Source organism: Musa acuminata, chromosome BXJ1-11 (genome assembly GCF_036884655.1).
Source record: "Musa acuminata AAA Group cultivar baxijiao chromosome BXJ1-11, Cavendish_Baxijiao_AAA, whole genome shotgun sequence".
Classification (NCBI taxonomy): domain Eukaryota; kingdom Viridiplantae; phylum Streptophyta; class Magnoliopsida; order Zingiberales; family Musaceae; genus Musa; species Musa acuminata.
Window position 1 is genome coordinate 24,890,402 of NC_088337.1, and position 283,521 is coordinate 25,173,922.

The following is a 283,521-nucleotide window of genomic DNA, read 5'->3' on the forward strand; positions in this document are numbered from 1 at the left end:
TGTCCCGCCGGGCGGCCGCCCCTGTGGGGGGGGGGGGGGGGGGGGGGGGGGGTTTCGCCAGCGGGAGCAGCGGCGGCAGGCGCCGCTGCCCTGCGGCGGCAGGCGCCGCTGCCCTGCGGCGCCTCTGCCCGTGGGCTGCCAGCCCCGCCGGCAGTAAGCCTGCTGCAAGCAGGCCGCCGACCGGCTGCTGCAGACGCAGCCCCTGTGCTGCCTTCGGCTGCGCTTCACGCAGGCAGATCGAGGGCAGCAACTGTTGCTGCCCTTTCTCGCTTTTGCGTCAACGATTTTGACGTCAAAATTCTAACACAACACACGCAGTTCAAAACCAATCATTAGCACGAACAACCTGGCTCTGATACCACTATTGGGAAATCTTGGGGGCGACATCACATGCGCAGCGGAAGAACAAGAAAACAAAATCTCCGATTCCCAAAAAGACGTTCGTCGTCGTGCGAAGATTGGTACGCAAAAATCCGCGAAACATGAAACTGCGTATAAAGTAGATTGTGTTACCTAGGGAGATCGTATATCCCTGTTTCCTTGCAGATCCTTAGGAGAGGGTAAAGGAGGTCAAACGTCCTCCTCTCTAGCGGTGATTCACACAGCAGGGTTGCGACGACGCTCCTCAAAACTCCAGGCACACAGCAGGGTTGCGACGACGCTCCTCAAAACTCCAGGCACACAGTAGGGTTGCGACGACGCTCCTCAAAACTCCATGCCTGATCTGAGGTGGAGAGGAAGAGGAGAATAAGAAAGGCAAGCAAAGACTCTAGCCTATGAGGCTCTGAATCCCTCCTATTTATAGAGGTCCCCTATCAAACCCTAATGGGTCCTCCCCTAGTGGGTATTGGATCTGTATCCAATAAGACAAGGGCTCCGTCGGATATCTCATATCTGAACCTCTACTCATCGCAATGCCTACCATATGTGTGTGACCCTCTAGGCCCAATATCGAGCTGGCCGTGAGTCATACCTGTCAGAACTCCTTCTAACTCAGTGAATTATTATCTCTGTAATAATTCACTCGACTCATCGACTACGGACGTACTAGGCCACTACGCCGTAGTCCCCAGACGATACAGGGGAATCCAATCCATTGGACCTGTCTGTCCTCAGTTACCGTGTACCTATAATCCCTCATCCATCTAATATCCCAGAGACCGTATATCGAGCATGGTGTTGTCAGACCTATACGGTTTCTACTCGAGTCTCGCTCTAATCGGATTCTCCCGGAGAACTCTTTCTCTCTCAACCCGAATGACCCTGGCCAGGGATTTGTCTGAGCAAGAACACATGGGATATTCCTCTCATGACGCTGAGAGTGGATGATCCTCTATCGACACTCAATAGCCCTCGTAAGGTCGACTACCACTCCCAATGACCAGCTGTACTAGATCTGGGACAGTCAAACCTATAAGTCTGGTATCAAAGAGTGGAGCACTCATATAGGACATCCTTGGTGTCTCAAGTCTAAGGACCAGATACACCACTAGGACTACGGAATCGCTATCTGACAATAAGGCATCATCAACCATCCAACATTCCGTAAGCGGATCAATCAGTGAACTCATTCTCCAATGAGCACCTGTACTGTATCCCTAGTGTCCCTACACGAGCAGCTATGAGACCAGCTGCATCCATCATATGGACGGGTATACAGCACACCAGTCTATCCGGTTATCACGATGTCCCTCTCGAGTAACCTATGACCGGGATTATTTAGGATATGTGTTTAAAGGTGAATCGATCTCATTATCGTGATCTCATCACGATCCGATTCCCATTGCACAAATCCAAGGACATCACAATATATGTATGCATTTATGCAATAGTTATAAAGTGATATACGCCAAAATATAATAAGCAAAAAGATTCTGTATCAAGTCACACGTGCCATCACTCACGTGATTGGCTTGCTGGGCACCTATGACTAGCATAAGCTAGATAGACCATTTTGGCTGCCACCTCCTATACTCCTCTCTCCCTCTCCTTCTCAACTATCAACTCTAGTTTGGGGCATGTGGACAGCAAGAAGGGTCGGCCCCATCTTGATCGCGTGGTGTTCGTGGAAAGGAGGATTGTGTAGTGATTTGAGGAGTGTCTTCGCAGCGCCTACCATGTGGATTACCGCTAGAGGGGACGATACTTGACCTTTTTCATCCTCTTCCACATATTTACAGTTTTCAGGGATATATGATCTCTCTAGGTAACATATTTTTCACTTATGCATAGTTTTCAATTTTGCTAGTTTTTGCACATTAATCTTCGCACGATGACGATAAACTATTTTTTTGAGAAATTTTGAGATTTTATTTTTTTGTTCTCTTGCTACATATGTGATGCTACCCTAGATTTCCTAACATAGGGGCCACGGGTGGTGTTATGGATGAGAAGAGCGACAACGAGAGGTGAGGGCCACTTTACATTTGTGTTGACACCAGCATAATTATCGAATGATGAAATAGTCACGACATCTGTATCGATAGCCCTTTCATCACTCTACAACTATGTTGGCGTCAATGCAAATGGTGGTGTCCACTGTGATGTCTATTGCAAAGATGGTGGTCGCCTCACCGTTGACCTATTGGGCAGATCACTCGATCTGATGTTAGGGTCACCGGAGCTCTTGACGCTCTCTTGCTACCTTGTCAGTTCCGACATGGGCATGAAGAAGGGGAGAATCAAACAAGTTTTATTCGCTGCGGTTGTCAATGATTAGGAAGGCTAGGAGGCAAGTGATTATCAAGCTCCCGACGAATGTATACGATGATGATAGAAAAATGTGGGTCTCAGAATTTGATGCTTAGTACATCATCGTACCCATCGTTGACACAGTTGCTGAGTGACCCTTTCGTCGCTCTGCATTTGCATTGGCACAGATGCCGTTGTCGAGTGCTAAAAGGATTGTTGATGTAGATGTCAAGCGACCCTTCATCACTTGGCAACTACACCGACGTTGACGTAGATGAAGACTCTTACTTCTCGTTGTCGCTTTCTTCATCCATAATAGCAACTCATTTTATACATTTTTATCCGTCACCACCAACTAAAATATTAAAATTATATTTTTACCCTTTATTTTCATATTTTCGTTGATAAAATGAACGATATTAGAGTAAATAGACCTAAATATTTTACTTTCATATGTGGTGGTTATAGAAAAATGTGAGTCTCGGAATTTAATGCTGAGTATGTTATCATACCCGCTGTCGACATAGATGAAGAGTAACCCTCACCTCTCGTCGTCACTCTTCTTATCCATAACAGTTATTCGTTTTACGTATTATCGTCCACCACCATCAATTAAAATATTAAAATTATTTTTTTATCCTTTATATTCATATTTTCGTTGGTAATAATATTATGTTAGTGTAAATAAACTTAAATATTTCACTTTTGTAATTATAGAGATGCCAATATAATATTTTTAAATTATAAGGATGGAGATACTAAAGATAGTTAACTACAAGGGATAATTTATAATTAATCCTAAAAATAAATTAATCCTAAAAAATTCATAAGTAAGATTTATTTTTTTTTAAAAGTGCACGTATATACATATATAAAATATAAAATATGATTTTAATCATTATCCAATATAAATCTAACGTTAACGTATATATTCTTATAAAATAAAAAATATATTTGTGTACCGTATGCGAACTACTATTTCGTTCCACAACAAACAAGTGCTTTGGACTTGGATTGCTCGTAATCGCTCAGTTATTGGATTTCGGGTCGTTCGGACCCGACCCGAATCGGACCCGTTATTTCCAGTCGCCAGACGCTTGCGACGGAGTTCGATCGACCTCCCACCACAAGCTCTCCCGATCTCCAAGAGCCGGGAAACCCTAGCAATGGCGATCGCCGCCCTGCGTCGGATCCCTGTCCACCTCGCTCGATCCGATCCCTTCATCTATCTCCGGCCCCTTGCGCGCCCCTGCTCCTCTTCATCTTCCGCTGCCATCGCTCCCTCCTCCTCCGGTTCCAAGAAGGTCGCCGACCGGATCGTCAAACTGCACGCCGTCGATCCCGAAGGAAGCAAGCGTGAAGTGGTCGGACTCTCCGGTCAGACGCTTCTCCGCGCTCTGATCAACGCCGGCCTCATCGACCCCGCGTCCCACCGCTTGGAGGAGATCGACGCCTGCTCCGCGGAGTGCGAGGTCCACATCGCGCAGCAGTGGCTCGACAAGCTTCCGTCGGCGTCCTACGACGAGCGTTACGTTCTCACCAGGGCCTCCAGGGACCGCATCCTCAACAAGCACGCCAGGCTCGGGTGCCAGGTCGTTCTCCAGCCCGAGCTGCAAGGTATGGTTGTTGCCGTCCCGGAGCCCAAGCCTTGGGACACCCCCTAGGTTGACAAGGCTCGTCTCTGTCGTCCCTTTCTCCACAAGGTTCGCTTGTGGTAGGAAAGCTTGGATTTTTATTGTTTTAATTCGAAAATAATGGTGATGACACTTGTTTTCCTATCATTTCAATGATCCTGTTATTCGATGAATGACTTCCTTTGTTGAAATTAGAATTCTACTTGTTCGCTTATATTTATTTGTGGTGAATAATTTTGATTGTAATGACCTAGGCGAATAATGCAAAATGTTTGATGAATTCCTCTCATTTGCTTATTTATAAAAATGTCTGATGAATCGATTGAAAAACTTTAAAATTGCTTCAATTTTAGAAGGATTATGATAATGGGCTATGTCATGATATTTTAAGGAAGAGTGATAGAAGGAAGTATAGAATGTGAGGAGAATGTTTTCTATAATTAGTTTGAATGTATACCTAAAAGTTCAACAATATAAACTATTTTATTTGTTGTGACTTTTAATGAAAAAAGATAAAGAGAAGAAACAAGATGTTTCATATTTATTTTAGCATGGAAAAAACCTATGATAGAGTTCCAATAAATTGATTATAGAGACTTCAGAAATGAAAGGGGTATCCAAATGATTATACCGATGCAATAAAGATAATGTGTGATAGAATTATAGTTACTACTGTTGGGAAAACAACATATGATAAGAGTTTCCATAAATTGATTGTACAAACTTAAGAAATGAAAGGGTATCCTAATGATTGTATTGATGCAATAAAGATAATGTGTGATAGAATAGTCACTACTGTTGTGATTATGGGAAGTGTGTAGCAAGTTTTTTTACAATCACAGGTTTGCACTACTGATCACAATCGATCTTTTCATATTAGTAAAGATCTTACCAATCATATTGTTAGACATCCATTGTGTACTAGTGTAGGCCTCCATTTTGTATTCTTTTGATGTTGTCGTTTTGCTTGATGAGGCATGGATTTAAATTTGACATATATAGAGAGGGCATTAGAGTCTACTATAGGTTTAAAACTAATTAAAACTAAGACACAATATATGAAATGTTGTAATACTAAGAGAAGAATTGAAATTGATGGATAAAAATTTTTGTTGATAAAACTTTTAGGTGTCTTGAGTTCCCTCTTGAATGTATTATTCAATATGCAGAAGAGACTGATGAAGACAATGTTCTAAAAATATAAATGGTATCAAGGATCACCGTTTCGAGTAAGGGATCTGTTTTAGTGATTTGATCGGATTGGTATACTAGTTAATACCAGTGTTCCATGTGTTGATACACCGGTAAGTATCAACGTTTCAAAGAGGAAGAAAAAGGAGAAGAGGAAGCATGGGTGGAGGAAGAGGAGGAAGAAGAGAAAGCGGTGGAGAAGAAGAAGAAGCGGCAGAGAAGAGATGGGAGTCTACCTTGGAAGAAGGAATGCAGCAACAACGGCGTTGGCAATGGCATCATGAACCAGCAACGACGACAACGGCGGTGGTAGCAATGTTGGATGAGACACGAGGGCTCGCAAATACTTTCTATTTTAGTTTTTTCCTTTTTTTAATGCTGAGTTGGATTGGCTCCACTGCTATTTTAAGGTTTATTTTTATTTTTTTTTTTTTTTGAGTTGGACCAGGCTACCCGAAACAGGGGTGGTCCATGTCCGGACCAGTATATATTGTCTGTTTTGTACTGTTTCAGGTGGTATGACAATCCTTGAATGGGATGTTTAAAAAGTAAAAGGGAGTGAAGAGTTTTGTGTGATCATACTGTGCCCCTTATATGTATAAGATAATTGTAAAGCCAGTTGTGCTTTATGGATTGAAATGTTGAAGCCTGAGAAACAACTCATACAGAGTTGGGTAACCAAAAATGATGATGTTAGGTGGATGTGCAGAGCTACTAGAGTAGATAAAATAAGAAATATTTAATAGTTAGATGATATAAAATGAGGAACAAGATCAAAAGAGACCTGCGAATCTATGATTAAATAAGGTTGTGCTGGAAGAGAGAGGAAAAACTACTCCAACTTTACCTGAAACTGTACTAGAAACAATATAAAGAGGTATGAGCACACTTGACTTCACTAGGTATACCACTATACACAGCTCAGTGGCCCTAAAGGATTTGTGCAGCCTACCCCAAATAGTTTAGATTATATTGCGTTGCATGATTGTCTAGTAGATTCTTGATTTTTGCTTCACGTGGCAACTAGGTTGAGAGATTTCTTTTTCCTCCTGACCATGTCTCAGTAACAAAAAAAAAATTGCACAGAAGACTACCTCTAATTTCTTTTGCATTCTTTTAATAGTTGTTACATGTTCGAGATTTTACATCCGTTCTCAGGAAATCTTATCTACTTAAACATGCTTCATTCAGAGTCATAAATCTTCGACATTGTTTACCTGACAGGTTTGTGGAGTCCCCAGCTACTACATTAAATGGTTCTTCTGCATCAACTTTGTATTCTCGATCAAACGTTGTTTACTCTGCCAATTATTTTTCATTCCGATTTGGCTCTATGGTTGGCATATTTTTCTCTTAGTCCTTGGATTAAGCCTTTCAATTTTGGACTTTGCAGCGGCAGTAGGTAGTTCTATTTTTATCAGTGAATATATGTAGATTTGTGTTTTCCTGCTGACTTACTCTAGGCTTCAGAACAGCATTTGAAGGTACCTTGGAGGATGCTGTAGTTCTTTAGCTCATAGGTGTTTGGTGGCATGAAAAATGATTTCTTGATCTCTGTTCCTGAAGTTTCTTTCCATATATGTGTTTTCTCTCTCTTTTTTCTTTAGCTTTTTTTGTTAATAACTGTCAGATATTTTCAGTAAATCTATTTTAATCTTGAAATCCGTGATTTTAGCTTTGTTAACTTTAGTTAGTCATGTTACAATAGATGCTTCAAGAAAAAAGAGTAATCTTTCTGTCTTCTGATATAAATTATCATTGGATGTAAGAGTCTGTAAGGTTGTTAAATTAGATGCCAATAGTTATTACCGTCAGAAAGCCCAAGCCCAAGATATGTTTTTGATCGCGGCTTTGAGACGGTAGACCTGTGGTTGAACTATATCAATCTCTATTGACTTTAATGTTTGTTACTTACGTTATTAGGTGAAGGTAGACCTGTGGTTGAACTATATCAATCTCTATTGACTTTAATGTTTGTTACTTACCTTAGGTGAAGAGTTAAAATCCTCGTGATAATTCTACATCAACAAGCGCCTTTGCTTTTTCGGTATACTAATATCAAGGTAATTATAATTTTGTCACATTTTATGTTTCGTGAGGTGTATCTAATTATTAGTTGGCCCGTCGGTAATGACGGAATCAGTTTGCTTTTACCGTTTTATTGAATGCTAAACTGTTCATGATTAATTCAATATTTCCTGTTGTCGTCTATGCTCGAAAGACTTTTTTTTGGCATCGTCAGTTCTCACGTTATTACATGCCATGCTACGCCTTATGATGACTAAGCTGTATGTGGACTTTTTGTAACTCGTACATAACAAGGGAGATCGATCTATGGTTTGTACCTTTGTACTTAACACGAACATAACATTTCTAACATCTTACAATTCACATAAAAAACAAAACCACATTTGAAGTATAAAGGAGGCGTGAGAGATAATAACACAACTCTTTATAGGTAGGCAAACCTTCAACTAGTTGACCAAATTAATGCAAGCTTGAAAAGAAGTTGAAAGAGCATAAATTGTAATCAATTCTTGCTCAGGTTAACAAACTGGAATGACATCATCGTAACAAAGTATTCCACTAAACCTTGTCTTGTACCTGACCAAAGTCTCACAAATGTGGGTGCAAAGCTGATTACCATGATCCCTCAGCTCCCTTGCTTGGGTTTTGGAAGGCAGAGAAACCCCAATAGGTCTTCAGGGCATATGGCTGAGAGATGGTCACCCCTTCATCGGTTATCTTCGCAATCTGCAATCACAGTTAAGATATGAACAAAGATGCTACATAAGACATGTAAAGTATATCCGATGCTGGAAATTGTCAAAATTATTGGTGAGGATTAATGAACAAATCATATATGCCACATAGCACAGACATGTAAAGTAAAATTTCAGACTTGTAAGATTTATATGCAACTAGTCCTTTTAACAAACTGTTTGAAGTTATATTAGAGTTAAAAAACAATAAGACATGCTCGATGCTAACGGAAACACCAAACAGACAGGTCATCCTTATAAAGTAGGCACTCAATTGCAGCAAATGTGAATTTCCAATATTGAAAAATAAAAAATAATAGGAGAGCATTAGGATATAGAAAAAACATGCAGTGTTAACTGGAGTTGCATCAACCTCCATCAGTCATCTCGGACGGTGTAAGACACCTTGACACTCTTTTCAGCTCAAATATCATCCAAGATGGTATGAGTGCAATCTTTGTATCTATAGGACTCATAAATATCTATAAAATTATCTTCTAAAGTTTCACAATTTTAAATATGGCAATTTAGTTTTCTCCTACGTGTCCCGTTCTCTATTTTGTCATCATGAGAAATCAAAGTATTAGTTATGCATCTGAATCCAATTCATATCTTCTTATCCATTAAACGCAGGCTACAATAAGAAACACAATCTATTACATTCTATTAAAGCATGTTTTCCACAGTCAACCAACGTCAGATAATAACTGATATGCATGCATATGGGATCATGCAACATGCACTGAAAGCCATGGTAGATTGTGACCGACCATTTGAATAAGGATTGTGGCACTTATATGTGAAATTATCAATTTCAACTGGAACTGCATTGCATCAAATATGAATCTTTGGTTCCGTGCACACAGGATATGTGTTAACAAGGAAAGTATTTTGTTGCACATAAGGACATCAAATAGGACTTGCAAATAGTAACTAGGGCAAGGCTTGATGCTGCATGAACCAAGGTCTAACTGCACAAAGGCTGGACCGACAAAAGTAAGTGACAATGATGTCTAAGCAAGCATCATGAGATAATTCTGGAAGGTCACTACCACTATTTACTTAGATGAAAAGATCTAGTTGAATCGAACCCTAATCCATTCATGTTTGCTCTCCCCCTCTCTTTGGAAAATGTCTCTTTCTAAATGAATGTGTTCATCTCGATTCATTCCCTACTGTCACTTAGACACACTGGATCAAGTTCATCGGATCTACAACGTATCTCTATCTACACCATTTAACACCCTCTAATCATACTTCCATTTGTCAGTTTCAGTCTCCACCACCACAACTATCTTTCTCTAGTCTTCCTCTTCCCATACTCTACCGTGTGAGCTTAATGAAACCTGTTTGTTCTCTCTCTCTCACACACACACACACACACACAAGCATACAATTAATATAATGAAGTTCCAACTGAAATACTAATGACAACAGACAAAATCATGGGCAGGGGAAAATCATACCTGAAACTTATTAATTGCTGATCTATCACGATATAAGAGCACAAGCAAGCACTTCTCCAGCAACTTAACAGCCTCTTCAAAGCTCAAATCCTCACGCCATTCAGCACGAAGTATTGGCCTTGCAAGATGATTTCCAAATCCAGTAGCAACATGATTGTCCTCAAAATGTGTGCCAATCATGCCAACCTAAATTTTATCAAGCATTTCACACTTAAGATAAGAGTCAGGACTAAAGACATTCACTATAGAAACAGGGACATACCATGCCAAGATACTTCTGGCCATTCTTCACTCCACCAAGAACAAGTGAATTCCAAAGAGGATTGAACTTATTACGCCTGTTATACATCACCCGAGTGAGGTAGTTGTGAACCTCCTTTGGACCAAGCGAATTCCCATCATCCCACATGTTATCATACAGGCTGAAGAAAAATAACATATGCCACTTAATTCAACGAAAATATCAATAGAAACAAGCATTTGATGTTAGTTTAACATAAAGATCAATAATACATTTTCAGAAACTTCTTGACCAATAAAAAATAGAAGATGGATGACTATTCTACACTTATGGCATGTCTTTTTCAGTTTGAGATCAAGTTCTTACATGAGCTCATCAAGATAACGCAAAATCTCCTGGAAATCACTGATTTCTCCACTTGCTCCAAGAAGAGAATGTTTACCAATGTGTTTTATACGCTCTACACTCTTGTATCGTAAAGTGGATCCATAGGAACCTGCAGGACATAAACAGTCATAAGCTTATGAATGCAAGTAGTTCAAACTTCAGAGCAAATATAAAAGCAGTGAAAATTGATGGTATTATCTACAACATCACATCATATTCTGTTTCTTTTTTTGTAAGGGGTAAATGGTGCTCTAAACTAAGAGTGTTTCAATTCTTCTAACAAAAGGAAGCCAAAACTTGTTTTTTTCTTTTTAACATATGCTATTATTGCATTTATTCCCAAATATCTATTATTTGTATTTGATGATGAAAATTTTTGAGTGCTGCCTCAACAGATTATCTATAAGTTGATTTTCCCAAGAGGTTCAATATTTGAGCAGCTTTTGCAATTTTCCACAGTTTTTGATAGCTTATTGTTTACTTTTTGGACAAACAAATTTTCTCCTCTCGCCCACAGTGCATCAAATGTTGCATGAGATTGGCCCATTTGAAGTTGCCATCATATGACCTATTTATATTAGCAACACAGTGAACTTGTCAACAAATACGATATTACCACATCCAGCATGATAATTGTTTGGTTTCATTATGTGCTCCTTACCACTTTCTCTATTTAATTTGGCCTAGCCTATTTCAAAAGATCTACTTGCTTTCTTAATGTCAATATTAGTAGTACCAGAGCAATTCATATCCAATTGGCATTAGATAAGGTCATTTCTTGCATGACCCTTGATTAGTTAATAATTAAACTAGAAGACATCAATAACAAACTAGATTCCAAGGTTCTTAATTCTGGGCATACCACCAGGTACAGTCCGATGTTCGTGGGTCCAACATGGGACTGTCATATGGACCGGGCGATATCATGCAGTTCATTAAGGGTTGGGTGCATACAACCTTGAAGCTATTGCTATCAATCACATACTCCTTAGCTTCATCCTTCTCCTTCTACTCCTCCTCCCTTCTTCTTTCCTTCTTTCTCTCTGGTCAAGTAAGTATCAACCTGCACATAGTGTTGATACTTCAAATGCATAACAATACTATCCTGGTCTAGCCATTGATCATGGACCAAAATTTTGAACCTTGTTTGATCCAATGTGTATTTATTTCTTTTTGCATTCTGTTTGTTCTTCTCACTGTTATCTAGCCATTGTGTGGATGTCTCCTTTTCATATGAGATTAACTGTGGTTGTTATTGGTAGTCTAAACCAAGGATTTTAATTTCGAATGATACTGCCCATACCAGGCATACGTACCAATCCGCCAGGAGACCGCTACGCGGACCACTCGCTACCGAGTGGTATCAACCTGGCTACAGCGAGGGAAGAAGAAGCATTGAGGGAGAAGAGGGAGAAGACGTTCAAAGAATCGGGAGAAGATCGATGCTTCTCGATCAAGCGTCGCCCTCCCTCGACGATCCCGATTCAAGAGGTAACGGAGAGGCAACGGCTCAACTTCTTCTTCGCCGCGTTCTTCGTCGAAGGCCGAAGATGCCTATGACCTTCGTCGTGTTCTTCGCCAAGGGCCAGAGACATCTGCGACCTTCGATGTCTTCGCCGAACTGTCACGAACGGTCGTCGCGCACCCGCAACAACTCCGTTCAACGAACCGTTCGTCGCTCACACCCGCATGTACAGCTGCTTGACAGCATGTTTTCTTATGGTTTTGGGTCATTTTGCTTGTAAATATGTAAGTTCGAACAAGCTGCAGCGTTGCAAAGCGACCGTTCACCGAACCGAGCAAAACAGCCCCAAAACAGCCCAAAACGGCTCCGTTTTCGCGTGCCGCGGGAGGTGAGCGGAGTGCTGCCTCCGCTCACCAAAATGTCAGCCAGCTCAGACCCCAGGAACCCCCCGGGTGGCACATGGCTGGATGGGGCTTCGGTTATATACCGGGCGTAGACACTCTTTCGCAAGTTCGCACGTGACCTTTACGGGAACTTGGTGTTGCGTCCGGGACCAGGTGAGCGGCTGTTTGTGGGCTTGCAGCTGTTCGTTCATCCTTGAAAGCCTTGTTTTTCCCCCTCTCCCTCTTTTCTCTTGTGCACACAAGGTGTTCGACGAATTGCTTGTAAAGCTTTCCTTTTCGCGAGACTTCGGGACTTGTCCGTTGCTCGTTCTTTCGATCTAACTCTCTTTCTCTTTTACAGGTCCTTCGGGACCTGCGAGAGGTTACAAAGTGGGCTGATCCTTGCGGAGCAAGATCGCAAGGGCGAAGCGCGACTTAGGCAACGCAAGCTAAGTTCGCGTCTTTGCCGCAAGAGTGACTCGCGACTTAGGCAACGCAAGCTAAGTTCGCGTCTTTGGCCGCAAGGGTGCCGCACGCCTTAGGCAATTCCAGCTAAGGTCGTGACAGAACGCCGCAAATGAGGAGAAGACCGCATCTTCTAATATAACGCAACGAGGACAATAAAAAGGAGGCAACATACGCCTCCTTTTCTATTTTTTATAATTTTCATATTTTTATACGTTGATTTTTTTTATTTTTATATACCGAACGATACACCCTAGCGCACTGCTCGATACACACGTACCATACCATATCGAGCAAAGCTCAAAACTCCGATACGGTATGAAATTACGAACCTTGGTTTAAACAACAATAATATCAGGCTTTCAACATACTCAGCTAAGATATTGATATAACTAAAGCTTCAACTTCACCAGGACATGTCCAACAAACTAGAAAGACTAAATTTCAAACATTACATTTGTGGTATTCGTGTTTTACAATTTTGACCCTTGTATTATAAAACTTTTCACCACATCCTAATAGTTTGCACTGTTTAGCATAGAGAAATCACTGTTAGCTCTTCTACAGTTTTTCTTGTTATTCCCATTGCCATCTTAAATTCTCAACCTGGTCCTGTAAGCTTGGTCCAAGGAGGAAGTGTTAAAAAATAGACTTAGTCATCAAATCCTAGCCTAGAATTTTTAAACAAGGTTGACCACAGAGGAAATAAACTGGGGAAGGGAAGGAGAGGAGGGAGGGGTCTGGGAGGAATGTCATGAAAAGATAATCCAAACAGTGATAAGAATAGAGGGAAAACTAGGCATTACCTCCCATGTCAGCAGCCAAAATAACACCATCTTTATATTTCATGCCTATCACTGATGTACCAGTCACATACGGATACCTGTCAAAAGGTTTCACATGTTCAAGATTGTATCATAACATGGTTGCATCGAGTAAAGAAGATTATATGAAACAAGTAAAAAAATTGGCAGAAATGATCACAAAATATTAGGTCAAACATGAATCTAAAATGCATATTGCGCAAGTGCATAGCATATCAAAACAGAAATGCATGTAGTGACATAAATTGAGCAGCATTTCATGCTAAGAATTTCCAACTCATACAAGCATCTGCTATAGGAGCGGATGTCTCAGCATAAAATACTGCATGTTTAGGTTACCTAGTTTTGCTGGCTGAATTTGCAATATAATACATCCAATAAAAAGAGAAATAATTATGATAAAAGTTTCGAGTTCATCATATCTAACTCATCTATGAAGCATGGCTCAGATGCAGATCTAACTATCACACTTAGTAAAGGAGCAAAAAGGATGCGTTGTTAAGTGCCATAAGAATCTGAAATCTAGAAGATAATTTCAATAATAATCTGTGTCAATATACCGAAAACTAATTAGAAACAATTATGAAAGGGTTTAATGAGTGTCAGACTCAGATACATATCCAACAAGTGGTCACAATTCACTTGAGAGTGCAGAGAAATTTGTTGATTGATGTGTTCAAGGCTTCAACCTACAAATCCTTCTTATACTAGATGACATAGCCATTTAAAATGCAGCAAAAATTTTCCGAAAAAAATTACTCGACCCGAGTTATGTGGCAAGGTGTTAACAAATCCTAAGATGATAGAAGCAAACGCATCACGCTCGTTCCAAAGAAAATGACCGCATCAATCAATCCTGCTTCTTACGATATATCCACTAACTATTTTAACACGCCTAAAAGCCATCTTCTTCAGCTCGATAGCCACCACTAGTCACAGATGGGGGTGGGCGCGGCGCGGGATCGATCCACTGATAGAACATGGAAAGGAAAAGGCAGAGCAAGGACCACACGAGATGGGTAGACATAAATTTTTGTCAGCCGATCAGCTCCCACTGGGAACAACACCAACAGTACAAGATCTACCCTAAACACCACCACGCAGCAGCGTAAACTCATTCAAATCATTCGCCCAAAGAACTCAATCATGCGTATCCCACAAAAGAAAAAATAAAAAAAGGGAGCGATTGCAAGATCCATACAAGGTCCTTTCAGTTCCATTTTCCGAGATCGCCGAGTCCTTCACGGCCACCACCTGCAATCAAGAAACCAACTCGAATTCAACGAACTCGAAGAACCGAAGGGAATAAGGAAAACAAGCTGACCTCCATGCCGTTCGCGCGATGGATTGCAAGTCGTTCCAAAGGAAGGGGAGCAGAACAAGGTCGGTGTTTAGGGTTCGCCGATGCGGGCTGGCCAAGGGGGAACGGCGTAGTAATTAAAGGGAAGCAGCATCGGCTTGGAGATCAAGAAAGGTTGGTTGGGCCGGTTCTGGGCCGGGCCTAACTAGATTATATCGAATCTATTGGGCTCATCTTGGACTTGAGCCTACGTTCTCTAAATTATATTTATTCTATTTTATTATATTATAAAAATTAATGTATATATATATATATATATATATATATATATATATATTCAACTTTTGACCCATTGAGTCAAACGGATTGACCTCCGATCCTATTCCAAATAATTTTAAGCCAAATTATTTCATGATTTTAAGCTATGATTGGAATCAGAGTTACGATCTAAATGATCTGCATGTAGAGACTTGGTTATTTAGAGTAGTATTTTAAGCTTTGTACTGAGACTTCTCTCCGTGGTAAAGAAAGAAACCAAAGCTAATGTTATATTACATTTTGTAGAGTAGCATTGACGTGTGAAGATGTCGACTGCTCTCCATCCTTCGTCAGTGCTTGGAGGTGCAGCTGCTGGCCAACAGCACCCCGGCGGGCGGCGCACCCACGACGATGTTGCAGTGGCGCCGCGTCCGGAACGTGTAGTGCAACCAGCCGCCAATATCGGACCGCGTCCGGAACGAGGCCACCACCTTCATTGCATGCCTGTTCCCGATCTCCCCCGCACGCCAGGCCTCCGCCGCGTCGGCCGGCAGCGCCACACTGCTCGACACCATGCGCACGTAGCGCAGCACCGCCTCCCTCCTCCGCTCGCGGAACGGCCCCAGGCCCTGCGTCGCGATCAGGACGCTGCGGAAGTACAGGTCCAGCTGCACCTGGCCGAATCTCAAGTCCACCTTCTGGTTGGGGTTGGAGAAGTTGGCGAGGACGGAGAGGTCGGCGTTGAGGAGGCCGCCGCCGTCGAGGATGGCGCCGTTGAGGTTGGCGCTGGAGATCTCGAGTTGGGGGCCCTTGGGCCTGACGACGAGGTACACGATGAGGATGGCGAGGCCGGCGAGGATGATAGCGACCCACAGCAGCGTGCAGCATGCGCCTACGAGCCAAAAGGCTGGGTGCGTCGGTTGCGGCCGGGTGAGGAACTCGGAAGGCCGATGAACCCGAGGCACCCGCCGTTCCTGTTGGTGATGCGAGTGGTTTGCTTGGTTTCCGCCATGCATGGTGGGGGGGGGGGGTGGGTGAAGACTGAGCAGTAGTCGAGGAGGGAGGAAGGAGAAGAAGATTGCTGGTTTCATATAGGAGGTGGAAAGGGAAAGCAATTATGGTGGGGGGGAAGGAGGCAAGGAATCCAAATGGTGCACAAGCAATGCAATGCTGAATCATGCAAGTAATGAATACCATTCTGCTACCAAGAACTCTACTCGGTGGAGATGCCTAATCTATGGATATTGACGGAGGGCGCATCAGATACAGTTCGTCCATCCTGGAACCGATGCAGTTCTTAGCACCCATCGAGTTCACTTCAGTGCTCTGCATTTTCGTTTCGTTAATCTACACAGAACGATGAGATGAATGAGGAGGAGGAGTGCTGACCGTCGATGGATAATCATCGGTTCAAATTGGGAATCGAACCGATCTAATCAAAATCAAAACTGAAATTGACTAATGGTTCTACTATAATCGAACCGAGACTCTCCACCCCTCGAATTAGAATCGAAACTCATGGTTCCAATTCGGATCGAACGAAATAGTCACGTGATCGATTAGTGGTATGTTATTATGGAAAAATAATAATAATAATAATAAAATATATAAAGACACATTTTCATTTTTATTATTCTGTCACCAAATGAATCTGTCTACTGCTCACTAATTGCAACTAATAATCTCTCTGGTGTTTTCCGATTGTAATATGGCAAGCGCAAGTTCAGTGCCTCCGAGTTCAATAAAGAAGAATTTAGATTGTTCCACTATTTGTGCCAACCCAATAATATCAACATTTCAACATAGAGAAAGAAGAAGATATGGTAACAAAAACAATCGAGTATCCACTTCAATAATATAAGAAATTCTGATGGTCTATTTTAGGTCATTTACAACTATTGCTCTTAAAATTTTTAAATTTAAAGAAGAAGGACACTGAGAAAAAAGAAAAAAAAATTCCTACTCAAGAAGGTCTTGACAAAATATTTTATTTTGGGTAAATTTACAACTATTGCTCTTAAAATTAACAAAATACAGCTCACCATTCTTAAATGTTTTATTTTTCTATCGAAAAAGGAATTAGCAATATTTGTTTCCACTGGATAATTTTTTTTTTATTTTGCTGAAAAATTAAGTTATGTTAATTATTCTCAAAATGTTTTAAATCATGTTATAAAACATGTTCATAAGACCACTCTCACATGCACTACTGACAAATTTATTTTATTTCTATTTATAGTGATATTTAGAGTAATCATCTACATCACAATTATATATCATTGGGTTGACAAGGATTAGACTACTTAAGAAAGAGTAATTATCTTTAGAGTTTTTGATGAAAGACATACTATCGATAATATTTTTAAAATAATAAAAAAGCTAGTTTGAAGAAATATAGTATGATTTTTAATTTTTTTAATAAAACATATTAAAATACTACATATATTCTTGAGTTAGGAACAAGTTTATATTAGGATCATGTCAGCACTAAGAGAGGAGATGAATTCATGCTTTCGTAAAAACGATGGTTTGAAAATTTTCGTTCGATGAAAAATTGATATTGAAAAAGAGTTTAACTTGAAAGCGTATTCATGAGCATAGTAAGAGTAGTAAATCAGTTTGCAATATATGAATAAAAAGTAAAACAAAAATGTAAACTAAGTTTTATAGTGGTTCGGTCATCGTGATCTACGTCCACTCTCAATTCCTCCTCTGTTGAGGCCACCGACATCTACTAACGATATTCTTTTAACGGACGAAGATCAACTACTCTTTTACACCATTTTTCTCCTTTTCACAGGTTTAGGAGAGAATCTTTACAACCACTCACCGCTCTCTTAAACTTCACTTAACATAGAGTTAAAGAGGAGTTCTCACAATGTTACAATAGCATTTTCTTTCTTTTTTACTCTCTGTTCTTGTATTAACCAAGTAGGGATAGTGAGGTTTTTATAGGCCCTAAATGGATTCAAATTTCTAGCTAAAAATTTAAATCTCTAGGATTTCAAGATACTAGCGGTACCACCACTAGTACTGGGCAGTACCACCACCTATCAGTTCTGACATTAGGCAGTACCACCGCCCAATCTAGCGATACTACCGCATAACACACTAACACTGTGCGGTACCACCGCCTGACACAGTCTAGGAGACTGTGTTTGGATGGTACTATCACTTAGTATGGACAGTACTACCGCTAGACCCTACTACAAGACACTGAATGAGCCAAACAATAAGCCCAATTCAGCCCTGATTCAGGCTCAATTGACCTCTAATTGAGTTCGCATTATTTCATCCCAATATCAACTCAATTAGACCTAAACAAACTCTATCTAGACAAATTATTACAAAGCATGAATCATATGTTGTTCGGCATGTCATTGGTTCTTTCGACGCTTCTTCGATCCTTCAGTGCATTGTCTTATTCGACGTATTACCCAATCGACATGTTGACTCCCGCAACTTTCGATCTCCTTGGTATAATATCCGATCATTCGGCCCGATGCCTGAACTCATGGCACGAAGTCCTTCTACCGGTATGTCGATTGATCCTCTGGCCCAACATCCAATCTCTTGACATGTTCAACTCCGGCTTAACGTCCGATTCCTCCTACTTCAATCAATTTGCATCTCTTTGATCAAAGCTAATCTTGTGTCACTCAAAACGTAGAGTAGATCATAAACTTATTAATTGATTTTATCATCAAAATCCGAGATTCAACAATCTCCCCTTTTTTGATAATAATAATAACGAAGTTTAAACTAAACTTCACCTATCAATATGACATAATTTCAATCATAAATTATATATAATAGATCATATTATTACTTACGTCATAAGTTCAAGTATTGCATCCAAACCATCATACATAATAAACTTTTAATTTATCATGCATGATCATCATCATACTTTCTCCCCTTTTGTCATCAACAAAAATAAAAAGTGAAACTACCAATTTTTGAAACATATAAGTTCTGCTTCAATATAGAACATGCAAGCTTAGCAAGTTTTAGAGATATGTTAGATTTACTTCTCTTTTTAGATGTGTAAGATAGTAATTTTTGCCTCTCGTTGAAGTGTGCAAGCTAGCAATTCTTGCTTTCTTTTGTAATATGCAAGTTTGCAAGTTTTGCTTCTTGAGATGGGCAAGATAATACTTTTGCTTAAGATTGTAAGATAGCAATTTTTTTCCTTTTGTAATGTATAAGTTTGCAAGTTTTGCATCTTGAGCTAGCAATTCTTTTTACTATTGTCAAAAAGAGGAATATAATAGTATATTTTTTTTTTAATTTTTTAATCATAACAAATATTAATAATAACGATAAGTTTATATAAATATTTCAATCATAAAAAATGAAAGATCAAGTCATGAATACTAAAAGATCATGATTCATTTTTGACAAATCTCCTCTTTAGTAAATAACAAAAAGAAATATTAAAAGATTAAATAGTCAATGATTTTCAAAAGCAATCTTATGCTATAAATTTTGAGAAATCAAGAGAAAATTTCAAATAAACATTCTCTTTACTAAAATGAAGGAATCATAGTGAACGATATTAATTTATTTAAAAATCTTAAGTTATAGTTATCACGATTATGGTTTGTTTGCATAATTCTCCTCTTTAGTAAAAGAAGGAATCATAAATTCTCCGAGAAGAAATCAAAAGAGAATTTATGATTCATTGGATAATTCTCCTCTTTAGTAAATGTCAAAAAGAAATATAGAAAAACAAAAAAGAGATCTTGATTCATATAAGATATCTCAAGTTAAGAAAACAAGAGAAATCAAAAGAGAAACCATAATTCATTTAGATAATTCTCCTCTTTAGTAAATAATAAAAAGAAATATAGAAAAATAAAAAAAGAGATCTTGATTCACATAAGATATCTCAAGTTAAGAAATCAAGAGAAGGTTCATGATTCGATTGAAAAAATTTTATTTATATTCAAATCATCAAATCATCAAAATTATTTTCATAGTCCAAGAGATTCATAAAATAATATAAATTGATTCATCAATCTCTTTTCGAAAACTTAATAAGATAGGGATTGAGAAATTTTTAAGAAAAATATATTCATTTTTTTATTTTAATTTCAGCGATTGATTTCATACAAGCATATCCTTGTTTTCTATGCCAAATCAATGCATCATTGATTAAAACAGAAAATCATAAAAAAAATCATCAAGATCAATAAACCATAAATTATAAAAATCATCATGATCAAAAGTATAACACATAATTTCAAAACATAAGATTTCAAATCATCATTACTTTAAATCCTTGTGCATATTATAAAATCATTAGATACCAAACCTTTTACCATTTTCATTACATCATTACATCATTAAAACATCAAGCATAATTTCATTGAACATAAAAAATCATTAATTAAAATCATTTTGCTACTAATAGTTCTAATTATAATGATCTTTCTTTTATTGTTTTGGCTAACGAGTTTTGTGAAGTGTTTTGGATCTCCGGTCATAAGCCTTGGGCATCCATTATCAAAATTTTATTTTTACTCCTAGCTTTCGATTGTAGAGATGTCTACAAGAAATGTAGGTTTCCTTTAGGTACCCATTTGAATTTGGGTCTCTCATGGTTAAATCTATCTATCTTGATTTTTGGCATATGGTCATTTATGGAATCCATACTAATTTATGCAAGTCATACTTCCTGAATAGATATTTATATGCAAAGTGTCCACACCGAAAACATAAATTACATTTGTTTTCAAGGGAAACATATAATGTGGGTCTTTTAACAAATAAAGTCGGTTTTTATTGAGTATTGTTACTTACAAAATTGATTCCTATTTTTCTATGTACTTGATCCTTATCGGTAAGAATCATTTTTAATTATTTGCTACCAATTTTAATTTTTTCTAACATTTGTTTTAGTAATACATTTTCATTCTTAACTAAGTCTAACTCTTCACATTTAGTGCAAGGAGCTAACATACTATCATCATGCTCATTTCTTAATTTATCAAATTCACTAACAAGAGAAGCATGCTTCTTTTTTAACAACTTATATTTTTTACCAATTAGCTTATATTCATCAAATAAATCATGAAAAACATTTAGTATCTCATCGTAAGGTAAAGACACTTCAGTTGAGTTGTTTACCTCATGTTTGTAATTTGTATGACATAGATAAGCCACGAGTCAGCTAAAAGAACTTCACTGGCCATTCAATTTATTGGTATCTTCTGATATGTAGATGGTATAGGCTTCTTAATATTCTTGCTTGAATCTGGAAAGCTACATACCATATTCTTTTTATTCTGCTATAATTTTTTCTATCAGACATTGACCTATAATTTAGAATTAGTCTTTTTCATTAACTTTTTAAATTTATTTGTCAAAAGTTCTATGTCATCATCACTTGAGCTTTCGCTCGAGTGGTCTTCTATTATTCGAAGTATCAAATCCTTCCTGTTCTTTAGAAGGTTGTTCTCATGTATATGTCTTACAAGTCATTTCATAGGTCATCAAAGACCCGATAAGTTCTTCGAGCAAAAAATTATTTAGGTCCTTTGCCTCTTATATTGTAATTACTTTAAAATCTTAATTTTTAGAAAGATATCGTAAAACATTATTAACAAGTTCAAGATTCGAAAAATATTTATCAAGAGCTTTTAAACTATTAACAACATTCGTAAAACAAGTGTATATGTTAACAATAGTTTCGCTTGGCTTCATTCGAAACACCTCAAAATCATGCATCAAAAGATTTATTTTAGAATCTTTTACACTATTCGTGCCTTCATGAGTTACTTCTAGTGTGTGCCAAATCTTATGTGTAGTTTTACATAAAGAAATACTATTAAACTTATTTTTATTCAAAGAACAAAATAAAGTGTTCATAGCTCTGGCATTCAAAGAAAAAATTTTCTTCTTTAAACATTCCGTTCGTTCATTGGATTATAAGAATTTTAAAAATTAATTTCAATAATATTCCATAAATGAAAATATAAAGAAAGTAAGAAATCTCTTATTCGAGTTTTTCAATACGTGTAGTTCGTCCCATTAAACATAGAAGGATGAACGATAGAGTGACCCTCTTGAAAGCCAAGAAAAGCCATCTCTCTTGAGTGTTAAACCAAATAGAGAAAAATATGGCTCTGATACCAACTGTTAGGATCATGTCGGCACTAAGAGAGGAGGGGGGGGGGGGGGGGGGGGGGGGGGGGGGGATCGGGGGGCGTAAATTAATGCTTTCGTGAAAACAACGGTTTAAAAATTTTCATTCAATGAAAATCAATATTGAAAAAGAGTTTAACTTGAAAGTATATTCATAAGCATAGTGAGAGTCGTAAGTAAGTAAATCAATTTACAATATGAGAATAAAAAACATAACAGAAATGTAAACCGAGTTTTATAGTGGTTCGGTCGTCGTGACCTGCATCCACTCCCGATTCCTCCTTTGTTAAAGCCACCAGTATCCACTAACGTTCTTCTTACAATAGTGTTTTCTTTCCTTTTTGCTCTCAGTTCTTATATTAATTAAGTAGGGATGAGTGGGGTTTTTATAGGTCCTAAATAGATTCAAAATTGGAGCCAAAAATTTGAATCCTCGGGATTTTGGGGTATTAGCCGTACCACCGCCAGTATTGGTGGTACCACATCCTACTAGTTCTGACACTGGGCGGTACCACCGTCCAGTTTGCAGTACTACCGCCTAACACACTGACACTAGGCAATACCACTGCCTAGTCTGAGCAGTACCACCGCTAGACCCTACTACAGGACACTGAATGGACCGAACAATAGCCTAATTTAGGCTCGATTTAGACATTGTTTCACCCCAATACTGACTCAATTAGACCTAAATTAACTTAATCTAGACAAATTATTACAAAGCACGAATCATATGTTGTCCAACATGTCATTGGTTCTTCGGCGCTTTGTCCGATCCTTCGGTGCATCGTCCGTCCTCTTTGGCGCATTGCCCAATCGACATGTTGACTCCCGCAACTTTCAATCTCCTTGGCGTAATATCCGATCCTGCAACTCGATGACCGAACTCATGACACGAAGTCCATCTGCCGGTATGACGACCGATCCTCCGGCCCGATGTCCAAACTCTTGATATGTTCAACTCCGACCCATCATCTAATTCCTCCTGTTTTAATCAATTTGTCTCTCCTTGATCGAAGTTAGTCTTGTGTCACTCAAAACGTAGATTAGATCACAAACTCATCAATTGATTTCATCATCAAAATTCAAAATTTAATAATCTCTACTTTTTTTTATGATAACAATCAATTGATCATGGAGTTTAAACTAAAATCCTCCTATCAATATGACATAATTTCAATTATGAATTATATGCAATACATCATATTATTACTTACATTATAAGTTCAAATATTGCAACCAAACCATCATACATAATAAAATTTTATTTTACCCTACATGATTATTATCATACCTTCTCCCCCTTTATCATCAACAAAAAGGAGAAGTGCAACCAGCAATTTTTGAAACATTCAGGTTCTACTTCATTATAGAATATGCAAGCTTAGTAAGTTTTAGAGATATGCTAGCTTTGCTTCTCTTTTGATATGTGCAAGATAGTAATTTTTGAATCTTGCTGAAGTGTACAAGCTAGCAATTCTTTCTCCCCCTTTGTTATTGTAAAAATAGGAATACAATGATACAATTTTTTTCTTTTTACATCAATTTTCTAATCATAATAAATATTAATAACAATAATAAATTTGCATCAATATTTCAATCCTCAAAAATGAAAAATCAAATCATGAATACTAAAAGATGATGAGTCATTTTTGACAAATCTCCTCTTTAGTAAATAACAAAAAGAAATCTTAGGAGATTAAATAGTCAATGATCTTCAAAAGTAATCTTATGTTATAAATTTCAAAAAATCAAAAGAAAATTTTGAATAAACATTTTCTTTAATAAAACAAAGGAATCATAATGAATGATATTGATTTATATAAAAAATCAAGTTATAGTTATCAAGATCATGATTTGTTTGCATAATTCTTCTCTTCAGTAAAAGAAAGAATCTAAAAATATCTTGATTCATAAAAAAAATTCAAGTTATGATTCCAAGAAATCAAAAGAGAAACCATGATTCATTTGGATAATTCTTCTCTTTAGTAAATGACAAAAAGAAATATAGGAGAACAAAGAAGAGATCTTAATTCACATAAGATATCTCAAGTTAAGAAATCAAGAGAATGTTCATGATTCATTAGAAAAATCTCATTTAGATTTAAATCATTAAATCATCAAAATTATTTTCGTAGTCGAAGAGATTACAAATAGATTCATCAAGAAAAATGCATTCCATATTTTTATTTTTATTTTAGCGATTGATTTCATACAAGCATATCTTTGTTTTCTATGCCAAATCAATACATCATTGATTAAAACAAAAAATCATAAAAAAAATCATCAACATAAATAAACCATAAATCACAAAAATCATCATGATCAAAAGTGTAACACATAATTTCAAAACATAAGATTTCAAATTATCATTACTTCAAATCCTCATGCATATTATAAATCTTTAATTAAAATCATTTTGTTACTAATAGTTCTAATTATAATAATCTTTCATTTATTGTTTTGGCTAGTGAGCTTTGTGAAGTATTTTAGATCTCCGGTTATAAGTTTTGAGCATTCACTATCAAAATTTTATTTTTGCTTCTAGCTTTCGATTGTAGGGATGTCTACAAGAAATGTGAGCTTCTTTTAAGTACTCATTTGACTTTGGGTCCCTCATAGTTAGATTTATCTATCTTGATTTTTGGCATAGGGTCATTTATGGTTCTTTTATGAATCCATACTAATTTATGTAAGCCATACTTCTTGAATGAACATTTATATGCAAAGTGTCTACACTTATCACACAAATTACATTTGTTTTCAAGGGAAACATATAATGCGGGTCCTTTAACAAATAAAGTCAGTTTTTATTGAGTGTTGCTACTCACAAAATTGATTCCTACTTTTCTATATATATGACCCTTATTGGCAAGAATCATGTTTAATGATTCACTACTAATTTTAAATTTTTTTAACATTTTTTTTAGTAATATATTTTCATTCTTAACTAAGTTAACTCTTTACATTTAGTACAAGGAGCTAACTCTTTACATTTAATGATTCATCATGCTAATTTCTTAATTTATCAAATTCACTAATAAGAGAAACATGCTCCTTTTTTAGCAACTTATATTTTTTACCAACTAGCTTACATTCATCAAATAAATCATGGAAAGCATTTAGTAACTCATCGTAAGGTAAAGGCATTTTAGTTGATTACCTTAATGTCGAGCGTCGTTAAGGCGTAGTTTGCCACCTCACCTTTGTTGGTTTGCTCATCATCTTTGGATGTACTCGATTCGTTGTATGTCGGCTTAAATGCTTTCGTTTTCTTTAGCAGCTTCTTTAATTTATATCAAGTTGTTGTGTCATTTTTAAGTTCATTTTTAGAATTAGCCTTTTTCATGAATTTTTTAAGTTTATTTATCAAAAGTTCTATGTCATCGTCACTTGAGCTTTCGCTTGAGTGGTTTTCTATTGTTCGAAGTGTCACATCCTTCCTATTCTTTGGAAGATTATGCTAATGTTCATCAAGTTCATTATGTGTCTTGCACGTTATTTCATAGATCATCAAAGACCCAATAAGTTCTTCAAGCGGAAAGTTATTTAGGTTACTTGCCTCTTGTATTACAATTACATTCGAATCTGAATTTTTAGAAAAACGATTGTAAAACTTTATTAACAAGTTTAAGATTCAAAAAATATTTGTCAAGAGCTTTTAAATTATTGACGACATCCATAAAATGGGTGTATATGTCAATAATAGTTTCACTTGACTTCATTCAAAATACCTCAAAATCATGCATCAAAAGATTTATTTTAGACTTTTTTACTCTATTCGTGCTTTTATGAGTTACTTTTAGTGTATATCAAATCTCATATGTAGTTTCGTAAAAAGAAATACTATTAAACTTATTTTTATTCAAAGAACAAAAGAGAGCATTCATAGCTCTAACATTCAAAGAAAAATTTTCTTCTCCAAATCATTTCATTCATTTATTGGATTATAAGTCTTTTGAAAATCATTTTCGATGATATTCCATAAATTGAAATCTAAAAAAAGCAAGAAAACTCTCATTCAAGTTGTCTAATACGTGTAATCCGTCTCATTAAACATAGGAGGATGAATGATAGAGTAACCCTTTTAAAAGCTGGGAAAAGCCATCTCTCTTGGGTATTAAACCAAATTGAGAAAAACATGGCTCTGATACTAACTATTACCACTGAAAGGGGGAGTGAATTAGTGCTTTCGTGAAAACGACGGTTTGAAAATTTTTATTCGATGAAAAATGATATTGGAAAAGAGCTTAACTCGAAAGTGCATTCGTTAACGAAGTGAGAGTAGTAAGCAAGTAAATCAGTTTGTAATATGAGAATAAAAAGTAGAATAGAAATGTAAACCGAGTTTTATAGTGGTTCGGTCGTCATGACCTACATCCACTCTCGATTCCTCCTTGAAGCCACCAACATCTATTAATGATCTTCTTTCAACAAGTGAAGATCAACTACCATTTTACACCCATTTTTCTCTTTTTCACAGGTTTAGGAGATAACCTTTACAATCACTCATCTCTTTCTTAAACTTCACCCAACACTTTGAGCTTGAGATGAGTTCTCATAATATTACAATAGCGTTTTCTTTCTTTTTTGCTCTCATTTCTTGTATTAACCGAGTAGGGATGAGTGAGGTTTTTATAGGCCCCAAATAGATTCAAATTTGGAGCCAAAGATTTGAATCATCGGAATTTCAGGGTACTAGCGGTACCACCGCTAGTACCGGGCAATACCACCACCTATCAGTTCTGACACTGGGTGGTACCACCACCTGACACAGTCTTGAAGATTGTGTCTAGGTGATACCACCACCAGACCGACATTGAATGGGCCAAACAATATACCCAATTCAGCCCTAATTAAAGCTCAATTGGCCCCTAATTGAGATGTCATTATTTTACCCCAATACCGACTTAATTAGACCTAAACTAACTCGATCTAGACAAATTATTAGAAAGCATGAATCATATGTTATTCGACATGTCATTGGTTCTTCCGGCGCTTCGTCCGATCCTTTGGTATATTACTCAATCGGCATGTTAACTCTCGCAACTTTCAATCTCTTTGGTGCAATGTTCGATCATTCGACCTGATGCCTAAACTTATGGCACGAAGTCCTTCTACTGGTATGTTGATCGATCTTCCAACTCGATGTCCAATATCATGATATGTTCAACTCCGGCCCTATATTTAATTCCTCCTACTTCAATCAATTTGTCTCTCCTTGATCGCAGCTAGTCCTGCATCACTCATTAGATCATAAACTCATCAATTGATTTCATTATTAAAATCCAAGATTCAACCGTTTACCAACCAATTTTTTATGGTATATTTTTACATACTATATGTACATGCAATGTTTTAATCAATCAATTTCAATTTTGTGGATTAATCGAAAAGTAATGAGTTGATAAGATTTATATATTAAATGGTAGAATACCTAAAAGATTTGTAATGGATATTCCAACTTTATATAATTTAACATATGAATTTCTTCCAAATTATTATGTACTTTTGTTGTAAATAAAGTAAGGCAAGTCAATTTAGATTCTTATCATTAGAATATTTGTTAAAAATTATGTGTTTTAAAAGTTTTAACGATGCTACTTGTGTTTATTATCCTGCACCTCATTTATTTTTAATTAAATGTATTAATGCTATTGATCATTAGAAAAAATTGAAAATGCTAATAAGTTGAAGTCATTAGGGCAATGAAAATTGATTTAATTATTTTAATAATATTTCATCTATTTGTCTTATTGCTTTTGTTTTCAATGCTCGTCGTCCATTAGATGATTTGTATGATTATTTGGGTACTTATTATGATGTCTACATTTAGATACTGATATTAGTGAGAAAAATAAGAAAAATTAAAAAAAAGGGTCATTGAATTATATGACTATTATAATACCATTTATAATAAGCAAATTACCCCAACATAACTAGAGGAAAGAAATGTAGGAGATCATCATGCTCCAACTTCAAGTTTGATACTTATTTATCAGTTCTTTTCATTTTGGTAATAATATTACCGTTTTATATTTTTCAAATCTTCAATGTGGGCGTGTCATTCAATTACCTTTTTTTTTTATTTTATCAATCATTGTAAACTAAATTTTAGTAATTATAATGCCAATAGTTGCTATGAAGCAAATTTGGTACTAAGGGATGTATCTTGGATTAGACGAGTATAACTTTAGAGTCAATGAAGGTCCAAATATATATTAATAATTTGACTAATAGCGAGAAGGTCTTGAAGATTTATTTGATACATAAATCAAAAAAACAATCAAGAGATTAACGATTATTGAAGTGAAGAATTATTTAATTTATGTCATTATGAGTATATAAATATGTAACATTTGATGAAAATTTTAAAATTAAAATTAAATATTAATAACAATAAATTAATTAAATTAGATTTTAAAAAATAATTTAATTCAAATCGAAATCACATGGAATCGCCTTAATTTCTGATAGGGAACATGTTGGTGACCAATCACCATCCGACATTTATTGCCATGGGGAGACTGGTGTAAAAAGAAAAGGTTACAATCACCTTTCATCTATCTACCCCGTGGACAACAATCCAATGGAGGCCATTTGAGCATGTCTTTCCCTTGTCACATGCATAAACAAAATGTTAAAGTGGGACATTGGGACAATTGTAGGTTGTTCCCTTCATAGACCAAGTATAAAGACTAATTGTAGGTTGTTCCCTTCATTCACCAAGTATAAAGACTAATCCAAGGGAGGCCATACCGAGGCACTCTCTTTTCAAGAAAAAAACTCATACCTTAGAAAAGATATCGAACTAACTTGATTGATGGAGGGATCGAGTACGGAAACTTCTCTCAACATCGTCTTAGTGCAGGTGATGCCTCGGAAACTCAGCCCCCTACCTTGGACCATCCTCAATGCCACTCTAGTACCACTTTGGAGCCACTTAACACTCCTATGCATTCAGGTTTGACCCAAGTTAAATTAACTCATATGTCGACGATAATTTCATCTAATATTTTGGTGATAGAAAAAGGGCTTGAAGTCACAGGAACGTCCACCTGTTAATCCTCTCAATAAAAGCTTCAATGAGGAGGCTCTATCTCCAACCTGCAACACTTTTACTTGGGGGAACCATCCTTTTACCCACATGTGGATGTGTCCACTTCGACATAGACGCCAATAAGGTACTGGCATATGTTTAACGACCTAAGTCTCTCACCTTGGGGATGAATTTGAGTCATCTGCTCATCACCGTTGAGGTGTTTCTAAACCTCACCCATCATGTGTAGATACTCAGGGAGGATGCAAGCTATCACCTCACTCTTGCCTCAACTAGCCAAACAAACGACGTCACCATCTCAACCATGATCAACCCTTCAATCGCCACCTCACCCATCATGTGTAGATACTCAGGGAGGATGCAAGCTATCACCTCACTCTTGCCTCAACTAGCCAAACAAACGACATCACCATCTCAACCATGATCAACACTTCAATCGCCACAAGCATTGGCACTTGTCAGAATACCCTCAACCAATGTGATGCCAACATCTTAAGATTGTCCAAGGCTCATGGAACAATCGAAGGAGCGCCCCGCTCCTCAACCGTGGAGTTCAACGCATCACCACACTATAGCTCGACTTCGCTCGATTCCAAGACCCAATCGATGGATTTGATGGATAAATCCCTGAAGATCCAACTGCGATAAACAGATTAATGCTTAGATGATATGCGATAGAAATTTCAACAATCCAAAGGAAAAAATCCAATCAAATCCCACATCAGATCTATTCAAATGGCCCCAAGAACACATAATTATGCATCTAAATCAACCTGAGTGAACCTCCAATTGAATTTGCATTTTTTATATCTAAAACAATATTTTTGGAATTCAGGTAGGACAATAACTCTTAACTCATCATACAATCATCGGTAAAGAAGAAGAGCTTCCCTCATGTCACTCGTGAGGTTGAAAGCTGAAACCCAATATAGTGGAACTGTTCCTCGACATCATCACTAATATGCATAAATGATACTTGGGGAATATGGCAAAAGTATTTTTCCCAGCACTTTGAGGAACTCACAGCATTCACCTCTGTGTTTCACAACCAATAAAACTTACAAAGACTAAATGCAAACACACCTTTACCATTAGAAGTCCTAAGCAAAAAACAGAAGAAAAAACAGGAAGAGGAGGTACCTCAGCACAAGCTATAAAAGCAAACAAAAAATGTTTTGTGACAGTAATTTGTTCCAGTCAACAACATCTTTAAGATAAAGAAATTCTTGGCTTTTCCACATCAAAAGGCAGCACGCCGTGGCCTCTCCTCAGCAACATTAACTCTTAGTGCCCGACCATCGAAACTCTATGAATAATAACAAAGCAGTAGTTACTGGATGAAAAAATTGATCAAGAAAGCAAGAATGACAAAATCAAAGGAATGGAGTTCATAGCTGGTTTTTTAAAATTATTTCCTACCATAACATGAGTTATACACTAATCATAATCGATTGGGATAAGTGAGAAGGTGTTGGATAGCAAAAAAATATTTGATTAATCAAACTCATGATCAATTTTATTTAATGCAATCGCATACAGGAACGCTTCCAATAATGGACCTTATTAAATTGTGCCATACAACTTTTGTCGGGTAAAGCAGGTTCCTTCATCATTAACATTGAATCAACTAGTTTAGGCACAAAGTCTCAATTTTGGACCAAGAATTATGCTTTGCATACTTGGCATCTACTTGGGAAGATATTAACATCAGTATACACAATTGGCCAAATTAAGTGGACTCACCTGTCCATCAAGAGCAGCAATTGCATCATCCATTTCAGACTGTGCTGCCATTTTAACAAAGCCAAAACCACGTGACCGTCCAGTCTCTCTATCATACACCACCCTTGCTTCCAGCACTTTACCATGTTCACTAAAAATTTGCCCTAGGCGGCCATCATCCACTTGCCAAGGCAAATTGCCAACATAGATCCTTAAAGATGGTTGAAATTGTCGAGGTGTTCTTTCCACACGTCTCCCTCTGGGAGCTGATTTGTTTACAGTCAAAAGCCTGCCACTAATTTCCTGTTTCCAGAGCAGAAAATGTGTTAAGAGTCAAAAGCTTAACCATAACGAGAAATTGAATTTTGCTGCTTTCACAAAAACAAGAACCACTTCATGCCAGTCAAAGTTTGCAAACAATTAGGAATATAGTGTATCAGTCGAGATCAAAACAACATATAGAGCAAAGAAGGCAGGCAGAAACTTTTAGTTCATAATATACAAATATACATGTATATATGCATATGCATATACATACACAAAGAAAATAGTTACAACGCAAATTGTATGTCAAGAAACTAGCCCATGGTAAAACATCAAAAAGAACAGGAGCAGCAATAAGAAAAAAATTCATAAAGCAAATCATATGTTTAGAGATTACACCATGCCAGACATCGAACAAGAAAACGCATGACCAACAGTAGTAGAATGAAGCCACATTGATTTTAACAAAACATCCAGAAGCATATTACAAGTTGAATGCAAAAATATGAACAGATATCTGATAAAAGAGTTTGATCATCAAAGAATCATCCACCCGGCACCTAAGATTTAGGTCTAATATAACAATCAGGAAAGCTGGAAAACATCAGAGATTAAGTAGATATTGATAATCTAATTAAAGTCACCAAAAAGAGTTTTAAACGAGTACTTCTTTTTCCTAAGCTGGCTACACTGTTAAGCTAGAGCAAGTATTCTCAAACCGAACATAGTCATACTCTCTAACCAAATATACTTAGTCTATTCTGAATGCTAGTTGTATGAACAATAAAGAGAACACTGAAAGAAGACTTGTAGTTAACAAAGTTAAGATCAAATAGTTATCAAAACTGTTTACTAGGTAAATTTCATGACTCTTGTTAGCTATTTTATGTCTTAAGTCGTACAAGAATTAAGAATCGGAAGAAGTTAATAAGTTAAAATAACTATAAAGAAAATCCATGGCAAGGCTGCCAGAGTACGATGGGTCTTAAGGCATAGACGACATGCTGTATCGTAGAACTCGTATAGACTGTTTAGGCTCCATGACAGACACCACAGCGACTACAATTGTATGGAAAGTGCCAAAGCTCACTTTGTCGCAGTCACAGTACATCATACAGTAGACATAGTAGCCCTATTTTTTAGTAAAATCCAATTTTTCTACCTACTCTATGGGTTTATGTTATTTAGGTCAGATTTAACTATCTTCGTCAGCTCATGATTTTTTATAGGGTCTATTTCTCATTCTATTGGATTCACCTCCATAAGTAAATAAAGAGAAAAAAAGAATCAGCAATGCAGTGCTTCTCATCTTCAGGTGTTTAATGATTTGACCTTATTGCTAATCAAAAGATTCTAGGCGCCATCTAGTGTTAGTTTTATTGATAGTATTTTGGATTCTGAAAATAGCATCTTGCAATTTGGTGTTATTGTTATATCACACTTTGTATATCTATTATCACAGTTTTAAGTAATCTACTATTCTTTTTTTAATTTGAAGAAAAAACTACCCTTCTTTAAATGCCCAATTGAGGGCTAGTAATTTGGTTCAGATACAAGAACCTTCTGAAATCTGCTCTACGGTTGTGAGCAGATGCATTCAGGGTACAAAGTTTTGCTACAGCATGCACCAATATGTTTACATTTCTATGAATATGACTAGAAGTGACACTATAACTTCTCTACCAATGTTCAAAGTGTCAGCTGTTAGAGATCTTAATATGACACTTGTCTGATATGTAAGTTGTACTTGGTTTCTCTGAAGAATATGTTTTCTGAGTGCTTGTACTACAAAGAACACTCGCATGCCCTATTAAGGCTCCCTCCTAAAATAAAAAATTTTGTTTGGTGAGCCATTTATAATGGACCGCGTAGTCACAAAAAGGACTAGCAAACAGAGTTCTATCAGATAAAAGTTCTTATAGATTTGGTTCTCAATCAGACGGTCAACCTCATGTCTTCTTCCAATGTTGCAGAGTTCAGTGTCCTTGGTTTCTATGTCCACTAACGTTAAGATCTGATGCTCTGCAGGCTCATACGTTAACAAAAGGGCAGAAAACTTCTCACGCACTCAAATGCAGATCAACAAGAGATCTTATTCACCATAGTGCGGAGCATTATAATTTAGGAATCAGGTCTATTTCCAGAACAGCAAGCAGTAACCAGAGAAGTGTGTAAAGATAAAATGTAATATTTACATTACTACCAGCCTTAAACCTAAACAAATCACTAATTCTCCAAAAGGCGTCACACAATGCTATATTGCAACCTCTCACTAATTTTTTCAATGTCAATTTTGACACAGCAAATGATGTCACTGGAGGACTGCAATGGCTCTGTAATTCAGGATGGTCATTATGCAGTTTCCCAATTTACAGATGCAATTTATTAGGCAGACAAAGCAGAAGTAATTGCTGCAAGAGAATCTCTGAAAATGGCCATGAGAATGGAGATCCCAAGCATTATCTTTTGAAGAGATTGGTTGTGCTTAGTTCATCATTTACTGCAGGACAGCACTATGGATCAATCATCAACAAGCCTCATAAGTCAATGTTCATGATCAAGTGGATGCAGTCAAGATAAAGAAAGACCTAATTAGCGTCAGAGCAACCATAACACATATTTTCATTTTTTTTCTCAACAGTTCTAAGGGGAAGCATTTTGAGCGTGTATATGGAGAAATTATTGGATCCAGGAAGAAAAGCTCAGACTCGAAGAAGACTTACAGAACGATGAAACATCTCCACAGCTTTGTCTGCTTCTTCAATCGTGCTCATGGACACAAATCCAAATCCACGACTCTGATCAGTCCCCCGATTGTATATCACCTGCATATCCACAACCATGACCCAAGAATCGCACAGATCTCAACGCCATTATCATATCCCAACAACAACACAAGAATAGAAGAATCGGAATCCTCCAATTTCTATTTCAATTGCAAGACCCCATCGAATCTACGTTACCTCGGCGACCTCGACGACTCCAGCCTTATCGAAGAGCTGAGCCAGCTTCTCGCTGTCCATATCGTAGGGGAGGTTCCCGACGAAGAGCTTCGCCTCCTCGGCCGGCTCGCCATAAGGCTCCACCCCGTCCTCCGTTTCCCCCTCGAGCCCTTCCAAGCCAAAACCTCCATCTTCGAGCTCATTCTCCTCCACTTCCTCCTCCTCCTCCGCCTGGAGGGTCCAGCCGGAGGTCTGTGCCACGAAGGGTGGCAAAGGAAGGATCTTTCTAAAGGGCAGCAACGAAGAGGAGAGAGAGAGGCGGGGAAAGCGGAGCGGCCTGGAGGAGCGGGGAAACGGGAGGAGAGAGGGAGGGGGAACAGAAGAGAAGAGAGCGGCTGTCAGAGACAGGGGAAGGCCTTCCGCCATGGGCATGGGGTTGACGGCCGTGCCTGCCGCCATGGATTGGAGACAGAGAAGAGATAAGGGGGAACCGGGGGGTGAGGGGCGTCGCCGGTTTTATATACGATAGTACTTTTGCAAATACGCCCTCTATAATCATGCTATTACGAATAACCTCCTTAAAAGTGTCAAATTATCTCAATATTTTCATATTTAGTTTCCTTCCAAAAAAGAACATATTATGCCTTAAATAAAAATAAACATATATCCCTCTAATATGTATGATTTTGATATTTATCCTCTAAATTTTAAGCTTAGCTTATATTATAGTGAAACCTAAAAACTTGCATAGGTGAGTAATCTCTCATATGTTAAAAACTATTATTTGGTTATTAATTGAAACACTAAATGATGTTAATGTTATGATAATAAAAATCTCGAAGGAACTGTAATTAAAATGAATATTTTTTGGAGTATAATTATGGAAAGAGTCTTAATATTGGAGGGATGTACGTGCTACATGTATTTTTTTTATTGACATGCATACAGAGTACCGGAGATAATTGTGTACAGAGCTTAAGCATTTCCTCCATGACTTCTTTCTTCAGATGAAATGTAGAAGATAGAGGTCGCCATATCACATAATTCACCTACATAAAGATGATTTCTAGATAGAGCAAATGATTCATCCCCCTGGATTTGGTATAAATTTGACTTGGGAGAACAAAGTCAACCGAAGGATTGATCACTCAGTCAATGAGCTTCTGCTTCAGCCAAGCTTCCTGGTTTTGTATCCCTTCTTGCCTTTTCCTCTTGGCCAAGTGGGACATGACTCTTGCAGAGGCCACCTTCTTCACCAGTAGTTTCCACTTCTCGTCCTTCTCCTCCTCTGCTTTCCTTTTGGTTTGCTCCATCTTCTGCTTGAATTGGCTGCAGAGCAATAGAGGAACAAGGACAAGTTGGTCAGTGACCAGGAGGAAGTAGCAGGTGGCGAAGGCTGTAGGATGCTTACGAGCAGAGGGGGACTTTGCAGGGGTCGGGGTGGACGCAGATGGCGGAGTGGAGACGGAGGAGCTGCCACAGACGCTTGCAGCGAGGGCAGCCGTGCTGCTGCTGCTGCTGCTGTTGCGGCGGCTTCTTCTTGCGGTCGCAGGCGGCGAGGTGGTGGATGAGCTGCTGGAGGCCACGGCAGGTGGCGGGGTTCGGGCAATGGGTGGGGTCACGCGGCGGCGGTCCGCGGCCGGATGGCCCGACCTCGGTGCAGCCCTCCGCGCAGATGTGCTGCAAGCACTCCATGGCCTCGCTCAGCTCCGTATATACTTTCTCCTCCTCCCTCTTCCGCCGCCGCCGCTTCTGCCTCTGAGATCATTCGTATAGTACGCGCCGTCAATATCAACTAATGCCGGAAGGATAAAGATCGGAGTGGTGCGATGTCGGTACCAGATGGGCGTCTTGGAGGGATTGGAGGATGTCGAGCTCGAGCCAGGGGTCGTTCTCCTGGAGGAAGCGCCACGCCTCGGTGCTCTCCACGGCGGCGTAGTCCCTGGCGATGAGCCTCAGGCAGCGGAGGTGCAGCCAGGGCGCGTCGCACCGCCGTGCCAGCACCAGCACGTCCACCACCCCCTCCGCCGTCAGCCGCGATGCCAGCGCCCGCTCGCACGCCCGCTTCAGCCACCCCACCTGGTACACATGCGACAGGACCAGCAAGTGCACCCCGTGCTCGCCCACCTCCGGCGCCTCCTCCCCCTCCACCGCAGGCGTCACACAACTCCTGTAGTGATGAATCTTATCATGAGAAATCCAACACCGACAGAGATTGAACTGTGGAGTCCTAATGCAGCGTTGGAGAGGCAGGTTTCAGATCTTGGCGGTTAGCTCTCATGGTGTGGACCTACATGGCAGAGGTGGGATGGTCCATTGTCCTTGCAATGGGGTTCTCGAGAAAATAACAGGTGAACAGGCATGATGATGATGATTCAAAGTGGAGGTTGAAATCTGTGGAGCACGAGAATTGCGTGGTTTGGATCAATAACAGGACTAACATCGCAATCAAAACAGAGCTCTTTTTCTACCCTCTCTTTGAACTCTCTCCTGTGGTGGTGGTCGTGGTGGTGCCAACCCTGTCCCATCTACATCATCACACGGAGACCTTTAGCACCACCGCCGCCGCACTAGAAACCAAGGTTGTATTGGTTGGTGGAGGCTTTTCCGATTTGAATCGTACAGACTTGCTTCGGAGTTAAGGAATCAAGGAGATGACCGACGAACCTGGCGGAGTAGAGCAGGCGAACGAAGGCACACACTGCGTCGTGAGGAACTCCAAGTATCGGAATCACTCTTCCTTCTCCCCCACGTTTCTGCGGCCGATCCAACATGCTCTCTAACACCGGCGACGCTGCCGCCTTCACACAAGAAACACAACCAATCATACACACCCCGTTCTTACGAGCGCAGAGAGAAGAAAAGAAGATGCAGCTCACCAGAACTTTGGAATGAACAGGAATTCTCCTCTTCCCGGCGGTCAAGATCTGGACATCTGCGTCATCTCCCCCGCTGGGATCCGTCCTCGAATTGCCCATCTCTCTCTCTCTCTCTCTCTCTCTCTGAGACAGAGCACGGGACTAAGTAGATAACTGGAAAGAGAAGCAGCCTAATCAAATCGAACGGGTCAGGTTTATATAGGCGAAGGGAGGACGGAGGAGGAGGTAGTGATGGACGCTTGGAGGGATACGAGGATGATTTCATCCATGACGTAGAACACCAAGAGAGCCACAAAATGGGACTCGTGACGGAGGTGAGGACGACACGGCTCCCACTGGGCTTCTGCTCGAGGAAGGCATTATTCAATGGGTGCGACTGCTACATGGACGGCTGCGAGGTGGAATCCTCCACCGCTAATGCAGGAAATCAACGGCCGACCAAACACCTGACTCGCATCGAGAGTCGCGCAACCACTTGATAGACCCATGGCTCCCATCCCATCCGATGGCGTGATCTAACTCCTTCATCGTGCTTCCAGATGCACGACGAGATCGGCACATTTACGATCGCTATTAGACGACGAAGTGGTGGACCCACTGCTTCCCATCCATCATCTCGAAGATATTTAAAATGGTGTGGAAGATCCGATCTACCATTAGCTTTTTACCACGTACGCAATTGAACAGCGGCATGGCGGGTCCCATGGTGTGGAACCGAAACGCTACCGGCCGTTGGATCCCATCAGATCTGTAAGAGCGTCCATCAAGTGGGAGATATTTACGATGATCATGTGGCTGTGGCTTGCGATTGGGACTTCACTTCAGCTTAAGCATCCAAATGTGTGGCCAAAACATACTAATGTGGCTCCACAAGATTGATTGAATGAACATAAGTCAAGCAAGTTGCGATATTGGGATCTTCTCCTGCCTCATGATCGCAATCCATGCATGATATGACATACGCATACGTATCTCGTTAACATCCATCAAAAAAATATCGTGTGGATTATGACTGTCTGTAAGTAACATTAACTACATCAAATTAGAAAGATATCAATAATTAAAATACATCTAACATAATTATAATAAAAGAAGTGGTCATTAATTGATAGAGATTAATTATTTATATGCTAAATCAATAAATATGAAAACAACTTGTTTTGGATAGAAATTATGTGTGTGACGGTGCCTTTTGTTTGGAATTTATGTATAATCATTTTGATCATTATTGGAGTATCACCGATTATTAAACAAAAAGCTCAATGCATGATAAGTAGGAATTAGAAAACGAATAATTCGTAGAATAATCTACAATAGTGCAATTATTGCTGTGCAATTTTTGTTCATATATCCAATCATTTAATTAATATATGAGAAGACGATGATATTGCCTAACAGTTGGCAAACATACAATCAATTTAATGCCCGTTAATGTCACGATGAAGTGGACATTTTTGCATGGCTCACACTAGAGTAAACCTCATATCGATGTGCTCGATGTGGATGAGAGAGCGAGAGAGAGAGAGAGAGAGAGAGAGAGAAAGAGGAATACACCGAACACTAAAAAACACAGTTGGGATCAATCAACCGTGGGTGAGGTGACAAGTTGCAATGTTCATTTGTGCTTCCCATGAAGGAGATAAGAAGTTCTTCTGCATGATTGTTGTTAGGAGAAGATATCTTTTGAGATGCCACGTTTTGATTGAACCATAAATTTGTCTATATTAATAATAATAGTATCACTATTATTATTATTATATATGTTCCACCCTCACATTATCCCCTAAAAAGATAGCTTGATTAGCTTGACATGTAAATCTGAACTCAAATGTATGATACAAGTCTAAGCTGGGAATGAATATGGTATAAATATTAACTAAATATTAAAAAGGATAAGATGACGAATCCAAAATCTAACATATTATATGACCAAAGACCACGATAAAATTTGAATTATGTGTCCATTATTGCTAAAAGGTTAAGTCATCCCATGATCCAATCTAACATTATTGTTTGGTTCGTCTACATTAATTGGTTTGCGTCCTTTCGAGGTGACCATTGAAGTGTACAGAGTCGTATCTTATGTTTTATATATATATATATATATATATTACTTTTGATCCAAATTAATCAATATTTATCAAATGATTAATTTATATATTTAGATTGATATTAATGACAATAACATTAGGGATATATATATATATATATATATAATATTAAAATATACTATTTTCAAAATTTGGAAGGATATATATAAAGCTTTTTTACCCAACTACAAGACATTATAACAGATCATAACCGGACGTATCATTGTACTTACTATTATGTGTATTTTTCTGATCCTATGCTTATTAATCCCAGTAATTAGACTACTCAAAACATTGTCGTTGATGTAATAATGGTTTCTGTAATAATGGTGTCATTCCTACTTTAAGATTTGCATAGACAGGATACACTTTCACCTATTTATACTTAAAAAATTTATATTAAAATCTATATAATTAAGAATTAAAATATTTAACCTTATTTACATTGACACATTCAATTTACCAACTGATGCGTTAGTCGATCTTACTAATATCGATTCAAACATTGACGATGAGGAGGAAGATGAGGCATAGCAATGAGGCCTCTACATTGATATTGTACTACTCTACCTCTTCTTCCACCTTCAACGTCACTCTACATCTACGATAATGTCGGAGGAAGAAGAGGAGGCAGGTAAGACATCTACGTCACTGAGGAAGAGGAGATAAGTGAGATAAAGTAGTGTGATGTCGAAGGAGGACAATGAAAGTGAGGCATCTGCATCGGCATCACACCGCGCTGCCTCCTCTTTGTTCTCATCGATCGTCGCATTATCAGAAGAGAAAGAGGAGGCAAAGCGATGCGACACCAACGTAAATGTCTCACTTCTCTCCTCTTTCTCTTCCGACGTCAATGCAAATGTTGTTGAATCTCGGATTTTGATAACGAAATCAATTGATGAGTTTGTGATTTAATCTATGTTTTGAGTGACATAGGACTAGCTTCGATCAAGGAGAGGCAAATTGATCAAAGAAGGAAAAATCATATTGGGTCAGGGTAAACATATCAAAAGATTGGACATCGGGCCAGAGGATTGGTCGACGTGTCGGTAGAAGGCTCATGCCGTGAATTCGGGCATCGGACTGAAGGATCGGACATTGCGCTAAGGAGATCGGAAGTTGCGGGAGTCAACATGCTGATTGGGCAATACACTGAAGGAGAGGACGATACTCCAAAGGATCGAACGAGCGCCGGATGAACCAATGATATACCGGATAAAGGATTCATCCTTTATAATCATTTATCTAAGATTAAAGTAGTTTATGGGGCTAATTGAGTTAGTTTTTGATATAATCATGTTAACTCAATTAGGGGCTAATTAGGTCTTAATAAACACTAATTTGGGCTCATTATGAGGCCTATTTAGTGACCTAAAAGTTGGGTCAAGCGGTGGAACCGCTTGTGAGTTGAAAAACTCAAAAAACCCAATCTCCGAGGCTATCAGGCAATGGTACCACCTAGTGACAGTGTGTCAAGCGATGGTACCGCCAAACTGGGCAGTGCTACCACCCAGTGTCAGGCTGTGGGCAGTGGTACCACCCAGTGCAAGCGGTGGTACCGCCCGTACCTCGAAATCTCGGGGATTTGAATTTTGGCTCTAAGTTTTGAAGCCATTTGGGGTATATAAATACCCTAGCTATTCCTGCATGGAGTAGTAAGAAAGATTAAGCAAAACTCTGTTATAAACTCTATTAGAAAGTTGAGTTCCCTCCTCCTAAAGCTTATAGAGAGTTCTAAGGAAGCTTTGTGAGGGATACCTTGTAAAAGAGGGTTGCAAAAGGTTATCTCCTAAACTTGTAAAAAGGAGAAGAGGGGTGTAAAAGGGTAGTTGGTTTTTGCCCGTTGAAGAAAGACCGTTAGTGGATGCCGGTGGCCTCCATGGAAGAGGAATCGGGAGTGGATGTAGGTCACAACGATCGAACCACTATAAAATTTGGTTTGCATTTCTTTTTAGCAATTCATTTTAACTACAAATTGCCTTCTTATTGCTTTCACCATGCTCCCTTACGCTTCTAAGTTAATATCTTTCCGACCAGTTTTCAATGTATGAAATATTTTCAAATCGATGTTTTTTACTGCTACATTAATTCACCCCCCCTCTTAGTGCCGACTCATTCCTAATAGTTAGTATCAGAGCCTCGTTATTTCTCATTTGGTTTAACACCCAAGAGAAATAGCTCTTTTTCGATTTTAAGAGGGTTTTTCTATCGTTCATCCTCCTATGTTCAATGGAACAGACTATACTTATTAGAAAACTCGAGAGTTTTCTTGCTTTCTATGGATTTAAACTTATGGAATATCATTGAAAATAGATTTCAAAAGTTTTCTATTCTAATAAGCGAATGTAATGATTTGGACAAGAAAACTTTTTCTTTAAATGTTAGAACTATGAATGCTCTATTTTGTGTTTTGAGCAAAAAATGAGTTTAATCGTGTTTCTATTTGTGAAACAGCTTTCAATATTTGACATACACTTGAAATCACACACGAGGGCACTAGTAGAGTAAAGGATTCTAAGATAAATATTTTGATGCATAATTTTGAACTATTTCGAATGAAGCCGTGCGAAACCATTATTGACATGTACACCCATTTTACGGATATCATCAATGACTTAAAAGCTCTTGGCAAATGTTTTTCAAATCTTAAACTTGTTAATAAAGTTTTATGATTTCTTTCTAAAACTTGGGATCATAAAGTAACAGTCATTCAAGAGGTCAAAGATTTAAATACTTTCCCCCTCGAAGAATTTATCGGGTCTTTAATGACCTATGAAATTAGTTGTATGACACAAAACAAATATGAGAACAACTTTCTAAAGAACAAGAAGGATTTGACACTTCGAATACATGAAGACCACTCGAGCGAAAGCTCAAGTAATGATGAAATTGAACTTCTCACTATAAAACTTAAAAAGTTCATTAAACAAGAATTAAAAAATAAAAATAAACTTAAAAAAAGTTTCCAAAAAAGAAGAGAGCACTCAAAGTGACTTGGGATGAAACGAGTTCATCCGAAGATTAAGAACAAACCAACAAAAGCGAGGTGGCAAACTATGCCTTAACGACTTTTGACGAGGTAACTAAAACCCCTTTAATTTATTTTGAAATTACATGATACTTTTCATGAGTTATATTTTTAGTTTAAAAAATTATATATAATTTTTTCTTAAAAATTATATGTTTAATGATGTAATGAAAATGTTAAAAAATTGGGATCATGCTAGTAATTTTAAAAATTATAATGACAATTGCATGTTTTATGAAAATATATCAAATTACTAGATATAAATCTAATGCTTGTACATCTAATAGATTAATCTTATGTATGTTTTTAAAAAATAATAATGTGCAATCATGTTGATTTCCATATTGCTTTTCGATTTTGATTGAAGATGTCTTATGTTCAATGATACCATGCTTGATGATTTTATACTATAAATGAGATTTTGAAGTTATACATGATGATTTTTATGATTTATGACTTATTGATCTTTGTCGCAATGAAAGTTGCTTTTTCGGTTTTAAATAAGATGAATGATTTTCATATGAAAAACTTGAGCATATTTATATGAAATCAATTACATAAAATAAAACACGTAAAAAGGGAATACATTTTTCATCTCTATCTTATTGATTTTTTCGATAAAAGATTAATGAATCCATGAATATTATGCTTTTGTGAATCTCGTAGACTATGAAAATGAATTTGAATGAGTTTTATCCAAATCATAATTTCTCAAGATTTATAACATGAAATCTTTTATGAATCAAGATCTCTTATGTTTCTCTTTGCCATTTACTAAAGAGAAAAACAATCCAATTCATGATCTTGATTTCTTGATATTTGATACTTTAAATCTTTCTATGAATTAAGATCATTTTCTCCTTGTTTCTTTTTACTATTCACCAAAAAAGGAGACTTATCCTAACAAACCATGATATGCTACTTGATATCTTGAAAATTTATAACTTAGTTTTGTTATGCATTTCTTTCCTTCTTCATTCTTGTTTACGATGACAAAAGGGAGAAAGAAAATCGATAGCATATCAAAAGATTGATTTATCAATTAATGTCATTTTGAATCTCTTATGACTTTGATAATTTGAATCTAAATGAGAATTTTCCAATCGAATCATGAACCTTCTCTTGATTTCTTAACTTGAGACTTTCTTTTATGAATCAAGATTTCTTACTCTTTATTTTTCATATAATTCTTGCATTTTGAGAAAATTTTGTATATGAATCATGTCTTTTGGTATTCACATAATCTTATCTTTCATGATATGATTTTTATAATTTCTTATATTCATGAAGTATATCTCATCACCAAAATTCTCTTGATATTCTTCATGTGATGATATTAAATTATACATGAAATACTCATAAATTTATGTTTATACATACAAATGAGAAGTCATGATCATGCATGGTAGGATTGAATGTAATTTGACATTTTGATACCATTATAATTTGCATTATTTATGATTTAGAATGATGCATGCAATACTATAATTTGTTGCTAAAATGATGTATCATAAATATTTGAGTATCATATATGATATGCCCATAGTGATGATTTATTTTTGATATCATGCATTAAGTAATGATGAAATGTAAGGTTTTGAAATTGTACATGTTTTAATTTGAAACTATAATGATGCATAAATATGTTGAAATAATATTGATACTTTACTTTTATCATGATTTAAAAATTATTATAAAGGAAAAAAAATTATAAAATTATTATTTTTTCTTCTTTTTGATAATGACAAAGGGGGAGAAAGAACTAGCTTGTATGTTCTTAAATAATATAAAATTTGCTAACTTGCATGGTATAAAATTGGTTAACTTACTTGATGTAAAACTTGCTATCTTACTAGCTTGCGTATCTAAAACTTGCTAGCTTGCCCAACTCAAAAGAGAGCAAAAATTACTAACTTGCACATCCCAAGTAGAAGTAAAATTGTTAGCTTTTCACATCGCAAAGAAAAGTAAACTTGTTAACTTGCATATCTTAAAAATTGCTAGTTTGCATGATGTAAAACTAGCTAAAATCGCTAACTTGTAATATAAAGAGAAGCAAAAAGTTGCTATCTCAATAAAAGTAAACATGCTAAACTTACATATCTCTAAAAATTGCAAACAAGCTTGCATGTTATAAAACTTACATATATAAAACACTTCTCCTTTTTGTTGATGACAAAGGGGGAGAAGTCATAATGACAATCATGCATGAGATGATATACTTGGATATGATTATGCATGAGTTTATGTTGCATGCAATGATATGATAAATTAGTTATGTCAATATTCATGATGCATGCAATATTGAAGTACTTATATGTTTTAAAACATTATATGATTTTCTGAATTTAAATGTTCTATCAATATGGCATATTGATAGGGGGAGTTAAGGTTAACTCTGTCATCAATTGGTTATCATCATTAAAAAGAGAGAGATTATTGAATCTCAAATTTTGATGATGAAATCAATTGATTAGTTTATGATTTAATCTGTATTTTGAGTGACGTACGACTAGTTTCGATCAAGGAGATGCAAATTGATTAAAGCGGGAAGAATAATATTGGGTAGGAGTGAACATGTTAGAAGATTGGACGTTGGGCCAAAGGATCGGTTGACGTGTCGATAAAAGGCTCGTGCCGTGAATTCAAGCATCGGGCCAAAGGATTGGACATTACGCCAAGGAAATTAAAAGTTGTAGGAGTCAACATGCCGATTGAACAATATGCCGAAGGAGAGGATGATGCTCCAAAGGATCGGAGGAGCGTCGGATAAACTAATGACATGCCGGATAAAGGATTCATCCTTTATAATCATTTGTCTAAGATCAAAGTAGTTTAGGGGGCTAATTGAGTTAGCTTTTTATGTAATCATGCTAACTCAATTAGGGGCTAATTGGGCTTTAATTGGGACTGATTTGGGCTCATTGAGAGGCTCATTCAGTGACCTAAAAGTTTGGTCAAGCAGTAGCACCGCTAGAACAGGCGATGGAACCACTTGCGAGTTGAAAAACTCGAAAAATCCGATCTCCGAGACTGTCAGGAGGTGGTACTGCCAGACTGAGCGGTGGTACCACCCAGTGATAGTGTGTTGGGAAATGGTACCGTCAGATTGGGCGGTGGTACTGCCTAGTGTCAGGCTACAAGCGATGATACCACCCGTACCCCGAAATCTCAAGGATTTAAATTTTGGCTCCAAATTTTGAAGTCATTTGAGGTCTATAAATACCCCAGCTATTTCTGCATGGAGTAGTAAGAAAGATTGAGCAAAACTCTATTGTAAACCTTAGAAAGTTGAGTTCTTTCCTCCTAAAGCTTAGAGAGAGTTCTAAGGAAGGTGTGTGAGGGATATCTTATAAAAGAGGGTTATAAAATGTTATCTCCTAAACTTGTAAAAAGGAGAAGAGGGTTGTAAAAGGGTAGTTGGTCTTCGCTCATCGAAGGAAGATCGTTAGTGGATTCTGGTGGCCTCGACGGAAGAGGAATCGGGAGTGGATGTAGGTCACGACGATCGAACCACTATAAAATCTAGTTTGTATTTTTTTTAAGCAATTTACTTTAACTACAAACTACCTTTTTATTGCTTTCACTACGCTCTCTTACACTTCCACTTCCATGTTAATATCTTTCGGATCAGTTTTCGACTTACGAAATATTTTCAAACTAATATTTTTTAATCGATATCGATAAGGCTAACCACAACATCATTCTCATTGACCACCACTATAACAGCTACCCATGACTCTATTATTTATCATCATCATTTAAATTATTTTTTTATTTATCATTTTTTTGTCATTCATACATATGTTATGATGTGCTTATCTTCCACCCATAAAGTCGATAACGATAGGATAAATAAACTTAAATATTATGTTTTTATAATTATAAAAATTTTACTATAAATTTTTTTAATTTAAAAAATCGAGTTAGCTAAAAAAGTTTAACTTGTAATATGTAATTAGCCCCTTCTCTTTCTTTCTTTCGGTGCAAGACTCGATCGACTTCTCACGCTCGGCGGCAGCAACATGATGAGACCTCGAACCTCCTCCTGCACCAAGTTTTGGAGGGCGACGACGAAGACGACACCACCAACAGCAAGAAGCATGTCCAGCTCCGGCAGCGGCGAGCAACAGCGGCTCCTCGTGGGCGTGGACCCCTGCAATAAGCTCTGCAAGATCATGTTGTCCTGTCCCAATGCCGGGCTGGAGCAGGCCCTTGACGCGAGCGGCGTGCGCGCCTTCCCCGACGTGGCCGAGCAGGTCCTCCTCCGCTTCGAGAACGCCGGCATGCTCGCCTACCGCTTCTTCGACTGGGCCCGCCGGCAGCAGCGCGGCTATGCCCACACCGTCCGCGCCTACCACGCCATGATCGCCGCACTCGCCAAGATCCGCCAGTACAAGCTCATGTGGGACCTCGTTGCCGCCATGCGCACCCAGGGCGCCCTCAACGTCGAGACCTTCTGCGTCATCATGCGCAAGTACGCCCGCGCCCACAAGGTGGAGGAGACCCTGTACACCTTCGACGTCATGGATAAGTACGGTGTAGCGCCCAACCTGGCGGCGTTCGGCGGCCTGCTCGGTGCGCTCTGCAAGTCGAAGAACGTCAGGAAGGCCCAGGAGGTGTTCGACAAAATGCGCAACCGGTTCGAGCCCGACGCGAAGACCTACAGTATCCTGCTCGAAGGGTGGGGAAGGGCGCCCAATCTGCCCAAGATGCGGGAAGTCTACCAAGAAATGCTGGACAGGGGTTGCGAACCAGATATAGTCACCTATGGAATTATAGTCGATGCACTGTGTAAGGCAGGACGGATGGAGGAAGCTGTCGATGTAGTTAGGGACATGAGCCACAGGGTTTGCCCGCCGACACCCTTCATCTATAGTGTGTTGGTGCACACGTATGGGGTCGAGAAGAGGATAGAGGATGCCGTAGATACATTCTTGGAGATGGAGAGAAATGGAGTTAAGCCCGATGTCGTCGTGTACAATGCACTGGTTGGTGCATTTTGTAAGGCAAACAAGTTTGAAAATGCATTTAGTGTGGTGGGAGATATGGAGGATAAAGGCATCACCCCGGTCGCAAGGACTTTTAATATCATATTGAACAGCTTGATAACTGCTCAGAGATACGAGGAGGCATATAGGGTTTTTCGCCGCATGATAAAATGCTGTGAACCTGACTCAGATACCTACACCATGATGATAAAGATGTTCTGTGAAACCGACAAGTTGGAGATGGCTTTGAAGGTATGGAAGTACATGGGCAAGAAGCAATTCCTCCCAAGCATGCACACTTTTTCTGTCCTAATCAATGGGCTCTGCGAGAAGGGCGAACTGAACCGGGCTTGTGTAATGTTAGAAGATATGATTGAAAAGGGTATCAGACCACCAGGTACAACATTTGGAAAATTGAGACAGTTGTTGCTGAAAGAGAGGAGGGAAGATGTGCTTAAATTTCTTGTGGACAAGATGAATGTTCTGATTCAAGAACCTTTATGTGATTGAGAGCACATGGTGTTGGATCATATAACCCAATCGTGTGAATTCTTGTCTAGCAGAAAAATATCAAGGCAACCAGCTACCTGACAAAGAAGTGAATATTGAGTTATTTAGCTTCATGATGGTAACATGAGGTTGGAGCTACATGTATGATTTGCTCAAGACCCTAACAAATCACTAAATTTTCAGGTCAGTGTTTCATGAGGTTGGGCTCTGCGAGAAGGGTGAACTGAACCGGGCTTGTGTCATGTTAGAAGATATGATTGAAAAGGGTATCAGACCACCAGGTACAACATTTGGAAAATTGAGACAGTTGTTGCGGAAAGAGGGGAGGGAAGATGTGCTTGAATTTCTTGTGGACAAGATGAATGTTCTGATTCAAGAACCTTTATGTGATTGAGAGCACATGGCGTTGATCATATAACCCATTCATGTGAATTCTTGTCTAGCAGAAAAATATCAAGGCAACCGGCTACCCGACAAAGAAGTGAATATTAAGTTATTTAGCTTCATGATGGTGACATGAGGTTGGAGCTACATGTATGATTTGCTCAAGACCCTAACAAATCACTAAATTTTCAGGTCAGTGTTTCATGTTACTCAGTTTTCTGTGCTTGTTACCAACATTTAGGTACGGAAGACTAAGTCCATAGGCTGGTAAATTCATCTAGACCTTGTTCTGGAATCTATTGATTATGTTAAATATATATAGTTAATTTCTAATCTTAATAACTAGTGCAACTTCTTTTTGGCTATAGATAGCTTTAAGGCTTACATCATGTGATTTTGTTGGGCCTACACACATATTTGATGCTTGATTTAGCACATTTATGTATGCTATCATGTCCACCGGTTAACAAATATGCATTTGTAATAATTACACATCACAAAATGTTGAAATTGATTGTGTCATCCCATGGTTAACAAGTAGGCCAGGGGATCATAGCCGAGGCAATAAACCAGTCACTGAAGTGGTAGCATAAATAATAAAATTTTAATAAGGTTGCTTCTCCCTTTTTCGGATTAGTTCATAAAGATGTAACAGTTTCATACTTTTATTAGAGAATCAACATTTCAATATACCTTTGACTCAAATAATAGTGACAGTAAATATTTGACAATGATTCAATAGTACCTAAAATACAATACATATTGCCAAAGCTATTCAATTCAAAAGGCTAAGAAGGTACAAGTATATACATATGAGATTTATTATATACATATGAGATTTATCTCAAACCACCAAGAGGATATGTTGTTGTATAAATATTTTTTATTTTGTGAAGTATTTTGTTTTCCTTTTCTCCAATCAAAACAAGTTTGCTATTATGGAAAAGAATTCTCAGTGGAAAAATTCTTTTTCATCTGTTTTCTTTGCAACCAAATGGGCCTTAAGAAAATGAAAAACTTCCTTCTTTACATCTTGGAGGATGTTGCTTTTAGGAGATGGATTCCATCTAGATGATAAGGGCTATGGCCTTTCTTAAGGCTTGTGGAAGCCTACTAAGAAGAATACTTGGAACTTATGAACTATGATGGACTCTATAATTTTGCTGCATATTATCGATCATCCAGAAATCGCTCCAAAGCTCAAGTCCATTGTATGAACTTTTTTGTTGCTAGAGAATTGATTTATACTAAGGTTGGAGTCTCACCAGATTCAATTATGTTTTTTTGTCAGTGAGCTAATTTTTGAACTGATTCTCCAATTGATCCTACTGATGTTATATATCTGAGAAGCCCATGTTTGCAGATCCCCAAAGAGATGATAGCTGTGGAGACAGTCAAATATATATAACTTCTGTTCATGTCAACATATTTAGATTGCTTGTATGGAACTTGCAAAAATCAAGAACCACTCCATCTTTTGCAGCTGTTGTTACAACCTTGTGAGTTTAATACAGTGGCAAAAATATGGCTATTTTGTCTTCAAACAATAAGCTTTTGTCTCATCCATTTGATTCAGATATAAAAGAAAAAAAAAAACTCAATGCACAATATTTCCATCAATATACACAAGATAAAGAGGTTGTGCTCGAAGCCTAATTGAGATATTTTATGTGTATGTGTGTGTCTATATATATATATATATATATATATATATATATATATATATATATATATATATATAGTCTTGTATTCAGGAAATATTCTGGCTTGGGAAAAGGTTTTATTAGCAAATGCTTTCCATGTCCTAATGCAAAAGAAAACAAACATCCAATCCTTGGTTACATTTTAACTCCCACATCTTTTTCTTGCAATTATTAAAAATAGTAAATTTATTAATGATCTTAATGCCAATTTAACCCAACTTTAGCTCTCACAATTCATGGCACGATTTTTGAGCTCCTTCAAAAAAATAATAATAACCAAAAATTAATTTTAAAAAAAAAAGTGAGCTTCTATACCAATCAATCCCCAAAAAACCAAAAAAAAAAAAGAATAGTCAACCCGTGGGACCCGCTCCCCCCTCTCCTCTCTGAGTAGAAGTCAAACCACTTTTAACGGAACTAACTGCCGAAGCCTCTCTTTCTCCATTCTTCCCTTCCTTATATATATTTCTCTTCTGCTTTCTTTCCCTTCATCCTCCATCGATTCCATCTTCATCGATCTCATCCTTCCCAATCGCTTCATGGCACGGCAACAGCTCCTCCTCATCGCCATTCTCACTCTCCTGGCTGTCACAGTCTTCGTCGGTGCCGATGACTCAACACCCTCTGCCTCATCGCCATCCGTAGGTGTCGACTCCGTACCAAGCGTCTTGACCCCGATTGCCACATCGCCGCTCCCGGACAGTGCCGAGGCTCCTTCTGGGGACCATGGCATCGAGGATAGCGATGCTGGCGGCGTCGGAGCTCCTCTCGGCACCCACCCCACCGAGCCAGAGAGTGAGTCCACCGCCAAGAGTGACGCCTCCCTCATCGGTGTAACCTCCAAGGCAACCCTCATGATCATTTCTGTTGCTGGCTACTTTGTGTTCTAAGTGGCTTATGCCATGATGTCATCTCATTTTGTTTAAGATAAAGGAGGATTATTGAGAGAATTGCATTATGTCTCTAATGGTCTTTAAGAAAAGACCATTCATCCTTGTCAAGTTTAATTCTGTCATGGTTCCAACTAATATATCTTAGAACATACGCACAAGTTAGCATAAATTAAATATATCTAATCAAAATATCAAAAAGAATTTAAATGAAAAAGGATGCAGAAGTAATTATTGTCATAAGGATGGGTCCCACTCCAAAATAGGACTAAAATCAATCATAGAGAAGAAAAAAACAATTAAAATGATCATATAATTATTAAATAAAAGAAACGATTAAAACGACTAATTAATAGCTACGATAATTTAATCGAGTCAAAACAAATTCCAATTCCAATTCCAGCCGAACACTAACCCCAATCTAATCCGATTCGAAAACTAATCCACCCGTCAGATGAATCGTTCCGATTCCCGAACTCGGCCCGGCAAGTATCCGAATCGTTCCCGAGAGGAATCTATAAATTAGTCACGAGATTCTCTGTGATTAGGGTTTAAGGAAACAGCTTCAAGTCGAGGACGCAAAACATAGCCCGATCGAGCGAGCATCGATCGCCATGCTTGCTTCCCTCGGCAGCTTCCTCTCTTCCCTGCCCTTCCTCGTCCCCCCCACGGAGAAGCCCCCGCCTCCTCCCCCCGTCCCTTTCCCGAAGCCTAAAACCGATGGGTTCCCTCCCGCCTCCATCCGCAGCTCGGCCCCTGTTCGGCCCCCCTCGGAGGTGACAATGCCGGCGGAGAAGGAAGGGCTCGTCTGCAGCTGCTATCCATCCTTGGCATTGGCTAACCTGTTCTACGCCCGGGGAGGGTATTACAACGCGCAGGTGGTGGTCGGGGAGGACGAGCCGGAGGAGGTGCTGCTGCGGAGGTTCAAGAGGGAGGTCATGAAGGCCGGGGTCATCCAGGAGTGCAAGAGGAGACGTTGGTTCGAGAACGAGCAGGAGAAGAAGAAGCGCAAGGCCCGTGATGCGGCCCGGAGGAATCGGAAGAGGTCTGCTCTTGGTTCATCTCATCTTCTTGTTTTTCCCAAAACCCTGATTTTTATGATTTGTAAAGCTCTTTTATTTAATCTCCATATCTCTTCTTATAATGGAAAGACAGTGATTAATGTTTGATCTCATCTTGGTTACTCGTGCTTTTAGAGATTTAGGTTGTTGAATACTTACGATTGAATTATACTCTGTGCAAATAGATATGCCAACATGACTATATTTCTCAGCATAAACAATTAGAGAGAGATTCCTTTTAGCATCCACAATTTAGTAGGTGTTGATCTACTTTCATTACTTGGGCATCGATTCCATGGTCAGGTTTGGTTGTAGGTTTCGGTAATAAGCGGAAGCAATGGGGTTTGAAATGGATATCATCAGTTTGTGGACACAATGGTCGTGTTAAATAGCATGTATTGGTTGTTGCCTGAAGTCTGAACAATCACGTATTATCCGCTTGCCTTTGGACAGCTAATCCATTGAATCGATTCATACTTCTGCCTGTCTATTAGCCTTGACCTACACCTAGCTTAGATCATAATGCTGGGCAGCTAATCAAGTGTGTTTGTTTTCTCTTCTTGTTCCTCCTAAAATCCTTTGCATGTGAGTTTGTTGGTGTTACAGAATCCACCTTCAAGAAGCAAGTTAATCATCAGATGTTTTAGTCACGTTAAAATGCAATGACAGGGATTTAAAAAGTAGTGCTTTCTTGCTAACTCATACTTTTAGAGGTTTAGGTTACTCAATCCTTTTTGGCTTGATAGTTAGTCTCATTACTTTGACATAATTGTGAAGCTATAACGTATCATCAGCTTGATATCGCTCAAGATGAAAATGGAAAGGTGGTTCATTATTCTGCTATTGTTTCTGGGGTTACGACTTATATTTTAGCTGAAAACAAATATTTTCAATGAAGGTACTTGGTTTTGTTTTGGACGTCACAATTTGTAGAAAATGGTTTTGGAAATTAGTCTATTATATTCTTGTTTTCAGTGAACACTCTGTTTAGACAAGTCATGATTGACACCATGGCTGTTAGCTCTTGGTGAGCCTTGACTTGTGCTTTGCTTACAACCTTAGTTCATAAAACTGCTACTTGGTTGCTTCTGAATGATAAATATTCAATAGCAGTGTGCAACTTATTTTGCTTTGGAAATTCTTCTAAAATATTTCAACTTTGTTTGTCTCCAGACATTAACTACTTGCTCCTATTCTTTTCCTCCACTAATTTCAGGCGTTATCAACCAAAAGTCCGTAAGCAAGATAACCAGGAAGAACCAAAGGCAAAGATACAGGAGGAGGAGGAGGAGAAAGACAATTGGGAAATTCCTGAAGGAGAACTTCCTTATTGCACCTAGGATGCCTTAGTGGAAGAACCTGCAGTATTTTCATGGTTTTGTTTTTGAAAGCCATTTAAGTTAGAGTTAGCTATTACTAACTGATGCCGATGTGTTTTGTCCTTTCTTTCTCCTTTCTGTTGGTTTTTTTCTTCTCTTTTCGAATAAAGCAATGGTATGAAAATGACAAAGGTCTTGAACATTTGGTGCCTGTATATTATGATACAATATCTATTGATGGTGCCTCCTTCAAGTTAACTTTCCAGGTTAACAATGTGATGTCCACTTGGTTGCCTATTCTTTATGATTTTACTTTTATCAGATAAGGGAAGTTGTATTATTTCTTGGGGGCACTCACAGAAATTTTGTCTGCATCCTCTGGTCCTAACAATTGGTTAGGACATGTTATAACTCTGCTGCATTGTCTGTTAGCTTCAAATTATGAAAGAATTGTGACAATATTTTTAATTCATTATAAAATCAAAAATTCATTACTATCATTTTAGACAAAATATTTTGATAGAATTGTGAAAGTTTGAAATTGTATTGTCCAAGTTGACCGAGTGTTACGAAAGTTTAAAATAGTTTAGTTGAAGTTGATATTGTTACACTAAAAAATAAAAATGAATCGAATTATGCTCATTCATGTATATTCAAAAAAACACATCAAATTTGATAATTAATTATCTTGAGTCATCAAAAAATAAAATCTACTAAAATCCTCGATAGAATCATGTTCTAAATAGAATTACAAAAATTATGAAAGCTTGATATCGTTTGATGGAATTTAACATGTTACACTAAAAAATGAATTAGAATGCACTCGTATCACATAATCTTTTTTTTAAAATACATCAAATTTAATAATTAATTATCTTAAACTCATCATAAGACGTAAAAACTGATATCGTCCTCATTAAATATTCTAGTAGAATCATAAAATTTTATGATAATTTGGTCAAAGTGGACCCTATAATATTTGTTAATGAATCAAATTACACATAACATACATAAAAATGTGTCAAATTTGATAATTAATTATCTTTAACTCGTCAAAAAAATTTCACTCGAGTGCAAATATTAATTATTTTTATACAAAATCTATCAAAAAAATACTAAATTAATTGTTTATTTATTATAAATTTATCAGAAAATAAAAATTAGTAAAATCCTTGTTAGAATCATGTTGTAGTAAAATTGTAAAAGTTTGAGATCGAATCGGTCGAATTTGACCTATTACACTTGAAAATGAACTAACTTACCCATTCATATAATTTACCCAAAAATATATCAATTTTATTTAATCATCCTAAATTCACAGTAAAATTTTAAAAAATAGTACATCCTTATTAGAATTATTTTATAATAAAATTATAAGAGTTTGAGATAGTTTGATGGAAGCTGACTCCTTTACACTTCAAAATAAATTAAATTATACTCATCCATAAAATTTATCCAAAAACATGTCAACTTTGATAATTAATTATCCTAAAATCATAAAAAATTACTTAAATCATTATTAGAACTATGTTCTGAAAGAATTTTAAAAGTTTGAGGTCATTTGCTTAAAGTTGATTTGCTACAGTTGAAAATGAGCTCAAATACAATCATTCATAGCACTTATCCAATTGAGGATTTTCCAATCAAGTATTTATCAGGTTAAAATTAAGTGTACTTACGTTGGACTTTTATCTAAAATACTTTAAGCTGGTATCTCCACACCCACATATGATTGTAGTACTCATTCATGATTTTTTTTTTTGAAGTATTTAAAAAATATTATTTATTAAAACTTAAAATATATTGGAGGAGAAGATGGAAACAAATAGTAGAAGGATGGAGAGAGAAAGGAAAAGAGTAGAAAGCAAAGATGGATAGGTAGGACAAGGTAAACGAGGAGAGGAGAAACGAAAGGAAAGTGAATCGAGGAGGTTGAATAATTTGAAATGATAACGTTATTTGAATTGAATAATTTGAATTAGTGCTTTCGGAATAAAATTATAATTTAAAATTTTTTGATTGAAAAATATATATTAGAAATGCACTTAAGAATATGAGTAACAGTAGTGAGTAACTAAATCAATTAATAAAAGAAAAAGTATAAAGAGAAATATAAATTAGATTTATAGTGGTTCGATCGTCCCAACCTATATCCACTCTCGATTTCTCTTTCCTCGAAACCATCAACTTTCACTACTAATCTTCCTTTTAATGGACAAAGATAAACTCTCATTATTATGATTCTTTCTCCTTTTGACAGGTTTAGGAGATAACCTTCATATATCTCTTTTACAAGAAAACATCATATCTCCCTTAAAATGACCTTTAAACTTAAGGGAAGAGACTCAACACTTTTTAAAAGGGTTTACACACTTCAAATTATAAATTTTTCATGCTTTTACCAAGCAAACATGAGTGTGATATTTATAGACCCTAAATGATTTTAAAAATAAAATAAAAATTTTAAATCCTTGGGTTTTCGGGATAATGGCGGTACTATCGCTTGCGTCGAGTAGAACTACCGCCATACAGAGCCTGGGAACTTAGGCTCTAGCAACACCACCGCTTACTTGGGTAGTACTACAATGTGGTAGAGCTTGGGAACCTAGGCTCTAGTGGTACCACCGCTTGTTTGAGCGATGTTATCGCTTGACAGAGCTTGGGAATCTTGACTTTAGTGATACCCCAGCTTGCTTGGATGGTACTATCGTCGGGATTTTTGAAAAAGTACAATTCATGTTTTTCAACTCACAAGCGATACCACCACTTGGGCCTGACGGTACCACCGCTAAACCCAACCCAACCCCAGGTCATTAAATTAGCTTTCCAATAGGCCCAATTCGATCCTAGTTTAAGCCCAATAGATTCTTAATCAAGTTGGTATTGTTATGCCCCAAAATCAATTTAATTAGACTATAAACGATATCAATTAAGACTTAACAATTCTAATTACAATCATGAAGCCTTCATTGTTTGACATATTATATGTTCATCCGACACTTCGTTCGAACCTCCGGTATATCATCCTTTCCTTCAACGTATTGCCCGATTTATCGGCATGTTGACCTCCCACAACATCCGATCTTCTTAGCGCAATACCCGATCTTTCTGGCACGATGCTCGAACTTATGGCACAAAGTCCATCATCCGATATATCTACCAATCCTCTAGCTTGACGTCCAATCTCTAACATGAAGCTCTCCGGCCAATGTTTGGTTCTCCTATTTTAACGATTTGTTTTTCAATAGTTAAAGTCCATGATCGAAGTTTCTCCTACGTTACTTATCTCAAATACTTATTAGTGTATAAACTCATCAATCGATTTCGTTATCAAAATTCAGGATTTAACAATTATGATGATGAGTTAGATAAGAGGTAATTCAATATACCCATGATCAATATATTATATTATATTGAATTAGATTAAGGGTTGATCTAGATCAAACCAATTCAATAGAAAAGAATGTGACTATAAATTGTCTTGATGTTGTTTAACATTGTTAAAAGAATGATAATTCATCCAAATAAAATAAATAAAAAATCTAAATAAAACTAATTATGAGGATATAAAAAAATAGTGGAGATTTTTTTGGCAAAATTCCTTGAGTTTAAACAAAGTAATATTTTTAATTAAAATAAAATATATTTATATCTTTACTAATTGATATAAAATTGCTTGATAAGTCACTTACCAACCTGAGAAAAATGCCAGCCAAATATGTGTTCTTGTAACCTAAATATAATTTACACCCTGTCAAGAAACGCGTCGAACCATACGCGCCTCAAGCCAAGTGGGCTCCGCAGCTAGCCAACCACTTCTCCAGTACGGTACGGTACGGGTACGTTAATAGATCATATACAATCGAACCATTGCGGTCCAAAGATAGCTTAAGTCGGCGTGTTCACGTCGCTCCCGTAGTCGTATCCAGAAAGGAAACCCTTCTCGCTTTTTCCTCTCTCTCGGTCGAAACCTCGAGTCCTCCTCTCCATCGGCGACTCGCGGAATCCTTCAGCAGGTCGGTGTCTCCGCGTCTCTCTCTCTCTCTCTCTCCCTCCCTTCTCCTCGATTCCATCTCAATCGGGCTTTTCTCCGTGCCTTTTACCCTTCAGATTTCTTGATTCGTGGTGGAGTTCGCTTTGTGCCCATCGATTGGGCGCTAATTTTGTGAGATTTGTAAGTGGTTCCACATCTCTTCATCGCTTGGTGAATTCTAGGGTTTCGTCGCTCCTGGGTTTGTTTCTTGCTTTCGCCCCCTTTTCGATTTCTAGGGTTTCTTTTGGTCAGTAGTCGGATTTTTTTGGGGTTTCCTCACGTTATGGCTGCTGGTCGACATGGTGGGTACCGGGATCATGAGTTCAGGGACCGGGAAGCAGATGTAGAGGTCTCCAGGAGGAAGAATTATTATCGGGATCGGCTCCGTGATGGGGCTCGCGATAGGGACCGTGATCACGGTGGCCGGGATATGCGTGATAGGGCTAGTACCTGGCAAAGAGGCATCCGGAAGATGGAAGCGGTGAATGGCTCCTGTCGCTCCCCCTTGTCGAGCAATTCCAGTGGCGGAAGCGGGAAAAGTCAGAAAAGGATTCGCTTATCTGCGAGAGATGTCGAACGTGAAGCTGGGGAGTTGTCTAGTGGGAGTGGATCGGATGATGCTGAAGCACCTCTTTCAGAGGTCAGGGAGAATGGGACTCAGAATTATGAGACTGGTGATCCTTCCATGTCTACTGGGAAACGGAAATTTTCTCCGATTGTTTGGGATAAGGATGAAAATAAACAATCCACGGTTGTAATGTCCAGAGTTAAGAGCAGCAATCTCGAAAACGTTACCTTGCCTCCACCGCCTCCATTGCCTCCAAATTTCATACCACCACGGTCTATTACCATTGTTCAACCGTCTGTTGGGGATACACTGCCTTTAGATGTAGATGTCCATGTAGAGTCAGCTCGGGAACATCTGCTGAATAATAGTCAGGAGACCACGTTGCTAGATGACTATGAAAAGGAACTTTCACCTGCTCGGAGTATTTCTATTTCCAGATGGGCAGACGGAAACTATACATTCCACGATGCTGAAGATGAATATTTTGAGGATGCTGTGCCCAAAAGAAGAAAGACTGTCTTATCTGATTCTGAAGGCCAAAAATCGCAGGAGACACCTACTCCTGAGCTAGGTGAGATTATCATGAGAGAAGATTCTGTAGTGGCTTTGTCTAAGTTGTCTGATTCAGAAGGAGAGGATGGAGATGATGACCAGGGGTTTGAGGTAGATAGGAATGATTATATGGTGGCCAATGGCAATGAGTCTAATGCAGACACAAATGATCAATTGTCTGAAACCGACTCTGAATCTGAGGACATTAGGGCCAAGATGTCAGAGCCCAGACAGCCACCCCAAAGATGTATAAACATGCTCCAAGGTTGTAGAAGCGTTGATGAGTTTGAGAGGCTGAACAAAATAAATGAAGGCACGTATGGTGTTGTGTACAGAGCAAAGGATAAAAAGACTGGGGAGATAGTGGCACTGAAAAAAGTGAAAATGGAGAAGGAGAGGGAGGGATTTCCACTGACCTCACTTAGGGAGATAAATATTTTGCTTTCTTTTCATCATCCTTCGATTGTGGATGTTAAGGAAGTTGTAGTTGGTAGCAGTCTTGATAGTATTTTTATGGTTATGGAATACATGGAACATGATTTAAAGGGGCTGATGGAGACCATGAAGCAGCCATTTAATCAGAGTGAGGTAAAATGCTTAATGTTGCAGCTGTTTTCAGGTGTCAAGTACCTTCATGACAACTGGGTACTCCATAGGTACTCTCAGATTCCAGTTTTAGCATTTATTGCCGTGCTTTTGCCTCTATTTTTGTTTGTTAAATGACTTCTCCTTCATCTAGGGATTTGAAGACATCAAATATTCTGTTAAATAATCGTGGAGAGTTGAAGATATGTGATTTTGGTTTGTCTCGCCAATATGGCAGCCCATTGAAGCCATACACTCACTTAGTGGTGACATTATGGTACAGGTATGTGACACTTTAATCTGTGTTCTTACTTCTTAAGGTTGTTTTTACTCATCTGTTTCTTGTTTTATGGGGATGGTGGTGAGTGATTTTGTAATATCTGTTATTATCTTAGTTGTTAGAGCAATCAACTGCAATTGCTTCCAAGTTGCATCGGTCTTCATCTTAGCTCTCATACTCCACTTTCTTTTTTATGATAGGTCACCTGAACTTCTATTAGGAGCTAAGGAGTATTCAACTGCTATTGACATGTGGTCCTTAGGGTGCATAATGGCCGAACTTCTAGCAAAGGAACCCTTATTCAGTGGAAAAACCGAGTTTGATCAACTTGACAAGGTTTTCCTTCACCTCCTAAAACAGCTATTTCTCATTTGTGCAAACTTTGAATATGTAGTTGTTTATCTACTCTAATGTAAAATGTTTTCTTGCAGATATTCAGGATGCTTGGTACACCCAGCGAAAATATTTGGCCTGGATTTTCTAAATTACCTGGTGCTAAAGTTAATTTTGTCAAGCAACCGTAAGTCTTAAGTCCTGCATTTCCTTGTTTGGTTATTGCATATATCATTAATTTCTAGTCTCGTTATTCACCTTCATTCTCATCATTAACACCATGCTTTTCCAGGCCTCGAGCTATGGATGATCATGCCTAAGCTTTATGGCTTGCTTTGGTGGCACTAGCACTTAGGTGAAGTGTCTTTGATAATTTTAATTCATTTAGCAAATTGTTTCTCCATCTTGCAGGTATAATAAACTACGAGAAAAGTTTCCTCCCATTTCTTTTTCTGGACATCCAACCCTGTCTGAAGCTGGAATTGACTTGTTAAACAAACTTCTGACATATGACCCAGAGAAGGTAAATATTAAGATCTTGAATCAGGTTTCTTGCTGAAGAAAGATCTCATCTTGCTAATTTTTCAGCTGACAAATGTTTGGTGGCTTATTTTTGGATGCAGCGAATAACAGCGGAGGCTGCTCTTAATCATCAGTGGTTCTATGAGGTTCCTTTGCCAAAGTCAAAGGATTTTATGCCTACTTTTCCAGCTCAACATGCTCAAGACAGGTGTCCAAAGCTGCTCAATAAACAAATTTTAGGGCTTCCTTGTATCCAGTCATCTGTGACTCATTTGGATCTTTGTTTCATTTGATATCAGGCGTCTGCGAAGAATAATGAAGAGCCCTGATCCACTTTCAGAACAACGGAAGAAGGAATTGCAACAGGCTGAACTAGGTGTTTCTAGTCTCTTTGGTTAGAGGATAAGTACAAGACATTTCTGGTGGTCTTTGCTGTGAGTACCGAGTAACCCCTGCATATTTAGTCAAGGATCCTTGTTCAAGAATTACTTAGGTGACATTGTGCAGCTTTGTTAGCGTCAGGCAGTGGTTGACAATGTTTAGCAGGCATCACTTTGGTGTGGATGGTGATAAAGGATACTATTTTCCTTTTTCCATCAAAACAATACCTATATCAAGGAAATTTTCACTTAAGCAGCAGTAACGATAAAGCTCACCCTTTAAGTTGTGGATATTTTATCTCGGTATGACTAGTTCCATAGGAGATTTGTACATGTAACAAATTTGTTATTGGCACATTGTAAATGTTGCTTATGATGACTGGATTAATACCAATTATTAATTGAATGTTGACTATGCTTTCGTGAAACTATTTTTGATCGGTCGTGCTGTGTTTGCAAGAGTTAGCTGGTTGATGCGGTTGGAGATTGTTGCTTTTAGTAACCAAGGAAAAGGTCAAAACTTCGTACTCAAAAGGTAATCCTCTGCCTGATGTTTTAAGATAGGAGAAGAATGGGTTTTCCATCTTTATTGGTATAGTTTTGACTCATGATTGTAAGCAAGATAATCCTTTTGTATGCATATGCTTATGATCTGATACTTGAAGGCTTGTTCAGCTTTATGATTGTAAAATTTTTTTGTCCAATCCTGCTGCTTTCCAATCAATAATGACCTATATCAGTTGAAAATTTTTATTGTAACTACTAAACCAAACCTGTAAATTATTCGTCAGAAGGAACATGCATGCTTTCTCAGAGCTGATATGATCTTTTATGGGTTGACATTGTCAACACTAAAACAGAGAAATATAACATGTAAGTTTTACATGAGGACTTGTATTTCTGTGGAGCTTATGGTTCATAATTGAGTACATAGTTGGTAATTTATGAATTTGACTAATTGCATATGATGTGGTGTATGAGAAACCAACATGGTTTGGTTACCAAACAGAATATGAGGAATGTGTTTCCACTTTAGTGGTTGAAATTAATGAAGTTGCAATAGAGGATTCAACAAGTTAAAAGTTGGAAAGTGGTAAAAAAAAAAAAATTGGGGCATTTTTAAAAGCAATGACTTCGTGAAACATGACAGCTAGAGTACCGGACCCTGTTAAGAACAATGCTCTGTGCAAATATTGTTATTGTTATGGATGTTATATTCATGTGAATATATCTGCCATAGTTTTAAAATGCTAGTTTAGTCAATAGACTGCACCGTATATACCATACCCGGTGGCAGCATGCTGCTATTCGCATGTTGTGGCATTTGCAGCTGCATAAGTGAGTCTCTTCACACATACGATGGAATATAGATCTGTTGTATAATATCATATATTATATTATGTGCCTTCAGCTCTGCTCAGGTGCTAACATATATTGTAGAGGTTTCAACTATCCGCCTGTTACTCTGGTAAACATATTTCACATATGGCCTTTATGGTCTTTATTTGAATTCTGCCAGAAATTCAGCTACTTTTTGGATAACATTGGTTTACACAAATTCGTTACAGATTACTTCAATCTCGGTATGTTCATTACACACATATATATGAATGTGTCTGTGTGTATATGTGGTCGATTTAGTTGTTATATTACTTGGCAATTGACATGATTATTTTGGTTACTGACTCCACTCAAATGAAGCGGTGCTTTCTTGCAGATATAAGCTAATATTCTGTATGATTTGATTTGATTTGTCAGGTGTGGTGGTGTTGTGATGACTCTTTTGAGTGTGGGGATCGAGAGTGGTGGGCTTTGTTATAGTGGGTATTCCTATTAAAGCATAACTCATCGTCCTGGGCACGATTTTATATTTGGCTTTCCCCTGGTATAACTTTATTTTCTTTGAAAACTTTTTTTTTTTTTCGTTGGCAATCTGATTGTTTGTTGAAATATCATCATTCTTGTATTTGATTTATTTCCATTTTTTCGGGTGGTTCCCAGTCAATTTAATTTCCAATCAATTTCTTGATGCACTTACACAACAAGATAAGATAGGCAATGACCAAAGAGTCGTAGTTGTGAAGGATTAAGGATATGATGCATACAGGCGAGACATTGAGTGCCGTATGCTTTATGGGGGATTGTGTGCTTGGCATGTGGTAAAAACCCTTCTGGATGCAAATCATTTAGCTACTTGGATGGTGGTCGCATTTAATTCTTTTTCTTACTGCTTTGTGCCCCTTAGATTATGCGCCTATGACATCTATGCGAAACATGTTAGAGAGGGGAGGGGGAGATGTGGTACCGACTGTGTTCTTTTACGAGTTGTTTGTTGTCGAGGACGTTTTAAAGTGGTCTCCGTAATATGCTGTTTAATTTCTTCGAATGGTCCAACGACAAATTAAATGCCAAAGTGCTTTGGTCTAGAATGCTATTGTGGAAGTCTGAGGTCTATGGTTATTTGATAGTGGTCTTGTAGCTTGTCGAAAAGCTGATAGGTTATATAGGGTTGCTCGGTTGGTCGTATGGTCCTTTATTCTTGTAAAGAATAAAAGGGAAAAATAGTTTTATGATGATTGTTTGTTTATATTCTTTATATTCTTGTAGTGAACTATCTCTTATGCAAGGAAGTGCGGTGCAACGATACACTGTTCGGTAAAGCTGGTAATCTGAAATATAAAAGTGCAAGACGTCTGCGCATCTTAAAGGTGAAGCTGATCATTTTTTTTTAATTATCACGGCCAGTAGCAACAGTTTTGAATTCAGTTTATTATATTTTGTTTTGGCAACGTTGCTGGAGAACTTCGACAACGTATTTTGCTGGAGAAAAGTGACTTCACGGATCAGAAAGGCAATTTATCTCGATAGGGGCATACATTTGTTTTAGGTATGTAGCGTTATCCAACTTCACAATACTTTCTCTCTCTTATGTCGCTTGAATTATTACCTTATGCGGCTACATGCCTTTTTCTATTCTTAAGCTCTTTTGTTCTTCCCCCTTTTCCCTTCCCTTCCCTTCCCTTTAGAAGGCGCTTAAGAAAAAGGATCAAAAATTAATGGAAAGGCAAATGAACCTATAGGTTTCCTTTTCTACAGTCTGCCCATAGAAGATATAGATTCGAGAGTTTCTGTCTGATTTCTCTGCCCATCGGCAACAACAGAAAGGAGATGATCGCTTGGCAAAAAGGAGAGAGAGAGAGAGAGAGAGATTCTTGTTCAACGAAGGAGACGTGTCAGTGTGAGCAGGAGCATTGGTCGGTGGCAGACGCAGCCTTGTAGCTACGTTCCCATTGGTCCGTCGGCGGGGCCTCAGCATGCGGAGCGTGGCGAGGGTGCTTCTCTCTCTTGTCCCCCTTGATCTGCTTCAGGCCATGTTTCAGCGCCGGCACCAACGCCTCCATGCACTCGGCAACAGCGTTTGGGTTCCCGGGCATGTTGATGATCTAAAGATGCCAACAGAATCTCATCAATATAAGTCAAATCAAAAAATTGGTTTCTGCTTGCTGACGCATGGAGAACATGTGAAAGGGAATTTAGAAACAATGGTTCCTAAATATATTAACTACTATTAGTAGAGTAAGATTAGGAGGAGCATTACTAATGTTGATCCTCTGATCCCAGCTGCAGCCCGTGAAAGCATCGCGAATGGTGTCACCTGTTTGCCCCAGCCCAGTGAAGAACACCATAGTTAGACAGACGACTTCAGGACAATATCCAAAATAAATCAAGTGTAAGAGATCTGAACTGTATCAGACTTTCTGTATGAAAAAAATAGTTAGATCTGAACACTGATGAAAAAAAAGATCCCTGATAGCATCGGATACCTTACCTTGAGACTCTCTTGAAGCATCACGAATGAAAGACCAGGTGTTTCTTTCTGGATCACCGCCTTTGTAGCCTCAGGTGTCACATCCCTTGGAGTACAGCCAGTGCCACCTATCACAGAACAAAATAAAGATGACGAGAAATGATGCATGAACATGAAGGCTTCTTGACGCTCGAAAAAAAGATTGTCACCTAAAGTAAGAATGAGGTCAACTTTATCGATATCACTCCATTTAAGTAGGGTGTTCTTGATTTTGTCAACTTCATCAGGAACCACAGCTGTTGCTACCACATGGGCTCCTCCCAGCTTTTCGGATAAAGAGTTCACCACGGAAACTGCCCTTGGACCACTGCAGCCATTGAAGTTAACGGATTGTCATCACTGCCGTACAAAGTAAGAGTCTAACACTAAGTCCTCTCGATTGGAGATATGGTGGTCAACATTATCGCTCAAGGAGTAATCTAGGGTATTATATTAAACATGAGACTCTCTCTCTTTCCTAATAGGAAACTCTTATTTCATAACGATTCATAATAGCCTCATAACTAATAAAGCATGGGATTTAAAAGAACTAACTTGCACAACAATACACACAACACACAACTGAATATATGGAGCATTCACATTTGCTCAGTTGGCTTCTCTTGCAAAGAGCAATGGTGATTTCTCCATATTTCATTTAGCATCAAATTTGTGACCACATTGAGCAACTGATTCAATGAGGTGTATCAAGATGCATGTTCTGCAAATGGAACATTTAAAGCAGCTAAAGCCAATGTTTAAAAAGGTTCTTGGAAGACTTATACAGAAGCTTTAACAACCGTAAATATGTGAACAAAACCAACTAAACAAACAAACACTAACTAACAAAAAAAAAAAAAATCCTATTTAGCAAATCAATATTTTTGGCCATTTTTGTGCAGCATGGAAAAAAAACAACCACAAAACATGCTCAGCATGAATCCAAACAAAACACTTGTGTCATCAGTGTGTCGAGAACTCTAATTTCACAACCCAAACTAGATTCTGTAGAGGCCTCTACAAAATTTTTCCTCATAAAAGCCTCATCATAAAGTTACTTGGTATATTTTTAATTTTGGCAATCATCCAGACTTAGAAATGGTCAGTCACATATTATAAAGTCTATGGAATGCTGACTCGATTTCAAGACCACATTAGAGACTGCACGGGTAAACCCTCAAATATATGTTAAGGAGCACAAATGTAGCTATAAACTTCATGGAGAGAGATATATGTGAGAATTTGGCATTCTTTGTATCAGAATGCCTTGTGTGCCACAAGTATATCTACCTTTTTTGGATGGTTAATTGATCCCAGTTTGACCTTCGCTTCCAGGTTTCCATGTTTTAGCTGATTATATTTAAGAATGAATAGGTAGGTTATCTTCATATCATATATGAAGTAGAAAGTATGGTTTTAATTCTTCAGAAGAATCAATTATCTGACCTCTGCTTCACTGTTGTTGTATGCAGAAAAGAAACCAAGATGAGTTGGCACAAGATGACCATCTATTGAACTAAATTTAGCAAATAAGTGTTTCAACTCTCATGAAACATCATCTAACAATTCAACTAACCAAAATATCTCTATGTTTTCATTATACCATCAATGAACCGTTCCATCAGTTTCTTAACCAAAATATTCATTGAATGACGTTGTCCATTGCTTATAACTGAATTCATAAATTAGTATTTCACACAACCTGTTCATCCAAGAGAAGAAATTCCAGTAAAACGATAGCCAGTGTATTAGACAGTAAAAGTACAGAAGGAATTCTACTGGTCTGCAAACAAGCATATATATAAACCAACAAAACAAAAATTGATGAACTATATTTGTCACATTATACACTGGTGACAGAATGAACAACCCTGTGGTCTTTTTTCAACAGTCCTGATAATCCAAACATTTCCTTTTAATAATGAACACAAATAAAACCATTCCGCAATTTCATTATTGTTTAAATAGATAAAAAAAATCAAACCAAATATTAACCAACATTTCCTTATATGTAATTAGAGCTTTTTGCCTTATATGTAATTAGAACCTATCCACAATGTATTAGGCTACACAATTATGAAGACAACCAAGAATGCAGTAACAATGATTTATATATCACCATGAGAGTAAAATATAGCCTTTAGTTCAACAAAGGCGACAGCGTACCTCCTATCAGGGCCACTGCCAGATGAAACAGTGTCACTCACAGTAAGAATGGCTACTTTGACCATTGATTCTTGAGATGCAGCTGTGGGTTGTCTGGCAGAGCATTGCGTAGCAGGTCCATGCTGCACTGACAAGGAAGCCATACTATCAGTCAGCTTACTCATCAACAAGCTGCTAATGTCAGAGATTAGTATGGCTTGAACAGAATTTCCATCTTCAAATATCTGGCCTGTTGCTGGCAACTCTAATAATGCATTTGCAGACTTCAAACTTAAAAGGCGGCTACTCATTTGTTTTCCAGTGCTTTCAGCAATGAACCTATATGGGAGAAAATATCATCTTGATCTCCGAGGGCAATCTGAATTTGCTTTTGTACTTGCAATAACATAAACCATTATCAGTTCTTACCCAGGCCTGCCAGATCCATCATCAAGCTCCCATCTTATTATTGCACAATGATACTCTGGGCGATGGGCGTCTGATCTTATAGGCTGTGCAATCCGGGTGTGCACTCTGCATATTTCAGCTTATATATCAGTTGCTGGGAGAAGAGGCATCTGAAACAATGAACAAGAATCATCTCGAATTTCACTTGTTGAATGGAAATTTTTCTATTCTTATATCTCATGTACCTCTAGTATGAATCCCACACATCCTTTGTGGTCCAAACACAAACCTTAAAGTTTTAAGGGTCTGATCAGGATTACTTCTGTACAATAATTCTAGAATATTATAACCCATGAACAATACAAAAAAAAAAAATCCAAACACTAAGCAAAATAAAAAAGCCAAACATAACAAGAATCTCATCATAATATTTCTTTTCCATTATTTTCTTTAAGAACTCAAACAAAGACTAAAAAACAAAATGATAATGAGTAATAATTCAAAAAAGAAATTAGAAGAAACTGCCAAATAGGACTTTGTGTAAAGAAGCTTCCTTGCAAGATCAAGCTGAAGTATGAATTCTTTTTTACTCATGCTAGTGATAGAATGATTTTAACCCTAACAAACCAACAAAAGAAAAGGATGATCTAAATCAAGGTTTAGGTGCTGCACCCACCACTTACCCTCTGCACAAGGTTCTAGGTGCTGCTAACTCACCTGCTTTAGTTATCTGAGTCTCTAATATGCCTCTAGTGTGACCACTACATCCATTTCTACAGACACCACTGCTATTGCCATCATTGGCTGCAACCATTGTCATCATATTCACCATTCCTACCATCACTGCTATCACCACCTTCTCTATTGCCAAAACCAACCCCACCACTTCCACAGCTATCAACATCACTACGACCATCGCCCCAACCAAACCATCATAATTATTGCCAAAGCTACTGTCATTACCACCATTGCTCCACTACTTTAACCACCAGCACTTTTGTCGCTGCAACCATCAACATTATTGACACCACACACCATTGTTGTATCCATTATTATTACCATCATCAGCAAGGGGGAAAGGTGTGGATTTCTTCCAATGTTTAGTTGGAGGTGAGGATGGGGATGAGGAAGAGGAAGAGGAAGAAATATATGCTCTATAAACAGCAACTGAACAGCATGATGAAAATATATGTTCTATAAACAAAGGTATCACCAACTTATCATATGACAAAGTACAAATACCTCAAGTAGTATATTTCGCTGTTCAATTCCATTTAAATGATCAATAGACTAAATGAAGCTAAAAATCTCCAGACACCCTGTTGACAGGGACTATTAGCATAATGACACCATGAAGAAAACACCTTACTTTACAAGTTTAGTGAACATAAAGCACATGGCCTACATGAAGACTATAATCTAAGATTCTGAAATAGACAGGAGTTAACAGTAATTTTGATGTGGCATGCACGTGCTTGGCTAAACATGTAGGAGCTATTTCTATTGAGACATCAGAAACATCCAATAATTAATGCATTTTTGACAAGTGATAAGTCTCCTATACACGTAACGAAAATTTCTTCCTAATTTTTTTAAAAAGCATGTAGTAGCTCAAGACCTAAGTGGCTTTTAGACAATAAAAGCATTTTTAACATGTACAGCACATGCTGGCTTATATACAAATAGCTTCATGATGAGAATCAAACAAATCTCAGAGAATCTTTAGTTTCATTGTGAAGAAAGTTTCACACACCATGAGATTAAATTATATTGCAAAGAATGGATGAATAATGACCTCTGAAGCTGAGGATTTGCCCAACCAGAAAGATGTCGTACTGCTGGCACCGCAAAAAGATTGAAGCAAACAAGACAACTCACAGGGTTTCCAGGAAAACCAAAAGCAAGGACAGGTTTTGACAGTTTAATATTTTTTGAATTAGTAGTGATCTGAGCAAATGTTAACGGCTTCCCAGGCTTCATGAAAACCTGCATGAGTACACATATAAATCGAATAGTGAAACACAGACAAGGACTATATGACAACAAGCTTTTTGAAAATGCCTGATGAAGAGGTCCTAAATTCATATAATACAAGGACATGAAAAATGAGTAACTCACGATGATAGGAGGATCCACCAGAATAGGTGAAATAACAAGTTTGCATGCAAAGTAGTTGGTATGAGAGCAGAACCTTCTAGAAATTGGTGTATCAAAAAGTTGTGTAAAATGGTTGTCGCTTGCAACAGAGTTAGATGGTCTACATTGATGTAATCACCAAAGACTATATCAGGTTTTTGGATTAATGTACCTAAGGCTCTTGATGCTAATACTCTCACTGATTATTTTCTTAGTTCCTGTACTACATTCAAGAGAAAATGTGGGAATCATATACTAGGTTATACTATACCAAATATTATAAAGCAAGCACCTCTGTAGATTCATTCTCGTGTTTTGGCATTACACAAAAAAATGTAATATAACTTAACCACGGTTCTGTCTTAAGCCTAAACAGTTGACACCTAAAACATATAACCAAAACACGAAAAGGGACTTAAATATCAAGGACTAAGTCAGCAGGTGGAAAAAAAAATCATAAACAAGTCACAGCCTACCTTTTCAAAGTGAATGTTCCCTATTCTTGCTAAGCAGGGTTTGACAAAATCTCTATCTCCCATAGAAACACCACCAGAAGTAAAAAGCATATCAATGTCAGAAGCAATAGCTGCATCAAAAATCTCGGTAAGACTGTCTTCCTTGTCACTAGCAATCCCAAGATCAACAGCTTTACAATGCTGCTGAGTAGCAGCTGCCATTAGCATTGCACGGTTAGAATCTCGTATCTGCAAAATGGAACAGACAATCATAAAAACTGTGTAGGCCCAGTATCATGGTAAAACTAGTCATTATCAACCAATGGAGCCTATGATTGAAAAGAATGTTACATTGAAAGGCATGTTATAACTAAAATGATACCTGACCACGACTTAGATATTTAGTTTCTGGTTCTACTAGCTCATCTCCAGTAGAAAGCACTCCTACAGTTGGTCTAGGGTACACCTGCAGTCAGATGACAAGCCCAGGCTAAGGCTCTTTTAGTTCATTGTATATAGTCAAAACTTTACAGCACTAGCTACCTTCACAATTGCGACTCCTACAGTGGCAAGCAGACCAATCTCTGGACTGCCCAATTGTTCACCTGCCTTCAATACCATGATATCTTTCTCAATGTCGCAACCCTGTCAAGTTCAGTAAAAGAACAGATTACGGACAGATGTTTGGCTCAAATAGTCTGACAAGATATATCATGCCTTTTAGCCCTGGATATAAAAAATAAACTAAAATTACACAAACATAATTATGTTGTTCTCTACATAATCCTATCCTATGTACTAAGAAAATTTGCAACACATCTTCCAAATGAATGGAAACACACTTATTCATCTAAATAGCCATAGTTTTACACTAGAAGAGTAGGCTTACTGCATGCTTCTAGTTTTACAAGTATGGGCAATGATTTCAATCATTTCAACATAAGAAATAATAATAATATATTAATCAAAGCATATCACATAAGAAAAATTATTCCTTTTCACAATTTCCATAAAGAAAGAATTGGCATATAACCAGTGGGCGCCAAGATCCAAAAACGCCCGAGGCGCTAGGCGCTCGCTCGAGAAAAGCGATGTGCTAAAATATAAAAATATATAATATAATTAATAAATATGATTATTTAAATAAAAAAATATGTTATTAAATTAAGAAAATCAGGTACAAAATCATAATGTCATATTAATAAAAAGTCTTAAAAATCAAAACAATAAAATTTTACATCAAATCTATTGAGTTGCTCTGTACACTTGTCATTTATTCTGAAACCTAATAATAATTTTAAATAAATATAAATTAATAGTATTAAAATCAAAATAATATGTTATTAATCTAATAAATAAAAATACTATTATTAGTATACAGTTAGCAGTATACTGTTAATATACCGTTAACAGTATAGTGAGAAGAGTGTGAAAAGACCGAGGCTGCTGAGGCAACGACAACGGTAGCAGGCGACAGCCGTAGCTGGAGTGGGAGCGGCGAGCGACAGCGGGAGTGGGAGTGGGAGTGGGAGCGGGAGTTGCGAGCGACGACGAGAACGACGAGCGACAACGGGAGCGGTGACAGCAGCAGCGAGCAGTCGGCGAGTAGCGATTGTGGCAGCGGCGAGTAGCGATAGTAACAGTGAGCAACGACAGTGGCAGCGACAGCAGAGAGCAACGACAGCGGAGAAGAAATCTCGGCGACAAAATCGCGAGTGTTAGGGTTGGGGAAGTCAGGGAAATCGCAAGAGGGAGCCTGATATCGGTGATTTAATTGGTTCGATTGAACCAACTAAAGCACCGGAGACCAACCAGACCTAAAAATCTAGTTCGGTCACCTGGTTTAACCCAGGCGCTCCCGAAGCGCCCGATGCTAATATTACATGAATTATGTTTATATTACATGAATCAATAGCCTACAACTAAATAAATTTAGAAAATCCAATATATAATAATATACTGAACATCACTACATCAGACTATTGTCAGTCTAATCAGTTCAACACAGACATACTTTTCAATGGCTTCACATTTCTTTTGATTTAAAATAACAACAATTCAGCCTTTTGTAATAGTTATTTCCCTAGCTAAAATTTAGGTCACCACACACTGGGATATCTCTTAAATCTAACTGTCTATCATGAAATAGCACTAAATCAACAGTAAGTCAATAACCAACCAGAAAGTATTCTTTTTAAACTGTTCAATAAAGAATTCTGATTCTCACCTTGATATAAGCAATTTGCTCTAAATTTTACTTGAAGTATAGGACACTATATAACACTAAATGTCTCCATGTAAATGTACCTATTACTTGAATATCCAAAAACAGTTTCATGATATTTGATCAAATACTTGTCCTGTATTTCATAATCTACGTAAATACATCTATGTTGTATTTTAATTAGTACATGTGAAGTTTTTGGTATCAACATAGAAGATTAAGTCTAGAGATCCATGCTTGATTTTTTTCAAGATCCAAGGACCATATATTGTAAAAGAAAGAACTTAATAAGAAAGTGGAAGAACAGGAACTAAAAGCTCCAATATAAATGTGATGTTGGTTTACAAAGTTCAACCACTACAGGACTATTTTACAGATTTTATAGGGGAATGTTCACTGTTCCACTGGAAAATAATAATAAAACCGAAGGAAGAAATTAAACAATAACCGGAAAGGAAGAAAAGATGACCAAAGAAAAAACTCTTATCAGTTAATTTATTATCAAATCATGCATTATCTCCACCTTTAAATAAAGTTATTGGGCCTCAACTAAAGACATTTAAAAATCTAATTCTGAAATCTTCCTAATAACTTTGTTGAACATTGATCCTCAGCGTCTTGTCACGGACAAAATTGTAAACAGAGTGTTTCATGTAATGCTCATGTATGTCCGTGTCTTTTGGTTTGTTCATGCTTTACACAGCATGTAGAGAGACGGTCAAAGGCTTAACAGTCCCAAGTTAGTTGAGTTTGGTGGCCATTTTAGGCTTGTAAATAAAGGTTGTGTCATGTGGACACTTGTGTGAGATATCGATTTGTAGTGGACCATTTTAGACCCTTTGTTGTGCAACCGTACAGAGCTTGTGAAGTCTGTTTGTAATTTGCATTGGTTATGAAGTATTTCCTGAAATGATTGCTTGTGGATCCCGAGTGAGGTGCTTTCTCTAACTCGTTTTCTCTTTTGTAGGTCCTAAGGGACCATAGGAGGTTTCGAGGATGCTGACCTTTGCGGACGGACACGCAAGGTGCCGCACTGTCACGGACAAACTTCTAAACAGGATGTTTGATGTAATACTTATGTATGTCCGTGTCTTTTGGTATGTTCATGCTTTGTACAGCATGTAGAGGGACGGCCGAAGGCTTAATAGTCCCATTTTAGTTAGGTTGGTGATCGTTTTAGGCTTGTAAATAAAGGTTGTGTCATGTGGACACGTGTGAGAGATTTTCGGTCTGTAATGGACCATTTTACCCTTTGTTGTGTAACTGTTCAGAGCTTGTAAAAATCTGTTTGTAATTTGCATTGTCTATAAAGTGTTTTTCAGAAATGTTTGCTGGTGGATCCCGAATAAGGCGTTTTCTCTAACTCGTTCTCTCTTTTGTGGGTCCTAAGGAACATGAGAGGCTTCGGGGAGGCTGACCATTGCGGACGGACACGCAAGGGTACCGCACGACTTAGGCAAAACCAGCTAAGTCCGTGACAGCACGACTTAGGCAAAACCAGCTAAATCTGTGACATATTGTCACGGACAAACTTCGAAACAGGGTGTTTGATGTAATGCTTATGTATGTCCGTGTCGTTCGGCATGTTCTTGCATTGTACAGAATGTAGAGGGGCGGCCGAAGGCTTAATAGTCCCATTTTAGTTGGGTTGGTGGCCTCTTTAGGCTTGTAAATAAAGGTTGTGTCATGTGGACACGTGCTAGAGCTTTTCGGTCTGTAATGGACGATTTTACCCTTTGTTGTGCCACTGTTCAGAGCTTGTAAAGTCTGTTTGTATTTTGCATTGTCTATAAAGTGTTTTTCGGACATGTCTGCTTGTGGATCCCGATTGAGGCGTTCTTTTTAACCCGTTCTCTCTTTGGTTGGTCCTAAGGGACAATGGGAGGCTTCGGGGAGGCTGACCTTTGCGGACGAAAGGGGCGAGGGTGTCGCACGACTTAGGCAAATCCAGCTAAGTCCGTGTCATATGGTATCAGAGCGGGACAAGCACTCATAGAAACACTTGACATGCAAACGTGGGGGACCTAGCGGGGCTGCGTTGAGGACAGTCAGCAACGCGCGACCGTTTGAGGGAAAACGGGCATGGAGATGTAGGGAAAAGAGTCGCTCAGAGGAGCGGGCATCTAACATTGGCATTCAGAGGAATGGCCAACCCTTCGCGCAAGAGGCACCACGAGAACAGGCAAGCTTTGAAGAATGTGGAGCGCACAAAGGTTGGGATGGCTGAGTTTGAGCTTCGGCTCAACGTTGACAACTTTACTTGATGGTGCTCAAGGCAAGCGAGGCGCTTGGCAAAAGGACGAGACCATGCAAAGTGGAATGAGTTGCTCAGCGACCGAAAGAGTTGTGCAAAGCTCACAGAGGTGAGGGGAATTGCTAACTCGAAGAATTCGGTACTCATGCATGGGCTTGTATGCCGACGATGGATTGTTCGTGGCCATCCCAAGGCGGTCGAGACTCGGCGTCATGGAGCATTGAAACTTTCTCTTCGGCATGCGAAGGATACGTCCGAAGGAGGCTGAAGTGTGCAACGAGTTCAGCATGTTGCTAAGCCTTGAGGGGTGCAGCGGTGGCTGTATTGACGTGAAGGCGCAGTCTAGCAAGTGCGTTTGCAAGAGGCAGAACAATGCACAGTTTGTTCAGCAGATCGGAGTAGTCCAAGGGGATGGTGGTCTCCGAAACGAAGAGAGATATTGCTCCAACGGGACAGTTATCCAGGAGGGATAAGTCTCGGCTCTCCAGAGGGAGAATCATGTGAGACGGACTTCACATGTTGAGGAGGAGTACCTCACAAACAACAACTCCACGAAGCTCAATGGACCGAGCAAGCAGCGAGGAGTTGTCACATGATCTCGCTCGAGAGAATGCATGGGTGGATGCATTGCGAGATCAAGTGGGGGAGCGACCTGAAGCAACTTAAATGAAGGCACACTTAGAGTCGATATGGAGATCGGACTCAAGGGAGGGCTGACCCGTGGAATGGTGGGCGCGAGGGCCACCATCGACTCAATGCAAAAACGAGGAGCGGAGCAACTTGGGTGTAACTTGGCGAAGTACCCAAGCCGCATGAAGGGAGCCAGCAGAGAAGTTGGAACATAGAGCAGAGGCACAGTGCTTTCCTTAGACAGAGGTAAAGGACATGAACTCTTGTAGAGGCAAGAGCAGGATCATGTTGTTCCATGGGTCCTCCATTCTGACGGAGTGGACTCATCTTGCATGGTGCCAAAGACGAAGGGAGCTTTTGGGCACATGCACCTTATCTCGGAGGAGCATTTGATGGAGGAACTAAGGCGACTCAATTTGCGGAGGCGAAGTTGGGTTCAGAAGGCCTTAGCACGGGGCAAGAGGACGCAGAGGCGGGTACTCTTGAAGAATATGCCACAGTGTTGCCATTCAAGTTGCCATGAAGGAAGCAGTGCGCAACGGAGATTGTGCTGGTAGGGGCAGAGGCCCAGGATCCAGGCAATGGTGCACAAATTACAGCGAAGTCGGTGGACTTCGGGAGCTACTAGGCGACGGACTGTCCTAGAGCGGTGCTTCATCTAGGTGTGACCCAAGAGTGGGTGGATGAAGGTCGATTGCCAAAGGAGCGAACAAAATCGAAGGTGGAGGAGACCCTGCGATGTATTGGCAGAGGCCACACATGGAGGGTTCACAATTCGAGTTTATTCCACAAGGATCAGAATGCAATGGAGATGTCACCAGGAGGCGACATGGTGCAGCGGATCGTGGTGGAACAGTTCGTGGCAATGCGACACACACGACATAGTCCCGTGAGGGATGAGATCATATGGAGGTATGATCGGGAGCTACTGGGAGCTCCACTTCGGTGAACAACACGACGGCAAGAAAGGCTATGGATTCAAGGAGTGAAGGCCATGGTACCGCAGAGGCGGGTCTTCCGTGCGTGCATCGAATTTTGCATCGGACGAAAACCTTGGTCGTCAGCATATGGGGGCTGTGTTCCACTAAGGGAAAAGTTCGAATGCAAGTACCAGTGAGTTCCATGGGAGGGACATGATCATGCAGAGGTATGATCGAAGCAGCTGGAGAGTTGGACTGCTCCAGAGCTCATATTCGCTTAAGGGAGCCCGACAAGTCAGAGGACAAGGTCGAGTAAGCGAACGTTGCTACCAAGGAAGCTAAGGAGAACAGAATCGGTGCAAACTCTACAACGTGATGGCAGAGGCCATGCATGGGAGTTGCAGTCTGTCTTTCCATCGACAAAACGGACTGCTTGGAAAACACAAAGGTGTCGAAGCAGGGGGTCGAAAGGGGCGAGGAAGCGACGACGAGTCCAGAGGGACTTAGCTACCCAAAGATTAAGCATCAGTTAGAATGGAGGTGGCCTCAGAGGAGTGCCACGGAGACATATCTACTGATTGTGAAGAAAAGGGATTCAGAGGCGAGGCGACGGATAGTAGCGCCATGGGCATGGCAGCGCCATGGTACCGCAGAGGCGGGACTTCCGTGAAAGTCATTGATCCCTTGCTCTCACGGAGGGAGAGCGCTTGGTCGTGAAAGGGGCTGAGGAGGTGGAGCATGCAGAGGCAATCTCCAAGTACCGAGACAAGGCTGAAGGGCAGAGGCCAAGAAACTTCGTAAGACCGGTGTCAACAAGTTTCTCATCAAGATAGCCGTAAGTGAAAGACTTCGGGTCATGCAAGAGTGCACAACCAAGGAACGAAGCAAGCAGTACGCGGTGCTGTACCTTTGCTACTCAGTGGAGTAGGCGGCAGGGTTGATGGAGAAGACGGTACAATCCCAGAGGCGACCTCATCTATCAGAGAATTACTCCAAGTTGGGGTGAAAACTTCCTGCATTCCAGAAGTTCAATGGCATTGAGAAGGTGAATCACAGTAGCTAACTCAACGCAAGGAGTGCAAACACTTCAAGTGCTTCAGAAGTGTGAGCAAAGAGCAGGCGAAGGCCAGTAACCAGCTCGATGCGTGAAGTACAACCTCGAGGAGGCGGGCGAAGTCAAGTAACCTTTGCCTTCTCAATCCTTAAGAGAATGGGCGAAACCGAGTACCCCAATTCTCTTATCTATCCAGCAGAGGAGCTATGCACAAGTTCAAAGACCCTTCGAAGAGAATGGAAGACAACAGTCGTCAAATCCTCACCAATGGTGATCAGTGCTACTGAGAGTAGATTGTCCGCTTCATTTCCCAACGAAATGCTAATCGAAAGCGGAAGTGATGCGAACCTACTTGGATGTGACAACTAACTGAAAGAAGAGTCAATGAGCAGATGTTGTGGAGGAAGGACCCAAAACTTCAGAAGTTTGCGAGACGATGCTCGTTAAAGCTCCAACAAGCATCCACCCAGTTCGAGCAACATGTGGAATTAATGAGAGACTGGCGCAGTAAGGATGGTCTTTTCCTTCATCTGGGAGATCCGCAGGAATCAATGAGGATCAACACAACTCAGCCAACCCCACACCAGAGTCAGAGTCATTGGCGAGTTGAAGCAGCATGGCGGATCAAAGGTTCGACTACTCAGAAACAGCAGCGGAGAGCAGCTGGGAGCCAGGAGGCGCATTGCAACTGGAGCAGAAGATTGAAGACTCAGCAAAGGCGAAGAGTTGCAGTGTTCACAAAGGCTTCGACGAGGACGTCGAAGGGATAAGTGGGGGAGAATGTCACGGACAAACTTCGAAACAGGGTGTTTGATGTAATGCTTATGTATGTCCGTGTCGTTCGGCATGTTCTTGCATTGTACAGAATGTAGAGGGGCGGCCGAAGGCTTAATAGTCCCATTTTAGTTGGGTTGGTGGCCTCTTTAGGCTTGTAAATAAAGGTTGTGTCATGTGGACACGTGCGAGAGCTTTTCGGTCTGTAATGGACGATTTTACCCTTTGTTGTGCCACTGTTCAGAGCTTGTAAAGTCTGTTTGTATTTTGCATTGTCTATAAAGTATTTTTCGGACATGTCTGCTTGTGGATCCCGATTGAGGCGTTCTTTTTAACCCGTTCTCTCTTTGGTTGGTCCTAAGGGACAATGGGAGGCTTCGGGGAGGCTGACCTTTGCGGACGAAAGGGGCGAGGGTGCCGCACGACTTAGGCAAATCCAGCTAAGTCCGTGTCAATATGGTATCAAAGCGGGACAAGCACTCATAGAAACACTTGGCATGCAAACGTGGGGGACCTAGCGGGGCTGCGTTGAGGGCAACCAGCACGCGCTACCGTTTGGGGGAAAGCAAGCATGGAGATATAGAAAAAAAGAGTCGCTTAGAGGAGCAGGCATCTAAGATTGACATTCAGATGAATGATCAACTCTTAGCGCAAGAGGCACCACGAGGACAAACAAGCTAGGAAGAATGCGTAGCGCACAAAGGTTGGGATGGCTGAATTTGAGCTACAGCTCAACGTTGGCAGCCATACTTGATGGTGCTCAAGGCAAGCGAGGCGCTTGGTAAAGGATGAGACCATGTAAGGTGCAATGGGTTGTTCAGCGACTGAAAGAGTTGTGCAAAGCTCACAGAGGTGAGGGGAATTGCTAACTCGAAGAATTTAATACTCATGCAGAGGATTGTATGCGAACGATAGAGTGTTCGTGGCCATCCCAAGGTGACCGAAACTCGAAGTCATGGAGCATTGAAACTTTCTCTTCAGCATGAGAAGGATATGTCCGTAGGAGGCTGAAGTGTGCAGTGAGTTAAGCATGTTGCTAGGCCTTGATGGGTGCAGCGGGGGCTGTATTGACGCGGAGTCACAATCTAGCAAATGTGTTTGCAGGAGCCAGAACAATGCACAGTTTATTCAGCAATGCAGAGTAGTTCAAGGGGATAGTGGTCTCCGAAACTTTCAGAGTGAAGGAAGTAAAGAGAGAAGTTGCTCCAACGGAACAGATATCCAGGAGGGATAAGTCCTGACTCTCCAAAGGGAGAACCATGTGCAACGAACCGCACATGTTGAGGAGTACCTCAAAACAACTTCATAAAGCTCAACGGACCGAGCGAGCGATGTGTTGTCGCATGATCTCGCTTGAGATAATACATTGGGGGAATGCATTGCGAAATCTTGTAGGGAAGCGACCTAAGGCAACATAAGATGAAGGTACACATAGAGTCGATATGGAGATCGGACTCAACGAAGGGCTGACCCGTGGAATGGTGGGTCGGGGGCCACCATCAACTCAATGCAAAACAAGGAGCGGAGCAACTTGGCGAAGTACCTAAGCCGAATGAAGGGAGCCATCATAGAAGATGGAACATGGAGCGGAGGCACAGAGCTTTCCTTGGACAGAGGTAAAGGACATGAACTCTTATAGAAGCAAGAGCGGGATCATGTCGTTCCATAGGTCCTTCATTCTAATGGAGCGGACTCATCTTGCATAATGCCAAAGACGAAGGGAGCTTCTGGGCACATGCACCTTATCTCGGAGAAGCATTTGATGGAGGAACTAAGACGACTCAACTTGCGAAAGCAAAGTTGGGTTCAGAAGGCCTTGGCACGAGGCAAGAAGACGCGGAGGCGAGTACTCTTGAAGAATAAGCCACAGTGCTGCCATTCATGTTATTATAAAGAATGCGGTGCGCGGCGAAGATTGTGCTGGTAGGGGCAGAGGCCCAAGATCCAGACAATGGTGCACAAATTTCAGCGAAGTCGGTGAACTCCGAGAGCTACTAGGCGACGAACTGTCCTAGACCAGTGCTTCGTCTAGGTGTGACCCAAGAGCGGGTGGACGAAGGTCGATTTCCAAAAGAGCGAACACAATCAAAGGTGGAAGAGGCCCTGCAATGTGTTAGCAGAGGCCACACATGGAAAGATCACAATCAGAGTTCATCCCACAAGGATCAGAATGCAATGGAGATATCACCAGGAGGCGACATGGTGCAACGAATCATGGTGGAACAGTTCGTGCCAATGTGATACACACGAATCTTGTCCCGTGAGGGACTATATCATACAGAGGTATGATTGGGAGCTACTGGGAGCTCCACTTCGGTGAACAACACGACAACAAGAAGGGCTATGGATTCAAGGAGTGAAAGTCATGATACCGCAGAGGCGGGTCTTCCGTGCGTGCATCGAATTTTACATCGGATGAAAGACTTGGTCATCAGCATATGGGGGTTGTGTACCACCGAGGGAAAAGTTCGAATGCAAGTACAGGTGAGTCCCATGGGAGGGACTTGATCATGCGAAGGTATGATCAAAGCGATTGGAGAGTTGGATTGCTCCAGAGCTCATATTCGTTTAAGGGAGCCCGATAAGTTAGAGGACAAGGCCGAGTAAGCGAGCGTTGCTACCAAGAAAGCTAAGGAGAACAGAGTCGATGCGAACCCTGCAACATGATGGCAGAGGTCATACATGGGAGTTGCAGTCTGTCTTTCCATCGACTAAGGATAACTGCTTGGAGAACACAGAGATGTTGAAGCAGGGGGTCGAAAGGGGCGAGGAAGTAACGACGAGTCCAGAGGGACTTAGCTACCCAAAACAAAGCATCAGTTAGAATAGAGGTGGACTCGGAGGAGTGCCACAGAGACATATCTATCGATCGTGAAGAAAGGGAAGCAGATGTGAGGCGACGGATAGTAGGGTCATGGGTATGATAGCGCCATGGTACCACAGAAGCGAGACTTCTGTGAAGTTATCGATCCCTTGCTCTCATGGAGTGAGAGCGCTTGGTCGTGAAAGGGGCCAAGAAGGTGAAGCATGCGGAGGCAAACTCCAAGTACCAAGACAAGGCTGAAGAGCAGAGGCCAGGGAACTTCGTAAGACTGGTGTCGACGAGCTTCTCATCAAGATAGCCGAAAGTGAAGGACTTCGGGTCATGCAAGAGTACACGACCAAGGAACGAAGTAGGCAGTATGCGGTGCTGTACCTTTGCTACTCAGTGGAGTAGATGGCAGGGTTGATGGAGAAGACGGTACAATCCCAGAGGCGGCTAAAACTATTAGAGACTTACTCCAAGTTGGGGTGAATACTTCTTGCATTCCAGAAGTTCGATGGCATTGAGAAGGTGAATCACAGTAGCTAACTCAACGCACGGAGTGCAAACACTTCAAGTGCTTCAGAAGTGTGAGCAAAGAGCAAGCGAAGGCCAATAACCAACTCGATGCATGGAGTACAACCCTCGAGGAGGCAAGAGAAGTCAAGTAACCTTTGCCTTCTCAACTCTTAAGAGAATGGGCGAAACCGAGTACCCCAATCCTCTTATTTATCCAGCAAAGGATCTCTACTCTTAAGATAATGAAAGATAATAGTTGTCAAATCATCACCAATGGTAATCAGTACTACTGAGAGTAGATTATCCGCTTCATTTTTCAACAGAATATCAATAGAAAGCGGAAGTGATGCGAACTTACTTGGAAGTGACAACTAAGTGAAAGAAGAGTCGATTGACAAATTTTGTGGAGGGAGGACCCAAAAAAACTTCAAAAAGTTTGCGAGGCGATGCTCATTAAAGCTCCAACATGCATCCACCCAGTTCAAGCGACATGAGGCATTTGAGAGACTGGTGCATACTAAGGATGGTCTTTTCCTTCATCTGAAGGATTCGTCGGAACCAACAAGGATCAACACAACTCAACCAACCTCACACTAGAGTCATAGTCATTGGCGAGTTGAAGCTGTCTGGCGGATCAAAAGTTCAACTACTCAACAACAATGACGGAGAGCAGTTGGGAGCCAAGATTGAAGACTCAACAAAGGCGAGGAGTTGTAGTGTCGGCAGAGGCTTCGACGAGGACGTCGAAGGAATAAGTGGGGGACAATGTCATGGACAAAATTGTAAACAAGGTGTTTAATGTAATGCTCATGTATGTCCGTGTCTTTTGGTTTGTTCATGCTTTACACAGCATATAGAGGAACGATCGAAGGCTTAGCAGCCCCAAGTTAGTTGGGTTTGGTGGTCATTTTAGGCTTGTAAATAACGGTTGTGTGATGTGGACACTTGTGGGAGATATCGATCTGTAGTGGACCATTTTGGACCCTTTGTTGTGCAACCGTTCAGAGCTTGTAAAGTTTGTTTATAATTTGCATTGGTTATGAAGTGTTTCTTGAAATGATTGCTTATGGATCCCGAGTGAGGTGCTTTCTCTAACTCGTTTTCTCTTTTGTAGGTCCTAAGGGACCATAAGAGGTTTCAGGGAGGCTGACCTTTGCGGATGAACACGCAAGGGTGTCACACGACTTAAGCAAAACCAACTAAGTCCGTGATAGTCTGTCGTAATTATATCAATGGTGGCTTTTTTTCTTTCATATGGTGTTATAGTAGCTGACGGTGCTGACTTATTGAGTTTTTAGGTTACCTTCCCTCTGAATATTATTTAGAGAGCTTGTTTTTGTGATTTGAACCCAATATGGTTTGGTACTTCTCCCTTTCCAGTTAAACTTACAGATTTGTAGGACAAAAGGATGTGAATTAGAAAATGAAGTGGATGGCCTAAAGCAAGGGCATAGAGAAACACAAAAAATGTAGTAATTCGAATGGCATTGAAAAGAGAAACAACAATGTCATTACACGAAAGCTGACAAATTGATGGTGTTCAAAGTCGGATGCACAGAGTATCTTTGGTACTTGAATCCAATGTAAGTGTCACCAAGCTGTTAAGGGAAAATTTAGGCAAACTGAACTAATCGATATTTCAGACCTTCTGTTTCACTTGTCTATAAAGTAATAATATTAAAACAAAACTGAATGACTCCAATTAATGTACCACATTACGAATGTCATTTCCAAGTGGTACTCCCACCAATATTCTGACCCTCTTTAACCCATCCACATTGTCTGTCACTTCTTCAGTATCCTCAACTTGCACAACTGAGTCAGCACCATCAGGTATTGGTCCTGAAGTAAACAAAATTAAGACATGTAATAAAAATTTAGTATCATGCAGTTGCAGTAAATTGGTTAAGGATGAAAGTTAGAAGAATAACTACTACAGTATTCACATTGCCCCTCATGCTACCTAGATAAGTTTCTTACAAACATAAAATTAAAAATCTGGTTGAGGATTTCCATAAGCAAATTGTTTTGTGAGGTTTCAAAACATGAGACAGAGTAGATAATTGAAATAATTGCAAATAGTTCCAGATACTCTTAGTTTTGGTCATTCCGTGCAAAAATTCCAGAAAAAAGGTTTCCACTTGGAAAGACACATTCATTTCGTTTTTTTTTTCACTACACAACCACTTTCCATATTTTGGGTTGGTAAATTGGGTAAAAACTTCTTTTCATAATTTAAGGAAAATTAGTTTTATATTTATTAAATAATTGCTCTACAAATGAAATGGGAAATATATGAAATTTAGATCATTCTGACCACTTCTGGCACAACAGAATTTTTTGTCATTCTTCTTGTTTGTATCACTACACCTTCAACCATAGATGTCCCTCCTGCCAACATCTCATCACACTCAAATCTTGGTAGGCTACATACACTTGTCAATCTCACAACTCTAAAGATCTCAAAAGTTGGTAAATCTTCCTCTCCATCAGGAAATTCCTTTTTTTAATTTTTTAGTCATTTTGATAAATAAGTCTGAGGTTTTATATCAGACCCATTAATCCATGAACGTTATGTATTTCCCTTGAACAAGTCAAAGGTAGTTCTTATTTGAAGATTGTGTCTTGGATCCAACATCTCATCCAACAACTGTGCACTCTAACATTGATAGTTATGTATACCTCTGTCAATTTCACAACTCTAAAAAACTCAAACCTGGTACATCTCTCTTCCATCTGGATTTTCTTCTCTTTTATTAATTAGTGTGAGGTTTTATATCAGATTGAAATAAACCGCGAAAATAATGCTTGTTCCTTAAACGAGTCATATGTAGTTCTTATTTGAAGATTGCATCTTCTGGAGTATTCTGTTTAACCTACAGCTAATTTTAGAAATATATGAACTTTAAATATATCATGCAAATGCAATCGTTGCTTTATCATCCTTAGAATTTATCAGTTCCATATTCTTGGAATTTAGTCATACTTAAGCATACTTTATAAACCTATGACAATGATGTAACAGTAGGGATTTACATAGCAGATATCAGCATTTTAATGTTTTATCAATTAAGAAGATGAAAATTTCAGCAAGAAAACTAACTAAAAAATAGAAGGTCAACTTCTACTTGAAACTTTTTAGCACCAACCACAGCGACACCTAATAGAAACAGTTACCAACATCTAATAGACTTTACGTTGGGCCAGTGGGATGCTGAACACTTGATACTTATGATGGTAAATCCAGGAATAGAAAACATTGTTGACTATTACCACATCCATTTAGACACCTAATTTTCCGGAAATCAAAATTGACACAAATTTTGGCACATGGAAATCAGAAATAGAAAAAAATAGAAGGGAAAAGAATCAAAAGAAGAGAATCACCTCCGGTCGTCACATAAGCGACAGTTCCAGGAGTAACGACCACGCCCACACCATCATCGCCGGCTCTGGACTCCGTGATCACTGGATACACTCCAGGCCCGTCCGAAGCGACCACCGCATATCCATCCTGCAGCGCGAGCGAGCCAGTCTCAGATGAAGCACATGAAACTAAAGACTTGCAAAGGAACAACAACCGCAAAAAAGAAAGAGAGGAGAGACTGTTAAGCAGAGGCCTTGATGGAGGCGCGATAGGGAGGGAGAGGGTCGGCGGCGCGGACGTCCTCGGCGAGGATGAGCCCGAGGGCCTCGTGGAGCGGCACGGCCACCGGCGGCAGGCGCTCCGCCACGCTGAGGACGATGCGGAGGGCTTCGTCGACGGGTATCATCGGGGCGGGGCGGGGCGGCGACGGCGTGGGGGAGTTGGGAGTATCTCCGCACCTTCGCTTCTTGTAGGCCTCGCCTCAAATCGATTGGGACCGTCCCCTTTTGATGTCACTGCGTGGAGATCTTCCCTTTTGTTTACTATTATTATTATTATTAGTAGTGATAGTAGTAGTAGTTGGGTAATATAATATACATATTATATATATATATATATCGAAATTAATGATTTCGGTATTTATCTCTCTAAATGCAAGTATATCCCTACAATACTCAAGAATGTACGGATACAACATTGGAAATAATTTCCTTTACTTTGATCTTAACATAGTGTGATGTTGAAACTCAATTTGATATCAATAAAAGCATCCAAAAATTATAAAGAGTGTTTTAGGTATTTAATAATTATTTTTTAAGTTTAATAGGAATCATGATGTTTAGTACTTTCTGTAATTTTATTGAGCCAAGATTGAGGAGGATGGCATATATGAATTATTTAAATATTTAGAGGAATATGTATGTAAATTTTAAACACTAAGATTTGGAAGGACAAATATATTATCTCAGAGGTAAAAGAATAAATTTATAAAACTAGTTAATTAGTGGTAGTATTAGTATTAGGATAAGTTTTCATAAATAACACTCGGTATATATTTCTATTACAAATGTTTATTCATAAAATAATTACTACTTGATCGGAGGTAAGAGAGTACGATACATACATAATTTGACGCATGATCGATATAATTTTATTAACCATAAGGCTTTGACGATTCATAAAATAAGTAACTCCTCGATGATCAATAATCTTGTGAAAATCACTCTCATGAATCTAACTCCATTGTCAAAATTATCAAAGTATATTTAGTTTTTTAAACTATTTGAATCCTCTATCACATAAGCATGTGAAATTTGTTTGTTAAGAATCCTTTGTTAACCTTTTTTTTTTTTTTTTTTTTGACATTCATAACAAACTCAAAGCCCTTTCTCTCATTCAAAATAAAAATAAATAGGTAAAAAAACATTTAAAAGTCAGAGGAGTTAAAAGATAGCAATAGACAAAATGCACTTAGTATAAATAAAATTCATTTCCTTTTCTTTTTTTATTTCGTATTTTTTTGACACTTATTTCATTTCTTCACGTTAAGTTGGTAGTGTAGAACTCTTTTGATTCATCCCATTGTTTCTGCTCATACCAAATGAATATGATCTATTTCAAATTTTGGAATATAAATAAAATTTGAATTAAAGTCCGATTACTTTCGTTCATCCTAAAAATATTCCTTCACTTATGCTAATATCATGTCAAAGCCGAACAAAGGTTGACTCCAAATATGAAACATTTGGAACATCCACCTTATGCTTTAATACTACTATCATGATTATTAGTAGATATTTTTAAATTAAATATATAATATAAAATACATAAAAACATTTTAGTATTTTGAACATCATAGAACTCGAAGAAAAGGTCGTAAGGATATAAACATAAATTAGAATTTTCAACTAATGATGTTCGTTGAATTCAAAATATTAATATTTTAAATAACTAAAAAACTCTTTATTATTGTTTACTAGTTATTTCGCTCGTATTATGTCAATTATATGTATACGTTGATTTTCTTGTTTGTTGTTTTTGGAGAGGATATATTTTTCATTCTTGATTATTATGACACAAGGAAAAGAGCTTTCCGTAGTTATCTCATAAAAAAAATTTCTATAATATCATTAAAAAAATAATCTAACTAGTAATGAAGAGAAAAATCTTTCTTTGAGTGAAACATGAAAGTAGGAGGATGAAAAGATAAGTAATGAGGAAAATGAATTAAAGTGGGAGAAATAAATGAGAGGGCTGCACATAAAAAGAAAAAGAATGTCACAGTGCATGTAATTTTCTTTGAGTAAGAAGAGAGTGTTCATGATGACAAAAAAAGGGGGGTGGGGGGGGTTATCTCTCTATCCATTGAAAATTTTGGAAGTAGAATATTTGCCCCTACAATTTTTTAGATAAACATATATACTTTTGAATATTTAAATCCTTCATACATGTCACTCCATCCATTAAACTTCAATGTATATGTATAATATTTTTTATAAGGGTGTCAATTGAAATTGATCAAAATAAATCATAATAGAATAATAGAACACCCGTAGGTTCTGAAGTTTATATATGAAAATTACTAATTAATGATGATAATAATGTATGTATGATTTTGCAATAAAAAATTAATAATGACGGAAGACAAAATTTGATTATATTAAAAAATAATATTTAAATATGATTAATATTAAGTGAGTATCTAAATCATAACATCATAAAAGTTTGGACTAATTATAGATTTTGTTTCTATAGTTAAATCTTTTTAGCATTTCGGTATCTAGACTTAAAATATTTATATTGGAATCTCTATAGTTATGAAAGTGAAACATCTAACTTCATTTATTCTAACATCATTGATTTTACCGATAGAAGCACGAAAACGATGAGCAAAAAAGAAATTCAACAACCTAGTTACGTTTTTTATGGTTGAGAATGACAATATCGTTGAGAGTTACGAGTGACTGCTGTGGATGATAAGAGAGAGCGACGACAAGAGATGAGGCAAGGAGAGAAGAAGAAGATAAGGCAAGGAAAGAGGAAGAAGATGATGATGTAGATGCTAACGCTCTATATCTGCGTTGGTATCTACGTCGATATCTGTGTTGTTCTATTCCTCCTCTCCCTTACTTCACCTCTTGTCGCTGTTCTTCCTCTACAGTTACCCATGGCCTCTAGTAGCGTCGTTATTTATCGTCATAAAAAATGTAACTGAAACGTTAAAATTATCCTTTTTTTCCCATTATTTTTATGTTTCTGTCGGTAATATCAACAGCATCAGGATAAATTGACCTAGATGTTTCATTTTCATAACTATAAAGATTTCAATATAAATTTTTCAAATCTAGAGATCGAAATATTAAAGAGATCTAACTACAGAAAATAATATGTAATTAGCCCTAAAACTCTTATAGGTATTATTTGTAATTTGTATTGAGAATGAGACCATGAATACCCATGTAAAAGTGCACATTAAGAAACACAATCCTTATTACAATTAGTTGAACAGACCAAACTTAATGAAGGCTATTCAGAAATCAATAACTAGTTCATCTTAATTAAAAGACATTAAATTTCATTATATCCTTACAATGTTTTTACAGCCAATGAAGCACCCCAGATAGTCAAATTCAACATATATAATTTAACTTTTTCATCTGTAGAATCATAGACATAGTATTTGATAAACTGGAGGTGTTTGTTCAAGTAGAAGAATGTCAACTTGATTTCACTGTCTCGATGGCCAGTACTAAATCATCAAACTTGGCCCCTCTTACTTCCTTTACCACCTTCCCATCCTTGAGAATCTTAAAGGTTGGCACAACTTTTATTCCCAACTCCTTGGCTAGGTGCTGCAAGGAAATTTGCAAAGATCAGAGCAAGGATCAAGGTAGAAGTTGAGAATCCTCATAAGAAAAGCATCAACATGCCTTGTTTTCTTGATTGCAGTTAAGCTTCATAAATGTAACATCAAGGTATTCCTCGGACAATCTGAGAAATTTGGGGGCCATCACCTTGCAAGGGCCACACCTGCATTGCAAAGATTTGCAACAGTGAACATTTGGTGGTTCTGCCTGTTTTACGTATTTAAATAAGAGTGAAAAACAGGAATCCATTCTTGACGGAGAATAGTTCATAGAATTAAAAGGCAAACTAATCTATGTTTTGAGAAAGAGAAAAAAGGAGTTCTAGCTAGATAGTTACATCATCAGATATATATCGATCTAGAATTAAACAGTTATGAATGGCCAGAATTGCTTGTGCAGCTAAGTACATTTTGTTAGATGTGCAGCCACGTGGTAGACAATTAATACTGATCACAAAGAGATTGAGAAAAGCATGCTGAAGATGAGGAGGATAACCTATGAGCAGAGAAAAAAAAAAGGTTATGGTACAATGATTGGAACAAAAGGAAAATATAGTGGATGTATGAAAGGACATGAATAAAGGCCAAGATGAATTTGGAAAATTCTATGTTCTCATGAATAATGGCCATGAGGGGAAGAAGGGAAGAGATTGAGAAAATTGGCCATGCTTTCATAAAATTCTTATCATTCTAAGTGTATCGTTCAACAGTTTTTCTTTTTTTTCTTTCAGCTATTCAACATTCTCAATCAGATAACTTACTATAAATTTGAACAAAATATAAAGTAGAAGAATCTAAAGATCACAAGAATGTGATTCAATTGAGAAAATTATTAGAACTCGGTAAAGTCAAGTATTTGCCAACATTTTTTTTTATCATTCTAAGTGTATCTTTCAACAGTTTTTTTTTTTTTTCCAGCTATTCAACATTTTCAATCAGATAACTTATTATAAATTTGAACAAAGTATAAAGTAGAAGCATCGAAAGATCACAAGAGTGTGATTCAATTGAGAAAATTATTAAAACTCGGTAATTATTTGCCAACAGTTTTTTTTTTATCATTCTAAGTGTATCTTTCAACAATTCTTTTTTTCAGCTATTCAACATTCTCGATAAGATGACTTACTATAAATTTGAACAAAGTATAAAGTAGAAGCATCTAAAGATCACAAGATGTGATTCAATTGAGAAAACTATTAAAACTCGGTAAAGTCAAGTATTTGCCAACAGTTTTTTTTTTTTTTATCATTCTAAGTGTATCTTTCAACAGTTTTTTTTCTTTCAGCCATTCAACATTCTCGATCAGATAACTTACTATAAATTTGAACAAAGTATAAAGTAGAAGCATCTCAAGATCACAAGAAATTGAGAAAATTATTAAAATTCGGTAAAGTCAAGTATTTTCCAACAGTTTTTTTTTTATCATTCTAAGTGTATCTTTCAACAGTTTTTTTTTTTCCAGCTATTCAACATTCTCAATCCGATAACTTACTATAAATTTGAACAAAGTATAAAGTAGAAGCATCGAAAGATCACAAGAGTGTGATTCAATTGATTTTAAAAATTATTAAAACTCAGTAAAGTCAAGTATTTGCCAACAGTTTTTTTTGTTATCATTCTAAGTGTATCTTTCAACAATTTTTTTTTTTCAGCTATTCAACATTCTCGATCAGATAACTTACTATAAATTTGAACAAAGTGTAAAGTAGAAGCATCTAAAGATCACAAGAGTGTGATTCAATTGAGAAAATTATTAAAGCTCGGTAAAGTCAAGTATCTGCCAACAGTTTTTTTTTTTTATCATTCTAAGTGTATCTTTCAACAGTTTTTTTTTTCCAGCTATTCAACATTCTCGATCAGATAGCTTACTATAAATTTGAACAAAGTATAAAGTAGAAGCATCTAAAGATCACAAGAATGTGATTCAATCGAGAAATTATTAAAACTTGGTAGAGTCAAGTATTTGCCACTATAAATCAGTTGGGCAACCTAACAGATTCAGAAGCTCCCACACACAAGTTTCTACGTGACACCGGCCACAAGACAATGCAATGATCCAATCTTGAACCTTTTATCGCGCGACTGTCCCGGGTGAAAAAAGTGTGTCCATTTCAGTTGTCTAATGAAATCCCAAGTTATTCAGTTATTCTTGTGTAATCCCAAGTTATGTTTTGGCAGTTTACTCGTACCTTTGCTTGTCAATAATCTGTCTTCTCCCTGTCAATATTGTTAAGGTACTACACAAGGTTATGAGGAGGCTGACTCTTTGAAAGCCGCTCGATGCCACACGACTTAAAGCAAAACTAGCTATCAACACTAGGTTTTCTGAGTCGGGACACATCTATTCTCTTAGGTTGAGTGACAAAAGGCACCTCAATTTACATACCGATCCAATTACAAATCCTACTTGATACCATACCAGAATCTTGAATCTGAGCAACCCAATAGATCAAATCGGTCAGTTCAGGTTGACGAAACGACTTCAACTGGTAATCAGCATCAAACAATGTGCTTTAGAGCAATACAAATCCAAAATGACTCAATCTTATAATAGAAATTAGGAACGCAGGGGAGGATGGATCGTGGCTTACCATTGGGTGTACATGTCGAGGACGACAACCCTATCTCCGGCGGCCTTGACGAGGGGCCAGAAGGTATCCCTGTCGACTTCCGTCACCTGCCCGACGGCCGTCTCCAAGCTGGACCTCGCCGCCACGGCCCGCCCGCCGGCGCCGGAGGCCCCGAGGGACCCGCCCGAAGACCGACGCTGGGGTCGACAGCCCAAGGATCGGTTCAGCGAGGAGGCCGACGGCGTGCAAGATGAAGACGACGACGGCGATCGAATCGAAGGAGCCGAGAAGGCGATCCGAAGCGCCATTTCGAGCTGGAAGTGCCGATGACTCCGAAACGAAACCGTGCAGAACGCGGATTAAAAAGATCGACTTCGTCCTTGAAATGATATCATCATCCCGTAAGGAATGCGTTGGAAGGGCTATTGTTCTCAAATTTAAGGGGTATTATGGTAATGTCACATGTCCGCCCCACTCGAACCACATGTAGCTCGGACGATCCGAGCAAATTGGCGAGCAGCTTCCTTGTGTGATGCTTCATACACACAACACCTAAAAGACCAGCCACAAAAGGCCAGATGGCTAGATTCGACGTTTCGTCTTGGCTGTATTACACTGTGGCTGTAGATCATTGGTGGATACATCATTCGTGTGCAGTACGCTATAAACTCGATATCGCCCGGCTTTGTCCTGTTCGAGCCGGATATGAGGCTGAGGAAAATATCCGAGTCACATCAATCGACCGCACGAATTTAGCGTGATTTCTAATGTTTGGTTGGGGGATCTCAATTTTCTTCTGACAATATGGATTTTTGTAATTTAAATTAGTATATTTATTTTGGGGTGTACATTGGAAATATATTTCAATTTCTTTTATAATTATTTTAATATTTTTTTTGGGTTGCTTTGATTCGATTTTTATTGGACCAAAAATAGTTTTCAGAATCATCCTATCAAATCTAATTATTATTCCATCACAAAAAAATATTTATTCGTAGCTTCCATACAAATGTCTCTTAATATTAATCACCAATATGTGAGTAAGCTTTGACCATAATTTACTTTTTAATATATGATTAATTATATATTATTCTTATAATTAACTCTCTTTAGTATTTCGATCTTTCTTTATATTTGAGATCCCGAAAGTGAAACATTTAAACTTATTTATTTTAATATTTTTTTTAATTTTTAATCTTATGAAATTATATTTTTAACTGGATATTATACTCTTAATAAGTATATAAATCATAATATAATTTTTAAAAATGTATAACCCGAGATGTTAAAGGTAATCTGTAATTAATCATTTGCATTAGGACACCTAAAACTTCTTTCTATTACCTATCACCAGATTCAAAGATAAATATTCTAACAAAACATTTTGGGGACTATACTTAATATTTTTCTTTTTACAAAAAAATTCAAAAGGAAAATTATTCCTAATAACCATGGCAAGATGAACAAATTTTTTGAAACTCATGTTTATGCATGTAATTCTCTTACTAACTAATATTATTTCTTTCTAATAAATGTTCAGGAATAAAATATATATAATGATTTTTTTTATATTGATGCTTGTATGCATAAGTAACTATAAACTTCAATGACAATTACTTAATTCAAAATATCATTGTCGATTAAAAGGGCAATTGTGTGTAGGCCTTAGTATATTGGCTGCAATACTCGTATATTCTTTTAAAAAAATAATATATTTCATCATATATATAATTATATTTTACGAGTGATTATTTTCGTGACTCATGAACATCAATATCAGAAAAGAGGATTGACACTGTGATTCACGAGTGTAATATCTTTCATCTCATCCACGGGATTCAATATATCAAAAATAATTTATTTGTGTATTAATACTTATTAGATAGGTGAGAATGGATAGAATTTAAATGACATCAAGAAGACATGAACACCACCACCACTAAAACAAACCCATAGTCATTCAAGATCAAGAATCATATTACATATTACATGACTAAAACCCATGACATCTCTCTCTCTCTCTCTCTCTCTTGTGTCACATGCCTGACCTCTTCAATCCAACCCCACAATAGCTTGTCTGATTCCAAGACTCCATTCAATTCAACCCATCCACCACAGACGCATTCTCTCTATCTCCCCAGCTCAGCATATCAATGGGAAAAGAACAGAAGAGAGAAGGTTATACTGTCACAGTTCAACTCACTCATCAATCCCCACCCTTCTCTATCTGTAGATCTCTCAACGCTCATCATATTCAAGGGACAAAGAAGAGACAAGATTGTTGTGCAGTCGTCAGTCTCTTCCATTCCATTCAACTCAACCGCAACTCCTCTCTCTCTCTCTCTATATGTCTCTCCTGCTCATCAAATTTATGGGAGAAATAAAAGAGAAGGTTGTGCAGTCACAGTATTATTCCATTATTCTCTCTCTCTCTCTCTATATATATATATATATATATATATATATCTGTCCCAGCTCATCAAAGACAAGGGAGAAAGAGGAGAGTAGGTTGTGCAGTCACAGATTTACATTCATCTCTCTCTCTCTAAGGCTCACGTAGCTCTTCATATACAATGGAGAAAGAAGAGCGAAGGTTGAGCGGTCACAGGCTTCCATTGCAGTCTCTCTCTCTCGACAGAAATAAAGTAAGAACGAATGAAAAGGACGTGCAGTCACGTCCACTAATTCGGTGTCGTCAACTATGTAACGTGCCATGCATTAACCACACCTTTTACTCTCTTTCTACTGCTTTCCTCCCTCCCACCAATTTATCCTTCCTTGGCTGCCTGCCACCCTCCCACCTCTTATTAGACAAAAAGGAGACAACATCGACCTCCATCATCTTTCTTTCTTTGTCCCATTCACGCATTCGTTGGTGGTATAGGAAAGAAGAGTGTGAGCCACAGCCAAGGGAGGAGAGATGGAGGAGGAGGAGTACTTGTTCAAGGTGGTGATCATAGGGGACTCGGCGGTGGGGAAGTCGAACCTGCTGTCGAGGTACGCGCGGAACGAGTTCAACCTGCACTCCAAGGCCACCATCGGGGTGGAGTTCCAGACGCAGAGCGTGGACGTGGACGGCAAGGAGGTGAAGGCCCAGATCTGGGACACCGCCGGCCAGGAGCGCTTCCGCGCCGTCACCTCCGCCTACTACCGCGGCGCCCTCGGCGCCCTCCTCGTCTACGATATCTCCCGCTGCTCCACCTTCGACAGCATCGCCCGCTGGCTCGACGAGCTCAACAGTACGATGCTCTCCAATGCTTGCTTGTCTACAAGAAAGTCATTAGCTTTCGCCTAAAGAAAACTAAATATGACAATAAAGTGGTTTTTTAGATCTCTAATTTATACAGCAAAATCACAGTTGAAAGAGGAAGAACTCTTTGAATGGCTGATGAGTATGTTGGATCCCACCCTGAACGTGTTTGAATTATTTCCTCTGAGACCAGTTGTAGGTCTGATGGTAATCAGAGCAATGACAAAGTCAGATGCAAAGAATTTACAGTAAGATTGGTGGTTTGCTTGCTGATATATGGCTCTGAATATTCTTGGGATTGTCCAATTATGAAACAGATGATTAACAAAACAAAATGTGATGAAGAGGTGTTATATCTCTAATAGTACATTTATCCTTCACATACCTGCCTCCCCATTTTTCCTTTAGTCAGCTTCACTTTCTTTGATATTGTCTTTAGATTGACCAACATCTTCCACTCTTAAAGCTCCTCTGTTAGACAAAAAACCTTCCTATTTAGCTGAAGCGATTATAAAACCATAACTTTTCCTTTTAATTGCTCATCAAAATGTAACCATGATTATTGGCTTGATGAATGAAGTAGATATGACATACGTTCACCAAGTTTCTTTGGAGTGGCGCATGAGTCACTCCTTCCAGCCCACATTTGTACATTGATCTTTTATGCATAGGACAACTGTGATACTTGTCTTTTATGGACCCTTCACTTTCCCTTTCATTGGTAGAGAGTAAATCTGCAAAGATATTTTCCCTTGTTACACCACTGTAGCAACCAAGCAATAAATAGCTTAATTTCATATATTGCTAGGATTCTTTTAACTAATACGTAGACTAGTTGTCAGAGAAAGGAAAAAGGATTAACTGATTTTCCAAATCTAAGTTTTTTTTTCTTTTACTTTTCCTTTTGAAGCATCATATACAGTATAATACAAGCAAAGATAAATGTATTGGCAGTTGTAAGCCTAGTTGTTATTGTCAGTGAACATGATAAATGTATTGGTAGACATGGTTTGAGGTGACAAATCTAATGAAAACCTTAATGATTCATGATGCTACCTGAGATTTCAGTCTGAGTTGTAAATCTAAGTATCTATGATCTTTGTGACTAATCATCATCTCCATGCCCTTTTCAATCTCCTCAATCATGTTTAGGTATATGTATAGCTAAACTTTCTCAGAGCATGTATTTATTTGCTTAGTGCTAAGCATCTAGTTGTAATTCTTGGGGCTATATGTGCAGCACACTCGGATACAACTGTTGCAAGGATGCTGGTCGGCAACAAATGTGATTTGGAGACTCTGAGGGAGGTCTCTGTCGAGGAGGGTAAAGCGCTCGCCGAAGCAGAAGGGCTTTTCTTTATCGAAACCTCAGCACTGGATTCGACAAACGTAAAGACAGCCTTTGAGATTGTTATTAAAGAGATATACAATAATATCAGCAGGAAGATCCTCAATTCTGATTCATATAAAGCAGAATTGTCGGTGAACAGGGTTAGTCTTTCAAGCAATGGAAACGATGAACAGAAGCAAGGAGTAAGCAAGTTCTCTTGCTGTTAGTCTCATTTTGTATATCAATATGATTGCTCATTGTTCAGGACTTCCTCATGGTTGTTAAAAGAGATTGCAGAATCCAAATTGGTGTTCCCCTTCCCCAAAACAGTACTTCTTGTTCTTCTTATCAAATTGCATCTTGTGATATCCAGAAAGAAGCAAGACGACAACTCAACTTTCGACTGGTATTTTATTTCAAATGGAATCAGAATCTATTCAGTAGTTCTGGAGTTTGTTTAAGAGAGTTCTCCACTCCACTGCCTGAAGAGTTTTGTTTCTTGTGCCGGAATATAAGAATCTCAACATGATCAGTTCAGGGGCCTAAAGATTACCATCAAAACACTTGCACATTTCCATTTTCTTTCTTCGGTTCATTTTGCTTTTAGTTTCCCATTTCATTTCCACCTGCACAAATGGTGATATCTCAGAGTAATAATTCTCAGTTGATCCATCTGCATTTGTGCATGGCTTATATGGTAGTTTTGCATTTGCATATGCTTGCAAGTAGAATCTAGTATGTTCATGAAGTTGATAGCAATGCATTCGGTTGTAGCATCCTGAGTTAGTCTGAAATCAAAAGTCAGCAAACATTTGGATTGACTTATAATGTTAATATGACTTAGGTATTGACATGTTAGTTATTTCATCCTATCTGAATGTAACAAATGATATCATATTAGATATAGTGAGAGGATCGAAAAAGATAAAAAAATTATTTGTGAATGAGATTAGAGGATGGATGAGTCACAATTAGGATAAACCTCACATGCATATCATTACTAAGGTTTGATCTCGAACTATATTGGACCTTAGTAAGGATGTCTTACTTTAAGTAACATTATAACCTTATAATTTTCTTTCATATCAGAAGTGGATAAATTAACTTATAATATACTTTTCAATATAATTCATACTCAACAAAATTAATGGGTCAATCATTAAGAAATTTATGCCCTCTAACTTGCAAAAAAAAAAAAAAAAAAACGAACATTAAGTAAATTTGGATGAAAAATATCAAAAAAGAAATATAAATTTTTACAACCAATCTTAAGATTGCACCACAACAAATGGCCCTCAACTATTGCAAAATTGCAAACTTCTTCTTGCCAGCATCTTCCAATTTTGATTCCAATGATCAGATCAACCCAGCCTAATCCACCTATGTCTGAGAAAAATCATGAGTTTGAATATAAGATATTCTGCTTTTATACAATCTTAAATTTTCGATTAATATCATCAGATATGAACTATATTTTCATATTCATAATGTTAGGTTGATCACCATCCCATCATCAGCAATAAAGGATTAAGCTGCGCTCCTTTGTTAATAGTCAAACATGAGAGTTGACACATATTAATATCCAAATTAACTGTAACATAATCAAAATATTTATCATGATATCAGAGCTAATTTTTCTTTTATTCAAATTAGTTTGATATTTTTAAATAATTGGACCAACATATGAGATTGGACACTAAATCAATACTTTTACAAATTAATGATAATATAGCAAGAATACTATCATGAAATCAGATTATGCCATGAGATAGAATCCGTGTGCAATCCATTTTAATTTATTTGAGTTGCATCAAACGCTTGATTTTAATCTTGGATTCTCTCGAATATTTTTTTTATTATTTTAAGTAAAAAAATTGAACTCAGAGGAAAGTAAAATACATTTTAATATTTCAAGTTAGAGATGGATATGCACGAGACGGGCTCGTAGAAAGTGCTTATAGGGGTATTCATGAAAAATGTAACTTTAGAGGGACGTATTTACCATTTCGTGAATTTACACGGATTTTTGGAATGATGAATTTGCACGAATATTGACGCGAAACTCAGTGATGCTGTGTACCGAAGATCGATCATCGACCGTCCATTTATAATCGATCTTCGATGGGCTGGCCGTTTGGGCTCTATAAATACTCGCTTCCGAACGCTTGCCCCTCCTCCTCTTCCTACTCGTCCTCTAGGGTTTACGCCGCCGCGCGTTTGCTTGCCTCCCTCTCAACTTCGAGCTCGGGTTCCGGGCGATACAGATCTAATGGCGATCCAGCAGGATGTTAAGCTCTTCAACCGGTGGTCCTTCGATGATGTCGAGGTTAGCTGTCTTCCTTCCCAGCGTTATCACCTTTGGTGCTCGTAATATCTGTTTGCTTTTGCGGAATCTGGTGCTTTTCCTATCCTTCTACATGTGGTCGGTGTGATTGGAGTATTTTGTTGGATGTGATATGTAAGATCTAATAGGATGAATTGTAGTTTGATGAAGTAGACTTTGTAGCATCTGCATCCCGTTTGAAGTATTTGCGGCAAGGAAAGGGTGTTTGTCAACGTTATGTTTTTTGCATCAGAGCCGCATTTTCTTTTCGTTTTGTTAAAGGCTGCATCTCGGTGCTCCCCACAGGAGTTTCATCTCTCTCTGAGATGTCTCTCAGTTATAGGATTTTGACGAAAGTCTTCCTCAAGAGGCTATCCTATTTCTCTCATAATAGTACATACTTGGATAAGTAGGTTTAACCATACAAACATATCAAGTATCAGCATTGGTATGCACGAGGAAGTTTTATGAGTTTAGAGAAAAGGAAGCTGTCCTAATAGTTTGTGAATGGTTCACTAAGTGGAAAGGTTAGCAAAATTACATTTGGATGTATGATAAAATGGATGGAAGATAAGGTTTGCTGGTACTTAAGATGAAAGCTTTGATAGAAGCAGCTGTGTGTACAGGAGTTACATCTTTCTGGAATAGTTCTTTGTCTTTGGATTTTTATTATCTTGTTTATGGATAGTCAATCTTGTTGTTCTGGGTTGTTCATGTTATTACAGGTATGGAAGGATAAGCTTGTCTGGACAATTATTTGCATGCATCAGTTGCATGTTACCGGAAAGATCAGTAGAAATAGCATTTGTATTCTTGATGAATATTTTAAGAATTTAGAAAAAAAGAAGAAATTAGCTATCTGAGAAGTTTGTCAACAATAGACGAAAGCCCAAGACGTCCTGAATGGTGATGTTCAAAGGTCTGTCAAAAATTGAATAATCTGGCATTTAACACCAGATAAGCCCATACTTGTGTCATTGTTGTGCCGGATTTTTTTCTAATGTTTTTGAGGCTTTGGTGGAAATTCTACTGGTAAATTGCTGTGCTATGATTTGCCATTTTATGTAGATAATGTTCTTGAAGCTACAAGTGTTGCATGTTTGTTAATGATCATTGTGCAAAAAACCAGGATCTTTTAGAAAGTTAATTGCAGTTGTTACTAATAAATAGCCAAGTTTTTTAATTAATATTAATGAATCAGTAGTAGCATGGAGTTGGTCTTCACATTTATGTGTATGTATCTACATACATAAATCAATATAGGATGAAATGGTTTGAGTGTTGAAGGTTTTTTTTGCACGTGCAAGTTGAAAACAAGGTCTCAGATTTTGTTTTTTCTTCTCAGTTAATGGGTTACCACAGAACATGTTGATTAATTTGTATGAGTTTTGTAAGCCATGGATTAGAAACAACTTACAACATGCTATTCATTGCCTATCAAGAAAAATAGGCAGTCCCTATAAGCAGAGTGGAGGAAAATGATTTAAGTTCATGCCCTTTGGGGGACATATATATTATGATAGTAGTTGCTTTGTGAGCTTGGTGGAATATTTAATGGATTGCAGTACTATTCACTGAAATATGGCTTCCAAGGGTCCATAAAACAGGTCTATTCCATGACAAATTATCAAAATTTTACTAGAAAGATTCAGTTGGTAATAAACATTAAAATTTTGATGATCTTTATTAAAAAAAATTATGCATGAAAGGCTTGTCTTCTTTTCTTTGTATTAGCTTGAAAGAGTCATATGTGGACCTTAATGTGTAGAGCTTCTGTCATCTGCTTATATAATGAGGATAACATGCCTAATGTGGTATTGCTTCTTGAGAGCATGGTAATGTTGGATAAACTACATATTGCAACAGCCTCATATGGAATAGATGCAGGCCATTTATGATCATAAGGATTTTGTTTTTATCCTAGTGTTATGCATTCAGGGGTGATTTGCTTTAGGGTGTTAATTAGATTGCAATAAGATGATCAAGTTTAAACTTGTTAGTTTTGGCATAAAAAATTTCAGTTTTTATTCCCAAGATTTTTTTATCTAAACTTTGTTTAGTGGATTTATGTTAGTTCCTAGTTACTTCCTATGGTATTGAAATCTACTTGCCTCTTATCATGCAATTCATATTGGATCTTCCTTGATACTATTATGCATTCAGGATTGTGTTAAAACTTCCAAAGCATTCATATTAAATTTTACTTGATACTGTCATGCAATTCATATAGGATATTTTTTGATACTATTATGCAATTCACATCGTGTCAAAACTTCCAAAGCATTCACTATTGTCTGCTTTAAATTGATACTATTCTGGATGTTTTTCTCCTAGTACTTATGCTGTGGGTACTCAGACTTAGTCCTATTTGTCAAAAACTGCAGGTCAGCGACATCTCCCTTGCAGATTACATTGCCGTCACGCCACCAAAGCATGCGACATATCTTCCACATACGGCAGGAAGATACTCTGCCAAGAGGTTCCGTAAGGCTCAGTGTCCAATTATTGAAAGGTTGACCAATTCCTTGATGATGCATGGTCGTAACAATGGAAAGAAGCTTATGGCTGTTCGTATTATTAAACATACCATGGAGATAATTCATCTGCTAACCGATGCAAACCCAATCCAAGTTATTGTGGATGCTATCATTAATAGGTAATTGGCCTCTGAGCTATAGTTTTTATCCAAATAAATGAACAACTGTCAACGGTGGAGCAAGTTCCATTATTCATACAAGCTATATGTGGTGGTTTCTTAATTCTGCATAGAATCGGAAGGATTCACACAGTTTGCAACCAACAGAAGGCATCAAACGGAAGAAAAAATAAAAACAAAAGCAGATGTTGGCACCATAGGAAGTCTTCATGCTTGGTTTTCAGAAATTGGTTATGCAGTGTTCTTTTGTTTTTATTGCCACACTGTTAATTATAGCATCCTAGAGGTTGAAATTTCTCTGTTTATGAGTGCCACAACCATGTTTTTTTAATTGTTGCATTCACATTACAAATAATTTTGGCATTTTAAAGCCCATACTCTTCTAGACTTCTGCTCCTATGCATCAGTTTTTGAAGATGAATGTGGTCTTATGCTGTTATTTTCACATCAGTGGTCCAAGAGAAGATGCAACTCGAATTGGTTCTGCTGGTGTTGTTCGACGTCAGGCAGTTGATATCTCACCATTGAGGCGGGTGAACCAGGCAATTTACCTTCTCACAACTGGTGCTCGTGAAAGCGCTTTCAGGAATATTAAGACCATTGCTGAGTGCCTTGCTGATGAATTAATTAATGCAGCTAAGGGTTCTTCCAACAGGTAGACCATCCAGAACCTTATATTTCTTTTCTCTGTTTCCTAGTTTTCTTTTGCTAACAGTTCCATCTCATTGCTGTTCCATGGGTACTTGCTTTTGACAGCTATGCTATCAAGAAGAAGGATGAGATCGAACGTGTTGCCAAGGCAAACCGCTGAGCATTATGGTCTTTTTGTCGTGCTCGCTGTAGGCTTTATATTGTTATCAAAGTCAGCCTGAAGATGATGCCCTTTGAGAATTGTTATTCATGTCTAAATGAGTATTCCTTAGAGACACTTATGCTAAACAAAAGAGAGGTCCAGTTTGCTGGATTCAGTAACAATTTCAGTTTACTGTGTGGAGCTAAAGCATTTCTTTGCTGCTGACGAGCTTTGAAGTGATGGAACCCATTTATCTTGTCACGTCTTAATGGTACTCTCGTGATGGTTTGATTCACTAGTTTTTAAGTTTTTGTGGTTTGATTCTCCAGTTGGTTTGTATATGCTTGAATGGTTTTTCATGTAGCTAGTTTCTTATATTTGGAAATATTGTTCGAGTTTGTGACATCCGGTATTCTTAACAAGTGTCTAGTTATTCTCATAATGTGTTTAAAGATCAACGGAACAAAATGGTTTTTTTATTACTGTGCATTTGTGAGTCTGATCAAAATAAACCTAAGATAAATTACAAGGGAAAAGATTCGAAACAAAGGCCAATCTTATTGTTAGCATAATCTCCATCATCAAGCTGGTAGTGTCTTTCAAATAAATATTGTTAGCATTCTGAATAAATCATCATCTACAACTAAAGGTTAATTTTTTTCTTTCTGTTTTTTTTTTATTATTATTTGTGTGTTAAAGTGGTGTATCTAATTGTAGCATCCACTCCCTAAAAACTGATGAAGATAAAGGCAGGACGAAGTCATATGTTTTCTGCTTATACACAAGGCCTGGGTACTATTGTATGCGGTGGCCACCTGTTTGCGGACGTTCCGCATACACCCCAAGACGTGTGTTATCTATAATGATATAAATATGTTGGCACGGCTAATTTAGGATCGCCGAAGAAGGCGATTTCTGTTATTTTGGGCTTCGTTTCTCTCTTGAGGAGGAGAGGAAAGAGGGGACTACGGAAGAAAGAGACAAAGCAAGGAAAGAATCCTCGGCCATGGCGATCCCAAGAGCGTCCTCTTCTCCGCTCCTCCATGTCGTCCTCATCTTGTTGTCCTTACTCTGCTTCGCCTCGTCCTATTGCGGGGTTTTGGCCGCCGGTGATGCGTCCCAGGGTGCGGAATCCGCCTCCGCATCCCCCAGCTGCAACCTGACGTCACAAGATGTAAATCCTCGTTCCCATTAGCTTCTTGACGGTTCATTTCTCTTGTTCCTTGTAATTTGGTGATGTAGATTGGTAATATCGAAGAATTATTTTAATCGAGCGCCACGTTGACGAGTCTTGGTGTAAGTATGCGCTTGTCTTGCTCATCGTACGATCGTCTCGCTAAGTAATGCATGTTGAATAATCCTTTGTTGTTGCTGGGGAATGTTCATTTTAGATAGTTAAGGACTGCAGTCGTTACAACTTCAATCTTCTTACTAAGAGGAGAATCATCGCATCCTTATGCATAACAATTATGGCGCTTTGGTATCTTGTATTAGAGCTCAGCTCATGGTCATGTCAAGAGCTTTACAAAAGTTGGAGGTGGCGAGAACAAATATGAAATGCAAAGAGCATTACTTAGTGTTTGTAATGCTGCTTAAAGTAGGTTAGTAGACATACTTGCTACTCCATGACTGATTGGACATTTGTTTCTTTTTTTATTCTTATTTTTCTTTTTCTTGAGAAGAATTAATTGGCAACTTAGATATCAGGTTCGAGCAATTCCTTGAAAACTGGTACTTTAACAACTTTAACACTTTATATATCTTCCTTGAAAACTGGTACTTTAGATATCTTTCTGATGGTTTCCCTTGAGATGGTGTGGTAGAAGCTGCTTCATGTCCTTGAACAAGTTTAACACTTTATCCTTTATGGATCAACAAGCAAAGATATTTTTGGTCCACAGTCATTTTATCTCCTATTTTGACATGCAACGGTTACTTAATCAGGAATTTGTTGCATGTTTGACATAATTTTTTCTGTCATTGGCTAATGATGTGCTTGTACTTATCTTCTTCCAACTTGAATTTCTTATAAGTTGCCTGTACAATGTTTCATTAATTGAACAATCCTGACATGTTTGGTTGCTACGCAGCCTAGAACTAGCCATCTTCATGCTCCAATATACAGGTGAAATTTTACCATATGGGTCCCTCGTGTCCTTTCTTTGTGTATAAATACTGAGTTGTACTTCACCAGTGACTTGCATCGGTAGGCATTGGAGATAGTCCACTTTCATGCAGAATCTGCTCTAATGGCCCCAATAACTTACTGAACAGAATGAGGTGATAAACTCTTGATTGCCATGAAAAATTGACCTATTTTTGTGATGGAAACTTGATGTAATGAGAAAGGGAAAAAGGGGGAAAACAAGAAAGCAAAAATGAGAAGGGAAGCTTGCTGTAAACAACTTGTAACCTATATTCTATTTGAAGTTATCTTGTATGACATAATAAAAAAACTTTATTCTATCTGAAGTTATCTTGTATGACATACATTTTGGGTTTTATGAAAGAGCATCATAGTCCAAAACATTTGCTTCTCTTACCATTTGAATTCCAAATATATTTGATTTAGTTCATATGATCTGGAAGATTTTGCTGCTTGCTTCATCTCATGCGTCAAGATACTTTACCATAGTAATGAAAGCTTGTCACTGAATCTTAGATGCTCTTTTAAGTTTTAGCGGCTGAATGCCGTTGTTCCTACCAGATGAAATTTATATATGGAAACATGTCACTTGATCTGTATATATGAGAATTTTCAAGCATGTTGTTTAGTGGTTATTCTCTGCAACAAAATATAAATTATGGTCTAGCAGAGCTAACTAGGTTTCATTTACTTTTGCAGGTTAAAGTAAATAATTGGTTGAATGGTGATGAAAGACCAAGCTTAGATGGATTAAGTGCCAGATTTGGTGCCTTATTGCCGACCAGTGTCTCAAAAGCATTAAAACTCCCTGCTGTTCTTGCAAATCCATTTAACTCCTGCAACAATTTATCTTTAAAGGTCAATATCCAATTTTATCCACTGAACTAATGATATGTGCTATGGATGCTCGACAGATCCTTTTCTCATTCAAAGCTGTTTTTGTTTGATGATTAAATAGGCAATTGATGTCATTTAGAGTAGCAATTAGTTTTTTCTCTGTTAAATGCATTTCAGAAAAAGGCCTGTCTGTCTCTATTGGTGCTTAACTGGTTAAAAGATTGTGTTTTTTCCCCTCAGTAGCTTGCTATAGATTTTCTTTGCTGAATTGTGAACTCTGGTATGATGATTAATGATCATTGTAATTCTTAAGAAGTTTCTAGTCAAATGTTGACGTGAGCAGTTACAAATTCTTCATTGCTTCTCTATTGGAATCTAGATCATTTTTCTAAATTGTTTACCTGATTTCTTGTTGTCTTCTTTGATTCTTCAAGAACATCAGTACAGGCCTTATAGATCATTCCATGTCTTATGATGATCTGATCATCAAGATCACTCAGTAAAGAAACGAGACAAACATAATTGTAGATTATATTGAACAAAGGTCACCAACAAAGTATAAAGTAAGAGTGTTGAGGTAAATGATAACACTAGAGAAATTTTATGGGATCAAAAAGTTTTAAGTATTGTACATATTAAAAATAGGTAAATAAATAGGTGTTGTATTTGGAAGAAATTGATGCTAATACCAAGTTTTAAAATTTTGATCTGGTATGATTGCATTACCTTGTTGTTCTGGTATGGTATTAGTATACACAGCTCTTTTAGACCTGTACCACTTGATATCACTGAAAAATAATAAGAAAATGAATGCTTATCATCAAACAGTAGTGAACCTTGGTTAGACTTGTAAATGCTAATTGGTACAAACTGGTCTGACCAGTATTTGAAAATTTGACTCTGCAAATTATGTGCCAATGAAAAATCATATTAAAAGACTAGAAAAAGAAAATTTTGAAGTGTTTAAAGTTAATAGCCAATAAAAAAGTAAATTGATAATGGTGCAATGAAGTTCAGAAAAAATAGTTGTTTAAAGGACATATTAGAAATCATTACTTGAAGTGCAAGAGTTATTTGGTGTAAGTTATATAGAGAATAGGTTAGAAAACTATTATTGAGGATTATGAAGCATATGGTAGGTTTTATAGTAATGAAATAAAGGTGAAGACAATAACATGTATAGGCTTTCTAAGGCTAGAGAAATGTAAAAATGGAGGACGTTGAAATAAAGGATAGCACAAATTTTATAAATGAAGAATGTACAATATCATTGTTTTGGAATTAAAAAATAATGATATGCTTGTACATCAAGGATTATATTATCATTGTTATTGTGATAAATTTATAGATTCCTTCTCATCCTTGAAGATTGTTCAAAATTAAGAGCCTAAGTTCGACCAACACACCGGTGGACCTAGAAGTGAGTCCTAGCATCCGATCAACACCTATGGATGACATGGAGGCCTTCGTCATGATGTTGTACAACTAAATTCTAGATTTGATTGCCATAAAACCCCACATGATAACCAGATATATATTTAGTTGTAGCCAAGTATTGCCTTTTTGGATAATTTGTCGGACTAGTACATATCGATTTGTACCAGTGTACTAACACACGGTATGCTGGTGTGTATTAGTGTTTCGATGAGGAAGAAAAAGAGGGTGAAGAGGAAAGGGCGATAGAGGAATAGAGGAGGAAGGAGGACGAAGGAAGGAAGAAGAAAAAGTACAGAGACAATGTACTTGGGAAGTAGCAGTAGTGATGAAGTAAAAGCGGAAGCGTCACAGTAGGGAAGAGGCAACATTGCAGCGACGAAGCGACGAGGGTAGCAACATCATACACAAGAATAGGGCTTGCATTCACAAGCCCTAATTTGCCCCCTTTTTTTTTTCTATTTTAACATTGAGTTGGACAAGGGCCCACCACTTTTTATTTTTTTATTATTTTAATCGGACCACCTGAAACGGGGGTGGTCCACATATCGCTGCATGCTCGGACCAGTACATACCGTCCATACCATGCCATTTCATGTGCTACAACAATCCGTGGTTGTAGCCATGATATGAAACCTAGATATTGAACCTGAATCGATCCTTTGGTGGACTGAAAAGTTCAGTACACATCGATGTACCAACATATGGTATGTAGACATACCAGTTGGTGGAGACTAAAGAGTAGGAGGGAAGGAGAGGAGGAGATGAGGATAAGGAGAAGAAGAGAAAAAGAAGGGAAGAGAGCATGGAATACAAATTCAGGTCCATGGCCGGACTAGTATATGTCTTGTACATGCCTGGGTATCAATGACATGCACCACAATCTCATTCTGATAGGAGAGAGAGGATAGAAGAGAGGGGGAAGAAAGAATAATATGGAAGCATAAGAGGAAGAAAAGAGAAGAAAGAAGGAGAATGGGGAGGAGGTAAAGGAAGAGGAGGTGGTGGAGGAAGCGGAAGCTAAAAAGAGGAGAAGATATACTAGAGATGAGGCAGGCAACATGTAGCAACAATTAAGTGATAGAGAGTAGAGATGGAGATGCTTGTGAGAGTCCTAAAGGTGCATAGTGGCTTTCAAAAGAGAACAAAATGCTATCACTTGAATAAAAAAACAGATTGGATTGCCTGAAATGTGACAACCTATGTCCTGGTTCATGGATGAACCGGTAAATGCTGGTCAGTACAAAATTGAATTCCATAGAAGAGAGTGATTAGGGACAATCTCAATAGTCCTCAACCGAATCGGCCAAGCTGTATTGATGGGACTCTTGAAGCCTCAAGGCCCTATTTAGCCAAGCAAAGCCCATATCACAGTAGCCCACTGGCCTCAATCCCAATTCCAGTTGGACTAGAATTAGGGCAGTTCTAACCCAAATAGGGGCAGCCACGAGAAGAGGGTGGCACCAACTCCTAATAGGAGTAGAACTTCCATGTGCCAACCCTAAACAAGTGTCAACAATATTAGGACTTTCTAAGTCTTAAATACATTAGGATTCTTGTCCTAAAGGCATTAGGACTCTCCAAGTCCTAAAGATATTACTGTATTAGGACTCTCCAAGTCCTAACCTGTTAGGACTCTACCCCTTCCACAACAATAAAAGGAGGAGAGCAGCCCCATCCAAAGTATCACCAAAGCAACCAAGAAGCCAGCGGCAAAGAGCCTATCCAGCCCTAGTTTTTCCAGTCATAGAGCAGCGAAGAACAGTGAGAAGAGAAGGGAAGAAATCTGCACAGTGCAGCCAATTCCTCCCAGCTGCAACCTTCTTTTGCAAGTTCCAGCAGCTTAAAGCTCTACCCCAAAGCTTCATCTAGTTACTGTGAGCAGTCTTCAATGCCTACTGCTTGCTATCCAAACCACAAGAGGAGGTTCCAACAACGAAGAGAGGAGACCGGAAACCGGTAGCGACCGCAACCTATTGAGAGCACCGATGTGCTGTCTAAAGACAACCTGCGTTCTCATGCACCCATAAGCTTTCTATCACGTTTTTTATTCCATTGTTTCAAGTCTCGTGGTTAGTACTTTGACTTTACAAACAATAGGGGTTATTTTCTTTCAGTTTTTTGCTGTTTTTTTGTGATAATTCTCTCCACCAAAACTTTCAGATGAATGGTGGTATCAAGTCGACGAATTGTCGACCCCTAACCCCATACAGATCAAGTGGTATCGGAGCAACGTTCTTGTGGATGATGACCATGAGATATGAATACGAAGAGTCGGGCGAAGAACTATAGGAGTTGGAGTTCACACCACGATCATTTGATGGAAGAAACACCAATGGGATGGCAATCAATAATCCAACAACGTTGGCTGACCTTACTGCACAGATGACAGTTTTAGCCCAATAGATGGAGATCGTCATGGGCTGAATGCAAGCCCAAAACAATCCTACAGCGAAGGATGACTGAGTAAAGAGTGTCGCAGCAAAGGAGAGAGAGTTGTTTCCGTCCGAGATGTGCAGTTGTGAAGAAGACGCTGCTAAACAAAACATCAGCAAGGACTCAACCCTTTCGCGTCGAGGCTCGCATCGACATATCCTCCTACAACGGCTTGATCAATGCTGAGGTATTAGACTCGTGGATATATTAACGTGATACTTATTTTGATCTATATGACTATAGCAACGAGGATAGGGTAATGCTTGCGTGACTCAAGTTGACTAGACACGTGCTTGCATGGTGGAAAGCCAATCTTTGAACCAACAACGATGAAGACATATTATGGACATGATTCAAAAGGCTTATATGAGAGAAATTCTATCCTATATAAGGCATATCAAAGAAAGATAAAGGAAGTGGCATTTCCTACGCCAAGGGACCAATTCGTGCAAGAATACACCATCGAGTTTCGACAAGCGGTGGTACTTAGAATTTCTTTCTACAACCACTCGACGATGATGAAATACACCACTGGCCTCCATGAATAGATTCATATAGAACTGATCCTCTTTAGAGTATATCATATTTCGACTTCTAGTAATATAGTGATGGCAATATAGAGAAAGAATCACACTCACAGCATGAAGCCCGCGGAGAAGGCCAAAGGGAGCCACTGGCCTAAGAGAATTTCGAGGATGGTAAAGACTTCTTCCTTAAAATGAAGTGATTTCTTCTGCGATCATTGTAAAATTATAGGTCACTCTAGGGAAAAGTGTTGGAAGATTTCACCCATAACTTTTCCCAAAGAAGTGGTTGAAGAACGATCAAAGTCGATAAATCACGGCCACAAGCAATGACATCAAACTTTCTCCAATTTCATACCTGGATCTAAGTCTATCGCTAATGGCTAGATCGAAGGTTATAGACTCGAATCCAACTTCCGATCTAAAGGTTTGAGAAGAGCTCTTTACCATAAAGATCCAAGTGAAGCAAAAAGTTATTGGCGTGATCTTCGGCATCGGGTGCCAAAAGAACCTCATCTCAGCGAGCTTGGTCAAGAGGCTCAACCTAGAGATGACATTGTATCTGTGCCCATATCATCTTGGATGGCTTCATGATGATGTGAAGACGAAGATCGACCAGTAATGCAAGATATATTTTGCCATCACTAAGAAATTCTTCGACGAGGTGACGTGTGAGATGGTTCCACTTGATATATGTCGAATCATCCTTGAGAGTCCCTATTTATGGGATCGAGATGTTGTTTCCTTTCGTCGACCCTAGAAGTATCAACTCCAGAAGGGTAGAAGGAAGTTCCTCACCACCCGAGATCAAATTGGTTCAACGAAAGACTTGACAGATGCCAGCCAAGCAAAGAGGATAGTGAATATTTATCAAAAGCTCGTGGCTCTTACTTTGATATGCAAAGAACCAAAGTCTTCCTCCAGCATAATGAAAGAGGAGGAGAACCCAAAAGGGGCAATAGCAAGTTTGAAGTCCAGAGAAGTCCAACAAAGGTCATGAGTCGATGATGATTGGCAACAAGGATAACCCTATCAAAATGGTGCATGTAGATGACATGGTTGAGCGCAGCGATACTGACCATGTCAACGGACCAAAGTAAAACCTCCAACCTCAGATGGAGAGATATTGCCCCTTCTTAGTACTATAGCCTCCCTGATCATCCATACTAGCAAGGGAGGGGTTGGTCAAAAGAAAACTAAGGTGTATCAGTCCCACATTGCTTAGAGGAAGTATTAGCTAGGTGTGTTAGCGAAAATGATATATTATAATATTATTAGGAACCAAGATTAATCTGATGCCATTTATTAGGAACCAAGGTGTGTCAGGGAATGCAACAAAAGTTAAGATTTTGCATGGACACGTTTATCAGGAACCAAGATTAATCTCGGAGCCCATGACATCTTCCTATTTTATAATGACATCTGAATTCTTTTAAAAGGTAAGAACTAATCTCTATTTCTCTTTCCTCTTCCTCTGCCAAGTTTTTCATTGTTTACTGCAACATTGGTTGATGAACATCTCAAAACAAATGCAAAGGCTATGGTGAATGGCAAATGCACCCTTTCATCTCTTTCTTCTGTTACAGTTGACAAATTGTCTAGAATAGGAAAAAATCACCTGATTCCAGTCAAATTTATTTAACTTTAGCTGATTCTCGTTTATTTCTAGCAATAAGGCCTAAATATTGGCCAAACAGGATTGACCTTAGCTGATGCCAGTATGGATCACAAGTATTATGTTGGAATTGGTTCTATGACAAAGTATGGTGCATTGCTAAGGTACATCGGCATCAATACACAAAGATAAAAAGTTGTAGAAAAGGGAAAAGGAAGGGGAAAACAGAAAAAAACTCAACTCTTATTTGCATGGAGCCCTTACCAATCCTTGAAATTCAGAGGGAAATTTGTTGATAATGGAGAGTGGTGAAATAGAAAAATACTAGTTCCAGATCAGGCAGTTGATGTGCAATAGGAGCAAGTAGACATGGATAACAAGGCATGGCATAATTAATGCTGCAGTACATGTCTTGGTCCTTGTAACATGATGGTTTTATAACATGTGGAACATCTCCTTGGTTAGAGGCCTAAAGCATCTGAAACCCCCTCGTTGACATTTTAGTTGGAGATGCATTTGTTTTTCAATATGCATGTGTACAACTATATTTTGTGAGTGTGTTTGTTTGTTCAACTGCTGTATCAGTATAACAGGGGCGAATCACCCTTGCAATCTTTAATGTGGGCGAACCGCATGGCATGGTGGAAGACGGATTTTAAATCAAGTTTGTTTTTGCCATACTTTTCTCCCTTTATCTGTGTTGCCATGCAGACACAGATGTTTGTTATGTCCTTGCTTTCTATATATTCCTTCTCTTTCTTGTACATCAATTTTGTTGAGGAAATTTTGGTTTTTTTGTTGCAGTTGTCAGATTCCATTGTTGTTGTCAAGCGTGGGGATTGTACCTATGCCACCAAGGCAAGAATTGCAGAGTCTAGTGGTGCTGCAGGTTTGTTAGTGATAAATGATGATGAAGGTAAATTTGATTGCTTTGTTTTCCCCATTTTCAAGTACATGTATGATAAGAAATTATTATAGAAACTATCCATTTTTTGTGTTTGCTAACATTTTATCTGCTATAACTCAGATCTTACTGAAATGGTGTGCAGCAAAAATGAAACTCTACTAAATATTACTATTCCTGTTGTTATGATACCAAAGTCAGCAGGGGAAAATATTACGGCATCCTTGTCTAGTGGAGGCAAGGGTGAGTTTCCAATGTATATAGGCTTTTAGTCTCATTAATATTTTTCCTTAGTGTTCCAGTTTTATAGTTTAAATTTTAATTTTTTTTCCTCGAATAGAGATTCTCATCTGCACTATCTGGATAAGGCCCTAATATGAATATGGATTCATATTGAACTAAAAACAAATCTGGATTTTTATAACTGAAAATTGTAAAAAAGAACATGTTGCATTAATTGCTAACTCATAACTTTTCCTCAGTGTCTGAGATTGACTGTTCTATTTATCTCTACGAGTTTACCACCAACCAAATTAAAGAATCATCAATCCATATATACAGTAACTAAAACTACTTATTAGGTCATCTTAATAACATAATTTGTGCTTTTCTTGCCCATGTAAATAATTTATATTTATTGCCTTTAATATAAGAACATGCCTTATGTTTTTTAAGTGCCTTCTCTTCATATACTTATATTGTAATATTGTATCGATACTTCTTTAGTATTTTATTTGAGATTCTCTTATTAAAGGCAATTTTTAACATTACAGTGGATGTCCTACTATATGCACCTACTCGGCCCATTATAGACATCTCAGTGGTCTTTTTGGCATTAATGTCTGTTGGATCCATTATCAGTGCCTCGCTTTGGGATGACTTCAGTGCACATGATCAGGTTGATGAGCACTATAATCAATTGAGACGGAAGGTTTTTAGTTGCAACCTTTAAATTTTAACTAATGCCATGTTACTTTTAGTTTCCTTATTAAAGCAAACAATTTTGTCTAAAAGGACTATCACCAGTGCTTTCTTAGTAATTTTATGCTTTTGAAAGGACATAAGTTGTGACCATTTGTATATTATAAACAAGTTTTTTTATGAACCAAAAGTTTTTGGCTAGATTTGTCAAATCAGGAGTGTGAAGTTACAAGGTGCAAATGCATTGATGACTGTTGTTCACTAATCTGTTTGTACTTGATATTATTATCTTTGATGATCTATTTATTATAGCTTGGCTTGGAATTACCTAGTTTAGTTTACTACCCTACCATTCATGGTTTCTGGTCAGACATAATAACTTGCAAGAAATTTACTCAACATATTTTTGTTCTCATTGTCATTTATCTAATGACTTGAGGTTATATATACCCTATCATTGTCATTTATCATATGTTTCATGTACATATGTGTCTATAACTGTGTGCAAGTTTGCATATGCATAACTGCACTAACAACTGTTTGAGCTTTACACTAGTCATTTGAGGTGCACCCATGAAATGCCTTATATAATGCTGGATGTATAACATGAAAGGATTCTTAAATTGCATGAAAAAAATCTGGGAATCTGGCCTACATTCATGATATATGTTATTAACATAATCAATACATGGAAACTAAAGAAATATATGAATTATGCACAAGGATTACTTGCTTCCCCAAGATCTATAAGCAAAATATAGAAGTCCATTTCACTTAGTTGTGCACATGTATGGAACACATTACAAGGACCTGCTTTCTGTTGTTCATAGTTGTCCATATGTATGAAACACATCATAAGGACTGGTCTACAATTTGTTTAGTCTCACAACATGATGTGCACAATAGTACTTATATTGCACCATGCACATGTATGGTGCTACAAGGAGCTAGATTGGCATGTGATTTACTTCTGGATATGCATGAGGAGGCAATTATTAGGTTAGATGAGGCTAATTACGATGCTATCATTATGATTTGACTCTACAAGCCTGATAAGATTGTAAGGTTTTCTTTTTCTTTTTTTTTTTTTGGTTAGGGTCTTTTGGTGGGTTGAGGAGGAAGTGTTGACTGAATGTAGTTTGAAGTGATTTTAGAGTGGATTTGGCTAATTTTCATGTTTGACTGGTGGATATTGTTGCTCAGATGTGTGGTTGTGACTCATGATGACCATAAATTGGTCATGGGATGTCTTTGGGGCAGCCAAGGCCAGTCATGGAGATTTTCTCAAAGATTTTTCTAAGGGCGGCATGCCTTGTGCTAGCTGGTGGATGAAACAGATGTGCCAGAAAGACAATAAAAAAGAAGTAAAAAAAAAGATAGTGAAAAGGAAGAAGAATAAGGGAATTAAATGTTCTACATACCTAGGTGGCTACTGATGGAGAAGTTGATGGATGCTCCTTTGACATCTTGTTGAGGTACCTGCAGGGAGGATGAGAAGAGAGGAGGGAAGTGTAGGATAGGTATGAGGTAGAGACTGGATGAGAAACAAGAAACCCTATAGGTGAACCTGAGTCCCATAATAGTTATGATCATTTTTCAGATTTAAATTGATGAACTTGATTATGCTTATGCCCCTCGGACTGGAATAGATGCTCAAAGCCTCAAACCAAACTGGAATTTTGGGAACGTTAGATAAAATTATTCAATAAATATATTCAATTGAAAATATTATAATTGGAGGGTATAGAACGGTCATATGGGAAGAGATCAAGAGAACATGTTGAATTTGAAAGAAGGCATGAGGATTTTGGATAAGGTGAGAGGAAGGAAGAGGATGGTATGATTTTAGATTTTACTGGTATATATGATTTTATTTTTAATACTCACCTTAAGAAAAGAAACAAACATTTAGTTACTTGTAAGAATGAAATAATTATAATCAAATTGATTTTTTTCCTCATTGGAAAGGTAGATATGGTTATACCTATCAAAGATTGATAGATTAACATAGATTGATGGCGGTAGATATATGTTTTAGAAAATGAAATAGAAAAAGAATGGTAAAATTTTCATTAGAAGTAGATGGTAAAATTTCAAAGATAACAATGTAAGTCAGGGTTCTCAATTTTGATGTGTACTGCCCGGTACGAGGGGTACGTGCCGGTCTGAGAGGATATCGGTACGCGGACCGCCCTCTACTAGTTGGTACTAGTTTTTTGACCCCGTATCGGGCGATACAAGGTTTGTATTGCATGGTAACAATCGAAATCCGATCGTTATTGAGGCGTATCGATCGGTATGTTTGAATTTCAATCGTTACCGAGGTGTACCAATTGGTACACCCCGGATTTCGACCGTTACTGAGGTGTACCTATCGATTCGCCTCGGTATTTTTGGATAGTTACCTCCAGACATTTTTGGAGGTTTTTCAGCACTTCTTGGGCATACCGCTAGTACGCCTAGGCATACTATTGGTATGCCTTGATATGTACTGTACCGACCCCTACTGTACCAAGCAGGGCTCGATACAATGGTACAGATCAAAATTGAGAACCTTGATTTAAGTTTCTTAAAAAATAGAATAATAAAAAGAGGAGGTTTGAAAATTGGATGAGAATAATATATTTGCTGCACAAACTTTTTATGGCCACTAACATGATAGAGGAGATTCATGATGAATCTAATAATATTGGTGTAACTTTAAGAGAGAGTGGTTGGAGGTGCGAGGAATTCTTGAATGCAAAATTAAAAGATTATGTTATAAATATTGGAAAATTTGTAAAAACGAGGAGAATTTTAAAAAATATAAAGCAACAAAAAAGAGGTAAAAATTATAAATATAACAAAGATATAATGCTTCTGATAATTTTTATAATAAGCTATACACTAAGGATGAGAAAGGATATTTTTTGGATTACTAAAGCTAGAGAAAGATATAACAAAAATTTGAAGACCCTTTTGATTTAACCATGGATATTATTTTATATAAAACTCAATGGTGGGACCCAAAATAGCTAGGACATTATGGCTATATTGTTGCTGTATGTAATGGAAATATGTTAAATCCAAATTACATATAATTTTATCTCTTTCTTTTGTCAATATATAGTCCTCGTAAAAGCAGAGTAGAGTTAATATATTGCTCTACTCTAATGCACAGGATCAACCTAGTGCCGAGATGAATGAAGAAGATTCTGAGAAGGAAACCGTTGAAATCAAAGCAGTGGGAGCTATATCTTTTGTTATAGTAGCATCAGCCTTCCTGGTGCTGCTCTTCTTCTTTATGTCTTATTCGTTTGTCTTGCTGCTGATCGTGTTATTCTGCATCGCTGGTTCACAGGTATAGGATATGCCAGAACCTTGTTCCTGTAAGAATTATTTTGTCAATAGCAGTTAGGTTACTTGGATTTTATTAGCTGTTTCACGTTTTTCTGATGTATCTTTCAAAGTTTCTGTATATCAGGGATTGCATGCCTGTCTGTTATCAATTATTCTAAGGTATGTTTGAATGAACTTGAGTTATAGTTTGTTGCACACAATTTTTTAATGTACTTGCTGTAGTGGTAAATTTTTCTTTACTTTTTTGTTAATTTCCTATTCAACTCTATTATCCAGAGTTTTCAAAGGCTGTAGGCAGATGAGGATAAACATTCCCATTTTTGGGGAGGTTACAATTCTTTCTATCGTCCTTCTACCATTTTGCTTTGCTTTTGCCATTTCATGGGCTATAAATCGACATTCACCACACTCGTGGATTGGCCAAGATATTCTTGTAAGATATTTCTGACAGATATATTTCTTGTGTCTTTTACTATACTAAACTTGTCATCATTTTGAACTTCACATTTGATTCAGAATTATTGTTATTCATGTACATGAATTTAGAAACCTTCTTGCAGTTTCATTATTTAATTTTAGTATCTAACACCACACACTTGCAGTTATAGTTGAGAGTAAACATTTGTTTGGACACTTAAAGCTATGTTTCAGCACTTCACAAATTAACATGTCTATTCTTTTACTGGTTGACATTTTTACAAACATAGAATGATGAGATACCATTCAATATGTCATGCTTAGATATAAATCCTTAACTAAAACACTTGTGTCTAGCTGGCTGAAATATTAAAAGCGCTATGCAATATGTACTTGGGTGAAAATCAGGTGCTCACTGGGGACATGTACTGGGTGAAAATCAAGTGTTATGATAAAAGTGTGTTTGAAAAGTTACTTAGCTTCTGATAGTACCAGATTGTCTAAGGATACAAGATCACTATCACAATGGAGATGGTGATAGTTCTAAAAAAGTTTATGATCTTGTATTGATTATACAGTGCAGGCTGCTATACCATAATGCCAGATCAATTATTGATATTTTCTTTCCTTGTTTGTCATTTTCACAGTGACAGTGAGAATACCAGCACCCACTTTAATGACAAACCAAGCTTCACTCAAAAATTAAAGGATTGTGGTTTTGATATGTTACATTCTGTATCATGCCAAACTTTTTGAGTTGACAAGGTACTGATAACCAAAATTTGGGCTAACAAAACTGAAATAAAAAAAAAGTTTATTTTAATACCTTAGAAATTGACCATCTGGTTTATTTTTTCAATCAGTCAGTCTGTTTTTTCCTCAGCTTCCTCATCAGATCTCCTTTTCAATCATCATTGTGTTGTACTTCTTACCTTACTTCCGCTTTATGCCAATGCTTCGCATTGCCAATGAGGAGGCTGGAGGTAGGAGAGACATTGGGAACAACTATATTCCAATTTTGATGTACATTTTTCATTTTATGCTGCATAGATCTTCACTTGCTTTTTCTTTCTTTGTCTTTTTTCATAGCTGGCAACATTATAATGCTATGCTGGCAGCACAAAACCAAAGCCAGTGTGAGCTGAAACATCTAGTTTTAGCAAAATTTTGAAGTTTTGAGTTTGGGTTAAGCCAGGTCCACTAGGAGCCTGGTACTTGGTATTTTATCATTTTATGTATAGTATTTATTGTAGAGACTGAACAACATCTACTTTAATAGCTTACCAAGGCTCAGTTATCTATTAAGAGAGGTCCACTTGGAACCTATTTGCCTAAGATTTTATGCAAAATGGATTGTAGATATTCTCGATCATTGTATGCTATACTTTTTGTACAATGGTTTCAGATAAGAACTGAGAGTATTCATTATCACCTAAATGGATCACTTCTTGGAAAGGAGTAAATAAGGATTCTGATTTTAAATAAAATGAAAATTTCAAAAAAATTAAAATGGAAAAAATGTATCTAAAACTGTTTTTTAATTGAAAAGAACATAAATAAAATTTTTGATTATTTAGGAATATATATGCTACTTGAAAATAATGGTTCTTACATGTAAAAGATTTTATAGGGTGCTATCACGTCATCATTTTCTTTCACTGTTCCAAATTAGCACTCAACTATGTGCACTATGTTTCAATCAGCTGGTACATCTATCATCTCTTCTCCATCAGTTAAATATGCTTTGAATGCATCTACATTAGCCATAGAATCTCTGTGGCTCCCAACAGCTCTTTTTGAGGTCACATGTGAATCTCCAGGCATGCATGAGGTCATGGCCTTAATGAATGAAGATCCCATCCTTTATAATATGAAATGATCTGGCACCTCCAATCTAATTTTTGTTGGTACATCTTTCTCACTTGTTTGCATTTTTTTTGCTCTCTTTCCCTTTTTGAATTGCAAGCAATATGTGTAGCTGACAAGCAGGGAGCCATGGTTCAAAATATCAACCATAGCAGTCAGTATGGACCAGTATATACTAGTTTGATGCTTGACTGATATACGGACTTGATAATTTGTCTACTTCTATTCAATATAAGGTGTATCCGGTACACATACCATGTCAGGCAGTCTGGTCAAAATTTGTCCAGTATATACGGATGTATTAGGCACTAAATTTATCATTCAATTTCCTTACTGATCCAGCCATTTGATCCCTCTCCCATCTGAACTAGCACCATTTCCTCTCTTTCACTTAATAATCTTAATTGCCTCCAAATTCATTTCTATAACTCCCAATCTTTATTAAATCTTAGCAAATCATGGATCAAACTCGAGAAAGGAGGATCATTTTTCGAAAAGTCAAGATAATTATGAAACCAAAGTTAAACTTTTTTCTGTTATTTTCATTAATTGAACCTTTTTTGAGATATTTTAATCTTAACTTTATGGTTACATGCTTAAGAATGTAAAAGGCTTCTAGATCTATGCATTTCCACTATTTTAATTTCTTTTGTAGATCTACTTCATTCCACAATGGATTTATGCAAATTTTGTATAGAATTAAAAACTACCTCATTCCAAGCTGGAGAAGTCGGCTAGAACTGCACGGTAACGATCTAGATTCGCATGGATTTGGACTAGATTCTCATGTTTGATAGCTGGTCCAACCCTACTAGGATGAGTATCAATAAATTTCCAGGTGTGTTGACAAAGTCTTCCACAAGTCAGTTGATGAATCAAATCAGATTCACGATCTGTGTTACATTCGTGGTCTGATGGATCCACAATACGTTCATGGTCTGATGGAGACTATGGTAAATGAGATTAGACATAAGTTCGTTGTACAAGTGTCACCTATAATGATGTTAACTCCAAGAAAAATAATGAACATTTGATGGACAACAAAGACATCTTTTAAAATCCATTATTATGATGGATGTTAGTGATAAGCCAAAGTAGAAGATAAAAGTGGCAAAGACAGAGAGCATTGCCCATTTTATTTACAGTTATCGTTTGGTGAACACGGTGATACAGAGATCATATCATTAGGTGAACTTGTATCACTCTTATTATTGTCCACTTCATCTCTTTGAAGCCCATCCAATAAAGAAAGGTTGGACTCAAGGTGATGTTCACTTTAGTGATTGGGTTAGCTCCTGTTATTCTCGTTGGATGGGAAAATTATTGAGAAGTACATTTAATCATCTGAATGCAGTAGATAAAATTGTTATTGGTGTGTAGCCACATGTAGTTAAGCACCAGGATTATATAGAAAAGAGTTTAAACATGGACCATATATATCACTTAATACACATTGCCAAATAGGAGATTAAGAATGTACTCCCTGGTGCAGAGAGTTGTGAAGTTGAGTGGTGGTTATAATTTAGAGGATTCATATCACGCTCAAATAAAGTGCATTGAGGGTCATATTAGAGACCACTTCGTTTAGTAACTACAAACATAATTGATCCACATTTGTGTTGTTACATACCAAAAGGTAACAATCAACTTTCATACAGATGCTTGAAGAAGATGATGTATATTCATTATAACATGTGACTAAGGCTATGCTGCCATGAGCTAGACAAAGAAACAGAGGAACTAGTGTCAGAACCCATTTGGTTTGGACTATGAAGTTCTATCACAATAACTTGGATCTGATGATAGATCAATTATGCATAACAATAGAGAGGCAGGGTGATCCTTTTCTGGATGAGGTTGGGGATCTATCCCATCTATCTCCTTGCGACTTGGAGGAAGGGAGAGGACCAATAGGATTCATAAGCCAAGGCTCCTCAATATGAGGAGCAGGACCTAATGTAACGATGTGCTTGTGTTATAGGCAACCAATCGCACATGGGCCATGGTTCAGCACATTAGAGTCGATTATTCTGTTATCACAGCAAGGAAAAGGTCATTTATTATCGTCTGTTGATTTATTGGGCATAAATGATGAAGAACAGGTAGAATTGGATGATTAGACTTCTCCCTCAAATTTTGTATTTTGTAAAATCTTTGATGACATTGAGATAGATAGTAGTGTGTCCACTGATGATGGTGGCTAGGACCAGGGTTTTTACCTTCCCACTTTGCAGACAAAGGAAACTGGAGCATCAGTTGAGGAACAATATTTCACCTATGCCACCCAGAGATGATAACAGTGCACATTGATCCACCCAACAGAGATTATATAATATTAAGTTAGATACGAGTTCTTCGTATTCAGTCTTTTTATCAGTATTGTTCTCGTGACCAACAGTTTCATGGCGATAGGTGGTCGTTCTTCTAGTAATTTGACACATTATATGACTGACAATGATAGTTATATTGCCCCATAGCTAAGGCAACCTTGATCTAACCACAAGATGATATATAACTATGGCTGCATAGCTAATGCACATGGATCTAATCATAGGTCAAGGTTTTAAAATCATGATCCTATAATGGTTTCAAATCTTTTGATATTCTACCATAATGTTATGATACTGGTGTATCAGACGATATACTGACCTATAGTAGCAACTGAGAGATTAAAAAATAATAATAATACTGACCGATAGTATGCTAGACCATATGGTCCTTCCTTAGATCAGTAAATACCAGTCATTATGCCCTGTACCAACCAATATTTGACACTTTGGCTTAGATGATCTCCCAAACTTTTGCACTTGAGCTTACTACATTTAACTGTTCATATGCTATTATTTAATCTGCAGTTAATTACAGAAAGGAATCTCAGTCTCCTGTCATTCTCTGAGTAAATGTATAATAAATGTGCAATTAAGTGTAGGAAGGACATTCATTCTTGTGCATTTGATGAATATGCAAAATTTTCCTACCATCTGCTTCAAGATGGGGCGCACACATTTTTCAGAATAATCTTTCTTTGATTAAAAACTTTCTCTATAATTAATTCAGGGTATATCTTTAATGATAACAGTGTTGCGAGTGCTCCAATTACCAAATATAAAGGTAATATGAAGGCAAAATTTTATTGTGCTGAGCTAACAAAATTTCTGCATCTGATATTTGCACTTATTTTCAGGTGGCTTCACTTCTTCTTTGCTGTGCATTTTTCTATGACATATTCTGGGTTTTCATCTCACCCCTCATATTTCATGAAAGCGTAATGATTGCAGTAAGTTCCTATCTTGTTTTCTTGATCTTCATTTTGTCAACACCTTTTTTTATATGTGAAACAGTGAAAGTACTTTTATTTGTGTGTTGCCATAAAGAGGGTACCAAGCCAAGTACTTCTAAATGCACTTGAATACAAGCTATGGAGTTGCTTTATCTTGTAACCATCTTTGGAAAACACTCTCTCCAAACTCTCAAGCTGTGTTATTAGTTTTCTTGCATAATGGCTATTTTAAGTAACCCAAGGATGTCTTGCGGCCAAAAGGTGTGGATAGATGTATCTCACTTAGAATGAACCTAGGACCAAGGTTCTGTAAACCGATTGCCTCAGTCAAAACAGTCCAACTTTTACGTGTCTGACAACTGACCACTACACGAACCAGATAATTTTGTCTGATTTGATCCTAAATTAAGCTTAATTCCCAGTAAGTTCAACACAGGACTTACCAAATGGTAAGGTGACAGATACCAGCTGTAACTTACTGCCTGGGAGTATGTCTTGGCTGTTGTAGCATCTCCTGCTTGCCGCAGCACCACGTTCCTGCCTCCTCCTTGCCACTATTGTTGCTCCTTCACCTCCTTACTGGTTTGTCTCTGCATTGTGGCCTCCCCTCTGCCTCATGGTATTCCTCCTCTGTATCTCTCTCTTTCTCTTTCTGCTTGTAGTGGTCTGATTACTATTGACTAGTAGCAAACTGTACCAACACTCAATACACTGTATGGTACTAGTACCACACAGATCTGGCCATTGACATGTATCTGTAATAGACTGAGATTTAATCCTTGCTTGAAAAGCCAAAGTTGTGTCACGAATGAGTAATATATATCAGCAAAGGCAGTAAATGGTTAGAAGACAAGGAAATATGAAGAGGTCAGAGACAGGAAAGAACTGAAGAGGCAGGAGCGGGATTAGACAAGGTTTCTTACTTTCAGATTGGCTTCAAAATTTATTATTCTTCTTCTGTTGGGGATGGTAGCTGCCTGTTTTCAGAAATTGGCCAGGGAACAAATACCAATTAAATCCAATCAATTGGCAAACCAATTATCATGGTTCGCCTTACTGGTCTATACCGGTGTTTTAACTAGTTATCGGTACAGTACACACCGAACTATACTGAACAATACCGAGCATACTAACATATGGTACATGGGGGTGTACCGATGTACCACCCATACCAGTCTCCTATCCAACCAGTACATACAGCCCGTACCGAGCGGTACGCCATGGTACGGTGAACCTTACCGATAATAATTAAATCCTTTCAAAAGACAAGGCAAATAATGATTAAATCAATCAATTAGGACACATAATAACAATCATTCTAGTCCAGTTAGAAACAAAGAACAATAACAGTTGGAAATAAAAGTTAGTCCAAAAAGATATGTGTAAGCAATATGGAAATTGACCCACAAAGGAAGCAGTGACCACCAAAATAAAACCCCAGAATCAAGAATCATCAATTGAATGCCTCAAAAAAGACTATTATATGCATCCAAATTTTATCAACTTTTAATCAGTATGAATGAATTTAGTTGTAGACATCAAATGGATACTAATTTTTTTAAACATGTATGTTTAAATCAATTTTTTGTACCAACTAGATACATGACTGATCCAAATTTTGGTTGAGATAGGTCGATATTGGATGTGACTATTATATGCATCCAGGGTCATATGAGACAAATAATTAATAAACTAATTTAAATCTATGTTTACTATATAGAAAAGATTTAAAGCAAATGTGTAAAACAAAAACCTAAGAGTACACATTAATTAATCAAATAAAGGCTTTCTAGTTTCAATATAGCTAAATTTAACACCTTAAATATAGCTCAATATTCAGATATCAGTAGAACCAAGTCTGTATTTACTTTTGGAGGATTCTGGATTAGCTGGAATCGTATGCAAATCTGAGTTATATGATGGATACACATATGTAATTGCATCTTGCTCAACATAATATATAGACGAATTCAGACAAAGCTAACCCATTTTCTCCCTAATACTTGATTCTTTCACTATGAAGTTTCTCAACTTAGGAAAAAATGTTGTTGAAAGATTGCCCTTTGTTTGTGATCCATGATCCATGATTCTTGTGTGTAACTAATACCCTAGTAAAGAAAAGATGTATCTAGTGCACGAGGCTTCCATCAATAAGGAGTCTGGGGTCAATGTACTCAACCTTACCTTGAAATATGAAGAGATTGTTCCTGTGATTCAAACCCTGCCATGATAATTTTTCCATAAGTAGTTTGTTACCATGTGCTGTTAAGATCCTGCTGTGATGATGATGACCAATTGATGGTTGATTGCAGATGCAAGTCCTTGTTTGCTAAAGAGAGTCTGCATTAGGTTATAGCTCAGGTTAAAGAGAGACGATGATCAATGAAGTCAAAAATATTTTTGTCCATTATAGCTCAGGTCAATTGAACTTGTAGTTATGTAAGTCTATTATGCACATTAATGACAAGCACACAACATAATTAACAGAAATCAAAAGGCACAGGAGCTTTATTAATAATCAAGTTTCTAATTCTTAATTTCGAGAAAAATATGGTGTAAAATGAAATTTCTTAAAAAATATTGTATTTATTCATGTGTATACTTTATCCTGTGTATTACCTTCCGTCTTCCTCTAGTTTCATGGAATGTCTCATCTTTCTTCTTGCAAATTGCCTTTGTCGTTTAGCTTGATGAGGAAGCCCAAAATTTGGTCTGGTCCAACATTATTTTCCTACCCTTTACTTTGGTCATATGGAAGTACCATGCCTTTCCTCCTTGTATCACATTTGGTGACTGAGCAACCCTAGCCCAGTGATTGGGAGACCAAAGAGCTGATTCTTTCTAATGGACTGATAATTGGTCCAGTCATAATCAAAAGTTCAATATGGGGTGGCAGCCACATTTTTGTTGCAAAAATCCCCGTAGCAAATGAGTTAAAACTGATTTGTAGGTAAAACACTGATAAAATTAACATGATGCTACTGATCATATTAACATTTTATCACATGTGAAAAAGGCTCTCTTTCCTATGTAATCTGTATTGCCACAAATGGTGTCTTTTCTGCTATGATTAAACTAAATAACTAATATCTATAGGCTCTAGAGATTCAACTTTTTGTAAGTGTCCAATGCAATATATGTAACACTAGCCAAACATAATAAAGACATCTTTATTTACAGGTTGCTACTGGCAACAAGGCAGGTGGAGAGTCCATTCCTATGCTTCTGAGAATGCCTAGATTTTTTGATCCTTGGGGAGGCTATCAAATGATTGGTTTTGGAGACATTATTTTGCCTGGCTTGCTTATTGCTTTCAGTCACAGGTACCAAATTAGTTGTTGCACTGCATGATTTTAGTGTTATAGTTAGTAGTTATATGGTGCATATTGTTAGTATCAAAATGCATAATTAGGCACAGATGTCAAAGTGATAGAAATCATCATGGTCTACTTTCCTGCTAGGAAATGATTGAATATCAAGTTCAGCAGTTTAAATAACTGCAGCTAGAGATAATTCTCCATAATATCCTATGTGATCTGCTTTGCTGTTCTCTGACAACAAACCAATTCGTTCTTCTACTTTGAGATTTACAATGAGGACCATTTTCTATATATTTGGCATGTGTTCCTCTCAAGAGAAGCAAAATAGAACAATAAAAGGTTTCTTTGTAAAATCTGTTTTGTTAAATCAAATTTACTTCTGGTTTGGTGTAAACATTCTCCCCTACATTGTCAAGAGAGGAACTTTGGATTTTGGAATTCTTAGGATTTGTGAAATCAATACCATGAGAGATGGAGTGATGTTTTTCCATAAACATTCTCTAATTTGAACTGAAATGACATGTACAGAAGCTAGAAAGTGAAGGGCAATCGGTATTGCAGTCTGGGCAATTCATCCATTCCAGTATGAAACAGAGCTATTGCTCAATAAGCTCACTGTAACAGGGTTACGAGTGGCAAGTTGACTGGTACTAAGTTGTAACAGGTAGCATCTCTACTACTTAGTATATCAGCATCGGGATTTTCTCTATTTTATATGTGTTTATATATATATACATATATATATATATACATATATATATATATACATATACATATATATATATACATATACATATATATATATACATATACATATATATATATACATATACATATATATATATACATATACATATATATATATACATATATATATATATATATATATATATATATATTTTTTTTTTGACAGCTACTGGCAACTTTTTCTTTATTTTCTTCTCTCTCCTCTGTTTCTTCTGTTGCCTTGTCTTCTCCTCATTTTCCTCTTTTTCTCCACCCCCACCTCCTCTCATATATTCTCTCTCCATCTTTAATTTTCTCCACTGCTGATCAGATATGTGTTCATCAGCACAGTGGCATGCAAGCACACGGTATGTCCAACCCTAAGATGCACCCAAGGATTGGTATTGTACCAGACCAAGATATGAAACCTTGTCATTGTGACACTATAAATGAAGGGCATTGAATTGAGTTGAGAAAGGATGTGCATGTAATTATATAATTTTTACATGTATCAGTGTTAACTGAAACTTAATCTGTACCAGACCAAGATAGCTTCCATCAATAGATTGAAACTAGTAGTTTTGTCCTATGGAAACTCTAGCTTCCATCTTTTTATCAGAAGTATGGAAAGTTGTCAGTCCCCATCTAAGGCTCACCAGTGCTTGAGAACTAGTATAAGAGGAAGAAATAATCCAAATATAAAAAAGGTAACAATGATTCAATTTATCCTGTTTTATCTTATTTATAATCGAACCACAGAGAGATAGCATAATGAATGTATCAATAAACATAAAAGATAAACAAACCATAAGATATTGTGCCTTATAAATTTTTATTCCCCAGTACTGTCAGCAGTGATTAAAATCAATGACTGTTGTACCGACCGAAACGACATGAAACGGGTGGTCCAAACGTGGACCGTACGCAGATCACCCTCGTTTCCGGTGGTCTGATCCAACCGAGAGGAAAAAACGAAAAGAACCTAAAATGGGCCTGATCCAACTTAGTATTTATAGAAAAACCTAAAATGAAAAATCTCTTCTTGCGATACTGCTGCCGTCACCACTGCTGTTCGATGCTGCCGCTGCTGTCGTTCACCACAATGTATCTTCTCGGTACACTCCCACGTCTTCTTCTTCTTCGCCTCTTCTTCCTTCTTCCTTCTTTTTTTCTTTTTCTTCCATTACTTCCTCTTCTTTCTTCTTCCTTCTTCCTCCACCTCCACTGCTTCCTCTTCTTCATTCTTCTTCCTCCTCTCACTCCACCACCTGCCTTCTTCCTTCTCCTCTTCCTCCACCTTGCCTTCCTCTTCTCCTTCTTTTTCTTCCTCTCTAAAACATCAGTTTGTATCTGTGTACCAACACATGTACACCGGTATTGATTGGTATATACCTGTCCGAACATATCACTGAAATGGGTCCAGTACCCGAAACGGCAATCCTTGATGAAAATGTTACATGCAATTTGATAACAAGGCACAAATCTGTACTTACTCGTTTTGCTTAAGAACCCTTAGATCTATATGCACCCATAATCCAAAGTATGTTTTGCATTCTTCTTTATTAAAATTATAGTGGATAAATGCAAATTTTGCTTTGATTCAATAGGTAAACAATGGTTAGTTGTTTAAGATGATAGGTATTACATATTATTTTGTTTAATACAGTAATTATTCAATTTAAGAGTAAGCCTTGGCACCACAGTAAGATTGCTCTTTTCCTACCTGGGTGGCTAGGTTTATGTCATGAAGACATGAACACAATATCTCTACTTGAAGGGGTAAGTGATATGAACCCGAATGCAACTAGCGTGAATTCATCTTGAGTGGATATAGTATTCCTACATTGATCCTCTCCAAATCCATGTTAATAAGAACCTCATGCATTGGGCCATCTTTTTTATTACTGTATAAAGTAGGCACAAGTTTTCGAGGCATTTTCCCTGTCAATTGTTTCAATGACTTGATGAACACTACTTGGTTTGCTCCATCTTAATTGTTTACGATGAATAATTTTCATTTTCTTTCAGTTAATTACACAAAAAGCAAATGATTTATTTGATGATGGAAATTGAACCAGAATATGACTGCCATAGTCAGACATCAATATTCTTATATATGTAATGTAGATTAAAAGTGAGTGATTGTTTCATATTTTTTGTATTTAGCTTGAATTAAGGGTCATATTGTCATTGACCTTTTCTTTTATTGTGTAGGTTTGATAAATCAACTAAAAAAGGAATCTTAAATGGCTATTTTGTTTGGCTAATAATTGGCTATGCTTTTGGTAGGTCCATGTTCCTCAAATCTAGTCTTTTTTCTGTTATTTGTTTATGTCAATGTTGATTGTATAGGAAAAAATATTTTTGCTATTAAATGATTAGTATTGTTCTATGTTTCAAATTATAATAAAGAATTTACTAGGGTAATGGATGTTCTTTTAATGAGTTGGGTTATCAGCCAGGTTCTCATATGTTGAATTGCCTAATATTCCATAGTCTCTATATCTGTGAAAGAAGATATAGATTATAGGGGCTTACAAAATATAATATTTTTTTATTTTGCTAACAAAACAAAGATGTACCATGTGTGATGTGCCTTTGGATTACCTAATATTGAAGAAGAATCTGGTCAGATATTTGATTTCAATATTCTCCTTGAGAAATTGGGCCTCTCCTTCAATATTTTTGCTTCAATTTGGAAGAATTTGACTGAGAGTTGGGTGAGGGGAAGGAATGAGGGTGAGAGGGAGAAATGAATTGGGAAAGAGGGCTGAACAGGGCTTTCCAGCCCCTATATATACTTAAAAAAGATCAGTCTCTTTTTGTCAACTCACTAGTAACTGCAATTTACAGGGCTTACTGGGTGGTTAGTCCTGTTTCACAAGTAGACCTCCTGAGAGAGGGCAGTTTGGGTCCTAGTTCTCTAGCAGACTAGTATATATCGAGTGATACATTCACCGGTCCAGCTGGTTTGTCAAACCTTGTATAAAACTTGCAATTAAATTTTAATGATAACACTAGAGTAGTTACTAGTTATAAGTTAAATGGATCTTGGTTACTTCTAGAAATTAGTATGCCTCTTTGAAGGTAAATCTTGTTTGGGATTTCCAGGTGTCAAGTTCTGTTTCACAAGTGGACTTCCCACTAGAGGGCTGTCCGGGATCTGACCATCGGGAAGACTTTTTTTGTCAATGTATATTTTGTCAATTCCTTTGTGAAACTTAAATTATTATTGATGTTTTTTTCTTTCTTTATTTGCTGTTTGCAGACTGAATTTTCCTTAGATTCATGACTTGTTTACTGTTCTTACTACATGTCTTAGCTTGTGTACCTTAAAGTAATACAAACCTACAGAACTCTAAATGCACTTAGGTAAGCTGATTTGGCAGCAGCAGAGTCATGAGGTTATCAACTGATTTTCTAGTATGAAGATATGTTTCATAAATTTAAATTGTTTGGTTTTGTTCAAATTGCAGTCACAGTTGTAGATCCACGTAACTTATTGTTCACAATATCAATGCTTCTTTATTGCTTGCATTTAATTACCTTGTTGGTATGCCATTGTGGTGTTCCACGTGTGATGGCATTATGCCATTTAACATAGATCAACATATGCCTCTACTTCCAGGAATGTCAACCAGCATGATACATGCTGGCATTGAAAGCTATGGTTCATGCATTCCCCAGTTGTTGATAGTAATCCAAGCAGAAAAATGAAGACAATGTGTGAGGATGAAGGAAAAAAGAAGAGCAGAGAGAGAGAATAAGATATGGATGTTGCTTTAACTAAGGCAATTTGCATCTTTTCTCATGATATGATGGTCAAAGAAAGAAGAGCTTCTGATATATTCTTTAATAGCTCTGTTTTTAAGGGAAAACATAGAATGAGACTGTTTTTCATTTGGAAAAGACATCATGAAAATGAATGTAGCTTTTGTTAGGATGGTGACAATCCTCAGATGTATAACTACTAATTGTCAGGTTGGAGCTTGCATCAATGGGGATAAGAATAATAGTTTAGGTGATTTTGACTTTTCAAAGGAATTCTATATGATGGTAGTGGGGTATTCAAGGTACTCCAATGTTAAAAATGAAAGAGACCAACAGAAGTAGCAGCTTATGTCGGGACCTTCAAAATCAATAGAGGACAAGGTTCTGGAGAAAAGTTAGATGGGTTTCAAAGGTTGTCTGTTTTAAGATCCTCCGGTGAAGCCTGTGCACAGTCTTGTTTGTCTTAAGCCTGTTTTCGGAAAGAAAAAGCATTTAGCTATCAGATGAAATCTATCCACTAGTGGAACAGTCCACTTTTTTCCACTTGTATGAGGTCTGTTACTGGATATATAAGTATTCCATTTTCCGTGGTGCTGCATAGAAGTGTAATAGAGAGGAATGTGCAAGCTTGACAGTTGGCATTTTGAAAATTTTTTTTTCGTATTGTTTAGATCTCTTTCTTGGCAAAAGAAACAATCAATTATTCATTAATCTTGCACATTACATCAAATGATGTTGAGATCACTATAATCCAGTAGCATAGGATCTCCCCAAAAGCTGTTAATGCCTGGCACTCTAGCAGAATTAGCGAATCTGTGATCGATCAGATTTACTTCTCTAGGGATTTAACTCCAATTGAGAACATTAACAGTTTGAGCAAGAAAGTGTTGATCACCCAGAATCTGTGAGTAGTGAGTCAGTCCTGATCCAAAATGTTCCTGTACCTCAGCAAACTGTGCATCCAGCAGCTATCAAAACCTCTTCCTGATTCCTGAAAACAAAACCAGTGCCTGCAAACTGGCCAGTAGTATTAAAAGATCCATCACAGTCCATAAATGAATATTGTAAAGGTAAATGAGTTTTCCGTGTCACAGCAATATCCACACTTGGCTCACGAGAAATGTGATTGATTGTACCACACAGTTAAGATAAAGGTAGCCCCTTCCTATCAAGATCTTTTTACATCTAGCTTTTTTGATAAACTGAATGGTCAGTACTGATTCCTTTCTTCTAGTCTGAATCATCTTTATCCTAATATGAACCTAAGGCCTGGCTGGTATGTGGTGTAGAAATCCTAGGATTTCTGTGTAAATTTTGAGAAGGGATTCAATTTCTGACAGAAATCCCACTCTTATTTTTAGCTTCAAAATCCCAACTTCAGTTTTCCAAATTCGAAATTTGTGCTTGGCTTGGGAATTTCATGCATGTTTTGTGTTTATCCTGGGATTTCCAAGGAACTAATTTGAGGGTGTTTGGATGAAACCTTGAGGTTTAAAGGGAAAACCCCCATACTGATACTAGGGCCTTGGTCCTTTTTCTCTTATTGTTTATTTTCAAGGGTTGAGTTTATGCACAATGCTGATCTTTGATATTCTTGTCAGCGCTAAGAGAATGACTCTTTAACAGGTTTGTCTCTCACATATCTTGTCTTTTTCCTGATGAATGGACATGGACAACCTGCTCTGCTCTACTTGGTTCCATGTACCTTAGGTGATTAACTGGATCTCTTAGCATTTTAACAAAGCCATTGGTTATTTATCATTTTTGCTAATGTATAGAAATTATGTTGGTCAAAATTGCTGACCTTCTGTGAGGTTGAGTTTCCAGGTCTTACTGTTGTATTGGGTGGAATTAGAGGAGAACTTAGCAACCTGTGGAATTTCGGAGAAAAACAATCCGAAGTTAGTCCTGCTGGACAAGTTTAACAATTGTTTAAATGAACTCTCATTCAAGATGATGATAAAGCTTTGGCAAACTTGCATCATATTCTCATGGAAAATCATAGGCACGGCACTGCCTGATTTAACCTGTCAGGTGCGGTTTGAGATGAGAACCACCAACAGCTACTCTACTTGCCAGGAATATGTAGCACCGATATGGAATATGAGGTAACAATGTCGACAAGCTCGTCTATTCTTGATATTTACTCTAATGAAATATAACATGTTTTGCTCCTGAGAAGTAATGTAATCCCCCCACATTCTCTTTTGACATCTTCTGTATTCTACAACATCATCTCTACTTTTTCTTTAGTGTAATGTTGTAAAGTTAATTCATCAATATTTTGCCGTAAAATCTGTCATTTTGTTCTGCCGCTTCCATGAGCACTGATAATTGCATTCTGTATTTTCTCGCTGATCTGCGTGAACTTTTTACCTATATTTGGCTCAAGGATAGTTCTGTCTTCTTTTTGAAAAGTTTTGAACATAGGTTAGGGATTGAACTCTTTTAGAACTCTTTCACGAGTTTTTCTATCGCAAGATAAAACAAGACACCAACCATCATGAACTGCTGCTATATGTCAGCCTTGATGATTAAGGGTCTAGAGTTTGACATGCGATACCACTTTATTTTGTGTTGGAAATAAATGGGATATTGCAAGAGAATTCTATTTTGTTCTTTATGTTCTTGCAAAATTATGTTTTACTGCCTCCTCCATTGATCATATATCACTTTTTCTAAACAATTACATTTCATTCTATGTTTCCTTTTGACCGTTTTGTTAGAGAGATATCGTGATGTTTTTTCATAATATCAGAAATGTATCCTCTCCTTTACACAGAGATTTATGTTTTATAGTCCCCTCATCTTTCCCCTTGTTTTCAACATCTTATTTCTTAATTTTTCTCCTTCCTCACTTATAATCATAAGGTGAGATGGATGCCTTTTTATTTTTCATTAAATAATAATAATAATAATGACATGTGCATTTCACATTTTGTGCTTCCTTTTGATTGTTTGAATATGTTTATTTATTAGAGGTGTTATGATGAAAAATATCATTATTTTTTTATAATATCAAAAAGTATCCTCTTCTTTTTTCTTTTTCTTTTCCTTCTTCTTCAAAGAGATGTTTTTCATTCTCCTCATTTTCCCCTTCTTATAACATTCACACATCTCCTTCCTCACTTGAAATCATTGGAGGAATAGATTTTAGCTCAAAATGTCCACTGTCATGCATAGCAATGACAAGGGATGAAATATAATGCGTATAACAAAAATTATGTCGAGACGTCAAATGTAATTAATTATATCAGGGGGTTCAAATGAATATTAGGATAAAGTTGGAGCGTGTCAAAACTGGACCGGAAAGATGAGACCAAGACGAGCGTATGGAGATGTCAAGACTTTTGGAGGCTCACCGATTAAGCTTATAAGCATCAGGAGAACAAACAAACAAACAAAGAGCATTGACATTTTTATTGATATGGAACTGATACCTAATAATGGATCTGACTTACGGACTTCTTTTACCCCGACCTTACTCAGGAGAATAACAAGGAGCATTGACATTGTTCTCGATACACCTATAAATGGATTGACATATCTATGCCGACATACACACCGTTCAGAATGGCAAAAAAGAAGAGAATAAGAGGAAGAGGAAACCAGGAAAAGAAAGAACGGCAGCAGGCGGCAGCGATAAGAAACAGGTGGTGTTGCGATAAAGGCGGCTTCGGGCATGGGTGCAAGACAGCAGACGCAAATTACTTCGGGGCTTTGGAAACCATATGATAGAAATAACAAGGAATGAAAGGATTTGAAGTGTACCTCAAAACGGCTACCCGAAGAACAAATAGGAAGACGGATAATGCCTTTGGCCCTCGGTCCCACAGCTGAGCAACGGTTTCAACATTTGGCCAAGAAAACAGATCACAGATTCCATCCCCACTTTCTGAGTGCATGAGCACAAAGCTCAGGAGATAATAACGAAAATAAAAAAAAAAATTAAAAAAGCCAAAAAAAAAAATATTGACAGACAAAAGATAAAAGACTTCCTCAGAGGAAACCGTGCTTGATCCTCGAGTTCATGACAAGTATAAAGATTCAGCGATGCGATGAGATCATGCCTTGGCTGCAGCCCCTAAAAGGGGAAACTGGGTAGGATCCTCAAAATGGAGTGCGGTGGCAGCATCATGGCCTCCCCGCCCTGAATACCCACCTCTATATCCACCACGATCTCCACGACCACGACCTCTCCCACCAGAACCACGTCCACGACCAGATGATGGCCCAATGTACCTCTCTCCCTCCGCAGGTTTTAGAAATTCGTTTATGCTCACCGACTGCAACAAAGAGAAAATTCATCACAACCACCAAACTTTAAGTATGGGTAAGAATGATTCAGACATGATCATTGTCATTTCTAATTAGATGCAAATAAGGTAATATTAATAATATGCAGGTACACAGTACTAAAAACAAGTCTGCTAAAAACATATACTAATACTATTGGAGGAGATGGATATAAACCAATAGATATTAGCACACAGATAAGTCTATAAAATCGATCGCAGATAACCTAATTGGATTTATACATTGTAGAACAGTTTCTTTGCTGTGACCTAGAACATTTAAGAAAAAGTAAAAAAAGAGTTTTTAAACAAAGGAGAAATTACCAGTACACCCGATGAGTTATCAGTGATTACTTAGGTCAGTTCCCCTATATAACATCATCTTTTATTGGATGTCTAAGATGGACATCAGATAAAAGAGTGTCCATGCAAAAAGAAAAACAAGTAATAGCATGCAGCAACTTTGGATGAAGAAACCAGAAGATCAATTTGAAAAGATCGAAATAATCAAAACCAGCCAGAGTAAGAAGTTGCATAACATTATATAGAAAGATCAAACAGCATTTATGGTATCATTTATAGGCTAAACACAATCAAAATGCAAATGCTTAAAAGTATTAAAAGTAAACTCATATTCCTAATTGGAGATGCACACAAACTCAGTTATATATTGTTACATCTCCAATGTGGGACACTTGGTTTTTGTTACTTTTTTATTTGATTATAATATAGTCGTGTATATTTAAATACACCTTTAATCTTGTTCAGTAATTTTATATAACCATAATAAACAGTAAGTAATTGCATAAGAAATCTTCAAACAAAAAAAAAACAAAAAAAATCTATACAGCTAAAAAATCACCTGATTGTACTATGATATCCAAAACTGTGAAGATTCAAAGAAGGAAAACTACAGATTGAATAAAAAAACAAAAAAGGGGAAAAAAGAAGAAACTAAGGCTATAACCAGGTCTAGTTATACCTTACGAACTTTTTCTTCTTTTTCAGTATTATCCTTCTTCTTCAGCTTTTCCTTCTCAATTTTCTGCCACCCAGCAGAGTATGTGCTTTTTAAGTTAACTAGAATCACTAGACGTCAATGAACTGCTATCGCAACGAGTTTAATAGAATCATGATATATATGAGCTAACCAGTTTAATAAAATCATCTTCTTTCTTTCTCTCAACGAGCTGCATACTCTCAAAATCCTTGTCAACGACCACCTTTCTCTCTTCAATTTTCAGAGAAACTAAAGCCTTTCTTTTCTCTTGAAGAACCTTTGCATATTCATGGAGGGTCATTTCCTGGAAATAAAGAAAGCAGCCTTTAGAAATATAGTAATTATTCTCCCAAACCGTGACAAAACTCAACTTAGATCCTACAACTGCAACAACATGGTAACCATGTTATTAGACATAATGAGCTTAGAATAAGAGAAAATAAACAGATGGCGTAGAGCACAAGGCCCCTGCCAGTTAGATATTCACAGCCTCACCCCTAACCGCAACAAGACTTATTCCATTAATCAACCCTTGCACCTAAAACGCAACATTACATCCTTATCATTTTGACAGAAATATCTTCTACTTAATTTTAAAGTGCAACTAAAACTCAGTTTTGTTATGAATAATCACTATACATTATCCTCTTCCTTGGTATTAGTCTCCACAAGAGCCTCTTGAGCAACCAATTGCTTCTGATCTGCATTGTCTGCCTCTGCCCCCTTCGGGATATTGGTAGTTGCAGGCAGGTTCCTGATCCAGAATTTAGTCAATGTATTTGAATATGAATATAACACTGAGAGTTAAGAGAAAAACACAAGTAGCCATTTTGTTGTTATCTAAGATCAACAGAAAACAAAAGACAGTAATGGCACCAAAAGAACCTTTGATGTGATATTCTGCCATGCTGTAATATAGTAATCATTAATATCACAATAGAAGAGGTAATACAAACAAGTATACAGAATAAAAAAAAAATTGCTTGAAAAATATTATCTTCAAGCAAGAGCTAAATGCATCCATGCTTCTTTTCAGCCCTTTTGCAGTGATAAAACCACCATTGCTAAAAGCTCAATCAACAACAAATCAGCATATAGTGATAGAAAGATAACACACAAGGAATCTATCACCCAAAAGTGCAAAAAACAATAATGCACGAGCAAGTGGATCTATAGATCGTTTCCTCATGTTGCTTTACTACATCTATTTAAGCATAAACACTTACATGCCTAAAAATGAAAGCATCTACAACAAATAAGTAAAAAAAAACAAACAAATCTTAAAGTAACCAATAACACACAAATAATCAATCACCTGAAAGTGCAAAAATCAGTAATGACAAGTGGATCTATAGAACATTTCCTCATGGTGCTTTACTAAATCTATTTGAGCAAAAGGACTAATATGCCTAAAAATAAAAAATACTTTCGAAAAAATAAATCTTAAAATATCCAATAAGGAAATTAATATTTTAACATAAGCAAACAGTCCAGGTGAAGAAAAAGTGACAATTGTGTTGATCACTCAGGATGTTCCAGCTCATGTTAGCTTGTGTTTCATAAAAAATTCCTGCATACTTGAACCTCTTGATTAAGATTATTCTAACCTAAGATTATTATGCAAATTATTTGCCTCCAGGATGATATTAACAAAAAAAATTAATCATTCTGGTAATTAGCAGACAGTGTTTCGTCATTTTAGCGCTAGAAAATCCTTTGAGAAGGTAAAATAATTCTTTGCTAAGAAGAAAGGATGTCTTCCACTTGCAATGATATAGCAGTTAAATACAACAAGCACAAGCATACCATCCAGATGCATCATCACCAGTGAGCGCATTATTCTCAGTTTGATCCTTCCCCTTGGGAGCATCCTCTTTAATTTGAGACTCATTCCATCCATCACTTTTCCCATCCAGGACAGGCTCCCTCTCCACATACCTCTGGCTAACACCACCTCTGTAACCATGTTTGCCTCCACCAAACCCCCTCCTTTCACGGCCCTCAGCACCTCTGAAGCGACGGTTGTCACTGTCAAAATTCTTTTCCTCCCATCCTGAACTCTTCTGCTCGTCGCCAAACTTCCTACTCTCATATCTGGGCTCACGGTTCTCCACAAGTTCGTATCTGCTGAGGGCGTCGGCCCTCTCATCCAGCCCATCTCCGCCCTTGCCCTGGATCTCCATGTCAGCATTATCAAATCCCTGGCCCTCATGGAAGCCCCTTCCCCTTCCACGCCCCCTTCCACCTCTGCCACCAGCATATCCCCGGCCACGCCCACCAGAATCACTTCCGAAACCCCTCAAGTACTCACTCACAAACTTTACGGCGGCATCATCATCAGCACCACCGGTGCTACCAGATCGAAATCCAGTTCTCCCAAGTCCACGGCCACGACCGCCTCTCCCCCTACCCCTCTCCATCCGCTCTGGAATAAAAAGAATGAGGGATTCGGGAAAAAAAGGAATTAACAACCTAAAAAGAAACAATGATTTTGCAGCAAAGTCGAAGATTTGAACGAAGAGAAAGATAAGTGGAGAATGAATTCACCAGGGGGAAGAGGTTTAGAAAGGAACCCATCGGTGCCGGTCCTGCTCTTCGGTTTCTCTTCCACCACTACACCCGCCGCCGCCGCCGCCGCCGCCGCAGAGATCTTGGCCTCGACTTTCAGAAGGAGGGCTGCGACATCGCCGCCATCGTCGTCGTCACCCAGGAGGGAGAACGGATTGTCCTGTCGAGCCATGATAACCTCGAAGTTTCCCCCTCCTATTCCTTTCAAACCCTAACGGTAGCCATAAGAGGAAGCTCCACGGGCGCCACCGCCGGAATCCTCTCTTTCTCTCCCTTTCTCCCTCCTTTCAGAACGTAACCCTAGCCCCAAGTTCAACCTCCATGGTCGTCGCCGAATGATCTCTCTCTCTCTCTCTCTCTCGGAGCCAAAGCACCGAACAGCCTCGCTCGTGTGAACTTTGTAGGACTTGAACACGAGCGACGCACGGACACATACGTACCTCGATGTTTAGGCTCGTAGCGCGTAGACTATCGTGGGGCTAATTACGTATTATTTCAATACTTAGACATCTTAAAATTTCGATTCTTAAAATTAAAATTTTATATTAAAATTTTTATACTTAAAAAAAAATAAAATATCTAACTTCAATTATCCTAATATCATATATTTTATCAACGAAAGTATAAAAATAATAATCTTAATATTTTAATTACATTATTTTATGATGATAAATTACGACGGGTCAAGAGTGATTGTTGTGGATGAGAAAGAAAAAACGATAATGAGATATGAGATGATAACACATATGTTGATGCTCTTCATCTAGATCGGTGTTGTGGATGAGAAAGAAAAAACGATAATGAGATATGAGATGTTGATGCTCTTCATCTAGATCGGTGCCACTCAACAACTACATCGATGCTGACATAAATGCATAGCGATGTCGCTCTTTCTCATATCATTGTCATTATTGATGTCGATGCCGAGCGACTCTTTCGTCGCTTTGTATCTATGTCGACGTTGATGCAGTCACCAAGGATAATTATTGTAAAATTGTAAGCAACTATCTAGGATTTTCATATTTACATCTTTGAATCTAAGTTTTATTTATACATTATTGTAAAATTTTGCCCAATGATACAAATATCCTCTGATGATTATTCTGATAGCAAAATTAATAATAAATAAATCCTGGATAGTTATAATAATGATGTTAAGGAGACATTATGGGGTTTTAGCACAATCCATATACTATCTAGACATTAAGTTTACTTTAGCCATTTAAATTTACACGTATATTTAAATTTAACTTTTAGTATCTTAATGTCAATGTGGGACTTGCAGGAAATGGCAGTTAGCTTGACAGTTAAAAGATTTTAGTATCACTTACTGGTTGTAAAATATATATATATATATATATATATCGAGCTAAAAAATAGATATATATTAAAATTTGCATTTAACACTATATCCCTACTAAATTAAAAACATTTATAATATATATGCCAAATATTTAGTTAAAAAGCAAGATTTTTGGTATCAAATTCATTCTTCTTTTGTTTTCTATACCGACCATTAGCATGCATTTTAAAGAGAAAAAAACAAAAATTGTATACGTACCCATCTTGATCCGGTCAGATGCTAACATGTATTATTCTTCACCTTGATTTCCTTACAGCTAAGGACAGACAGTTCACGCCTCACCCGAGATGTGTTCACCTCGACGAGGGAAGAACGTGCAGCACCGATCAGATCCCGACATGCGTTCACCTGGGTTTCCTTCAAGCGAACAGTTGGTGCCTGAGCCTCTGCCGTGAGCATTTCATCGAACAGCAGAGTGACCCATACAAGGAGGAAGAAGGTCTTGCGAAAAATTCAATCTTCCCTCGTAAATTGGTCGGTGGCCTATTCTTGATGACAAACCGAGCATTTCATCGAACAGCAGACTGGATCATATTACAAGGAAGAAATCTTTCTTTCGATCTTCCCCCGTAAAATCGGTCGGTGGCCCTATGCATAATAACACACAAGACTGGAGCATATGCATGATGACAGGCTGAGCATTTCATCGAACGCTCTGTCTCCATGTGTTCCCTCCTATAATTGGTTGATCAGTAGCCCCTGATCGAGACCTCCAACTGCTCCAGCCTCTTTGCAAGCTCGTGCTTCCCACAATGCTTCAGTCCATCCACCACCGAGTCGAAGCTCTGTGGCATCGGCACCAACCCCATCTCCGTCATCTCCACCAAATAGTTTGCTGCCTCCACGAACCTCCCACCTCGAACACACATTTTCACAAGCATCGTGTATACAGGCCGGTTAGGCGGGTGCCCCTTCACCTTCATATCTTTGAAGAGACCGAACGCATCACTGAATCTCCCTGCTCGGCACAATGCCTTGATGATTGCCGCGTACAAGCTCGGAAACGGCTTGTTTCCGTCATCCACGGCGCAGTAGAACAACCTAAAGGCCTCCTCGATCTTCCCCACCTTCGACACTGCCGGGATCAAGATCTTGTAGGTCGAGATATCCGGGCAGAGCCCCAACTCGCTCGCGTCCTGGAGCAATCCCACGCAGAAATCGATCTCGCCGGATTTGCAGACCGCCTCCAGAAGCGAATTGAAGGTGGTGACGTCCGGCAAGACGCCTTCTTTGGTCATCCGCCGCACCATCTCCTTGGCTGCCTCGAGGTACCCTGCGTTGACAAGGCCGTCGATGAGCAGGTCGCGGCCGCGGACGGGGGGCTTGAAGCCGCGGCGGTTCATCTCCTCGAGGAAGTCCTGGGCTTCTCGGAGCTTACCGGCGGCACACCAGGCATCGACGAGGGTAGAGAAGGTCTGACGGTCGGGGGGGACCTGCTTGCGGGCCATGCGGCGAATGAGGGCGTACGCGCCGTGGAAGTTGCCGACGCGGCAGAGGGCGGAAAGGAGGGCATTGTAGATGGCGGTGGTCTGGGGACAGTCGAACTTGGGGAGGCGATTGAAGACGTCGACGGCGAGATCGGGGAGAGCGGCTTCGCCGTAGGCGTCGATGACGGAGGCGAAGGTGGAGGGCAGGAGAGGGAGGGACAGGGAGCGCATGTCGGCGGCGACGGACCACATCTGGGACCAGTGGCGGTGGCGGGCGAGGGGGAGGATGAGGGCATCGAACTCGGCGGCGGAGGGGCGGTAGGAGGGGGAGGTGCTGCGGGCCCAGGCGAAGAAGCGGAGGGCGGGGAGGGGGGCGGAGGGAGCGGCCGCGCGGAGGACGCGGAGGACGAGGTCCGGGGTGGGAGGGGGGAGGCGGAGGCGGCCGAGAGTGCGCTCGAGGTAGAAGTCGCGGCGGACGATGCCAGCGATGTGGTGGACTACAGCGAAGTAAGCGTCTTTCGCCGAGGGATAGCGGGGCAGAGGCAACGCCGGAGGAGCGAGGGTGTCGAGGTGGCGGAGAGGGGACAGAAGGAGAGGAAGATGATGGCGAATAAAAGGCGGCGGCGAGGATCGGCGGCATATAAGCGGGACGGGGACGAACCGGAGCATCGGGTGGGGGCGTGAGGAGGCAGAAGCGGAGAGCGCGGCCAAAGGTCGACCAATATAACTCGGTCCGACATCAAACTCGGACGCAAATCGCGTTCTTGTACTCGAGCCGTGACTCGGTCCATGGCTTCTGAAAGCCGATCCATATGTTGACATGTTGATTCGAAGAAATATGTCTAAAATCTAAGAAGGTAAGAGAATAAATAAATAAATAAATAAATAAATATATATATATAAAGACTTTACAGCAATGGCTCAATGAAATGAATAGTAACCGAGGACGAAGAGAATATAAGGAAGAAAATGATGAAGAAAACTACTAGAGAGAGATTAAGAAGGCCCCCTTGAAATAAATCAAAAAGAGGTAAATTACATTCAAGATTATTATAATTAAATAAAATAAAAAAATGATCCCCATTCCTAATTTTCTGATGGAACATGCAATAACTTGGTCATCCATAAACAAAATGGTGATTCCAGAACGTGTTTTTTAACAGAGTGATCTTGTCCAAGATGTGAATGATGACTTTAAATTTCCTGCTAAATAGGAACAGATCTTGAATCTTGTTTCTGTCCAAGACAAAAAGAAAAAGACAATGTACAACATATCATTTGGAATGCCTGTACATAACAAGGGAGATTGTCCCATACACAGCTCATTGGAAGTCGAGACAGCACAATATGATCACCAGATGCAAACAGGCACAATTGCAGAAGCAGTTAGGAAATGAATGATTTAGGATTGATTTTGACTAGGGTTGAACCAAGAGGTGCAAAGGGGAAGAACAAAAGAAGAAAAAAAAAAAGCTCAACTGTCAAATAAACCCAAAACCAAACGTTACATCCATGTTTGGGACACTTTTCATGTGCATTTAAGTTTCGGCTCTACACCAGGAAGGTGCATCAAGCATACATGCTTCCACTTAGGCCAAACCATTGGGAGGGAGCAGATCCGATGAATTGCGCTCCCGCATATATGTGATTGAAAGAATCCACCAAACTCCTTAATGCCGATCATCAAGATCCATGCAATGTGTACCACAAAGCAAGAATAGTATCTTTTCAGCCCAGCAAGTCCTTGAACAGGTTAGGGTTATTTCCTGTTGGAGTCACACCCAACTGCCTTGCTCTTGCATCCTTTCCAAGGGAATCTTGTGGAAATGGGCCCTTCTTAATTGATGGCACACTTGTTGCTGTATTTGAGGTTTTATCAACCGAATACATGTCTGTAGTAGTGGAACTTAGGGAACCACTGCTTGATCCACTCGGAAGTAGGTCTGTGTACGCTGCCGCCATCAGATCAGGCGTTTCGAAACCACTAGTTTTGACAGAATTATCAAGCGGTGATGGCATGGGTGCTGGCCCTACAAGCCCTTCCAACTGCTTAAAGGGATCGACAATCGTGGTGCTGGTAGGGTTTGGTTCACCCAGATCAAGTAGATCAGGGACAGAAGGGGCAGCCTTTTCCTTGGATGTTTCAGGACTACGGGATCTAGCTGCACCTGGTCTCTCAGCATTCCGTGTGTTTCCCTTAGGTGCCCTTTGGGTCGATGTTGCTTTCTTCTCAGTTTTACCAGCTGAACCACCAAAGAGTGAAGCTGCTAACTTTTGCTTTTCAGCTGAAACTTCCGGCTGTTGTCTCCTTGACTCATTCAACTTATCACGTGATTGCGAGCCAACCCCATCAATATGAGTGACCCCATTTGTTGTCTTCTCTGTCGAGGTTGTACTAGATGGTCCAGAAGAAGATGAATACGTAGGCCTACCCCACCTCCTCTGAACACCATCAAGGTGAAGCTTAATTCCATGAGCTGCAGAAGATGCACCAGCCACTGATGGTAGCTTAGAAGCCTGGCTTGTTTCGCTATTGCAGGTGGTCTCAGGCACTGGAAAAAGATCGGCAATTGGTGTTGGAACTGAGACGTGAGGGATCACATGTGCAGGTGAGGGCCTTGGAAGCTCATATGCCTCAAACCTAAGCATATGGCTAGAAGCTTCATGCTGGTACTGGCTCTTGAAATTGCTAACATTAGACATGCCTGACCGTTCACTCTCTGGAATGTAAGGCGTCGCACCATTTTCAATGGATTGTTGAACAAAATCTTTCAAGAAAGTGAGATTCTTGTCAATCTGCAATAACCACATTTTTATCAGCATATTGGAATGGCCTGAGAAACAATGAGACACAATGATATGGAAGTCCTAAGAATACACAAATACTATGTATCTGATGATTAATAAATATAACAAAAAGCTAGAATTAATTATGTCAACATTTGTGGTCCAATGGCAGACAGCAGTTTGCTAAAAGTTAGAGGGCCATATAACTTTCAGGGCAACTTAAGCTTTTTGCAAAAAGATTTGACAGGACATGTAAAAAATAGCCAAATATGTCTAAGCATTCAGCATATTTTAGCCAATGGCCGTAGGTGGAAGTAACACACTAGCAAGTGGGGGCAACAAGAATGCAATTCTTTCAGCAAACCGTACATATATCCTCTACATCCTATTGTTAGGCATCTTAAAGAATTGCATGCAAGATATTGAAAACATGAACAGCACATGATCACTAGTAACCAAAAAATATAAGACAAATTCTTTACAATGGTATTACCCATACTGTCATGCCCGCTAACAAAATATGGCTGGCAATGTGGAAACTGCTATAAAATTACCTCAATATCCTCACAACTAGCATCAAGTGGCATGACACTTTCAACAGCTTGACTCTCTAAGCATAGCAATGCTTGTAGCTCATATGCACGTTGCTGTAAGTCTGTCGAATGTGATGTGGATAGTTCATCAATTAGGGATTGACACTGCAAAGGCCATGAGTAGTTAAAACAAGCTAGAAAAAAAAGATATGTGAAATAGAAATCCATGTAGAATTTAATCAAATAACAACATTTTCATATATCAGATAATATCAAAACAGATCATTTATATTCTGCTATCTTATTTCTTGAGTTCCTTAAAGCAAAGCCGAGCTATATTTAAAATCTTATGAAGTACGAAAAAAATGGTCGCATCTAAGTTTGAGGAACTAATTTAGTACGCATTCAAAAGCCTCTCTGAGACAACCCAGCTGATGAGGAACTTTACACGCTTTATAGTGGAACCTTTGCAAGTTTTCAAGTTTTCCAGTGTAAATATGCAAATATTTAGGTGTAAAATAAAAAGTTGTTCTTCCATCGGCAATAATTTGCAAATCTAGAGGTGCACAAAAAAACATGAATAACTGTCCAAAAAATAAAGCTTGTGGTGCACAAGAATTTTACTATAAAATAATAAATATCCTATCATTATCTTAGCAAGATTTCAATATAGTAACTTTAACATCCCTGTCCAAGGTAGGCTTTTGATGTGCATCCATAATACCTAAATCACATATAGATCACAGCAAAAAAAAAAGCATGTGGTCATTAGAATCCATAGAAAAAGTTATCTTGGATACTTGAAACTATAGATATATACGTATTCGAGAACATGCATGCATTCTAGAAAATATTCATTCTCCAATATTAAGAGAAAATTTAATGATCTAAGTAGGAAATAAGCCCACAGTCTGACGAAACAATGAACAACCAAATTCAGCTTCAATGACTAGACATAGAACAAGGTCATAAAGACCGATAAAAAATGAGTGATACAAGATCAGTTACCTCAGGCAACATTTCAACTTTCCTTCCTTCAGCAATTTCAAATGCGCAAATTTTCAGGATGGCTGATATTGCATAAGCCTATCAAACAGTTGAAAAAAGCATCACAAAATTGCAAATCCAGGCACTTCAATCAACTAAGCATATTCTTAAGTAATAAATTAATGAAAGTGGGGACGAGAAGATAAATGAATAAGGTCATAATATTAATAAGACACTATGTTGCACAAACTATAATGCCCTATGAGCATAATGGAGCAAGTTTATTGACTTTCCTTCCTGCTGCAACTTCAATGCACAAAATTTTACAATAGCTGATATTGCACAAGCCTACCTAACTGTTGGAAATAGATATCGACAAAATGCAAATGAACACACTTCAAGCAACTAGCACATTCATAAGCAACAAAAAATATAAAAAGAAAGGTCATAATATTAACAAGACAATATGTTGCACAAACAACAATGTATTATGAGCATAATGGAGCTGTTTACATGGCACTATTTTTCTTTTCCAGATGATAAAATGTTGATAAAAAAACAAAAGGCAATAGGACATAAGCCTTCATCAAGCTTTGGTATCACACAAATATAACACGCCAATTGTCACTGATGCCACATCAATCTCTCCAACGCAGGAATTTGTCAAATATGTAAATAGAGGATCAGATAATTAGCAATAGGTCTAAAATCAGTAAGCAGGTAGACACGCCTCTAACGCCAAACAAAGTAACAACACTAGGCACTCCCTGTGGGAGCTTAAAAATGTTTTCCTTTAAACAAGGTTCATTACAACTTTTGCTATATATATGCTGCATATTTCTCTAAAAAAATTTGTGCATTTCTTTTCTTTTTCATATCATGGTAAAATCTGCAAGTCACTCCATCTAATTTATTCTATCACCAGAACATACACATTTTGAAACCCAAAGCTCTACTACAGAATTACGCTGTTATATGTGCACCATGATCGGAATGGATCAATTATTAAACCAGACCCTAGCAATTGCAACGTCTAACAAAATTTCTGCATCCCATCCATAACTGAAAGTGAAACCAAGCAAAAGATGTATGGAAAATGCTGCCTTTGCACTCTTCATGACCAAGGATCAAGGTTTGTTGCACTCTGTGTGTGTACGTGTCTCTACACTGCTTCCATTTTCTTCAGTCCTCTTCCCTTTCTCCTCCTATTTTCCTCTTTCTCCCTCTAAGAATTCTTACTATTTTTCCTTTGACAAACTACATAGTGGCAAACCAAACTGGCTTAAGATGGTTGCACCAGCTGAACTCTGGCAGGTTTTCAATGTTTTTTATCCAAAAAAACTGACAAGGAGATGGTTGTCTATGTCCAATCATAAATTAAACTTGCCAATCTGGCAAATGCTGATTCAAACAAGCTGATCCAGAAATTAACTTCAAGCTTCAAAGTTCATGATTGATATAAAGCAAATGACTGTTTGACTCCTTATTTTGATGACCATTCTCAAGTCTAATCCCAAGGCTTGAGATGAGAAATTTTCAAGCAGCTTGATTTTATTTAACAAATTTCGACAATGGGGCAAAAGAGCTTAAACCAGGACGAAAGGAAAGGAGAAAGAAGTGATGCTCAAGAGATAAGATCCTGTACTTGATTTCTTAACATATACAAGTTTCCAGTGAGGAACCGGGAAATGAACATCATAGGAAAAGATACTTTGAGGCTTTGAGCCTTTTTTTTTCTACAGGTAATCCAGCCCAATGAAATTTTGGTTGGAAATGACTCTTAATGATAAAACAAATTTTCTTAGAAAAAAACCTAATGAATATGATATTATCTATGGTTTTGTCAGGATGACTGCAGAAACTGTAAGTAAATTTATTCCTTAATTTCTTCTTGACTATAGCCAGAACAAATTCATTTGTTTAAGGTAAGCCACATGAAGAGTTCAGCTATGTTTCACAAGGTACATTTAGTTATTGACTTGCATATTTTAGTTAATTATTTCACAAAGTCCATTGCATTATCATCACATTCCCTACTACGGAATGAGTGTACATAATAGAGTTATCTTGTGTATTTTTAGGTCATCGTTTCACAAATTTCATTGAATTGTCATCACACCCCTACTTTTAAACTGCCTAAGTCATATAATAGGACTCTAGGCATAAAGACTCCTAGGATCATGACCTTGCTAGTACACAGTACAAGTCTGTCAAATATTCAAACATCAGACATTCAAAATAAGCAAAATATTTACAATAAAATGCTAAGGTCAACATTTAACCAGCTATCAGATGATTGTTCATTGATATCACCTTCATCTTCTCAAGTATGAAGGATGTGCAGTTGAATTATGGATTTGTCTTTCACAATTGAGATAAAGGACCTGTTTCTTAACTATGACAACAGGAAGTCGTAATTTGCTAATTATATGGGTTAGCTACCTAGATTTTCATTCCACCATTTAACTTTATGTACCATAATATCCCTAATTAGGTCAAGAGCATTCAAATCTCTTTTTGTTGTTTCTACTACAGTGTGCCTTTCACTGGACCATTAATCCTAATCAACTTACCTTCTCTAATCATAGCATTTATAGATCTCCTTTTACAATGTTCATATTGTTTTAAATGTTTATCCATTGTTTTATCCTCTATTGGGACCACTTAATAATTCAGGACGAAAATATTCCTTGTTCTATCTTTCCTAGTAATCCCACTCTTATAAATGCACCTCAACACTCTCATCTCAACTACACTAATTTTTCATAGAAGAATTTGCTTCCATTTAGTCTCAAGTTCAAAACTTCCCATTTAATAGGTGATCTAGCTTAATTGTTTAAATAATCATCACGAATCAAGTGTTTCCTATTTCTATTAGATAATGCTGAACAAACCCTTGTCTGTCCATCACGAAAATCTAATGTGAGCATAATCATTGGACTGTTATAACGAAATCTTTGAGCATGAAAACTTAATCCATGTGGACCTCAAAACAAGATATAATCAGGAGTCAATCCTGTAGATTAGTTATTCTCAGTTTCTTCTTTATATCTAATATGTTCCAGAACAGTAGAAGAGAACAAACCAGCTAGAATATTGTAATGACACAAGCAAAATGTTCAACTTAAGCAACAACATAATAAAAAGTTATACCTTGACAGTATCATCACATAGAAGGGCCTCTGTCACATCACATAACTTTCCAATTATATAAGCAGCAGGATATTTCCCATCTGCAGTCCCATATTCCCCCAGAACCCAGCATATGACCTATAGTTAAGCACAATATGAGTACATTTATAAGAAAGAGAATTTCCTGAGCTAAAACAAATAATAAAAAATAAAATTAATAGAAACAGATTAATACTTGTAAAAACAGAGATGGAAGCTTCGGTTCCCCAAGAATACGCAAGTATGAGTCCACCTGCATAGAAAGAAGTTAGGACCAAAGTTTGATAGTTGGGCCCCCAATGGTTGTGGTGAAACCTAGTCAGACTAGTAACTAATTCCCAGGCATTGTTGACCCAAACTGACCTGAACAGCATGTGAAACTGGTAATCTGAATTCAATTGAAGAACTTATGGTGAAAAGGGAAATCATAATTTTTAAAAAGCCAGCATAGTGATAAAATTAGAGAAAGTTATATCATATGTTGAATCCCATTCATTCATCACAAATTATTGCCATAGACTAGACTATTATGAATATATACCCAAAGCATGATGTTGAATTTTCAAAGATAAACTTTAAAAGGTTCAAAATGGATACAATATCCTTTAGTAATAATTTAAACCAACTAGGTGATGCGTGATAGAAATGGGAAGACGGAGACAAAATGAAAAATATGAAGAGAAAAATTGTGAAAGAAGAAAAAACAGAGTAGAATTGCAAATTGGGCAAAAAAAAAAAAGAAGGCGAATTGGAATGCCAAGTATCTTTTCCAAGTTATCTGACTATAACATAGCTTGCTAATGAATCAACATGCTACTAGCGATTGGAGGGTTGCCTAACAGCTATTGGAAGCTTGGAACACCAATCAAGAGAACTTCATAACCAAACTACCACGACTTGGCCTGATGGAATAACTGAAACACTGACCCAAGATGCTTAGGCTCCAGTAAATAGTCCATTTTCAATGTGGAACTAAATCAAAGTATTACAATTTCCCTCATATAAGGATTTGACATCCTCGTTAAGTACCAATATAGACTAAATCGAACCCTAGTATGCAGCATGTGAGGTCTAGCTCAATGATGACTCCCTGTTGTGATGTGCCCTCTAGCGTTGTCCACGAGTAACCATATTCTACTCAAGCCCTCACTAAATGAATCCTAGGTTGACTCCGATACCATTTGTCATGATGCAACCTAATAGAATAACTGACTTGTTAACTTATTGATCCAAAACTGCTGGTCCAAATTGCTTGAAAAAAAGTTAACAATCTTGTACCATCAAGCCTTTATAAGCCAAGCTCATTTCTGATATGGGACTAAACCATGATATCACACGACACCACATATCAAATATGGAAGGGAAAGGTCAAGATAACAACAGGGAATTGAGTTGTGTGACTTCTGCTACTCTCATCCAATGTCGGTTTAATAGGTTCAGCATTATTGCATCTAATTACTCGCAATTCATTAAGACCTTCAAAACCTTGTGAGAACTTTTTCCAACATCAAGTACCCTGCTTGCGATCAATGAAAATACTCTCCATTCCTGAAGCTTGAATTGTTGGACTTCACCGAAATCAACGTATAAGCAGTCTACAACACAGTTACTAGGTAAACACATCACACTCTAGAAAAGTTTGTTGAACATATTCTTCCAGAGCCTATCAAATAGTGAAGCAAACACTGACACGATATCAGAGGTAGTATATTTCATCATTGACAAAGAGATAATGACAATACGAAAATACTTACTGCTGAAGACCTCAGCTTACTTTCAGCACCTTCATCATCCTCTCCAAATCCTTCAGCAATTAATCGCATTAAATTATGTGCCACTCTAACATTTACAAGATCACCTGCATGCTCAAAGACCTTATTCATGGTCTGGGAAATAAATAAACTTGTCAGAGGTAATATTTGGAGAGCTACAGAAATATGAGACAATATATGTAAATCAGTAAGAGTTAAACAATATGGGTTTAGAAGTAGTTACCTGAATAAACCATTCATTGGTTGGTGCGAATTGTTCAGCAAGCTCAACACAACGTGAGGCAATCTCTGTTTTGTAGTGATTATCACTGATGTTTATCATGTATTCAATCATACGGCCAACTATTACTTCAACATTAGTAGACTTCGTCATTTTATACAGTAATTCAAAGGTCTTGCGCTTTAGGGTATCATCAGGATCCTGTAGGAATGAATTTAAAACCAAATTGGTCCAATCATTTCTTAAATATGTGACAAAGTCATGTGCACAAGCACATACTAGCAAACCTAGAACATCAATAGGCATGCTCAAAGCAAAATACTATAGATCTACAACAAAGAAAGCTTGATCATGAGTAAATAACTATACTGGATAACAATTAACTACAAAGACGACTTGTTTAGTCATCTGATTGCTCTAGAAATTCACCTATTATTCCATTTTGACTGTTGTTACACCCAAGGTTTGAAATATCGTGTCGTACCGACATTTCGACATTCGTTCGGTACAGTACGATACTGTATACCGAGCGGTATATCGTTCGGTATTTTATATATATACTGTCTGGTAACGGGCGATCTGTGTACCGGTCAACTGACGGACCGATACGTACCGCCCGATACGAGCGGTATTATTCGAAACTGTATACCTTGGTTACACCTTTTGCAAAGCAAATCACTGTTATATACTATGCAATTTCTGTACACAATAGTTTTAAAAGACAATCTTGTAATAAATTAATCAATTATACAAATATACACCTTATATCTTGTTTCGATATTGTTGCTGTTGTAGCAAACAGATACTTGTTTTTATCTCTTTCCACTGCATGAAAAAACTGACTAGTTATCCCCACGAAACAGATAGTAAGACTGTCACTATTTAGTTCCATGTCTCACACTTTTCTTGTATCCTTGATTTTCTTTTCTGTTCCACAAATCTTAATTTAAATGTTTTATTTTGTAATGCTCTGATATAAAATTGTGAACTTCTATATTATATGTCAAATATTTTTCAAGTAAAATGTTTTCCTAAGTAGGTTATATTGGAAACATAAAATATTGGCAAATTACCAGATGATTTTGTTAAATAGCATATAGGATTTGGCATGTGTTTATAAAATCATACAAAAAACGAAACATAATCATGTAAAGTTAAATTGTAAGAACATATATTTTTATACACATCTAGATATAATAGAAATAATCAAAGCATTTATTTCATTTATTGTGTATCAAGAAAACATAAAATAATCTCTGTTTTGTGAAGTAGTTATTAAATGTGCAATTGATTGATGCAGCAAAAGATACTTCCAATCCAAGGCTAGCATGTGCATGAAATGCAGCATCAGAATCCTTGCCTTTGGGAAATGAAGAATGCTTGATCACATGTAGAACTATGGATTTCTGGCCCATAACAAAGTAAAGCAAATGGGCCCTTTCTTTCTGGTCCATATTACTGAACTGAGAACTTAGGACAAAGGATTACATGTGGGTTTAGCGCTTAGGTAGACAAACAACGTTGATTAGCAAGATCAATGAATTTTTAATTTAAATAAAAGTAACATACGTTTTTCTTCCCAAATTTAATGTTTAGGGTTTAAATTCTTCATGGGGATTGAGCATACAATGAGTTCTATCAAACTTATGATTAGTGACCATAGGTTGTAGTGTAACTCCAAAAAGCATGTTTCTTTTGAGAAGTATTACCTCTAAGCAATCAATGACAGCCAGTTGGTGTTCTTCGGCAATATCTGGATTTATTCTGATCAGTCTGCCAAGAGCATCGACACCCATGTATTTGAGGTTATGACTATCACTCTGCCCACGAAAATGACAGAAATAAGAAACTCAAAGCATGTCATTATCAACCAAAAACAAAAAGGTAGACATGCCTTCAAAAACTTTGAAGTAGCTTCTGCTGCAGCCTCCAGTAACTTAGCATTTGGATGGATCGATGAAACACAACATATGCTTTCATATAGCACAGCATTACCAATGTTGCTTGATTGTTCACACTTCCTAAAAATGTCACCAAGGACATTATACATGTGTCCACTTGCTTGCTTATCACCACTCCCGAGCAGTGCAAGAATCTTTAGTAGTTTTATCTGTAAAGAAAAATAGCAAGCTAACAATGTAGAACTGTGACGAGTACTGAGATTCAAGTATCATAGCTGCCATAATACCTGAATAAATGGAGCAGCCATTTGATGATAGTCGTAAGTCTTTGGAAGCCTTCTTTCGGCTACTTGCTTAAGAATGCCAACAAAACTGATAACCAAATCCTTGTATGAGTTTACATCTGCACAAATGAGATCAAACAGAGGACAAAGTGTTGCACCCATAACTCCAGGATCATTATCACATAGCCTCTGCAACATAATCAATCAATAAATAAAAATATTAGCTCACAGAAAGCCATGCCAGACATGAGTAGAAGAAATAATCAACAAAGTTTACAAAAAAAAAATTTGTAAGAAGATTGATATAGTATGTAAAGTAGCTTGTCAAGGAAAAGCCTGGTATTATAAAATCTAATGATCAGAGAAATGTTACAGTCAGATAGATAATCGAAACCCTTTCATACGTGATGATCTAAGAAAACAAGCTAAGCTTAATTTACCAGGTTCTGAAATTCACTTGATTTAGCAAGATATAATCATCAGGTTGTAACATGCCTAGATTAACCCCTGGAGTCTGGCCCAATTCATTCCCTCTTCACTTCCATTCTACTCTGACTGATATTCAATTATTTCCCTTTACAATCGAGCTATACTATCAAGGCAAACAAATAATTTTCTGTCTTTTGTGCCTGGTGCAGAATGCTTGGGCTAGTATGTAAGGTCAATATCAAATTAAGAAGCTCTGGGTAAGTTTCCGCAAAACCAAGCACAGAGAAATTCCTGCATACATGTTAGTGCTGTTTACATCAACTCTACCCCTTTTTCATATAATGGTGGTCTGTCTCATTCAATCTGTTTAATTGCTTCTCAAATCTAAAGGGAAGGTTCCTTTTCTAAAAATTGAATCCACTTCAGTTGGTTTGTCATCTAAATTCTAATTTCAAGAGTCACTTGTTCAGGTATTTTTCAAGTGCTAATAAACAATTCGAGGCCAGAAATGTTACAGCCGTTTAGTATTTTTATTGGCTCAAACAAGACAATTTTCCTGAAACAAAGCAGGCTGGTTGGAGGGATAAGATCCTGGGGAACAAAAAAGAAATAACAACCAGAAATCACCAACAAGCCGAAGGAAGCACCTTTTTAGCGACCAGAAATCCTTCTAAGTGCAGAAAATTGAATGTCAAGAACTTTGGAAAAAAATTGCAATCGAATACAACAAATGCAAGGGCGTAAAAAAGAAAACATACCTTTCTGAAATTGGAGACAAGGTGGGACACTGAGGCCGGGGATCGCTGGTAGAATCGGTGGAGCGCCATGACGGCCTTCTTGCGGACGGCCTCCTTGGGGTGCGCGAGGAGGTCGACGACCTGGGGGAGGACGGCCGGGATGGTCTCCTCGTTGATGAGCTTGCAGACGGCAGCGAGGGCCGCGCAGACGACGAGGTAGTTGTCAGAACGGAGGTCCTTCTGGATAGTGTTAACGATGAGGATGATGAGGTCGTGGTCCTCGCTGAGGAAGAGGGTGACGGCGAGGTAGCCGGTGCGCTTGAGGGGGAGCGCGTCATCGTGGGTCATCTTGACGGCGTGGATGTAGCCGAAGGAAGCGTCATGGCCGAGCATCTCGGCGTAGACGAGGCGAATGATGTACTCCTTCATCTTGCGGCGGGGGACGTCGGGCTCGGCGATGCGGCGGCGGAGCGACTCCACCTCCCGGAGGATGATGCGGTCCTCCTCCGCCTTGGAGCGCGCCTCCCCGATAGACTTCACCAGGTCCAGGAACTCCTTGGACTGGCCCCATCCGCCATGGGACCCAATCGCCAACTCCCGTCCGATCGTCTTCAACTGCTCCATGGTCGCTTTGCGTTGCTACGAGGGGGAGGATTCCCCCCGATCCCAATCCGGAACCACCGCGAATCCGAAACCCTATGGTCTTCTCCGCCCAAGATCCAGAGCAAATAAATCCCACCCACGAACTGCGATCGGTCTTCTTGGCGCAGCACTATTCAGATCGAGATCGAGATCTAAAACCAGAGAGAGAGAAAGAGAGATGGGGGAAGAAGAAAACGAATGATTTTTATTCGATTTTGTTAATAAAAAGCATCGAATTATTTCGGTTTAATTTGGTGGGTGGACTTCGCTCGAAGCGGAAGGTAAGATCTGCGGGCGAAGGCGCATCGCCAGTCACGTGCTTCGTGGGTCGATACGAACACGATGGATGTCTCCGATCGCCTCCGTCTCTTGCTCGATCCTCCCGAATCCGCTGGGAGATCCCTGGACAAGTCCTCCTCTCATCCCCTCGACCGAGACGATGGATCGTCCTTTCCCGTCGACGTCGAGTGGTTCGTCTCCTTCGTCGAATCAGGCTTCTTCCACACCCGTCGTGATGCCTTCCGTTGGGACTCGCCCGACTTCCAAGCCAAGTGTTTTCGGAAACTTCGAGAGGGATGGAAAGGAGGATTAATTATATTATATTAGGATACAGCATTAGGGTTCCTTCAATGATCATCGTGGAGGAGGAGGACCCAATGTGGCGTGGGGACTATAGGTTCAGGTTCGAGAACAAGTAAGGACCGAGCTCGATGTAGCTCAACGAACCCATGTTTGGGTCATTAACACACCACTCTCCAACCCATCGGAAGAACCCAAAACGCTACACCTAATAAATAGTTACCAATTTCCCTTATTTTTCCAAGGAAGAAAAAAAGCCTCTACGAAATCCCAAAAAGATCTTCATTAAATGCTCGCTCTTTCTCAATAGTCTTTCTTCAACGTCTCTACTACTGCTAATGGTAGTAATTTGTGTCACCTTGCAAGCAACGAAATAAAGTAATCTAAGATACTTACATGGAATGAAGAACTATATGCTCATTTATTAGAGATCATTGAATACTCAGATTCCAATTTTATTAGATGTGTTGATAAAAAAAAAAATCAACATTCAATAATTTATTAAGTTAGAGGAGCAATTTTGTTGAGGACTGCAAAAAGAATTTGTCACTGTTATATTCATTTTAAAAGTTGAGTTTGTAGTTCGTTTTGAATTATGATTGTAAAATTTTATTTCGAGACTTCGGATCATCGATAATATTATTAAAATGCTTAAATTTTATAACAGTATTTTTATCTAAAAATGATAATCCATCACAACTCTAATACCAAATATGTCAAAAACTCAACACACATTCCTAAAGAATAGAATTTTGGCTAAAACTAATCTTTTCTTTCTCACTCCAACCTTCCTTGTGGCATTGTCTAGACTCACTTTGCTACCAAAACAACAAAGTTTTTCTATTAGAAATCACATTCCCAGATAAATACTACCATGTTTACCACATCGATCATTTGATATCAACACACTACATGAAGTGCAATAATGGATAAAAATGCCAAAAAAAGGGAGTTTAAAAGAGATACATGTAGAGAATATATGGACGGCGAAGTGAAACATCATCGAATTTATGTAGATATATCCATCCTCAAAACTGAGACACCACTGCAAACTAATCTCACTCACAGAGTCTTGAATATGGTGTCCTCAATACATTTTAGTATCTGCTTAGTTTGCCAAACTTCGGTATTTGCACGATCCATAACCTGCAGAAATCATCAGGTCAATCTAACCGTCCAATGTCGATCAAGACAGCAAATACAGCAATAAATCATACAAGCATCAGTTTACGATTTCACCACATGATTGTAAAACCATAGTGTGATGGTATATAACATTTGTCCATCCATGAAAATAATATCTACAATTTCGTAAACTGTTATACTAATGAAGCAATATGAATGGTATCAGTGATAAGACAGTATCGCAGAAAGCATAGAGTGAATTAGTTTCCTCGAAAATATCATGACCACAATATTTATCATGAAGAAAACCAGCTTTTGCAAAGCCCTTAATAACTTTTAGCAATTCTAAACCTCAAAGCATTAGATACTAAGACATGAAATTGTTTCTTAGCATCAAGTTGAATGGCAACATCATGTTTAAGTTGAATGCTTGTGCATCTAATCTTCCAAATCATTTTGTGAAGATAGAATATTACTTTGTTCTTGTCTAACCTGTCAAATAAATACTACTCATTGAAAAGTAGAATAATGTTACTTTCTTCAATATTCTTCTGTACACATTAGGCTCCAATATGCTATTCAGTATCAACTATTAGAGATTCATAATAAAGTCGATCATATCATAAAATAGCAAGTGTAACTACCATCAGTATTTAAGGTCATCTCTATGATCTGTTTGTTATAATACTTTAGACAAAGAACTCCATGAAAACAAAGACTTACACCAATCATATGGATGTAGATATACCAAAATTTTACTACAAGAATACCAGAAAGATAGATAGATTGCACTCTCAGTAGCTGCCAAACTCAGGCAAGTAATTGTCGAGAACAGATGATATATATATAACAACAAAAACATAATCTTAAGCCGTTAAATTTTTTAAAACCGAAGCTAGGTGTTTGTTGTTTTATCACAATTCAATCGAAACCATTTACACCCTTCTTAATTAAATTCCAATCTGTTGCCATTAATTATAATAAGGTGCATGTCACATTATCTTTACTAATCTAGAAAGTTGCTCTCGACGTAATTGCTTTGTTAGCCGTAAAAGTTGCTGTCATCTAATCCTAGCTCATTCATTCAAACCTGCATTAGTTGCATCAGTGTGACCTTTCAGCGAACAGGTTATGGACAATAATGCTGACATAAAATTCTACAGGAAGAAGGATGTGGCGTTTACTTGGATCTGTTTTGGTCTGCAAGGCGAGCCCGTCAAAGAAGCACGTCGCACCGGCCCGCCGAAACAGCTGCCAGTACGAATTGAAGGCGTAAGAGGCGTGCGACACGATCGTGTTGGGCTTGTGGCAAGGCCCGCCGGGCCGGATCTCGTCGCATGTGCCGTTCCCCTGCCCGCAAGCATACGCCAGCGCCGCCCCCACTGCCGTCGCGTTCGACGCCGCCCTCCGACCACCGCCGAACACGCACCATATCCGCCCCTTGTACGGCTCGTTGTTCTCCGGGGGCGGCAGCGACGGGTATGACGCCAACGGCCGCCGCCCGCTCAGGTCCACATCGTAGGCCATCTTCCCGTGGGGGTAGAGCAAGCCCCAGTGGCGCTCCGTCCCCGGCCCCGGCTTCTGGTTCTCGTTGTAAAGCGAGAAGATGAACACCGGCATCAGCGCCCCTGGTCTGGCCGGCGTCCCCGCCGCAGGCCGCGCCGCCATCCGCTGCACGAGGTTCCGGTTGTAAGTGGCCGCGTTGTGGACATTCGCTCCAATCTGGTCCAGGTCACCGGCGTTCGGCCAACCAGTCTCGGCCACGGCCATCCGGACGTCGCCGAACCCTAGACGGCCCATCGCGGCCGCCACCGCATCGAGCATCTGGTCCAACAGGTTGGTGTAGGTCAGCTTGCTTCCGGGGTCGAAGTAGTTGAAGCTCGAATTGGCGGTGAAGAGGGCGTAGTCGAGGCGGATGGAGGAGGGATTCGAGGCCCAGGCAAGGTAAGGGTAGGCGTCGACGAAGTAGTAGGAGCGGGTCTTGTGAAGGAACCGGAGGAGAGGTCGGATCACCGGTTCGGCAATGTCCGAGCGGAAGGCGCCGGCGGAGGGCGGAAAGGAGATCCCGAGGGCGTCCATGGCGAAGGTCGTGCTGACCTTGACATCGCGGATGGAGCGGGCGATGAGAGAGCGGTGGATGTTGACCATGGCAGGGACGAGAAAAGGCCAGGTGGAGCTAGCGAGGGAGGTGTAGGAAAGGATCTCGTTGCCGACGAGGAGGTAGCGGACACGGACGGCGGGGTAGAAGGGGGTGAGGTAGGCGGCGACCCAGGCGTCTGCGAGGGAGGCGTTGGTGCCCAGGGAGGGGATTATCTCGTTGGGCACCATAATGGAGACGCGGAGGCGGGTTCCGGCGAGGGCGCGGAGGATGGCCGGGTTGGCGTCGTAGATCTTCACGGCGCCGGCGCCGAGGGACCGGAGGAGGGCCACGGAGCGGGCGGCGGAGGGGAGGTCGTCTCCGAGGGTGCCATAGTTGATGCCCAGCCTCGCAAATCTCCCACCTTTCGCTGCTACAGACGAGAACAGAGCGTCACAAAGCACTACAAGCAGATAAAAACCAGACCTTTGGACCTAAAAAGGGCCAAAAATATCCAAATTTGCGCAGCCAAAGACGAAGCACATATGACGAAGAACATCGAGCGAAGAAAACAAAAGCAGAGAAACAAACGAGCGATTGCTTTACCCAGCGAAGAGAAGAAGCAGAGCAGGATGAGAAGAGGGAGGAGGGCCATTTCTCTGTGCCGCAGCATGGTCAGGCGCGAAGAAAGCTGCTTCTCTTCTCTGGATTCCTCGGCTCTTCCGTTTCTCGAGCTTCCAACACGGGAAATTAGCAGCGCTGCAACTCACAATAAACTCGGGGAGTCAGGAAAGTTGCGACCTTTATAGGAAATTCCAAGGGGTAAATGAAAAAGGCATTCATGGCGAGTTGAACCACTTCAGCTACCGGAAGTAAGACGACAAGGGTTAAACAGTACCAATCAATGGAGAGAGAGAGCGAGGGTGAGATTGTCGTGGTGGTGTTTTCAAGTCTGTTCTTGGTAGCAGAGCGAAAGAACTGCGCTTTGTTTCGCCCTGGCTTCGGCTTCCTTTGGATGCGTGCGCTCTGCCGCTTTTACTTCTTAGTTTTGGAGAAAGAAAGCGCCGGGAATAAAGAAAACAGAGGAAAGAGCCGTTCGAACGTTGACGATGATGGGGACCCGTTTGCCATGCCGGAGGAGACAGCGCGGGGACATAGCCTCTCCCATGGACAACTCTGGCCAGTGAGAGTGTGCGCCGCGAGACAGGGTTCAGGTTTCTACCGTTGCACTGGCCCCCATCCCGTAGCCGTCTATCGCTGATGATGCTGGGGACCTTCAGATGCTGTTTTCTGGTTCGGATGAGTCACACCCGCAGCCCAGTGGTCCGCGAGCGGATGGCACGTACTCGGATATTGTCGAGTGAGTACGCGCCGTAAGACAGGGTTCAGGCTCCTCCTTTGGCCCTGGGCCGGTCCCTCTGCGGTCGACCGTTGACGGTGATGGGGACAACCGGCCTCTGTTTGCTGTGCAGGAGGAGAAAGCGAGGGGACCGAGCCTTCTCCCACGAGGTGCGCATGCGGAGGCCACGTACTCCAGTGAGTACCCGCCACAAACCAGGGTCCAGGCTCCTGCCTCCTCGCCGGCGCCTATCCCACCGGGGCAGAACGTTGACTGTGACGGGATCTGCAGCCGCTGTTTGACGTGCGGCAAGAGACAGCGAGGGAACGGCGCTTCTCCTAGGCGCTACCCAGCAGTGCGCGGGTGGAAGCCACGTACTCGGATCTTGTCCAGTGAATGCCTGCCTCGAGACAGGGTTGAGGCTCCTATTTGTACAGTCATTTCACTTCTTCTGTGAGGGAAAAGTCACAAGTGTTAAACAGGAAAAAGAACAACGTTAGAGTAGCAACACTTTGATGCTCGGAAAAAAGATGCAAGATTAATCACAAGAAACAATTGCATTACTTGAATATGCCCAATGAAATCATCAACTCAGTACCTTGTCCAGAAGTATGCCATCGCTGCATTTTCATTATTGTGGCTTCAAGAAGTCATTTGAGCATCCACGATGTGAGATATATTTAGGATGCCAAGTGACTGACATCTACATTTCAGCTTCTGCAACCAAATAAATACATGCATCAGCTACCAAAATATATTGCACAACAAGAACTCAAAGAATGAATCCTCTACCAAAGCAAAACAAAATATCCTTTCCCCATGTCAAAACAAAGTAGGCCTATATGTAAGTCAGATATCAATGAATGACAAATGCCTCTTTAAGTTGGTTCTCTTTCCCTTCTATTGTACATTTCCTCTTCTGAAAAAGATTTACATAAACCGAAATTGTGTATCAGTGTAGCAGGAACACCCCATCCATCATAAGAATAGTCATTATGAGTCGATTTATGCAGTTTCTCCTCCCCAGTAATCCACCTATGCACTTAAAAACAGTGCAGTCTACAAGTTCATTTCCACCTGATACATTTCATATCCTCCAACTTACACAAGTTAATGTACCCAGGTCTTGCAAGATCAGATACATCTCACCACTAGCGTTATATGAGTCAGCAAAGATCTTGCTTAAAATGGTCCTGTGTGCCACTGGTAACATGTAATACTGTTGCAGCAAATCAGAACTCATACCTGAAGGGATGAAAGGCAGCAAGAATAAATAGGTTGTGTATCTCGGTCCTGCTACCATATCTTCAATATGAATCAGGTATAAAGGAAGTTTGATATAAAAATGGAACGGCATAGGGCAAAGCGAGAACACTCTCGGACCCAATTCTTATTGCCTCAGCCCACACTTGAGGTGTCTCATTAGCCTCAAGCTCTGTCTTTGGTTTTGATTGAAGTCGAAAGCTGCAGTATAGCCATTCCTGGTCATCATACTCTGGCAAATCATCCATTTTGCACATGGAGTATATTTCACTGAGATACTTGAAATCACAGTGAGGCTTCAAAGAAACTCACCCTTTTGAATTGTCTATAACAGCTGGATACCTCGATTCATCTGAGGATGGTGGAGGCATTTCTACACCATTTAGAATGTGTTCCTCATTACTTACAGAAAGTTTTTCTGCCTTAATGTTATTTATGGCCTCAGGCTTCATGGAAGAACAAGAAACATGGGACGAGTCCACTAGCATCCCATTTTCTGTGTGGGTAGTTGTCCTTTGGAATTTATCAGGCAGCATATCATTCTCTGTAATGACAAAGCACACAAGGTGAAACATAATTATAACCAAAGGCAATGACATCTACAATACCATAAAACTAAATGATGCCTGCAGAATCAAAGGAAAGCAGCTAAATAGAGCAGCCAAAAAGAATTACGCACCATGCAGAAGGCCATTCATCTCAAGTTCCTTTCTCTTCTTATTTTCATCAGTATTGCTACTCCTTTTCTTGTCTCTCTGAGAAGCTAGCAGTTCTAGATTTGAAATACCTATCCAATCCTTTTTTTCCTGCATCCCTTATCTCATCATATTCTTTATTTTATTGCTCATATTCATGTCTCGATTTTGTCTTCTCTTTTCCTTTCTCCTTGAGTTTGTCCTTGTCCTTGTTCTTCTTATCCTGACCACTGCTCATGCATCTTGGGTCATTTCTACCACAAGCGTCCCCTACCATTTTATTCTCTTTCCCCTCAATACTTTTGCTTCAACCTTCTCAATTGGTTGGCCAATTCCCCCTGTTCTCTCTGCTCTATAAAGATGTTTGGAACCAGTTTCTTGATTTCTCTGCTGTCCTCTGTTTTCTTTGCAAGGCCAATGGCATCAACTTTTCTATGAGCCAGAATCGTAGAGCTTTCTGCTGATTGGCACAAACCATTAGAAGATCTTTGTACCATGCTAATAGGAACAACAATTTTGTTTCATTTGCAGTTCTCCTTTTCCACTGCAGTTGTGATGTATGGACCATCAGATCTTTGTTGAAGAGAAACCCTTGAGTCCACTTCCTCTTTGTTCATTACCACCATTTCCTCTTTGCCCCAGATAAATGAAGTCTGGAACCAAATTAGCTGTATTTCATTCTTTTTTAACAGCATTTGCAGATCCAGAAGCCTCGGTATGACTTTGAATCAAACTAGGCAATTTATCTGCTGTCCATCCCATTGTTTCTCCAAGGCAAAGAATACATAGAAGCAGAAATGACAATAATACTTGCAACTCTTTCCATAAGCTTTGCAGCTTTAGCACCGGATCCATCAAAGCTTCTTTGGATGAAACTAGTGGAGTTACCGACCATTCCATTTGCTTCAACCTTCTCTTCAAGTTTGATCTGATAGTACAACTCAGTTAATTTGTAATGCTTAATATCTTCAGTTTTCCAGCTGCCCTCCAGCCTGTCTTTATGGTGACATTGAATCGGTTTCTCGATCCTATCATTATATGTCCCACGTCCACCCTTGTGCCTTTCTCTTCGATTTTTCTGTTCTTTGTGTTTGTCTTTTCTTTGGTCTTTGTCCCTTCCTTTTTTACCTTCCCTTTTTTCTGTATCCCTGTTCTCCTTTTTATGCTTTTTCTCATTGTGCTTCGCCTGAAAACAATAGTCCAATTCTTGGTTACAATAAAGTTGTCAGAATAAGTAAATCACACTTCTAAGTTATTGCACTAACTATTAATGAAGGATGAAAAACTGCCAACATGATTAATTGAAAACTGAAAACAGCACTACAAAAACAAAGGTCACATAAAAATTACAGTCAACATGTGCCTTTGCAAATTCTGAGAGACAAACATCTAATAGTTTATTTACTGCAGGAGTTACAGTCAGTAACTTGATATTCTCATGGACAACTTTCAATTGTTGCACGCATGGTTAACAAAACATTTAGAAAGCAAGGCAGCAAAGATCAAAACAATCTTTACCTACAGCAAAGATCAAAGCATGAAAAGAACATGTAACATAGACCATTTACCTACAGAACTAAATAACAAGCTAGAAATCTCTCTTGTCCTCTTCCTGAATGAGAAATCACAATACCACCTAGAAGAGTATGGAAGCTAACAAATATCCATAAAGTACAACAGAAGAACATTTCAAATATCAAGTTATGTCTCATCACAATAAAGAACATTTCAGATGCCACACATTGTTTGTAACCAGTGAGTTTCATATAGGACAGATTTTACTTTACTCAGATAAAACCAATCACCATGATAAAATAACATTAAGAAATAGTCTACAGCAAGGTTCGCAATATCGTACCGTACCGGTGTTTCGATCTGGGCTCGGTACCGGTACGGTACGGTATACCGCTCGGTACACCTGGGTGTACCGAGCGGTATACTCAGGTGTGCCGAGTACTGTAGCTCTGCTACAGTGATACAGTGCACTCGGACCGGTAACAAGCAGTCCGCATACCGGCAACCTATCGGACCGGTACATACCGCCCGTACCAGGCGGTACAGTTCGGTACTGCAGACCATGACTCTACAGTATGTTCTTCTAATATTCTCCATCAATACAGGATGCCTTCTTATATCTAATATACTCAGCAGCTCCCCATTGATACTCAACACAAATATATTGGAACATATACAGAAAAAGTTTTTTTTTTAATTTTAGAAATGAAATTCAGTTTATCTTCCATTGAAATCCTTGCAAATATCCCTCGAATATATCTGAAATGACGAGTCTCACATAGAAAAATCATACTTATTTCATCTAGACAACTGAATAATGAAATTATCATAAAGAGAACTTCCAGAAGTAATCCACAATATGCTTCCCCATTATGAGAATAGAACACTCGAGAGTGTGGTTAGACACAAAAGAAAGTCAATCACATGTTAATATCAATTAAATGTATAATGGATTCTGATTAAGCTGATAAATGCATCGAGCAGACTGAAAATGAAAGAAAAAAGGATACCAAACTAAACTAGTCACCTCATAGTTTTCTTCAACTAATCTACTGTTTTAATAAACCTTTTTTAACTAGGCATTTTACTCATGAAAACTATTTTCAGGAATTATAAATGTCATCTAAAATTTATATCAAAGCAATGGGATTCAGAATGGTGGGAAAAAATGATGACTAAGATGAATGCCTTTGATGCCCATTCATAACAACAATAGTTTCAGATTGACTAAGAAGAAAGAAATGATGGAAGAAAAGGTATTCTATGAAAGAAACCTTCATCAAGAGAAGAGATGTTAGCACTAACCCTTAAACAGGAAGAATTAAATTTTAGAACATTTTACATTTTACGCATTTATTGTCTTTGATGATCTAGTTGGCAAACTTTCACCCAATTATAAAGAAAATCAAACAATGATATCCAAGAGCCCATGTGAAATGACTAATCAAATGTACGAGTTGACAAAATTAATCACAAACCATTTTGCAGATAGCTGTTTCTCCAGAAAAAGCACACTGCCTAGGTTATTGATAAAAAATCAGACTTTTCCAAGACTAGTAAAAATTTCCCCCTTATTTCATTCCACAGTATAAGAAATTTCAGTCCATAATGCCACCGGCATTTTCAATAGTCAATTATCAAGGGAAATAAATTATTAAGCAACAGATGAAATATTGCTAATGTTGTATATCCACAAGAACTTCACAGCCAAAATTGCAAGAACACATGCAGCTGTGAGAACCATAAACCAAAGAGTCCTTAATGCAATATGCAGTTGCTGCCCATGCATGCTATTGCACAGGCCTGGCAGTATTCAGCAAAACTCTCTCCCTTCCAGGTGAGTGCTCAATCTCTCTGTGCCAAAGTTGAAGCCTTATCAGTTGAAACAATCAGTTGTTTCTTAACTTGAAGCCTCTAAAGTTGACCGAATAGAGGCAATTGAACAAGAATGGCAAGTTGAAAAACATACAAATATCAAAATGGCATGATGGGAACCGAAATATGAACACGTATATAAGAATGCTCATTTAATTTAACCAACTTTAAATTGAAGCAACATTTTCTGTTTAGCTCCCTTGGGAAAGGAATCTATACAACTATCTGGTGAGCGAAAGCTACTCAAACAATTTATTAACAAACTCTGTTTCCACCTAAAACATCGGCTATGATTTTATTTTGGATAATTTAAATGTTAGATACATTGTATGATGAAATTTAACCAAAGTTGCTCATCCTACCGTAGGGCCCACAATGCAGTTGACATGTTATCTACTTCCAAAAAATGCTATGATCAGTTGATACAAAAATAACATTCTCAAAGCAATTCATCAATTGCCTGACTTACACTATCAAATGCCAAGGCAAAGCTCTATGTGCTTGGCAAAACAACTAAATAAAGCCATTCAAAGCTAATAAAAGCAAGCATGCTTCCATAAGCTTATGGAATAACCTTTGCCAGTAAGTATACGTAGTCACTCCTTGCAACATTCTTCGCCTTCTTTTCGTATCCTGGTCCTGGTGGTGGATACGGGAAGCAGCGTGACATTACTGCACACTTGCCAATTGCTGACCAAAAAGTCCCAATATCCAGTTCAGTAGTTCCGGTTAGGGAATGAACCACCGCCGGTGCTCCTGCTCATAAGCCTTGTCCACACGCTAATTTCAAGCTCCAGAATGACTATATTTACACTTTTTGGTGCATCATAATGAAATCCCAGGAAAATAAACTTCCAATAGAACAAAAATGTAACCCAAGGTACCCAAATTCAACTTGTCAGATAAATCTTGTTCCCCTTTTTCCTTTGTATAAACTCACATTTCTATGGCACCTCAAGAACGCAAACAGGCCAGTGATCAGCGGAAAGAACCAAGATCCATTAGGGTTGCACATCTGAAGCGACTACACGTGACTAAAAGCAAGTTCCAGAAGGGTTTCCAAGTGCAGCCCTCTTCCATTTTCTAAACCATGATCAATCTCGGGCCTCCAAAACCACAATCGGGGATGAACAAGCCGCCTCCTTTCCTCAACAACGGAGGAAACCCCCGCAAGAAAATCCAGTAGCCGGAACCAGCCCGAGAAGCAGGCGCCATCATCCAGTCTCCCGATCACTCCCAGAACCCTCAACAGACCATTATCCCGACCCCAGCGCCGAAACCCTCCGCCGTCTCGATACAAAAACCAGAGCCATGAGGCGGCTGGCGCGAGCAAAAGCGGGAGAAGGGTTACCTCTCTAGATATTCGAGATAATTCTCAGCTCTCAGGGGACCCTTTTTAGATGCTCGAGGGAAGGGAATCATAGAAGAAGAAAAGACTGGAGCTTTGTTCGATCGCTGTAATCTTTGCTCCTTGTTTGATGTTGTTGGCGGTTCTGTTCCAATCTGCCTTCCCTTGCAGTTCCCCTCTACATAACCACCATGGGAAAACAAAGATGGCTGTCAAATGGCTATGGAACGTATGTATATAATATACATACATATATGTATGTATATATATATATATATATATATATATATATATATATATATATATATATATATATATATATATATATATGTATATATATACACATATACATATATATATATATACATACATACATATATATATATATATATGTATGTATGTACATACATACATATATATATATATATATAAGTATGTATGTATATATATATATATTCTTTAATTTTGATAATTTTGTATCGAGCACCCGAGAAATTTTGGCTCATAGTCATGTGAAAAATCGTTTTACCCATGCTTGTCAAACTCATCGTCATCTCATCCTCCCTATATTATCATCTTGCATTACTTTTATCATTGTCTTTAAGTCCTCGTCTATTTTGTAGGGTCCTTCGTCTACAATCCTTATACGAGAGAAGAAAAGGTATCAGAGTAATTATCACATTCTTCCTCGTATGAGAGTTGTGAGTGACAAATCTTATGAAGTAGTGAGAATGGACGATAACTATTAAGGTTTGATAAGGGTGAGACCTTTGTTGCTAGTCACTTTCATACATAGTTATGCCAGTGCCATAGTGACAAGAGGTTATTTAGGGAGAAGCAAAGGGAGGCAACCATCGGGATCGAGGGGTGACTAGGGGCTAGACAGAGTATGATGGTCGATAAGGGTAAAATAGTCATTTTAAAAAGATGCTATGTAAGAATTTCTTAAGGTTGGAGGGTTATCTGAAAAAAATTTAAAATTATATATTTTTTTCATAAATTTATAATAATTATTATTTACAAGTGGAATTACTCTTGTGGTGTTCTTTTGATTATTAAATTAGATTTTTTGTTGCCCAAGTAATATATGTACGCGACATGTGGTGTTACTGTTGTGACAAATTTTCTTTATCTAAATAGAAAATGCATTTAATATTATCCATGTTCGTAGTTATGATTTGTTTTTATGGTATTTATTAGAGAGACTTGGGATCACAAAAATAAATAAATAAATTTATCACAACTTATGTTTATAAAAATAATTTTTTATTATATTCTACAAGTGGTGTTACTTTTGTAATGATTTTTTATTTAATTAAAAATTATATATATTTTTAAGGATAAATGATGATAATGTAATTTGATTTCGGAATTTGATCTTGGAGCCTTGACATGACCCATGAAAGTTTTACCTAGAACTTTCTAGAAATCATATTTATTATTGCCTAAGATGATACATATTTGATACTCATTGCCTAAGATGATACTTATTATTGACTAAGATAATAATTATTATTACTTTTGGCTCTCAAAGCTTTCGTTTATCATTAGTGCAATTCAATTTTTCCTCTTTCTTCTTTTGCATTTGTGTAGAAGGGCATGAAAACCCTTTTTTTGGCAAGAGTTAAAGCAAGGCAGGTGAAACAAAACATTTCAGCTTAGCAGAACAGAGCACCAAATTTTAGCAAGCAGCTAAACAAGCTGAGGTTAACATAAAGAAGTCAAGTTTATAGCTGAAAGTTCATCTTTAAAAATAACCAAAGCAGAAAAACACAAAAGTCTATCCAAAAAGATAGAAGAAAATGAAAAGAATGACCACCAATTGCAGTAAAATGTAGATCAAACAAATTGTATAGCATGTTTTAACCCTAAAGTATTAAACCACATTTATCAAAATAAGAGTATAATATATATTGATGAACCCCACGCCTTGCGTAAATATTACCATCTGCAAACACTGAATGAGTGTATATGCAAGATTAATAAATGGATAAAGAACAATTTCTATAAGATTATTCTTCATCAGTAGGCAGACCGCATTTGATAATGTAAATACAAGTCATTTCTCCAATTTGATGCTGTATTATTCCTACAACCACATGATTGATGTATTTTCTGGAAACTGAACAGAAAATCATGGAAGTGATAAAACTATAGGATTTCTTGGCAACTAAATACTACCTCCTGTCATGTAAAATCTCAGCATTAACAGGAAAAAATGTAGAATCAGATATAATCGGATCAAATCTTTCAGATATTATCAGACAAGTCACCACTAAGAAGTGCTATTGGCAATTGTCTGCAAGAACAAATGCTTGACTATTGGATCAGTAGAAAATTGACCCAATACAGCAATTGTCGCTGTGTTGCTTCCTACTTTCTCAATCCCTCTTGATATCATGCAGATATGGCGAGCTTCCACGACAACCATTACTCCACTGTTGAAAATAGAATAAACTGCTTCAGCTATAGTCCTAGTTAATCTCTCTTGAACTTGGAGCTTGCAAGCAAAGGAATGGACCATTGATCGCAAAATGGATCCCTCAATACATTTACCTTCTTGTTTATCTAAGTACCCTATGTGCACAACACCATGGAATGGCAGGAGATGGTGCTCGCACTGCGAGCAAAAGGGAATGTTCAACACAGACAGAATCTCATTCAACCGAGTAACATTTTCATCTGTCACACTAGAGGAGCTCACTTCCCTATGAATCATGCCATTTAACCTTAGGTCCAAGTTAGAACTCTTAAAATTCATTAGCCACTGCACATAACGGTATGGGGTGCCGACAAGTTCTTTCCGCAATGGATCTTCACCAAGGGAGTGGAGAATTGAAGCTACTGCAGCCACCATTGCAGCATGTGTCTTGGAAGAATTCTTACCAACTTTAGAGCTCTTTGTGCAATGGCCATTGTACAAAGGTGTCTCCAGAGACTGTACTGGACACCAAGATGGAACATGAGAACGATTCATATCTCCTGCTTCGATGTCTACACCTCTTAGCTTCAGAAGTGCCAAGAAGTCATCCCACACAGAGCCTTCTTCTTCTGTAAAATCTCCAGAAGTTGAAGAAGCTGAAACTTTTACCCACCCTTGCCTATCCAATTTGGATAGGTGCCGCGGATTGGAAGTACACTTGAGGGCTTCGGGAAATTGTATGTGCGAACATTGAAGAGCAACAGCCACTCCAGCAGGTTTGATGCTACTCTGTAGTGCTGAACAAATTTCATTTGCCAGTCTTTGTGGGTCTTGAAGCCTCCTTGCGAATACATCTGCAACTCGGGATAGTTTGCTTAGACCCACAACTCGTCCTCCTAACGGCACATAACCAACATGGTACTGGATACTGAACGGAAGCAAACAAGATTCACAGTATGAAAATAAATTGATGTCACGAACAACCACCAGCCCACCGGCTCCTCCTGCATGACCAATACCAGGGTCCAAACCAGCTTCGGGAAACAAGGCACCTTGAACAATGTCCTTTACTTTCTGTTTGTAACCTAAGACAGAAAACAACAGATTGAATCAAGAGTTGAAATGATTTAAAATTTCTACCAATTAAAGTGAATTATTTTTAAATCTTTACTTGCTAGAGTTGTAAGGAAATAAAAGTATCCAAAAATGGTGATAATGAGAGGATAAATTTGATTTGAACACAAACTCATTTAGAATCCTCTTTGAGCCTTGACATGTTAGAGTCGTGGGGAAAAATTATCTAAACATGGTGCGACTGAGAGGTGAACATTGATAGGAACACACTCATTCGTATAAAAATTCCCTTTTCTGGGTAAAATTTGCTTTAAAAACTAAAACTCATTCTCACAATCCCCTGTTTGAGTACCTAGAATGTGATAACTCGTGAACAGCTACTATCTATGAATTACAGAAGGTTGATACTCGTTGAGAATTTACTGGCAGAACAAGTTTAAAGAAAACAATACTTTTATATCTTGAGACATTCAAATAGAAAAGAAACTTTGACTAGCCAAATGTAAGATCAACAGCAAGTACCATCATCTGAATCAAAGAAATTTATTAGGAATATAAGGACTAACAACACCAGCTCAAAGATCTATTTCGCAGATATGTAGCAAAGAAACTAACAAGCAGTAACTGACATGGAAAAACATTAATAAGAATAATTATAAAATAAGTAAACAAAAAATATATAATATTTAGAAAACAGAAGCATATCGTCATCGAACAATAAGCATGTTTAGTATTGCAAAGATAGCATTAACTGATTTATAGAAAGACCAAATCATTATTAACAAACCACATCACTCGGATTAGCAAACAGGTGAGGATTGCTGACAATAATAACTCGGAGGCCTACAATGAGCAAAGATAGAGGCAAACCCAAGATCAAGATTCAACATAGCTAAAGTTCAACTGCTGCTGTAAAAGGATCGAATCTATGGCTAAAAAAAGGAAGCAACAACAGTGAAATATATTCTTCCTACGGATGAAAGAAACTCTTGCAAACCCCTTCCTTTTTGCGGAAACAGGCACCGAGACTGTCGAACAATGAACGATTATAGTTCAACCTACAAGGAAAGTTTTAGCAGTGACGCAATCGCCAGGTGAAAGAGACTAAGTTTAACATAAAAATGCCGGCTTATCGACATCGATTTAAAGCTAAAAGTTCCGTTTTATCAACCAAAGGAAAGAAGCAAAAGGTCTCCCTTTTCGACACCAAGAAAATACAAACAGAGCGCGATGACAAAGGAAAGGAAAGGCGTGGTCAAGAGCCATGAAACCACGAGGATCTGCCAAAAAAACTCCATCTTCAAGCAACGATCGAAGCAAAGATCACGTTTGGATCCCAAGGGACCGAGCACCTAGGGCCAACCGGCAAATCTAAGAAAACGATCTACGGAAGTAAGCACCCACCTCTGGTTCCTTCCCGGAACGCCTTGGCGACGCGATGGGGCGTCCTGCGGAGCCCCTCCCGCTCGTGGTCCTCCCCGAGGCCTTGCAGCAACACTCGCACGGCGTCCTCGATCGCCCGGGCGGAGTCGGACCCGGAGCCCACCCCAGATTCGCACCCGATCTCTTCCGCTGCCACCTCCAAGTACCCGTCATCGAGCTCGTCCTCGAAGCAGCAGCCAGCGTCGAGCGCCCCCATCCCGCTCGCCGGTGGCCGAGCGAGAAAGGGTAGCGCGAAGGAGACAGATCACAAGGAAACAAATGCCCCAACGATGGAAGTTCCTCCTCGGGATGTGTGCATAGAATCCGCCAATCCTTTCTTAATATCCGCTCTTCCCTCTTTCAATAAATATATAAAGTGGACTGGAACCCACTTGTTGGCTCCAATTGGAATGGGGGTGGCCGTCCGAGTAAGCCGAATAATCCTATTGAATTTTTCATATATACGGCCGTGAGCTAGCGTTCCCAAGGTCAATCTGCACGGATCGTAAAGCGCATTTGTACTGATCTCGAGAAGCAAGAACGGTGATCCGACGAGATCATACGAGGGAGAAGGTGATGCGGAGTAGGATTCCCGGTGGGCCCCGTAAAGAGTGCCAGCGACGGTCGCCTACCCGTCTGAGGAACGAGGGATGGGGGGCAAGAGGGGTGGGGCCCGCTAAGGATCGGTCATCAATGCGATGGGTGTCAAACTGAAGTGACGGTTGGTGGGTACATGAACGACGAGGGCCCCTGCACCAAAACTGTTCAGGGCACGTGAGAGAGCACGTGTCTGCACATGGACTAAGAACTCGAACTCAAATCCAATCCAACTTCTATTTGGATTGCATCCTTTCCTATTATATTTATGCTTAAACTCTGCTTTAAGTGGGGTTGAATTGACACGGATTCCTACGATAATTAGATTCCTACTGTAAACTAGAAAATATTCAATTGGAATACCTATGTTTATCGAAATTAAAGAACATCCAAAGTCCAAATTCAATTTGAAAGATAAAATTAAATAATAATAATAATAATAATAATAATTTGATCATCTACCGTAAGCAGACGACATCTCCCTACAAACATCCTTCTCTGCACGACTTGAGGAAAGATTAGATGACGGACATGACGAGAGTTACATCATTACTTAAGTCGTCAAATGAAATAAGATTGACTGTCTGTTAATATTCATTTAAAAAATGCTGAAAACATAAGGGTTCAGTTAAATATGAAAAAGTAGTAAAAGAAATTTAAAGTAATATATTAAAAAATTTCAATAATATAAATGAGTAATAAGAGTTATGGATGCCAATTGAAATGGCACATTTGGGCATTTCAAATATTTGAAGGGATATATGTACAAAATTATATATGTGCAATAATGAAACTTAGTGGAGAGAAAATGCTATTTCCATCATTTGCAAGAATATATATGCAAAAATTCCTTCTTTTATATCATCGCTGTCGTACCGTTGTTGAGTCCCTTTTGACCGTACAAAGCCCGTCGATCCTAAATCCAAGGGTTAGAGTTTGAGCATCACAAGGGGCGTTCCGATGTAGGGAGACGCAGACGCACAACTCGAACGAGCCTTAGCGCGGGAGTCGGAGAGGCGAGCGCTTAAATGACGGGGACGAACCCTGTTTTGGCTTGGGGACCCCAAGAGAGCCATCGGCAGAATTGCCCCGTTGCGCTCTGTTGCGCCTCCCCCCACCCCACCTCCTCCCCTTCCATCCCCATGAGCTCCCCCCAGTTCTCCATTACCTTCGGATCGCTCGCCCCGTTCCGATCGTTTTGGTGGGTGCCGATCGCGGTTTTGGTTGGAAAAACCGGAGTTTCTTGGATTCATAGAGAAAGATGCCTCTTTTTGGTTCATTTTGTTATTTTTTATGTTGAAATTTACATGAGGATTGGTTTTGATGGATTTATAGATTTTGATTCGAAGATCTGAGGGTTCGGGGATGGGGGTGTCGGTGGATAACATTCGGGGGCTCGTGTTGGCCATGTCGTCCAGTATTTTCATCGGATCGAGCTTCATCGTGAAGAAGAAGGGGCTGAAAAGAGCAGGAGCTTATGGAGTCAGTGCAGGTCTTGCCTTTCTTCATAGAGAATTATTAGTCTTTGTTTCTGTTTTATTGCTGTTGATTTGATCACGAAAGCTTTTCAGAATTTACCCTAAATATGCCGTTTTTGGTAAACCGGGAATGGTACCCTGTGTCTTACAGAATCAAACTTCATTGTCAAGACATTGTCTCTTAGTTTGCATACGAGTTGTAATATTTTCCATAGCTTGTAATTGCTTTTTATGTTTTCCTTTCAACATTTCAGGATCGGGAGGTTTCTCATACTTGTATGAGCCTCTATGGTGGGCTGGAATGCTGACCAGTGAGTACCATGTTCAATTTTCCCATTTGTTATCTGAAGGAGTATCCGAGTGTTCCTAGACCTGACCGATCGTAATATATGACAGCATTGTAACAATTGTTAAACTTTCACTTGATCTTGCATGCACAACAGTTGCAAAGAATTTCTCTGCCATCAAATTTCCTGCTTTAATTGTGGATAAACAAGGATTCACTTCTATAAATTCCATAATCCACACTTGAATAAATGAACAATTTGTTAATGGTGTTGGTATGTAGAATCAGACAATTCCTAATTGGCTAGAAACAAACTGATTATGTCTAAGATATATTTGGTTCTTAATTTAGGCCAGAATTCAAATATTTTTTGTGAGGATCACTTGTTCCGTAATCTATTATCATCTTCAGTCTCAACCAAGATAAGTGTTAATGAAGGGTATGTTTTCACAATACTGGAAAATGAGAAGTTAACCCCATCAAGAAATTTCTAGGTACCATACTTGAGTGCTTATCATTGAATAGTTTGCTTAATCAACTTTGACAATTTGGAATTTTTGGCACCAAGTAGCTTTGTCTATCTGTGGTTGTATCTGGCTATGTTTTGCATTTACAATTGTGGCAAACTAGTTATGGAAAAGAGACAATAAGAGTGTTTGAAGTCAACTTATAGAAATGTTTTTATTGCATGTGGAGATTCAACCTCAAGCTTAACTTTGAGAATAACGGTCTTTCACAAGGACAAGAAAAAGAACATATTTCAAGAAAATTCAAATTCAAATCATAGTGTCACCTGCATATTGAACACAATTGATAATTTTGGTTGATTATTTGCTTCATGAGGAATGCTACACCTGTTGAACCTAAGAAGGAACATACTAGTCATTTTGGGTGGCCTAACATTAAGTCTCCTACCAATGAGTTTGGGGAGACTAATTTATGCAGCCTAACCTTGCAAGCAAAGAGGCTGTCTGATGACTTGAATTATTATCACTCACATAATAAGTAACCTAACCATGGCACCAAAGCTCACCCTCACCATTTATCATTTAAAAATATATGCTAACCCTTTGAACCTAAAACAGATAATTTGATGGGCATAATTATATGAATTTTTTCCTTCATATAATAACTCTTTTATATTCTTCACTTAGCAGACTTGATAATTTGCAACTAAATGGGTTTATATTGGTTAGAAACAGGACTTAACAGCATGTAATTACTATTTTGCTTAGATCAATTCTATTTATGCTTGAATTTTGTGTGAGTAGTTCTCTTTGATTTGATCACATAAGAGCACTTATAACTTAGAAAAGAGGGAAAGTTTTGTTTATCTCTTTTCACTTGAAACCACAGATGCAAATATGTTTGTATTTTGTCTTCTAATCCACCACACAACTGTAATTTTACACTGTTGCCCAGCATACTGTATTGGTCAATGATGCACTTTACATTGTATCAACTTTTACTTGTACTCTGACAATTTTGGTGATTCATTTCTGGAAACAATTTATTGCCTCCTGCATTCTGACAACTCTGGTGATTTATTGCTGTTAACAATTACTGCCTCCAGTGATACTTGGTGAGGCAGCTAACTTTGCTGCCTATGCATTTGCTCCCGCAATTCTTGTGACTCCTCTTGGAGCACTTAGTATAATTGTCAGGTATGGTGAAAACTGTGTCAGTCCTGAAATTAACTTTTATAAGCCAATCTAAAGTATTTCTAACCAAAGCTATCCTTTACAGTGCAGTGCTCGCTCATTTCATGTTGAATGAGAAACTGCACATATTTGGTGTCCTTGGATGCGTTCTTTGTGTTGTGGGTTCTACCAGTATTGTTTTGCATGCTCCAATAGAAAAAGACATTGAGTCAGTTAAGGAAGTGTGGTACCTTGCCACTGAACCAGGTAAGGCCGATCCAGATGCTTTTTGTCATGGTGGTTTTCTTAATGTTTTCATGTTCATCCAGATTTGCTCATATGGTACATGCATTTTATGAATTTTCAACATGAAGCTTGGTATACTTCTTCTGATTAAAAAACGTCTGCACTTTGCAAATCTTGGGACATTCTGATTTCAGCAAACTAATAAAGTAATTTCTTACCTTCAGGCTTTATTTCTTATGCTTGTGTGGTCCTGTTCTTGGTCATTTTCTTCATTGTCCAGCTAGTTCCTCGTTATGGTCAAACACATATGGTGATATATGTTGGAATTTGCTCACTCATGGGTTCCTTGACGGTACTTTGGCACACCACAAAATGTACAAGTTCTTTTTTTTTTTGCTTCCATTAGTGTTATCTCTTCTTTTTTCTGTCTGTGCAGGTTATGAGTGTAAAAGCAGTGGGCATTGCTTTAAAGCTAACTTTTTCGGGGATGAATCAATTTGTCTATGTCCAGACTTGGATTTTCATACTTGTCGTAGTAATGTGTTGCCTCATGCAGATGAATTATCTGAACAAGGTAACCCAGTTTTGCAGCTTGCATATGTTAATCTAGAAACTTCTTCAATAATAACATTTTCTTAATTAAAAGGTAAATAGTAGTTAACATGCATGGTAATTTTAGGTAAATATAATAGATGGAGGAGGAGGGGAGGGAGAGATATCGAGAGAGAAAGGGGGAGACAGAGAGATCTGTTTAGACATTCTAGTGGTTAGTGCATAAAGATGTCTCAACAGATCTCTTATGGTCCAGAAAAGTATCAAAGTTGGTATATATTTTGAAACCTTGATAACCTAGTTGTGAAGTTTGCACTTATGCTAGCTTTTTAATTTCAGTTGATTAGTTTGCTCATAATAAATTATTTGCACTAGAAGTAGCAATAGTAAGCCCAAAAGATAGCTGATGATAAGTTACTGAAAACCTATTTCTTCTTCATACTGTATGTTTTAATTTTAAACTATGTTTAGGTGGACTAGTTATAGGAATATTGTTTGCTAGTGATATTTCATAATCCCATCAAATGTATATAGGTGTGACACTAAGCTAGTTACATATTACTCCTTAGTTAGCTACTTTTAGCATCCTGATCTCTACACTTTAAAAAGTTATATTGGCATCCCTATAATTATGAAAGTGAAATATCTAGGTTCATTTATCCTAACAATGTTAGTTTTACTAATAGAAACATGAAACCAAAAGATAAAATAGTAATTTTAACACTAGTTAGTGGTAGCGAACGATATTAGTGGTGGCGGACGATGATGTCGCTGAGGGTCGCGGATGGTTGTTTTGGATGAGGAGAGCGACGGTGAGAGGTAAGAGCTGCTTTGCATCTACATCGACACTGACGCAGAGCGACCCTTACCTTTTCGTTCTTCTCATCCACAACAGCCACCCGTGACCCCTAGTGGCGTCGCCATCTGCCACCATTGACGTTGTTCATCACCACCAATTAAAATATTAAAATTATCTTCTTATCCTTTTATTCATGTTTTTGTTGGTAAAATCATCGACATTATGATAAATAGACCTAGATGTTTTACTTTTGTAACTATAGGGATGCTGATGTAACTTTTTAAAGTATAGGGATCGAGATGCTAAAGGTAGCTAGTATAGAGGGTAATATATAATTAGCCCTATAATACCCTTCCTATTTTCGTCTGTATCCTATATGCATGATTGGAATAGGATGCTACCTTTCTATTTACTTATGCTGTTAACAATTACATAATGAAAAAGTGGGCAACTTTAAAATATGCTAAACAAAATGACAAGGTTTTTCCGGTATTGGTCGTGTTTGACACCTGTACATATGTGATAAACACTTAACTAAAAAAAAAAAGCAAATACATATCATGTCTAGAATTTATATATATATAAAATGCTTATTAGTCATCGTCTATATCTTCTTATAGTCATTTTGACAATATATCATCCCGTAACTTGATGGATGCATAATGCGATAAAACTCTTATTCAAAGTATGCAAGAGAAAATCATACATGAACTCCAGCATCACATAACATAAAATATTCATGCACTCTCACACCGTACATCGTATATACAAATATATAAAACTTTTCATAATAGATGCTTCATAACATAATAAATGCATAATAAGGAGATAAAATTTTAATTTTAAGTAAAACATAACATGTCCATGCGAGTATAATTCGTAGTGCATGCTATTAGAAATCATAATACATTTATGAACTTTAATATCACATTTCATAACATATATGAGCACTCTCACACCACACGTCATAACATATGCACTTCCACGTTATATATTGTACCATGTACATACACTCCCACATCGCATGTAAATATGTTCGTGCACTCCCACATCGCACGTAATAGCATGCATGTACACTTCCACATCGTATGTAATAACATGCACGTGCACTCTCACATTACATGTCATAATATATATATGCACTCCCATATCGCACATCTTGATAAATACGTGCACTTTCACACCGCATTGTTATGGACTTAGCTAGAATTGCTTAAGTCGTGAGGTATCCTTACGGTAATTGTCACGGACTTAGTTAGAATTGCCTAAGTCGTGAAGCACCTTTGTGCCAACTTCTCAGACTTAGTTGAGATTGCCTAAGCCATGAGACGCCCTTGCAATATATGCGTCCGCAAAGTGTCAGCCTAGTTATAACCTCATGCAGGTCCTGAAGGACTTGTAAAATAGCAAGTTGATTAGTTTGAAAACAAGTAGCGGACAATTCCTGACGTCTCGTGAAGAGGGAAGCTTTACAAGCAATTCAGTGAGCATCTTAAATGCAAGAGAGAGAAGAAAGGAAGGAGAAAATAAGGACTTTAGAAGGTTGAACGAACAGTTGCAAGTCCGCAAACAACTGCTCATCGGGTTGTCACGGACTTAACTGGAATTGCTTAAGTCGTGAGGCACCCTTGCGGCAAAGTCACGAACTTAGCAGAAGTTGCCTAAGTTGTGAAGCACCCTTACGCTAACACCTCGGACTTAGCTGAGATTGCCTAAATCATGAGGCGCCCTTGCGAAATATACGTCCACAAAGGTTCAGCCTAGTTGCAAACTCGTACAGGTCCCGAAGGACCTATAAAACAGAAAGTTGATTAGACTAAAAAAGAGCGACGAATAATTCCCGACGCCTCGCGGAGAAGGAAGTTTTATAAGCAATTTAGCAAGCACCTTGAGTGCAAGAGAGAAAAGAGAGAAAGGAGAGAACAAGGACTTTAGAAGGTAGAACGAATAGTTGCAAGTCCACAAACAATTGCTCATCGGGTGCCGGGTGCGAAGGCAAGTTCCCATCAAGTTAACGTATGAACTTGTAAAGATTTTTCAACACCCGATAATATACCGAAGCCTCATCCATCCCAGTGCCACTCGGGGGGTTCCAGGGTGCTGAGATGGCTGATGTTTCACGTGCAGCTGCGACTTATAGAAAACAAGCCACGACATGTGAAAACGGAGCTGTTTTGGGCAGTTTGGGTCGGCGCGACGAGCGGTCGCACTACAGTGCTACAACCTGTTCGAATATGTATTTTTATAAGCAAAAACACACAAAACTAAGGTAAAACATGCTGCCATGTCTTAGTACAAGCATGCAAAAGCGACGAACGGTTCGTTGAACGAAGTTGTTGTAGGTGCACGATGATCGTTCGTGACATTCTCCCCCACTTAAACTGTCAACGCTTGTTGGTAGTTATTGATGGTTGCTTCTTTATATCGTAAGGCATCTTCAGGCTCCCAACTGGCTTTGTTTCGGGGAAGCTTTCGCCATTTCACTAAGTACTCGGTCTGTTCAGCACCATTGGGTAGCTTTATCTTGCGATCCGCTAAAATGGTTTCAACTCGCTTTTCATATGAGGCTCTGGTGGGGGGTGGCCGAGTTGGAACACTTTGGGAAGTATCTTGCGGATCTGAGTGGTAGGCTTTCAAGTTGTTGGCATGGAAAACATTATGAATTTTAAGCCATGCCAGCAGTTGTAACTTGTAGAAGATGCTGCCTACTCTACTGATAATTGGGAAGGACTTTTCATACTTGCGCACCAATCCTTTGTGTACTTTATTCCTTTGTTCCTAAAGAATTAGAGTGATGCTGGTTGGAGCTTTACCAACACCAAATTGCCGACTTTGAACTCCTGCGGCTGCCTTCCCAAGTCTGCTTCTTCATCTTTTTGGCCGCCTTCTCCAAGTAAGCTCGCGTAATATCTGTATTTCGATGTCATTCTTTTGCAAAGTGATATGCTGACGGACTATTCCCAGTATACTCAATAGCCAAGATGTGAGGTGTTGACGGTTGTTGTCCTGTAATGATCTCGAATGGGCTCTTGTTGGACGCAGAGCTCCGCTGCAAGTTATAGGAGAATTGAGCTATGTCCAATAGCTTCACTCAATCTCGTTGGTTAGCACTCATAAAGTGCCGAAGATATTTCTCAAAGAGCGAGTTTATCCTTTTAGTTTGGCCATCCGCCTAGGGGTGAAGGCTTGTGGAGAAGTATAACTTAGACCCCAACAATTTGAATAGCTCGGTCCAAAATCGTCTCAGGAACCGAGCGTCTCGATCACTGATGATATTGTGTGGGACTCCCCAATACTTCACCACATTCTTCATCATCAGCTTGGCTGACTCCTCTGCTGAACAGTGTAGGGGTGCAGCAATGAAAGTTGCATACTTTGAAAATCGATCGATCACCACGAGTATTGATCCGAGTCCCTCAATTGCCGACAAGCTTGATATGAAGTCTAAGAAAATGCTCTCACACGACCTTTCTGGTATGGGCAACGGCTCTAAAAGTCCCACCGGCTTCCGCTGCTCCACCTTATCTTGTTGGCAAGTGAGGCATGTTCGAACATATTCCTCCATATCAGTCCTCATCTTTGGCCAGTAGAAGTCCCTCTCCACGAGAGCTAAGGTTCTGTGAATACTCGGATGTCCAGCCCAAAGGGAGTCGTAATACTCTCTTAAGAGTTAATGCCTCAAATTGTCCACTTGAGGAACATAAGCCCTATTCCCTTTTGTGTAAATGAGTCCCTCCTGGACTCAAAATTGTTATGCCTTGCCTTCTTTAATGAGTTACAACAGGGTTACTGCCTGAGGATCATTGTACAGTCCATCCCTGATCCTGGAAAGGAAAGTGGAGTGCAACTGACTTGTTTGGCCTCTGCCTTCCAACTGTATGGAATTCATTTCCACTTTCTGACTCAATGCATCAGCCACGACATTTACTTTTCTGGGCTTGTACTCCATTGTCATATCAAACTCAACCAAAAAGTCCTGCCATCGTGCTTACTTTGGGGAGAGTTTCTTTTGAGTTTGGAAATAACTCAAAGCGATGTTGTCTGTCCTCAGCCCAAATTACGATCTAAGAAGGTACTACTGCCAAACTTGTAGATAGTGGACCGCTGTCATCTCCTTCTCATGCACCAGATACCGTCGCTCGGTCTTGTTGAGCTTGCGGCTCTCGTAAGCCACTGGGTGACCCTCCTATATGAGTACTCCTCCAATAGCGAAGTTTGAAGCATCTATATGGACTCCGAAGGGCTTCCCATAGTTCGACAATTTGAGCACTGGTTCTTTCAACACAACAACCTTCAGGTCTAGGAATGCTGCTTCACATTTGTCAAACCACCTCCAAGGCTGCTCCTTCTTCATGCTCTCTATCAGTGGAGTTGCACGCTTCAAATACCCCGCTATGAAGCACCGATAGTAGTTGACAAAACCAAGGAAGGATCTCAACTCTGGCATCTTCTTTAGAGTTTGCCATTCCGCAATAGCTTGCACCTTTGATTTGTCTATCCGAATGAAGCCATCATTGATTCGATGCCCCAAAAAAAGATCTATGTTTGAGTAAAGTAGCACTTCTCCCTTTTCATGAACAAAGTGTTCTCCCTGAGAACCTTGAAAATTGTTCGAAGGTGCTCGATATACTCCTCGAGCGTTTGGCTGTAGATGACGATATCATCTAAGTAGACGACCACAAACTTATCCAAATACTCTTTGAATAGTTGGTTCATAAGAGTGCAGAACATGGTCGGAGCGTTGATTAAGCCGAAAGGCATCACCAAGAACTCAAACGCTCTATACCTGGTCATGCAGGTAGTCTTTGCTTCGTCGCCTTCAACAATGCGCATCTGCCAATACCCTGATCGGAGGTCGAGGTTGGAGACATACTTGGCTTTGCCTAATTGGTCGAACAAGTCCGCGATGAGCAGGATGTGTTTATTGAATGCTATGCGGGGTCAAGTGGGGGAGAACATGAAGACAAAACCATAAAAAGTAGGAAGCAACGAGCTGATGTACGTAGACATTAAGCTCAATGGCCAAACGACCCATGTGATGGTGGACACGGGTGCTACCCACAACTTTATTACCGACCGAGAAGCAAAACGACTTGGGCTGATCTTGGAGAAGAACCCAAGTCGAATGAAGGCGGTGAACTCGAAGGCCAAGCGAATCTCCGGGTTGGTAAAGAGAGTTTCCATCAAGATCGGAACATGGAGCGGGTACTAACATGATGACGATGCCACTAGATGACTTCCAAGTGATTCTTGGAATGAAGTTCATGCACATAGTGAAGTTGGTACCAATGTCGTTCCTAAACTCCCTATGCATGATGTGAGGTGACGACCCCTATGTGGTTCATGTCTCTCGGAGAGGAACTAGGGAACCCTAACAGATATCGACATTACAACTAAAAAAAAGGGTACGAAAAGACGAATTAACATTTGTGGCCACTATGAAGCTAGAGCCAATCGATGTGGAGGCCATTCATGAACCTGCTGTGGTGGCTAACGTGCTGAAGGAGTTCACAGACGTCATGCCACCCGAGTTGCCGTAGACTCTACCGCCACGCAGAGGCATTGATCATCATATCGAGTTGGAGCCAAGAGTGAAACCTCCAACGAGACCACATACCGCATGCCCCCTCCTGAGTTGGCAGAACTCAGAAAACAGTTAGATGAATTGCTAAGCAGTGGTCTTATCCGCAGTTCTAAAGTACCATTCGGAGCCCCAGTTCTCTTCCAAAAGAAATAAGATGGGAGCCTCCGACTATGCGTCGATTATCGAGCCCTCAACAAAGTGACGGTAAAGAGCAAGTATCACAATGCTCTCATCCGGGGTCCTTGCGACTCCTCATCATTACTGCTGGATTTTGAACTACTCGAACTAAGAGCGACAGCCCTGCCCTTGTCCGATTTGGGGGGATGAATAGAAGCTGTTAAGGCATTAAGTGCTTACTTTTGTAGGCACTCTCTCGTAATGTGCGACCCTCCACACAAGAAGCATCCGTCAGGTTTTGGGGCCTTGCCTTTTGAGCTTGGCCCTTTGTGGGAACTCTTCTTCCTTTGTTCATTCCCAGGCTCCTTCCCTCGAGAATATTTTGGGGGGCGATTTCTTGAAGATTGTTTCCTTTCTCCCGGGTCCTCAGAGGTAACAAAATCGGTGAGCCTTTCTACGGCAGCAATTGCCCCGATCACATCGGTGACATTCCTTCAATGCAGTTCTTGTTGAGCTCAAGGCTTCAAACCATCGAGGAAGCTGAACAACATATCCTTCTCGGATATGTCTTGTATGTCCAGCATTAGTGCAGAAAATTGCTTCATATAGTTTCCTCCTTACGACGAACTCTGTGTTCTCAAGTGGAAACTGAGTTCTCAACTCCCGCTTTAAGTCCTCCCATGTGTCCACCCAACACCGACCTTGTTGGATCTCCTCCCAACGGGTTCACCACCAAAGTTTTGCATCCCTATTCAAATACATGGTAGCTATCGAAACTTTGGTTTCTTCAGAATTAGGCCTTGTAGCTCGAAAGTTTTGTTCTATGTTGAACAGGAATTTTCGAGCTCTTTAGCATCTCTGGCACCTCTATAACAATGCGGCTCGGGTACCCTCAAGTTTTGTAGCGGTGCAACGTGGGTGTTGCTCCCTCCTGCATTCAGTGCCCTCGTGAGCATGGTCATCCTGGAAGTAAGTTCTGCCATGACTTCGTGCAGATGTTGCACAGAGTCTTTGGTGTCGTCTGACAGTCGGTCAACTTATGCCTCAACCTTGTTGATCCGAGATTCAGCTTCTTCTTGCGAGCTCTCTACCTCGAGAAACTTTCGTTGGCCATGGTAGAGTTCCTCCAAGCTCGCTTCAAGAACATCCAAGCAGGTTTCCGCCACTGTGAGTCTCTCCTTATGACTCTTTTTCTTGGTTGGCACTCCAAATTATGTCTCCTCCGCTCGCGGAGAGTAACCAACTTCTCGCTCATCATGTTCGCTACCATGGTCCTCCAACGTGGCTCCACCAATATGAGAGTGAGTTTGCACTTGTAGCCCACCTACGGTTGCTTGGGGCAATGGTCCGGCTTGCCCCGCCTTGCTCGATTCGCCACGATGCTTGGCCATGGCGAGATTGTAAAGTTTCTTCGTTGCTTGCTCGAATTGCTTGCTTGCTCTGATATCACAATGTCACAGACTTAGCTGGAATTACCTAAGTCATGAGGCACCCTTGCGGCAAAGTCACGAACTTAGTTGAAGTTGCCTAAGTCATGAAACACCCTTATGCCAACACCTTGGACTTAACTGGGAGTGCCTAAGTCATGAGGTGCCCTTGCGACATATGCGTCTGTAAAGGTTTAGCCTAGTTACAACCTTGTACAGGTCCCGAAGGACCTGTAAAACAGAAAGTTAATTAGATTGAAAACGAGCGACAGACAAGTCTCGACGTCTCGCGGAGAGGAAAGCTTTACAAGCAATTCAACAAGCACCTTGAGTGTAAGAGAGAAAAGAGAGAAAGGAGAAAACAAGGATCTTAGAAGGTAGAACGAACAGTTGCAAGTCCACAAACAACTGCTCACCGGATGTCGAGTGTGAAGGTAAGTTCCTGTCAAGTTAATGTGTGAACTTATGAAGATTTTTTAACGCCCGATAATATATCGAAGCCCCATCCAGCCCTGTGCCACCCGAGGGGTTCCAGGGTGCTGAGATGGCTAACATTTCGCATGCAACTGCGGCTTGTAGAAAAAAAGCCGTGACATACAAAATGGAGCTGTTCTGGGCAGTTCGGCCCGGTGCAGTGAGCGGTCGCACTACAGCATTGCAACTTGTTCGAACATGAATTTTTACAAGCAAAAACATACAAAACTAAGGCAAAACATACTGCTATGTCTTGGTACAAGCATGCAAAAGCGATGAACGATTCGTTGAACGAAGTTGTTGATGGTGCGCGACGACCGTTCGTGATAGGGTGTCGAGCACGAAGGCAAGTTCCCGTCAAGTTAACGTGCGAACTTGTGAAGAGTGTTCAACGCTCGATATTGCCTCGAAGCCCCATCCCTCTTGGTGCCACCCGGGGGTTTCTAGGGTGTTGAGATGGCTAACGTTTCGCGTGCTACTGCGGTCTACAGAAAATAGGCCATTGCATACGAAAACAAAGCCATTTTAGAGCATTTTTCCTAGTGCGACAGGCGGTCACACTGTAGCGCTGCAACATATTCGAGCTTACATTTTTATAAGCAAGAACACATAAAACCAAGGCAAAACATGCTGCTAAGCATCTGTACAAGTCTGCAAAAACGATGAATGGTTCGTTGAACGAAGTTATTGCGAGTGCACGGTGACCGTTCGTGACATTCTCCCCCACTTAAACTATCGATGTCCTCGTCGACGCTTACTAGTAGACTTTGGTGGCTGCTTTTTTATATCGTAGGGCATCTTCAGGCTCCCAATTGGCTTCGGTTCAGGAAAGCTTTCACCACTTCACCAAGTACTCGGTCTGCTCAGCTCTGTTAGGTAGATTTGTCTTACGATATGCTAAAATATTTTCAACTCGCTTCTCATAGGAGGCTCTAGTGGGGGGTAGCCGAGTTGGAACACTTCGAGAAGCATCTTGCGGATCTGATTGGTAGGTTTTCAAGTTGTTGGCATAAAAAACATTAAACCATGCTGATAGCTATAACTTGTAGGAGACGTTACCCACACTACTAATAATTGGGAAGGGTCCTTCATATTTGCGTACCAATCTTTTGTGCACTTTGTGCCTAAAATACTAGAGTGATATTGGTTAGAGCTTCGCCAACACCAAATCACCAACTTTGAACTCCTACGGTCGTCTTCCCAAGTTTGTTTACTTCTTCATCTTTTTGATCGCCTTCTCCAACTAAGCCTAAGCAATATTTGTATTTTGGTTACATTCTTTTGCAAAGTGATAGGCTGATGGACTACTCCTAGTATAACCGATAGCCAAAGTGTGAGGAGTCGATGGTTGTTGTCCTATAATGATCTCGAAGGGGCTCTCGTTGGATGAAGAGCTTTGCTGCAAATTATGAGAGAATTGGACTATGCCCAATAGCTTCACCTAATCTTGTTGGTTGGCACTCACGTAGTGCTGAAGATATTGATCGAGTGACTTTATCCTTTCAGTTTAGCTATCCATCTGGGGGTGGAGGCTTATGGAAAAGTATAACTTAGGCCTCAATAATTTGAATAGCTCGGTCTAGAATCGTCCCAGGAACCAAGCGTCTCGATCACTGATGATATTGTGCGGGACTCCCCAATACTTCACCACATTCTTCATCATTAGCTTGGGCTTCCTCTGCTGAATAGTGTAGGGGTACAACAACGAATGTTGCATACTTCAAAAATAGATCGACTACCACGAGTATCGATCCGAGTCCCCCTAGTACTGGTAAGCTTGATATAAAGTCTAAGGAAATACTCTCCCACGGCCTTTCTGGTACGGACAATGGTCGCAGAAGTCCCACCGGCTTCTGCTGTTCCACCTTGTCTTGTTGGCAAGTGAAGCACGTTCGAACATATTCTTTCACATCAGTTCTCATCTTTAGCTAGTAGAAGACCCTCTCCACGAGAGCTAAGGTTCTGCGAATGCTTGGATGTCTAGCCCAAAGGGAATCATGACACTTTCTCAAGAGTTCACGTCTCAAATTGTCCATTCGAAGAACATAAAGCCTATTCCCTTTTGTGTAGATGAGTCCCTCTTGGACCCAAAATTATTATGCATTGCCTTTTTTGATTAGTTGCATCAGAGGTACTGCTTGGGCATCATTGTACAGTCCATCCCTGATCTAGGAAAGGAAGTTGGAGTGCAATTGACTTGCTTGGCCTCCACCCTCTAGTTGCATGGCATTCACCTGCTCCACTTTCCGGCTCAATACATTGGCCACGACATTTGCTCTTTCAGGCTTATACTTCATTGCCATATCAAACTCGGTTAGGAAGTCCTACCATCGTGCTTGCTTTAGGGAGAGTTTCTTTTGAGTTTGGAAGTAACTCAAAGTAATGTTGTCTGTCTTCAACAGAAATCGCAATCCGAAAAGATAGTGCTGCCAAACTTGTAGGCAGCCTACCACCACTATCGTCTCCTTCTCTTGTACTGAATATCGTCGCTCAGTCTCGTTGAGCTTGTGGCCCTCGTAGGCCATCGGGTGACCCTCCTGCATGAGTACTCTCCCAATAACGAAGCCTGAAGCATCTGTATGGACTTCGAAGGGCTCCCCATAGTCTGACAATTTGAGCATCGGTTCTTCTAACACAGCAACCTTTAGATCTTGGAATGTCGCTTCATATTTGTCAGACCATCTCCAAGGCTACTCCTTCAGCAACTCCGTTAGTGGAGCTGCACGCTTCAAATACCCAACTATGAAGCGTCGATAGTAGTTGACGAAACCAAGGAAGGATTTTAACTCCGACACCTTCTTTGGAGTTTGTCATTCCGCAACAGCTTGCACCTTTGATTTGTCCATCCGAATGGAACCATCACCGATTCGATGCCCTAAGAATAAGATCTTCGTCTGAGCAAAGTAGCACTTCTCCTTTTTCACAAACAAAGTGTTCTCTCTGAGAACCTTGAAAGTTGTTTGAAGGTGCTCGATATGCTCCTCGAGTGTTTGGCTATAGACGACGATGTTGTTCAAGTGGACGATCACAAACTTGTCCAAATACTCATTGAATAGTTGATTCATAAGAGTGCAGAATGTGGCCGGAGCGTTGGTTAAGTCGAAAGGCATCACTAAGAACTCAAACGCTCCGTATCTGGACATACAGGTAGTCTTTGTTTCGTCACTTTCCGCAATGCGCACTTGCCAGTACTATGACCGAAGGTCGAGTTTGGAGAAATACTTTGCTTTACCTAGTTGGTCAAACAAGTCCGTGATGAGCGGGATAAGATACTTGTTCTTTATCGTCACATTGTTGAGGGCTCGATAGTCGACGCATAGTCAGAAGCTTTCATCTTGTTTCTTTTGAAAGAGAACTAGAGCTCCGAATGATGCTTTAGAATTGTAGATGAGACCACCGCTTAGCAATTCGTCTAACTGCTTTCTGAGCTCTACTAACTCTATAGGGGACATGCGGTATGGTGGTCACATTGGAGGCTTCACTCTTGGCTTCAGCTCAATATGATGATCCACGACTCTGCGTGGTGGTAGAGTTTTCGACAACTCGGGTGGCATAACGTTTGTGAACTTCTTCAGAATGTTCGTCGATATAGCAGGTTCATGAATGACCTCCCCATCTAGTGGCTCTAGCTTCATAACATCCACGAAGGTTAATTCTCATTTTCGTACCTCTTTCTTCAGTTATAATGTCGATATTTATTGGGGGTCCTTGGTTCCTCTCTGAGAGATGGGAACCACACAGGGTCGTCACCTCTCATCAGACATAAGGAGTTTAGGAATGACATTGGCACCAACTTCGTCGCGTGCATGAACTCCATTCCGAGAATCACTTGAAAGTCATCCAATGGCACCGCCATCATGTTTATGCTCCCGTTCCATGTTTCAATTTTGATGGGGACTCCCTTTGCTAGCCTGGAGATCCGCTTGGCTTCCGAGTTCACTACCTTCATCCGACTTGGGTTCTTCTCCAAGATCAGCCCAAGTCGCTTTGTTTCTTGATCGACAAGAAAGTTGTGGGTGGCGCCCGTGTCCACCATTGCACGGGTTGTTTGGCCATTGAGCTTGATGTCCATGTACATCAGCTCGCTACTCCTTGCTTTTTATGGTTTTGCCTTCATGTTCTCCCCCACTTGACCCCGTATAGCATTCAACAAACGCATTACTCCCGTTCGGGGTCCTTGCAACTCCTCATCATTGTTGTTGGATTCTGACCTAGTCGAACTAAGAGCGACGACCTTGCCCTTGTCCGATTTGGGTGGGTAGATTAAAGTTGTTAAGACGTTGAGTGCTTATTTTTATGAGCACTCCCTCATCCGCTTGGCTTCCGAGTTCATTGCCTTCATCCGACTTGAGTTCTTCTCCAAGATCAGCCCAAGTCGCTTTGTTTCTTGATCGACAAGAAAGTTGTGGGTGGCGCCCGTGTCCACCATTGCACGGGTTGTTTGGCCATTGAGCTTGATGTCCATGTACATTAGCTCGCTACTCCTTGCTTTTTATGGTTTTGCCTTCATGTTCTCCCCCACTTGACCCCGCATAGCATTCAACAAACGCATTACTCCCGTTCGGGGTCCTTGCAACTCCTCATCATTGTTGCTGGATTCTAACCTAGTCGAACTAAGAGCGACGACCTTGCCCTCGTCCGATTTTGGTGGGTAGATTAAAGTTGTTAAGATGTTGAGTGCTTATTTTTATGAGCACTCCCTCACTATGTACGATCCTTCGCATAAGAAGTATCCTTCAGGTTTTGAGGCCTTGCCTTTTGAACTTGGCTTTTTGTGGGAACTCTTTTTCCTCTGTTCATCCCCAGACTCCTTCCCTCGAGAATATTTCGTTGGGTGATTTCCCGAAGGTTGTTTCTTTTTCCCTGAGTCCTCTAAGGAAACAAAGTCAGTGAACCTTTCTGTGGTTGCAATCACCCCGATCACATCGGTGACATTCCTTTGTACAGTTCCTATTGTGCCTACAGCTTCATGCCATCGAGAAAGCTGAACAACTTATCCTTTTCGGACATATCCTGTATGTCCAGTATCAGTGCGAAAAACTATTCACGTAGTCCCGAATGGAAGTGCTTTGGCGGAGTTATCTCAGCTTCCTCCTTGCATTGAACTTTATGTTCTCAGGTAGGAATTGAGTTCTCAACTCCTGCTTCAAGTCCTCCCATGTGTTCGGTCGACACTGACCTTGTTGGATATCCTCCGAACGGGTTCACCACTAAAGTTTTGTATCCCTATTCAGATATGTGGTTGCTATCGAAACTTTGGAATATTTAGGATCGGACCTTGTAGCTCGAAAATATTGCTCCATGTCAAACAAGAAATTCTTAAGCTCCTTTACGTCCCTAGCACCCTTATAGCAATGAGACTCAGGTGCCCTCAAGTTTTATGACGACACAACGTAGGTGTTGCTCCCTCCTATATTTAGTGCCCTTATGAGTAATGTCGCTCTGGAAGTGAGTTCTGCCACAACTTCGCGCAAATGTTATATGGAGTCTTTGGTGTCTTCCGTCAATCGATTGACTAGGGACTCAACCTTGTCGATTCGAGATTCAGCTTCTTCTTGCGAGCTCTTTATCCCAAGAAGCCTTCGTTGGCCTTAGTAGAGTTCCTCCAAGCTTGCTTCAAGAACATTTAGGTGGGTTTCCACCGTTGTGAGTCTCTCCTTATGGCTCTTTTTCCCGATTGACGCCCCAGATTGCGTCTCCTCCGCTCGCGGAGAGTAGCCAACTTCTCGCTCATCATGTTCGCTGTCGTGATCCTCTTGAGTGGCTCCAACAGCATGAGAGTGAGTTTGCACTTGCAGCCCACCTGCGGTTGCTTGGGGCAATGGTTCGACTAGCCCCATCTTGCTCGATTCGCCATGATGCTTTGTCATGGCAAGATTGCGAAGTTTCCTCGCTACTTGTTCGAATTGATTGCTCGCTCTGATACCATAATGTCACGAACTTAGCTAGAATTGCCTAAGTCATGAGGCACCCTTGCGATGATTATCACGGACTTAGCTGGAGTTGCCTAAGTCATGAAGTACCCTTGCGTTAACTTCTCAGACTTAGTTGAGATTGTTTAAACCATGAGACGTCCTTGCGATATATGCATCCGCAAAGGGTCAGCCTAGTTGCAACTTCGTGTAGGTCTTAAAGGACCTGTAAAATAACAAGTTTATTAGTTTAAAAACGAGCGGTGGACAAGTCCCAACATCTCGCGAAGAGAGAAGCTTTATAAGCAATTCAGCGAGCATCTTGAATGCAAGAGAGAAAAGAGAAGGAGAAAACAAGAACTTTAGAATGTTGAATGAACAGTTATAAGTCCGCAAACAACTACTCACCGAGTGTCAGGCGCGAAGGCAAGTTCCCATCAAGTTAACGTACGAACTTGTGAATAGTGTTCAATACTCAACACTGCCCTGAAGCCTTATCCCCTCGGGTGGTTCCAGGGTGCTGTGATGGTTGACGTTTGGTGTGCAGCTATAATCTGCAGAAAACAAGCCATGACATACGAAAACAAAGCCATTTTGGGACAGTTTTGCCCGGCACGGTGAGTGGTCGCACTATAGCATTGCAACCTATTCGACCTTGCATTTTTATAAGCAAAAACATATAAAACCAAGGCAAAACATACCGCCAAGCATTTGTACAAGTCTGCAAAAGCGACAAACAGTTCATTGAACGAAGTTGTTGCGGTTGCGCCATGATCGTTCGTGACAACACATTATAACATGTACGTACACTCCCACACCGTACATAAATATGTTCGTGCACTCTTGCTCCATACGTAATAACATATATGTGCACTCCTACATCGCATGTAAACATGTTCGTGTACTCCCACGTCGCACGTCATAATGTGTATATGTACTCTTATATCGCATGTAATAACATATGTATGAATATCATTCATTTTCATTGCAATTTATATATTTTTATGCTTATATAATGCACACATTAACTTTGAGTATAGACCTAACTCATGATGATCTTATCACTCAAACATACTTTTGAATATACATTAACTCATGGTTATTTTATCATTTAGAATATGCTTTTAAACATACCTTAAGCTCCTTATGTTATTATCCTTCAAGACATGCTTTCCAACATAGATTAAGTCATTGACTATCTTATCATCTAAGGCATGCTTTTAAAATATGTTTGAGCTCATATGATCTTGATATATATATATATATATATATATATATATATATATATAACCACTATTTTACAGTAATATACTTACTTGATTTAGCTTAAACTAAGATTTTCATTGAAGGCCACAGTTCTCAGCAATTGTGTGTGCTAGAGAGCTTAAAAAACATATCAAATTAGAACATAAGATCATGATATGCTTAAATCAAGTACCTTACATCTTAAATCACTTAGAAGTTAGAATTCCCAATATGAACAATGATTCATAGCAAAATTTTTGGTAGAATCCTCTCTATATTAGACTATACTCAACTTATAAATTCATCTAAATTCTATTACCAATTGGCTAACAATTCAACATATAATCCATGACATAATAGTTATCAATCAACTAACCATATAGTTCTACGAAAAAATATTGTTTGGTTGTTATGACTAGCCAAACCATCTTAGAATACCATTAAATTTTACAAGAACTCAAATGACATAAAACTATATGTATGCCAGATTTTAATTCAAAATAGGATCATTAGATGGTTAAAGTACCCTCCTAATTCAACTATTATCACCTATTTTATTCTGTTAAAACTGAATTGAGATTGCCTGAACTTTCAAATTTCATATCTTGGTCCATAGAGCTATTATTACTTAACTATAAATCTTACAGAACCCCAAGTGATCCATTTAAGACATATCAATAGAATAAGTTCTAATTATATATTCCTAAGGGAGTCAATTCAGCTCGAATAAAACCCCTTCATAAAATATAAAAAGATTTTGAGTATCTTAAATTAGAAGACCCATAACTCTATGTATCCATCTTATATTAAAATAATACTGGAGGTCTTAAAATCATAACAAATACATATACCACATATCAGAAAATCAAAGGTTAAATCGAAACCTAGATTACTCAAAAGCATTCAAAATTATCAGTCTACAATCTATGAAAGAGTTAAGTTTTCTTATCTCAAACTTTCTTAGAGCTAAGGGTTTTAGCTTTCACGAAGGAGAGGTGAAGAGCTGGGAGATTTGAAGGAGGGAAAAGTTCCATCGGTTATTAGGTGATGAGGAAGATAAGCCGAAACAAAGAGGTGCTTATTTAGGGCTTCTTAAGAGCAGCCAAGAGGTCATGGGTTCAATCCCATTGAGCCTCATCTTAATTTTTTCTTTTTTTTTCTTTTCTTTACATAATTTTAGTGTTATAGTCTAATTTGAGCCTAATTTGGTTTGACAAGCATGATATGTTTTGATCTAAATTCATCTTTCAATCTCAGTTATAGATCTCAGTATTTTTAATGTAACACTTCTCTTTAATTTTCGTCTTTATTTAATTTTTTATTACTTTATCTATGTATAAGTAACTTATTATTCTCTACATATATGATGCTTAAAACTCAAACTTTCTTACTTTAAACACGATCAAATTCATTCAAGTCTTGAGAGACACTTAAGGTCTACCATAATGTGAAAGTTTCTTCTAATCACTATGTGAATGCTTATTGTCATGACTTAGCCTTATACTCAAGTCCACTAATATACTTAGGTTTGTTAAGCCGAAGTATCATGTCTTTTCACTACAAAACATACTTAACATAGGCGTCATTGCTTTTATATACTTTAACTAGTATTTCGAAGAACTTGGTACATAACATGTTTGAAAACAATATACTTAAAACTTTCAAATCGATAATATGGACATGTCATACATTCATGTTTCTTAAGTCTGGATATCATAAAATATATTTTTAAGTGATGGTAACATATGTATATATTTGTGCTTCTATTAGCATGCTAGGGGTGTTGCTATGTGTGAAAACTTGGGCATTACAATAGGAGATATTTTAATTATTTCTTTGTTGTCTTTTCTTTTTAAATTTTTGAGGAGCATAACTTAGGGGCAGGTGGATATGATATTTTATCCATTTAGACATATGTTCATATGCATTTAAATTCCTTGTTCTCTCTCTCTCTCTCTCTCCCATTTTTTGTTTTATTTCTTGTTATATCGCCAATTCATGATATATATTTCAAGAACAACTGGAATTGTAACTTGAATCCCTGAAAATGGGTTATATGGGAAATATATAGTGCTTTGGAGTAGTCTTAAGTATTATCTTAATGGTGGTTCTCTCTTCTTAGAATATAAATGGTTATTATTAGATGGATCTGATTAATTGAAACAAAATTTTCTGGACTGGATTGTTTAGTTTTGTTGAACTTTATCTGCACTATGATTTCTAAATTTGTCTCTGCTTGAGTATGGATCAAATAGAATTTGTACTTTGATGGGCACATGAAGTCAATAGTAAATAGTTTGATTACATATAAAATTGACTTTTGATGCTGTATGCTTTTGTATACGTACCAAGTTCTCTAGTCTAGAGATGATAGACTATCAAATCAATAAAGAGATAGGTATTTCATTTTGGTAGAATTATACAAATATCTAGGTCGGTGCTTTCAATACTCAAATTTGGCACCAAGACACAGTTCTTCTTATTTCAAGTTCGGGTTCATCTGTGCAGGCACTTGACACCTTTAATACTGCTGTCATATCCCCGGTTTACTATGTAATGTTCACTTCTCTCACCATATTTGCTAGCATGATCATGTTCAAGGTAATCTTTTACTCTCTGTTTTATGTTTGTCATTGTTTTCCTAATTTTCTTGTGCCTTCTGAGTTTGAGACAAAAGCATTTGTTTTTTATAATGTGGAAAGACCATTGATCCCTTCTCAGTTCATTTTTCAATATCTGTGGCTTGTCTGCTGATACAGAGGTTAAACTTTTGCTGCATTTGATCTCTATGGAGCATAGTTTTAAACACTGGTAAACTTATTGCTAGGATCCTTGATTTCTGCTTGTTACTTTAGAAACAAAATGAAGCTTAGAACATCTAAGATCATCTGCCAAACTTAAATTTGTATATGGTGGTAGAAAACAATCTTGCAATATAAAAAATTTAGCTACATGCCTACACCTCCAAAAGTTTGCTCTTCTGCTCTTTTTGGCAAGAATATTAATCTTATCACTGTGTTAAGTGCTGCAGTCACCATCACAACATACTACCATAACTAATCACTAATGCTGCCTCATCAATTTCAAAATTGTTCCTTTCTCTCACTTGCATACTTCTGAATGGTCTATTTACCATTCAGGCAAATAAAAGTTAAACATCAATCATTTTGAGTTTCGATGCACTAAAATGCGAAGACTAAAGCTCTACTAAACGCATTATCTATCTTTTTTCTGCACATTTAAAAGAAATTGTTTTGGCTTTCCCAATTTACAAGTGTCTTTTTCAACTGAAAGGGTTTTTGCTTCCTTCTACACCAAAGGAAGACAAATTTTTTAATGAACAACTGCTGATTATGAAATAATATACATGATGTGGATGTTTGCTTTGTCTAAGGATGATTTCTGTATATTTTCGTCATGTATATGTTTCCTAAATCATTGTCAGCTAATGTGATTCCCTGCATTTACTGCTGTCTGGCCCAAACTTCTAAGAAGCATGTCTTTGAGTCAAATACCAAGTCTCGAGTGTTGATTCTAACTTCAACATTGATGGTATGAACCAGGATTGGGACTCACAGAATGCTTCACAGATAGTAACAGAGATTTGCGGGTTCATCACAATACTCTCTGGGACTTTCCTTCTGCACAAGACAATGGACATGGGAGTGAAGCCGCCCTCAGAACCTACACCTCCAAACAACTTATAGCATTCACAGCAGCACAGACTATCATTTCTTCTTTCCTTCTTTGATCAATATTAGTGTCAAGCAACACCTTAACGCTCAGATCCTCTGGGAATACAACTCCCTCACCAGCCAAGCAACATCATTTGCAAATTGTTCTTGAGACTACTTCATTGAAAGCCATGCAACATTTGCAGAGAAAGAGAGAGAACATCATGGTTCTTTGTTCCTAGTACATTGTGGAGACACATTATAGGAAGATGATGGTTCCTAGTACATTGTGGAGACACATCCTACGTTGTGATTCTTTGTTCTGGACTTTGATGTGCTTGTATGTTATTGGTGGAATGACAAAGAGTGTATGTTGAGAGTCCAGATTCACTCGGAGTGCATCTATCTATTTTTGTATTTGAGCTTGATCTGCAGATGGAAATTTACAATTGTCTTGATCCTGTCACCGGTGTTAAACTATACCTTCTCTCGCACATCTGTATCAAATAACTCTACTCGGATACCTGATTGTACCAAATATGAGACAATATTGATTTTGGTTTTGGTGAGCTCACTAACGATAAGTAAATTCAGGACATTGCAAATTTTATTGTTATTGTTATTATTGTTAGGATCGGAGTGACACTAAGGGGGGGGGGGGGTGAATTAGTGTAGCAGATTAAAACTCTTAAATGACTTGGTGAAAGTAGTTTGAGTAAAGTGAGAAGATAAAAACCGAAAGCTTGTTGCTATGTAAATAACGGTTTAAGAAAGGTAAACACTCACACATTCAAGGAACACGCCAATTTAAAGTGGTTCGGTCAAAATGACCTACATCTACTTGCGAAGCCTTCTTCGATGAGGCTCTCAACTTTCACTAGCAAATCACTTTGAAGGGGAAGGACAAATACCCCTTTTACAATATTTTACAAGTGGTTCACACTGTTACATATTTTCAAAGAGAAAGAGGGAGGTGAACACTCAAGCAATTGAAAATAAGACTTTGCTATGGTTTTATCTCAATCTCTAACTTCTCAAAGGTTGTATTCTCTGTTGAGAATTGAGGGGTATTTATAGACCCTAAGAGGATTCAAATTTGGGTTTCAAATTTTGAATTATCTTGGGTTCCCGATGCTGGTGGTGCCATTGCCTGTTAGTGTCTGACACTGATAGTGTATCGGCGGTGCCACCGCCCAGTTCGACGGTGCCACCGTCGGACCTCTCGGGTGCTGGGCAGTGCTACCGCCCAGTCTAACGGTGCCACCGCCTAGACTATTTCAGCTCACTGGTTGGGCTCCAAACTTGGCCCAAACTAGTCCGAACTTGGGCCAAATTAGCCCCAAACCGGGTTATAAGATTAACCATTAATCCTAACTCTAATTACATACAAACTACGAAATTAAGACATAGTCCTAAGCAAGTTTTTAACCGGCAACGTCAAGTTTCCTTCCAACGAGCTTTTCGGTAAACTTCCGACGAACTTCCGATACACCCTCGGATTTCTTCCGGCGGACTCCTAGTAGGCTCCCGGTCTTGTAGCGAGTTCAGCGAGTCTTTGGCAAGTAGCCGAACCTTCTCGGTGATCTCCGCAAACCTCCGACAATCTCTCCGGTGGACTTCCGAAAACTTTGGTAAGTCCTCGATTTCTTCTCGGTTGGTTCCGGCAACACTTCCGACGAATCTTCGGACTCTCGACGGAATCTCGAACACCCATCAAACTTAAGTCCGGTAGACTTACTTTATGTCTTCAAGCTATCGTAGTTAATCATGCATACTTAAAATAAAACTTCGATCGAGACAATTAATCCTAAGCAATTAATCAAGTTGTTCGGCATGTCATTGGTCCCTCGACGCTTCATCCGATTCTTCGGCACATCGTCCTCTCTTGTGGCCTATTGCCCAATCGGACAGTTGACTCAGTAACTCCGATCTCCTTGGCACAATCTCCGCTCTTCTTGGCCCGATACCCGAATCCACGGCCCGAAGTCTTCTGTCGATATGTCAACCGATCCACTGGCCTGACGTCCAATCTTTTGACATGTTCCTCCGGCGCAACATGATTTTTCTACTTTAATTATCTCATCCTGATCGAAGTACCCTACGTCACTCAAAACGTAGATTAAATCATAAACACATATCAAGTATGAAAAATAAATTAATATTAAGTTATATAATTTGTAGGGTTGATGGAGGATTAGGAGTTGAAAAATCATAATCTCATAAGAATAAGTTAACAAAATTTGAGTTAATTATAAATTATCCTCTGTAATTAGTTATACTTAATATTTTGATCAATATATTTTTAAAAATTATATTAAGATTTTTATACTTACGAAAATAAAATATTTAACTCTGTTTCTTTTTAGTCAATACGTGATTAGTAGTAAATCATATTTCTGTCAGTAAAGTCGACGACGATACGAGAAGAAACGAGATTTTCGATCTATTTTATTTTAATTAAATATTTTTGTTTCCACGATCCCTAATCCGTCCTTCCACTTCGAAGCAAAACCTTCACATGCAGTAAATACAAACATCACATTCCACAGCAGATGTTGGTGTGGTGATAGTACAACACGACATGAATACTGAGACAAATTCTGACCCAGATTTCATTTTTTTCATGCACTAAATCCATCCTGATATCACCACCCCATTACTTCTCTAAGACGCCTTTCTTATCTCTCTACTTTCACCACAGCGAGAAAGGTGTGCATTTAGAGAAAAAGGAGGTGTGAGCATCAGTCCTTGCCTTATTTACCATACCATACCATACCATACCAGAGAGAGAGAGAGAGAGAGAGAGAGAGAGAGAAGAGTACGACCACCTCCTGCGCTAGATCTCTCTGCCGGAGCCCCGGTACGCCGACACCGGCGACGCGCTGGAATCCGCTACAGGATCGTCTGAGCTCCGCATAGGCGCTGCATTGGGCGTTTCCTTTCTTCCTTTCTTGCTTCGATTGGAGCGAAGAAGAGTAGAGAAGAGAGAGGGGGTAGGGGGGAGTTGAGATGGGAGTTCTGGGAGAGGGGTCAAGGTGGTGCTTCTGCTCGGGCGCGGGGAGGTCGGAGAGGGTGAAAGATGGCATTGTTTCTTCCAAAGGTCCCGCTTTGGCCGCCATCTCGGTCGCCGAAGGCGGGAGTGGCGGTGGTGGCTTGGGCACCGGGTTCCTCATCCACCGCAACCTCCTCCTCACAACTCATGCCAACCTCCCTTCTGCTCCCGTCGCCGAGGCCGCTGAGATCCGCCTCTGCCATGGCCGCCTCCCTGCCCGCCTTGTTCCGCAGAGGTCGGTTACTAACCCTTGCTCAGCAAATTCATTTTACACCTCTTTGAGTTTGCTTTCTCTTTTCATGCCCCTATTTTTCGCATGCATTTTTTTGGATTCTTTTTCCTAACAGAAAAGTAGTTGGTTTTAACGTTCTCTATATTATGTATGCTAAAAGCATCATCTTTACTTAGGGCTTGGGATTGGGACTGTGGGCATTGAATTGCAGGTAGATGTGGAAATAGGCGAAATGAAATCATGCCACTGTGGTTGTGGTCATGTATTGTTCTCCCAAGATCCATAATTCTATTTAGAATACGGTCATAGAAGCTTCTTTTGACTGGCCAATTAGTTGGAGTCCTTTTTTCCTCTGTCAGCTGGACTTGAGTGAGGATTGGAGACCATACAAAATTCCAGCATTGAAAAGTATTGGGGAAGGATGTTTCTTTTATGAGGAAGTGAAATGATAGTTTACATCTATTATTTAAACATGCCTTCGAACTGATGATTCAACTATAGTGTGAAACCATTGTTTTCTTTGGTCTTGCTTGTATATTTGTCACCGTTATCTAATTGCAGAGATCTTTGTCTTCCTCTATCTTCTTATGTGTTGGCCACAGAAGTAGTAACTTGAAATCTGCTCTTCAATGTACTTGCTTTACCTTGTCCGATCGTTGTGAGTAGCGATCTGCAGGAACCATAGATGACTTGATTGGCCTGACCTGGGATTAGCAAATTTGCAACCCATTTGACTGGCTGATTTTTACGTAATGGAGCGCTCTGGTGCTGGAGCTTTGTTTTATTATCCCTCGAATCATGGGCAGTTACTACTCTTATGAATTTCAGTACAGATTATGACAGGCTCACAAACTGATCCTAATGCAAGATGTTTACTTCTATCAAAACTAGCATGTAACCTATAAAGCATTGGAGTCCGATAAGCACTTTTTTTCTTTTAGGATAGTTGGAGTGAAATCTTAGATTTAATTGGTCTTTGCAAAGTTGAGTTCATGTTTAACCTCTCTCAGATACAAGATGCTTGTCAGAAACAACTTTTCTATTGCAAACTCAGGAAAGATATTCTTTATGTCTTTATATCTTGCAAAGTCAAAGTGCAAGACAGCTGCACTAACATATACCTCCATGACCCTACACGATAGCTGTAGTGTTGTACTATTTGATTCAGTTTGATTTTTCACCAAATTTTCAAGCAGGAGTATATGAAAGTCATTCTGTCCCCTTTGAATTCTTGGAGCACATTAACTAACTGTTTTTAGTAGAAAGATTGTTGCACATTAAATAGAGAGGAACAAGGTGTCCAATCATCAAGATTAGTGCATATTAAGTGAACCTCTTGCTTATGACTGGGGATGTAATGTTGTCATATTTGTATTAGTCGTCTCATCCCCCAAGGGGAATTATTTAGGAAAAGATGGATCAGAAATTCCATTCACCACAGAAAAAAGGAAAACTTGCAGTCAAGAAAACATGAAAATAAGAGCACAGAAAGGCCAGGGGCAAAGAAGATAGTAAAGAGATGTATGCATGAGGTTGGTTCACTTGTTCCTCTTTCTAGCTTGAGTTGGAACATGGATGAGTGGTAACCAAGGTCTCTTTACTTTCCGCCTGCATCCTAGTCATAAGAGATGTAGCAAGCAGAGATGATTCATGATAAGCTCTGACTAGATTAAAAGTTCTTTCTCTCTTATATCAGACTTTGTTTGGTTAAACTAAACACTAAATTACATTACAATGGTAGGGCCAATGGAGTACTCCAATAATGGAGGTCAACCAACAAAATGTAGGTACATGATGTGACAATCCATGGATTTAGGCATGAAGGTACTGTGTCACATGGGTTACAAAAATGTGCTGATTCAATAATTGCCTTATCATCATAAACCTATATAACAAATTGAGTTTTGATTGGTGTCGTTCTCTGTTGATATCGTTTTCGGCATTAAATACATATGTTGTACATTAAGCATTTGTAATTTGCCATTTTGTTCAACGAGAGGGTGTGTTCACATTCTTTGGTTAACTCGATTCTACCATCAACTTATGTTTTGAATTTTTGTCTCAGATTTTTCATAACAAGTTCCATCCTCGACCTCTCTATAGTGGGGCTTGATATTCTGGATGGTGACTCAGCTTCGCAGGTGCAGCAGCCTCATTACTTGAAGACCTGCTGCCACCCTAATCTTGATTTGGGTAATTTAGTTTATGTTTTAGGCCACACGGATGGAAAGGAGCTGACAGTTGGTGAGGGAAAAGTAGTAATAGCCACCGACAACCTCATAAAGTTGTCGACGGATGGTGTGACATGGTGCCCCGGATCAGCTGGTTTTGATTTTCAAGGAAATTTAGCTTTTATGGTATGTGATCCTATGAAACTTGCATCATCTCCCACCGGAAGATCTTCTGCATCCTCTTCATCGTCTTTGACATGGAAGAAGGACGCTCCTATGCAGTTTGGGATCCCCATTTCAGTTATCGTTGATTGGTTACATCAGCACTGGGAAGGGAGCTTGGATGAGGTTAGCAAGCCCAAGTTATCTATAATTCGATTGATGTCAACGGGACAGAAGAATGATCATTCTTGTGCTTCTTTCACCCTTCGGCGGTTCTTGAAGGCTTCGGAGGAGCTAAATCATGATGACTCATCATCGTCACCTGTAGATCGAAGATCTAAATATCAACTTGGACCGAGCTGCTCCTCTAATTCAAACGCAATATTTTCCCATGATGAAGAGCCAGTCGTTAATTTACACTGCAACCATGAGCAGGGGATTCCAACTCCAGAGATTTTTGAGTCACCAAAACTCATCTCTGACCCACCTCAGAAGAAGGAACATGCCCCGATCCAGCTCCTGGACATTAATTTCCCTCCAAAGGCCCCAAGATCTATATTTTTGTCTCTGCCTCGTAAACCATTGCTCTCTGATGGAAATAATATGCGAGGGCCTGCAACCGAAAACATATCAAGAGAAAATGGATTTTCAGCAATTGATGCACCACAAGCCAGTTGGGAAGCAGCGTATAAGCTTCCCCCAGTTGGTACTTGGCAAGAGGATCACTACAGCGTACAGTCCAGTTCATCTCCACTGGAGATATCAGAGTTGCAGAATGAGGATCATGGTTGTAGCAGCATGGAGCAGACAATGTACTCGGCCGAGACAATGGAGAGCAGAAACATTCCGAGCCCCAGGAAAGCCAAGCTTCAACAGGTAGGCAGGAGCCACAGCTGTGTGAGCTACAGCAGATGGACATCGTCTCAGGGGCCTTCAACAGCACGGGAAGCAGTCTTGCGGAAGCAGCACACCTCAATTCCTGCAAGGAAGACGTGCTCACAGACCTTGGCATTGCCCCGAAAGAGCCACGATTATTACAGTTCGACCGTCTCGTCAAGCATGAAGAAGCGGAATGGCTCGGAGAACCCAAGGAGACCCTGTCAAAATGCTGTTCAAATGTCTCCAAGATGGATGTTCTGAACACTCGTTTGCCGATGAACTTACAAGAGACCCACCACCCACCTTCAATCTGATTAAAAGCTTGACTGTTGCGGGCCGATACAGAGTTATATTTGAGGTTTGTATGTGCATATTATGTTCAGATCTGATGGGTGAAAAGCAGTGTGGATTTGGTGTTATAGGGAAAATATAGCTTCACAAATCTGATTTATTCAATTGTTCTATACATCTTGTGTGGATGAATTTAAGCCTTTGGATGCACCCAAGCTGAGTTGTTCCTGTTGTGACAATTAGATACCTTGTATACCTCAGTTCTAAATGTTACTAAAACTCAAGAGATATATCTTTGACTGTTTCATACTCAATTTTCTTTTCTTTTCTCTTTTTCCCTTTTTCTTAACTATTGGTTATTAGTAAATCTTGTTTGTCAGCTGATGGCCCCATCATAACCAGACACATTGTTCAATATGCGATTATTTTTTTTTTTAGAAGCTAACTATTCACAATCTTTTTTTTAACTATTTACAATCTTTTAAAATATACTAAAATATTATTTTATTATTAACAATCTTCATATAATCGATTTTATTTTATTTTTCACAACCCCTTATTTTATCTTTGCTGTCGACATTACTCACTATCATTGCTGTTGTCGCCTAATATCGTCCAACCCGATTCTCATCACTCTCTCGATGTCATCCTTCAATAAGAAGTGTTAATTTTTTAAAAAAATAAGATTATAAATAATCTACTCATTCGGTGTTTGAGTCTTTAGGGTTTAATGAGGATAAGTAATTTGATAAAGATAAATATTGAATCTAAGACTTTAATATCAATCACCAAGATTTCTAATCAGCTTATCTAATTGACATCTTCAGATGAATATATAATTAAATGATATTTACCAATCGTGACACATAGAACAGAATAAATTGGATGGTACACATTGTCGATATCAGTCATTTATTTTTTAAAGATACGATACGTATCATCTTTCGATACGGATCTAAGTCGATGTGCCAAATCAAATGATCGATCAAATTTTAGCAGTTGTAAGAGATTTAAAAAGAGAGGGCAAAGGGGTAACAATGATTTAGTTTTGCCCGCACGATGTTCGTCGTTGGTCTCTTAGGATGCACTTCGTGTGACCATAGTCCACATGATCGTGGATACCATAAGCATATATGCATGGTAGAATAGAGAAGAAACAATGGCGCAAGGCTTGAGCAAACTATAGAGGTTACATGCATGCGATTCCTGCAGGCAGTGAGAAATATGGAGCAACCTTATGCCCATGTCAGAAATAAGTCCGATTATTACACACAACACAAAAAATATTTAAGCCTTGGATGTTTGAGACCACTTTTGTATCTTAATCGTTTCAAATCTCAGTATTTATCGATCCCACCAACTCCATTATCAAAACCAGCACAATACCATTTAGTTTTATCTTCTATTGTTCTACTAAAAGATATTGAGTTGTACAGGACGACGATATATATCGTTCCTTCGGTATATATCACTGTACCCAATTCGATAGATAATTAGAAAGTAATATTGGATTGAGATTTAAATCATTACCTCTTGACGATCAATGTACATGTTGAGCCCAAGTTGAAGCAAGCATCCATAGAGATGATGGAGCAAGGAAATTTGCAATTAGGGTTCATATTGAAGTTGATGATGATCCACCGGCTAACCAATGATTATATCCATTCCCCTCACTGCAAACTTGTTCTGCTAATCCATAACATACAACTTGAAGAAAGGACAATTAACAGAAAGAAATAAATCCTACTCAACATCACAATCTAAGAATGATTTGGATTTTTCTTCCAGCAAAAATCAGTTAGCAGATTGCCAGAGATCAGGTGGAAAGTATCGGTATGTTCACCTACGGCAGCCACAAAAACTCCAAAAGCTCCATTCCAGGCTTGATAAGGATGAGAACATTTCCCATTTCAGCAGTCATCTATTTCGTTGCAGATGATGAAATCCGTTGTCCATTGCTTACCACCAATCTAAGATCTGGATTTTAAAGCCAACAGTATCTTTTTTCTAGGACCCTGCAGACAAGTGCATCAACCACATGAGATATGAAGTCTAAAGACAAATGTGCAGACAATTTGGAAGAACAGATGGTCACAGAATATTTTGTGGAAAATTTACCGCATTTTTTTCAGGAAAAAATAAGCAAAAATGGTGAAGTAAAAGCATGTGAATTGATGGTGTTACAAAGTCCAAAAGCAATCACCATGGAATGACTTAAATTAGCACAAATGTAAAAACAAGAAAAAGGAACAAAAGACATAAAAACTATAAGAGGGCCAGGTAAATGGAATTATAGTTAGGTTTATGTACTACCATAAATCCAATTAAAGCTAGGTAAATCAAATCAGTTAATCAGTCTAGGTTTATACTAGGATGTAACTCTGTAGTACACCATAAATGATCAATTTATTCTTGCATAAACTAAATAGGAAAAAAAAAAACATTAAAATGAACACTAGAATTTCATCTTTTGCTGGCCGCCCTAGTTGGTCTGAAGCTCTGGCTACCAAGCACCATCAACCCAGATTATTGATGGTCTAAAGCATCTTGAGATCCAATTCACTTGTGCTTGTTGACAACCACAATTGTGATGATGAGTTAGATGGTCAACCAAATTGAGGTAAAGGACCGCTGGACCGACACGTGCAATCACACCAATGCACCCAAGACAACGGCATTGTTTGTGGAGCAAGTCAAAATGAGGCATACAACATTTGATTGGCTGAATTATGGGGACCAAGCAATGTCTGCATAGTTAGATAAGGCACAGTAGGTTACTGTCCCTGCAACAATAATGGAGGAGTTAGATGGTGGATTTCCATGGTGAAGGAACCTTGATCCAATGGCTACTAGCCTAAAATCTATCATCACGGCTGCAAAGAAGAAATTAGATGTTTCTTGATGAGGAAGCTCAGATCCAACATAATGTGGATTCACTGCCCGAGGTTAGGATTCAGGAGGTTAGGATTCAGGAGAGACTTGAAGAGAAACAAGACGAAGGTGGGAAAGCGAGGGGGGTGTGAGAAAGAAGGAAGATACTTGATAGGATGGGTTCCACCAAGGGGGCAGAAGCCAAATCTGTGGAGAGGAAGATAAAGGAAAGTGGTGGTAGTGGCATCTAACAAGGAGGTGGTGGCCGAGGACTAGACATGGGCCCTGGCCAGTTGAACAAGGTGAAGGGAGGAGGGAGAAGAAAGTGAAGACGATATCAATTCGAAAGGTTAACTAGGGTCGAAATATGGCTTAAGTAAGGACTAATAATCTAACATGGTAACAATAATGGTATGGAGATCTTGAGATTTAAAGGGGTTTGAAAATATTTTACTTTTTGGAATGGTGTACAAGATATTTAGTGTTTTTGAAGGGACACATCAAGAATATACTGAGCAAGAAACATTAGAATTGTGTGAACAGCAATATATGTGACTTTGATGCAAAATTCTAACAACAGAAATTAAACTATTCGGACTATACAGACTAGAATAATTATTTACTGCAAAACAGAAAAAAATGATTTTGATTCCCATGGAAAAAAAAATGAAATGAGAAGCCTAAACTAAGAAAGAATTGTGGAATTGTTGAAACGTGTAAAATAGAAATTGGAAAGGTTCTTTAAAACTTAGCAACTAAAGGATTACCATTGGAAGACCTATAGCCTTTAGATCCTCATCTGTCATATGTATAAGAGCTGTCATATCAACCTGCAAATCCAGAAGTTAAGATGTATTTACAAGTCAACAATACATCAGTACAGCAAAACAATTATAAAACAAGTATGCATACCTCTTCTGCCTTGAATGTTATTAAATATTTCTCTAGACCCAATGATTGCAGCAAACTGTCAACTGACATATCAGACTGCAGAGACATAAAAATTAAAGTAAAGATACAGGTAGGTATTGGAGCAGTCTGCAAAAGCAAACGTTTAAGATAAGTAAGGGGAGAGCTGGAAAATAAGTCACATTCCACAGTAAGCAGACTCATCATAAGAAAGACAGATGGAGATGAAAAAAATTCCAAAAGGAAATTATAAATAACCAAAGGGCAACAATTTCATGTCCAGATATTCAGTATATGTCACAAATCAAATGCAAGCCTACATGGAAACCATCAACATGAAAAGGACATCAATTTCATATCCAGTTATTCAGCAAGTGTCAGCAATCAAATGCAAGCATAGAATTCAACTCTGATATATTCTCATAAAAATGAAAATGATATTCCACAAGAGAAAGGACATGGATTCCCAGAATAAGAAAGAATATTATATGGTATCAAAGATTGTGAACAGAACATTTAGCTGCAAAATGAAGAAGTCTACCTTTGTCTGTGAGCTTTTGTTGGAAGCAACTGGGCCAGGGAACTTTTTGGTTACAGGTACAGTTTCCTTTGATGAAGGGCCACCCCTTTGAACAGGTCGACCCATCTCTTTTACTGCCTTCGTTTTGGGCAGATCACTAATGGCTGGCTGTTGGTGCATAGTTCCGGAAAACTTGTGACTTTTGACTGGCTGTTGGTGCACAGTTCCAGATAGCTTCTCGCGAAGGCATGATGCTGATTCTGTCCCTTGCTGCAGACCTTTTCTTTGAAGCTTCCATCGTAGATCTCCAGCATCAACTTTGTCTTATTCATAAAATCCAAGATTAATGCAGATAAGCATCGAATAAATTGATAAGAGAATTTAACATCAATCAAAAACTCCTGTCTTCGGCTACGTTTATACTTGAAGACGCAGTTTGATCATCCTTAAATGTATCATATCTCAGTATCCCTTCAGTCTGGCGTTGCCTGCACAAAAACCTCATAGATCAGTAAGAGCATCCAATAATAGAGCCTAGACCTCGAGCTACTGAAAAGATGATGAAGGCTTATGGTCCAGCAGAGAGTCTTGCATATCTATAATCAGTCATAGTTTTTCAATCTGTAGTTTGATTGCTTGTACTTCAAGACAATTATTGTTGAGTTATTATAATGACTGAGTAGATCCTCATATAAGGGCATCTATATGTAGTTTTAAACAAAATAAATATAAGAAAAGTAAGGAAACCAGAAAAAAAAAGAGGGGGGGGGGGGAGAAGGAAAACTTGCATCATGACAATATTAAGAACAACTACAAGTCTATAACTAATACGATACTAGAACTCAAGCCTATAGATAACAATGACGAGGACAATAAAGTCATCAATACCAGATGTTCTCATTATAAGAAACATACTAACATAACCAGCTAAAGAATACCATTAGTCCATTATATAGAATACAGGTCTGTAGTTTGCAATTAAACACAACAGATTTAGACACTTAGAAAAGCAATAAAATTTATATGTGTATCTTCTTTCACAAAATTCAGCAATTTACTATGTAAAGAGAGTAGACCTTGACATGTTCCTTGAAACCCTAATGAACATCTAACGAATAAACAAAAATCTAACTGGGATGAAACTTTTAACCTTGATTTAGAAAAGGCTTCCTACATTTTAGCCCACGTGATATTTTGAAGAAAATTCATTATATTTCATCTTTTAGGAGGAAAGTGATGGGAACAAACTACAAAATACACATAGGAAATTCCCTCAAACATGAGGGAATACTTTGAAAGCTTTTAAAGTAAACTAATTCTATATTGATTGGCTGTAAACATTTTGAAGTAGTTTCAAGCTGGATCAGTCGACCCAAAACTAGATCTAACCAAACCATTCATCCAATAAGGTCAAAACCAAGTTCAAAGTATGAGGCTTGAGTTGTCATCAACTATTGTGTGACTCGGAACATAAATGAAACTTTATCTTGATTTAAATTGTAAAGCTCTGATTCCTTTATTGTTGCAAGAATATATCAGTTAATAAACATACCATCAATTCTCAATTCTTTTCATAGAAAAGGTTCGCACTCTGGCACAATCCAAAGTCAAATTTGTACCTAACCTACTCCTTACCACGTACAATTGACTCAACTTGATCTTTATCATGCAAATCATGATATTCATAGGGGTGGACGCTTGCCAAACTTGAGGAAACCAACATAATTAATCAATGTCTCAAAGTTCAAAATCAACTTCGATGTTCATGGCTTGAATCTTAAACTATTATCTAAATCAAGATGCCTAACGTAATAGCATGCTTTATGTGAGCATCTCTCATCTTCCAGTTTTTATTCCCTGCAAAACTTGCAAAAAGCTCACCATTGCAAGAAAATCTACAACAGTCTTAAGGTTCCTTAAGCTATAGAAAGAAGCAAAAAGGCAAATACAAAGGAAGTCCTTTGGGCATAAATTAAAAGTCGGAGAGCCAACTTCAATACGATCAAGAAGCTTGATAGCGTTAGTTAACGTTTTCCGTAATTATAACTTCTCATGGTAACATAAATCAATGCCAAGTTTTGCAGACCTGTTAACCATGAAATTATAATGGAAACAGTACATAGAGAGCAAAATCTCAAAGATACAGTCATGTGTGGTTTACTGAAGTCATCTTTGAGTCCCCAAAATTTCCAAACCATGAGGATAAACAACTAACTTATTCTGCAACATAATTCCACATGCAATAAGCTGGCGACCACAACAGCAGTGGCTTGATAGCTTGTAAATCCCAAATAAAAAAACTCATTCACTGCCAGAAACCTTTTTTAGCTTCGTGATCTGGCCTTTAGACTGCAATAGCCTGATAACATTTCCCTTAACTAATATGGAAGTTCCTATCTCTTCCATTTGAACATGTAGCACAAACATCATCAGTCAACAAACTCAGGCATGCCATTTCGAACAGCACATTACCCGTAAAAATGAACAAAATACGTAAATTTCTCGAATTAAACCTAATACCGATAGAAAATTAAGACCCACATACTTTCAACAACAGCACAAATGTTCTCGAATCCCTGAAGTAAAACATAGAGGGGAAGAAATCAATCCCTCACACCTCAAGAACAGGAAAAAAGAATTAATTTTCACAACCGGAAATCCACTGACCGATAAACATCGTTGGATCTAAATTTCCATCGGGGTTAACAACAGAGGCATTAAGAGGGAAACCAAGTTCGCGATGGAAAACTAGCACCTTTTGGTGATCGGCGACGCGGTCGGGCGGGGATCCTCCGCCGAGCCGACGTAGAGGCGGTCCTTTATGGACCTCTTCCTTCCGGCAGCGACCAAATCGGCGTACATCGCGAGCTAGGGTTTGAAGGGGGGCGGAGAGCCGGGCAAGGGGAGCAAGCGACAGGAATGGGATTAGAACAAATGGTTTGGGACTTCCCGGTAATAGAAAGAAGCGAAGAGTGGAAGACAGGTGTGCCGCCGGAATGCTTTAACTAAACCGCTTCCCATGCATCATTACGTACTATACTAATTACTAACCTAAATATTTTTTACCTAAATTTTTGAAAAAAAAATATTATTAAAATTGCTGAAAAATAATTATCTTGACATTAATTTTTTATTATCATGTGAAAACATGAATTGTTAAATTAATTGCTGAAAAATAATTATCTTGAGGTTTGAAATTTTCAATTATTGTTAAATTTTAAACTAAATCCAAATTAACTTATACTTAATGCTGTGCTTTTAATTTAATTAAATTAAATGACATATTAAAACAATCAAAAGGAGGTTCTCTTTTGGGATTAACTGAAACATCAATTTCTTAATATTAGTAAAAGCCACTTCAATCCCAAAAATACTCTGCTTGTTTATTTTGGTTAATTTATATTGTAATTTAAGTAAAAAAGGTTTATATTATTATTTAGTTAGGAATCCATATCTTTCTTCATCTCATATATTTGATCTATTGTCTCTATATGTGAATTGGGTTGATGACAATGTTTTTTTTTTTTTTTTTTTTAATTATCAGGCTTTAATAAAATGTTTAATATGAAGATGATTTAATAATAGATTCATCTCCTATTTTATAAAAAAAATAAATTGTATTTTATGATATTTAGAATTTTCCTTTAATTAATTATAAATAGAGATTGAGACTAAATAGAAATTTCAATTTAAGATAAACTATATTTTTATTACTAAGCAATAAATTGTGATTCAATTTATTTAATAAGGATTTATTCAAATAAATATGCTAGCATATTGGAAAACCATCCAATAAATAATATCACATCTTGTATGATTCAATTGGGAAAATTAAACTAGGAAAACAATCAATTTTCTAGGAATTAGAGTTTATACTACTCTAATTCGACTAGCAAAATGAATTTTCAATTATGTACATTTTTTATTTTCAATATATGATTATTAATTACGAAAGAGAAATAAATCATCAAAAAGTTTATTCAAAATATTAAAATGCACACAGTATATATTTCATTATTTACATATTTATTTGTACTTTTCATACATTTTTAGTCATCACTTACTTAAATCAAAATTCACATCCATCTAAATTAAGCTAAGACTTATCCTCTTCCACCATATTGGATTTAGGAGCATATCAGGACTCTCAATATTCATGTGAACTTGTAAAAATGATATTTTATTTGGGCTATCGTCTTAATTTTTTTCCACTTAATAATTATTATCCCCACATCATTAATTTTAATTACTAACAATATTTAACTTTGGATTAGGGGTTTGATCACATACATAATTTCCGCGTGTGCTACTCGTTTTGAAACAGCATAGGGTGTTTTTTACCAAATCAAAAGGTGCCACGTACATTCCGTGAGTTTTTGTCTACGAAGATGCCTTTATAGCGACGAGTTGGATCTCTCGGTTCTGTATGAAGAGCGAGCTTGGGAAACTCCGATGGAAGCCGAAGCGCCGGGAAACGGCACCGGCGACGCCAAGGCAATGGGGAAGAAAGGCGTGCCCGAGTGGCTCAACAGCTCGCTCTGGGCGTCCTCATCCTCGCCCCCCGCCTCTGCCTCCACTACCGCCGCTGCTCGTTTGCCCCGCTCGCCGCCCTCTCCCAAGATCGTAGCCCCCGCGCGGGCTCCGATCCCCAAGCCTCCACCGCCCCCTCGGCCGCCTCAGCCTCCGTCGGAGGCCCCGAGGCCCTCGGTCGATGCTCCGCCAGATGATCGGAGCCCCTCGCGGTTGTCGCAGGAGGAGGTCTCCCGCCAGTTCCAGCTCTTAGCCGAAGTATAATACGTCATTTTCTCGTTATTTCCGTTCCATTTTTTGTTTATGGCTGACGAATCCGTGTTCAGTTGTCGAAGAAGGTGGTAAATATTGGAGAACTGCGGAGATTGGCCTCGCAGGGCATCCCTGATGGCACTGGAATCCGGTCGATAGTGTGGAAGGTCTTGGTCTCGAAAGAATCCATGTTTCTGTCACGTTCTTAGTTAACACTGTTCTGAGTTTGATGATTTCTTTTGCTTAATTGCCCTTGAAAATAAGATTTTGGTTACAAGTTTTTGCCTCCCTTTGTTGGCAATGGAAAAAAGCTGAGGTTCTTGAATACGAACCTTTTATGTCACATGTTTTGCCTTGAATTGAATACAATTCTTATATGATTCTCATTATTATTCTCATCAAGAAAAAAACAAAAAACTGTTTGTTTGCTTTGTTGGCAATGGATTATGTCATGCATTCAAAAGGATTCGAGCTCTTCAATTTCTTGTTCTTGAAATTGGCGCTAGAAAGTGACATTTTTTTTTTTTTTGTTGATGACAGCTTCTACTAGGTTATTTGCCATATGAACGTGAGTTCTGGATGCAAGAACTGGCCAAGAAGCGGTCTCAGTACAAGGCTTTTAAGGAGGAGTTTTTAATGAACCCTGTTGGTCTTCTTCAGTATTCTGTTTTTTGATTTACTATTTGACTGTTAAAATTATAGATTTTATATCTTTGGAGCTATAGACCTTTAGTCTGCTGATTTACTTCTTGACACTTGAGACATACATGGCTCATGAAAATTTCTGATTACAGAAGGAAGTTTGGAATTACCGCTGTTTTTGTGTTTGTTTTCTATTGTTGCATACTATAATTTTTGAAAGATTGCTTTTGCTAGTCAGTCGGAAATGGCACGAAGGTTGGAAGAATCTGTTGGCCATAAAAATGAAGCATTGGAAACTGGAGGTCGTGGCTTCCTGATGAGATCTGAAATAACTCATGATGAGCACCCTTTGAGCCTTGGGAAGACCAGTGTCTGGAATCAGTTCTTTCAGGTAAGGCTTTTGGGTCTGCCAGAATGTTTTTCTCATTACAGGTAAGCTGCTACTTCATACTTTTGTACCCATCTTGTGCTCATATAGAAGATATGTATAGTCATCAATCATAACTAGTTTAGTTCAAAAGAGTTTTTCAATAAGCAAGTTTATTAGCAGCCCTTTTGCATCATCAACTACCTATGAATTTTCATGCATAGATTGTATACTTTGTATGTATGAATTTTATGTACAAAGTTGCAAAAGTTGAAATTAGAATATAATCAACTGATTCACAAAAGATCTAATGTGCCATGGGTTCCCTCCTGTTTTTGGGGATTTACACCATGACTAAGGAATCTGCCTTTGTGATGGTCTTTTGACATTCACTACCCTTAGGTCTTTGTTTGCTTGACGCCATTATCATTTCAAATGTAAGCTTGGATAGATCCAGTAATACAAGCACTTGCAATGGTAGTGGAACTAGTATCAGAACATACAATAAACCCAAGGATAAGTTGGTCAAGTGACTCGTGGGTATTCATCTTGACTCACTGGTGGCGTGGGCCTTATTTGATAGCACTAGGGGTTTCAACTTTGCAGGTACTCCAGACCTCAAAAACTAAGGAACCCCTTTTTACAACCATAAGGACAACCATATGTATGAACCTCGTGCCTATACGGGTATAGAGGAAGGTCAATATACATAGACTTACCTATGCAAGTAGAGAGGCAGCTTTCATGGATCCTTTTCACAATCTTGTTTGTCCTATTTAGCTAACCACCAAAAGAATTGCAACAATGGGCTTTCCACAACATATCAACAATGGGCCTTCAACTCCTTCTAGGTACCTGGATCATGGCTGCCTGTGAATCTTCAAACTTGTATTTCATGGTATCTTTCTTAATCATGAGAGTCTCATCAATACTTCGGGAATCAATATATACAGCCTTAACCCTACAAATGGAGACCCCTTTTTCCTTAGCTCAAACTTTCATCAGGTCATAAAAGAGTAGCCTTACCATTGTACCAAGTTTTGCCCTTGGCCATGGAACTGACTATTCTAAGGATTTCTTTAGTTCACATTATGAACATATTTGGAACTACTTGTGCAAACTCTAATGCTTTGCATAGTCTACATATAGAGGAATCATCCGATGATAACAAAAAAATGCATGCTAAGTGTCACTGAGGTTTATGTCTATTTTGGAATGGATTTTACTTAAGAGTGGAAGGTAATTTTCATTAAGAAAATCCAATTTCTATTTTTTTTTTGGTGTAAAACCTAAGATGTGGAAAATCCTTGTATATTTGCTTAAAATATGACATTTATTTTTATGTAAATGTCGACATGCTGTCACGGACTTAGCTAGAATTGCCCAAGTCATGAGGCACCATTGCGGCAAAGTCACGGACTTAGCTAGAGTTGCCTAAGTCGTGGAGCACCCTTACGCCAACTCCTTAGACTTAGCCGGGATTGCCTAAGTCATGAGACGCCCTTGCGACATATGCGTCCGCAAAAGGTCAACCTAGTTGTAACATCGTATAGGTCCCGAAGGACCTGTAAAATAGAAAGTTGATTAGATTGAAAATAAGTGACGGACAAGTCTCGATGTCTCGTGAAGAGGGAAGCTTTATAAGCAATTCAGCGAGCACCTTGAGTACAAGAGAGAAAAGAGAGAAAGGTGAAAACAAGGACTTTAGAAGGTAGAATGAACAGTTGCAAGTCCACAAACAACTGCTCACCGGGTGCCGAGCGCGAAGGCAAGTTCTCATCAAGTTAACGTGCTAACTTGTGAAGATTGTTCAACACCCGATACTACCTTGAAGTCCCATCCCCCTTGGTGCTACCCGGGGGGTTCCAGGGTGTTGAGATGGCTGACGTTTCGCGTGAGGTTGCGGTTTGCAAAAAACAGGCTGTGGCATGTGAAAACGGAGCCATTTTGGGGCAGTTTGGCCCAGCGTGGCGAGTGGTCGCACTGCAACACTGTGAACTGTCGTTGCTTATATTTTTCAAGCAAAAACACACTAAACCAAGGCAAAACATGCTGTCATGTCTCTATACAAGCATGCAAAAGCGACGAACGATTCGTTAAACGAAGTTGTTGCGGGTGCGCGACGATCGTTCGTGACATACTCCCCCACTTAAGTTGTTGATGCCCTCATCGATGCATGCTGGAAGGCTTTGATGGCTGCTTCTTCATGTCGTAGGGTGTCTTTAGGCTCCCAACTGGCTTCGGTCCGAGGAAGCTTTCTCCACTTCACCAAGTACTCAATCTGCTTAGCTTCATTGGGTAGCTTCGTCTTGCGATCCACTAAAATGGTTTCGACGCGCATATCGTTGGAGGCTCTGGTTAGGGTTAGCCAAGTTGGAATACTTCGGGAAGCATCTTACGGATCTGAGTGGTAGGCCTTCAAGTTGCTGGCGTGGAAAACATTATGAATTTTGAGCCACGCCGGTAGCTGCAATTTGTAGGAGACGTTGCTCACCCTACTGATAATTAGGAAGGTTCCTTCATACTCGTGCACCAATCCTTTGTATACTTTGTACCTAAATAATTGGAGTGATGCTGGTTGAAGCTTCACCAACACCAAATCGTCGACTTTGAACTCCTGCGGTCGCCTTCCCAAGTCTGCCTACTTCTTCATCTTTTTGGCCACATTCTCCAAGTAAGCCCGCGCAATATCTGCATTTCGGTGTCATTCTTTTGCAAAGTGATATGCTGACGTACTACTCCTTGTATACCCGATAGCCAAGGTGTGAGGAGTCGACGGTTGTTGTCCTATAATGATCTCGAAGGGACTTTTGTTGGACGTAGAGCTCCGCTGCAAGTTGTAAGAGAATTGGGCTCTGTCCAACAGCTTCATCCAATCCCATTGGTTGGCACTCATGTAATACCGAAGATATTGCTCAAGGAGCGAGTTTATCCTTTCAATTAGCTATCCGTCTAGGGGTGTAGGCTTATGGAGAAGTATAGCTTAGACTATAATAATTTGAATAGCTCGGTCCAGAATCGTCCTAGGAACCGAGCATCTTGATCACTAATGATATTGTGCGGGACTCCCCAATACTTCACCACATTCTTCATCATCAGCTTGGTCGCCTTATCTGTTAAACAATGTAGGGGTGCAGCAATAAAAGTTGCATGCTTTGAAAATCGATTGACCACCACGAGTATCGATTCGAGTCCCCCTACCGTCGTTAAGCTTGATATGAAGTTCAAGGAAATGCTCTCTCACGGCCTTTTTGGTACGGGCAACAACTCCAAAAGTCCCACCGGCTTTCGTTGCTCCACCTTATCTTGTTTGCAAGTAAGGCACGTTCGAACATATTCCTCCACATCAGTCCTCATCTTCGGCCAGTAGAAGGCCCTCTCCACGAGAGCCAATGTTCGGTGAATGCCCAGATGTCCTGCCCAAAGGGAATCGTGACACTCTCTCAAGAGTTCACGCCTCAAATTGTCCACTCGAGGAACATAAACCCTATTCCCTTTTGTGTAGATGAGTCAAGCCTGGATCCAAAATCGTCGTGTCTTACCTTCTTTGATTAGTTGCATCAGGGTTACTGCCTGGGGATAACTGTACAGTCCATCCTTGATCCTAGAAAGGAAGTTGGAGTGTAGCTGACTTGCTTGGCCTCCGCCCTCCGGCTGTATGGCATTCACCCGCTCCACTTTCCGGCTCAACGTATCGATCGCGACATTTTCTCTTCCGGGCTTGTACTCCATTGCCATATTAAACTCGGTCAGGAAGTCTTGCCATCGTGCTTGCCTTGAGGAGAGTTTCTTTTGAGTTTGGAAGTAACTCAAAGCAATGTTGTCCGTTCTTAGCACAAATCGTGATCCGAGAAGGTAGTGCTGCCAAACTCGTAGACAGTGGACCATCGCTGTCATCTCCTTCTCGTGCACCAGATACCGCCGCTCGGTCTCATTGAGCTTGCGGCTCTCGTAGGCTACCGGGTGTCCCTCCTGCAGGAGTACTTCCCCAATAGCGAAGTCTGAAGTATCTGTATGGACTTCGAAGGGCTCCCCATAGTTCGATAATTTGAGCACCGATTCTTCCAGCACAACAGCCTTTAGATCTTGGAATTAAACTTCACATATGTCATACCATCTTCAAGGCTGCTCCTTCAACAACTCCGTCAGTGGAGTTGCGCGCTTCGATTATCCAACTATGAAGCGCTAATAGTAGCTGACGAAACCAAGGAAGGATCTTAGCTTCGGTACCTTCTTTGGAGTTCGCCATTCCACAACAGCTTGCACATTTGATTTGTCCATTCGAATGGAATCATCATCGATTCGATGCCTCAAGAATAAAATCTCCGTTTGAGCAAAATAGCACTTCTCCATTTTCACGAACAAAGTGTTCTCCCTGAGAACCTTGAAAATTGTCCGAAGGTGCTCGACATGCTCCTCGAGCGTTTGGTTATAGACGACTATATCGTCCAAGTGGACGATCATAAACTTATCTAAATACTCCTTAAATAGTTGGTTCATAAGAGTGCAGAATGTGGCCGGAGCGTTGGTTAAGTAGAAAGGCATCACTAAGAACTCAAACGCTCCGTACCTGGTCACGTAAGTAGTATTCGCTTCGTCGCCTTCAGCGATGCGCACTTGCCAATGCCCCGACCGAAGATTGAGTTTGGAGAAATACTTTGCTTTGCCCAATTGGTCGAACAAGTCCGCGATGAGCGAGATGGGATACTTATTTTTCATTGTTACCTTGTTGAGGGCTCAATAGTCGACGTATAGTCGGAGGCTTCCATCTTGTTTCTTTTGGAAGAGGACTAAATCTCCGAATGGTGCTTTGGAATTGCGGATGAGACCATTGCTTAGTAGTTCGTCTAACTGCTTTCTGAGCTCTTCCAACTCTGGAGAGGACATGCGATATGGCGGTCTCACTTTAGGTTTCACTCCAGGCTCCAACTCAACGTGATGATCCACGCCTCTACGTGGCGGTAGAGTTTTCGGCAACTCAGGTGGCATAACGTCTGTGAACTCCTTCAGAACATTTGCGACCACAGCAGGTTCATGAATGGCCTCCCCGTCGAGTGGCTCTAGCTTCACAGAAGCTACGAAGGTTAACTCTCCTTTTCCTACCCTTTTCTTCAATTGTAATGCCGATATTTATTAGGGGTCCTTGGTTCTACTCTGAGAGACGGGAACCACACAGTGGTCGTCGCCTCCCATCAGACATAGGGAGTTCAGGAACGACATTGACACCAACTTCGCCGCGTGCATGAACTCCATTCCGAGAATCACTTGGAAGTCGTCTAGTGGCACCGCCATCATGTTTATGCTCCCGCTCCATGTTCCGATCTTGATGGGAACTCCCTTTGCCAACTCGGAGATCTGCTTAGCCTCTGAGTTCACCACCTTCATCCGACTTGGGTTCTTCTCCAAAATCAGCCCAAGTCGCTTTGTTTCTCGATCGGCAAAAAAGTTGTGAGTAGCGCCCGTGTCCACCATTGCATGGGTTGTTTGGCCATTGAGCTTGATGTCCACGTACATCAGCTCACTGCTCCCTGCATTATGTGACTTTATCTTCGTGTTCTCCCCCACTTGATTCCACAAAGCATTCAACAAACGCATTGCTCCCATCCGGGTCCTTGCGACTCCTCATCGTCGTTGCTGGATTCCGAACTACTCGAACTAAGAGCGATGGCCTTGCCCTTGTTCGATTTGGGGGGTGGATTAAAGCTGTTAAGGCATTGAGTGCTTGTTTCTGTGGGCATTCCCTCACCACATACGGTCCTTCACACATGCAACATCCGTCAGGTTTTGGGGCCTAGCCTTTTGAGCTTGGCCCTTTGTGGGAACTCTTCTTCCTTTGCTCGCCCCCGGGCTCCTTCCCTCGAGAATATTTTGGAAGGCGATTTCCTGAAGATTGTTTACTTTTCCCTCAGTCCTATGAGGAAACAAAGTCGATGAGCCTTTCTGCGACCACAATTACCCCGATCACATCGGTGACATTCTTTCGATGCAGTTCCTGTTGAGCCCATGGCTTCAGACCATCGAGGAAGCTGAACAACTTATCCTTCTCGGACATGCCCTGGATGTCCAGCATTAGTGCAAAAAATTGCTTCATGTAGTCTCGAATGGAAGTACTTTGGCGGAGTTGTCTCAGCTTCCTCCTTGCGACGAACTCTATGTTCTCGGGTAGGAACTGAGTTCTCAACTCCTGCTTCAATTCCTCCCATGTGTCCACTCGACACTGACCTTGTTGGATCTCCTCCCAACGGATTCGCCATCAAAGTTTTGCATCCCCATTCGAATACATAGTTGCTATTGAAACTTTGGTAACTTTAGAATCGAGCCTTATAGCTCGAAAGTACTGTTCCATGTCAAACAAGAAATTCTTAAGCTCCTTTGTGTCCCTAGCACCTCCATGGCAATGAGGCTCAAGTGCCCTCAAGTTTTGTGACGTTGCAACGTGGGTGTTGCTCCCTTCTGCATTTAGTGCCCTTGTGAGCGTTGTCACTCTAAAAGTGAGTTCCGCCACGACTTCGTGCAAATGTTGCACAGAGTCTTTGGTATCGTTTGTAAGTCGATCGACTAGGGCCTCAACCTTGTCGATTCGGGATTCACCTTCTTCTTGCGAGCTCTCTATCCTAAGAAGCCTTCGTTGGCCTTGGTAGAGTTCTTCCAAGCTCGCTTCAAGAACATCTAGGCGGGTTTCCGCCGTCGTGAGTCTCTCCTTATGGATTTTTTTCCCGATTGGTGCTTCAGATTGCGCCTCCTCTGCTCGCGGAGAGTAGCCAACTTCTCGCTCATCATGTTCGCTTCCACGATCCTCCAGAGCGGCTCCACCTGCATGAGAGCGAATTTGCACTTGCAGCCCACCTGCGGCTGCTTGGGGCAATGGTCCGGCTTGCCCCGTCTTGCTCGATTCGCCACGATACTTTACTATGGCGAGATTACGAAGTTTCTTTGTTGCTTGCTCGAATTGCTTGCCTGCTCTAATATCACAATGTCACGAACTTAGCTGGAATTGCCTAAGTCGTGAGGCACCTTTGCAGCAAAGTCACGAACTTAGCTGGAGTTGCCTAAGTCGTCAAGCACCCTTGCGCCAACTCCTCAGACTTAGCTGGGATTGCCTAAGTCATGAGGCGCCCTTGCGACATATGCGTCCGCAAAGGGTCAACCTAGTTACAGCCTCGTGCAGGTCCCGAAGGACCTAAAATAGAAAGTTGATTAGATTGAAAACGAGTGACAGACAAGCCCCGACGTCTCGTGAAGAGGGAAGCTTTACAAGCAATTCAGCGAGCACCTTGAGTGCAAGAGAGAAAAGAGAGGAAGGAGAAAATAAGAACTTTATAAGGTAGAACGAACAGTTGCAAGTCCATAAACAACTACTCACCGGCTGTTGAGCGCGAAGGCAAGTTCTCGTCAAGTGATCGTGCAAACTTGTGAAGATTGTTTAACACCCAACACTACCCCGAAGCCCCATCTCCCTTGGTGCCACCCGGGGGGTTCCAGGGTGCTGAGATGGTTGACGTTTCGTATGAGGTTGCGGTCTACAGAAAACAGGTCGTGGCACATGAAAACAGAGCCATTTTGGGGCAGTTTGGCCCGGCGCGGCGAGTGGTCGCACTGTAGCGCTGCGAACTGTCATTGCTTACATTTTTCAAGCCAAAACACACAAAACCAAGGCAAAACATGCTGCCATATCTTTGTACAAGCATGTAAAAGCGACGAACAGTTCGTTGAACGAAGTTGTTGCGGGTGCACGACGACCGTTCGTGATAGTGCGGTGAGATTATTTTTTCCAAACTGTGAAAAGAAAATTTCTTAGAAAAATAAGACGGAGAGGAAAATCTTTCTCAAGCAAATTTTTTTTCTAGTTTTCTTTCCTTCTGCATGTATTTTGGTATCAAGATTTCTGCAAGGTGAAGCTACAGCCCTGAAATGGTATTTGTCCACAAATTGCTTTTCAATTACTTGTTAAATCTTTGCTTGTTTACAGGCATCATGCATTATGATGTTTACCCAAATTATAATTGTGATGCTGATGTCCACACGATTCTAACATTGTTCTATACTTCTATCAACTATTGGCATTTTCTTACAGATTGATTCTGTAACAATATCTGAATTGGGATGTTTCATAAATTTACCACATTTAGAGTTTCTGTTTTCGTAATTGGCTTCCTTTTTGTAGTTGTGGGATATCAATCTAATTCTAATATGTATTCATTTCATCTTATTTAAGGAGACAGAGATCATTGAACAGATTGAACGAGATGTAAAGCGCACTCATCCTGACATGCAATTTTTCTGTGGGGATTCATCCCTTGCGAAGTCTAATCAGGCAAGTGGTTTCTTATTCAACAGAGAGTAGTTTTCTTAAGTTGGTTGTATTAATTAACTAATTAACTAACTTCTATTCTTGGCAGGAGGCCCTGAGGCACATACTCATTATCTTTGCAAAGTTGAATCCAGGCATAAGATATGTACAAGGGATGAACGAAATATTAGCACCTCTTTTCTACGTGTTGAGAAATGATCCAGATCAAAATAACGCCGTATGAGTTCTGAAACGACTGCTGTGTCACCCATGCGACATTGTTCATAAATTTCTTGTTGTTTTGTGAATACAGAATCTGTTAGGACACCATATGTTATTCCCACTAATAGCAAAATACTTCCATTCTTTAATAGATCTCATTATATTTAAGATATATTTGATTTTTTTTCCCTTTGCATTACAAGTTTCTTTTTCAGAAACTGTTAAGATTTTCTGCCTTCAATAGGCTTTGTAGTTCTTTCAGAAACTATCTCTTTATTCACTCAACATTGTTTAAACTCGTTATGTTTTTGGTAGAATCCATTACTTTATTACAGTCAAGTCCTATTAGTCATATCCATTTTAGATTAAAATATTAGTATCTCCAGTACAGAGTGAGGTCTTCTGCTTCCATGGTCCTGTTTTCAAGATCCAAGTTTTTTGATACCTACTGTGACTATTCGATTTTCATGGATCCTTCTTGACATATATTAAGTGTTCATAGTGAGATGGCATGATGGTTGCCTTAACTGGGTGGGCAGCTGTTAGAGAGTCATTTTAGCTTCATAATGAGTTGCAGTTCCATATGAATTATGTCCATACAGCCTAGTAAATATATTAAAAAAGTAGAAATTTTTTGTATGGTGTAGTTTCTCATATTCTTTTGACAGATAGTGTACATGACTTCATGTTTACTACTATCTGCAATGTTTACAGAATGTTATTCTGTATGAAATATTGAATCATGTAAATTCATTTACTATAGAAATTTTGTTTATAACAACTGTTTTTTCAAACTACTCTTCAAGACTTTTTATTACATTTTGCTATATATCAGGTTACTCTCATTGGTTATTACTTGGCTATATGATAACGTATGCAGTAGTATCATCATTTTATTTCTTCTTCTTAAGTATGGTATAGTTTCCAGGTTAGCAGATGAGTGCATATGAGCCAAATCTAGGTGATTGGATTTGAACCATTTCTGTCGCTTTTTAATCTTGATAAATATCCATTCTCTTGGACCAAGTTATTTTGTTAACATTATGTGATGGTATCTGTTAACATGTTTCTATATGAAACTTAACGAGGAAGATATAGACAATTTATTTTACAGTGTTTTTTCTTTCAAATGACAAATTTGTGCTTTTCTAATCCTATTTTGTGGTGTCAAATCATTTTCTTGATTTTCTTTGGTCTCCTTGAACTTTAACTTTCGTTTTTTTTGTGCAGGTGTATGCTGAAGCAGATGCTTTCTTTTGTTTTGTTGAGTTATTGAGTGGATTTAGAGACAATTTCTGTCAAAAGCTTGATAATAGTGTAGTTGGCATTCGTTATACAATCAGTAAACTATCAGAGCTACTAAAGAAACATGATGGGGAGCTTTGGCGTCATTTAGAGATTACAACAAAAGTAAGAGAAATTACTAGAATTATTTTTATGTCATCCACCTGTAATTGTGATTAACATTTTGGAAACTGCCTCTGTGGTACACTTCATATAACATCTTGTTTTTCAGTTTTATGGACCAAGTTACTTGGTAGTGTGTACTACATGGTGTCTTTGGCATTTGTCCCTGGAATGTTGATTTAATTATGGAAAAGTTCTACTGCATGTAAATCCATCAGGTTCTAGGTAACTAGTTATATGAGATGCCTTGCCAGGATTGAATTATTCTTAAATGTTTTCCACTTATTTCTTTTAGTAATAAGGAAGTCCAACTTGAGCTAACTTGGTGTTTTTGGACTACAGAGGCAATAACCAAAATTGATTCCTACTTAATGTACACTTCATTCTAATTGGATCACTCTTTCCTTTTCCTGTTGTCTCCTCTATCTCCCATCATGCTTCTGTTTTTTTCAAAACCAACTAAATATTGGGTTTTTATTTGAACTTCTCAATTCTTTTTCACTATTCTATAGTCCCCTTGTCTATTTGTTTTTTTTTTTTTTCCCTTTTTTATATCTCATCTGTTCTGTCATCCTTATGACAGTACTGGTTCACATGTCACAGTTTTGTTAGGGGCAAAGATGAAATGTGCAGCAGAGTGCAGTCGACACATCAAAGAAGAGAATGCAATGTTTTGTTTTTTTCACCATAAGCAGAGGTGTCATAAAATAAGAAAACCGATTGTATGAACCACTATATTACAACGAAAACCCAGAGCCATCGTTAGCAAGCTGTGTTGCTTGCCGCTGGCTAGAGCATGTATTGTGCAGGTTCCCTAGAAACCTCCGCTGCTGTAGAGAAGGCACAGAAAAGATTTTATTTATCCTAATGGGTGGGGGGTCAAATTTTTTTGGTAATTTTCTTGGTAAAATCAGTAAATAAATCAAACTTTAGTCTTGGACAGGTTATATTTGACCTCATTGATCCGGCCTATCAGATATTGGTTCAAGTAGGGATTAGATGTTTTATTTTGTTGATGTTTTTGTGCTTTCTTAGTACAAACAGCAAATGATAGTTACAGTACTTTTAAAATTAAGCTGTTCGATCTAATTGGATCTGATCAGATCTAACCTAATCTTGACAGCTTTATTCAGAGCTGCATCAAGCATATAGCAGGCTTCAATTTTTAGTTTCCCCTGATTTCTGTAGTTTGTTGCCTTAAATTTAATATGATGTTAATTAAGTGATAATCATGTGTAGCTTGGGGACCTCGGAACTCATTTGTTGGTAGTACGCACATTTGAGGAAGGTTAATTTGTATTCTTGGAAAATCAGGGAAGTGTGGTCATCTCAGTTTACTGCTGGTTTTTTATGAATTTTTTTTTCATTGAATAATTTCCCCTTAGATGAGGATGCAATTTTGTGACTTCTGCCGGATAGTATCAATATGGATTGTGTTACCCTCAAATCATACTGTTAGTGGCCCTTTGGAAAGACAGATTAATTAACAACAATTATCATGCCAAATTCTTTTTCCAGTTGTCTTTTATGCTTATGCTTGAAGCAATTTGTCTTGATATATGGTATAGTATGGAAAATCATGTTGCATTTGCAGTTAGACATGCTTGATTCTGAGATTGTTTTCCTGATCACTATTAAGAATATCATACTGACAACCCAAGCATCATCATCATGAGGAGTTTTGTGCTGTGCTGAGAGTTTGCCACTGCCCCCTTGATAACTAGCACTAATTTGCACACGAAATGCTCGATGGTATGCACATGTCTGCCCAAGGACCAGTATACTACCTACCAGTACATGAAATTAGATTCTTTCTGTTAAATGCTTTGCATAAGTAGTTTTCTAGTTTAACTTTTTGGAGACTATTGTCGTTTCCTGCTAGTATGACTTAAATGTCTGTCTGCCTTGGTTTCTTAAGTGGTTTTCTAGTTTAAATTTTTTGGAGACTAGCGTTGTTTCCTGCTAATATGACTTTAAAGGTATGCATTGGTTTCTTAAGAAGTTGTCGAAACACAAAGGTATCTAACTGGTGGCAATGAATTTTTTTTCTTTTTTTGAAGGTCAATCCCCAATTCTATGCGTTCAGATGGATTACACTGCTTTTGACTCAGGAGTTCAATTTTGTGGACAGCCTTCATATATGGGATGCACTTTTAAGTGATCCCGATGGTCCTCAGGTATTGATGTCATTTTTTTTGTTTCCTTTGCTCGGTTAACGTGAAGTATCCTTGTGATTGCAGGAAACCCTACTTAGGGTGTGTTGTGCCATGTTGATCCTGGTCAGAAAACGTCTCTTGGCCGGCGATTTCACTTCCAACCTTAAGCTACTGCAGAATTATCCACAAACAAACATCAATCATCTCCTCTATGTTGCCAATAAACTGCATGGTTCTTCGGCTGGTTAAAGTTGCAGAAAGTATCATGGCATCGTTGTCTGTTGAACACTTGATCTATTTGTAAAGAGCTAAACTTGTTAAACAATGTAAATGATTGTACGAGAGCCAGTGCACTATTTGTGTGTTTTTGGTGAATTAAATGAGATTGAAACTAGTTGTCTTTCCATGTCCTTATGCTTAATCCGCTTAATAGTTGTGTCAATGGGCAATGCTGAGTGGTCTTAAATAGTTATCGAACACTGGATATTGTTCAAGAAACAATCCAAATCTTAAACAGGTAAGGACGGAGTTTGGGATGTATTAATACATCAAATATTACGACTATAAGTAGAGAATGAAGTTGTAAGTTTGATAATTTAGGAGGATTAAGTTTTAGCTGACAAACACAATGAATTTGTGTATGATTCAACTTTGAGAGCAGATGAAAAAGAAATATGAAATATAAACAAAATGTCCAAAATTGAAAGCAAATATTTTGGATTGAAGTTGTGATAAATATTAAATAATAACCACACGCAGCAAAATTGGTAGGATTTCGAGAAACAAGAATAAAAATTCCTACGGCGTGATGTTGAACATTCATTTCTCGTATATATCATAGTCAAGTTCCCTCGACCCCCTCAAGCATGTTCAAGGGACATAGGTTATATTGCCCCAATCATCCTGATGAGAGACCCCAAGGCATAGATCACGAAGTCATGTTCGAGACACATGGGTCTAAAAACTCAACCCCCTAAGAGAGATACTTGAGACACATAGATCAAGCAGCTTTAGACCAACTCGAAGAATTGTATAGAACATTAGGACCCTCCCTCCAACCTTAACATTGCCACAAATCGAATGAAACCATTGTGCTTCAACACTTCTCCGTAAGAGTAATCGAAGCATACCTTCATCGACCAATTATCACCTGATATATGATCTTCACGTGACAATCGAGTTAGCATAAGAGAGGCAAAACATACTCTCTCAGTTAGTCCACGTGAACATAGTCTAGAACAATTAGTTATTGGCTATCTCCTCCCTCTATCGCCTATGTGAACAAAAACCTAAGAGAAGACTATTAGAAGCGGTTAGAGACTATCTTTCTGTAGAATATTTTATGAAATATTCTGTCACTCTATTACTAGTTTCAATATGATTATGAGCTTTTATAGTGTTTTTACTATTTTTTTTTATTTTTTTCATCTCACCTGTGGGATTAACTTGGATGTGAAAGAGATCGAGTTGAGAACCTATCTCGATCTTAATCTTCATGTACTCACCTCGAGGAGTACCGAGTTTGTACCTCGGGGGTATCTCAATCTAAGTCATGAGTCATATCAGGTTGAATAGAACGTTAATAACTTTTTTCCTTACCAAAGCACAAAAATATTTTAGTTGGACTGCCTTATTTAGGGCTGGATACAATCACCCTGGAAAATTTTCACAGGTCAGGTCTTTACATGCCACGTCACCCCTGACAGTCCGAACATCTGTTTTGCGACACATAATTTACGATATCAATCGGATTTGCGCAATCCATCACCGTTCATCTCTCTCTACGTGTATGCGTGTCGCGTTGGCGTCGAGCGGAACGCTGCGTGAATCAGCGGCACTGCTTGACGCGTGGCTTCTGACAATTGTTCTCCGACACGCAGTTCACACGATCCATACGGTTTGCGGAAATCTACACCGTCCGTAGCTATCTACGTGCATGCGTGGCGCATCTATCATCCGTTGATTCATGGAAAGATGGTCTATCGGAGCGCTGCCACACGTGCATTGTCCGTGGCCTTGTGAACACTTGTTCTGCGACACGTAGTCTACACGATCTTTTGGATTTTACGGAATCCTCCACCGTCGATGGCTTTACGTGTGCACGCGTGGCACACTTAACATCCGTCGATTTATGCAAGGGAAATCGCGCTTCGGGAATCAACCGCACACGCAACGCAGGTCGCACGTGTGCGGTCCGTTACGTCACCTGTTATTTCAGCAGCGGTGTGGGTGGCGGAATACGAGCTATAAATTTGTCGGCGAACGAAATCGGGGAAAATTGTCGTTCTTTTTGGCCTCTCCGTCGTCGCGTTCGTCCCCCTCGCGCCCCTCTTCGATCCATCTCGATCGTCCACTAAAACCCTAGCCCCCTAAAGGCCGTATCCAGCAAAGATCGTCTCATTTTCCGTCGATTCGTACCCCCAATTTCGCTGGTTGGGGTGCGATTTCTTGCTCCTTATTCCTGAAAACTCTGCACTCGCTTCGAGGTTCTTTAGATACTTCCTGGATTTCTTCGCTCTTCGTTGGATTTCTACCATCCACATGTATGAGCTTTTGTGGACCACATATAATATGGGTCTTTTTTTCTTCTTTTTGTGATCTTGTTGTAGATTTGGTGGTAGTTTTTGTTAATCAATGTAGGAATACCTTTAAGAATTGGTTGGCGCAAAAACTTGTTATTGTTATTATTAATTTATTATTATTATTATTTTACGTTAGGTAATCAATCTCATGTTTTTGGTAAATCGTGATGGAATTTCTTCTTTAGTAAAAAAAAACTTGACCTTTTGGAATTTCTTGATCGATCATACAATCTTATTCTATTTTCTTTATACTTTCCCTTTATTTGATTGAAAGTCAAAAATAGGCCATAAGAGTTTCTGTTTCCGTTTTGTTTTGCACAGATCGTTTTCTTATAATGTATCGTTCTTGAAAATCTATGTTTTCCTTGTGTTGTAAAGCATACTGATGTCTAGCATGAACACGCTTAGACCATCAACGCGAGGTGCAACGATGTCCCTGCGGGATGATATAAGTGGGAAGATGGTTCTGAACTTGGACCTCAACTTTCCGCCGCTAGAGTGCTGGCTGGCTGAGGGGACTTCTGGTTCTAGGCATCCATGGATTTCCATTACCCAGATTGGTGATGCTATTGAATCGCAGCAAGGGTCTACCGCACCACCAAGTGATCGTCTAAATAACTCGATCATTGATCTAGAATCGATAGAGGATGAGGTTGTGACCCTCGCATCCTCAAGAGGGTTTCCTCAGGTACTTCGACTTGTAACCTATGTGGAGGAGACTTATTTCGTGTATAAGTGCATTAGCTTTATCTCTAGTTTTTGGAATAATTTTCTCTATTTTATTAGAGTTACTAGATAGGATGAAACACTTGCTTTCATTTAGTAGAGTTGAAGATCAATCTTATCTTTGGAGTCACGCACTATATATTGTCTTGTAATGAACCATTCATATATGTGAACTTGATCATTGCTAGGATGCCTCAGACTGTATTTGTTTGATGATCTGAGTTATATTTCTTATTATTATTATGTTGTAAACCAATGTATCTATGTGGTTGATTGTTTTTCAAGCATTGTGTTGTGCTTCATTTGGTAATGAGTTCTGTTTTTATTGGTTTAGGGGAGGGACTCCTTTAGAAGGAGCCAGCCTGTGATTGTCGTCCCGGATGAAGACCTGGGGATAAATTATAGAAGAGCAGGTCTGTTTATGCTGTTGTTGCTATTTGATGAACTATATGAATGTAAAGTATGAGATCCCAAGTGCTAGTGCAAATATAAATTGCCCTTGCTATGAGAATGTTGCAATTGATCATTTTGGTACTCTGTTTATTTTCCCATAGTTCATATGTCACCACAAATTTCGAAGAAGATTATTTAAATTGCTTAATGTTGTGAAGTCAATTATACATTTGTGTTATCTTTGTTTTTTTTTTTTCAGAATTAAGCATCAACTTTGGATGCAAAAATGGTTTTTGTTGATGTTGTAGTAGGCTCTGGAGAAGTTGATTGAGTTGAAAGTTAAAAAGAAAATAGAGATTGGGCTCAAGGATAGATATAGTTTTTATTAATATTGTATGGTGCTGGACTACACCTTTTTAAGCTCTAAGTCTTTTCTATCCACTAGGTTGGCATAACTATTCTGCGGTTTTGTCTTTTGTTTCTTATCATCTCTTTATTACAAAGTCATATTGTTAGTTAACAATAGCCCAACAGTCTTAACTGTTCTGACTGCAAAAGTGCACAAACACCTTGTACATTTTTTAGGTTTATGCAGCTAAGAAATTCATGGGTGATTTAACACTAATCCTTGTGATGATGTCCTTGGTTGTGTGTATAAAATTTTAAAATTAATGTCTTTGAGAACAAACTTAATCCATGGTAGTCTAATTTGGTTTCAGCCAGATTTCAGTTGAGGTCTTGGATAGCCTAATCCAACCTGACATGGTTCAATACATGTATAAGTTTCTGGACGGTCCAGTTTGGTCTTATTTCTAGGGAACTGCAGACCGAACCTGTAAATTGTGGCTTGAAAAATTTTCAAATGTAAGCAAACTGTTTCTTTCTGGAATCCATCCTAAACCAAAATATTATGCGCTGGTTTGGTGTGAAGTATGGTTTATATACATAATTCATATGGTTGAAGTTCAATGATTACAGAGAAATGCAATAATATAGGTGGCAAAGCAAATATTCAATTTATGTTGATAGGATATTTGATAGAAACTAAGGAGCACAATCTGTACCGGATTCGGTATGTATTGTTGGTACCAGTGTCCTGACAATTGGTACACCGCTATGTATTAATGAAGGAGGTGGTGGAGATAGAGGAGGAAGAGGAAGGTAGAAGAGGAGCGCTGGTGGAAAAGGAGGAAGAGGAAGGATGAGGAGATGGTGGCAGAAGAGGAAGGAGGGAGGAAGAGAGAGGAAAAGGAGGAAGAAGGAGGAGGTTACCTGAAAAGAGACAAGTAGCGGATGGAAAGGCTGTCGATGGAGGTCGAGCGAAGCCAGGGAGTAGGAAGAGAAGGAGAAGGCGAGTTTCGTGCCCGTAATGGTTATGTATTGGTTTGGGTGATAAGGAGTTCTTGATAGAAACATAATATGAATTAAAAAAATTTAAGTTGCTACATGAGTGTTTTTTAAGGGTTTGGTTTTGATTTTGGAAAGTAAATGAACTTTTTGTTCATGAATTAAACTACTGTTCATGTTTACTTTTTGTTATATTCTCTCCCCTCCATTCTCTCTCCTCCTAGATTCAGTTCCTTGATAGGAATCATGATCTCCTGCTTGGATAGGATGAATTTTTGTAAGGGTGTTAATGATGGACAACAATGTTTTTGTGCACTGGCAAACAGAGTTGAGTGACATTCACCCACTTCTTATCCATTTATGACAACAAGCTTTGTCAAAAAGCAGATAGCCTTTAGATCCTTTCTTTTTTTAAGATTCATAAAGTTGAGAATAGTTCTGCTATTGCTTGTAGGACATGTTCCTGGTATTGGTCCAAATTGGTTGAATCAATGTGGCATCTCAATTGGAAAGTAATGACAGTGAAAAAAGTGGAGATTCGATACTTAGAAATCCCAAAAAAAAAGTGAAAGAGAAGTAAGAAAGATTAAGAAATAAAACATTAAAATGTTTGTGGAGTTAATTTCAAACCATAAGTATAGATGAGCTGATACATTACCAATAGGAAGGCATAACTCTATCACCCAACTTAGTTTATAATAGCTACAGCCCATCAGTATTGCTTGATTATGTTTGGATTGTCTGATCATCTGACCAACTTTGGTGGCCAAAGTTCTTGTCCAATCTTGATTGTGTGTTTCCAAAAACCATGTGTTATATGAATATTACATTAATCTTGAGAAATTTAATTGATTTGCTTTTACTTTTACTATTATAACTGCCATATGGCTATTTTTTTATTTTCTTTCTGTTTTGTCTGGTATTCACTCATCCTTTTGTCATTGTTGTAGAACAACGAGTGGCTAGATCATCTTCAAACACTCGCAACAAGCGTCCAAGAAGTTCAACGAGCAGGACAATTATTAATTGTGACCTTTATCCCGATTTAGAACAGGATCTTATTGCAAAGGTAAAAATGGTTTTTCCTTTTTTTTGTAATATTAATACATTCTGTTGCTTAATCTTCCATTTAGCTATAAACAGTTTCTCTTATTTTAAAGGTAATTAATTCAATCATTTTGCAATTATCTAAATGATGTCTTGGTAGGCTTTTCCTGTATTTTCAGCTTTATTATATCAGGAATCAAACAATATCTAAATAATAGCCTTGTGAGCTTTCCTTATTTGAAGTTTCAGTTATAGAAGGAAATTAAACAGACATAATTTCTGAATAATATCGTATTATCTGAAACTTTGCTCTGGTTTACAGCATCGATCAGCATCAGGACAGCAGAATAGATGCTACTATATGATATGCTCTGTGGTACTAGTAAGGGAATATGTTTGCAAATGGATTGAAGTAAAATATTAAGTAATGCTCTCAATTGCAGGAATAGTTGTGTAAAGAAAAAGAGATCAGAGAGAGAGTAACCAAGGGATAAGTAAATTGGAATAAGATGGAAAGAGAAGTAATGAGACAAGAGACCGTGCTCTTTGTTACTTTTATGGGATCATGTATGAACCTGCCCCTGGTTGCAAATCCCTCTTCAAATAAGAACATAACTGAATATTGGTTTCCTCTATCATTTTCTTAGGACTAGCAAGCCCTTGGCCATCTGATGCTTTTCCAATCAGTTCACCTAAAGGACTTTTCAAAAGAAGCAAACTTGTTTACTGCAATTGGAGCTTAAAAAGGCAAAGCAGGATTTTAAAACATGCCAGATAGAAAAGCATGACAGGAGTCCAAATTGCATGAATAAATAATTGTGTCATGAGGATATGACATATGAAAATATTTTTGTTTATTTACTAGTGCTTGTTGTATCAAACCATTCAACAACAATTTCTCTTTTCCTCGTGAACTTACAATTGAACTGAAATCTTGGGATCGGGCAACTACAAGTTGGTGGTGAATCAATCCTCTTATGAATCTTCATGTGTACCTTCAGATGTCTGGACCATTTGGACCCTCCACTGCAGCACTGGACACTGTTGTTAAAGGCTTGTCATGGTGTGAGGCCCATCAAGGCACTTGTGCCTTGCCTAGATTGAGGTTATAAGTGGCATATCAAAAAGTAAGTCTCACAAAAAGGGTTTACACATGTAGTTGCAACTAGATTTCCTTTCTAGAGACACAATCATGAGATGGGAGTGCTTTGCTTTTTGTTATTATTAGACCTTTCCAATCATTGGGAATGAAGAAACTAATATAGTGATAATTTTCCTTCAACTTATATTCACATTGCTGCTCTCGCAACATGACATTGTTTTCATCCCAGATGTGAGGCTTATATTAATGTTCTCGTGTTTTGCAATGAACACTTTGCTTTCTGCCTTTTCCAAATGAGATAATAAAAATCCAAATTTCAGATATTTACATAATGAAACCATTGAGCAGTCCTAGTTTTCTTACCTTGTGGAAGTGACTGATTGGCATTTGGACGGTATCAGACTATGAACCATAGAAGATAATGCCCTTAAAAACTTTCATGTTGTACAGGGGCTATAATACTTGCCAGAATTTTCTCTTTTTTATCCCCTATTTCCTAACATCATATGGTACTATATATATGCATTGGATGATCTTAGGCTGCTATAATGTTTCATTAACTGGTATTTGCTATTAGGAGTGGGGGGTTTTTCCTTGGTTGTTATTGAAGTCTAAGTACATTGATGCCTTGGGGAAACTTATAAACTGGTTTCTTTTTAGTTAAACAGTGTCACGGGAACAAATTATTCCTGGCCTTTGGTGCAAGGGCAGAGTCCTCATTTGAATAGCTGAGCAAGAGTTTTAATCCTCTTTGCTCTTCATATACATAGCTGTTAAATCAATAGTTTTAAGTAATCCATGTGCATAACCATTGAAAATCTTAGTTATTACCTGTTTATGTTTCTCTTTTCGTCTGTTCGCTTTTATGATCTTTCTTGTTAATTATTCACACCGAACTTTGACTTGTAAACTGCAGAGGAAGAAATCCAAACCAGAGCCTGTGGTGTTAACTAGGAAGGAACCCACCTTCACCTGCCCTGTCTGCTTGCATGCTTTGGTTGATGCATCATCAACTATTTGTGGCCATATTTTTTGCCTGCAATGCATAAAGTCTTCCATTCAGGCACAGAAGAAATGCCCAACCTGTCGGAGGAAGCTTACGATGAGCAGTTTTCATCGCGTGTACCTTCCAGCAACCCATTAACGTGACCACCCCAAGCAGATCTTTTGTGCATTTCGACGGGGGCCTCCTATCGATTCCCATTGCCATGCTCTTGAATTCGTTCTCCATTCTGATACCAGTTTTTTAGTTTCTTTTCTACAGGTTTTGGAACATTCTCCAATTAAATTTTTAAGTCGATGTGTTTATATATGCATTCAAATTTCATTTGCTATACCCATCTGTAATCAAGCTAATAACTGTATTCAGCTCTATATATATTAACCAATATAGTTTGCGGCGTAAAACCATTTTTGTCAGTTTTGGGGCCTCAACCTGTATTCATGTAAACCTCCACTGATCTAAAAGTTACCTACGGAAATAGCAGATGGCAGTCCACAAATTCTGGTTCAGACATTATGGTTGGCGCCACCATTTTTTAGCTTTTCTGCACTCGAAATTTAATGTAGTGGAAGATGTTGAGACACTTTTATTGAAACTGGATCTGAAATTTCAAGAAAATTTGTGATGCCAAATGTTGGGTCTAAATCTTTTGCATGTGTGCTTGGTGTCTTCTGGCTTACATCCTCTGAACTACGGATACTTCAAGTTTATTATTCAAGCCAACATGGTTGTCTTGTATCTTACAAAAAGAATTTTCTATGATTCCAGTTTCCTCGCCTTCATATCTCTCTCTCTCTCTCTCTCTCTCTCTCTCTCTCTCTCTCTCTCTCTATATATATATATATATATATATATATATATAAAGAAAAGGAACTCAAAAAAATTATAAATATAATATATATATATATATATATAAAGAATAAATAACAAAGATTAAATATTAACATTTATTATTTGAAAAAAAATCTTTAGTTTTGTCAATTTGCCTCCTTTTTCAGTTTTACTCAATTAGGACGTTTTTTGTGCGTAAAACGAAAATGTCCATAAAAAGTTTGGTACTGTAGAAACCAAAATTAGAGGAAAAAACAAAGAGGGATGGATCATTACCAACACTGAAAAAGACTTTACTGGTACTGCAGAAACCAAAATTACATCGAAAAATTGTTGTTTCTTTTTCAACAATCCAACTAAATACTCAGATTCACATCAAAGGCATACCCAATGGACTCTTATTTTCCTTTTTCAACTGATTATGATTGATCCATCATATCTGAAATAGAAGCATAACTGGAGAGGTCAAAGTTTCTCAGCTGCTCTGTTGAGCATCTCGTACACTCTTCCTTAGAATAGATATGACATTTGCTGGCTCTTTTGCTCCGAATACTGAACTCCCTGCTACGATGCAGTTTGCTCCTGCCGAAGCCGCCATATCAATGGTTGAAGGACCCAAGCCACCATCCACCTTTGGTACAAACAAAATATATATAACTAGGCTGTAAGGATTAAGACTGAGACATACTGAAATACCACGAAGGTGACTAATGACAAATTACAAGCTTCTCAAGCATGAAAATTGACAACAGAACGCGGCTCGATCCTGCTTACGGACAAGCTTAAGAAATAAACATCTTTCCTATCTTATAATGGAACCTCAAAACAGACTGCGAGTTGAACAAGTTTCTAGGAAATCCTCTCTTTTCCACCCCACCAATCGAACCTAGCAGGTAAAACATAATTTACTGAAACTAGACTCAGCTACAACTAGGGTTACTGGTTAAAATGATGAATATATTACCAACACAAGTTATTTCTAACTCCATGTAAATATTTTCTTATTTTAACTAAATCTATGACATGGACAATCATAAAATAAGATCGTGTTAAGGTCAATTGTGCTCAGGTTGTCTCGAAAGAAACATGTAGTATCCTTTTCTACATATATTAAACAGAACTAGTTGGAACTAACTGTACTTTTTCGGTTGATTATGTATGCTCATTCCTCATTCTGGCCATATTCCATCCACACATAATGTTAAAAATCATTCTTAAGTTGACACATGATTGCTTTGACCTCCGAAATATACTGGTTGAGGCATGAAGCATCATAAATCCATAATGGATGTTCCAAGATGCAAGTTTAGTAATGCTGATGATAAATACATCTTACTCCAAGATACAATTATTCAGAACCAATAAGGCACCAGAAACTACTAAGAGATAAAAAGTAAATTATCAAGCATGGTTGATAAAGATCATGATGCACTTACTAAAATATGTTGACGACTGTCTTACCTCTATGTCGAGGGAAGGGTATTTCTTTCTCAATGCACGCACCTGATTAATCAAGAAGATCAACCAGGATGCAACGAAATCAATAACTAATAACAGTATGAAAGAAAGAAAGTAAATAGACCTTATCCATCGTTTCAGGCATGAATTTCTGACCACCAAAGCCAGGTTCCACTGTCATGACAAGGACCATCTCCACAGGATTTTCTCCTTCCACCTACAAAACACATACAAAGAACTATGGCTATCGTTACTTTCATTATAACCAATCAATACATGGAAACATGTACAGTAGACCATAGTTTCAGATGGTCATCTTCATGATTCACGTAGTGGGATAACGACATCATTCGGAAAAAGTGAGACTTGTGGGTTCTATCATAATATTAATCCTAAGCCATCAAATACAAATTAATGTGGTTGATATCTATCTGACTCCTAGGACATCCCGGTATATAAGATCTTGAAATTCTTTCTTTTGCCATACATTTTAACATAACTACACTAATTATTCATCATACTAAGGTGCTTATATATACTAACACAGCAGTATAATGTATCAATAGACTTTATTATATATTAAGGTGTGTAATATATACTAAAACATGCATGTATCAATTGACTTTGTAAGCTACAACCAACCACAGAGGTAGCAAATATAACTATCGACAACTGTGGAAAAACAGATTTATGAGATTAAGAAACCCTGGTTACGAGAACTTGCCAATGGATAAACTTCTTCGACAGGAGTTCCTGGCTTCAAAGCTACACCGGGCCGCATGCCCTTCACCTTTATTTGGTGGACGAGATCTTGCCAATAGTCTACAGAATTATTGTGTAAGAAATTGAACCCAGATAAAAACTGATTTGCAGCTAAAAGAAATGAATTTTCATATCACCTTTAGCCACTTCAACATGAAATGTAAAGCCTGAAGCGCCAGCTTTTGCTAATGGCTCTACATAATCCAATGGATTTGTAACCATAAGATGACAGTCTAAGTATGCCCTGGGAATTGATGAAAGCCATTACATCAGCAAATATTTCTAACAATAATAATAAAACTGAAGCATACAAGAAGCTTGAAAGTAAAAAAAGTAAGCATACTTGGTGTGTTTTCGTAAACTCTCGATGACTGGAGCTCCTATTGTCAGGTTGGGGACAAAGTGCCTGTGAAGGTGAGCAATAAAGATAGTATGAAAGAATAAGCTTTTCGCCTGGTGTAACAAAATCTGATGCATACTAATGCATGTCTCAAATATCAAATAAGCTGGTCGAGGAAATATATACCTGCCTTATCATCTCATGCTGTGCCTCAAGATACTTGAACAAAACAAGTGTGAGAGAGTCCTTCCACTTAATTTCTGTGCAACTAATCCTAAGCTATGTTATGCGCATAGCCATCCTGGTTCCAATATGTGGAACACATGGCCTGGCAATTTTTAATAATAGAATACCTAATTTTAATGTGTATTATGATTGTTAAATTGTGATTGGCAACCTTTTCTCATAATTGGAAAACCTAATCTTATTGCTGCTCAGTTTATGAAGAAACTTCACCTAAGTCACAGTGTTGGACAATTAGTACACATGCCTAAATATCAACATTGGGACTCAACTCTCATGCACAAGACCCATGAAATTTAGCTTGTCAAACACCAATAACTATTAGAAATTTGTATCTTTCAAAGTGTCTTGATAATAAATGATGATAAGGAATGTCAAAAACGATGAATGAAGGATGGCACTTCAAGTAAACGTTCAGAAAGTTAGTGTCACGACTTGAGGCTGATGGGCTAATTGGTTTATCAACTTCGTTTGGCCTAAATCACTAATCAAAATACTTAAGCTAAAGTTGATAGTAGTATACTCATCAAACTCTTATAAGCCACTCTTATTCTTACTCATTTTTTATGTGGGACTAATCAGGATGTTATAATTTTTCTCATTCAAGGGCTTGACGTCCTTGTCAAGACCCAACATAACCCAGATCAAACCCTAGCATAGTGCATGTGAGACGTAGCCCAGTAGTGGCTCCACGCCGTGATGAGCCTTCTAACTCCATTCACGAGTAGTCATTTCCTACTCGAGCCCCCTCACCATATCCAAATACTAAATCGGCTCTAACACCAAATGTCACGACCCAGGCCTACTAGGCTAACTGGCCTACAAACTTCGTTTAGCCTAAACCACTGAGCAAAATACTTAAAGCTGAAGTTGATAGTAGTATATTCATCCGTCCCTTATAAGTCAATCTTAGTCTTGCCCATTTTCATTGTGGAACTAATGAGCGTGTTATATCATAATAGTTGCGTGGGAGAGATTGTAACACCCCGATTAGTCCCACATTGGAAGTCGGCAAGATTAAGATTGACTTATAAGGGTTTGATGAGTGTACTATTATCAACTTCATCTTAAGCATTTTGATTAGTAGTTTGGGCTAAACGAAATTGATAGGCCAATTAGCCCATCAGACCCAGGTCGTGACATTTGGTATCAAAGCTGACCTAATATTTGGGTATGTTAAGGGAGCTCCAGTAGGAAAGGACTACATGTGGATGGACTAACCATGCTAGAGTTTGATATGAGCTAATAGACGAGAACATCAAGCTCTTGAGCGAGGGAAATTGTAACACCTCGATTAGTCCCACATCAGAAGTGGGACTTATTAACTTACATTGCATTCTCTCAAATTCATCGTATTCATGTCATGATAAATTATCATGAATTATGCTATCAGACATATCTAACCAAAACATAGAAAAAGAAAACAATTGCAATATTTTATACCCTAACATACTTTTAAAAATCACGCCTCATGCGGTAACAATTGTTCTCTACAAGTGAATCAAATCAACATAATGTTAATATAAACTATTAATGTGTAGATTAAGCATCATAATAGATTGTCCATTAATGTTATAGTCTACTAGATGAGGTTGGTCAACTAATAGGTTTGGTCAGCTAAGGTGACTACATATGCAGCACTGGCAGTCACATTATATAGAAATGTACTGTACATCATGTATCGGTATCAAATATGGGTAATGCAATCAGGTCTATGGACAACAATCACTAATGCAGGAGTTCAAGTGGGTTCGTGAATCACTTTTTAAGAAAACCCTAGTTTCAGAAAAGAAGGTATTAAGTAAGCATATTTGGATATGTTATGGATGGGAAGTTGAATTATATAGGACTGAAAAGTCACAACCACAGAGGCAGTTAATATCTTAGTTTGCAAACAAAGTGTCAACACCTTAAGTTGGATTACCTTATTAAAAGTGAAAAAGGAGATGGTCTTTGTGAGTTTTCGCTTCAAAAGGAAGAATGATGACTAGTTGCTGAAGAGGAACTATCAATCTAACAAAAGAAGATGAATTGTTGGAAGATGCAATAGAAAATATGCGTACAGAATTTATGATGGAATGAACAGCATAATATGATGGTGTCCAATTATAGAAAACTTGTTCTTTCTTTAGGGCAATGTGTCTCTACCCAATGGTTGTATCTGATTGTATATCTGTCATGGTATATCTCATTTTGTGTATTCATCAGTGCAACAGAAAATTGATAATAAAATAATGCAAAACAGTCAAAGATCAAAAAGTAATAAGAATCCAAAGAATTAATGTCATGAAATAATTGGGGCTCATTATCAGTTTAGCAGAAGAATCCAAGACTAGAATCCATTTAGCAGAAGAATTGGGCTGGACTTGAGGCAAAAAAGCCAACAACTATTTATTCAGCAACTTTTTTAATGGTCAGTTAAATCAAATTCCTACATGTTCTAGTATTGTGTGTATCAGATAAAAGAACAAATTATAAACTTATGAAGAACCACAGACAATATACAAAAGTATGTTGAACTATTTCCTGTGCATCGGTCATGTTTCTTAAATAGTCAAAAGTTTTGTTTTCCACCAATATATTAAATCTGGTAGACTCCTCCACTTTACATGCCTTTGGGCATAAAATTACTCTTTATGCATGGAACTCCCACAGATGAGGTATGTTCTCAATTTTAAAGGAAGTCATCTTGAAAAATGAAGAGGAAACAAATGTAGGAGACTATTAAGGTTCTATCTCACGAGAGATTTCTATAATAACTAAGAACTAATTAAAGCATCAGATAGCAATGTTTGATGAGCAAAAACCTAATGCAGAAGGCTCCTATATCATTTTGGGTGCCAAAATTCACAATGCTACTTTTACCATTGAGAAAAAGATCACTCACCCATCCTGCAAAAAGCATAAAAGTCTATATCAGTTTATCAAGCATACCACAAGGCACAAAATGTTCAAGCTGCTGAATTAGAACATATCTAGAATGTGATGGACAGAGTTTGAAATCTAAAAACCAATTAACAAAATAGAGTAGAAAGATTATTAGAAGATAATTGAAAGAAAAATCAAGAGTCATAATAATATAAATTAAAAATTAAGTGCATCAAAATCTAAGCCTTTACTCCACGTGCCAACAAGACATCTCATGTTGGTTACTAGCAACTAGATGGCAGACGTAAAAAACCAGTCTATAACACTAATAATGACATGGAAATTATTGATAAATGTAGGTGGAGTAGATCTAACACTCAAGTCTTGACATACACCCTAAAGAACCACTAAAGATATCGTGTTGTAGTTGCGCCTTTTTGGCAGTAAACTAAGATAACCACAATGGGATAAGGATACTAAGGTTCGTTCAAGTATCCGGTGGTAGAACCTAGACCCAATGTTTGCCCTACCAAGTCAACCAAAAGATGAACTTTCACAACCTGATCTCCAAAATCAACTCCTTAGAGACAATCGCCAGCCGAATCCGATGCGTTGGCCCAAACTAGCCCAAATCAAGGGATCAATTTGAATCCCAGATTCTCAAGAAGCGAAGGCAAACCAATATGCACCAAAGATGATGAGAAGCGAGACCGGGGAACCCCGTACCATGATGTCCATGTGAAGCCAATCGGCTCCGAAACGCAGCATCCGCTCGGCCTCCGACGCCAAATTCGCGAAGTCCGACGACAGCATCGACGGCGCAATCTTCGCCACCACCGCCATCGGTACTTTCTTTCCTCTGGTCTGTCTGCCTCTTCTCTCTCTCTCTCTCTCTCTTCTCTCTCTCTCTCTCTTTGCCGCAAAAGAGATCCGCGGTTGGTGTTTCAACTGCGTGCAATCAATCGTGTTAGGTGACGAGAATGCAAGAGAGAGAGAGAGACCCGGAGCAAAAGATATGCACGACACGGCGCTACGACCGCGTTTCGATCGACCGAGTTGGGTCCGACGGCGGCTTTGCCCTCCAAAATCCTCTGACCCAAATCTGGCACATTGACCGGGTTCAAGGAAAAGTTAGTTTGTCAGAAAGACACATTAAATTACCCAACAATCTTACCGAACCCATTTCCGAATCCAATCAACTCCTCGAATGAACGAACATATATATATATATATATATATATATATATATATATATATATATATATATATATATATATATATATATATATATATATATATATATATATATATATATATTTCAAACAAGCGAGAGAGAGCAAAATAATATATAAAAATAACTCAATTTGTTGCCATCCCTACGGTGATTAACATGTGACCCATGGGATTGATCTAAGATCAGAGCAACAAAAAAAGAGACAAGAATATTAAAAAGAATATTTACCTACATCCAATTCGGATATTTATTTTTTATTATTACTTGATGTGCGGAGATACTTCACGATAGTAAGATACTTACGATACGATTTTTTTGTTATTTTATTATTACTTGATGTGCGAAGAAAGGAGGATTAGGTCCTAACTGCTGAAGTGCTATTTCACTCTTGAACTTGGAATAATTATCATGAAGATGAAAATTTTAATTAAAATACAAACTGATCCTGATCACAACTGGTGGTGGGAAGAAAACTAATTTATGGGATGATATGTGGATACTCCTATAAACAAAAGCACATGGACTCGTTCTTTTGATGACTAGATGAAACTAAACCGCCATGGTTATAGCAAAATGAAGAAAAAAAGAAACAAAGAAATTGGCTATATATGTTAAGCAATAGTTTTGTGATGGTTGCAAGAAACTCTGGTTGGTCTAAACTAACTCACTGGTCTCGATAATATGCCTGACAATACTGAACAATTTCTTCAGAATTTAACTTGTGCAAACCAATATCAATAAACAGATGGCCGGCGAATAACCACAAAAAAGGAATAACCACAAAAAAGGAATCTATAACTGATGTAACGTAATAAACTCAGTTGCCCATAAACAAGAAAACCAGTGATTCACGAGAACAGCAAAATAACTAAGGATAGTGGGTTGAACAAATGAACTCAGCGAGTTTTAGCATGTACACGATTTCAAGACAAATTATGGACATGTCAAAGAATCACCCTGTGACATTGGACCAATGAAAAATACTATAAACAACAAACGTACGATCATTTCATATATGAATATAACCACCTGACGTACCATCACCATAAAGATGGCACCAGGTTGTACCAGGCCACATTTCCGCAAGCCCACCATCTAGTGCACCAAAAAACTGGAAGTGTAGCTCTCTGTTGTCGTTTACATTGGTCTATATAACCTGTAATAGTGTGACACCGTCAGCTAAAGCATTTCAAGGGATCCACTTTTTAGCCTTTCCATTCGTGCTTGCAATCCGGATAATGCCTTCTCATCCATTGGAAGAACATTGATCTGGGCCAGGGTTTCCCCATCAATATGATCAACTCCATGAAGCACATTACTATTGATATGTGCTAATGGTCGGGCTGAACCATCCAAGCTGCCAGCAGCGGCTGCAGCTTGAATGCTTTTCATCCGCTCTCTGATGGCATCCAGAGTCCCCATTGTTACTGCAGGAGCTGGCAAGATTTCATAACCAGACAACAATAGTTACTAGTCATTTCACCAACTTAATACATAGCCACATGCTCATGCATGCACCAAGTCACCCACACATGCATGCACACATACATATACACACAGGAGAGAGAGAGAGAGAGAGAGAGAGAGAGAGAGAGAACCAGCTGGATATCGGTCCATGCGATCATCTCCTAAGTGAGACCTAAACTCTGATGGATCAGTTTGACCCCTCAAAGCTGCTGTTGTCCCACCAGCATCATCTTCCGCATATGGAACAGCAACATTAGAGTACATGCTTTCACTTTTTGCACTAATTGACTTTGTGCGTACAGGAGATAGGGCTCCAAACTTTGGAGATGGGAGAGTTGCTAAGGGAGGTGGAGTCGACATGGGAAGACTAGAAGGTGTCCTTCCAGCAGCTGCATTCTTCTCCATCTGGTGGAACGATAACAAAACAATAAAACACATTTCACAGTGCTAGGATGGAACTCTTCAGGAAAGAAAGAAAATACTCACCTGAGCCAATCCATCTCTAATATAGGTTCTAAAAGCCTCACTAGCATTTTGGAGCTGAGCAAATATATCTACCTATAAAATAACTAGAGAATTTCATCATATATAACACAAGAACAAGAGTTACAAAACTCCTGAACATATGAAAATCAGAATATTCTAACTAAAGTATTTACCTTGGGGTAGAGTTGAGTAATACGGTAGAGTTCATATAGTCCGATGGTACAAGTTTGCTTGTCACCAATTTTCTTAAATACTGCAGCAAGTTCTTGCTATTGCAATTTAAGAAACAAAAAGAAAATCAAAAGTCATTAAGTCACATAACAGACTACAGTCAATTAAGTTGTAGCTTGCAGAGTAAAAAAAATACAAAACAAAAAATTGAAGAATTGAAGTCATTAGCACCAAAGGTGAACACCTTCAGTTGAGCATCTGCTGAATGTGTTGCATGAGTTGGACTGTTTGAAGCAGTATCACCCCAATTTGTTGGGCCCATGGGACCAGATGGAGTCAGCATTCTAGCAGCTGCAAGCGTCTGAACATGTAACATGTCATATATCAGTCTAGCTCTAATCACATAAACATGATTCTGGTTCAAGCTTCTCGACTTTGTTAACTTTACCTGAAGATTTAGGTCAATATAAGCAAGAATGATAGGTTGAGGCTCTGTATCTATAGGTACCATAGAAAGGTGACCCTTTATAGCTGTACCACGGAGCTTCACAAGTTCATGCAGAACAGTTTTAACCATCCGAAGTGGTTTGTCATCAGCTCCAGCCCTGTGTAACATTAGATTGGATCAGTATATAATGATAGCAAAATAACTGATAAATTTCTTAATTCACAAGTAAACAATAAATATACCTCCTCCGTATCTCTTCCATTCCCAGTTCTTGCAAGTATACATGAATGCTTTGAAGAACACGATCAAGATCAACTTCGTAAATTGTGCTCTGTAAAACCTGTAATGGCTACCTTGGATGAAGCAAAAGACAAGAAAAACGAAAAAAAGAGCAGTGGACTATGTATGAGCTTCAAAGTATTGTTAAAATGCTACCTTGGTCAGCTTAATTAAACATTTAACAACTAGATCTGAGAACTTCTGATTCCTGGTAATGAGTGCTTCAGAAGATACAGGGGATGAGCACCTCGAGGAGTCCAAAGGTTTCAATAGATTAATTAGCACCACAAAAGATGATGTTCTTTCTGCATTATCCTGCTCAAATAAAGATACTCAATGATATAACGAGTGGAAAATAAAAGACAAAGTACAAGTATAATAGACACAATACCAACCAGAATTTTGAGCATCAAAACATTAAGTGCTTTCAATAATTGGCTACCATCATCCATCAGAGGCACTCTTTCATCCAAAAGCCAAAGAAGAAGTTCAGTGATCAGGTTGTCTAGTGTATTCTCTTTCACAGCATGTGCAAGTTTTTTGATCTGGAAGGCCTGCAGAAAACTAGCTCTCGTAAATTCTGTTCAAGACTGAAAAGCAAAATAAAAATTTTCACTGAAAAATAAACACCTGCATAAGTGTATTAAGCACATATTTACAAGATCTTGAAGAAGCTCCAGAGAGGCTGAAGTTAAAGGTATTAGGAACCTGCATAAGTTGACCTTGGAGATATGAGCAGAAAAACAGTAACATCTGTAGCTGAGGATAACAAATAACAGGTTCAAATACCATTGTCGCCAAGCAGGAGACCAATCTATCAGCATCTTTAGCGATATCTTCAATTGAACCGCTGTCAGGGTCACCTGTGACCTGTGTTAGCTCATGGCATATAACTTTCATACCTTCAACTGACTGCAACAAAGTAAAGAATATCTAAGAAAAAGCACCAAAATATAGTAGGTTCAGATAATATGACAACAACGAAATGCATCATTTGAAGTAGCATATGTTATTCTTAAGAACAGAACTGATCCAACCCATCTTGTGCATGCCCAATTTTAGTCAATCTGATAACTCTTTCCAGTGTTCAAGTAAAAGAATGTATCTTAAACCATAAAAGAACCAATAAACTATCAAGAAACTGAAAATATAATATAATAAACATATCTAAATAACCTTCCAAATGTAACGTAAACTGAACAGAAGTGAATTCAACAAGTACGTGGGGGAAATGCTTTCTCAAGATGCAACAAATGAGTTATGCTGAAATAGAAGTCCAATTGGCAGATACACCTTAGCATCATCCAAGACTAATCTAATTTTGGATGATTTATCAGCCTTTTGATCAAAAACTGATCAATATCAGCTATAATTGGTTATTCTCAATCAGAGTTGGTTGTTATTGACCAATTCTACAAATTTAGCAGTGTAACATCCTGATTAGTCCCATATCGAAAGTGAGCAAGATTAAAATTGACTTACAAGAGTCTGATGAGTGCTCTACTATTAACTTCAGCTTAAACATTTTGGCTAGTGATTGGGTCAAATGAAGTTAATAGACCAATTAACTCATCAGGCCCGAGTCATGACATTTGGTATCAGAGCCGACCTAATATTTAGGCATAGTGAGGAGGCTCAAGTAGGAAAGGACTACCCATGGATGAAGTCAGAGGACTCGTTACGTAGAGCCACCATTGGGCTACGACTCACATGCACCATGCTAGAGCTTGATCTGAGCTATGTTGAACCTTGACGAGAACGTCAAGCTCTTGAGTGGAAGAGATCGTAGCATCCCAATTAGTCCCATATCGAAAGTGAGCAAGATTAAGATTGACTTATAAGGGTCTAACGAGTATACTACTTTCAATTTTAGCTTAAGCATTTTGGCCAATGATTGAACCAAACTAAGTTGATAGGCTAGTTAGCCTATCAAGCCCGAGTCATGCAAAGCAACCTAAAAAAAAAAAAAAAAAAAGAGGAGTCGATAAGTGAAATGAGTGCAAGGAAAACAAGAGGGAAGCATAGACGAAAGTATGATAAAAAGAAACTCACGCCTTTGTGAAACATAATAAGAGACACTAGTATTGCATTTGCTATTTGTTAAAACAATCATATTTGTTTTCTCATTAGTGTTGCAATGTTTGTTGTCCACAATCATGTATGTTGGATATGATATAGAGTGAAAAGAAAAGGAAAAAAAGTATAGGGATGATTGTAATAATAAGAGGGCTATCGTGGGATCCAAATTCTAGTCTCAAATTCATAGCATGGTCTCTTCACATAATCGTTTTCCTTATTTGTCTTTGTATTGCCTCATACATATATTATCATAGAATACATATGATAGTATATTTGTATGATATGTGTCGTATTTATTTTTTGATAATTACAGCATGACTAGTTCTTCATGCATTATTCATAGTTTTTAGATGTTTTTCTTTTATATTTTAATTTCATACTTTTTAAGTTAAACACCTTGTGAAATATCAAGATAAACGAATCATTTTCGCATATAATATCTTCATTTTTCTCATATTTTATGCTATTTTTCATAAAGTTTTATCATTATCACTGTATAGTTTTTTCATGTTCTTCTGGTTTGTTTTCAAATGACCCACCATCAAATCAGAGTTCTCTACACAGACAAAACTTTGGATCTAATTGTTAGGACCCTTTTTCTGAGCTTTTGAATAATGTTTATTGAGTCAGTTTAGTTCAGTTATTTATTGAGTCTGTTTAGTTCAATTAGAATCGGGTAGAAATTTATTTAATATTTAATTATTATTAAGAGTCCAAGTCCTGGTGGACTCTAAGTGGAACTCTATAAATAGTGATGTAACCCTTTCTTTAAATCAATCAATTAATGAAATATTATTCCAGTTTGTTATGACAAACCCAAGGAGGCCGATCCCCTCGAAGCGATCAAGGAGGCCGATCCCCTCAAAGTGATCATCCCATTTTCTTCCATTTCTCCCCTTTTTTCCACGATAAGACCTTAGGGTCTTATCATTTGGTATCAGAGCGATGATTCTTGGCGTTCTCGCTGTAGTGTTGTCTTAGCTATCAAAAAAAAAAAAAAAAGAGAGAAATTTGTGGGAGGAACGGTGAAGCCGACAACCATGAACGTCGATCCTTCTCAATCGAGAAGGAACCTCTGCATCCCGGCCAACGACCATCGTTGCCCCTTCTCCATCATCGTTGTTGTTGCCTAGCCAACAACCACCACCGCTGCCGCCTCTGGCCCCTCACTGCAGTTATCTTCATCGTAAAAAAAAGAAGAGGAAACGATGAGAGGAAGAAGAAGCCGCAACCATGCACCCCTGCTTCCCATGCTTCCGGCCAGCCCACCCGCCGCCGCTGCTCTCCGGTCAGCGATCACTACCGCCGCTGCTTCTCGGTTGAGGGACCACCACTGCCGCCGTTGTTGCCCAGCAAGCAGCCACCACCGCCGCCACTGCCCCCACCCGGCCAACGACCTCTCCTCCTCGCTTCCCCATCTCGCTCGAGCGAGAAGGACCGCCGATGCCGTTTCCCAGCCAGCGGACCACCCCATCGTCGCTTCTACCATCGGCGACGCTTCCCTAGTCCGCCATCGTGGCAGCCCCCCCTTTGGTCACAACCGCCGGTTGCCACAGCCCCTTGTCGATCGTAGCCGTGGCCCTCGCTGCCTCCTTCTCCTTCTCCACTGCCGCCACTGCTTCCCGGTCGCTCGACCACCGTCACCGCTGCTCCTCGGCCACCATTCTTCCCCTCTCCAGCACTGCCGCCCCTGCTTCCCGGCAGCCCGCACCCCTGCTTCAGCCCGCCGCACCGCTGCTTCCCTTCTTCCCCACCACCGCTGAAGGCAACTCCTCCACCACCGTCGTTGCTTCCTGGCCGCTCTACCACCGCTGCCGCTGCTCCCCGACCAGCGACCTTCGCCCCCTCGCTGCCCCATCTCGCTCGAGCGAGAAGGGCCATGACCGCTACTTCGCAACCAGCGGACCACCCCCTCGTCACTTCTACCGTCGGCGACGCTGCCCTAACTGCGCCACCATCGCTGCCCCCCCTTGGGTCACAACCGCAATCGCTCGACCATCCCTTCACGTGGCGATCAAAACAAGGCAACCACGACCATCGCAGCCATTTCCTCAACTGCACGTGATCCCTCGACGTCACCAGCGCCTCCTTCTACAGTGCGCCAGAGATAGAGCAACGCTGCCTTCCATCCGCGCCGTCACAGCCACCACAGCGGCACTACCCCCAGCCACACCACTATCGCTGCCTCCCAGCCCTCAATAGCAGCGATCCCTCCACACAGCGACTGTAACAAGCATCGTTGCCTCCCATCCGCACCGTCACAGCCACCACAGCGGCGAGCCCTTGGCGGCGCTGCCCCCAACCACACCATCGTCGCTGCCTTCCCTTGGGCCGCAACCGTCACTACAGGTTTCCATCACCGCAGCCTCAACCCGGTTGCTCGGTGATCACCCCCTTGGGTCACAGCAACTGCAGCCACACCGACGCAGTCGCCTTCCAGCCCTCGGTGCTCTCACCCCACGCAGCAACAAAAACAAGGCAGCAACTCTTCCTCCAACGCAGCGACCGCAACACTGCCCTCGGCGTCCACCTCCTCGGCAACTTCGCATCGACAGTGTTGATACCCTTAACCGACATCAAAAACAGGAGTTAAGATTACAGATTTGCAATCTTACACAATAGCCACCGATAACTCAGTGAAAGCACAAATGGAAGCATTGAAAATCAGAATTGAGAATCGACAGCAAGAAACACTTAATGATTTCAAAAAGAGCCTATTGGAGAGCCTCAACAAATTTCAACAAAATGGGGGCTCAAGTTCTACGTTGCACAGATCTGAAAATACAAAAAAAGGACCCCAAGATTGTGACACAAACTACTCACACATGAAGGTAGAATTTCCGAGATGGGAAGATGGGAATCCGACTAGTTGGATCTCTAAGGCAGAAATTTTTTTTCGATTTCACAGAACCCCAAAAGAATCTAAGGTAGAAGTGGCCTCAATCCAGCTCGATGGAGATGCAATCCAGTGGTACGATTGGTATGAAACTTTCCACGAAGTTCCTTCGTGGGAGCAGTTCAAAAGAGGGCTTTTTGTTCGCTTTGGCATATCCAAATATGAGAATGTTGATTGTCAACTCGCCAAAATTCGTCAGACTTCTACAGTGCTGGAATATCATAGTAGGTTTGAAAGATTGTCAAATCAAGCTAGACATTGGTCGGACCGACAACTTCTGGGTACATTTATTGAAAGGCTTATTCCAGAGATCCGGTGTGAAGTTAAGGCTCGTCAACCCCGCACTATGATAGCTGCGATCTCATTTGCACATCTACATGAGAAAAAAATTAGCAAGGAAAGATCAGCAAGGGGTTTGTACTATGATGAAAAGTGGAGTATGGAGCACTGATGTAAACAAGGGTAACTTCTGATGATTGAACCAATTGGAGAGGAACCGAAAACTAAAAATGTGGACTCCGATCATGAAGGTATAAATTCTAATGAAGATGTTGGACCTACCATACATACAATACATGCATTAGCCAACTACTCTAACCCGCAAACTATGGAAGTTGGCGGAACTCTAAAACATCAGCCTGTTATAGTTTTGATTGATACTGGTAACACTAATAATTTTATGGACAGGAAAGTTGTAGCCCGATTAGCTTATCACATTGAAGGCTGTGGCAAATTCGAAGTAAAGATCGTTGATGGACGGATTTTAACTTGTGATAGTAAATGTTCAAAGATAATATTGATTATACAAGGCCAGGAGTTTCTTGCAACGATTACTACACTGAAAGATCGACTTGTTACTTACACTATCAAAAAGTGGAGACCATACTTACTTGATCAATAGATTGTGATGCGTTGCAGATAGCCTATGACTGAAGTGCTAAAAAAGAAGCTCCTCGAGTTTGATGCTGCTCAGCCTTGAGTACAAGGCTGATTTGAAGAGGGAGGAATTGTTATGACCCTTTTTCTAAGCTTTTGAATAATGTTTATTGAGTCAGTTTAGTTCAGTTGTTTATTGAGTCTGTTTAGTTCAGTTAGAGTCGGGTAGAAGTTTATTTAATATTTAATTATTATTATGAGTCCAAGTCCTGATGAACTCTAGGTGAAACTCTATAAATAGTGATGTAACCCTTTCTTTAAATCAATCAATTAATGAAATATTATTTCAGTTTGTTATGACAAACCCTAGGAGGCCGATCCCCTCGAAGCGATCAAGGAGGCCGATCCTCTCAAAGTGATCATCCCCTTTTCTTTCATTTCTCCCCTTTCTTCCACGATAAGACCTTAGGGTCTTATCACTAATGCCAACCTGAGACGGATCTAGGCCAAAAAGAAGAATGAAAGGCATTAGAAAAATGAAGGGGATGAACACAAAGTAACTTTGTATTGATTAAGTAAAAACTGAAAGTCTGATGACACCCAAAGTATATGTAGAAAAAGCAAGTTGATGGATGGAGAAGCAATGTGATACCTGAGGCAAATAACCCAAGAACTCTAATGTTATAAAGTTTCTTTCAGATTACCATGACCGACAATTTACTCCATGATGCTTATTAAAGTAGTGGTTAAATCCAAGAAACAATGAACCTGTTCAGGTGAACCCATTGCAATGATATCAAGAGCTTTAAGCCAGTCGGTGAGACCATGTGCAGTAGCAAATTGTCGAGCTGAAATGTGCCTTTCGTCGGAGTCAGCATAAACATCATTTTCCCTACCGATAAACAGTTCATTATCAAGAAAACAGATAAAAAGGAATAAATAACAAAGTCGTATCATACACATATGAGTGGTTCTTATCAGAATTCAAATCTCATTATTACATCTTCAAAGAATTATACATACCTTGTTGCCACAGGAACAGAGACAGAATGTAAGTAAACTTCTCCACTCTGTTCTGCTACATCTAGACTGCAAATCGACAAAGAAATTAAAACACATGTTAACATAGCAAAGTATGTGAAGAAAATTGCAAACAATATTACCGAAATAATAAAAGAATAGCAAACAAATTTCAGTACCAAACACCAAAAAAGGATGGCATTAATTGTGATCCTAAATAAATATTTCTACCAGATTTTTTGAAACAATGCACCATTTAAAATAGCATGAAAAAATACCAATGACGGAAGTTCAAATAAGTTGTATGCCAATCCAAAGAAGATTAGTTAAAATAAAACCCAGTGATGGAAGATCTACTTATCCTAAGTTCATGAAGTTACAAAAACTCAATAGGCAAACTGGGAAATCATGTTTTACTATTTTCTCACTAGTGTCAAAATCCCAAAATTAATATAAATTTACTGGTGAATGATGGATCAACTCAGCTGATTATAGTTTTATAATCAACTTTAGTCAATAAGCATTTAAAAAGTCAGATGATCATATCTAAAAAAATAAAAATGTGGAAAATGAATTTGCTACTATATTTTAGCTTCAATCTAGTAATATTTATCAAGAGTTTGACTTGTTAGCATAAAGAAAATGGTGAAACAATATGTGCCAATATATTAGGTTGCCATTATGTTAAGATTTTCTAAGATTAGTACAGCAAAATGCAATTCATCCAGAGAAAGTTGAAATTCAGACTGGTTATTTGATCAGCCTCCTTTCATTTTGAAAAGGAACTATAGCACCCTGTTTTATCCACGCTCTATTCAACTCTCTGGCTGACTTAAGATTCACTGGTGCTTGTTGGCAGGGCATACTATCAGACTTGAGACGAGGTGGGTAGGCACAGGCATCCACCTTTTGCTTATGTAGATTATCCTCTATACCTTTTTGAAGAAGGTTCACTTACTACTGCAGCCATGCTTGAGCTGCTTACAAACCCTACCATTTTGGTTCCTGCTCTCATTTTTAGGGGCTTGGCTGGCAATTTTGTTCCATAGAGAGCCTCCTGCGAGCCAAGCTTTTCTAGATCAAAAGCAGCAGGAGCACGAAAGATGAAGCATGCTTGCTCACCCAGAAAACCTGGAGGATGAAATTCCAATATGAACTGAACAAGACAGCCTAATCTACAAGAATCAAAAGGTAAGAGCTCCCATTTGTCCTGAAAAAAGTCTTCTTTCAGAAAAATGTAAGGGAGCGCCAGGAAGGAAAAACTACTAAAAGACTTGGAGACACGTCTATCTCCTCAGCTCCTTGCCATTCCATGTGGTTACATTTACATCACTTTTAAAGCGTCCAACAGAGAAAAAAGGCAAAGCTGGTTGGATTGCTTTAGGTCATAAAGGATGGTAAAGGCGCTACATCCCTCTGGTTTTTTACTACTGCCGACAGGACAAGAAGCAAAACCTATATGAATGTGTGTTCCATGGGTAGCATGGGCGTCAAGGGGGCAAGGGGAGGGACTTTTGTTAAAAACCGTATATATATTTTCATAGTAGATGAAGGACCACACACACACACACATGTATGTATATACCCAAGGAGAGTGGGAGGAGAGAGCGAGAGAGAGAGAGAGAGAGAGAGAAGAGGAAGACTGAAGGAAAGTGAGTAAAGGAGGGAGGGAGAGTCACCCATTCTCTCTCACTGAATGCCTCAAAGCAGCTCTGGCCTCTCCAGGCTTCCCTTCTTTTCTCTTGTCCATCTCCCTAGCCTAAACAATAACAAAACAAGACATGTTAAGAATAAGAAAAAGAGCAAAAGAAATGTAATGGTTAATAGGAAGCACCCATGACACTATAAATCTAGCTTACCACTATTCTAGACATTTCTACGACTCTCATGTCAAAAAGGCAAATGATGGAAAAGTATATACCGACCTTCCATTTAAATCTATCGTCTAGCATACTCCTTTGTGCATCAGATAGCTTTCCAACATATCTCCATACATCTTCCCCTGCTCAAGAAAGGAACAAATCATGTTAAACAAACATATCATCAGGCAATCAACTTGGTGATTTTCTTCTGTTACCATATATGGCCAAAGGGAATTAATTTATCAAAAATTAAGGTGCCCTCAGCCATGAAAGAACAATCCTAGAACCTGTTGAAAATTCAATGCACCAAAGACACATACCAATAATTTTATAAGCAGTAGCCATTGTATTAAGAGCAGCTTTTCTGATTTCACCATCTCGTTCTGATGTTAACCCAGCAACAAGTTGCAAACATTTTAATTGTCCACTAATCTGCAAAAAGAAATCAATAAGCATTTTGCAGATGAGCAATACTGGCAAAGTATGACGGTTAGAGTTGACCTCAGCTCCATAATGATCAATCAAGTATTCAATGAAATCAACACTTTCTATTCGAGTACGATTATTCTTTGATCGCAAGCCCTCCAAAACATAAGGAAGGAACTTTGAAGCTGAATAAATGTTAACAATTTGCTTCATCAATTCACGCATCTTTTCCCTGACTTTTTCAATGTTGTGACCAGACTGCATTGCAGAACAAGATCAAGTTATCGAACACATAAAGTAACATGCAGCAGCTATAGAATATGATTCAAATATATTAAGGACAGATGAATTTGTAAATATTAAATAATGAAGCAAAAGAAGAGAATTCTTAACATTATAAGTTCTCACAGTTATATGTTTGATCAAACCATAAGAGAAAAGAAACACAAAAAATGCAAATGAACCTTCTCCATTAGGCATGGAAGAAACATTGCGGCTTCTGCCTCAGTTAAAGTGTAACCCTCATCCTTTAGAATACCAAAAAGCTCAGGAAGGAATTCAAGCACCTGCATGTCATGTTTAAGCAGATAAAGTTAAAGTACTCCGAACTCTTAAACAATTGCAACATAGACACAAAACTTTTTACCTTCAACAAGCATGTTGTGTTGGACTCACACAACCGCAAAACAAACCACCTTAAGAGTATGTCAAGAAGTTCAATTATTTCTTTCCTATTTGACAGTAAAACCTACATGAACAAAAAGATGACGAGTTTTGTTGGTGAGAATAAAATCTATAAATGATACATGCACAACTTTATTGTTATTAAAAAGGAAAAAAGTAAATTGACCTTTTGCAATAATTCAAGCCCATCTACTTGCTTTTTAAAATCTGTGCTTAAAAGTCGCCTATGTAGGTCTTCTCTGAAATGCTTCACAAAATCATACTGCAGTAAAAAAAATCGATATCAAATGACAGGAATATTTGAATTTCTCAATAAATAAAACTATATCATTGCTAAAACATTTTTTTTTGGCATTCCTAACCATCATAAACTGAGGCTTGTGAAAGCCTTGCACCGTCCTGGCCCATGTACTTGACCATGAACGGTGCCCCAAAAATGATGCCAGCTGCTTGGCCAATCACCAATGCAAGGCCCAGTTAAAGTTGTCTGGAGCATTATAGGATTTGCCTTATTTAAAACACATTCAAGCATAAGTAGCATCTTAGTCACAGTTGTGTACTTTGTTTTCATGTATGTGCTTTCTGCTTGGAATACTCTTTATTACTTCCAAAGCATTTAATCAAACAGCTTCATTAACTTGCTTATACTGACTATTTGAACCAGTGTAATGCAACAACACCGTCGATGTGGTTCATCTTCTATGTTGGATAGAAAAAGGCTAGTGTCATTTTTACACCAGGTTTGAACCTAACAGACCCACAAAATTTGAAAGAAAATAATATAACACATAATGATCGTGGAGCCAAACTATCTTCTTCCAGTCCCATGTCTGCAGCATACATGTTTGTTTGCACAACTTTATCAAAATTCTTAAGTGGTATGGAACCTTCCACCTCAACTTTTACAAATCTACACAAATCCAGATGCCCCATATTCCAAATATAGTTGTAAAGTTTGTTTTGAGTTTGATTAAGACCCTTTCCACAATTCAGATGACCCATGTTTCAAATTGATTTGCAAAGTTCCTTTCGAGTCTGATTAAGACCTTGGCTGGTTAGCTAGAGCAAACTAGATAGAGTATTGATGTCAAATCATAATAAAAATGTGAACAAGTGTTCAGTTCAAGAAGATGACATATGAGAAAGAAAAACCTCTTTGATGACTAGAAAGGTTTAATGTAAGAGAGGGCCCATGATAATGAATTCTAACAATTCTATGTTCAATTGAAACAGTATCCTCTCACCCAGTGCATTACTTTCAGATTCAATTTTACAAGTCTCCTAAAATGAAGGGGAAAACCCACATAAAATGGGATTGACCTGTATACTAAGATGGAATCTCGGCAAACATCAATGCCCATCAGCACAACATGAATATTATGAGAAACATACAGACCACTAATCTACACTTAGGTATTGTATTGTTGGACTTCCATCAGTTATACTTTGAGGCCTTCACTGCGCGAAGCCACAAATTAAGGAAATTCTGGAAATTCTCAAGACGTTATGAACAGGGGCCCACAGGATATATGTTCCCAGTAGTACATTTTATAGCCAAATGTTAGTAAGCAGTTCTAACTTATTGACCACTTTGCATGAATAGATTCTTGCTGGTTCATATATGGGCAAAGATAAATTGGATGTGATAAAAACATCTCTCTGCTTCTATGCATTCAGGTTGGAGTATTGGACAGCAACTGTATTTTGCAACCATATTTCTTTAAATTGTAGACAGTTTAAAGATGGATGCAAGAGAAATACAGATCCAAAGTAAATTTTGATATGGATGTGTACTCATGAATTTACCAAACGACTAATAAAAGAATTAACTCAAACTTATCTATTCATTTGAGAGGAATAGGAAGACTTACAAGCAAGTAAAACAGAAAAGGATGAATGCTCAAATAAAAGGAAAAACAATTAAAATGAATATTCCAAAGTCCAAACAATCAATACAGATATTTTCAAAATCCTTTATATGTTGGGATGTTTAGACATCGAGATATTGACAGAACTAAATTGATATATGTATTGACATTTAATGTTGTCAACAAAATAGATGCACTGACATATATACCTAAATCCTACCTTGATTGTCATCCTGTCCAATTTCATACTCAGATAAACCATGTTATCTCAGGGACAAAGAGTACCACAAACTCATGGGAGTAGCATCTAGTGGTTCCCGATAGAGATTTATAGATATAACAATATGAGACAAACACAAGAAAACTTTAACTAAGGATTTAAATACTAGTAACCTATCAGATCAGCATCAGATACCAGTATTTAAATACCGTAACCTAGAATTTAACCAAGGATTTAACTGGTATTTCAATACAGGTAGCCTATGATTTAACTTGTATTCAACCAAGGGTTTAAATACTGGTAATCTAGTTTCAGTAAACTATCAGATCAGCATGGTACCAATTACCAGATAGTATACCAACCCATACCTCTAGGCATCATTGGATAAATAATAAAAAATAAAAAAATTATAAATGTACCATAAATTAATTGGTCTGGTACATTTGCATCAACACCAATAATTGGTCAGATCAATAAATACCAACACTAATATCAGTCTGACAGCTTTTAATAACCTTCACATTAAGATAAGATTTATTTTGAGATGCAAACCTCCATGTCCTGAATTTGCTCAACACGTGGCTCCTCAAACTTGAATCTACGAACAACATACCTCTCCCTATCTTCCTGCAAAGTACCCGACAGAAAAGATAAAATTCTGAAATCTCAGCAACATATCAGCATTATCCCTTCCATGGAAATACACCTTATTTGAGTCCTTGATGTTAAATAAAGCCTGTGACTGGACTGCAAGATCTTGAGCAGAAACAAAAGGTTCAAATTTTGAAGCCCTTGATGGAACACTTCTCTGCCAAAACAAAAATATTAAGATAAGCAGCATTCCATGTAAAATTATCTTATGACCAGGAAGAAGAACACACCATTGTTGTAGCCTTCATGCCATGTCTCAAGCCACGGTCGTTGCTGATATTGGATCCTGGTTTTCCATTCTTTATGGTGGATCTCGAAGCCAGACCACCAGAAACAGATCTTGTGGAATCTAAAATTTCTGAAGTAGGCAAACATAGGCAAAATTGGAATGCATTTAGCAAAGTCAAGAAAAGTAAATTTAAGACATGACACTAGCAATAAGATCTGAGTGTGGTGTATGGAAGTGTGGAGTATTAGAAAAGATAAGGAAAAAAAATGTTTTTATTCATGATCAACTGGGTATCACATCAACAGAGAGAATAAATTGAGAAAGAATTGTTCAAGAGACATAGAGATGTGGTACTTAGAAGAGATAAAATGGTTGTTGTTAGTGTTATGAGGAGAGGTAGGGAAAGACTAAAAAACTTTAATAAAGACTACAAATAAAGATTTAAATACTCTTAACAAGACATATAGTCTTTTACAAATCCTAATGGCGAAAAGGTAGCAAAATATCCGTGTAACCAACCCCAAATTTATGGTTTGGTTGTTATTCTTGTACACTTGAAATAGGATATACCTTCAGTCAGCCCAGAAGGCTTTAACCTCTCAAGTACAAGAGCCAGCCCAGGTCCCTTGAGTTCCTTCATGCATTTGATAGCCTACTCAGTTATAAACACACAAAAAAAGTTATGTCAGTAATCCATGCCATCATGGCGTGGAAGAGAAAAGGTAAGGTTAAAAGCAGTTGATGCAAAGTTCACATACTGCCTCTTGTCCACAAACCCTCAAAACTTCACCCAAACAACATTCAGCAGCCTTTCGAACCTCTGCTGATTTATCCTAAACAAAGCAAACATATATTATTTATGATACATCTTTCTCAAAGAAAGTGTAACTGGTCATCTGTAAGTTGACTCACAGTCAAAGCAGTAGCAGTTGGCTTTAAGAGGTGTGAAGCATCAGATAAATCATTGGCCTTTGATAAATGCCTTGTTAGCCAATCAAAAAGATCTTTTCGCCCCTCTGCACCAAGTTTAGATTCAGCCAATGCAACTGTGATGTAAGGAACCTAGAAAAAAATGCAGCAGACAAACATGTTAGTGAGAAATAGTGGAGAAATTAAGTAAAAAATCATATGGACTCAAAAGTACCATCTTATCAAGATGAACAGCAAGACACCATGAGTCTAAAGTATTTAGAGTGCATTCTCTCATGTGCTTCTTGTTATCACCAAGGCATTTCAGTACGTCTGATAGAATTCCCTTTATAAAAAAAGAAAGTGATCACATCAACAAGGCATAAATGTACCTTGATTGAAGAACAAAAAGTTGAGAGTTCACCGCTACCTTACTACATTTCTCAACAGGAGGACCCATTGCAGATGCAAGACCACCAAGGGTAGCCAATGTTGCCATTATCAAGTTTTTATTGCTATCATATAGACGGCCTTTAAGAGCACCAAACAACTCCACTGGTAATTGAAGGGTCACAATAGACATTGAGATCAAAATGAATTTGAAAATTTTAGTAAATTAATTGTAATCATATGGACAGAAATATACCAGTTCCAGCAGGCTGGATACGTTTATGTGCTTCTTCCACAATTTTGTTAACAGATTCGATGGACTCCAAACGAACCTATAGACCAGTGAAACAATATTCAGGCTGCATAACAATAATGATGACTGTAATAAAAGATTAACTAAGATCTATGAAACTCATACTTTCCACTCAGGACTTCCTATATCTTTCAAAAGATTGGGTGTCATCTTTGCACTAATATCTTCACGTGGCAGCCCATCAGACCCAGAAGCAGAAATAGATGACCCAGAATCTAAGGCTTTTATTGTTTTCTTAGGAGCTGCAGCAGAACCCTGTCAATTAACATAATAAGTACCAGCAGTAGTGATTCAAAGAGATCCAAGGATATGGTCATCTTCTGCCCTTTATTTTGTACCTCATATGGGTTTTTGTCATACTCAGCATCTAGTGCACTTAGAAGAGCAGGCTTGACATCAGTCATAAAGCCTTTAATATCTGCAAGGAAGCAAAAACTAAAATACTGTTAAAGTCCTGACCAACAAAAAACTGACAAATCGAAGACAAGTTACCTGGACCAACAAATTTATGTAAGACTCCAATAAGTTTAATTGTTACATTCCTTGTTGCAGCTGTACTGGACTGCAGCCCAATGTCTTTGCAAAAATCAATTAAATCCTGCAATCCCAGAATTGATTTTAAAGATATAAAGACGAGTTTTCTGGAAACCACTGATGAGATAACAAAAACATAATAGCACCTTCAACTTTATATGCAAAACTCCAAAATCTTCAACTGCGGAGACCATCCATAAAATACCCTCACTAAGAACCTTTGGATTCTTGTGATCTTTCATGATTTTGAAGAGCTTAAATGTCATAGAAACAGCATGTGAGTGTTTAAGTCTAACAAGGAAAAAACAAAGTTAATTCAAAAACTACAGCAATCTACTTACTCTATCGAAAACAAATCCTGGACCAACTGCCTCGGAAAAAGTAGTAAGGCATTTCATTGCTTGGGAACGTGTTTTAATGTCTGCAACCCTTTCACTAATGCCTGTCAACATGATGCATCTCTCAAAAATTGCCAAATCAGTAATCATAAAATATTAGGCATAAATATAAGACGAAATACCAAACCACTTATCGAAAGTCACATGACGGTCGAAAAGAAAATATTTAGTTATCTATTCTTTTGTCAGCTGTGTTATCCATTCTCATTCCAAATATGAATATGCTTCAAAACTAAACAAAAAATGATGACTTGGACTAGAACTAGGGTAGGTAATGGGCCTGCAAACCAGCCCAGGAACATTGAGTTGGGGCACATTCATGTCAGGGCAAGGCCAAGCCTGATGAGCTTCCGAACCTCAAATAGACCAACTCAAATGAGCTTTTTGACTCCATGTTATGGAAAATCAAGAAAATGTTAAACGCTTATTGCATACCTAGAAGACACAGCACCACAAATCGTTTTGGAAATCTTTTCACAGTGCTAACTATGTATGTGATAACCTCAATGACCTGTTGTTGAACCTGTTGCACAAAAACTATATTGCATAATATACATGAAGGATCATAAGTTGGTGGCTAGCCTTCTGAGATTCGTGTATAATTTACCTGCACATTTTTCTCACTCCATCCAGGAACAGCACATAGAAAACGAATTAAAATCTCAGCAGACTGATCAAGATCCTGGATATTCTCAATCTCCTGCTTCAGTAAGCCAATAGCTGCCAAAAGCATGGCTTGTTCAGTATTCAGTTGATCGTGCATGGAACGCATACGATGCTCTAATGTCAGCCCAAACTTGGAGCCCAAAATAAAATCCTTGTGCACATTTTAACTTTAAGACATTGATATTCTATCATACGAATTGATAAAAGAATCATAAATAAGATACAAAATGCATAGAAGGTTAATCCTCTTATATGAAAGCAAAATACCTGCATAGATAAGACAAGCAAACAACACATAAGGCAGATCAGAAAACAACATTTATATAAATGGTATAGCAAAATGTCACCTAATCTTAAAAAGCAAAGATTGAAAATTAGAAAAAGCAAGAATTGACCAATATAAACACTATTCTGTTTTTTGTTTTACAAAGCAAAGACATGTATGATGACTATGACAATTTTAAGCAATAAAGAACAATTGAAGCAGAAAGGTACTATAAAAAAATGGTAAACTAAAATTTCATGCAAATACATCGAAAACTTCAGGAACTGCATATGAAAGTGGAGAAGTGTGGGCCCAAAATGGGCATGTAATTGTTGTATGCCATGCCAAGTGACAAGAATATACCTAGGATAGAGTCCACAGAACATCATACCTACAGGCCACAGCGAGAATATTACAGGCATGTTGAGTATGAGATTATATTAAGCAGCAACTGCAATCAAGGTACACTGTTGCCACAGGAATTATGTGGTTTTAAGAACGTTTAAACAGATAATTCTGCAGATTTAATAATTCAATAGAGAATTAGAACAGAACAAGCTAGCATACATATGCTCATTGTTTGAAACAAGATCATCCTCTAGTTGTATGACAAATAATATGATAGACAATTCCTTTGCTACAACATATGAAATTATGCATATGGCACAGAACATCACAAGAAACTTCTCCAACTGTTCAAGGGAATTAACATAACTGAAGGGAATCTTAATTACAACATTAGCAAAATGTAAAATGCAGGTATTGAAAAAGACTACAAGATACCATGAAATTTAAAGTGAAAATACATAAATACAGAGTATCGCTTCATGTCAACTAATTCTATGGGGAAAAAGGAACAAAACAGTAGGCAAGTGATAGTGATAAAAGAACCTTCAAGGCGTTCCTTCCAAACACCACTTTTTAGTTGAGAAATAGTCTCAGCCTTTACGAGAGAACCCAATTTCCCTTCAATTTCCTCCAAACTCATTTCCCCTGGCTGTTATAGATCAAGTAAATGAAAAGATAAGTCAACACTATCACATAACAGGCCAACAAAAATCCCATCCAAACAGATGACATTGTAAAAAATAGATGTTTTTAAAAACAAAAAAATTGTGCATTATTTTTTCTTTTGGTACTGCATTCTTTCCAGAAAAGGATGTTTTCAATTTTAAAATCAAATTATTCAGTTTCACAATGACAAATTACCTCAACATCTTCAGTCTCAACTGATCCAAAAGTCTTTGATTGCCCAACCCCATCAGCCTTTTTCACACTAGTCTTTATTGCGGCACTTTTTTTGTTAGCCAACTGATTAAACAAAATTATTCAGTCAAATACTTCTAGTAGTTTAATACTCCATTAGTTTCATCATAACTCACTGCTGCTTGGGCAGGCTTCTTTCCACTAAGCATGCTTGCAGCAGATCTCTTCACAAATGAGCTATCAGCACCCTATTAAATGCAACGGCTAGGAACATAATTACATGTTTACATTACATATTAATGAATGAGTTATTGCATACATTCATGGTACAAAAGAGATGCAAAGTAAAAAAGGAAGCTTGGCTATTACAGCTGAAAACAGAATTGCACATCATCGGTTAAGAAAGGAAAATGGTTTTATAGTTCAATATTATTCAATATGTGAAGCAAAGAATTTTTTCTTCGAGTGCACAACAAAAGATGTTACTAAACAGGTGAATCACCAACATATAATACAGCCTCCTATCTGGTTCAAGCAATTACCCATTAAAAAGGCATTTAATACCACTGCAATTGATCATATTTCAGTTTGTGTACTCTGGAAGAATAAAAATTGATCAAAGAAAAAATGAAAAAGAAATGACTCCATGGACAAATATATAATAAACCACAGGAGTATTGAAGAAATCTGCCTTGGTGAAAGTATTAATGAAGAAGAGCATAAAGTACAAAGCTAAAGAGAAGTCAAGGTTTGCAGAATTAACTATCTGATTAAGAAAATATTTAAATAGAATAGAATATCCATATGCAAAAGAAAATCAAAAGAAAGAAATGAAAGATAAGCAAACAAATAAGATGCATCTTGCACAAGAAAATATTTATATAGAACAGAATATCGATATGCAAAGAAAATGAACGGAAAGAAATGAAGATAAGCAAACAAATAAGACACATCTCACAAGAACAGCCAACAGTGAGCGGCTTAGCTAATTCTTCTCTGATGAAGTAGCTGAGTTGTTCACATGCATGGTTATGTTATAGCTATAAGAAAAGCTGAGGCAAGAGACTCCCACTTCCAATGCTTTCACTACAAAACCTAAACAAATAACTGGATAAGTTGGTCCTCACATGAATGTGACCAGGGCGTGAGCAATACAAGGAGAGAGAGTTCAACTAGGATCAGCAATATCAAAATCTTTCCTTGGGCATAACAAGGGATGAGACTCATTAAGGCTCAATGTTTAAAGCCTCACTTCAAATTGACAGTCATAATCATTGATGAGTTGCCACTCAGGCTGGTTTTTTGGAAAAGGATTACTGCCTAAAAAGCATACCTCCATAATCTTTAGTTTTATCTGCGTCAGACATCAGCCACAATGATAACTATGTGGCACAAGAGATCATACTAGTTTTATTCATAAAATATATTTAAGTTTAGCACTTTAAGAAAGCCAAATGATGGGGAACTTTATCTTTCGCTGTAAACAAAGAAGAAAGTGAACAAATGAGTTGAGACATATCAGTTCATCGCCCTCATTTAATCTTTTGTGTCGTTCTTTCATTGTTGGAACTTTTGTTGTGTTCCTTATATTTTTACCACCAATACCCTTTCTGCAAAGGAACCAATTCTTTTTGGTTACTTAGATACTAATGAATGACAATTACCTCTTAGGTCTAGATTTTTAAAATTATTTTACATGAGTAACTTATAGTTTTGTTGCATGCCTTGCTCAAACAAGGAGTACATCTTAGCACAAGTCTGGTGCCTAGCTCCCTGTGACCTTGATGCCTCAATACACCTTAGATTTTCAACAACTTTGACTACGATATTCTAACAATACATGTCTATATTTCCCATTAAAAATCAATGATGGAGCACACATTGGAAAATCAACACCATCAGGTGTGAGCTATTTGACCTACTAGGAGCAGATTTTCAGTCCTTTCCATGACAGCTTGAAAATGCATTTTATAAAAATAAAATGGATAGTGTGAATTGAATCAACACCTTGAAAAAATTAGTTCTAAATTCTAATTGCAAATCCAAACAAATTCAACCAATTTGGATGGCTCTACACGATAGATCAAGCTAAGAGATTACGAATTGGTGAATAGAAAAGAAATCACAAAGAGGATTAAAGTTTGGTATCTGTACACTGTAGTCTAAACAGATATCACTTTATAATGCCAATATCCCATCCAAGTCATCCATCATTGATTTTGAATGAGAAGTTTCAAGGTTTCCATACTTCCAAGCAGCAATTGCAAAACCACCTGGATTGGTTCAAACCTGCCTATATATATTGTGAATCCTAATGCAAACCGCCTCTTTTTGGACAATCCAGTCTCGTTTAGATATTTTTAAACATCACTTAGGGTTAGCAATTGTACGCAATGCACATGAGTTGACACTGTCTGCAACTCTCCATTATCCACCACTCGTCGCCACAAACGCCCATCAAATCACGGGTGTTTGGTACTCCTCTTCAGTCTCCCCCACCACATCTCCCCTTCAAACCACTCGGTACCATTATATATACCGGCGTACAATCACATATTGTACCCATACCAATCATTGGTCGGATCAATACATCCCGATCGGTTTCGCCGTATAGGCACCAGTACATACCGATGTTTTGAAGAAGAAGAAGAAGAGGAAACCACAATGAAGGAAGAGGAGAGAGAAGGAGGAATAAAAAGGAAGAGGGAAGTAAGAGGGAGGAGGTGGTGGAGGAAGAGGACAAAGGAGAAAGAGGAATGAAGAAGAGGAGCTGAAGGAAGAGTAAGAAGGGAAAAAAAAGATGAAGCAGTGGAGGAGCAAGAAGGAAGAAGAAGAAGCAATGGAGGTGGAAAAGGAGAAAGAGAAGAAGAGGAAGCATACTGGGGAGGTAGGCAGCGGCAAATGACTGCAACGGCGATGTCGGTTACATGCTCCCTGAAAGAAAAGGCTCACGTAGGCAAGCCCTAATTTAAGCTTTAAGTTTTAAGGACTTTTATTGGGTTGGATTGGACAACCTGAAACGAGACTATCCACATACCACTCATACCGCCCATTTGATACTAGGAAAAATAGAGAACCCTGGTGTGGACCATACTAGTATGGTCATGGACCAGCATGGATGCAGAACCCAAAACTGCAAATCTTGCTTCTAAGTCTTCATAGTTCGACCATATGTTTGAAAGGAGTCATCTTTTGAAGTAATAATTTATGCTTCTTCACAGGATTCCAAAATCTTTCACAACCAGTTCTCAGATTGACTGATCAATGATCACTAGTAATAGTTAAAGAGAGGAGAAGCAGATCACTTGGAATTCAGAATCTAGTATCTACCAGGTCCCTGAATGTTATTTGGTTAAATCATAAGCTGCAGTCTTTTAGACATGCAAAGATTGATAGATCTGAAAATAATTGATGTAGACAGATTAGGCATAAAAGATGGTGACAATCAAGGAAAAAAGATCTGATGGGACCAATCCATACTAATGAGTGTTTACTGATCCAACCAGAAAAAGGGATGAAATCAACTGGTCCAGTCCGGAACAGAGGTGAATGTCCTTTAACTTTACCAAACTAAGTTTACCATCCGATTTTAATTGTTAATACCAGGGGTACTGAATGTCAAGTCAACCACCCACTACACTATCATTTTTTATTGCAGTTCTTAATCTTTCCTCCCATGTCCAGCCTGCACCCTTTCTTTCTCTCTTTATCACTCTCCCTTGCTCCTCCTCCCTGCCACCTCACCAACGCAAATCCACCGCCTCATTGTTGTTGCTACCTCCTTCTCCAGTACATCAAACCGTTCACCTCCTCTCCCTTCACCTCATCTTCCTCCTCTTCTACTCTTCTTCTCCTTCTCCTCCCTACTTCCCACCCTTTTTCTCTTCAGTCAGTGCCAACTAGTAAACTGGCATACATCGATCCAGCTAGCGACCACAGGCCTCAAACTGAGACTTAAAACAATTAATGATAGACAAAGAAGATAGTAATACAGTTTCTTTTTTATTTTGTATGTCCAAAGTGCATTTTCATAGTTCCACATACACAAATAACTGACACATGCATATACATAATTCAGTAAAATCATGATCTTCCCAAAACTGGACCAAATGTATAACCTATTAGAAGTGAACTTCAATATTGACTGAATTTCAATTTGCTAAAGAAATAATCCTTGAAAGTTACCAAAGGAGCAAGCAATCTGTCGTCTCATGACCAAATTCTCAACCACCACCAACTAGACCATGGGAGAAAAAAGGAAGGCTTAAACATGGTGCAAGAAAGATTAAATGTAAAACTATGCACATCTAGGTTGTCTTAATTTATCCCTCTACCTTGCTCTTTCTTTTTCAGATCTTCTCTCTCTTGTTATGTTGTCTTTGCTGTTTTCTCATATTATCTTTCTGTTTTGCCTGGCCTCTATTTACCTATGCTCTAAAGTAGGGACCAAAATATTAACACCATTTGCAAGCTCGTTAACGGAAAACATTTTATCACTGATCTTTTCAGCATCATTGTGAAGATACCTATTCACAATCCAGAATTTCATTAAGATGAGCCCCAAGCATACACGAGTTGTAAAAACCAAAGAAATCCAACTCGAACAAATGTAGAAAAAGATAATAGCCATGGAGGATAAAGTTACCTAAATGACAAAATCTCTGTTTTTCAGAACATTTTTGTTCAAAACCATTTACCAATTGTCTGAAATGTACATGAACTTATTTCCAAAACAAGTCCATAAAATCTGACAAAATGAGACTATCACAGCAACCTGAGAACAAGACACCAGTCTGACTTGCCCTTACAACTTCCCCTAACCGCCACAATGGTTCTCTCCACGATCACAACCATTACCAACCCCATAAAACATCTTATCTACATTAATAAAGCTATCATCAAGGAGGTCATACTATGAAATGCACTTTTCATTTGTTTATCATGTCATTTGAGTATCATATCATTTGCAGCATGGCTAACAAGTTTCCGATCAAAGAATCTAGTTTTATGTACTCCAATTAAACCATGAATATAAAAAAACATATTGATATGGTTAATCACCGCAAACATTTAACTTGTTGCATTTCAGAGTGAGGTTAAGCAGACAAAACAATAATGGAAATAACACGATCATGAAAGGGTAATATGAAAAAAAGTTTACCCCATGACTGGATATACTAGCACTTGAATTTGAAGTTGGAGCTGGCAACAAAGAGTCAAAGAAACTATGACAAAACTTCAAAAAAGAAAAAGCTAACTACTATAAATTTAACAAGGATATAACAAGATTTTCACACCTGATCCAGATGTCGAGGCCTCAGCACCACCAGAACTTCCAATCATATCAGAAAGCTTCTTTTTTCTGACATCATCAAGTTTCTCTAATGACCTTTCTAAAGGTCTCATGCCGACCATCTAGAACAACAAAGCAATAAGAACGTCCTAAACTAACTACCAATAAAAACGTTGAAAGACATCTCTCAAATATAAGCACCTTAGCTATAGCAGCCAATGCAGCAAAAGCTGCATCTCTCACTTCAGGGGTACCATCATTAAGGCTCTGCAAATTTCAATGAGAATATTGTACCCATAAATAGCAACAGATGTAACAACCACTTAATTACGTATGGTGTTGTTGTGTTAACTAATAAATGCTATTTCTTGCTGACCTCCAAAAATACAGGCACATAATCCTTGTGCAATTTGAGAATAGTTGCTTTATTGTTTGTCTCAATACAAAATGTAACCCAGATTAATGTTAATGAGCGCACAAGTGGAACTTTATTCTTAACAGCCACTTTAACATCTGCAGCAACAACAAGTGTCATAAAAAAAGCAGAGAGAAGTAAATGAAGCCATACCAGAATTCTTATATCAAGAACATCTAGGAAAACATAGCTTACAGTGTTTGTTTTCCACATAACTAATTTGGACCACAAGTATAAAATGAATAAAAAATAATTGCTATCTCAATGAAAATAAGTCAAAACCTGAAAAATAAATATATATGATAATTGGACTTGTCGCTCATTCCAGGAAAACATAAGTAATATTTGTGGTGACTGTAGAGATTGATACAGTTGTCTGCAACGCAGCCCTATGCAGGTTGTTAAATTTTATTATTAAGACATTTAGCCGATTAATGTGTTTAAAACAGGCTAAACAGCACCCAAATAAGTTCGATAAACCCTGAATCTGTTGGAGCTTTTATCAGGGATTAGGAAATCTACATCCAACTATTTTGTTCCTTTGTTATCTGGTCAACAAACAAGGTCATTCTTCAATTCTACACTTATTCAGCTGCTTTTCCTTGGACACCTGCCTGTTGCTTGGAGCTAAAGCTGTCCTTTCACTCCTGCAAATAGAGAGAGAATTATAAACCATCCAAAACCATATGAACCAGTATTTACTGGTCCAACTTAGTACCGCATGTAGATCAGCATGTTCCAGTCAGAATGCATCGTTACCAGCCTTACTGACCAGTACTTCTCAAAAACCAGGCTTACCACCAAGTGTTTGATCAATAACAGTTTTGTATCAAGCAGTAAGCATACTGCTTACTACCAAACACCATCATAGCTAACACCCATTATTCAAAAAGGTGCCTCGGCTGAAACTAAGCATCCTCATATCATTCTTCAAGCTGCAGAGGATGCTGCAGAGGCTACCACAGGCTTCTCCTCTTCAGTCTTTTAAAATCCATCAGCAATTATCCTCCAATTCCCTCTGGTTAAGGTAAAATTAAAGCATACTACTACATTTCAAGCACCTTTTTTATTGTCATTAAATTAGATTTGCCTCTTGATGTTATTTAGCCATGAACAACTACTGTGGAAGTTGCAAGCATAAGAATCATGTGGACCACAACAACTACAGAACTTAATTAGCCATGAACAACTATATGGCTTAGCCATATGCTTAATTCACACTCTTTCTGGCATAAGGATCATAATAGGTTTTAAAGATATTTTGATGGTTACTCAGAAGATAATATGAAAATCAACAACTATAGAACTAGAAGTTCTCAGCTTTCAAAATTGGTAGAGGGTGGTCCGTATTGACATTGCTATTGCTATTCTGTCAGTACAAGGATGACAGGTAAAAATACTGGAGAAAGATTTAAACCTTGAATGTCTTGGAACTAGTCACGATTGCTCATCTTACAATATAGCTTTAATAGTTTCTGACTCAGTGTTGCCCTTAGAAAGGTCTTTAGGATGCATTATGCAGCAAATTTTAGTAATTTTACGACTCATGATAAGCCAAAGGCCAACTTAGTTATAGCTCAAACTTTTTCTAATGTTAAGAACAGTTCAAAACATGAAACTTGCAGTCCATTTGTCACAATTAGACGGAAATTTCAGGTTTATATGGAGATGATTATTCTGCAAGTGTCTTCTTCAGTATATATTCAGGGGTCCAGATGATCAGATGTCTGTTCACGTGCGGCTGCAGCATTTATCTCTAGATTTGGATGAACTTGATTTACAAAATTTTATAAACTTCGAACCCTCGTTGACAAGTCAACTTATGAGTTAAGAAGCTGGGAATGGCATCATCTTTTTAGAAAAATGAGGCTGCCCCATTCTGGTAAAAAAGAAAAGCAACTGCCATTTTTGGTAAGGAGATCTTAAAGATTTAAATCATTTCTTCTTGATTTTAATCCAAAAATGAAAGCATATAAGACCATTAATGTCATAACTGTATCTGAAACAAACGTTTGAAATGTTTAGGAAAATTCAAGTTATTGAAGGCATGAGGGACAAGATTAACAAATGAAATCAAATGCACACACACAAAAAAGAACAAGAGTACTTTATTTTACATAATTAAAGCCACATCATGCGGTATATTATACATGCTAACTAAAAATGCACAAACTGAAGTGTGGCAAGCATGGGCCTAACTAAAAACTGATGGTGCAGCAGACATGCTCTGATATAACACTTGCCTTCAATGACATCAACTAGTGTCAAGCATCCAGACTTGTGCATTGACTGAAGAGTTTGAGAAAGGGCTTCTGTTAAAGCTGGTTTTTTCTCCTTCAACTTTTCCTGTTACAAGAAAAATAGAAGAAAATATTAATGAGCCATATAGCATAACAAAATTTGCAGCAAAATGTAGGTTCAAAAGAGAACTTTATGAAAGAAAAAACTACAATCTTCATACAAGGAAAAATAAAATCAACATGTACAAACAGTTTATAGTTCACATAGTACAAGTGATTAATTTATGACACCAAGTAACCATAACCTAGAGTGATAGAGGATACACCAAAAGTGTAGAACTAATGATGTCAAAAAGGTTGCAAAGAAGACTTCAAGTACTTACAAGTAGAACAGGTAACAGAAACCGTGAACTTGCAGCAAAGTGATTTCTCAGACCTTTTGCCAGATTCCCTATTGCTTGAATCGCCTCTACAGAAACAGCTAGATTCACATCTGTGACAAGCTGTAACCAAAGTAATGAGCACAAAAAATAAACTCTGAAAGACTGTGTATTAACTTAGCAAATTAATCCATAAATCAGAGACACAAGCCCCGTTTCATAAATTCAGGGAACATTGCGTTGCATATTGCAGAACACTAAAGTTATGAAAGCAGAAACCCTAAATCAGAACAAGTCACTAAAATCGGATGGATTATACAGAAAATGGATCCACAATCAACATCAGAAAAGCAAATACCAATCCATAAAATCAAGTCTACGACTATAAACACCATAAGAATACCTTTTTGAGGGTCCGACAGATTTCACTAAAATCACCAGGAGCAATTCTTTTAGTTGAAGCAAGTTTAGCAAGCTCAGCAACAGCATCCCTTCTTTCAGACCATTTTGCAGCTTTCTAGTATAACGCAATGGCATATATGAATTGTCATTTAATACGATGCAAAGATACAGCCCACCGTTAAGACCTGGTACTGCAGATGCACAATGAACCAACAAATAGCATAGGCAGAAAATAACATAAGCAAAGCACTAACCACTCCATCCCAAAATCCAGACTTGTCCAAAGGGTTCAAGATATCCACAGGATCAACAAGTTCATATTCATCTATTTCCTGAGGAGCTGAAAGATGAACTATATTAGCATAGATTGCAAAACAAACAAAAGAAACACTTATATATAAGTACAGTATGTTTGAACTAGTAGCTCAAATTATATCAATTGACAAAATTATAATTTAAATGTTCCTAACCATCGGAAGTAGATTCTTCAGAAGCACCAGCACCCACAATTTCTGCAACAACTTCTTGCTCCGGTTCCTTGTCTTGCTCAGATCTAAAACATATTTACAAATATTACTCTCGCCAAAAAAAAAAAGGAATACAAGCTGACTTCTTGATATCACCTCTAAATTGATTGCAGAAGAAGAAATAACCACTATGTCAGATAAAGTTGATGCAAAAACTAAGACAATGCATCATTAACTGTTTGAGCATTCAAACCATCGATATGCTATACATGTTTTATTTATGCATCCTAAAATAAGTATAATGGTCAAGACTCTGACACTTCAGGCATTATGTCTAACATACAAGTAATATAATTGTTAAAAGTTCAAAAAGCAACATTTCTATATTAGCTAAATTGAATAATGATTAATGAGACGTCTAAAGCCTGATGTACAATTGTCTAAGTCGTCAAATATCAACAAGGTGCCTGAGCAAGAGCACAAGGAGGGCTACTTTTCCTTTCTCTGTCCTACAATTTCTCTCTTTTGCACTTATTTCACATTCTTATATATGACAATAAGCCTTGTCCCTGTCTATAATAGGACCTTGCAATATCATAAATTTCTTGTAGGAAAATTGTTCCATAAGTTAAATAATTCAACTAGAATTTAGGACTAATAATTCTTTTAGCAAATGTTTGCATGGATGATTGTATTTAGTCCTGATTTGATGAACAAAAGTTGAAGTTAAGTCCTTCTTGATCCATTTTTTACTCAATTCTCTCTAAGTTCTCTAAAGAAGGGCATGCCAATTTAGAAAACTCCCAGCAATGGAATACAAAAGAAGGGTCAAATCAAAAAGAAGTAATCTTAATATGGTGCAGAGGCTCATTCTCCAAACTCTAACCATTCAACTAATTTCAAAATCAAATCTCCTCTAAATAAAATTGTTAATGTTAAAAACTTATTCAACAAAGCTTTAGATCTCTCTAGCAGCTTCAATTTTAATTTTTATCTCCATATCCAATCCTAGAACCTATTGAAAATCCTCAAACATCTTCAAATAAGTCACTTCTACTAGAACAAAGTTAAATGAATAAGTCTAATCCTCAACAAAGCTTAAATTCTTGAAGCAACCTTACAAAGTTCAAGGAGACTATAGAAATAAGCAATTTTGATCAAGGTAGGCAATACCGAATGATACCGTTCGGTACGTGCGGTACGTACCGGTCCGACAACATACTGGTACGCGGACCGTCCGCTACCGGACGGAACGAAAAATAATAATAAAATAATATATATATATATATATATATATATATATTAGAAAAAGGCAACATTCGACGACGTCACTTAGGCACCTATTTCGGATATATATATATTTATATATATATAAATAAACTCGGCGACGTCGCCCCGCGTGGGGAAGGAAAAGGCGACATCGCCTTTTAAATAAATATATATATATATATATAATCTTTTATATATATATATTAATTTATATATATATATATATAACATTTCGTACCATACCGAGCGAACGTCGAAACGCCAGTACGGTACGGTATTGCGAACCTTGGTTTTGATAGCATAAAACATATTTCAAATTGATGAATAACATAGAAGCATTAAAACAAAATAAAATTCTGTATGCATGCATCTAAGTATATAGATCAAAATCACCCTTTCCAATCACAAAATGCTGTTTGGAACTTTGGATCCCTACCTTTACCCTTCATTGCATTTGCAAATGCAGAACACCTTGTTTAAAACATAGGTAAGTACATTTCTGTATGCAACCTGGGAACAAATTACCTAAGTCTTGCCATGAAATCAAATTGGTTAAATGAAAAAAAATATGCAAGCATGAGTAACTGCATGGATTTGATTCAGGCCTCTGTTCTCCTCATCTTTTTTATATAAAATTCTATATTCATGACTTTTTTGTATCAACACGGCATCTCTTATCCATGTCCTTGTGATGCACGCTATAAGCTCCGGATTTGCATATGCAATCTCAAAATGCAGGGATGCAAAAAAAACAGGATTGCATATGCAACATTATTAAATGCATGTTCCAAAACAAGCCGTACCATTAGTAAGTGCTTCATTTACTACTGCATGCATTAACTTATGAATAGGCATCAAAAACTGCAGTGATGGAAACAGCTCCTGCTTGAAATTATCTAAATAACACATCCAAGCAGAAGGTTTTACACCACGGGTGATTTGATGAATAGGCATTATATATCAAAATTGAAGCATTGTTTTCTAGATCAAGTGTTCAAGGAACTTTAGATCATGATTAGGAAGTTGATCTTTAAAAGCCCCAGTCCCACCATCTTGGTTCATGCTAATATCGACAAGGGTGAAATCCTTACAGAAGGATTCTGACATATATATGTATACACACACATATATATGTATACACATATATGTATGTGTATGTATATATATATGTATGTATGTATATATATATGTATGTATGTATATATATATGTATATATATATATATATGTATATATATGTATGTGTGTGTATATATATGTATATATATATATATATATAATCAATGATGATTAATTTCATTACTGCCTTCGTAATAAGACAATTACAAAACTTTATGTAACTTTAACTGTAAATTCCATAATCATGACAAACATATAATAACACCTCTTTCAAGATTTGAGTATAATGCATAATAAGTCAGGAGTATGACATAAACTATATCAAATCATCCATTAAAAATTGGGTAATGACTAAGCAGTAGTCGCACATAACATGTCAATAATCAACTACGTTTCACTTTTATAAGTTACCAAAAAAATGCTATTTAATCTTTACAATATAATTTAGACATCAGACAATGAATAAGCATACTGAAAAGACAACTAAAAGGAACAAAATACATCACCTTATTTTGCGAGTAGGTCGAGCAATTCCAGAAACATTGGCAAGTTCTGCCTCCAGCTCTTTTTTCTTCAAATGATTATAAAGAATAGTTTCAAAAGTGCATATCAGGATTCAATTAAGAACTAAAACAGCTGAAATCTCACCATAGTATCTCGCATTTTTTCAAATAAAATAGATTTTACTGGTTCCTTTCCAATCCAACGACACAGTTCAAGTGTAAGACCTTTCGAAGATGCACGGACATTCTGATCTTGGTGATCAAAAAGTTCAGGAAGCATTTTAAGGATTTTCTTGGGAGGAACCACCTTTGCCCCAAACTCACTAGAGATTGTAAGCAAGTAAAAGAATGTCAGTTCTAAAATCTAGATCAATTGAAAAACTAAAAGAAACAAAATAGAGATTAAGAATGAGTAACATATACACCTAAGAGCTTGAAACATCACATCAATTGCAGGCACAACTGCTTTTGCAACTTTATTTTTTATTGCTTTCTCCATTGCTTCCTGAAATTCCAGACAATTGAAGTAAGAAAGTTTTCTAACAAATGTTGAAGGATTCCACAGCCAAAAGCCAATAATAGGAGGTAAAAGTCACAGCAAAATAGAAAGAATAGACATTGCTCCATGTAAAGTATAAAAAGGACCACATAGCATCACATTGTTAGAAAATGAAGAGTACGTTATAGCTAAATCAACTGCTGTTTATCTTCAATGTAATAATCTAGATACATTTCTAACCAAACATAACAACAAGAAAACTTGCTAGCCTATAAAAAATTAAATCAATGTGGCAATAACAAAGGTACATTTGATGCTGGCATTGAGTAGCTTAGTTAAGAATAGATATAGCTCAACAGCCCACCCCCATCCATTCAACAAACTCCCAAACCCGGCCACACGAACACGCACATCTCCTTTTCTCAACCCAAATATAAAAAGTAAAAAATAAAAATAGAATACGGAAAGCCTGAAATTAAATTGAAACATGATGCTAAGCAACTTTTGTACAGAATCAGAATCACAGGGTATCTGGCAGATACTATTTGCAGAACACCATCCTCAGGATTCACAGCAGTATCACTGGAAGCTTGGCTACTTTTGTGAAGTGCTCTAGGTAACAAGGGGAAGAAGAAAATAATTCAGAATAATCTAAATGAAAAGTATTATTTATTTGAATCTTAAGTTTCTGGAAGAATTAAATATATGTGCCGGCACACATTTGGAGGGTGCAAAATGTCACAATTCAATCACAAATCTCCAATGACAGACCATAGTCCCTAAATACCAATGTAAACCAGGAATAAGTACTGGAATTATTTAGTTCCTTAAGCAGTTGTCATCATTATGCTCTCCTCTGTATGGACTTAAAAGTCTCTATTGGCAAACTTACTATTGATATCTCCATCAGTTTTGTGGAGTATGGTATTAAAAAGATAATGGTTATCTAATATCTGACAATTGTCGGATTAACGGTTATGCTCATTTGGAGCAAATACTGATACTGATTATTTCAGCCATCTGCCACTTGCATGCATCCAGACCGATTGAGCAGATGCATATATAAGCTTAAACGGATCAAATATGATACTATTGTCAATATCTGTCTATACCTAATATCGTTTTATCCTACTTCCTCCTTATGAAGCATCAAATATAGCAGTTTTTAACTAGCACACAGCAACATGCCATTGTATTCAGATTCTGACATCTGCAAACAAGTCTGTGCATCAACTGGTTAGCATCCAAAAATGGATGGACAGCTGGAGATTCTGAAACATATTCAGTATGATGGCAACATCATCAACATCTTCCCAGAGTGGCGGCTAGAAAACAAGACTTGAACTAATTCTGGAACCTAAATTACGCATGAAGATATCATATTCTAATTTTCATGTCAATTATCAGAGTTAACAGTTAACTTGCATGAGGAGAGATCCCTATATCAGTTAAAGAAGCATAATATGCTCTTCTTCCAAGCTCAAAAAGTGAATCATGTCAACAATATGACAAGAAATCCAGCCGAAACATGGAGTTCCCAACAGTTTGAACCATGTATACACCTATAAATTGGAGGTGTATGGTAAGAGAATTCCAAGCAGGGAAAAAGGAACAGGAACCTTTGCCTCAAAAGTGCAACATTACAATCAACAAGAAGCAGAATGCCAAGTCATGCTCCAGAAGACATGTTTTGTTTGTTTAAAACGATCGTTCAAGTAGCTAAGTTTTAAGCAAGCAAAGCAGCAAAATGGTGCCTAGGTACGTTATTTTCTTCTAACCAAGTTAATAGTCTTGGTAACTTGAAATTTTCTTCGTAGTTAAGTATTTGCTTCTTGCAAAAGGGTGTAAGTTACCATCTTCTTACCAAGAACACTTCGGCTGCCTCCAACTCCACCCACAAGAGAAAGGCAGCCTGTGCTTTCTCTACTGTCTTAGGCCTTCCAGTGAGGCATTTAGCAACGATGGAATCACAAACTTCCTTCGCATACCTACATCAAAAAGAACAACTCCACACACAATCGGGAGGTTGTAGTGTTTCCAAACTCCGTATCAACAGATAGAAAACAAGCATACCTCCCAGCATCAGCATCCGCCGCACGCAAAAATGCAATTAGGGCATCGAGCGCCTTCTCCTGCACAGGCGCATTGGAATCCGCCACTGTCTTTCTGAAGAAAGGCCCTAATCCACCACAATTGCAAAGAAATCAAAACTAACAGCTTCGTCCAGATTTAGTAACGAGCCATAGTCGACCAATCAACCGACGAAATTCCGCACATTCAAGTCAGCACTCGTCCGACAAACTCCATGTCCACAGATCAAGTAAAAGCGCGCATGGCAAAGGCCAGACGAGCAGGAAACAAACCGGATCGAAACGGGATCGGTGCTTACCGAACTCTCTGAGGCGCGGATCCTTCGGATCGGTGATAGAGTCACAGACCGCGGCCAGATCGATGTTGGCGTCGTTCCGCACCTTCCAGTTCTTGTGGAGGAGCCGCTCATCCCAGGGCAGCTTCTTCGCATCCTTGAGCAACTTCTCGTCCTCCGTCGTCATCGCACCGCTCGCCCTCCACCCTCTTCCCCTGCTCCTCTCCCCCCTTCACCTTCGAGGAAATGTCCTCAGACCGGCATAGATGTAGAAATGGCAGGAAATCGGACCGAGTGAGCGAGGGTTTCGCCGCTCCTCTTCTCGTGATCTTTTCGCCGGCCAGTGGGTGGCGAAGAAAGGAAAAATGAAATAGAGAACAAAAAGAATTGAGGGACGAGAGGGAGCGAGACGAGAGCGGAGATTTGTTTGGGGTTGGCACGTGGGAGACGGTAGGTTGTGGGTCGGAGCGAAGACTCCCCCTTTTGAGATGGCTCGTGCGAGCGAGGTGTGGGAAAAACGATCACACCATCAACCCAGCCCGCCATTTCTACCCGGGTGGGGCCGGTCGGTGGCCTCAGAGCAGACGAGGCAGGTACCGTTGAGGATTCAACGAGGGAGGGCGGCCGGGGGGGTGGGAGAAAGGAATCGTGAGTCGGCACGAGAGTTGCACGTGACGCGTGGGGTGGGGTGTCTCTTTTTGAGCCCCTTTCAAAATTTGAACTTTGGTGGGGGGTGTGATGATAGCTGATGAGATGGCTGGCTTAATTTTTTGGCTAGTTGAAGAAGGCGTATGGTCCGAGATGTTGCATTGAAGCTATTGCATACGATACGTGGAGTAGGTCACCGGCGATATCCAAATCTGTGGCCCACTTGCAAGACAGAAAGATTGTCACTGGTCATCTTAAAAAGGAGTTAATCCGTGCACGACGCATGTTTGGATTCTCGTCAAATATCACTTCTAAGGTAAATTTTTTCCCCCAAAACGAAACATATATTAGCTAATTAAATAATTACGAACCATGCCTCGAGAGGATAACTGTCGGGGCCCATTATTCTCGGAAAACAAGTCATAGTTTACCGTAAGGAAACTAACATCGATGACAATGTATGAAGCGACGGAACCAATCACGTCACTAACCACCTTAGTGAATGTCGAGCTACCTTGACGATCGAAATTGCCAGGTGATCGGATCACGTCATTGACAACCTTAGTGAACATTATGCTACTTCGATCATCGAAATCGCTGCTTTGATGCTAGTTATGTTATCTCGATGGCTTAAGCCATCACCGTTAAAGTCGAACCGAATTTTTCTTTTTATTTGGTTCGAATTAATCAAAGTGAGGTAGTGCAAATCAAAATCGATTTGAATCTATCTAACTAAACTGATTCAAAATCGATTAATCGGTTTGTAATCTTAAATAATTTTAAAGCTAATTTTTTTAAATAAATTGATTCAATGTAATTCAATCGAATCATAATCTTGATCCAATTGAGGATAAGATTTGTGAAAATAAGCCCATGTTATTTGTAAAATTAGGGCTTTGAGTATGTTTGATTAATTTGTTTGAATCGATTAAAGAATTAGGATAATGAATTCAATCGGATTAATATTTTTTAAATTAAAATATATTTCATTCTATTTGAATCGATTAATCAAATCAAATGAGGGTACCCAAATCCAGACAGTTTATAGTCTTCAAAATCAAACCATTTGTGAATTACTTTAAATTAAATCAATTTTAAACTAGTTTATTCTAGTTTGATTCTATATTTCGATTTAGTTTGAACACCTCTACCCTAAATATAATTGGGTCATATTATCAACCATCTAAATATTTGTTAAGTTATCTTGACGATCATAATCATCACCCTAGAGGTGGTTAGGTTACATCATCACTTATCTCAAGAGTAGTAATAATATATTAACAGTAAAACTATTTATCTCATTTTCTATAATAGTCAATCAGTTTCTCTCTCCTTATCTTTTTGAATATCTAAAACCATTCTATCTAAACAAGTCAATTGACATAATAACCAAAAGAATCAAGTCGAGACAATCCGACATTAATATTCTATAATTACTTTTACGATGCGTTGAGAGTATATAAGTTCCGCATTGATTTCTTAATTCTACGTCGATAGATCAACTTTAGTCAAACTTGATTGTTTTTATGTCGAGTTCAAACAAGATCGAGTCATATATTATCTTCTACCCGATGAACAACTTTCGACTTTGAAGGTAACGCAATCTCATTGGATTCTTTGATAATACTACCCCATTGAAATCTTTATTCATATAATACATCCAAAAACAGAAGGTAATAAAGCCTTTATATCCTAATTAAGCTTATGGCCTGCCAAGACTTAGTGTTAATATAAAAGACGAAGCATGAGGCTCCATGCGTACGTACCCTACTTTAGAGCCAAAAATTCATGTTAGAGAATTCCTGAATCGAATGTGATTGCAACCAGAAAACAACCAGTCGCCATATGCATCCTCGATATTGACATTCAGTTGACATTCCCCTCTCCTTTCCACATAATAGTGGACAGCGTCATAGTGTAAAGCTCAAGCAACAGCTTTATAAACCAAACGAGAGAGATCATTGACAGAAGATCGCGAGCATTCATCCAATGATTCCTTAAGTCAATCTCTCCACTTGGCAAAGATATAAATTTGAGGTGAAAGAAGCACCATTTGAGTGTGTTCTACGCTCATGTTGAAGCTTCATTGACCAAGTGTCGTATGGAACTAAGTGTGTCCTCTTTATGTCTCGATTGACGGTCATCGATCTATCATAATTGGGTCATTATGTGGCTGTACTATTTACAATGTGTCGTCGGCTCTCCCACTATCCATTTTAAATGCATTAGTTCATGAAAATAATCGCTACTCATCACTCATACTTGCATCCTAATTCATAAGGAAAAATATACACTTTAAGGTGGACCATAAAATGTTTATTAGGCATTGATTCTTAACTCTTTGATTAGCGTGGGATTAAGTCAACTTCGTCACTATAGTCTTTGATATAACATTTACATGGAAGTATATGACAATCAATTAAGATAGGTGTGTATGGATTATATGACCAGCAGTGACCTTGAAGGACAAATAGGGTTTTCATTTAATGAAAATCTTGGAAAAGTGATTAGAAATTCTCTTATCAAGCATTTCATGCTTATTGAACATTATTTGAATGTAAAGCTTGTAAAAACTTTCTCAATGATGGATAATAGCCTAATTTTATACCAGATATTAATATGTACCCTACTTGCACTGTTACCTTATATTTCTATAATTTTGTAGAGAATAATATTTCAAAAGAATCCGTTTCAGTTTTCATGTCACAGTGAAATCAGACAATGAGATTGGAGTCACACTATACTTGATTTCTCTAGGAAGCCAAACATATCACCCAATTCAATAAAGCATATGTACATTATACTTGATTTCTTCTCCAGGAAGCACATTTTAGACCAATAGCCTTCGATCTACTCAACACAAATAGCAAATCTATGTAATAATGAGTGAAAGGCTATCGTTTGATTATATCCAAGTGTGTTGTATTATGAGATTATAAATATTCAAGTCGGATGGCTGACAGGTGCACATCCAATTCCCTTATATCAACTCAACATTTACCACCTCGACATGCTTTGTGTGGATATCCGTCGTAATCTGAATATATTTATTGAAGGAAGAGATATTGTTGTGTAGGGAGGAGCGGCAAAGGAGGAGAACGAGCGAAGAAGAAGATAAGTTTGAACGGTTGTTGCGGCGCCAATTGCTCACGCCGTCCTTATAGCCATCAAACCTGGTGATGGAATCCCCTTCTGCACCAGCTATAAGAGCAGGTCGAGGCCGCCCAGCAAAGACCGAAGCGTCCCAGTTGGCCTTGTGCTCCTCCTTTTCATCTCCTCCGAGCGCTACCTGGGATCTTCCCATGGCCTCCCGTTAGGTTCCGTCCCCTCCATTCACCCTTCTTCTCTTCCTTCCTTCAGCTGTCGTAGCCGATAAAGGAAAGAGAGGGAGGGCAGAAACAAAGAGAGCGAGGCTGTTGCCCGGTTCCACCCAGTGAGAGGAAGAGCGAGATGTCGCGTGTCGTGGTGCTCGTGGTGGTGTTGTTGTCGGTCCTGGGGCTGTCCGGCGTCGGCGCCGAGGATCCGTACCTCTTCTTCACGTGGAACGTGACCTACGGCACCATCGCTCCTGTCGGCGTTCCTCAGAAAGGTATCCTCATCAATGGCCAGTTCCCCGGCCCTAACATAAACTCCACCACCAACAACAACATCGTCATCAATGTCTTCAACAACCTCGACGAACCCTTCCTCTTCTCATGGTGCGTATCTCTGATCTTCCTGTCGATTCGATCTCGATGTCCGAGACATCAGAGACTGCAACGTCTGCTTGCTTGTGGATCGTTGCAGGAACGGGATCCAGCAAAGGAAGAACTCGTGGCAGGACGGAGTGCCTGGGACCAACTGCCCGATCCCGCCCGGCAAGAACTTCACGTACCACTACCAGGTGAAGGACCAGATCGGCAGCTTCTACTACTTCCCGTCCCTGGCCATGCACAAGGCGGTCGGTGGCTTCGGTGGTCTGCGGATCAATAGCCGCCTTCTCATCCCTGTGCCGTTCGACCCCCCGGCCGACGACTACACCGTCCTGGTCGGCGACTGGTACGCTAAGGACCACAAGGCCCTCGCCAAGACCCTCGACATGGGCCGCAGCATCGGCCTCCCCTCCGGCGTGCTCATCAACGGTAAGAGCGGCAAGCATGGCAGCGGCAAGGACGACAAGCCGCTGTTCGTGATGGAGGCCGGGAAGGTCTACCGCTACCGCATCTGCAACACCGGGATCAAGGCCTCCATCAACTTCCGCATCCAGGGCCACACCATGGAGCTGGTGGAGATGGACGGCTCGCACACTATGCAGAACATGTACGACTCCCTCGACATCCACGTTGGGCAGTGCTTCTCCGTGCTCGTCACCGCCGACCGGGCACCTAAAGACTACTACCTGGTGGCCTCCACTCGGTTCCTGAGGAAGGAGCTCACCGCCACTGCCGTCGTCCGATACGCCGGCTCCAACACCCCCCCTTCGGCGGTCCTCCCTAAGGGACCCACGGGCTGGGGGTGGTCGCTCAACCAGTGGCGGTCTTTCCGGTGGAACCTCACGGCCAGCGCCGCCCGGCCGAACCCCCAGGGCTCCTACCACTACGGCAGCATCAACATCACCCGCACCATCAAGCTCTCCAGCTCCCGCGTCGTAGATGGTGGCAAGATCCGGTTCACGCTCAACGGCTTGTCGCACGTCGACGCCGACACCCCGCTCAAGCACGGAGAGTACTTCGGCGTTGGCGACAAGTTCTTCAAGTACAACCTCATCGGCGACGTGCCGCCAACTAGCAACGCTCCCTTCACCCTGGCCCCTAACGTTATCACGATCGAGTTCAGGACCTACGTGGAGATTATCTTGGAGAACCCTGAGAGGAACCTGCAGTCCTACCACTTGGACGGCTACTCCTTCTTCCCCGTCGGGTAATGCGTCCCTGTTCTCTCTCGCTCTCCTGGTTTCACATCCATGCATGATCTGACGATGATCGTCTACGTGAATTGGGGGGCAGGATGGGGCCAGGGAAATGGACGCCGGCGAGCAGGAAGGGCTACAACCTACTGGACGCAGTAAGCAGGCATACGATCCAGGTGTACCCGAGGTCGTGGTCGGCGATCATGCTGACGTTCGACAACGCCGGGATGTGGAACCTGAGGTCGGAGCTGTGGGAGCGGCGTTACCAGGGGCAGCAGCTCTACATCAGCGTGCAGTCGCCGGCGCGATCACTGAGGGACGAGTACAGCCTTCCCGACACCGTCTTGCTCTGCGGAGCGGTCGCCAGCCTCCCCAAGCCGCCTCCCTACACCTGAGGAGCGCGGCTTAGGGCTGAGTTGTGCGTTGGAGCGTGGGAAGGAGAAGAGTGAGCGAGGAGATTCACGGGAATTATAAGCCAATTTGGTCCTTGGTTTGGCTGGTCGTCGACGTGCATGTAATTGTTCGCTCTCGAGATATTAATGGGTTATTTTTAAAGAAAAAACATGAGTCATATCGCCTAATATTTGATTCAAAAAAATAAATGAAACAATAAAAACATGGTGGTAAAGTTAGATCATGGCAAGTATGATTAGATACACAATTATTTAATCATGCTAATCAAAGGAATACATTATTTTGTTTGTTAATTCTACATATAAGACGTCTAAATTATAATTTAATTCTAAGTATTAACTAGTAATAATGATTTATTTTAATCGATGATACATAATGATATTAACTATAATGTTTGATGGTTCGATTGACTCTTTATGAATAATACATGATGATTTTATATTGTCATTCCTATGAATTAATTCTTTCTTTCTCATGACGATTACTAAATCATCTTATAAAAGACTTTCTGTATGCTACTTAATATAAAGAGATTTTATACGACTCAACTTAAAAAAATTGATTAAATTCTTAATATTTACTTAATCATTGGAGGGCTTTTGTTAGCATGCGCTCTATGTGGTATTTGTTGGACTCTATCAAATATAATCATCTCTTAATATCGAGTTCGATAAAACCAAGATTATATTCAACATAAAAATATACAGTAATCAAGAGCGATGATGTTTCACAAGATAATTATATTAGAGCTTCATATGATCATGTATAAGACCTCACGTAACCAACCCAAACATTCGCAATTGATTTACCTAAGAATCAATTTTCATTTTAAATCCATGATAATTATTTCATCTTCTTTTTCTAATAAAAATAGAAAGAAAAATTTATAAAGAAAAAGAAGAAAATTTGTTTTTAATCTTTTTGGCACAATCCGTATTTTCGTGGAATGATCATAATCAAATTAATGTATCTAAGAATAGTGACTTTGAAGTCACTATTCTTAGATACATTAATCATGGTATTTCACGGTTGAATCAATTTAAAAAAGACCTAAAGTTTTGGTGTTCAAGCGCTAATTCAATGACTCTAGGCTCACATGCCTAGTGACGAGCCGGTACTCTTTCATCATCTTAACAAGGTTTTATTTAATCTAACCTAATATGTTCAAGTACTAGCTGGAGTAGTATAAGCTATTGTGTCATTCCTTCCTTAGTCGGTGCAACTTACTTAATAAAGGGGAGCGACACCTATTTTCGCTTGTAATCAACTCATAGAACCCATGCCTAACATGTTCCACTCTATTTCTCTTATTCCTTTTAAGGGGTGATTGAGTAATAAGTTATATGTTATAGGTTAAGAGTGGCTCAATGAATTAGATTAATACTTTTAGGATATAAAACATGAATAGTAATAAGAGAAGAAAGCTAAAAGACTACCATCTATGTGAAGTCTCATTTCACTAAAAAAATATCCAATAAGAGTAAGTGCCTCACGATTTCTACCTACAAAATCTTGAATCCATAACTTAGATCTGACCAATATGTCACTTTGTCAATATAGATGACATTATATGTGATGATTGACACCCTTCTATGTTGGTGCTTCTTGATACCTCTCAATAGGAATGAAAGAGAGTGGTACTCTTCACTCCGAACTTCATCAATTCCTTTAGTCAATTGGGGAACAAGTTTAATCTTAACAATATCAACTAGTCACTATTAAAAAAAAGATAATAATATCTTTATTTAAAATTTTTAGGGAGAAAACAAATCCCTATATGACTGCTATACTAAGTTCAACAACAAAGTTAGGATGGTATTTAATCTCATTCTTTGATTCTTATATAAGCTTTTATCAAGTGTTTATGACCTTCTCATTTCTTTTAGTAGGAAGGAAAAAGATAGAAGAGAAGAAGTTGACGAAGGAGGATCAACCTTCTCGATCATCAATCGATAAGTCCTAAGATAAAGGTCCTCTTAGGGGTTCGAGTACTCTATGGGAGGGACTTTACTCCTCTCAATATCTCACACATGGAGGTATTTCTCCAAATAAGGGAGAAGGGGCTCTTGAGAGCTCCTTGCTTATGAGGTCTATGATAATACAGAGATATAAAACTTAATTACATCAAATTTTATTACGAACCCTCAATCCAATGGGCTGATCAAACTCATCAACTATAGACAATTCTAGAGGAGTTGAAAAATATATGGCATTAGAGTAAAGAGAGTATGGGTCAATGAGCTCTCAAGTTTCTATAGAGCTATCAAACTATACTATAGGCATCAATGAAAGAGTTGCTTATGATACCCAAATTATCATTCCTTCCAAGATTATCACCTTGATAACCCAAACCATGATAAAATGACATCAAGCGCTAAGGGTTTACCTTGACAAGATTAAAGAGACTCAAGAGAATGCCCATTTAATTATTTGGCCTATAAGCGAGCAATGATAAAATACTACAATTGAAGATATAATATCGATACATAAAATTTAGTGACTTGGCCCTTAGGAAGGCAAAGGTGAGTGACCCAACTCACTCATGAGAGAAACTGGTACCAAACCAGGAGAGTCTCTATCGAGTAGCCGAAGAGGATAAAAAACTTTATTGACTTTAAACCCTCAAGTATTCGTACACTTCTTAGACTTGGAACATAGACAATTTATGAAAATACTATCCTTGATGAGTTTCTGTATCATACAACAATTACGCATAAAATGTTTATAAATAAATTATTTATAAAAATATTTCATTAATAAAAGGTTATGTACATCTATTGGAAAGATTTTTATATGTTTGTTATAAGAAAAAAAAAAGGTCTTGACACCAAAATAAAAAGTCAAAAAACTAAAAAGGATATAAGGCTTATTAAACAATATGGGTAAAGACTGCTCCGACTCTGATTCGACATCATCAACCATGATGATAATCTTAGTATTTAATATAACACTTGACACCGAATAAATAGAAGCCACCTTGCCCCCATCCTTGTTGGCTATTGCATTGACCTCCAGCTTGTTCTCACCTTTGGTGGGCTCCTTTTGCATTGACCTCTTTGTCATCCTCCATGTTGCTATCTTTGAGGGGAGTGGACGATTGATTATGGTTGTCAAAATTATCATCATCCCAATCTCCATAAGGTAGTCTTTGAGACATTAGTCACTAGTGTGTTTAGCATATGCAAGCCTAGGGTGGTTGATCAAAGACTCCAAAAATTTGATAGTCATACTTGAAGGAGTTATAGCCATGTCGATGAGTCCCTTTCAATCCTTATCAATTTCTTATATTTAGCAACTCCCTTGAACTTATGATATGGTTATGGGGCTATTTATGTTAAAGTCAATTAGATATTCTTCGACTCGATAGACGAGCTTGACATTCTTAGACTAGATTTGTAGAGCTTATTTAATTACTAAGATCTTCTCAAGTTGTGCATCAAATTATTGCCTATTTGAATTTATCTTTACTTCAGCTCTGAGAGCTCCATCTACATCGCATCATGAGCCCCTTCTGCCTTGTCTAACTAAGTCTAGAGTCGAATGACTTCTTCCAAGCTTTAATTGGCCTCAACTAATTTATTTTGGAGGTTCAACCTTTCCTTTAAGAGGATTGTTAAAGTTGTAAAAAATCATGGGCTTGATTAAGTACCATATTCATAAAATGGTGACTTTGCATAATAAAAACCTTGATTCAATTGATGATCAGTAGATGCATAAAAGAAATTTAGTATAAGACTTACCAATATCATATTTTTATGAGTATAAAAAATGAGTGACTTCATATATACTACTGGAAAATCTAGAGCGATATCACATGCATAATAGAAGAACAAAAAAAAAATCTTAAATTTTTATAGAAAAATTAGTCTCTTGTCGTGTATCATTAAATTCCTACAAATCTTAAAATTTTAATAGGCAGATCATATATCCCTAAATTCTTAAATTTTTATAGAGAAATCGTATATCTATAAATTCCTACAAATATGTGAGAGTATATGAAAGAGGTCAACTGTCCTCCTCTTTAGTAGTAATCTACACAACAAGGGTTGCGAAGATGCTCCTCAAATCACTACTCAAATATTCTCACTATATGCATCACGTAATCAAGAAGGGGCTGACCCTTCTTATTGTCCACATGCCCCCCAAATAGGGTCTGCAGGTTGAGGAGGAGATGACGAGATAATAATATGAGGTGGTAGCTAAAAGGAGTCTAGCCTATGACCTTTTGGTTTCCTCTTATGTATAGAGACCCTCTATAAACTTAACCATAATGGATCATACCCTATTGGGTAGTGGATCACCATCCAACTATTCAAGTCTCTTAGATTAGTGGATCTCT

General features: G+C 38.6%; 27 protein-coding genes and 1 long non-coding RNA gene across 63 annotated transcripts; 13 read left to right on the forward strand and 15 right to left on the reverse strand.

Moving 5' to 3' along the window:
• Positions 1–3,788: 3,788 nt before the first annotated feature.
• Positions 3,789–7,544, forward strand: LOC135597343 (uncharacterized). Of its 5 annotated transcripts, XM_065090149.1 has the most exons (3): positions 3,790–4,308; positions 5,495–5,554; positions 5,608–6,145. In XM_065090149.1, the coding sequence occupies exons 1-2, from the start codon at positions 3,858–3,860 to the stop codon at positions 5,527–5,529; spliced, it is 486 nt and encodes a 161-aa protein (XP_064946221.1). In that variant the 5' UTR covers positions 3,790–3,857; the 3' UTR covers positions 5,530–5,554; positions 5,608–6,145. The 5 variants fall into 5 exon arrangements, with proteins under 5 accessions (XP_064946219.1, XP_064946221.1, XP_064946222.1 ...); XM_065090147.1 differs by having other exon boundaries at positions 3,789–4,308; positions 5,454–6,145; XM_065090150.1 differs by lacking the exons at positions 5,495–5,554; positions 5,608–6,145 and adding an exon at positions 6,741–6,784.
• Positions 7,545–7,953: 409 nt separating this feature from the next.
• LOC135597342 (proteasome subunit beta type-4-like) lies at positions 7,954–14,967 on the reverse strand. The gene is made up of 7 exons (XM_065090145.1): positions 14,834–14,967; positions 14,711–14,763; positions 13,492–13,568; positions 10,352–10,481; positions 10,007–10,166; positions 9,745–9,930; positions 7,954–8,270 (listed from the first exon to the last, which is right to left on the reverse strand). The coding sequence occupies exons 1-7, from the start codon at positions 14,837–14,839 to the stop codon at positions 8,157–8,159; spliced, it is 726 nt and encodes a 241-aa protein (XP_064946217.1). The 5' UTR covers positions 14,840–14,967; the 3' UTR covers positions 7,954–8,156.
• Positions 14,968–15,417: 450 nt separating this feature from the next.
• Positions 15,418–16,083, reverse strand: LOC135596462 (uncharacterized protein At1g08160-like). The gene has a single exon (XM_065088505.1). The coding sequence runs from the start codon at positions 16,081–16,083 to the stop codon at positions 15,418–15,420; it is 666 nt and encodes a 221-aa protein (XP_064944577.1).
• Positions 16,084–30,341: 14,258 nt separating this feature from the next.
• On the reverse strand, positions 30,342–34,697 carry LOC103971513 (28 kDa ribonucleoprotein, chloroplastic). Its single transcript, XM_009385543.3, has 4 exons — positions 34,223–34,697; positions 33,983–34,084; positions 31,017–31,298; positions 30,342–30,579 (listed from the first exon to the last, which is right to left on the reverse strand). The coding sequence occupies exons 1-4, from the start codon at positions 34,658–34,660 to the stop codon at positions 30,514–30,516; spliced, it is 888 nt and encodes a 295-aa protein (XP_009383818.2). The 5' UTR covers positions 34,661–34,697; the 3' UTR covers positions 30,342–30,513.
• Positions 34,698–35,099: 402 nt separating this feature from the next.
• On the reverse strand, positions 35,100–37,260 carry LOC135597344 (BTB/POZ and TAZ domain-containing protein 1-like). The gene is made up of 5 exons (XM_065090152.1): positions 37,081–37,260; positions 36,869–37,002; positions 36,041–36,371; positions 35,613–35,959; positions 35,100–35,530 (listed from the first exon to the last, which is right to left on the reverse strand). Exons 1-5 carry the CDS (start codon positions 37,177–37,179, stop codon positions 35,350–35,352), a joined length of 1,092 nt encoding a protein of 363 aa, XP_064946224.1. The 5' UTR covers positions 37,180–37,260; the 3' UTR covers positions 35,100–35,349.
• An 8,918-nt stretch (positions 37,261–46,178) lies between these two features.
• LOC103971572 (pentatricopeptide repeat-containing protein At1g77360, mitochondrial) lies at positions 46,179–49,703 on the forward strand. The gene is made up of 2 exons (XM_065090160.1): positions 46,179–48,275; positions 49,447–49,703. The coding sequence occupies exon 1, from the start codon at positions 46,224–46,226 to the stop codon at positions 47,697–47,699; it is 1,476 nt and encodes a 491-aa protein (XP_064946232.1). The 5' UTR covers positions 46,179–46,223; the 3' UTR covers positions 47,700–48,275; positions 49,447–49,703.
• A 1,510-nt stretch (positions 49,704–51,213) lies between these two features.
• LOC135597345 (small ribosomal subunit protein bS21c-like) lies at positions 51,214–53,330 on the forward strand. Its single transcript, XM_065090161.1, has 2 exons — positions 51,214–51,721; positions 52,954–53,330. The coding sequence occupies exons 1-2, from the start codon at positions 51,291–51,293 to the stop codon at positions 53,075–53,077; spliced, it is 555 nt and encodes a 184-aa protein (XP_064946233.1). The 5' UTR covers positions 51,214–51,290; the 3' UTR covers positions 53,078–53,330.
• Positions 53,331–56,926: 3,596 nt separating this feature from the next.
• On the forward strand, positions 56,927–64,288 carry LOC108951748 (cyclin-dependent kinase G-2-like). 10 transcript variants are annotated; one of them, XR_010481226.1, is made up of 14 exons: positions 56,928–57,072; positions 57,167–58,865; positions 58,949–59,077; positions 59,275–59,410; positions 59,506–59,594; positions 59,819–59,930; positions 60,031–60,137; positions 60,229–60,363; positions 60,772–60,844; positions 61,829–61,892; positions 62,068–62,194; positions 62,917–63,196; positions 63,471–64,039; positions 64,124–64,288. XR_010481226.1 is itself a non-coding variant. In XM_065090154.1 (9 exons), the coding sequence occupies exons 2-8, from the start codon at positions 57,373–57,375 to the stop codon at positions 60,326–60,328; spliced, it is 2,166 nt and encodes a 721-aa protein (XP_064946226.1). In that variant the 5' UTR covers positions 56,928–57,072; positions 57,167–57,372; the 3' UTR covers positions 60,329–60,363; positions 60,437–60,568. The 10 variants fall into 10 exon arrangements, 5 of the variants coding, with proteins under 5 accessions (XP_064946230.1, XP_064946226.1, XP_064946228.1 ...); XR_010481225.1 differs by having other exon boundaries at positions 60,776–60,844; XR_010481224.1 differs by lacking the exon at positions 61,829–61,892.
• On the reverse strand, positions 63,363–84,365 carry LOC103971517 (molybdopterin biosynthesis protein CNX1). 2 transcript variants are annotated; one of them, XM_009385549.3, is made up of 13 exons: positions 84,099–84,365; positions 83,866–83,992; positions 82,190–82,320; positions 69,844–69,945; positions 69,683–69,766; positions 69,322–69,549; positions 68,505–68,695; positions 66,731–66,835; positions 66,323–66,640; positions 64,327–64,484; positions 64,139–64,245; positions 63,908–63,964; positions 63,363–63,752 (listed from the first exon to the last, which is right to left on the reverse strand). In XM_009385549.3, exons 1-13 carry the CDS (start codon positions 84,249–84,251, stop codon positions 63,543–63,545), a joined length of 1,971 nt encoding a protein of 656 aa, XP_009383824.2. In that variant the 5' UTR covers positions 84,252–84,365; the 3' UTR covers positions 63,363–63,542. The 2 variants fall into 2 exon arrangements, with proteins under 2 accessions (XP_009383824.2, XP_064946231.1); XM_065090159.1 differs by lacking the exons at positions 82,190–82,320; positions 84,099–84,365 and having other exon boundaries at positions 83,866–83,996.
• Positions 84,366–87,381: 3,016 nt separating this feature from the next.
• LOC103971518 (thioredoxin F, chloroplastic) lies at positions 87,382–90,665 on the reverse strand. Its single transcript, XM_009385550.3, has 3 exons — positions 90,302–90,665; positions 87,775–87,874; positions 87,382–87,696 (listed from the first exon to the last, which is right to left on the reverse strand). Exons 1-3 carry the CDS (start codon positions 90,586–90,588, stop codon positions 87,562–87,564), a joined length of 522 nt encoding a protein of 173 aa, XP_009383825.2. The 5' UTR covers positions 90,589–90,665; the 3' UTR covers positions 87,382–87,561.
• Positions 90,666–93,069: 2,404 nt separating this feature from the next.
• On the forward strand, positions 93,070–95,321 carry LOC103971519 (ras-related protein RABA5c). The gene is made up of 2 exons (XM_009385552.3): positions 93,070–93,519; positions 94,771–95,321. Exons 1-2 carry the CDS (start codon positions 93,201–93,203, stop codon positions 95,085–95,087), a joined length of 636 nt encoding a protein of 211 aa, XP_009383827.2. The 5' UTR covers positions 93,070–93,200; the 3' UTR covers positions 95,088–95,321.
• Positions 95,322–97,027: 1,706 nt separating this feature from the next.
• Positions 97,028–100,893, forward strand: LOC135597346 (small ribosomal subunit protein uS7-like). Of its 2 annotated transcripts, none has more exons than XM_065090170.1 (4): positions 97,028–97,186; positions 99,568–99,839; positions 100,291–100,494; positions 100,596–100,893. In XM_065090170.1, the coding sequence occupies exons 1-4, from the start codon at positions 97,130–97,132 to the stop codon at positions 100,648–100,650; spliced, it is 588 nt and encodes a 195-aa protein (XP_064946242.1). In that variant the 5' UTR covers positions 97,028–97,129; the 3' UTR covers positions 100,651–100,893. The 2 variants fall into 2 exon arrangements, with proteins under 2 accessions (XP_064946242.1, XP_064946243.1); XM_065090171.1 differs by having other exon boundaries at positions 99,568–99,695.
• A 432-nt stretch (positions 100,894–101,325) lies between these two features.
• LOC135586798 (signal peptide peptidase-like 2) lies at positions 101,326–130,482 on the forward strand. Of its 5 annotated transcripts, none has more exons than XM_065090164.1 (14): positions 101,326–101,806; positions 103,478–103,636; positions 110,429–110,540; positions 110,652–110,771; positions 111,302–111,459; positions 114,610–114,789; positions 114,913–114,947; positions 115,065–115,221; positions 120,129–120,182; positions 120,256–120,348; positions 123,532–123,674; positions 126,612–126,682; positions 127,509–127,590; positions 129,795–129,878. In XM_065090164.1, the coding sequence occupies exons 1-13, from the start codon at positions 101,639–101,641 to the stop codon at positions 127,562–127,564; spliced, it is 1,506 nt and encodes a 501-aa protein (XP_064946236.1). In that variant the 5' UTR covers positions 101,326–101,638; the 3' UTR covers positions 127,565–127,590; positions 129,795–129,878. The 5 variants fall into 5 exon arrangements, 4 of the variants coding, with proteins under 4 accessions (XP_064946236.1, XP_064946237.1, XP_064946235.1 ...); XR_010481228.1 differs by lacking the exon at positions 127,509–127,590 and adding an exon at positions 124,200–124,335 and having other exon boundaries at positions 101,329–101,806; positions 129,795–129,849; XM_065090162.1 differs by lacking the exon at positions 127,509–127,590 and adding an exon at positions 129,996–130,482 and having other exon boundaries at positions 101,338–101,806.
• Positions 130,483–131,563: 1,081 nt separating this feature from the next.
• Positions 131,564–136,421, reverse strand: LOC103971522 (RGG repeats nuclear RNA binding protein A). 4 transcript variants are annotated; one of them, XM_065090167.1, is made up of 8 exons: positions 136,011–136,420; positions 135,270–135,888; positions 134,103–134,217; positions 133,615–133,767; positions 133,446–133,508; positions 132,239–132,454; positions 131,940–132,063; positions 131,564–131,842 (listed from the first exon to the last, which is right to left on the reverse strand). In XM_065090167.1, exons 1-7 carry the CDS (start codon positions 136,201–136,203, stop codon positions 131,950–131,952), a joined length of 1,473 nt encoding a protein of 490 aa, XP_064946239.1. In that variant the 5' UTR covers positions 136,204–136,420; the 3' UTR covers positions 131,564–131,842; positions 131,940–131,949. The 4 variants fall into 4 exon arrangements, with proteins under 4 accessions (XP_064946239.1, XP_064946238.1, XP_064946240.1 ...); XM_065090166.1 differs by having other exon boundaries at positions 131,564–132,063; XM_065090168.1 differs by lacking the exon at positions 133,446–133,508 and having other exon boundaries at positions 131,564–132,063; positions 136,011–136,421.
• A 1,176-nt stretch (positions 136,422–137,597) lies between these two features.
• Positions 137,598–139,603, reverse strand: LOC135597347 (pentatricopeptide repeat-containing protein At5g18390, mitochondrial-like). The gene has a single exon (XM_065090172.1). The coding sequence runs from the start codon at positions 139,488–139,490 to the stop codon at positions 138,084–138,086; it is 1,407 nt and encodes a 468-aa protein (XP_064946244.1). The 5' UTR covers positions 139,491–139,603; the 3' UTR covers positions 137,598–138,083.
• Positions 139,604–140,207: 604 nt separating this feature from the next.
• LOC103971524 (AP-4 complex subunit epsilon) lies at positions 140,208–152,878 on the reverse strand. The gene is made up of 11 exons (XM_009385557.3): positions 151,664–152,878; positions 150,480–150,665; positions 150,186–150,401; positions 150,001–150,111; positions 148,295–148,492; positions 148,054–148,185; positions 146,496–146,552; positions 146,282–146,398; positions 143,150–143,227; positions 142,163–142,306; positions 140,208–141,617 (listed from the first exon to the last, which is right to left on the reverse strand). Exons 1-11 carry the CDS (start codon positions 152,264–152,266, stop codon positions 140,550–140,552), a joined length of 2,910 nt encoding a protein of 969 aa, XP_009383832.2. The 5' UTR covers positions 152,267–152,878; the 3' UTR covers positions 140,208–140,549.
• A 799-nt stretch (positions 152,879–153,677) lies between these two features.
• Positions 153,678–164,294, reverse strand: LOC135597348 (probable glucan endo-1,3-beta-glucosidase A6). Of its 4 annotated transcripts, none has more exons than XM_065090176.1 (9): positions 163,327–164,294; positions 159,347–160,548; positions 158,980–159,211; positions 158,650–158,868; positions 158,003–158,121; positions 156,964–157,855; positions 156,672–156,824; positions 155,173–156,498; positions 153,678–154,009 (listed from the first exon to the last, which is right to left on the reverse strand). In XM_065090176.1, the coding sequence occupies exons 7-9, from the start codon at positions 156,736–156,738 to the stop codon at positions 153,972–153,974; spliced, it is 1,431 nt and encodes a 476-aa protein (XP_064946248.1). In that variant the 5' UTR covers positions 156,739–156,824; positions 156,964–157,855; positions 158,003–158,121; positions 158,650–158,868; positions 158,980–159,211; positions 159,347–160,548; positions 163,327–164,294; the 3' UTR covers positions 153,678–153,971. The 4 variants fall into 4 exon arrangements, with proteins under 4 accessions (XP_064946248.1, XP_064946246.1, XP_064946247.1 ...); XM_065090174.1 differs by having other exon boundaries at positions 158,650–158,885; XM_065090175.1 differs by having other exon boundaries at positions 158,650–158,899.
• Positions 164,295–166,287: 1,993 nt separating this feature from the next.
• LOC135583633 (GTP cyclohydrolase 1-like) lies at positions 166,288–169,366 on the reverse strand. Its single transcript, XM_065090178.1, has 2 exons — positions 169,001–169,366; positions 166,288–167,607 (listed from the first exon to the last, which is right to left on the reverse strand). Exons 1-2 carry the CDS (start codon positions 169,233–169,235, stop codon positions 166,376–166,378), a joined length of 1,467 nt encoding a protein of 488 aa, XP_064946250.1. The 5' UTR covers positions 169,236–169,366; the 3' UTR covers positions 166,288–166,375.
• A 1,111-nt stretch (positions 169,367–170,477) lies between these two features.
• Positions 170,478–178,206, forward strand: LOC135596463 (probable magnesium transporter NIPA2). Its single transcript, XM_065088507.1, has 8 exons — positions 170,478–170,816; positions 170,951–171,107; positions 171,348–171,404; positions 172,953–173,043; positions 173,126–173,286; positions 173,490–173,617; positions 173,702–173,839; positions 177,961–178,206. The coding sequence occupies exons 2-8, from the start codon at positions 170,981–170,983 to the stop codon at positions 178,204–178,206; spliced, it is 948 nt and encodes a 315-aa protein (XP_064944579.1). The 5' UTR covers positions 170,478–170,816; positions 170,951–170,980.
• Positions 178,207–185,028: 6,822 nt separating this feature from the next.
• On the reverse strand, positions 185,029–186,290 carry LOC135596464 (uncharacterized). The gene is made up of 3 exons (XM_065088508.1): positions 186,048–186,290; positions 185,687–185,847; positions 185,029–185,353 (listed from the first exon to the last, which is right to left on the reverse strand). Exons 1-3 carry the CDS (start codon positions 186,288–186,290, stop codon positions 185,029–185,031), a joined length of 729 nt encoding a protein of 242 aa, XP_064944580.1.
• Positions 186,291–191,863: 5,573 nt separating this feature from the next.
• Positions 191,864–193,433, forward strand: LOC135597350 (uncharacterized). Its single transcript, XR_010481229.1, has 2 exons — positions 191,864–191,976; positions 192,939–193,433. It is a non-coding gene; the product is annotated as an uncharacterized LOC135597350 (long non-coding RNA).
• A 2,395-nt stretch (positions 193,434–195,828) lies between these two features.
• Positions 195,829–200,143, forward strand: LOC135597349 (uncharacterized). Its single transcript, XM_065090179.1, has 2 exons — positions 195,829–196,336; positions 198,399–200,143. Exons 1-2 carry the CDS (start codon positions 196,059–196,061, stop codon positions 199,804–199,806), a joined length of 1,686 nt encoding a protein of 561 aa, XP_064946251.1. The 5' UTR covers positions 195,829–196,058; the 3' UTR covers positions 199,807–200,143.
• A 1,338-nt stretch (positions 200,144–201,481) lies between these two features.
• Positions 201,482–207,071, reverse strand: LOC135597351 (uncharacterized). 2 transcript variants are annotated; one of them, XM_065090181.1, is made up of 6 exons: positions 206,892–207,071; positions 204,560–204,624; positions 204,158–204,459; positions 203,620–203,694; positions 203,475–203,537; positions 201,482–201,851 (listed from the first exon to the last, which is right to left on the reverse strand). In XM_065090181.1, exons 1-6 carry the CDS (start codon positions 206,996–206,998, stop codon positions 201,807–201,809), a joined length of 657 nt encoding a protein of 218 aa, XP_064946253.1. In that variant the 5' UTR covers positions 206,999–207,071; the 3' UTR covers positions 201,482–201,806. The 2 variants fall into 2 exon arrangements, with proteins under 2 accessions (XP_064946253.1, XP_064946252.1); XM_065090180.1 differs by having other exon boundaries at positions 203,620–203,745; positions 206,892–207,070.
• Positions 207,072–208,545: 1,474 nt separating this feature from the next.
• On the forward strand, positions 208,546–222,408 carry LOC135597352 (uncharacterized). Of its 4 annotated transcripts, none has more exons than XM_065090183.1 (9): positions 208,546–208,924; positions 208,993–209,085; positions 209,459–209,563; positions 209,781–209,951; positions 218,143–218,241; positions 218,327–218,455; positions 219,670–219,849; positions 221,907–222,023; positions 222,087–222,408. In XM_065090183.1, exons 1-9 carry the CDS (start codon positions 208,589–208,591, stop codon positions 222,249–222,251), a joined length of 1,395 nt encoding a protein of 464 aa, XP_064946255.1. In that variant the 5' UTR covers positions 208,546–208,588; the 3' UTR covers positions 222,252–222,408. The 4 variants fall into 4 exon arrangements, with proteins under 4 accessions (XP_064946255.1, XP_064946256.1, XP_064946257.1 ...); XM_065090184.1 differs by having other exon boundaries at positions 209,799–209,951; XM_065090185.1 differs by lacking the exons at positions 221,907–222,023; positions 222,087–222,408 and adding an exon at positions 221,086–221,900.
• Positions 222,409–224,246: 1,838 nt separating this feature from the next.
• LOC103971534 (uncharacterized) lies at positions 224,247–230,618 on the forward strand. Of its 7 annotated transcripts, XM_018820179.2 has the most exons (6): positions 224,247–224,545; positions 224,963–225,272; positions 225,645–225,723; positions 228,001–228,119; positions 229,099–229,224; positions 230,116–230,618. In XM_018820179.2, exons 2-5 carry the CDS (start codon positions 224,970–224,972, stop codon positions 229,207–229,209), a joined length of 612 nt encoding a protein of 203 aa, XP_018675724.2. In that variant the 5' UTR covers positions 224,247–224,545; positions 224,963–224,969; the 3' UTR covers positions 229,210–229,224; positions 230,116–230,618. The 7 variants fall into 7 exon arrangements, with proteins under 7 accessions (XP_018675724.2, XP_009383849.2, XP_009383847.2 ...); XM_009385574.3 differs by lacking the exon at positions 229,099–229,224 and having other exon boundaries at positions 224,253–224,545; XM_009385572.3 differs by lacking the exon at positions 229,099–229,224 and having other exon boundaries at positions 224,253–224,545; positions 224,993–225,272.
• A 680-nt stretch (positions 230,619–231,298) lies between these two features.
• On the reverse strand, positions 231,299–237,741 carry LOC135597353 (ribulose-phosphate 3-epimerase, cytoplasmic isoform). The gene is made up of 8 exons (XM_065090188.1): positions 237,431–237,741; positions 236,724–236,728; positions 233,597–233,659; positions 233,391–233,497; positions 233,216–233,313; positions 232,616–232,708; positions 232,495–232,536; positions 231,299–231,664 (listed from the first exon to the last, which is right to left on the reverse strand). Exons 1-8 carry the CDS (start codon positions 237,545–237,547, stop codon positions 231,509–231,511), a joined length of 681 nt encoding a protein of 226 aa, XP_064946260.1. The 5' UTR covers positions 237,548–237,741; the 3' UTR covers positions 231,299–231,508.
• Positions 237,742–238,803: 1,062 nt separating this feature from the next.
• Positions 238,804–273,674, reverse strand: LOC135597354 (protein MOR1-like). The gene is made up of 54 exons (XM_065090189.1): positions 273,257–273,674; positions 272,941–273,046; positions 272,732–272,855; positions 270,794–270,873; positions 270,514–270,691; positions 270,372–270,436; positions 267,482–267,564; positions 267,266–267,351; positions 267,013–267,126; positions 266,613–266,732; positions 266,233–266,335; positions 263,951–264,087; positions 263,776–263,841; positions 263,579–263,696; positions 263,443–263,483; positions 258,458–258,529; positions 258,285–258,386; positions 257,967–258,072; positions 256,752–256,864; positions 256,580–256,667; positions 256,088–256,188; positions 255,893–256,000; positions 255,705–255,810; positions 255,551–255,630; positions 255,318–255,467; positions 255,156–255,231; positions 254,940–255,064; positions 254,745–254,855; positions 254,513–254,662; positions 254,359–254,433; positions 254,171–254,252; positions 253,602–253,729; positions 253,427–253,528; positions 253,273–253,347; positions 250,799–250,894; positions 250,595–250,696; positions 250,413–250,514; positions 250,024–250,206; positions 249,843–249,954; positions 249,586–249,662; positions 249,340–249,419; positions 247,664–247,729; positions 247,409–247,532; positions 241,579–241,701; positions 241,420–241,497; positions 241,185–241,343; positions 240,946–241,104; positions 240,753–240,850; positions 240,511–240,667; positions 240,307–240,423; positions 240,065–240,160; positions 239,892–239,963; positions 239,537–239,810; positions 238,804–239,374 (listed from the first exon to the last, which is right to left on the reverse strand). Exons 1-54 carry the CDS (start codon positions 273,417–273,419, stop codon positions 239,118–239,120), a joined length of 6,066 nt encoding a protein of 2,021 aa, XP_064946261.1. The 5' UTR covers positions 273,420–273,674; the 3' UTR covers positions 238,804–239,117.
• A 3,454-nt stretch (positions 273,675–277,128) lies between these two features.
• Positions 277,129–279,335, forward strand: LOC103971537 (L-ascorbate oxidase homolog). The gene is made up of 3 exons (XM_009385577.3): positions 277,129–277,578; positions 277,667–278,779; positions 278,866–279,335. The coding sequence occupies exons 1-3, from the start codon at positions 277,331–277,333 to the stop codon at positions 279,161–279,163; spliced, it is 1,659 nt and encodes a 552-aa protein (XP_009383852.2). The 5' UTR covers positions 277,129–277,330; the 3' UTR covers positions 279,164–279,335.
• Positions 279,336–283,521: the final 4,186 nt, after the last annotated feature.

Bases quoted from the DNA above. Each gene is read 5' to 3' on its own strand.
- LOC103971513 (XM_009385543.3), bottom strand. From the start codon at position 34,660: ATGGCGGCAGGCACGGCCGTCAACCCCATGCCCATGGCGGAAGGCCTT. The intron at 34,085-34,222 runs GTAACGTAGATT...GTGGATATGCAG, and splicing joins GAGTCGTCGAGGTCGCCGAG to GTGATATACAATCGGGGGAC. The intron at 31,299-33,982 runs GTAAGTCTTCTT...CTCTGGAAACAG, and splicing joins TGGAGATGTTTCATCGTTCT to GAAATTAGTGGCAGGCTTTT.
- LOC135597346 (XM_065090170.1), top strand. From the start codon at position 97,130: ATGGCGATCCAGCAGGATGTTAAGCTCTTCAACCGGTGGTCCTTCGAT. The intron at 97,187-99,567 runs GTTAGCTGTCTT...CAAAAACTGCAG, and splicing joins GGTCCTTCGATGATGTCGAG to GTCAGCGACATCTCCCTTGC. The intron at 99,840-100,290 runs GTAATTGGCCTC...TTTTCACATCAG, and splicing joins GTGGATGCTATCATTAATAG to TGGTCCAAGAGAAGATGCAA.
- LOC103971572 (XM_065090160.1), top strand. From the start codon at position 46,224: ATGATGAGACCTCGAACCTCCTCCTGCACCAAGTTTTGGAGGGCGACG.
- LOC108951748 (XM_065090153.1), top strand. From the start codon at position 57,373: ATGGCTGCTGGTCGACATGGTGGGTACCGGGATCATGAGTTCAGGGAC. The intron at 59,411-59,505 runs GTTTTCCTTCAC...GTTTTCTTGCAG, and splicing joins AGTTTGATCAACTTGACAAG to ATATTCAGGATGCTTGGTAC. The intron at 59,595-59,818 runs GTAAGTCTTAAG...TCCATCTTGCAG, and splicing joins GTTAATTTTGTCAAGCAACC to GTATAATAAACTACGAGAAA.
- LOC135597349 (XM_065090179.1), top strand. From the start codon at position 196,059: ATGGGAGTTCTGGGAGAGGGGTCAAGGTGGTGCTTCTGCTCGGGCGCG. The intron at 196,337-198,398 runs GTCGGTTACTAA...TTTTTGTCTCAG, and splicing joins GCCCGCCTTGTTCCGCAGAG to ATTTTTCATAACAAGTTCCA.
- LOC135596463 (XM_065088507.1), top strand. From the start codon at position 170,981: ATGGGGGTGTCGGTGGATAACATTCGGGGGCTCGTGTTGGCCATGTCG. The intron at 173,044-173,125 runs GTATGGTGAAAA...TATCCTTTACAG, and splicing joins GCACTTAGTATAATTGTCAG to TGCAGTGCTCGCTCATTTCA. The intron at 173,618-173,701 runs GTACTTTGGCAC...CTGTCTGTGCAG, and splicing joins CACTCATGGGTTCCTTGACG to GTTATGAGTGTAAAAGCAGT.
- LOC103971519 (XM_009385552.3), top strand. From the start codon at position 93,201: ATGGAGGAGGAGGAGTACTTGTTCAAGGTGGTGATCATAGGGGACTCG. The intron at 93,520-94,770 runs GTACGATGCTCT...CTATATGTGCAG, and splicing joins CTGGCTCGACGAGCTCAACA to CACACTCGGATACAACTGTT.
- LOC135597354 (XM_065090189.1), bottom strand. From the start codon at position 273,419: ATGACGACGGAGGACGAGAAGTTGCTCAAGGATGCGAAGAAGCTGCCC. The intron at 273,047-273,256 runs GTAAGCACCGAT...GTGGTGGATTAG, and splicing joins TCCGCGCCTCAGAGAGTTCG to GGCCTTTCTTCAGAAAGACA. The intron at 270,874-272,731 runs GTAAGAAGATGG...CTGGAATTTCAG, and splicing joins AGGCAGCCGAAGTGTTCTTG to GAAGCAATGGAGAAAGCAAT.
- LOC135596462 (XM_065088505.1), bottom strand. From the start codon at position 16,083: ATGCATGGCGGAAACCAAGCAAACCACTCGCATCACCAACAGGAACGG.
- LOC135586798 (XM_065090162.1), top strand. From the start codon at position 101,639: ATGGCGATCCCAAGAGCGTCCTCTTCTCCGCTCCTCCATGTCGTCCTC. The intron at 114,790-114,912 runs GTATAGGATATG...TCTGTATATCAG, and splicing joins TCTGCATCGCTGGTTCACAG to GGATTGCATGCCTGTCTGTT. The intron at 120,349-123,531 runs GTAAGTTCCTAT...CTTTATTTACAG, and splicing joins ATGAAAGCGTAATGATTGCA to GTTGCTACTGGCAACAAGGC.
- LOC135597344 (XM_065090152.1), bottom strand. From the start codon at position 37,179: ATGGGCAATTCGAGGACGGATCCCAGCGGGGGAGATGACGCAGATGTC. The intron at 37,003-37,080 runs GTGAGCTGCATC...TCTTGTGTGAAG, and splicing joins CTGTTCATTCCAAAGTTCTG to GCGGCAGCGTCGCCGGTGTT. The intron at 35,960-36,040 runs GTACCGACATCG...GAATGATCTCAG, and splicing joins CCCTCCAAGACGCCCATCTG to AGGCAGAAGCGGCGGCGGCG.
- LOC135597343 (XM_065090147.1), top strand. From the start codon at position 3,858: ATGGCGATCGCCGCCCTGCGTCGGATCCCTGTCCACCTCGCTCGATCC. The intron at 4,309-5,453 runs GTATGGTTGTTG...TAAAACTTTTAG, and splicing joins TCTCCAGCCCGAGCTGCAAG to GTGTCTTGAGTTCCCTCTTG.
- LOC135597345 (XM_065090161.1), top strand. From the start codon at position 51,291: ATGCTTGCTTCCCTCGGCAGCTTCCTCTCTTCCCTGCCCTTCCTCGTC. The intron at 51,722-52,953 runs GTCTGCTCTTGG...CACTAATTTCAG, and splicing joins GCCCGGAGGAATCGGAAGAG to GCGTTATCAACCAAAAGTCC.
- LOC135597353 (XM_065090188.1), bottom strand. From the start codon at position 237,547: ATGGCGGTGGTGGCGAAGATTGCGCCGTCGATGCTGTCGTCGGACTTC. The intron at 233,314-233,390 runs GTGATATGAAAA...ATAATTCTGTAG, and splicing joins TCATGTTGAAGTGGCTAAAG to ACTATTGGCAAGATCTCGTC. The intron at 231,665-232,494 runs GTAAGACAGTCG...TTTGTACCAAAG, and splicing joins ACCCTTCCCTCGACATAGAG to GTGGATGGTGGCTTGGGTCC.
- LOC103971534 (XM_009385574.3), top strand. From the start codon at position 224,970: ATGTCTAGCATGAACACGCTTAGACCATCAACGCGAGGTGCAACGATG. The intron at 225,724-228,000 runs GTCTGTTTATGC...TCATTGTTGTAG, and splicing joins GATAAATTATAGAAGAGCAG to AACAACGAGTGGCTAGATCA. The intron at 228,120-230,115 runs GTAAAAATGGTT...TGTAAACTGCAG, and splicing joins AACAGGATCTTATTGCAAAG to AGGAAGAAATCCAAACCAGA.
- LOC103971537 (XM_009385577.3), top strand. From the start codon at position 277,331: ATGTCGCGTGTCGTGGTGCTCGTGGTGGTGTTGTTGTCGGTCCTGGGG. The intron at 277,579-277,666 runs GTGCGTATCTCT...GGATCGTTGCAG, and splicing joins GAACCCTTCCTCTTCTCATG to GAACGGGATCCAGCAAAGGA. The intron at 278,780-278,865 runs GTAATGCGTCCC...ATTGGGGGGCAG, and splicing joins TACTCCTTCTTCCCCGTCGG to GATGGGGCCAGGGAAATGGA.
- LOC103971518 (XM_009385550.3), bottom strand. From the start codon at position 90,588: ATGGCGCTTCGGATCGCCTTCTCGGCTCCTTCGATTCGATCGCCGTCG. The intron at 87,875-90,301 runs GTAAGCCACGAT...TTTGCAATGCAG, and splicing joins CTCGACATGTACACCCAATG to GTGTGGCCCTTGCAAGGTGA. The intron at 87,697-87,774 runs GCATGTTGATGC...ATTTCCTTGCAG, and splicing joins ACTGCAATCAAGAAAACAAG to CACCTAGCCAAGGAGTTGGG.
- LOC135597351 (XM_065090180.1), bottom strand. From the start codon at position 206,998: ATGTACGCCGATTTGGTCGCTGCCGGAAGGAAGAGGTCCATAAAGGAC. The intron at 204,625-206,891 runs GTGCTAGTTTTC...GTTTTTGTGCAG, and splicing joins GCGTCGCCGATCACCAAAAG to GCAACGCCAGACTGAAGGGA. The intron at 204,460-204,559 runs GTATAAACGTAG...TTTATGAATAAG, and splicing joins TGATCAAACTGCGTCTTCAA to ACAAAGTTGATGCTGGAGAT.
- LOC103971517 (XM_009385549.3), bottom strand. From the start codon at position 84,251: ATGATACCCGTCGACGAAGCCCTCCGCATCGTCCTCAGCGTGGCGGAG. The intron at 66,641-66,730 runs GTAAGAACTGAT...TCTCCCATATAG, and splicing joins GATGGATCTGGCAGGCCTGG to GTTCATTGCTGAAAGCACTG. The intron at 64,485-66,322 runs GTACGCTGTCGC...CAATGGCTGCAG, and splicing joins GGCAGTGGCCCTGATAGGAG to TGGTCCAAGGGCAGTTTCCG.
- LOC135597348 (XM_065090176.1), bottom strand. From the start codon at position 156,738: ATGCTGCGGCACAGAGAAATGGCCCTCCTCCCTCTTCTCATCCTGCTC. The intron at 156,499-156,671 runs GTAAAGCAATCG...TCTCGTCTGTAG, and splicing joins CTGCTTCTTCTCTTCGCTGG to CAGCGAAAGGTGGGAGATTT. The intron at 154,010-155,172 runs GTAAACGCCACA...TGATTTCTGCAG, and splicing joins GCAGACCAAAACAGATCCAA to GTTATGGATCGTGCAAATAC.
- LOC135597347 (XM_065090172.1), bottom strand. From the start codon at position 139,490: ATGCTCCGGTTCGTCCCCGTCCCGCTTATATGCCGCCGATCCTCGCCG.
- LOC135597342 (XM_065090145.1), bottom strand. The intron at 10,167-10,351 runs GTAAGAACTTGA...ATTTTTCTTCAG, and splicing joins CGTTATCTTGATGAGCTCAT to CCTGTATGATAACATGTGGG. The intron at 8,271-9,744 runs GTATGATTTTCC...CTGTGATTGCAG, and splicing joins CAGCAATTAATAAGTTTCAG to ATTGCGAAGATAACCGATGA.
- LOC135583633 (XM_065090178.1), bottom strand. From the start codon at position 169,235: ATGGGGGCGCTCGACGCTGGCTGCTGCTTCGAGGACGAGCTCGATGAC. The intron at 167,608-169,000 runs GTGGGTGCTTAC...TTTCTGTCTTAG, and splicing joins GTTCCGGGAAGGAACCAGAG to GTTACAAACAGAAAGTAAAG.
- LOC103971522 (XM_065090167.1), bottom strand. From the start codon at position 136,203: ATGGCTCGACAGGACAATCCGTTCTCCCTCCTGGGTGACGACGACGAT. The intron at 133,768-134,102 runs GTATAGTGATTA...CTTTATTTCCAG, and splicing joins ATACCAAGGAAGAGGATAAT to GAAATGACCCTCCATGAATA. The intron at 132,064-132,238 runs GCATGATCTCAT...TCATGCACTCAG, and splicing joins TTTTAGGGGCTGCAGCCAAG to AAAGTGGGGATGGAATCTGT.
- LOC135597352 (XM_065090183.1), top strand. From the start codon at position 208,589: ATGGAAGCCGAAGCGCCGGGAAACGGCACCGGCGACGCCAAGGCAATG. The intron at 209,086-209,458 runs GTCTTGGTCTCG...TGTTGATGACAG, and splicing joins TCCGGTCGATAGTGTGGAAG to CTTCTACTAGGTTATTTGCC. The intron at 209,564-209,780 runs GTTGGTCTTCTT...AATTTTTGAAAG, and splicing joins AGGAGTTTTTAATGAACCCT to ATTGCTTTTGCTAGTCAGTC.
- LOC135596464 (XM_065088508.1), bottom strand. From the start codon at position 186,290: ATGGACATCAAGCTCAATGGCCAAACAACCCGTGCAATGGTGGACACG. The intron at 185,848-186,047 runs GTGATTCTCGGA...GATGTTATGAAG, and splicing joins TGCCATTGGATGACTTTCAA to CTAGAGCCACTAGATGGGGA. The intron at 185,354-185,686 runs GTGACCACCATA...CTGTATGTCCAG, and splicing joins CCAAGAGTGAAGCCTCCAAT to ATACGGAGCGTTTGAGTTCT.
- LOC103971524 (XM_009385557.3), bottom strand. From the start codon at position 152,266: ATGGAGCAGTTGAAGACGATCGGACGGGAGTTGGCGATTGGGTCCCAT. The intron at 148,186-148,294 runs GTAACTACTTCT...TTTATTTCCCAG, and splicing joins CCAATGAATGGTTTATTCAG to ACCATGAATAAGGTCTTTGA. The intron at 146,553-148,053 runs GTAAGTATTTTC...CTTTCTATGCAG, and splicing joins GTAAGCTGAGGTCTTCAGCA to GTGGACTCATACTTGCGTAT.